The sequence below is a fragment of the Rhinichthys klamathensis genome, unplaced genomic scaffold (assembly GCF_029890125.1).
Source record: "Rhinichthys klamathensis goyatoka isolate OS25496 unplaced genomic scaffold, OSU_Roscu_1.1 h1tg000501l_1, whole genome shotgun sequence".
Classification (NCBI taxonomy): Eukaryota; Metazoa; Chordata; class Actinopteri; order Cypriniformes; family Leuciscidae; genus Rhinichthys; species Rhinichthys klamathensis.
This window is the reverse complement of record NW_026606982.1, coordinates 1,132,812-1,421,169: the sequence shown is the minus strand read 5'-3', so window position 1 is coordinate 1,421,169 and position 288,358 is coordinate 1,132,812. Positions and strand designations below refer to the sequence as shown.

Sequence of the window (288,358 nt, the reverse complement as noted above, 5' to 3'; positions counted from 1 at the left end):
TCCGACTCTGGGACAGAGGAGGACGAGGGGTGCTCGGCCCGGGGGCGGCGCACCGTGTCGTCCAAGAACTCTGTGTGCTCAGGGATGAACGTGTTATTTCTTTCTTTAACCACATTAGGGTACTGCCCACCCGTGGGTGAGCAGCGGGGAGTGGAGAACAAAAGATTCTCCCCCGGCCCTCCACCGGGGGAAGGAGTGGTCCTGCAACCACCTCCTGAGAAAAACACGTCATCCCTGAGCAGCCCGTCTCAGGAGCGCCGCTTGGCCCGGCGTTTAGCGGGGGGCGGGGCTGGAGAGGGCTGGGGCGCCTTCTTGCGACTTCCTCCGCGACCGGGCCCGGGTGGAGGCTGCTGCTTGGGCCGGGCGGGAGGGGCGGGAGTCGCAGGAGGGCGCCCTCGGCGGCGAACAGACTGAGTACTCTGCCCGGTCGGCTGGGTGGAGGCAGCAGCGGGCCGTCGGGGCAGAATATGCTTGATAGCCTCAGTCTGTTTCTGCGCAGTCGAGAACTGTTGGGCAAAGTCCTCGACTGCACCGCCGAAAAGGCCATCTTGCGATATGGGGGTGTCGAGCAGCCGGGACCGCTCGGCATCCTTCATATCGGCAAGATTGAGCCATAGATGTCTCTCCTGGACCACGGCTGTGGACATCACCAAACCCAGGGAGCGTGCGGTCACCTTCGTCGCTCGGAGAGCAAGGTCGGTGGCGGCGCGCAGCTCATTGAAGAGCCCTGGGTCTGTCCTACCCTCGTGCATGTCCCTGAGCATCTGGGCCTGGTAGACCTGCAGAATGGCCATGGCATGCAAAGAGGTGGCTGCCTGTCCCGCAGCTCTGTAGGACTTCGCCACTAACGTAGACGAGTACCTACAGGCTTTGGATGGGTGCTTTGGCTCACCACGAGACGAAGCGCTCTGAGGACACAGTTGCATCGCAACAGAGCGTTCGACCGGGGGAAGCCCAGTGTACCCACGGGCAGCGGCCTCATCGAGGGGAGGAAAGGCGGATGAAATCATCGAGCGGTCGCGGGAAGACATGGGAGTCTTCCAGGACTTCGAGATTTCATCATGCACGTCCGGGAAGAAAGGTATCGGGGCCTGACGGGGACGGGGATCCGCAGCCTGACCCAAATACCAATCATCCAGCCGCGAGCGCTCGGGGCAGGGCGGAGGGTTCCACTCTAACCCGATGCTCGCGGCGGCTCGAGACAGCATGGCCGTCATCTCTGGATCTGACTCTGGCACAACTGTAGTCACACCCGAAGGCGGCAGCTGTGATGAGTCTTCACTTCCAGCAGACTCAGACCCACCTTGTGATGCTGCAATAGACATGGCATCTTCCTCTGGAGCGCCAAAGGAAACCCGCGGGACACCCGAAGATGATCTCGCCGGAATCCCCTGAACACTCACGGGTTGCAGCATTGGAGAGGGTGCGGCTGGGCACGGACTGATAGTCGGCGCTTGGTTCCAAACCGTCACCCTCAGATCACCCTGGCCACCAGCCGAAGTACTAGCTCTATTTCTAGAGTCAGTAGATCGGGGTGTGGATGAGGGGACCCTCACTCTTGCGAGATCACCGAGTCTTGACCGTAATGCTGCGATGGTCATGTTCCCACAGAGAGAACATGAGTCATCCACGAGTGCTGCTCTAGCGTGATCAATGCCCAAACACACTATGCAGCACCCGTGCCCATCAGAGTCGTCAACCAGCCTACCGCAACCAGAAGTGCACGGGCGAGGCATCTTTAAAAAGACGTGCCACGTGCAAGCTCTTTTGTGAGAAAAAGAAACCTGATTGTGTTGAAGCGCTCGGGGAGAAACACACTCGCTGTCGAACCACAGACAGATAAGCAGGAAGTGCGCGCTCGCCGAAGATCGCCGTCACACCAACACCAGAGAATCTTGCTCGTTTGAAGAACTGACAATTTCAGGAATGGCTTGTGGAACGAAGGATTAACTTGGCTCCAAAGCGAAAACATGCCGGTTTGCTGCCAGCGTTCTCCTTATATACTCACGAGGTGAGGCGGAGTTACGCTATGCAAATTCCGCAGACCCATGGCATTTCTTTGCCATTGGCTCGTTTTGAAGTATTTGAAGTTGATTGGCTTCTAAGCGAAACCCCCATTCGTCGTCATCCGACGGAACTCGGAGTGACAACGAAAGGGAACTTGGCTTTCACACTAGTTTTATGAAAATGACTTTTACTCTTGTTTTTTTGTAAATCATCTAATATAACAACCACTATCTGAACCACTGTACATAGTTAAAATATATATTACAATGCATGAAAAAGTAAGTAGAAAAAGATTTACAATTATTATTTAATAATTAACTAAATAAGTATTATTTCTTTGTAATTGTAAACAAATCATATCATTGTACAAAATATTGTGCCTTTGTACACTACTATTCAAAAGTTTATTTGATAAAAAATACAGTAAAACAGTCATATTGTGAAATATTGTTACAAACTAAAGTAATTGTTTTCTATTTTAATATATTTTTAAAAAAGTAATTTATCCCATTAATGGCAAAGCTGAATCATTACTTCAGTCTTCAGTGTCACATTATCATTCAGAAATCTGATTTGCTGCTCAAGAAACAATATTTATTATCAATTTTGAAAACAGTTTCAGCATTCTTTTTGAGAATAGGAAGTTCAAAAGATCAGCATAAATTGAATTTAATTTTAATTCTTTTTTTTCTTTTTTTGAAAAAAATAAAACTATTAATTTCATTTAAAAACATCTACTTAACCCACGTAAATGTGTATTTGGACAGTCAAGTGCGTATATTTGTCTTTGTGATTTTACCGATACATTCCAGTAGATTGCTGTCATAGTAAAATCCCTGTTGGCAGTAGCATTCAAAGCCAGGCTGTGTGTTCATACAGCGTCCTTCCTTACAGATCTCATTAGAGAACAATACGCACTCATCAATGTCTACGAAGAGGGAAAGAAAGAAATTCAGTAATTATTTGAGGGAGTGTGTGTTTGTGTGCGTGAATACACATATGTGTGCGCATATACCTCTGTGCATGGCTAATCCATAATCTATTTTTCCTTCCTCATGGTAAAATCCTCTGCCAACTGGACATAGAGAGTGATACTCCGCTACAACAGACAACATCAATCAAACACCTATACACCGATTGATGGACCAATACCTTTTTTATCCATCAATAAATCCCTGTATTTGTCTGTAATCTCACCTGAGTGGTAGACGGGACAGGGATAGATCTCACAGTGATCTCCCCATCCCACACCGATAGAGCAGCAGCACTCCTGCTTAGTAACGTTGGTTGCCAGGACACTGTCACAGAACACAGTGTCATCCAGATTTAGGTAGCACTCCTTCTTATCATTCAGATACATCTCAACCTCTATGTGGGGAAAAAACCAATGTTAAAAAAAGACAAAAGCAATTTCATATGATCACCAAACACACTTATTAACTAGAGCAACTCTTACCCTCACAGCTGTGTTTGTCTTCAGACAGTATGAAACCATCGTTGCACACACACACATATCCACCCTGTCTGTTTTCACATACGCCGTGAGGCTGACACAGACCCCTTTCCACAGCGCACTCATCTATGTCTGAGAGAGAAAGAGTGAAAGGGTGAACAAGAGGACCAAGGCTGGGCCCAGGACGGAGAATTGGGAAATGTAAAATGTGTGAAATCCCATACCCTGGCACCTTCGGCCACTGACAAGCATGTATCCTTTCTGGCACTCACAACGGTAAGAGCCCATCGAGTTGATACAACGTCCTCGTTGACAATTGGAGGCTCGCTCACACTCATTAATATCTAAACAGATCAAAAACAATATTACTGATTCACATATCGTGTGCATTAGTGAATTGTTTCAGCTATATTAGGTTTATAAAATATGCACACTATCATTCAAAAGCTCAGTACATGTTTTTAACTAAATTTATTTGATTATTTAGCAAAGCTGCATTACATTGATCAAAAGTAACAGTACAGACATTTGTAATGTTACGAAGGATTTAAAAAAAAAATTGTATCACGGTTTCCACAAAAAATATTTATACACCAAACTATCTGAGTTACTTTTTCAAACGTAAGTTAGTTTGTTTTGCCATTTATTGACTGACAGATCTCTTGTCCCGATGTTGAGAGAAATCGTGAGTAAGTGCAGAGGAGTTGTGTGCGCTGGGTAAACATGTAGTTCTAGACTAAATGTGAGCATGCATTTACTCATCTCACTGGCACTAAAACAGATTCAATATTCCTAAAAAGATATAAAAATAGAAAAACAGTAAAATACGAACTCAGAAGATTATGCAATGTTAAATAACACAAATATACTTTATGTATTTAATCTCACTTTATTAACCATTGTCTTTGCTGCTGACCTGCGATGATCCAATTGCACCATAAAATGAGCAAAAATGAGTTTTATATCATATTTGTTTCATTTTTTTATTTCTGAAGATTTCTTTTATTTTTGTTATTAAAAACAAACAAGCAAGCCCAGCCCAGGTGGGAAAGTAACACAAAAGTAATGTAACGCATTACTTTGTAAAAAGTAATTAAGTAACACAGTTACTTTTTTAGGGAGTAACACAGTATTGTAATGCATTACTTTTAAAAGTAACTTTGCCCAACACTGCTGGAGACTGGAGTAATGATGCTGAAAATTCAGTTTTGCTATCACAGGAATAAATTATATTTTAAAATATATTAAAATAGAAAACAGTTATTTTAAATTGTAATAATATTTCACAATATTACTATTTTTACTGTATTTTTCATCAAATAAAATCAGCCTTTGGTGATTTTTTCAAAAACCTAAAAACATCTTACCCACCCAAACTTTTTTAATTAGGGGACTATTAGCTTTATTGAACATGTTACATAGGCCTGGTTTCAGAGACAGGGCTTAGATTAAGCCAGGATTAGGGCTTAGTACAATTAAGGCACGTGCCTTGAAAAAAAAAAAACAATGCCACTGAAATATTTTAAGATATATCAGTGCAAGTTTAAAACAGCTCAATAATGCATTTTAGTCTGGGACTAGGCTTAAGCCTGGTCTGTGGAATTGGGTAATAATTATTATAAACTGCAGTCCATAACTTTGTTTGTGTTAAAAATTTACAAAATGTATTTAATAAACGAGTACATCATGAATCCATTTTCCAAACTGTGTTTTTGTCTTATCCTGAAGCACTACAGTACACCTATAATAAGTGTTTATATTCAGATTATTTTAGACTGGTACCACTGCGGAGTTGCCCAGTACCTGCGTGACTCGTCATAGACATAAACAGAGAGAAGTAGCTAGCTATGGCTACAATGTTCTTCCAGAAGACGCATGCAGATCTGTTTATTAACTGCTAGAGTGCCAAAAGTTACAGACTGCAGCTTTAACAATTGGCCAGTACTATGTGTCAGTCACGCTAAAGGCTAGAATACACTACACGACTTTTAAAATCTGAACAAATTTTAAAACTCTAGGGATCATACAATTGCTAAAATTGTTTCAGAGAATGCACTAAACATCATGCACTAAACGACTGTGGATCGCACACTATCAGTCGTTCTGAACAGAACAAACAATGTGTGTTCTACAGTCGGCTCAAAATATCCAACATGTTTCAAATCCTCTGACTGGATAGAATCACATCGGAGTCTGTGCCCATCTATGCAATTTTTTGTGAAATCTGTAAACTTTGTCCAAAATCTGCAGACTAGCGTCAAATCGTCCGGAGTGCAAACAGGGGCAAAAATCAGGGCAAAAGTCATGTAGTGTATTCCACCCTTAACACAATCTGTACTTTTCTGTTTAAGTGTACAGATATTGCAGTGTTATGTGCAGTATTGAGTTTGTGTCTTGGGGTGTTGGATTAGTCATTACGAGCTGACCTTCGCAGTGGCTTCCCTCTTGTGTAGGCTGGTAACCAGAGTAACACTGGCAGCGGAATGATCCCTCAGTGTTAATGCAGTGACCATTAGCACACAGACGGTTATCCTGACACTCATTGATGTCTGTGGAGAGACAAACAGACGCATAACCACACACATGCTTAAATCCCTCTTTATGTATTAACTAAAAAGTTTTGCACAGTATATTTATCTTTAGAATTAACTTGTGCAGGAAGTAATAAAATCTAATTTAAAATCATTTAGGGGCCATTCACACAGAAAGCGTCTTTCCATTCCACTACGCTACTTTTCCATTGTTTTTCTATGTAAACACACGCTAGATGGACTTTCGCAGTGTCTCGTGCATGACACAGCGAAATGTGGTGCTCAAGTTAAAATAAGTTAAACTTTTAAAAAATGTGTTTATAGACATTGCGCTTTTTTTTAACAGCAAAAACGCGTTCTGTGTGAACTGGCCCTTAGAATGGCCAGATTAAGTTTCCATTTAACAGCATGCTGTTTAGTTTTGTTGGCTGTGTGCCACTGACCTCTGCAGCCTTTGCTGTCAGCCTCAGGCAGGAAGCCCTCATTACACAGACATCGATAAGATCCTGCCAAGTTCTCACAACGGCCGTTCAGACACACACCACGCTTCTGACACTCATCGACATCTGATAGAGAGAAACACAGACATCTCTTGTAAGATTACGCTATTGTCAAATTTATTTGTCAAAAACATTATCACCTTTCCTATTTGCATCAGGTAGATAAACATGTCTATTGACTTGCACTGCTGATCAAACGTAAGATTGTGCTGACCTAGGCTTCATTTATTTGCTCAAAAATAGAGATGGTCCTCACTGCAGAACATGAAATCCACGGGGAGGAGTCGGATCCAGATCCAACTCCTCCCACCTTACATATACCAAACCTACCCACCTCCGCCCCCTAATCCCTAAACCCACCCCTAATCCCTAAACCCACCCCTAATCCTACCCATCTCCACCCCTTGGATCTTGATCCGACTCCTCCCCGTGGATCTCATGTACTGCATTGAGGTGCTACTGCAAAAATACAGTAAAAAAACAGTAATATTGTGAAATATTATTACAATTTCAAATTGTTCTTTTCCATTTGAATATATTTTAAATCGTAATTTATTCCTGTTATGGCAAAGCATAATTTTTAGCATCATTACTCCAGTCATCAGTGTCATATGATCCTTCAGAAATCATTCTAATATGCTGATGTGATGCTCAAAAAACATTTATTATAATTCTAAATGTTGAAAAAAATGTTGCTGCTTAATATTTTGTGGGATATTTTTCAGGATTGTTTGATGATGTCATGATTTGGTCTTAGGCTTGTTCGACTTCATGCAGCTCTGCGCAGACCGATCGGCGGCTGACTTGAAGCAGTGCATGCCAGTTAGAAATTTTGTCCGACTTGATACAGCGCCGACGCCACGTGACTGTGACGAATGCCATCAAAGTACCGCGAGAGCGATTCGAGAGTAGCCGGAGGACTCAGCCAGCGCAGCTTCTCAAGAGCAGCTGCACAAGCTCTGATGACGTCACAACTGTTCCACGATTCGCCGGATTCACCGCATGACAACGATCACATGCGTTTCGTGTTTATTCGCACACCTTGCTTTAGTTCCACTAAAGCTCACAAATCAGTTTTTTTTTTATAACAGTAAACACTCTTTTCATGTAGTCGTGATGTTATATTGTGTTATGTTTATCAAAATTAAACTGATTAAAAAACGTCGATCCACTTCATTGATAGTAGCTATAGGCTTATTTTGAACTTTATGGTGTATGAAGCAGTACATAAAATATTGAATGAAAATGTGTCTGAAACATCTGTGTAATTGGCAAATATTTAATTTATTTCACTTCAGCTGTGGTAAAGTATACAAACACCACGTGAGCGGTCACTACGGGAACCAGAAAGTGTCCGAGTTCACATCTCCGTTTGCAGCTCCTCCCCGCCCGCACGCGGTCTTGGTCACGTTTCATGTCATTAGGTGTGTTCGACATCGGCTGCGGCTGGATGTTACCGATCGGCGGGAGTTGCCGCGTGCAGGCGGGGAGGAGCTGCAAACGGAGACTTTCTGGTTCCCGTAGTGACCGCTCACGTGGTGTTTGCATACTTTACCACAGCTGAAGTGAAATAAATTAAATATTTGCCAAATACACAGATGTTTCAGACACATTTTCATTCAATAGTTTACTACTTCATAGGCTACAGCATCTGTTTGAACAAGAATAAAGTTCAAGCCTATATCAATGAAGTGGAGTCAACGTTGTTTAATCAGTTTTATTTTGATAAACATGACACAATATAACATCGCGACTACATGAAAAGACTGTTTACTGTTATAAAAAAACTGATTTGTGAGCTTTAATAGAACTAAAGGTGTGAGAATAAACACGAAACGCACGTGATCGTTGTCATGCGGTGAATCCGGCGAATCGTGGAACACCTGTGACGTCATCAGAGCTTGTGCAGCTGCTCTTGAGAAGCTGCGCTGGCTGAGTCCTCCGGCTACTCTCGAAACGCTCTCGCAGTACTTCGATGGCATACGTCACAGTCATGTGGCGTCGGCGCTACATCAAGTCGAACACACCTTTTGTCATGTTTCATGTCTGTCATGTGATCCCCTGTTCAAAGTCATGTGATCCTGCCATGTGTTCCCTTGTCTGATGTGTCATGTTGTCATTGGTTCATTGTTCACAGGTGTCCCTTGTCTAGTCATTAGTCTTGTGTATTTAAGCCCTCATGTTTGCCATATGTTTGGTCAAGTATTCTGTAATAGATCCACTGGAGACAAGTAGTAGAGAACCCAAGTGGTTCAGTATTTATTTAAACAAGATTAGACATAAAACAAGGGCATGGCAAGAAACAAAGCGGTGGACATAAACGTGAACATAGACTTAGGCCCCGTTTACGATTCCGGGTGAAAACGTAAAAATATTTTATCGGATGTGCCTTTCGTTTACACGGCAACGGCGTTTTGGGGGCTTAAAAACGCAAAAAAGTGAAACCACCCTCCAGAGTGGAAATCTTAAAAACGCTCCACCGTCGCGTTCCCGTCTAAACGGTAAAAACGCAAATCTGCTCACGGTGGCTCTCGTCGCGTACGCGTTTACGTCACATGCATGCGCCAGTACAGGAAAATAACAACCAACATGTCAGATTATTTCCATACGTCGGACCTTCAAGTTCCCCTAGCAGCTCTGAAAAACATACAAGAGTCTTTTCAGCAGTTGTACAAAATATTCTAAGATATTGGTGTTGTTGTGTGGCAGTGCTTCACATTGCCACCTAGCCGCCTGGAGTGCATACTACATCGAATTTCACACATTTTTTGCGTCACCATATGCATGCGGATTTACCAACCATAACGCGCGTCTAAACGCAGAATAAAAAGTGATAACGCAACGCCACTTTTGCGTTTTCTCTTCAGATCGTTTCTGTGTAAACATAGCCTTACACAACAGTGGTCACAAGAAACAATACTTGACAAAACACATGGCAAACATGAGGGCTTAATTTCACAAGACTAATGACTAGACAAGGGACACCTGTGAATAATGAACCAATGACAACATGACACATCAGACAAGGGAAGACATGGCAGGATCACATGACTTTGAACAGGGGATCACATGTCAGACATGAAACGTAACCAAGACAAGACCAAATTGTGACAGATGAACAGAAAGTTCAAAAGAACAGCATTTATTTGAAATAAAAATCTTTTGTAACATACCTTTAATGTCACTTTTGATAAATTGAATGTGTCCTTGCGGAATAAAAAAATCTTACTAAATGGTAGTGTACATGGTTTTTCAATGTCCAATACCTAGAGAAGAATGTGGCTAATAGCAGAAACCATTTTGATAAAAATAATACTAGAAGTTAATGACATTAAATGACATGCACAAAAATGCTGAAAGTAACACATTTTACATAATGTTTATTCCGAATTCAATAAAACAAATGTTTATAATCCATTGACAAATATTTTTTTGTTCTATTGAGGACACACACAGGGTAGTACACAGGGTAGTGCAAAGAGAGTTGTTTTGGATAGTCGTGAAATGCCAGGAGCCTGTGTGAGGAGCTGATGGTAGTCGGAATGTCCTTAGCCATATGTTTCTGTGAATGTATGTGAGCTAAACTGTTCATGCATGGTTGCATGTGTGTTTATGTGTGTATGTATTCTGACCGTAACACACTCCTCCCTGTGCTTGGTATCCAGGTTGGCAGGGTATACATTCATAGGATCCAACAGTATTCTCACACTGTTCATTAGGACAGATACTCGGGTCTGAACATTCATTAATGTCTGCATTAGAGAGACAGCAACAGTATAGAAAATAAGTTACAAACACTCACAGCCATTTAATAAAAAACAGAATAAACCATATTGGATGAACATGAACTGTTTACAGGCGTCTACAATTAACATGTGATTTGTGTCTATGCACAGTAAAGGTTGGTGTTCTCACCTTCACAAAGAGGCTGTCTGCGGGATTTGCTCCGGAAGCCTTGCATACACCCACACTTATAGGAACCTGGCAAATTAGTGCAATACCCTCCAATGCCACAGATATCAGGCTCAGAGCACTCATTTATATCTGAAAAGATACATGCAAACAAGTGTTGGCCACCATCTGTATTGATATGGTCAAATGTATACAAGCTGTCCACTGTCTTTGAATAGCCGATGCTGGTCACTCACCAAAACATTTGCGTTTCCCATTATGCATCACAAGTTCATAGCCATGCTGACAGTTGCATCTGTATGAACCCACGGAGTTAATGCAGGTGCCTCTACCACATGGTTTCGAGTCACATTCATTTTCATCTACCGAGAGAGTGAGACCATTGTACATATCTTTTTATCATTTTTAAATATATATTTTTTATGTAATACTGATAAAATATTTGATATGTTACACACAACCATTCAAAAGATTTCAACTTTCTATTCATCCAACAATCTTGTAAAAATGTTTCACGGTTTCCACAAAAATATTAAGCAGCACAACTGTTTTAGACATTGATAATAATGAGTTCCTCTTCAGTCTGTCAGTCGACACCACGTCGAGACCAACGAATAGGAACTAAAATGAATGAAACTAAACGAGCCAATGCACATTGGCGTGCAATCATTTGCATCAGCTGTTCAGCCACGCAGTGCGGGTATATAATGAGCAGCAGGTGCGATTGCACTTCAGCTTTTTGCTTCGGAACAGAGCACTTCGATGCTGATATCTACAGAGTGTGAACGAGTTCCCAAGAGGATCTCTCGTGGCTGGTGCGGGCGATACAGCGCGGCAGTGGGGTCGATTTCTCTCTCTCTCTCTATCTTTTGTTGCCTTTTAAAAAAACTGAGCAAAACAAAAGGGCTGTTTTCACAGCTGGTAAGGTGCGCCATGAGAGCGCTGAAAGGCCGTTCTTACAGCTGGTAAGATCACCAGTGAGAGAGACAGCGCACGACAGGTGCACATTCCTGTCCGTGTCCACTGCGACCGTTCCCCTGCGTGCTTCAGCACCAAGAGAGCAGTCCCCTAAAAGAGCTTACACGGGTAGAGCACGTCTTTTTAAAGGTGTCTGGGCATTGAACACGCTGAGGCAGCGTTCGTGGATGAGTCATGTACCCATTGTGGGAAGATGACCATCTCGGAGCTATGGTCGAGACTCTCGTTCCTGCAAAGGGGTGGAGTCCCTGCGCCTCTGCCGCGATCTAACCCTCATCCCTCCCACGCTCCGCAGCCAGTAGAGCCACTAACGGAACGTGCTGGACCATCCACGAGGTGTGTACCAGTTGTTTCCTTTGGCGCTCACCACGATGAAAAGATGTCGATCGCTGCATCGGAGGGTGGGTCAGACTTCTCTGTGGATGACGATTCGGCGCTGCTGCCCCCTTCGGGTGTGGCAGCAGTGCCCGAGTCGGACCCAGAGATGATGGCCATGCATTCCCAGGCCGCCAACAGGATCGGGCTCGTGTGGAACCCTCCACCGTGTCCCGAGCCCTTGAGGCTGGATGATTGGTTTCTCGGGGTGGCGCGCACTGGTTCTCAGCAACCCACCCCGGTGCCTTTCTTCCCAGCAGTGCATGTGGAGCTCACTGGGGCGTGGACGGCACCTTTCACTGCCAGAAACCGTCCCGGTTGCTCCTCCTCCCTCACCACCCTTGATTGCAGGGCAGCTAAGGGGTACACTCGCATCCCTTCAGTGGAGCAGGCCGTTGCACTGCAGCTGTGCCCCAACTCCACTTGGCGCGGAGAGCTGTGTCTCCCTTCCTGGACCTGTACGTACTCGTCGGATTTAACCGGCAAGGCTTACAAGGCCTGTGGGGAAGCCGCCTCTGCCATACATGCTATTGCGTTGTTGCAGTTCCATCAGGCCAAGGCACTGAAGGACCTGCACGAGGGTGGTCATGATCCCCAAGTACTTCAGGAACTTCGTGCCGCGACGGACCTCGCACTTCGTGCGACGGAGGTGACCGCGCGGTCGTGGGTCGTGCGATGTCCACTATGGTGGTCCAGGAATGCCATCTCTGGCTGTGTCCGACTGACATGAGGGAGACCGACAAAGTCAGGTTCCTTAACTCCCCCGGCCTCTTCGGCAATGCGGTCGAGAACTTTGAACCAAATTGTCAGAGCAGTTTCTTCCATTTCTGGGTCCGAAGAGGGCCCGGAGAGCAGTGGGGGGAGAGAATCCTCACCACACTCTCATCCGCCTCTTCTATCGCCAGCGGACAGCACCGTGCAGTTCGAGAACGCAACTAAGCCTCCTCCTGCGCCTCCTGCCCCGTGGAACCAGGTAAGTGTTGCACAGCACACTCAGAATCCCCTACGGAGCACCTCCCAGAGAGAGCCTCCCGAGCCGCATCCCTGCGTTCCACCTCGTTACCCCACTGGGGGTACACCTTCGGTCCCTATGGTCCCACATGTACGGTCTCCGCGAGCCTGGTTAGCGCTCCCCAGTCCGTCTCGCTGGCTTATTCGGACCATCAGGCTCGGCTATGCGATTCAGTTCGCCCGGCGTCCCCCCAAAGTTTTGGGCCATCCACTCCACTACAGTGAGAGCAGCCGATGCCCATGTCTTGCGAGCGGAGATCGCAGTCCTACTGGCGAAGGACGCGATAGAGCCGGTCGCTCCAGCCGATATGAGGTCAGGGCACTACAGTCCCTACTTCATTGTACCCAAGAAAGGCGGTGGGTTACGACCGATCTTGGACCTGCGAATTTTGAATCGGAGTCTCCACAAGCTACCGTTCAAAATGCTCACGCAGAGACGCATTTTCGATGCATCCCCTCCCGAGATTGGTTTGCAGCGATAGACCTGAAGTACGCGTACTTTCATGCCTCGTTGTACCCTTCGGGCTGTCCCTGTCTCCCTGTGTCTTCACGAAAGTCACGGAGGGGGCCCTTGTTCCCATGAGAGAACAGGGCGTTCGCATCCTCAACTATCTCGATGGCTGGCTCAAACTAGCACACTCTCGAGATTAGTTATGCAAACACAGGGACCTCGTGCTCAGGCACCTCAGCCAGTTGGGTCTTCAGGTCAACTTGGAAAAGAGCAAACTCTCCCCCGTGCAGAGGATCTCTTTTCTTGGTATAGAGTTATATTCGGTCCCACAGACAGCGTGCCTCACAGAGGAACGCACTCGGTCGATGCTGAACTGCCTGAATACGTTCAAAGGCAGGACAGCGGTCCCACTGAAATTCTTTCAGAGGCTCCTGGGGCATGTGGCATAACACCGCTCGGGCTGCTCCATATGAGACCGCTTCAGCACTGGCTTCACGGCCGAGTCCCGAGATGGGCGTGGCATAACGGCACTCATCGGGTGACAATCACAAGACCGCAAGGCTGCTACAGGGCAGGGACATGCTGGTCCATATGGACAACACTGCGACCGTTTGCTGGTTGCATTAGTCTCTATCAAGAGGGTAGGGGACCTGCAGGCATTTTCGGTCGACGAATCGTGCCTAGAGTTCGGGCTGGGTGACAACCATGTTGTACTGAGACCCCGGCCTGGCTATGTGCCCAAGGTTCCTACCACTCCCTTCAGGGACCAGGTGGTGAACCTGCAAGTGCTGCCCCTGGAGGAGGCAGACCCAGCCCTGGCTTTGCTCTGTCCTGTCTGCGCTCTGCGTCTGTACGTGAACAGAACTCAAAGTCTCAGGACCTCAGACCAGCTCTTTGTCTGTTACGGAGGCCCGCAGAAGGGAAAGGCTGTCTCCAAGCAGAGGATGGCCCACTGGATAGTGGATGCCATCGCCTTGGCTTACCAAGCACAAGGCGTGCCCTGCCCGCTCAGGTTGCATGCTCACTCCACGAGAGGCGTTGCATCCGCCTTGGCGCTGGCATGTGGCGCCTCGCTAACAGATATCCTATAGAGCTGCGGGCTGAGCGACACCTAACACGTTCGCTAGATATTATAGCCTACATGTAGAGCCGGTCTCCTCCCGTGTTCTCACCCTAAACGGGTAGAAGCACTGAGAGGCCCGGCTCTGTCGGCTTGCTGCACCCTACTGTGCAGCCTTTTTGCCCCAGAGTGAAAAGCCCTCTCCTATCGTCCTTCCAGGCAAGAAGGGGCAAGAGGCTTGCACAGGGCGCTGGATGGGGTTAGCAGCTGTGGCCCTTTGGTAGGGATTCCTATTCGTCGGTCTCGACGTGGTGTCGACTGACCGACTGAAGAGGAACGTAGATTACATATGGTAACCCTCGTTCCCTGAAGGAGGGAACGGAGATGCCACGTCCCGTCACCACATCTGCTGCGGCCCGCTAGGGCAGCCACCTTATCGCTCAGCTCCTCAGCAAAAAACTGAAGTGCAATCGCATCTGCTGCTCATTATATACCCGCGCTGCGTGGCTGAACAGCTGATGCAAATGATTGCACGCCAATGTGGATTGGCTCGTTTAGTTTCACTTGAAGTAGATTGGCCTCTCTAGCGAGATTCTTATTCGTCGGTCTCGACGTGGCGTCTTCGTTCCCTCCTTCAGGGAACGAGGGTTACCATATGTAACCAAGACGGAATGTTTCTTGAGCATCAAATCAGTATATTAGAATGATTTCTGAAGGATCATGTGACCCTGAAGACTGGAATAATGATACAGAAAATTCAGCTTTACCATCACAGGAATAGAACACATTTTAAAATATATTAAAATAGAAAACAGTTATATTAAATTGTAACAATATGACTGTTTTTACTGTATTTTTGGTTAAAGAAATACAGCCTTTGGCGAGATTTCTTTCAAAAACATTAACAAATCTTACCAACTCTAAACTTTTGAACGGTAGTGTGTGATATTTTTATGCACTACAAATGCAGGCATTGAATTCAGAGTACATCATCTGTGATTTCATTGGTTGTACAGTATGTGTGTATTTACATGTACTGTATGTACTCACCAACACAACTCTTTCTCTGTGCATGTGGTCGGTATCCAGGGTAACAGTGGCACATGAAACCATTCTGTGTGTTCACACACTCTCCATGACCACATATATTCCTGTTCAGCTTGCATTCATCCATTGCTGTGATACCCAAACACAAAACAGACCCATAATCGTGGGTGGAAAAAAAAATACGTCCCATTAAAGGGGTCATGAACTGCATTGTTTTATTGTTTCATAATGTTTCCTGGGGTGCACTTATACTGCAAAAATTGTCTTAATTTAGAAATGAAAGGCATTTTTCCTAGCCTGATTTTAGCCCTCTGATTTGAACATTCTGTTTGAAGGGGCGTGTCTGCTGAGAGACTTCAGTGTAAACGCCCACTGCTGTGATTGGCTATCAGCTAGCATATGAAATAGGTTATAGAATTAAAATAGTATTGCATGTGGAACTCTATCGAAAACTTTTAGCACGTTTATACTATTACAGCTCTCAATGTTAACAACTCGTGAAAAGTGATAATTATAGCATTACAATTAGATCTATGGCATTATATTTAGATCGTGGCATGAAAGGTTGCAGTGATGAGCATAGCAGCCGATAACCTATGCCGATAACAGACCAAGCGTGCCGCACAAGTGCTGAAAAGTGAAGCCAAAGCGTCTTGATTGCCCCCCGGTGGCTGGTCCCAGTATAGCTCATAAACCCTGCCTCCCATGAAGTCTACTGGACGCGATGGAAACTCAAATTGGACTTCAAATACATTTTTTTTCAAAGATAGAAGGTAGTTTTTATCACGCTGATATAAGTTGAAGTGTTCGTTTAAAAAAAAAAAAAGTTTGGACTTAGTTATTTGATGCAAGAAAAACGGAAATGTGACGTCATGATTGACAGCTTCTCTAAACGAAGTAGTCAGCAAGGCACCAATGGCCTTTTTTTTGGATTTTCGGGAGGAGATTGGAGCTTCAACTTTAATTTCTACATGTCCATAAACTGTTTATTTCACACAGTAAATTTTGTATTAACCGTTTCTGCGGGAATGAGGGCGGAACCTTGATATCACCGCTCTACTTCCTGCTCACTACTGCGCAGACTCGGGTCCCGCGTTCACTACTGTGCAGAAGCAGGTCCCAAATCTGCTTAAGATGTCAGCGCCATATTAGGACCTTGGAGGCTTCACTTTTTCACCAGTAGAAGAGAGTGAAGGGGCATCGTCCATCTTTTTTACAGTCTATGTCACAGAGATACGCAGCGATCTCGTCATTGCAACTCGATTTCTGCACACTAACGAATGCTTTCATCATAACTAACAGTGGAAACACAATCTAAATAAGAGATTTGTTGATTATTACAGCGCGAGTCGAGGGCTCAGTTACTGATAAACACGTTCTTTGATCGCTTTCTATATATAATTCAATCAGTTAAAATAACAGATTATTTACACCCTACAATGAGAAACAATGTGAAGTTGACCGTTTAGTCACTGGTTTGATTTAGTGACAGCCAGGACAAATAACATCTGACTGTAGCTACATGAATCATTACATCAGAAATCACTGTTCACAGATCAGGCATTAGAATGAACAGGGTTACTTACATGTTGTGGCAATACTGTCGATTCTATATCGTAAAAGCCTGCAAAGTCTGCGCAGAGTTTGCGGACTGATTTACCAAAGAATTCATTGAAATGTACCAAATACGAATAAATGATGTTCAATTGAGACATTCACATTGTTGAAAATAAATAACCACAATCCTAGCATTAGGATCCTTTGGAAGGTAATGTTATTTTTATTCCAGTGAGTGACCCTGTTCTCTTCTCTCTTCCTCATCTCACTAACGCCAGTGGATTCTAAGTGATTTTCTTCTGTAGAGGCGGTCTTTCAATACTCTATTACGTCATAAAGAGGCACAGTCCAGGACAAGTCGTTCGGGGGGCCTGGTAACAATAAAAGATGATTTTGGACTAACAAGGAAGTTTTCAGTTCTGAAACTTTAAAGGAACACTCCGACTTTTTGAAACTTTAGCCTATTCACCTTATCCCCCAGAGTTAGATAAGTCCATACATACCTTTTTCATCTCCGTGCGTGCTGTAACTCTATCTGACGCACCCACCGCTAGCCTAGCTTAGCACAAAGACTGGATGTAAATGGTTGCAGCTAGCATACTAATCCAAATAAGTGACAAAATAGCGCAAACATTTTCCTATTTACATGTTGTGATTTGTATAGTCACAGAGTGTACAAAAAACAAAGTCACATGAGACACAGACATATTTTAACCGTATAAATAATGGGAACTATATTCTCTGAAGGCGAAGCACTGCTACTTGGGCGGAGGTATAACCGAAGCACCTGAGACGCGCCGTGGTGAGGAGCAGAGAGCGCGTCTCAGGTGCTGCGGTTATCACTCCGCCCAAGTAGCAGTGCTTCGCCTTCAGAGAATATAGTTCCCAGTATTTATACGGTTAAAATATGTCTGTCTAATGTGACTTTGTTTTTTGTACACTCTGTGACTATACAAATCACAACATGTAAATAGAAACATGTTTGCGTTATTTTGTCACTTATTTGGATTAGTATGCTAGCTGCAACCATTTACATCCCGTCTTTGTGCTAAGCTAGGCTAGCGGTGGGTGCGTCAAACAGACTTATAGCACGCACGGAGATGAAAAAGGTATGTATGGACTTTTCTAACTCTGGGGGATAAGGTGAATAGGCTAAAGTCCCAAAAAGTCGGAGTGTTCCTTTAAGTATATTCTTATAACATGATGACCTCTTATATGTAAAACCCTCAAGGAAAATGTTATTTCTCAGTTCATGACCCCTATTACCAAAATGAACTTTGCATGAACCAATATTGTGTCTATAGGCTTGTTTGAGATGAGCAAAATCTCCGCAGAACCGACCACCGGTTAGAAATGTGTCTGAGTGCGGTCCGCCTTGCTCTGATGTCATGCTGATGTATGTCAAAAAACCCTTGCGATCGCAAGGAGGATGTGTCGGATTCTGCAGTCGAGCGCAGTTGCTCTCCACTGACTGCGCTGATCAGAAGCATGATGGGAAACGACTTGCTGACGACACAGCTTAATGCTCATTGGTTTAAACAACCGTGATGTATTGTTCTCTTTTAAACTTTGATTTGAAAAACTCTTATCTCATGTTTTTATGAGTATAAATTATGTGTGAGTATTCCCAAACTCTCTGACAGTGTGATCTCTATATGGGTTATTTGATTGTTGTCATATTTATAAAAATATATATATAAAACATGTCTGTAATTAAAGTAAAAATGATTGATAAACAGGTCTTTGGTATGTAATTAAATAACAAGTACCGGGTGTCTTGTTCATTATATTTATTTTCATATAAAAGCAACAGAACTTAAATTACATCCAGTTTATTATCAACACCGTGCACGAGCGTGAATCCCATGAATCCCGCGATATCCGCCTTTGATCACGCAGGTGTCTGATCCACTACGAGAAGAGAGATCTGTCCGGCTTGCCTGCACTTTTTTCACTCCTCCCCTCACTGCAGCCGCCTACTCTCGCATACATTTCAGGCGAGGCAAGGCGCATCTCAAACAAGCCTGTTAACTGACAAGTTGTCATGGAACTCACGTGAGACCTGCGTCTGAGCCACCTCTAGTGAGTCACTCTCAGGAGGCACCAGGACTATGGGAGGAGTTGTTGGCTTGGCCACAATGACTGAAGAGAAGGAAGCATAAATAGAGAGGTAGGTAGAGAAAAAATTGTGAGTAATTGTGGATACCATATTATGCAAAGCAACTGAATTTAAACTATACATTTTGTGTTGCTATTTGTCATGCTTAATAACCAGTCGAGCAACATAGAAACACATGGGGTGCTTCTCAATTCTTATTTGTGCATCCTCGTTTCCTTTCCTCGCTTCCTTTCCTCGCGTCTCAGCCCCACCCCCTGTAGGACACGAGGGAAGGCTGCAAGGAAAAAAAATGAGGACGGAGGAATTGAATGAAAGCTTTTTTTATACATTGGAATACTTGATCACTCGAGCGTCACTTCACTGCGTCATCAGCAGCGCTCAGAGGATCTGCCCTTATGTTGTTAAAGTTTGTTTATTTAAGAAATTCATAATAAATAATAATAAAGCAAGATACCTTGTTGAAATATGTGAGTTGTGTGGTTTATGTAAACTACAAAAGTAAAGTATAAATTCAAATGTTTGTGACAGATGTGAAGGGGGAGGAGAATTGATACGTGCGTCATGTTTAGTCGATAAAACTCTTCCGCAAAGCAGTACACCTGTGTATCCTCGCTCATGACTCCTCTGGAAGCCTCCTCACTCCTCGATCCTCGCCTCCTCGCGGTGCAATTAGAGAATTAAGATGTCCTTCAAGATGGCTGAGCTCGATTGGTTTCCGGGTCATAGGATGGAGGACGGAGGAGCGAGGAGACGAGGAGGGATATTGAGAAGCACCCATGCTTTCAAAAGTGTACCTGGGTGTCCATGCGTGCTGATTGGTGAGAGCTGCATGGGCGTGGTCGTCTGAATGGGGACTTCCTGTTGACATGAGGGCAAAATCAATTAAGTGAAATGTCTATAGTTGATCTGACTTTTTAATATTTCTATCAAAGATGACTTTTAATTTCAGCACTGATGACAGAAAACCAGAATCTTACCGGAGGCTTGACCTCTGGAACACAAACAAAGATACAATGAATAATCTGTTAATAAAACCACAGCAATCAAGTTTATAGAAGCTTTATCTCAGAATTGATTCAAACGCCTGTACCAGTGTCAGGATTAATGTCAATACTGGTCAGGAAGGGCTGAATGGACAGAGTGCCATGATAGGTCAGGAAAGACATCCCCTTCCCCGCTGGACAGATCTTATTAAAGGAAGCTAGAGAGACAGAGCGAGTGAGAAGGAAGCATTAGAGAGAGAGAAAGACCAAATATTAATTTTACAAACCTTCTTTAAATATACAAAAATATTTACACAACAGGATCAAGCAAAATTATGAATAAATGAGCAATGAGTTGAATTCAACTGCCACATAAGGAAGTTGAATTGGAATGAAAAGAAGAGGAATTTACTGAACTGAAATTCTAAGAAATTCAACACAGGTCATGCATTCTGAGAAATAAACTTTTCCTCCACCCTGGTCAACAAAAGTTAATTTGTTAAATATGATGAAATATATAAACTACTTTAAGTATAAATGTCTATAGGTGGCATGTTAAACAATTCAAAAATACTGGCCTTAAAATATTCAAACATCAAAGTTTTAAAAACTTTCCCCAAAACTGTCAAACAAGGCTTTTTAAAAAGGTTTTTTTGAGTTAACACTTACAGTTATGTTTTTTTTCTTCAGTTCATGTTAATTCTATTGCTTTTATTCAAATTTGAATTGCAATTCTGCATCCTGTTTGCTACTATTAAATTCTAAATAATGCGCACGTCCCCTCTCACAAGGCACACTCACCTGTCCCATCCTGTGGGCACCTCTCACAGTTGCTTCCCCATGCTTTACCCACAGTGCAACAGCATATCTCTTGGGAAAGCCGTGTTGGAAGAGCGTGCTCACATTTCCCTGCTTCCGTAACCATACGGTAACAGAGCCCCTGCTCAACTGTTGCTGTTGATGGTAAGAGAGTAAAAAGATCTTAATGATGGTTTGGTGGCTATATAGTGCTTGTTGGCCATACAGTATATGTGAGTTATGTGCGAGTTTGCACATGCATTAATGTCTTACCTATGCAGCGTGTCCTTTCTGTCAGTACATAACCTGGTTTGCAGGTGCAGCGGAAACTTCCCTGTGTGTTTAAACATTCTCCATTCTGACACAGCCCCTGCATCATACATTCATTTATGTCTAAGACAGAGAAAGGAAGAGACCGCACGAGAACAACAAACAAATCATTAGTATTTGTAATAAGTTTGTAAAAATATGTATATAAAAAAAAAAAAAACTTACAATGGCCAAAAGACTCTCCTTCAAAGAGTTCATATTCAATTAAATTCAGGTAAACCAACCGAGACATTTCATGTAAAAGAGAAAGCACCCAAGTCTCTTTTTCTTGTAAATCATGTAATGTTATACTACGGAGCCCCTAATGGGACCTTTGCAAAAAAATAAAAAATAAAGACTATCGCGTGCGCACGCATTACATTTTCCGGTTTTGCGTACAATTTGCGTCACTGTCATTACTATGAGGAAAACAAGAGCATGGATGTCAAAGTTTAAACTTCTCCTCTAGATTAAAAAAGACCAAAGTGTTATTAAACTGTTGGTTACAACACGACCAATAAATCCTTATTTTTAAGGAATTGGTTTAACAGGGATATTAATCATCTTATGAATATGTTTGATAATTATGGAAATATTTTAAGATACGAACAATTTATGCGAATCCATAGTTTTCCTGTGCATTTTAAAGAATTTAATTCTGTCATTAAAGCTGTTTCCCCTACTCTGATTCATCTTATCAAAAGTCATATTCAATTTAACTCCACATTAATGATAAATCCAAAATTAATTTTAAATGGCATTAAATTGATTGATAAAAAATGCAATAATAAACATATTTGTACAATATTTCAAATACAAAATAAAATAGCACCTAGAGGAATTTTTTTTGGAACTCTATTATTGATCATATTAATTGGAAGACTGCTTGGTTAATCCCCTTTAAATATTGCATTAATAATAAAACCAAAGAAATGCATTTAAAAATTTTGCACACCATTTATCCTGTTAAATCATTAATTGCAAGATACTCTGATATTGACGATTTATGTTCCTTTTGTAAAAGTGGGAAAGAGCTGTTGACTCATTTGTTTTTTGAATGCAAAATTATCCAAAATTTCTGGAAGGAATTGGGAGAATTTATCTTTAATTTAGTACAAATTAAATACTATTTTAGTTTAAAGGATATTATTGTATATTATGAAAACAATGTTAACAAAGGTCTTGAATACATTGTTAATTTATTTATACTGTTGGGAAAATTTTATATCCATAAGCAAAAATATTTAAATTCATCCCCAACTTAAAAGGTGAAACTGATATATTATATAGACTCATTACATGCAAAGTAATATATTTCAAGCCTTTATTAGTTATAATTTTGATTATTATTGTAACGGTACCTACTGGAGTGCCCTTGAGAGCCACCTGAGGGTACTCCACACCAGACTATGGGTGCTTCTCATTTCTTATTTGTGCATCTTCGGGTGCTTCTCAATATCCCTCCTCGTCTCCTCGATCCTCCGTCCTCCATCCTATGACCCGGAAACCGATCGAGCTCAGCCATCTTGAAGGACATCTCAATTCTCTAATTGCACTGCGAGGAGGCGAGGATCGAGGAGCGAGGAGGCTTCCAGAGGAGCTATGAGCGAGGATGCACAGTTGCATGCTTTGCGGAAGTGTTTTACCGACTAAACGTGACGCACGTATAAATTCTCCTCCCCCTTCACATCTGTCACAATCATTTTAATTTATACTTTACCATTGCAGTTTAAATAAACCACACATCTCACATATTTCAACAGGGTATCTTGCTTTATTATTATTTATTATGAATTTCTTAAATAAACAAACTTTAACAACATAAGGGCAGATCCTCTGAGCGCTGCTGATGACGCAGTGAAGTGACGCTCGAGTGATCAAGTATTCCAATGTATAAAAAAGCTTTCATTCAATTCCTCCGTCCTCATTTTTTTCCCTTGCAGCCTTCCCTCGCGTCCTACAGGGGGTGGGGCTGAGACGCGAGGATACCTGTGTATCCTCGCTCATAGCTCCTCTGGAAGCCTCCTCGCTCCTCGATCCTCGCCTCCTCGCGGTGCAATTAGAGAATTGAGATGTCCTTCAAGATGGCTGAGCTCGATCGGTTTCCGGGTCATAGGATGGAGGACGGAGGAGCGAGGAGACGAGGAGGGATATTGAGAACCACCCTATTAACACTCCATTACAGACTACATTTCCCAATACCCACTGCCCGGACTCATTACTGATTGCATCACACCTGTGTCTCATTCTCTTGTTAGTTTCAGTCTATTTATTCCCTGGTCATTCATTCTCATTGCAAAGTTTTGTTTGTGTCCCACTGCATCTCTGAGTGTTTACCTGGTTTCTGTATTGTTTACCTGGTTTCCCGTTTGCCTTGTTCCCTGCCTTGTATGTTTTGTTTGTTTGGACTGCCTACCGGGACTTTGACCTATTGCTTATCTGTTCGACCACGATTCTGGATTACCCCTTTGTATTATAATAAAAGCTGCGTTTGGATCTTAACTTGCCTGTCTCAGAGCAGTTTCATGACAATTATGGCTTACAGCTTATGAAAACTCCAAATTCTAATTTAGAATATTGTGAAAAGGTTTTCATAACTGTAAGCCATAATCATCAAGTGGGTCGCAATACAGTTTTAGTGTAAATCACTTCACTATATAATAGGGATGTAACGATTCACTCATCTCACGATGCGATACGATTCACGATACTGGTTTCACGATACGATTTTCTCACGATTTTTTTAACAAATGCGATTTAAGACAAAAGTGTCCCTTTTATTATTTCTCAGACAAAATGCTGCACATTTCTTTTTAATTTAAAATATATTTCTCAAATAATAAAACTACATTAAAAAAATTCCCTTCAAGGTTGTTTCAACTCAGTCTTTCTGTCTGTTTGGTCAAGAGGCTGGACACTGGTACCTTCGCACACTATGTAAAAGACTGTGTAAAATTAGTAGTACCAGATTGACAGGGGTTTTACATTGTAATAAAGGCAAGATTCTAATTTTGTTATAATTTGTATCATTACACTAGTAAGAGTAAAAAAAAAACACATTTAGAGAAAGAGATAGTAAAATAAATACAACACCTGGTTGCCACGGAAACACTGATGCACCTTGTGATCTCCGTGGCTCTCGCAATTGTAGTATTAATGACTTTTACATGAAAACGGAGGTGACTGGTGTTACTCACGGTGGTGATTATTATTAGTCTACGGAAAGTCAAAATGCCGCCACACCTCCGATTTGAATGAGTCAACGTCAACATCTACGCTTGCCGTCGCCAAAGCCATGTCTACTGTTTGACGGCACGTGCACACCAGTCTATGGCACACACTGGTGCGGCGCGAGCGGAGCAAACCGAGCGTTTTCAGTTCATTCCTATGGAAGTTGAGCTTGGCTCACACAAGATCAAGTTCCATGAATGAAGTGAAAACACTCGCTAGCTTCACGCCAGTGTGTGCTCGCTGCTATTGTGCTATTGTAAAGCGAGGTTCACAACTTCACAGTAGGCTATAGTAAACGCGCCCTGCTGTTTAAAACGTGTATCGCGATTCGTTTAACATTTCAACCGACTTGAATCGTCACACATTTTTATCGATTTTCAACCGGTTGCGAGTGAATCGTTACATCCCTACTATATAAAGAGGAAATGAAATTAGGAGCATGGAACGTCGTAGTTACATGGTCAATTAGTAAGTCATGAAATTACCAAAAAGTAGCATTCAATTATGTAACTGGCAAGTCGTGTTTTGGCTGGGAAGGATTTGCATTAAGGTATGATGTTGATTCTATTCATCAGGACTCAGGAGCAGTTTCCATATGTTTCATTAACAGTTGATGTTAGTATTGTGTATTTACCATTACTGTAGTTTTTGAAACTGGCTACGTTTACATGCACAACTTTTGTTTCAATCGGACTGAATTCATTCTGATTGATGAATCTGAATGTAGTGTTTACATGAACACTAAACATGTGATGGGGTTAATGTGTGCGTTTGTATGTCACAAGCTTCAAATCAGAATATATTTTTTGACATGCGCACACTGCACGAATATACTGAGTTTCCGCTGTTTGTGCATAATAACCATTCTCCTACATTGGCTCTTTATTTGTTTTAAACAGCAGACTTAATATTTATCCATTTATGGTCATAATTTGGAGAATCCGAAACAAGGACTGGTGGGACGTTCTCCTGCTCCACTTCACAGACGCAGTAAAAGGAGAATTTTAGAATGACGGGACACTCATTTATTCAACAGGAAGAACAGTTTGCTCCGCGCGTCATGTCATTACGCTATTTCAACGTCATTGCACATGTGCAGTCCTTTCATTTTCGGTTTTCAATCCGATCAAGTGTTTACATGTCCTCTCGATCGGATTAGAAAAGGAATAAACCACCTCTTTCAATCGGATCGAAATTTCATTCGGATCGAGCTCAATTTGATCGATTAAGGTGTTTACATGAGGGCTTTTCAGTCTAATTGAGCCGTCAATCCGATTACTAACGGATTATTTGGTTGCATGTAAACGTAGCCACTTTAACCTAAAGTACCACTTTGTTTTCAGTTGATATTTTCTATATTATTTGATGACTGTGGTAGCCCATACCAATTTACTAACCAATTTACTTGCTTGGGACTGCATTACATTATACTGTTGTTATTCATCAGTGTTAGTGATATTCTTATAATTTATAAGTATATGAATGTTAAGTGAAGTTAATTTAAGTAAAGTGTTTGTGCGTGTCAACTATTTTTGAGAAATAAATTTGCTTAGTTTAAATTGCTAAAAATTTGGGTCGTGACTTAATGTCCATGGGAAAACCTGGGTCCCATGGCCGAACCAGTTGAGAACCACTGCTATAGACATCCTTGGTTGAATCTGAGAAATGTTTTCATTGAGAAGGGCACATACAATATATCAGACCTGAAGCATCTGCTTGCACTAAAACCTGACAGATGTTGTTAGACAATTTGCTGGTGTACAATTTATTTGCTTGCCACATCCCAACCAATGAAATCATAAATTAAGCTTATCACAAAATTATCTGATCTTTTATGTTCTTTGTGCCATTATTCTGAAGCTGAAACTATTCAGGTCTATATACCATGGTAATCCGAACTGTCTCCTAACTGGCAGAAAGTCCTTGACTTCTGTATCTCTCTCCTGTTCTGGAAGAGATATCAGGACTACCTTACCATCACTCGCATTTCTAGGTTAAAACCCTTTTTAGCACAGGAACTTCAATTTCTGTATCAGACTAAATGCAGATACTACTGAAAGTGATTAGGAGCTTCTAACATATGACATCTCTTCCATAGATGTGGCTTTAAATATACATGATCTGATTATAACAATTATTATTAATATATTTTAATATTTATATTAAGATAATAACTAGATAATGTGACTAAATAGCTCCAAAGTTTTGTCTAGTATGATTTTGAATTGATTGTAAGGTTTCTAGTGCCCAATGGATTTTGATGGCCCAAATTTTGATTATCACAAACTCCCCTTACTTCACATCAGTTTCATCCTCTGTCATTTTTTCACATTTACCGGTAAACTGACGGATATTTCAGTGATTTTTATTGTGGATGCCAAGAATTATTCTTCGCCAAGAATGTATTTATGAACTGTCTTAGCTTTAAGTTTAATTTGATCATTTTAATTTGAATCTTATGTCTAAAATAAAAATAAAACCCTTCTGTCATGTGACCAGTTGGACTTAAAATTAAATATCAAACACACAAAATAAAAACCATTGGTCTGGCTATCCAGCAAATAGAAGTATAAGCTATTTTTCTGCATGTGGCTGACTGTTTGGCAGCTGTCTTGTTTGGGTTCATGTAATGCTTATGGATGTGTACATTTGTTTATGACAACCAACATACCTACAATTTGTAAAACCTACAACACACACAATTCAGCAAGTACACACAGATTACCTTGGCAGTGAGTGCTGTTGAGTCTCTTGTATCCCTGAGGGCACGTGGAGCCAAAGTCCTCTACTATAGTGTGGTGTTTCCCTGCATCTGAATGAAAAAAATCCAGAGAATTACCTATCATTTACTAAAGCATCTGTACGAGCTGCTTTGTTTGATTGATTAAGCCAGAGCATAACAATGAAACATCAAACCAATATGGGGAATTTAAAACAAAGCTAAATATAAATGAAAGTGGCAGAAAGTGTTGAGAGAACTGATGAAAGAAGTGTCTGTGAGGGGATTTAATTTAAAGTTTGAGAAGAAACTGGTAGCATGGTGTGCTGTGTGTGATGTGGTTCATTTCTGTGTGTGTAAAAAAGAGAGAAAAGGGCTGCAGTGGGAACATTTCTCTGAAGCTGATATTTTCTCTTCTGTATAAGAACATGTGAGAACAGAGACAGAGTGGCTTTCCAGAAAGGCTTTTGCCAAAGCCAACATTTTTTCATTCTTTTTTCCATCCTTCACTTTTGTCTCCTTTTACTGCAAAGGGTGTGTCATAGGAAAATATGGTGATGTTGCTGAGGCACGAAGACACTCGCAGACATTCACACACACTCCAACGCAAACACTAACACACATCCGCTGACACACAGATGCGTTCACCAGGCCAGGATCACCGTCTGAGCTCTGAGACATCAAATGGGTTACAAAGAGAAAGTAGAGTGAAGAATTTTTCTTCTAGCCTATTTTGAAACGTAACTCCGAGACTGCAATGTTACATTCTCACCCGTGAAACTATGACAGGGTCAATTAAAAAAACTAAAGCAGTGGGATGGTGAGATTAACTCTTTTTTTTAAAGAATGGGTAATGGGAAGGGGTTGTTTTTGGCTTGTAACACTCTCTGATCTTAGGCAGAGACAGTAAAATGCAACTCCCAAAGAAAGCAATGTTATACAATAGAAAATAACTTACAAGGTAGTAAAGGGCATTTGTAACATTTATGTTGGCCCCAGGAATTACCCACACTGCCACAGCAGTCTTCCTGATTGGTCAGACCAGGGAGAGGGTTACTACTACACTACAAAAAGAGAAAAAATGAGAAATAAAGTGGTTATTTTTATTATTTAAAATAATAATAATAATAATAATAATAATTCAAGGGCAAATCAAATTTTCTGTATAATCTCATCTACTTCTGTCACTCACAGCCTGTTTGGGTGTGGTTTCCTGGAAGCACCTCCCCTTGGGCTTATGTGTCTGTGGAGGGAGGCGGGTCACAGTCTTAGTACCGTGAGGCTTGTTCTCCGATTGGTCAAGAGAATGAATGACAACTGAAGTGTCTGGCGCGTGAACAACACGGACATTGACCTGCACTGGAAAGATGAATAAAAATTATACAATAAGGGGGTTATCTAGATCCAGTTATTTATTTTTAAACAACTTCTTAATAATAATGAAGTGTAGAAACCACTAAGCATGCACTGAAAAAAACAATAAGTCAATTCACTTCATTTTTCTTCGGCAAGATTTTGCACGCATATAACATCTATTTAGATGAAGTTTCCTTTGCAATACATTTCACTCAAATACCGTAATATAACATTGAATTAAACCACACTTTTAAAGTATATGCATTATTTAGAAACATCTAAGTAATTAATACAATACATATTGTATGAGACACCACATACACATCAGGGCTGCGTTCAGCCCCGACAAAACGTTTTTTAAAGCTCCAGTCCGTAACTTTTTTAAGTTAAAAATAATCCAAAATAATTATATTAAAAAAAACTTATTCTGCCAGTGGTCAAAACTATCTGCTTGCCATAGCTAGATTCAAAACGGTTAGCTTGTAATAATGATTTTAATTCCAGTGGTACTGGTGGGTTTCCGCGGGAAATTCGAGCATGTCTTTGCGTCATGACGTCACACCCGTACACATAAAGAAGGAGTTTCGGCTAGCCGGCTGTACTGCGCGTGACGAGATGTTTAGATGTATAGGCTTTTCTCGCAGCACTTTACATAATTAAACTTATGGCATCCAGAAAGATCCAAACAACAATCATCAGTGTCAACTGGAGATTCAGCAGTTATAAAACCCAAAAGACTTCGTACTTCGGATTTAAGGTGGCTAGTGAAAGAGAAAGAAACCGTCTCATGCGAACACAAGGATTAAACATCGGCGGGGCTTTTGAAAAGTGCGTGAACTCCGTGTTTTGAAGGGGTTCAAAACGGAAAAAGAGACGGCTTTTTTCGGCTGAACAAGTAAGTTAAGACATTTCAATAGTTCAATCGTGTAACAGTACGTTTTCTTAATTCACACAGTTATGGAGTTTCCTTTGTTGTGCCTTTCTCGTCTTGCTATTATGGAGAATATGAATTCTGAACTACACAGGTAACCATAAAACACATTAAATTTAACATTAGTCACGCTATGCTGATGTGATGTTGTTAACATGAATTTGAGAACAAAGTAGGCTATAATTTGCACGGTTGCTGTAAATCGCGTTGATTAAATCTAACAAAGCTTATCATGTCGAATGCTTTTTCCCCCTTAGTTGGTCAGAACAAAAATGGATGTTACTTACTTGTTCAGAAGACATTTTCTTATGAAAATTCTTATGTTGGTCAAACTTTCAAAAAGTGAATCTGTGATTCTGTATGACAGTAGGCTATCCACACAGCGCGGTGACTGACAGCAGCACTCGCCTCAAAGCACTGTGTTCATCCGCGCTGTTTCATGCCGATTTACAACCGACGTAAAGATGATAATTCCGCGAATCACTGCAGTTACAGATTTCGAACAGACAGATGGCGACAAAGAGGAAAGTTACGGACTGGAGCTTTAAACAGAAACGGTGATGCGTTGAACGCACTGTTCTGATGACGCAAGAGTTGCAACTATGGCAGCTGAGAAAGGCCAATCTTTGTGTTCTTTGTGAAGAATTTTCGGAGCCTGATGAAGTCGGTATAAATATGTGTTTAATACTACAAAATATGCCCGATGTTACAGTTACTGCACTTGCCGCCCAGAACACAAGAGAGCATCCCAGTCGAGTGAAGGGATTTGTGGAAACTGAAATGGAAGCACACATCTTACCCTAATTCAGACTAAAGCACATCTATTTATCCTCACATACTGACTTTATTTGTAGGCCATACTGTTTCAATACCCTGTATTTTCTTTCTCATTTTTAGGAAAAGCACTTAATTACCATTGTTTACTTCTATACCAAATGTCATACACTTGCAATGAAGCTAGAAATATAAACAACTACATCAATATGTTGATATCCTATATTTTTACAATAAAACTTACGACAAACATGTCTTCTAATATCCTCAGTTGTTGCGTATACCGAGCTGCATCGAACACATTTGTAAATTACTTTCCTTGAACCCATTGTGCGAGTTCACTTTAATACTGCGTGCTTTATATACATGTTGCTGCTGATTGGACTGCAGTTCTGACACACCCACCAAACAAGAGAAAACCTGGAGAAAACGCATCTCAAAGTAAACCCCGTTGCACACCGTTTCCAGGAAACATGACGTTCAACCCGGAAACCGTAGCAAAACGTTGCGCACCGTTTTGAACTTGAACGTGCCCCAGAATACATGTCAGGTGAATGCAGAGACCTCAATACTTGGTAGACAATACACAAAGACGGTAACATTTGATGGACATTTTGTGTTTGAATGTGTCATTTTGAGTAGAAAATTTACTCCAAATGTCACAAAATGGCAAGTTACTAATCCTAACAACAAAAGCAAAGATAAAACTGTGGAAATACAGCTGGAAACCAGTGAAAAATCAACCTCATTAATTATTCAAGGCCCAGTGCATGATGGGAACACCAGTATCAGAAGAGTTGAGTAATTTTACTTAATTTTATAACGTTGATATTTACGCTTTCATTTCTACACGCTTGAATTGAGTACTAATATAGAATTTACTTTGTTTGTTTTATTCCTTGCCTGAACTAACTTTTTCATGTAAATTGCATTGTTTTTTCTGTAGTACATACTTCACCACAAAATAATTTTTATCAGTGTGAATATATTATTTGATATCACAAATTCAAATACAAAACTATTATTTTAGTATTATTTATATACTATTAATGACTATTTATTAATATTTTGAATATGTAAGCTTTTTAGTTTTCAGTTTTTAGTAATTTTGTTATGTACTTTTGTCATTTTATTCGTTTTTTTATATTTCTATTGAGCTTTAATTTTTTTTTAGATTTAGTAATTTTGTTACTTCGACTTATTTGCCAAAGCAACATTTCCCATGTTTAAATTTTAAGCAAATTTGTTTTGTTCTTTCTTTCTTTGTTTTATTTATAAAGCACATTTTAACACAACTATAGTTGCTCAATGTGCCATAAAACAAAAGATACAGAAATATCATAAAGAAAACACATAAAACATGACTCAGCACCCAGATGAATTAAAAGCCTGAGATGATAAATGAGTTTTTAACTAACTTTAAAAAAAAAATATATATATATATATATATATATATATATATATATATATATATATATATATATATATATATATATATATATGAGCATTCTAATGTGCAAGGGTAACAAGTTTCACAGTTTAGGTCCAGCAACCAAAAAGTCCTGATCACCCCTAAGTTTTAGTCTAGACCTGGGAACAGTAAAAAGCAACTGATCAAAAGACTTTAGAGACCTGTATGTCGTTTCAGTAAGGCATCAAGGTATGTTGACGCCAAACCATTCAATGATTTAAAAACAAGACAATAAAAGGTTGTATTCTATATGCGTGATGTTGGTTTGCTTTCATCTAAAATGTATATTTACTTCACTTACTTTAGATTTATTTCAATGAACAAAAACTTTTATTAATAGTATTAGTTTTAGTTAACAATAACAAACACTGCAAAAAAGACATTAAACATCTAGACTAAACATAGACCTAGACGACATGTGATCATGTTTCCCTGTGCATATGCCAGACTAACCATCCCATACTGAGCTACAGATGCACAGAAGAACGTTATAGAACGAGCTTTAGTCAATCATTATTTCTCACACCAGAAATATAAAATATTCTCACACCAGATTTACACACACATACATGAATGTATGCGAATGAGACCACAGTTCAGTTCAAATGGAAAGTGAAAATGTCCTGTGCAGCAATTACCTTCAGAAGAGTGATGTCCAGTGCCTTGCAGAGTGAACACAGAGTGTGTCTGTGTCATCTGCTGCCGCCCACCTGTTCCGCCTGGCTCTGGGAGACTCTGGGAGATTCATTTATTCTCAGTCAATTTTTATTCTAAAAACATCAGGATCTAACAAAACTCTTAAAGGACATGAAACGTATTCAGAATATTATTTCTATCACAACTGGCTCTGCCCCATCAGTTTGTTTGTTAAGAATCAAGACGGCAACTGGAAAAAAAACAGTATTTGATTTTTCTAAGGGTGCATTTACAGATAAGTCAGTGGAGCAAGTGGTGTAAAGGAGATGGGCACCTGCAGGGTGTAGACAGGCTGCTTGTTGCCTCGAGAAGCTTGAGTCCGAAGTGGGAATTGGCAGAGGCGTCCGGTGAAGCCTGGTGGACAGAGACAGTGTGTGCGGGTACTGCACACTCCTCCATTCATACAGGTGAGAGGACACACCACTGCAAACACACACAGACTACAGATTAGGCATGCCACATAGGGTTTGACAATATTAATATAGTATTATTATGAACTGTCATATAGTTGATATATATTATTGTACTGTATATCATATAGCTGATATATAAATTAACGATATGATGTAAATCAAACTTTATTTTTAAACATTTGTATATATAGATAGATATATCATCCACTGAGATTAAAAGAATGAAACATGCTGCAAAAGTTACAAAAATTAGAAACACACATTTGTATATATAGATAGATATATCATCCACTGAGATTAAAAGAATGAAACATGCTGCAAAAGTTACAAAAATTAGGACAGACTAATTATTTATGAGAGGGCAAAGCTTTTGCAAACTGCATTTTATTATTTTTCACTGTCACAAAAGCTTAAGACCTGATTTAAACATGTATTCAGACTATCTGCTTTATATTGTTGTGTCAGACTGTGGTTTGGTTACAGCGCTCTTATGTGGTCTAAAAAATCAAGCCAGGCTTAACCAGATTATTCTGGAACACTGGCACAAGTAACATCATCATTTAATACCAGCTTGGTGGTTTCAGAGGGGAAAATCCAGTGTCTGTTTCTTATTCTGTTCTGTTCTATGAAGAACTACTCTTTAAATTAATCAACAGTATATTTGGTGATAGTTGAATGAAAGGTAGATAAAACATTCCATTATAAAATCATAACATAAGGTACAGTAATGACAGCGAGCCTAGAAACAACTGATATTTAAGAGTGTAATATGACCCAAAGTTATGGATTTCCCAAATTTACAATTAGGATAAAAAGTAAACCATATGATATGTAAAAACAAAAAAAAAAGAGTGTAAAATGAAAATCCAAGTTGTAACTGAGTTTAGTACTACATTAATGCAAGCAATGATTTTAACCTGTTAACTGTCAAGGTCTGGGTATTAGGACACATGGTGCCAGTGGAGTAAAGCGTCTGTGTATGCAGGTGCACATAAGCCTGGGCGGATTGGGGGAACACGATTACAACCTCATTTTAACTTTTTATCTGGCTCAATTTTTGTGATATCAACTGGATATTTGGAACACAACTTGGTCAGACATATGGCGTTGCTTTTCTTCCAAATTGGAGTTCAGTTTTACAGTAACTAACTTCTATGACTTTTTTACACTTTCATTGTATTAAGTGCTTTCACTTTCGAGTGTGTTCTTTAAAAAGAGACCAACCTGTATTCCATAGCATTCATGAAGCAGCTTCAACTCGAGCTTAGATATACCCCCCAGTGGGACTACTAATGCTTGGATGATGAGTATGGTAGCAAGATGCCTAAATTATATTGGTGGAGTTGGAGAGGTGGAGGGATGCCAAAACAGCTGATGCCAGAGCAAGGTGAGCAGCTGCTTATATGCTCTGGCAGTTAATTGAAAGATTAGATGGGTTCACTCCTCCCGAAATTACGTTGCGAACTTCATTAAATTTTTTAAACCCAAGTGATATGCTCAAAAAGGGAGGTGACAGTTAACATGTTAATGTATTAACTAACATGAAGTAACCATGCGCAATACATTTGTTACTGTATTTAGACTTCTAGCCCATAATCAACAATAATTTATTTTTAAACGTGTTATTGAAACATCAAACTCCAATTTTGAGTTATAGACAAACAAAAATGAACAAAAAAAGCATTTGATGTCAAGACAAACAAGCCATGATAGAGCCAACAAACATGAAGTCCGTAGACTGCAAAGATCTTAAACAAAACAAAATCAGATTCTTGATTCCAGACAAGCAGGGGACACTCTGAGTCTGAGGAGCACAAAGGCATATGATCAGGCTGGCAGTAGCAGACTGTGGCTTCTCCTGTAGCTTGATGAGGAAAACACACGGAAACAATTACAGCTGGTGGGAGTCTGTCTGCGTGCGTATGATTACCACCCACACACGCTCATGCTGATTCAAGCTCCCACAGCACCGCCATTCTTACTCTACGTTCAAATAGGATGACTTTATGAGAATGTGATTATGAGAGAAACACTTAAAGAAAAACCAAGCCATATGACAGACATCAACAAACAACCAGTTTCTAAAAAACAATAATGACCTTAAAAGCAGAAAAAAAAAAAACTTTCTTTATTCCTTTCATCCTTGATTCATTACTTTCTCTTTCTAATGGCCAGTAATCATCATGGCAGAGACATATTGAATGTAAAGTGCCATTCTGTCTGTGTCTGCATTAGTACCGTGAAGCTTTAATGCCTTAAAGCTTTAATGTGGGTAGGCAATGAATATATATGGTGTGTATTACAGTGTATATACTGTGATTTTCTATGTAGACGCTTGTGTTTTTGCCCATGATATGCATATGTATTCATAAGTTTGTGTAGGCTTGTGTGTGTGTGTGAACCTGTCTGTGTGTGTGGGAATGTTTCAGTGTGTCTGTGCTTGTTGAGTTAATTGCAGTACTCCAGACAGACAAGAGGTTTCAAAAATACAGCTTTAGACTTCACTACACCACTAATTCACACACATACATGTGACTTTTCCCATGCAGCAGCATTTAGCTCTCGGGGCATGCGATGCTTTTGTAGTTTCTTGTCCTCTCTTATACCCAAAATTTAGCTTTTTCCCCTTATAAAATATTTACTGTAATCCCAGAAGGGCCAGAACACTGACAAAAACTCAAGAATCTTACAACATAATGTGTGGTTATGATTTCTGAGGAATGTCAAATACTTTCTTACTCTTTGTCTGCGCCAAAGAGAATGGTAATGGATTTAACAGACCCAATATGAGTGTATGAGTGTGTGTGTGTGTGTGTGTGTGTGTGGGTGAGTGTGTGTGTGTGTGTGTGTGTGTGTAGATGGGTGGGGCGTATATAATGTGTGATGATTTTCAGGGGTGTGTCTGCTGTGCTCGTCTAATCCACTGCCAGGCTGAAAATCACTGTATTTACAGAAAGAAGCTGAAAGCCTTATTCCAGCTTCCTCACACCTCAGTATAAAGAGCAGCAGCTGAATCCATAAACCTGCCACATCAGTGGGTAAATCGTCTTCACACACCGGGGCCCGTAAATGCTTTAATCTGAGACATGCAGGAAAAATAACCTTAGATTAAATGATTCTTAAAAGATCTTTGAACATCAGTTAAATATTTTAATTTCTGTTCTGGTCATCACACTACTAATAAACTCTTGGTTTGATGTAAGATATATTGTGGGTGTAAGTCAAACTACCCTATAAAACTATGTACATCACATGACAGTGGGTTACTTCAGCCTCAGTCAAATACCAGGTAAAAGCTCATTTATAAAAAGTATCCTGTGCCAAATCAAAATTATATGATATATATATATATATATATATATATCTTTCATCTGTAAATATATATCTTTAGTAAATATAAAAAGTAATATCTGTAAATATATATCTAATATATATCAATAGATATATATCTTTCATCTGTAAATTCTCCCAGACGTCAATATGATTAGAGAGCAAACTAAGACTTTTGCTTTCAATCTGTCATCTATGTAAAACACAAACAAGTATATCTTAATGTCTCAGACTGTGCTCAGATTTATCAAGATACCAAAGTCTTCAATCAAAAGTCAGAGGTTTCATTATGTACTCAAACATTTCTTATCAGAGGTATACAATACAGTGCTTGTATTACCCCTTATTCTTATTGTATGTCAATAAGAGTCTCTTGAGATCAACTTCTGGGCAATAAAATTGTCCTGTGGAATCTCTATGTGCCCACTGCAAATTACCTAGACTACCATTCAAAAGTTTGAGGCTGTTAAGATTTGTTTATTGTTTTTAAAGTTTCTTATGCTCATAACAGCTGTATTTATTTGATAAAAAATGCAGCACAAACTGTAATATGTTTACAATGTAAAATAACTGTCTTTTATTTTAACATATTTTAAAATGTAATTTAGTGATGGCAAAGCTGATTTTGCGGCATCATTTACTGAGTCTTCAGTGTCTCAAGATCCATCAGATATCATTCTAATACGATGATTTAGTGCCTTGGTAACATTTTATTTTTTTATTATCAATGTTGAAAAAAATTGTTCTGGTTAATAATTTTTGTGCCCCTATTATGCTATTTTAAAGTTTCCTAATGTTGTTTTTGAGTCTCCTACAACAAGTTTACATGCATCAAAGGTCAAATAACTGTTTCATTTTCTCATACTTTGCACATCACCACATTTTCAATGATTTTCAACGTCTCGTCAAATGAATCAGTCTCTCTAAATCCCTCCTTTCCACGAGCTACTCTGCTCTGATTGGCCAGACAGCTCAGTCTGTTGTGATTGGGCACCGCGTACAGCGCACGTCAAAAACAAGGGGGTAATCCACCAGCCGGAAGCTGAAGTCTCCCCGGGGGCCGCCATTGGCTAACAAGCCTTCACCTGCTGTTAGCATTCCATTGACTCCCATTCATTTTGGCGTCACTTTGACAGCGAATAACTTTACATCTGAGGCGTTTTAAAGACTCCATTTGTCCATTGTTTATTTCTAAAGAAACATGACAATGTAAGGCTCCATTACCTTGTATCTTACGTTATGACCCCGTAGAAACAGTTTTTGTAAAAATAGGCTAGCGATTGCGTCATAACCACGCGACTCTGTCGCACAGTACATAAATTACTGTATAGACAGAAGTAGAAGCTCGCGCACAATCGGGGGGATGTGGAGGCATAAAGTCAAGGGAGAAGCCCATAGATAGTTGTAAAGTTGCTCCTGCTGCTAGCTCATGGACAGCTACTCACGCTCTCCGTCTCTGCAAGATTCGGAAGGGAATGATTCAGATTTCTCTTGGCACAGCTACTAGATGACGTACAACTGTGAGACAGGTTGCTCACGTCACATCTACGTCTTCAAGCTCAGTTTGAGCCTGCGCAGTTCGCTTGGCAATCAGGAAGTGAGTGCTTCTAATTGACTTCCCTTTTCTCCGTCGAAGTCTATGGGGTCGCTGTGTCCATTTCTTTTACTGTCTATAGTCAAAAACAAAAAAGCCCATTGCCATAACAACGTCAGCTCTGCTTGTCCTGAGCCGGAGCCAGTGTCTGTTCCTGGCTAATCAGTGAGGAAGCCTGAGGCTTCCTCACTGATTAGCAGAAGTATTTCAGTAAGACAGTAATAATGTAATGTGAGTTAACCAGTTAGCAGGAGACCTACACAATATAAAACTCAAAGTATTTTGAACACAATCTTTCAAGAGCAAGCGGTTTGTGAATCCTGCACTGAACTCCGAGATTTGAGAAGCAGTCGTCAGTAAAATAAAGGGAACACAGCAAAAGTTTAGGATTACCGTGTCACATGCCTGTCCTGTCTTGTGTTGCACATGGGTGTTTTGTTATTTTGGGCCATGTGCTCTTGTCATTGTCTGATCCCTCCCCCTCGTTACTTGATTATTGTTTGAGTTCTCCCACCTGTCCCCTCTTGATTTGTTCCCTTCTTAAGTCTCCTCTTGTTTGCAGTCCTTGTCGGATCGTTGTCTAATGTCTCCCGTTCCCTGTGATCCTCTGTTCAGGTTCTGTTGTTGTTTTATTTTTATTCATTGTGTTTTTCCCCCTTGTGGGTTTTGGTTTGTGTTTGTTTATTTTATAATTAAAGTATAATTTTCTCCTGCACTTGAGTCCTCACACCTTTTTGTCTTACCCATTCCGTGACATAACGATCCGACCAACATGAGGACTCAGCGGAGAAGAGGGGCCAAGCCAGAGACGGTTCACATTCCGTCTGCCCAGCCAGAGACTGTTCACGTTTTGTCTGCCCAGTCAGAGACTTTTCACGTCACGTCTGCCCAGCCAGAGACTATTCACGTCTCGTCTGCCCAGCCAGAGACTGTTCACGTCACGTCTGCCCAGCCAGAGACTGTTCACGTCTCGTCTGCCCAGCCAGAGACTGTTCACGTCACGTCTGCCCAGCCAGAGACTGTTCACGTCACGTCTGCCCAGCCAGAGACTGTTCACGTCACGTCTGCCCAGCCAGAGACTGTTCACGTCACGTCTGCCCAGCCAGAGACTGTTCACGTCACGTCTGCCCAGCCAGAGACTGTTCACGTCACGTCTGCCCAGCCAGAGACTGTTCACGTCTCGTCTGCCCAGCCAGAGACTGTTCACGTTTCGTCTGCCCAGCCAGAGACTGTTCACGTCCCGTCTGCCCAGCCAGAGACTGTTCACGTCCCGTCTGCCCAGCCAGAGACTGTTCACGTTTCGTCTGCCCAGCCAGAGACTGTTCACGTTTCGTCTGCCCAGTCAGAGACCGTTCACGCTCCGTCTGCCAGTGCCTGTTCCAGAGTCAGACCCAGTGCCTGTTCCAGAGCCGGAGCCAGTGTCTGTTCCTGAATCGGAGTTAGCGTCTGTTTCTGTGTTTGTGTCTGTCCTAGTGGCCGTTGCTGTTCTGGTGGCTGTTCCTGAGCCAGAGCCTGTTCCGGAGCCTGAGCCAGTGCCTGTTCCAGAGCCGGAGCCAGTGTTTGTTCCTGAGCCGGAGCCAGTGCCTGTTCCAGAGCCGGAGCCAGTGTCGGTTCCTGAGCCGGAGCCGGAGCCAGTGTCTGTTCCTGAATCGGAGTTAGCGTCTGTTTCTGTGTTTGTCCTAGTGGCCGTTGCTGTTCTGGTGACTGTTCCTGAGCCAGTGTCTGCTCCAGAGCCGGAGCCAGTGCCAGTGTCTGTTCCAGAGCCGGAGCCGGAGCCAGTGCCTGTTCCAGAGCCAGTGCCTGTTCCAGAGCCGGAGCCAGTGTCGGTTCCTTAGCCGGAGCCGGAGCCAGTGTCTGTTCCTGAATCGGAGTTAGCGTCTGTTTCTGTGTTTGTCCTAGTGGCCGTTGCTGTTCTGGTGACTGTTCCTGAGCCAGTGTCTGCTCCAGAGCCGGAGCCAGTGCCAGTGTCTGCTCCAGAGCCGGAGCCAGTGCCAGTGTCTGCTCCAGAGCCGGAGCCAGTGCCAGTGTCTGTTCCAGAGCCGGAGCCGGAGCCAGTGCCTGTTCCAGAGCCAGTGCCTGTTCCAGAGCCGGAGCCAGTGTCGGTTCCTGAGCCGAAGCCGGAGCCAGTGTCTGTTCCTGAATCAGAGTTAGCGTCTGTTTCTGTGTTTGTGTCTGTCCTAGTGGCCGTTGCTGTTCTGGTGACTGTTCCTGAGCCAGTGTCTGCTCCAGAGCCGGAGCCAGTGCCAGTGTCTGCTCCAGAGCCGGAGCCAGTGTCTGTTCCGGAGCCAGTGCCAGTTCCGGAGTCACCGCCCTGGCCGCCCGAGGGGTCTTCACCGCCCTGGCCGCCCGAGGGGTCTTCACCGCCCTGGCCGCCCGAGGGGTCTTCACCACCCTGGCCGCCCGAGGGGTCTTCACCACCCTGGCCACCCAATGGACTGTCTGCTTTGCCTTGGCCGCCCGATGGACTGTCTGCTTCACCCTGGCCTCCCAAGAATAAGCGGTCTGTCCCTCCCGTCCCGCCCTGGTCTGTCCCTCCCGCCCTGGTCTGTCCCTCCCGTCCCGCCCTGGTGTTTCCTTCCCGTCCCGCCCTGGTCTTATGGAGTGTCTGGTAGCCGCTCCGTAGAGAGAGGGTAATGTCACATGCCTGTCTTGTGCTGCACATGGGTGTTTTGTTATTTTGGGCCATGTACTCTTGTCATTGTCTGATCCCTCCCCCTCGTTACTTGATTATTGTTTGAGTTCTCCCACCTGTCCCCTCTTGATTTGTTCCCTTCTTAAGTCTCCTCTTGTTTGCAGTCCTTGTCGGATCGTTGTCTAATGTCTCCCGTTCCCCGTGATCCTCTGTTCAGGTTCTGTTGTTTTATTTTTATTCATTGTGTTTTTCCCCCTTGTGGGTTTTGGTTTGTGTTTGTTTATTTTATAATTAAAGTGTAATTTTCTCCTGCACTTGAGTCCTCACACCTTTTTGTCTTACCCATTCCGTGACATACCGTTTACTGCTGTGGTATCATGGTAAAGATTAATTTTACCCACTGATTCTTCGCATGCTCGTCCTTGGGCACAGTGTTGCCAGATCTCGCAAGACAAATAAGCAACCAGGCCTGTGAAAACAACCCCAAAACAAGCGACTTTTTCTACGGAGCCCCCCTAGGTTCCCGGGAAGAGAAAAATAAATAAACTCTGTGCATGGTTTTACAATCCGTGGGGAAGGATTTTAAACTGTGGGTACAGATTGTCAATTTACATCCATGTGGACAGATTGGAAAACTGTGCGCAGTTTTGTAAAACTGTGCACACAGTACAGTTTATTTATTTTTCTTCAGTAATGAAGCTTGGCTGTCCATCTAGTGAAAAATGTTGGTACTGCGCCCAAATGAAATCTTACTGAAAGCTCATTTTTTTTGAGATCAACCTAAAATTTGGAACACAACTTCTGATTTTTTGGCTTACATTTTCTTGCAGTTTTAGAGTAAAATATATTTTGTAATATATACATTTTATATAAAATATAAATTATATTTTTACATTGTTCATTTTCATAAACTCAAACTTATCTAAAAAAAATTTCAGTTTCACTTTCATAATTTCATAATATTTCACTCAACAATAATCTTGCAAATGTCGTCTTTAAAACAAGACCAACCATAGGTTAAGGTCTATATTCCAAAGCATTCTTGAATTACAACCATTTAAGTTTGGATACTGATTTGCATGTCTATGCGAAAAAAGGGGGAGTGACAGTTAAAGGGTTAAACGATATTAAACTATAATATCTAAAATATAATTCATATATAAAAACTCTCCTACAGTCCAGTCACCATCGGTCGCGACTCGCACGTATTTTCATTTAAACGTCACTCACTGATGTTTTCCTAACCAGAAAAAAAAAGATTGCCCTGCTCTGCCTCTGATTGGCTAGTACTCGTTGCCATCTGGGTCAGAGCCAATTAGAAGCAGGATGTGGGTGGAAAAAAACTCTGCTGTCTCCTGTGTGTATGGGGAAAGGGGAAGGACAGGGAACAGGCAAGACAAACTCCTACGTTTAAATAACATATAGAAAATATCTGCTTGACAACGAGCTGGGAACAAGCCCAAATATACACTTTAGAAACAAGCCCAAAAAAAACGCAACCCACGACTACCAATATTTGTAAGCGACTTTACAGAAAAACAAGCCCAAAGTCGCTTATAATAAGCAGACTTGGCAAAACTGGCTTTACCTTCACATTGTAGAGCACAGGGTCTTCTCGACAATCTGTCTGCGCAGATTAATAAGTGGGCGGGAAAAATGCTAATGTTTCGCCTTGACGTCACAACGGAACGGCTTATGACTCGTTTGAAAAACGATTCATTTAATTGACTCAGAGTCGACTCTTACTTTTGAAAGACAATAACTTTATATACGGTCGGTGCACTTTCAGATTTAAAACTTTGCATGATGTTTTCATTCACTTAGAGCTATGTTACACACTACATGAAAAGTCATTTTCAAAAATCCATAATAGGGGCCCTTTAAAAAGAACAACCTTTATTTGAAATATATAATTTTTGTAACAATATAAAAACAATGTTTTTACGGTCTCTTTTGATCAATTTGTGTCCTTGCTGAATAAAAGCATATTTTTCATTTAAAAAAACTTTTGAACGGTATGTACTGAATGTGTGCAAGTCAACCCAAAGAGGCCAAACTTTGGCTCATTATTATTTAATATTCATCAAACTATAATTAATCAGATAAATAATTAGATAAGATAAGATAATATTCTGTTTAGTGTTTACAAAACGTACTCGGTTACTAACGTAACCTCGGTTCTCTCTAGAGAGGGAACGAGTACTGCGTAATAGCTTACGCTATGGGGAAAACCTCTTTTCCACGAGATATTGAAGCCAAAAATTATCCTTAATTTTTTATTAATGTAAAACGCTTTGCAGCAGCAAGCAGACACAGGCGAGACAGCTTGCGCGCCTATTGGTTGCTCTTGCGGCAAATGCAGCAGCCTATCGAGAGACTCTGCGTGACGTAATGACCAATGGGGGCAACCCGCGCCCATATCGTCACGTCCCGCCAGAAAGGGCGTGGTCTAGCCCTATAAATATGCTCGTTAGGCTGGTACAAGCTGGTTTTCATCGCCGAAGCGAACCAGAGCATATTCCAAGCACGGCAAGATACGCAGTACTCGTTCCCTCTCTAGAGAGAGGTTACGTTAGTAACCGAGTACGTTCTCTTACGAGAGTATCTCTTGTACTGCGTAATAGCTTACGCTATGGGGAACACAATGCAACACGCCGTGCGTACAGGGATCCAACACCAAAGTCCCAGAGGCCAAAGCCCAGGGCTCATAGTGCATAATCACCATGAACTCACATAGAGTGAAGGAAGAGAGGCTGGAAGCATCATTCCTTATAAAATAGCACCCAACAGGGTTATCATATGACAATTAAACGCGCAGCCAGGGTGAAAGCTTTCAGCCTGAACTGGGTGGCCATACATGTGTCAATACTCATGGGGCTGCAGTAAACTCAGCATCTGGGCCGCACAGCGGGGCAAATAGCACTGAATTCTAGACCGCCAAAAGCTTAGCTTGTAAGGCAGGTACCTCCAGGTTATAGTATTTTATAAATGTAGACGGCGAGGCCCAGCCCGCGGCCGTACAGATATCCTGCAGGGTAACCCCGCTAGACCATGCCCACAAAGAGGCCACGCCTCTCGTGGAGTGGGCTCTGACACCCAAAGGGCACTGCAGGCCCTTTGCAGTGTGAGCGAGCGCAATGGCATCCACTATCCATCTGGATAGGCTCTGTTTCGAGGCGGCAAGTCCCCTGGAACGCCCGCCAAACAAAACGAAAAGCTGCTCAGTCTGTCTGAAAACAGACGAGCGCGACACATAAGCTCTTAATGCCCTGACGGGGCAAAGGAGACTCGCGTCCTCCTCCTCATTGAGAACCGGAAGGGCGGACAGGGAAATTACCTGGGCCCTAAACGGTGTATTGAGGGATTTCGGCACATACCCGTGCTTAGGTTTGAGGATGACCTTAGAGCAGGGGTGCCCAACCCTGCTCCTGCCGATTGACTGTCCTGCACAGTTTATCTCCAACCCTAATTAAACACACCTGCCTTTAATTTTCAAGTGAGCCTGTAGACCTTAATTGGTTGCTTCAGATCCTGAAGACCTTAATCGGTTGCTTCAGGTGTGTTTGATTAGGGTTGGAGATGAACTGTGCAGGACAGTCGATCGGCAGGAGCAGGGTTGGGCACACCTGCCTTAGAGTCATTAGGCCCAAACTCCATACATGACGCGCTTACTGAAAGCGCCTGCAAGTCCCCTATGCGCTTCACTGAAGCGAGAGCCGTGAGAAACACTGTTTTGAACGACAGGTGTTTCATGTCCACCAGCTGGATTGGCTCGAACGGGGCGCCTTTCATGGCCTCCAGGACCGTGGAAAGGTCCCACGTCGGGACTGAAGGGGGCCTGGGAGGGTTTAGCCTCCGAGCTCCCCTAAGGAAACGCACGACTAAGTCATTCTTCCCCAGCGACTGGCCAGACACCGGTTTTGCAAACGTTGCTATGGCCGCCACATATACTTTGAGCGTGGATGGGGTCCTGCCCTTATCCAGTAGCTCTTGAAGGAAGGAAAGCACTTCCGAAACCCCGCAGTCCACAGGTGAAAAGCTCTGGGCTTGACACCATGCAGAGAAAACAGACCATTTCGAGGAGTAGAGCCGCCTGGTAGACGGAGCTCTAGCCTGCGCGATCGTGTTTAACACTCCTTCTGGGAGGCTAGCGGGTACCCGTTGATGGCCCATGCGTGCAGGGACCACAGCTCCGGGCGAGGATGCCAAATCGAGCCCCCCGCCTGAGAGAGGAGGTCTCTCCTCAATGGTACAGGCCATGGGGCAGTGCTGGTCAGCTGCATCAGGGCAGGGAACCACGTCTGGTTTGTCCAGAGCGGAGCTACGAGCAGCACTGGGCATCCATCTTCCCTGACTCGTTCCAACACTTGAGGAAGGAGCGAGACAGGAGGAAAAGCATATAGGGGGCAGCGGGGCCAAACATGAGCCAGCGCGTCCTTGCTTTTCGAGAAAAACTTCGGGCAATGAGCGTTTTCGTGGGACGCTGTTACGTCCCTATTTACGATGTCTAGGGAAATAAGGGCATAACACTTTTTAAAAACTGTGTGTGTACCTCAATGTACAGGACAGAGCAAGAAAAAGAAGCCGACCTCAGAACTCAGCTCAAAAGGATTTATTAATCCACAGTGCCACGAAGAGTGAATGAAGAAAATAATATTTACAATATATACAAACAATGAATACGAACAATAACAAAATAACGACTTTAAACACAAACAAAAACACAAGGTGGGAAGGCGAGCGCACGAGAGATGCCAAATCAAAGAAATCAATAAAACAAAACAAACTAGCTAAAAGTTAATTCGACTAACCTAACTACCAAACAAAAAATGTAGAAAAGAAATCTTCGGCGTCAAGACGCTCTAACTAAACTACACTAACTAAACAACAAAACTTACAAAGTGGGCACTCTCCTAAACTGGTGTGTCTAACATAATCCAAAACCTCCTAAGTGCAAAATGTATGTCGCGCGACCTACTAACCTGCTCTCTTCCCAGCTTTACACACTCCGTGTAAACTGATCAGGCTGAACAGTATACTCAAAACACAATGCAACAATTAAACAGAACTCGAATGTTAGACACACACAGAGAAATCATTGACAGCAAGTCAAACAAGCGCAGCAAACAAAAGTGAGCAAACAGCTGTTGACATGGAAGTGATCACGGGCATTTGAATGAAGTGGTGAGATGTGATTGGATGAGGTGAACCGAAACGTCATCATCCTTCATTAAGATTGACAGGTGGTAGATTGATTCAATGAAGACCTGAAACACACACACCACAACAACAACACCAAACTACACACATCTCCATATTGCAACACTTTGAATACGTACGAGTACGTAACAGACGCGAATAGGTCCACTTGTGCTCTGCCGAACGTTCTCCACAGCAGCCGGACCGTCTGCGGGTGCAGCGACCACTCCCCTGCTGGAACATTGTTCCTGGACAGTCTGTCTGGTCCCACATTCAGGTGACCAGGCACGTGCGCTGCTCTTAGTGAGAGCAGGTTGTGCTGAACCCAGACCAGGAGGCGTTCCGTCAGCCTGTGAAGGTTTCGTGACCTGACGCCGCCCTGGTGATTTATGTATGCCACCACTGACATGTTGTCCGACCGGACCAAGACATGGTGGCCTGTCACCTGGGGACAAAAGCGCCGTAGCGCTTTGTCGACTGCTATCATCTCCAAGCAGTTTATGTGAAGGAGCTTTTCCTGTTCTGACCACAGGCCAGCTAGCGGTCTGCCCTCGAGCAGCGCTCCCCACCCCGAGGTGGAGGCGTCCGTAGACACCACCTTCACACTCGAAGCGGTCCCCAGACTCACATCTGACTGATACCAGTCGGTTATTTTCCAAGGTTCCAGAGCTGAAACGCACTGTAGGTCGACCTTGAGGCGAAATAGACCCGCTGTCCATGCCCTGGGCGGAACCCGCGCTTTCAACCACATCTGCAGTGGGCGCATGCGAAACAAGCCCAACTGGAGTACAGAGGCTGCCGAGGCCATTAGCCCCAGCATTTTCTGAAACCTTTTGAGCGGAACTGTCGAGCCGTGGCGGAAGGATTTTGCGATGCGCTGAATATTTAGTCCGCGCTCCGGTGACAGGCGTGCCGTCATGGATAGCGAGTCTAACACTGTTCCCAGAAAGGAAATTTTCTGACTGGGAGACAGTGAGCTTTTCGCCCAATTGACTGTGAGGCCCAGCTCCTCGAGGTGCTCGAGTAATGCGGCCCTGTGTTTTATGAGCTCCGATCGTGATCGAGCTAGAATCAGCCAATCGTCCAAGTAGTTCAGGACTCGCATGCCCTGAAGTCTCAGGGGTGCGAGCGCCGCGTCCATGCACTTCGTAAATGTACGGGGTGCTAGGGACAGGCCGAACGGCAGGACTGTGTATTGATACGCCTGGCCCTCGAAAGCGAATCTCAAGAATCGCCTGTGATGGGACGCTATTTGTATTTGGAAATAGGCGTCTTTCAGATCTATTGACATAAACCAGTCCCCGTGGCGCACTTGCGCGAGGATTTTCCTGGTCGTAAGCATTCTGAACTGGCGTTTCACAAGCGCTCTGTTCAGCTGTCGCAGATCTAAAATGGGTCTGAGACCCCCATCTTTTTTCGGTACCAGAAAATATCTGCTGTATAGGCCCCCTTCGCTCTGAGCCTGAGATAAAGGTTCTATAGCCCCTTTGCTCAGTAGTTTCGCTATCTCGGCACGAAGTAGATGAGACACTTCGTTTTTCACCGTAGTTTCGACACACGCCGTATAACGGCGAGGGCGTCGAGCGAATTGTAGCGAGTAGCCTCTCTTTATAGTGTTCAGCACCCATTCTGATACCCCGGGAAGCTTTGACCACGCATCTGCGTGAATAGCTAGAGGCAGAATGAAATCCGGGCTCTGGCCGCGGCAAAACGGCAGCTCGAGAGCCCTGGTATACTGGGAACACAACACCGTGTTTACAGCGTTCGAGGCGGGGGGCGCGCTGATTACAGCGGGCGGCCTGGCCGCGCTCAGCTTCTCTTTAGAAGATTGTGCAGAGAAAGTGAGCGGGGCAGATCCCGTAGGATTCGGCGTGTTTGTGAGAAAATGTGGGCGCGGGACAGCGGGCACATTTATTACAATGGAAACACTGTTGGTTAGGGCCGACTGAATGTGTGTTGGTTTCGTTTTTACAGAAACCAAGGGACACGCAGCGTGTAGTGTAAGTGGGCATTGTGATATGGCGCGTTCACTACATTGTGTGCACAATCGACCTGAGTCGATTTTATTTGTGCTAGCCCTGCACCGTGGCGGGCTGTGTCTGGGTGTGGGAATGGGCACTGGGGCGTGGGCATTCTTATAACACTCATAACCAGGGATGGGCATTTTTCAAAAATATTGCATTCGAATATTCGGGCTCATAAAAATCGAATATTCGAATATTCGTTTATTTAAATTAAGTTTAATGAAAAAGATGTTATTTTGTAAGTTTTTTTTTTTTTACGTTTTTGTCACCATTTCTGAACAAGCTTAGGCTACAATTAGGCAATATACACAACAAGCTTACGATATATGTTAAAGTTTTCTTTTAGTTGAAAACATTAAACAGTAGGCCTATGTGTAAACAAAAAAATATTAAAAACAAAAGCATTAATAAAAGCATGCTCAAGCAGCGCGAACGGAAAAAAAAACGCCTAATAAAGCAGATTGCGCCAGATATCGTACAGAACGTACACACACTCGAGTCAGCATATGATTATCGTGTTTATATTGTTTCACGTTTATATTGAGAAAAACAATATCCACATGCAGGGGCGCCGCCAGCAATTTATGCTCGAGTGAGAAAAGGCGCTTTGCTGACAGACGCTTCAGAGACACAAAGATAACGGTGTTCTAAGTTTCTAACAGCACTTTGCGTTTTCTGTTCTTAAACCTGTCTCCCTCAACGAAACTTAAAGGAAGTATATGTCCGGCTCAAAATCATTTTGCTATAAGATAAGTTATCATTTCGGATCACGCGGGGTCCAGCTGCGCTTACCTGCAGTCGTGAATGCAGTGATGGTCAGCTGTCTTTCCTCATTCTACTGTTTGGATTTCATGGGATTTCTCATTGTGGTGATGATATTATAACTCAGATTAATTAATTAATTTGATCAAAAGTAATTCCATTTAGTAAGATCATTTTCAAGTAATTCCAAACTTCGCGAGGCAGACGACAACATTATGTGATCAAATGCACACAACTTGTTAACACACTCCACAGCGCCACCCAGTGCATTTAATTATAATTGCGAGTTAGTGCTTGGGATTTATCATGGATTCACTGCATTTACGGCCAGCAAAGCAATGTAGTAAAATTCGAATAGTATTTTATTTTTCGAATAATAATTACAGATCGAATATTCGAAAATTCGAATATTCGTGCACATCCCTACTCATAACACCATCGGCCGTGGCCGGAACACCAGAAAATGCACTCTTTATTGGATTTATCTGTGTAGCCGTAAAAACGGCTTTTGTGCGCAGGCAAACGGGCTGAGACACCGGCTGCCTCACTGCGAAATACACTGGGACAGTCACGATGCTTGGAACTGACCGAGCGAGAAGTTTTGGTGGAGAACCGGCCGCAGCGGGATCTGAACACCGTCGCTTTCCTAGAGTGGCTAGGAAGGCTTTGAGGCCTCGGGCTTGATCTCAATCCTCGGCCGGGGCCCGCGCTGAGGGGAGCGGCATCCAGCAGAGCGAGAGCGCTGTCTTTGGTCTCGGGCGTGGCGGCGCTGTGAAGCGGCGGCGGCGGGCGGTGCAGGTTGCGGCTGAGAGCTGCGAGCAGACGGCTGTTTTGAGCGGCCTGCAGCGGAGCTCGAGCGCTTCAGAAGGAAGTGCTTCATAGCCTGTGAAGTCTTCTGCACCTCCATGAATCTGTCCGCGAAATCTTTGACGGCAGATCCGAAGAGGCCCGCTGGTGAAATGGGCGCGTCGAGGAACACAGAGCGCTCGGCTTCCGTCATCTCAGACAGCGTCAGCCATAAGTGTCTCTCAGCCACGGTGAGAGAGGCCATATTCCGTCCTATGGCCTGTGCAGCGCCTTTAGCAGCGCGAAGAGCGAGGTCTGTAGTGCTTCTCAGGTCCGCCACGCAGATCGCTTCGGGTCCTTCCTAGTCCAGTTTAAGAAGAAGGTCGGCCTGGAAGATATGCAGGATAGCCATAGTGTGCAGCGCTGAAACTGCTTGCCCGGCGGCGGTGTAAGCGCGTCCGTGCATGGCTGACGTCACTTGGCAGGCTTTAGACGGTAGCGTCGTGTGAGCGCGCCGTCCAGCAGAGGGCGGGCAAAGATGAGACGCTACAGCTGGCTCCACAGGGGGAACGGAGAGGTACCCTCTGTCCTTCGCACCATCCACCGTGGAGAAAGCAGCAGAGGCAGAGGTACGCAGCCTGGCGGAGAAGGGGGCGTTCCACGACTTAGTCACTTCCTCGTGTAGTTCAGGGAGGAAGGGGGCGGGCCTTGACTTCGACGGAGCCTCGTCTCTTCCGAGAAAGCGTCCGTCCAGTCTGTTGCGCGGCGGTTGCGCGGGCGCCTCCCAGTCGAGGCCGATGCTTTCCACGGCCTGAGAGAGCAGACGCATCAGCTCAGTCTCAATGCCGGCTCTCTTACCAGTGGTTTGGCGGGAAACGCTAGCGGAGGGGAGGTCCACGGAGCTCGCCCAATCCTCGCTATCGGATGCCAAAAGAGAACACGCCTCGGTGGGTTCGTCGAACTCGTGGACGGACGCGGCGGCAGGCGGCGGCCGTTGTCCGTCGGTGAGCGACTCGAGCGAAGCCGGCGAAGCTGGCGGGCGAACCGGCGAGCTTTGGCGGGCTGGAGAGAGCTCGGGGCTTCTTGCGGCGCGGCACCACGGCGGGCTGTGGTGAAGGTTCGGAGAATGATGCCAGGCGAGTCCTCAGAGTCAGCATAGGCAAAAGCTCGCAATGAGGGCATCCGCCGTCAGCGAGCGCGATAGCCGCGTGATCCTCACCCAGGCAGGACACGCAGATGACATGACGGTCCCCGTCGCTGAGTGGGGCGCGGCACGAGCCACAGGATGGCATCTTTAAAAAGACGCAGCTCTTTTTGTGACGAGAAGTGAAAGTCGCATCAAGTAACCGAGCTAACACTTCTCAGCAGAGTAAATACAATAGGATAAAAAAAGGATATAGCACGCCGGAAAGCGCAGCAGGTACGGCAGTTGAAGGCGGCGAGGCCAGCGACTCCAGAAGCTCGTCCCGCTGAAAAGCTTGCTTCGACGGCGCGGCTTCTCACTCCGGATCCAGCGATGCGTGTGCTTCGCTGAAGAGATGAAAATCAGCTTGTACCAGCCTAACGAGCATATTTATAGGGCTAGACCACGCCCTTTCTGGCGGGACGTGACGATATGGCCGCGGGTTGCCCCCATTGGTCATTACGTCACGCAGAGTCTCTCGATAGGCTGCTGCATTTGCCGCAAGAGCAACCAATAGGCACGCAAGCTGTCTCGCCTATGTCTGCTTGCTGCTACAAAGCGTTTTACATTAATAAAAAATTAAGGATAATTTTTGGCTTCAATATCTCGTGGAAAAGAGGTTTTCCCCATAGCGTCAGCTATTACGCAGTACGAGAGATACTCTCGTAAGAGAACTACATATTAAACACCATCCTGTGATGTTAGACACTGAGTTTTTGTAAGACAAAGAAGCATTTTTCTGATTTCTAGGTCGTTGTTAATAAAGTTTCTTATTAAATCATCAAACAAACTTCAAAACTGTTAACGCAATGTTGTTGTCAGTCATTTCTGTTCCCCAGTGTAGACTCTCATTCTGTTTGTTACTGTTTATTTCATCTTACGCTCAATAAATGTATTTAACCCTAAAAATGTACCTTTCGCAAGCAGAGGTATGAAGAAATGTATGTGCTCTGACTTTTCTCTGAAACCACATACACACACACACAGACACATTGTGTGTGTTTTAATGTTTTATGGGGACTTTCCATAGACATAATTGTTTTTATACTGTACAATACATATTGTTTATTATACCCCCTTACACTAACCCTACCCCTAAACCTACCATTACAAAAACCTTCTGCCTTGTTTCATTTTCAAAAAGCATCACTTAGTATGATTTATAAGCTGTATTCCTCATGGGGACCAAAGAATGTCCCCACAAGGACAAGGATTATGGATATTGCCATCTATGTGGGGACACACACACACACACACACACACACACACACAGTTCACTCACAGAGAAACACACACGGTTAATCATTTCTTAGAACACACAAAGCTTTTAAATTATTGGCCATAAACTATTTTCCAAAACAAAGGAAACAACTAGGAATATAATAATTTTTCAGACAGAGGTTTGGAAGGACAGAGAGAATGAAAAAATAAATGAATAGCGAAATGAGTAAATGACAGATAGTGGAAAAGGAAAAAATGAGTGTTTAAAACATTCACACATGTGTTTAAGGTGCCAAGTGTGAGCCGTTTTCCTAGTGGCCGAGCAGGAACTAGACCATCGGGTGTGTGTGTGTGTGCGTGTGAGAGAGAGAGAGAGAGAGAGAGAGAGAGAGAGAGAGAGAGAGAGAGAGAGAGAGAGAGAGAGAGAGAGAGAGAGAGAGAGAGAGAGAGAGAGAGAGAGAGAGAGAGAGAGAGAGAGAGAGAGAGAGAGAGAGAGAGAGAGAGAGAGAGAGAGAGAGAGAGAGTCATGACTGAGTGCAGTGGTACAGTGCCATTGGTACAGTGGTGAAGAAGCAAAGAAATGTTCACATTCCTCAGATATCCTGGCTTAAAGGCCAGCAAGCTCAGACACATACATTCAGAGCACCGGCTCTCTGTGGCAGAAAGACACATGACATAATCATGAACCACTGATGTTTTTATTCATTATATTTATTATTCTATTACATCAAGTATATATTAGAGAGAGAGAGAGAGAGAGAGAGAGAGAGGAGCTCTTTCATTAATAAAGCAGCAGTGCTTTCACACTCATCCACCTCCTCACACAGATGAATCACTTTAGCACCAGTCAACATTAGTCACGAATGCTTCAGCCACAGGGTTTATTCAGTTCAGATAAGCGAGTGTGGTTAAAGAGAGACCCATTGAAACAAAATAAAGGGAAGGGGATTGATCAGATGTGGAACAAACACAACCAATAGTTTAATTTTGGCAAATTCTTACAATGTAATGTCATCAAATAAACTTTTAAAATACAAAAGAGAAAATGTAACTGACCATGCAAAACAACAAATTGAAGACCAGGTAGACACCTCTCCCAACTGGTTACTTTGGCACTGGATTGAATAAACACACCAGCAGTAATCCTAATATGGCTGGGCAACCACTGACCTGCAACTGCATGACTGATGTTACGTAACATCATCTAATTAATATTGATGAGCCAACAATTTTCAGATCATTACTTCACCCCTGGATTGAGTAATTAAGAGAAAAGATCACACTTAAAAGTATATGAACATATAAAGTCAAAGCTCAATTATTAAGCAGAAATGCTCAGACATGTAATTGGTGGTTGGTGCTCCGTCCAAACAAACTGATTATGGTCATGAGGCTGATCCAAAAACCATCAGTAAAACACTACCTTAACATGCACTGTAAAGAAAACAGATTTGATCTATTTAACATGTCCTTATTTAATGAAACTATTCATTTTAAAAAGAAAATCTTATTGACCCAAACTTTTTAATGGTAATGTAAAAGCTGTGTGTACATAACATTTTTACTCTGATCAGATTATATTGATAAATATACAATTATAATATTTAATATAATTAATTTATAATTCAATGGCCACTGTAACATTTCTTCAATTAGCTCAAATCCACATCCACAAGCTAACATCCACAAATATACCACTTAACACACCCACTAACGCATCGACACCAACTAACTTATCTGCTAACAAAGTTACTAACAAACACACCAACAAACCCTCCCATTAAATTATGCGTTACTATAATTTGCTGTTCTAAACACAAACAAACGAAAATATAGAAGTGGCCATTAGAGTCAAAACAGAAGGTGGGGCAAAAGAATATTAAACCTAATTCAGTTTCTTGACAAACGCCTTTAGTTGGACTGTGTTTATTTCTGTAGGCAGAAAAATAACAAAAACAACAAGCACACACCCATTATAAAACATAAAAACATCAGAGATTTGCAAAACGCTTACCTCTAGACAAAATCTAGAAAAGATAAGAGTGGGTGTTTATTGAAAGGACATGTGCATGTGCTGTACTGTACTGTATTTCAATATGCATAAACACACCCACACATGTAATACCACACAAACATTAACATTCTCTAGCATGTATATATACATATGCCATACATAGGCATATGTATATGCCTTTCTCTTGAGAATAAGGAGGCATTTTCTTTCAAACATTTTGGTTTCCATAAGAACTAGGGAAAAAGTGTAGCATTAAAAGTTGCTGAAATGCTGTTAGTGTTCCAAAACGCAGAAATAACTTGCTTCAACGTACCTCCACTTTTGTCAAGAGTCTGGCCAACTTTAAAATAGCTTTCACCCGCAGATGTTTACAAACAAACAAACGCAGCAAATAAAACCAGCACACGACGCAATCCCGCTCTTTTATCTCAAGACTTTCCCTACTATCGCATAGGGGACCAGGACATGTCGTAACCTTGGCAACAGCAGAGGTTCCAGTTTCTGAAAGCTAAACAGAGATTTGAGAATTCAGGCAGCGTGGATGGATGGAATGCCAGCAAGAGACTGTGACTGTGATGTCATCATCAGTGCTTGACAGGTATTTGTGTGTTTATGGAGAGGAAGAAATGGGAAAGGAGACATTAAGGATGGAATATTACGGAAATTTCGTCTACAGAGGGGAAATAGGCCAGACATGCCAAACACTAACTTTTAATACTATACACTATGTCTATGATTAAATGACTCATTGGAAATTCCTTTTTTGAAAGTTGTTGAAAAAATTATTTGGAAGCTATTTGTACCTCATATTTTCTTGGAGCGTGCTACTGTGAATCCAGAATGATCAAAAGAGTTTTGACGAGGTGCTTTATCTGTCAGTGTTTAACTGGAGCTGTAAGGTTTAGTCTGACTGAGAAAATACTGATGTTTTGGTGTCTCTGTTTGCATGGGCACCAATGAAAGAGAAAACCAGAAGTGTTGTCCCAGGCCCTGGAATAGAGAGTCCCTGCAATTGCAGATTAAATAAAAACAGGGGTCCAAACATAACGGTTGACATCACTGCCTCCAGCTGATCTATGATTAGTCTGTGGAACATTGATGTTATCAACCACCAGTAATATTTAAATGTCTTTGCCTTTTTTAAAGGGATAGACCTTAGTCAAGGTATAGCCAAATTACATTTTTGACAGGAAGAAAAACGAGGCTGTAAGGGATAGAAATGGATTTGTACAGTAAATTAACAATATGCCAATTGTTTAACTCACAAAAGATTTTTCCAAAGAAATTTTCAATAAACAAAAACTCCATAAAACAGGTTTGAAAGTATTGAAAGTGAGCTTTGAAAAATTCCTAGTATGATCTAGTATAGGTACCACTGTAAAAACAGTGGTCTATCCCTCACAGCTGTTTTCATCAGAGTATTTCAATATGGCATCTGCCCTCACTAAAGTCTAAAGTTCACTCATAATAGAAAATTTACTCACGCTCATGTCAATGTTTTGAAGAACTAGTTTTTCCAATACAATACAAGTTAATGGGATCTAAAACAACACTGGACCTCATTGACTTTCATTGCATGGACAAAAAACACTTAAGACACTCTTCAAAATACAGTATATTTTTTGTTCCCAAGAAGAAAGTCAAAGTTGAACTATGCCTTTAAATACTGAACATAACAAAGGGACAATGGAGGGGACGTCTTATAAAAATGAAGTGCAAAAGTTGTCAATGGAGCTTGCGAAATAATTAAATGACTCCTATCACTCAAAAAACCTGTCTACCATTAACCATTGGATGTTTTCACTTCGGAATAATTACAGGGTAAGCAGCCAATAACAAATACACACACATATATATATATATATATATATATATATATATACACACACATTCCTCTGCTCTGCTTTAAATAACTGGCCTCATTCCCACAGTGAAAAGCTGTGAGTTTACTCTGAGTAAACCAGAATGCTTGTTTAAGGGCCTGAGTTTCAATATTACTCTTTAAAAAAGCCCACAGCTGCCACCTTCTCCCTCAAACACAGACACTCACTTATACACAGTGTTCTCTTATCACTTTCCAACACAACCTCTAATTTGAGTTTCAAAGTCTCTGACTGGCAAGACCAATTATCCTAAATGCGTCGCACTCCTCTTTGCTATCTTCTGTGTAGAAGGTGCATGGAATGTTTTAAGTCACAATGAAATCAAAATGGACAATTCATAATTTTTATGGAATATAAATAGCCTAGCAGTATTTATTATAAATGATTTATCTGTTCCGTGCACATCTTTTTTTTTTGCCCTCATAATCTTTAACCAAAATAACTTCCCCTCCCTCATCATCTCTTCTCCTCTGATGATGTGTTTATCGGGTCGAAGGCGGTACAACCTGCTAGTCACACATGAGATCACAGCAATAGCAAACCACAACCATCCAATCAATTCCCATTGGACAAAATTAAGTCCCGCCCTACATTTTTTCTTCTTTGAGAAGGCGTTTCACTCGGATATACATCACAATAGGGATGAAAAGACTATTGCAACTTACGTTTCATGCTGACTTTAAGGAAGAATGGGAAATACGATCTACAAACAAAAGCAAAACTTAGATAAAAAGATGGCAAGGGGAAATGACTGAGAATGTTGATGACACAGACACTAGTAACTACTGCACATCATATAAAACAAATGGTAGATGGCCACTCACAAACACACAAGGATTGGCATGCTTATGGAATGTTCGACTGGATTTCTGAAACATTTTCCACTCTGAAACTGCTCCTTTGTGGCTTGCTGCAAGGATTTTCCATGCATAGTGAAGGAATAAAGCCTGATTAGCCCCAAAGACTTCATGTATCTAGTTATGTAATAAATCTGGCTCTTACTATTGTGAGCACTCTAAATCACAGCATACACTGACCATCACACACCACAGTAGTCAAATAAAGAGGGATCACAGACTGTGCTGTAAGTAGAACCCAGTTAAATAAAGAAATGAACAGAAGTCACCAAAAAATGAGAAAATATGTGGCATTTGCATGTGAAAGAGAGGCTGTGTGTGTGTGTGTGTGTGTGTGTGTGTGTGTGTGTGTGTGTGTGTGTGTGTGTGTGTGTGTGTGTGTGTGTGTGTGTGTGTGTGTGTGTGTGTGTGTGTGTGTCTGTGTGTGTGGCATGGGGTAGTGCTGATGTTGCATGATGGCATCATTATGGGCACTCTGTGGCACTTTCCAGAAGTGGAGGATGGTTTGGGGTTTACAGACCTCTCACCACAGAACCCAGATGCTGGCATTGACAGACAGAGGGACACAAGAAGAGAGGCTGCTTTCTCTGTACTTAACAAACTGCTAATCAAACTGTCTGTCAGTATATAATCTAATTTTTAGATTAGAGTAGAGTAGAGTAGAGACTCTTTGTCAAATAAGATGGGTCCACATGTGAGTATTTGTTTAGGTGCCTGATCTTCCAGGCTGTCTGATGCATTCCATGACTGAAACCACAAGACTAAGTCAGAGCAAAACGTAATATGCATCATCTTGAAAGTCAGGCTTTAAGTAAAAGGTAAAATACTTAATGGCAAATTCATTGTTGGCATTAGAATAAAGGTTTATCGTAATGATGATGATTATAGCTTTAATACAGTTTGAGCATAGCTACAGTGCTTATTTCCACTGAACAGCATGACCTATAGACTCTGGACAAGGAAAGTGTAATGTGTTAGACACGCATTAACAAATATGAATCAAAAATACTAATTAATTAAACAAAGAGAAAACACTAGGAGATAGATATAGCAATAACACATTCACATAAACAATACCGAACATGGAAAAGACTGAACTAAAGGCTTAAAAAGGCAGAGCCCAATAGAGCCAAAGGGGTGGAAGGACGAATCGCAGCTGGAGGCCCAGATGTCCGTGGCGCAGGCAGAGTGACGTCTGACCAAAGTGAAGCCGGAGGGATGAGGGAGCCAGGTGGAGCCGTAAGGATGGTCCCAGGTGGAGCCGAGAGAGAGGGGAAGACAAGGTAGAGCCAACAAGCCGATGAGTGACAGGCTCAGCAGCTGGAGGCGAAGCAAGGGGACTTGACAAGGCGGAGCTGGAGACCAGAAGTCCCGAGGTGAATCCACACAGCAGAGAGGAGTCAGAGGAGGAGCCAAGATACTGAAGGGAACCTGCGGAGGCGGAACCGAGGAACTGGCAGTTATGGGCAGAGGAGGAGGGAGAGGGAGGCTAGGCGGGATCCTTGGAGACACGGGAGCTGGGTGGGACCAGAAGAAACACAGGAGAATTGGAGCTGGGCGGGACCAGCGGGGACGCGAGATACAGGGCAATATACTCTTGCATTTCCTCATAATAGATAACAGAAGCCAGCTGCAGCTCACCCATGCCCTCGAACTCCAAGAGGACACCCAAAGTGACGGATTGTGTAGCCGGCTCACACACCTGGTCAGACTCAAGTTGGACTCGAGCTCCAGGGTGATGATTGGCTCAGTCTTTGTTCCATCTGGCGCTGACATCGCGGCCGGCTCGAGCTCCGTGTCTGCGGTGGGCATTGTGTGGGAGCACTCCGTGCAGTGTGTGGGAGGTGGCTGGCTGGGCTCTGGGTCCAGAGTGGGGGTGGTGATGTCCTCCTCTGCGGGGCAGATGGTGAACGGAGATCCGTTACTCACCAGCACCCACTCCATATAGGTGCCAAAATCTCCCAAAGGACCAACACTGGGCAGGCGTGCCTTGGATCGCTCATTGAGGCTGGTAAAGTAAAACACACACAAAGAGAGCGATCTGGATAGTGTGTGAGGCATGCCAGATCTAAGTCTTTGTTGTGGTTCTCTAGATTTTGCTCCTGATCTAGGCAGAGCAGTTGGACGCCGGCAAGTTCATAAAAAAGGGAAAAAACGCAGCAACCAATCAAATCTAGGTTCGGTATTTTGTAACGCATTAGACACGCACAAACAAAGATGTATCAAAAAAAATATATATATATATATATTTTTTTTTTCAAAAGAGAAAACTCTAGGAAATACATAAAGTGTTCTGCCTCCGCTTCTGTGTGTGTATGGCGTGGCCTAGCCGGTTACATCAGCTCGGCAGAAAGTTAACAGTTTCCCCAAGACAAAGAATGAAGCTTGTTTATCCTTTCCAAACTTTACTCAGGAAGCACTGTAAAACTGCAAAGAATAATACATTTCAGTATTCCATTCAAATACAGAAGTTGTTTATGAATAATATTGAAATTTAATCTGTTAAACAATATAAAAATAAATGCGCTAGCTTAATGCTAACTTTTAAGGGAATTTACATTACGAGGCTAACGTTTAGCATATGCGATCAAAATACACATTTAGAACGAACTCAACTTCATTAACAAAGGAACTCATTACTATCATTCCTAATGCTAGATGATGAGATAACTATAAGACTTCGTACTTACAGGCAAACGTGTTTTCTGGCCAAATTAAATCAAGAGAGAAAAATATGAGACCGCTTAATTCGCCGTGACATTGAACTGACGCGAGACTACTAATAAAATGTAAACAACATGCTAGGTTAGGAATCACCACAAGAGGTCGCTCTTTTACCCAGAACATAACACTCCCCGCTTGTTATAATGTATTATAACACTATTCCCTTTTTACAAGTAGAACAACTTCTGAGACTGGTCTAGAATACACCCGCTGAGTACCCTGTCTGCCCACCCTCACGTCCACTTTGCGAACTTTAGAGTCTTTGCTGGGAATGGCGTTCACCACCACTCCAACAGGCCATTCATTCCGCTTGACCTGAGCATCTTTGAGCAGGACAACATCTCCTTCGCTCAGGTTTGGCTTGTCCATGTGCCACTTTCTCCTTGGTTGGAGTAACACCAGATATTCTTGACGCCAGCGTTTCCAGAATGAGTCGGCCAACGCCTGTACTTGCTTCCACTGTTTGCTGTATAGGTCTTTAAGGTCATACTCTCCCGCTGGTGGCAGTACTGGGTCAACTTTCTGTGTTAGCAGCATGGCAGGTGTGAACACTGTGGGCATGTCTGGATCGGATGACACAGGAACAAGGGGTCTAGCATTCATAATGGCCATGACTTCAGCCATGAGTGTGACCAAAACTTCATGAGACAGGTGGGCAGTGTTTGTCTGTAACAACAGTGCATCCAGTATTCTACGGGCAATACCGATCATACGCTCCCACACTCCACCCATATGGGAAGAGTGGGGAGGATTAAAGGTCCAGGTGCAGCTTTGATTGTGAAGGTAAGCATTTAGTTCCTGATCATCAGATTTGATCTGAAGTTCCTTGCATGCCCCAATGAAGTTCGTTCCCTGGTCAGAACGAAACAGGCGGACAGGACCACGGACAGCTGTGAATCTCCTTAATGAATTAACAAAGCTTGAGGAGGACAGAGACTCGAGCACTTCGATATGCACAGCTCTTGTTACCATGCAAGTAAAGATGACTGCCCAGCGTTTGTTCTCTGCAATGCCGCCGCGAGTTCGTCTTGAGCTTATGGTCCATGGGCCGAACACATCGACACCTACATTTGTGAACGGAGGACCTGGGTCGAGTCGTTCAGAAGGTAGGCTTGACATTTTTTGTTCTTCCAATCTTCCTCTCAGCTTATTACAGGTCACACATCTATGTATGATGCTTGACACCAGTCTCTTGCCTCCAATCAGCCACAATCCAGCAGAGCGAACAGCACCCTCTGTCAGATGTCTTCCCTGATGAGCGACCTTTGCATGGTAATGCCTCACCAATAAGGTAGCTACGTGGTGTTTTCTGGGGACAATGATGGGATGTTTCTCTTCCCAGGGTATGTCAGCCAAAGGAATGCGTCCTCCAACTCTCAGCAGGCCATCCTTATCCACAATTGGATTCAGTTTCCTCAGAGAGCTCGACTTTGGAACGACTTCACCTCTGGAAAGGCATTTTATCTCCTCAGCAAATGTATCGTGTTGAGCGTTTCTGACAACTATTAGTCTTGCCTGTGTCGGCTCATCCGTATTGCTGATTGAGCCCTTTGCACAAGACCTGGCCTTGTGTATGAGCTTGGTAACGGCTCGAATAAGTGACTTCCAGCTGGAGAAGCGTTCAAATCGGTTTGATCCCAGCTCTCCTTTGACGGTCTTGGTTATGAAAGTTTGGATCTGTGAGCGCACGTCTGCGTCTGCTTCAGGGTCAATGAGCTCAAACTTCTCTGGTGGTGAGGTGTCTTTGGCTAAGAAGGCTGGACCTTTGAACCAATTGGTGTCTTTCAACATGGCTGCTGGCACTGAGCGAGTCCCATGGTCTGCAGGGTTGTGTTCTGTGCTGACAAAGTGCCATTGTTCCGGGCTTGAAGACTTTCTGATGCGTGTGACTCTGTTGGCGACATATACATAGAATCTTCTACTTGTGTTGTTGATGTATCCCAATACAATCCGACTGTCTGTGTAGAATGTGACTTTGTGGATGTCTACATCGAGCTCTTCTTTAATTAAGTCTGCCAATTCAACAGCCAAGACAGCAGCACAAAGCTCGAGCCGTGGTACAGTGTGCGGGGGATGAGGAGCCAGCTTTGCCTTGCCCATGAGGAAACCAATGTGAGTGTGTCCATTTTTATCTGTTGCTTTGAGATAAGCCACTGCTGATATGGCCATAGTGGAGGCGTCGGAGAAGATGCAGAGTTCTCTGTGTTTTGTGGAGCACAAGGAAACTGGCACATATGGTCGGTCAATTTGAAGCTGCTCAAGCTCGCAGAGTGAGTCCGTCCACATTCTCCACTGTTCCTCTTTCGGCGCTGGCAGAGGAGCGTCCCATTCAGCTTGATCGGCAGACAGCTCCCTGACTAAGACCTTTCCTTTGATTGTGACAGGTGCTACAAGCCCTAGGGGGTCGTAAAGTCCATTGACTGTAGACAGGATCCCCCTTCTAGTAAATGGCTTCTTCTCTCTAGATACACGGAACGTGAACGTGTCTGACTGCAAGTTCCAGGTGAGTCCCAAACTCCGCTGCAGTGGCAAGGGGTCAACAGTTAGCTCTAGATCCACCAAGTCTTTGGCCCGCTCCTCAGGGGGAAAGGCATCCATCACAGTACGACTATTAGAGGCTATTTTGTGTAACTTGATGCTTGACTCTGCTAATATCTCTTTTGTGTTTTTCAGTACAGCGATGGCTTTTTCGTCGGTGGGGAATGAGGAAAGTCCATCATCAACATAGAAATTTCTCATGACGAACTGTGTAGCTTCACTGTCCTGTTCCTTTACTCCATGCAAGGCTGCTCTTCTCAGGCCGTAGATGGCTACTGCAGGGGAAGGAGAGTTGCCAAAAACGTGCACTTTCATGCGATACTCAGTGATGTGTTTGTTTGGGTCGTTGTCTTTGAACCACAAAAATCGTAGAAAATCACGATGATCTTCCTGGACAATGAAGCAGTAGAACATCTGCTGGATATCTGCAGTTACCGCTACAGGCTCTCTGCGGAAACGCATGAGGACCCCCAGTAGGGTGTTGTTCATGTCAGGCCCACTGAGAAGAACGTCATTAAGGGAGGTGCCTTCGTGTTTCGCACTGGAATCAAACACTACACGTATTTGGTCTTTTTTCTGTGGGTGATAAACACCGAATATTGGTAGGTACCAGCATTCTTGTTGTGGCTTCAGTGCTGGGGCAACCTCCGCTTGATCAGCATCAAACATTGCTTGCATGAAGTTGAAGAAGTGTTCTTTCATGCCATGTTTCTTCTCCAGCATGCGACGGAGGGAGGCGAGGCGATTGACAGCATGATGTCTGTTGTTGGGCAGACACGGCCTGTTTGGCTTAAATGGCAGCGGTGCTACCCAGCAGTTTGCTTCGTCTATGTAGACTTCCTTATCCATGAGGTCAAGGAACAACTCATCTTCGATGGACAGGCCAAGCTGATCGTCGCGCTGTGTTCTTTGAAACACGTCTCTGCCCAGGCTATCTGCTTCATTGGCTGCTTGAGACACACATGGAAAGGTGTGGGCTGGTACAGCGCTGTCAATCTTCTCTCTGACCATTAAGTTGCTGATGCATGGGTTAAGGATGGAGTGGCGTCCACTTATCAGCACACTGGTTCTGAAGACGCTGGCAGTAGTGGTTTTATGTGCTCTTCCCAGACACACATCTCCGATTATCACCCATCCAAGGTCTAGTCGCTGAGCAAACGGTGCATTGTGTGGCCCATTACATTGTTCACGCACTTTGTGCAGCCGTATTATATCTCGCCCAAGTAGGAGGAGGATGGACGCGTTGGGATCCAGGGCTGGGATTTTGTCTGCCAAGTGTTTGAGGTGAGGATGATGTCTAGCTACCTCTGGTGAAGGTATTTCGGACCTGTCGTCTGGCAGCATGTCACACTCAATCAGAGTAGGCAAGGGAATGTGGATGTTACCGTCTACTGACTCCACCATGAAGTTGCTGGCGCGTCGCCCTGCTGTATCCACCACTCCTGAGCATGTCTTCAGAGTGTACCTCGACCCTGTGCCTTGAATTCCAAAATGTTCAAAGAATTCTGTTCTTCCAAGGGACTTGTTGCTCTGCTCGTCAAGAACAATGTAGGTCTTTATGGCTTTGTCTCTTTGGCCAGCAGGATACACTAAGGCGAGACAGATTTTGGAACAGGATTTTGACGTGTTCACACTCCCACAGATTTCTGTGCATTTGGACGTCACAGACGGAATGGCCTCCAGCGGCTGCCGCTCCCCGCTGTGATCTATAGTACTCACATGTACATCAGTTTTCCATGGGGCGGGCCCTGGATGTAACGCTGACAGGTGTTTGTCACTATTGCACTCCTGGCACAGCAGAGGCCTGTTACAGTCCTTAGCGACATGAGTGGATGAAGCACAGCACTTGAAACAGATGCGTTTTTCTTTCAGATACGCTTTCCTTTCCTCAAAAGTTTTGTTTCTGAAGCCACGACATTTTCTCAATGGATGAGGCTTGTTATGTAGTGGGCACTGTTTGTCGGGATCCTCTTGTTTCCTGACTACTGTTGTATTATCGCTGTCACTTGTTGAGATTTCAGTCCTCCTCACAGCAACTGATGTTCTCACGTGATGACTGGCTGGCTGGTAAACACTCTTTTCTGTCTTTGTTGCACACCATGCTCCTGTAATGCTGGCAAAGCTAGGGTCGTTGCGTGTTCTTGCCTGTTCACAAACAAAGTTGACGAAGATTCCAAAGGGAGGATATGGCACCCTGTGTTGGTCTTTGTAGTGTGATCCTACAGTAATCCACCTCTCTTGTAGGTTGAGAGGGAGTTTCTGGACTATTGGGCTTACTCCACGGGAGGTGTTGAGATATGAGAGACCAGGTAAGTATCCATCTGCTCTGGCTGCTTCAAGTTCCATGAGAATGTCTCCCAGTTCTCTTAACTTGTGGTTTTCTTTGCCTGAGATCTTAGGAAATTCCTCAACTTTTCTCAGAAGAGCATTTTCAATCACCTCAGGTGAGCCATAAACATCCTCCAGTCTTTGCCATAACATCCTGAGGCCTGTGGGTGCATTGTGAATGTGTACCGCTCTGATCCTTTTAGCTTGCTCAGATGACGAGGGCCCGAGCCATTTGCACAGCAAATCAAGTTCCTCTCTAGCGGAGAGTTTCAGGTCATCAGTAGAGCTGATAAAAGACGCCTTCCAGGCCCAGTAGTTCTCCGGCTTGTCGTCGAACTTCAGTAGGCCCGAGCTCACCATCTCTCGTCGCATCAGGTACTTCCCTAGGTCTGTTGCAGCCACTGCACTTGGTGGGCTTGTGTTGTATATGGGGGGTGGTGACTGTGTGTAGTAAGATTGGAGAGGCTTGAAATCGTCACTGGTTTGTTTCACATTGTGGGAGAGCTCACCGTAGCTGTATGATTTTCTCTGTGCAGTGCTGGATATCTGATTTGGGGTCCAGATTGGCTCTCCTTTGTACGAGTGGTGAGTTTGCTCAAGAAACTTGTGTTCACTGATTTCACTTGGTGACGCGTTGACCTGTTTGTCACATCTGTTCGCTTCACTGCTGTCCATGGAAAGCTGGCACACTGGTGAGGTCGTTTGTGGTCTTGCATCTGATTGTGAAACTGTAACTAAATTTACTGTATTGGCTGCTTTTGCACTCTGATAAGGCTGGTGACCTGGATGTATAATAGGAATCTGCATTGCAGCATTTCCACAATGAATTTCAACTGGAGTTAGAGGCATTGAGTTTTTTTGAATTTGCTGAAGTGGATTTAACAGTTCATATTCCTCCTCAGCAGCTGCTTCAAGGCTTTCAGCTTCGGCGTTAGCAGCAGCCGCCGCTTTTGCTAATTTCAGTTCATGCAAACTGGCGTTTAGAATGGCTTGTTGTTTTATTAGCTCTGCCTCTTTTCTAGCAAATGCAAGCTCAGCACGTGCAGATTCTGCTTTAGCCCGTGCTTTCAATGCCATAGAATTAGCCACAGATTGTCTGCTGGTTCTTGAGTAGTTAGATATTTGTGATCTGGTTTCTAATCCATCCAAATCCTCTTCTTCTATTCTGTGTGCCATGATGGTTGTTTTAGGTGATTTTCTACTTACAGATCGACAAGTGCTGGCCGTTAGAAGAGTTGCCTTTTTACTGTTCTGCCTCCGCTTCTGTGTGTGTATGGCGTGGCCTAGCCGGTTACATCAGCTCGGCAGAAAGTTAACAGTTTCCCCAAGACAAAGAATGAAGCTTGTTTATCCTTTCCAAACTTTACTCAGGAAGCACTGTAAAACTGCAAAGAATAATACATTTCAGTATTCCATTCAAATACAGAAGTTGTTTATGAATAATATTGAAATTTAATCTGTTAAACAATATAAAAATAAATGCGCTAGCTTAATGCTAACTTTTAAGGGAATTTACATTACGAGGCTAACGTTTAGCATATGCGATCAAAATACACATTTAGAACGAACTCAACTTCATTAACAAAGGAACTCATTACTATCATTCCTAATGCTAGATGATGAGATAACTATAAGACTTCGTACTTACAGGCAAACGTGTTTTCTGGCCAAATTAAATCAAGAGAGAAAAATATGAGACCGCTTAATTCGCCGTGACATTGAACTGACGCGAGACTACTAATAAAATGTAAACAACATGCTAGGTTAGGAATCACCACAAGAGGTCGCTCTTTTACCCAGAACATAACATAAAGCAATAACAAATTCACAAAAACATGGCACAACATAGAACAGACTAAACTAAAGGCTAAAAAACACAATCAACGGAAAACAGAACAGGTGTAGAACTAATTAACAACCATGGAAACAAAGGCAAACGGGCAAAGGGAAAACCAAACTAAAACAAAATGAAATGACAGAACTAAACATAAATGAACAAAAAGACCTTCTGAGGAGAGTAGTTTTCCCTAATTGAACCATAAGTTGTAGAAAAATTCAGGTCTGGTGAATTTTATTTTTTCAACCAGCATTTTTGAAGATAACATGTTTTAGGGATTATGGGAGCTTCTTGTCTGTTTTCATAATCTCAGAGAGACAAATACTTAGACTGTCATGCTAAACAAAAGGACTTGCGTGAGAAAATAAGTGTGTCCACATTATAGACCTTACAGATTTAACACATTATAAACATTAAGATCATATTGGTGTAGGGTTGTGGTTAGAAGGGTCAGGGTTTTGAATTCTAAAAATCCCTAAAGTCTCTAGGGTTAGATGACAGATTCATCATTCACTTATGATGTACAAATGACTTTCACTTAACTCGAGTCAAATAAAATCACAGCTTCCTTTATAATAAAGATGGGAACTATTATAAATAGATATACAAATCAATATTGACTTATAATGTTTATGTCACGTAGATGGTGGTATTAAGAAGTTGCATGACGCAGGTAATCCAAGATAAACACTTTAATAATAATAATCACGGAGAATACACAGGGGAAGAAACTCATTCCACTCTAGATAACGACGAGAACCGACAAAGGAATGAACAAAACATGGAGTAATTATAAACAGAGAACTTAACTAGATACATGTGGAATTAATTAGTAACCTAGGTGAAAAAAAGGAAAACTTAGTAACTATATAAACGAGAACTGAACTGAAAGGAAACATAGGAACATGAACACAAAGACAGAGAACGGCGCGAGGCCGGTGGCGTGATTGATGATGAGCGACACCAGCGCGACGCACCGGTCTCGTATCTCTCACGGAGGAGCGGAAGCATAAAAAGAAGGAGCGACGATCATGATGGACGAGAGAGGACCAGGCCTGGACTGTTTTATTTGATGTGTTGTTTTATTATGTGTGGCGGCAGTCGTCCGTGAGGGGCTGCCATCTTTACTTTAATTTTGTGTTTATTTATTTTATGTTTATTAAAGTCTTTGAACGCTCGCCGGTTCCCGCCTCCTTCTTCCCACAACAACAAACTGTGTTACACACTGGTGCTGAAACCCGGGAGGAAGGAGGGACACGCTGTCGGAGAGCCCTCGCTGTTGAGGGGAATCGCGGTGCTGAGGGCAGCAAAGGAGCAGAGACCACCGATGGCTGCCCGAGGCGATGGTGCTGGAGCGATTGAACAGCAGGTGAGACGGAGAGCTCGCTGCTGTGCTCCTGGGTTGAGGAGGGGTGTAATGGGCAGTAAAATTGTGGAGGGGGAGGGGGCTTTGGAGGAGGACGAGGAAGACCTGGATCCCTGATGCACGTCTTGGGGGGAGTCTTGGAAGTCTTTGGAGACCAGGTAGTCTTAGGCAATGTCACAGGTTTGAGTGGACGAGGCGAAGACGGGGCCCGACAGAACGGGGTAACATCAGAGTGAGTGAGGACCAAGGTGGAACCGGAGGGAAGGAGGAGCCCAGAGGAGCTGAAGGGGTGGAAGTCTTCAGCAAAACCAGGGTAACGATGGACCAAGGTAGAGCCGAGGGACGAGGGAGCCCAGAGGAGCTGAAGGGGTGGAAATCCACAGCGAAACCAGGGTAACGATGGACCAAGGTGGAGCCGGAGGGACGAGGGAGCCCGGTGGAGCCTGAGTGATTGCAGACCATGGCGGAGCTGAGGTAGCGTACAGCAAAGGCAGAGCCAACGGGCAACAGGCCGAGGTAGAGCAACGGGCCTGGAGGCCCAAGATGAAGCCATGGAGTCAGTTTCCCCACTTCGCGCTGGTGGTGAGTGGGTCCGAGACGGACCGGATGAGCTGGTGGAAGTCAGCGGCACGGGCAGAGCAAAGGAGCTATGAGAGATCAGCGAAGCTGGTGAGTCTTGAGAATTTGGCGTACCAGCGGTGATGGTGACCATAGGTTGAACATTGGGACCAGGTCGTCCATTATGTAGTGTTTCAGCAGAATGAGGAGGAGTGTGCTCAGGGGCAAGGACAAGCATGGCAGCTGGCTCTGCTGTGATATTGATGAGCCAGCCCTCCTCTACTGCCTCTATGGTGGACTGTCTCACCGGCGCTAACTCCACGATGGACCTGGCAATCGACTCCAGTCTCGGGACAGACACGGTGACCGGCTCGATCTCCGGGAATGGAGAGAACTCAAGCTTGTGGTCCGCAGTGGGCACTGGTTCAGGCTCTGGCTCCATGGCGGGCATGGAAGTGGGAGATCCTTTGAGATCTCTCTGTGTTTCTGGGACACTCCGGGCTGGGACTAGGTGTTTTCTCTGGAGTGGGCAGAGAGATAGCTGCTGAAGGTGTTGATCGTCCTGGGGAGTCAGAGTAAATGGTGTCGTTGTCCTCGGCATAATCGATGAAAGACCTCATCCAACATCAGCATTTGGCCGAGGATATCGTCCATCCTGCTCCAAAACTGCTGTTTCAAAGTTTTATCGTCCCAGTGGGCCTTGTGATAGTGTTCCAGATACTCCTCCACATAATCGTCTAGCGACCGGCCGTTCTGTGAAAAGCAGTCTATAACATACTCGTTGTTGTGGGTCTGTCACGTATGGTGGTATAACTATAGAAATGAGAACTGAACTGAAAGGAAAGATAGAAACATAACAACAAACACTAGTTACAAAAGATTTCTGTAAAGTAAATGCAGCTTTGGTGAGCATAAGAAACTTTTGAAAAAATCTTACCAACCCCAAACATTTGAATGGTAGTGTACAATAATAACCTATTAGTTACTACTTGGTATTATTATTGTTGTTATTTAAGCCATTATATATTTATGCAAGGTTCACACATTTATTTTCATCTTTGTTTTGAGCTGTCTAATTGTTAAGCTAAAATAATTGAAAAATGATCCAAACAATACATCAAATAAGCTACCTGTGTTTTTCTTTTGAGACCAACTAACAGTGTAATTTGTTTGTAGACCAAATAGTAATTAACATATAAATTATAAAATTGAAAAGTATGAATATCTGTAAAAAATAAAATAAAATAAAAAAATTATAAAAAAAAAAGTATATATGAGTCAGAGAATATGTGGAAGATATGATGTTTGCTATTTAGAAAGCAAGTCATCCCACATCCTTATACACTCTCATACACCACGAACCACAGATGCTCTAAGTAAAAGTCTTTGAGCCTGATGTGCATGGACTTCTTTGGACTTCCATAAATGTAGCTTTCACTCAGCAGTGACTCAGCTTCCGCCTTTATTTTTACCCCATTTATTTATTTTTGGACTCGACTCATTCAAAAGCACATGGGCATCCAGCAGACAAAATTGGAGAGCACCAGAGGGTAAGAGGGAGAGAAAGAACGACAACACACACTAAATGAACCTGATGAGAGTACTAAAATAGCAATCACTTTCAGAACAATACTGATGCAAAACCCAGACAAACATGTCAAGCTAAACATACCCACACAGCTAAAAATACACCATCTAAATATATCAGCTTTTGGCATTCTTTACTTGAAATAACAAACTGGTACACCAGCCCTTGAGGACGGGGGTTTCACTAAACACACACACAAAATATTTTAGTGGTGTGTCGATTGCAAGTGTGTGTTTACGTGGACAAAGAGAATGTAAATGTACAGTATGTGTGAGTTTAAGAGACGAGAAAATGCTTGTGAGTGTATGCCGTGCAGATCTTGCTGCGTAGACTTTATGGCACCATGCCTTACCACATCCAATCTGATACAGCTCAGAGCGAGAGCTACCCTGCCAACCAGACAATATGCAGAAACCATTAAGAAGAGCGAGAGAAAATACAGGGATTAAAAGAGAGGGGGTCATTATTGCATTTCCACTCACAAACTCATGTGCTGGTGCCAGATATTCGAACATTAAGTTTGTTCATTAAAGGTATATTTCACTCAAAAATATAAATTCTGTTATAATTTATTCACACTTGTCATTCCAAACCTGTATTAATTTCTTCAGTGGAACACAAAAAGAGACGTAGGCAGAATGACAGCCTTTGTCACCATTCACTTTCATTGTATTGAGAAAAAAATGCAATGAAAGTAAATGGAGACTGTCACCAAAAATCTGTCTAAAGTATCCTTTTGTGTTATACTGAATAAGTAAAATCATACAGGTTTGGAACAGTGTGAAGATGAATAAATTATTTCAAGTAATTTAAGCTGAACTGTTTTTGGTGAACTATACCTTTAACTTAAGGCCCTTTCTTTTTTCCTCTTAAGTATCCAAGTGTGGAAAACTTTAATAAGAGCTCGTGAGCATTTCTGTCATCAAATTGAACCGAATAATAACCGTTTAAAAAAATAAGTGTTTGAATTGTCTTACCGACTCTGAAGCCAGGCCCGGTCAGTGTGTCGGCCGACTGTCCGTTTTCACCGATAAGCGTCGTGTTGTTGCCCTGTTCGCAGGTGTCCTGACATTGGCCCTTCAGGCATGTCCGTTTGCAGATGAGTGGCGCGATGACCACTTTGAAGCGCTCGCGAGTGGACGCGCGCTCGGCGCATAGAGCCAGCCGCTGGAGCGCGAGCCAGATGAGGAGCAGATGGGAGAGAATCAACGAGGGCATGCTGGCATCCCTCAATGCCAACACAGGGCATTCACGCTACCACCAACAGAATATCCACGTAAAGCCTGAGCGGACCAGGCAGTCCCTCCGGGCACGGCCGCAGAAAACGTTTTGCTGGAGCCCAGTTTGGAAAATGTACGCAAGCACGCGCTCTTTTCCCAGGCAGCGCTGGCTATGAAAGTTCTCGCGTAGAAAGTTTTCCTGATGCCTTCCTGTCGCGTTTAAAGTAAAAAACTTGAAAAATTACATCCGGTTCGTTGGATAAGAAATACAGACTATCCGCATCGAGTGCATTTGGGACATTTTTAAAAGCTTTTTTAAAATTCTTACATGTTTTAAATGACAGCCTGATAGTGGAATAATGTGAAAAACTCCTCGTTCCTTAAAGCGAGGTCCTCCTTACTTTCAGTCGCTGCGTGGATGGCGTGTGTGTGCGTATCGCAGTTTGAGAAAGTTTAGGAGGAGAGGCAAAGCAAGAGCCAATCCACGGGCAGTCGTGCTGGCGCAGGGCCAGTGCAGTTCAAGAGCGGGACTCAAAGTGGTTTTGTTGTCGGTGCTTTTCTTCGTCGTCACCTTCTTTTTCCCCTTATTTCGCACTCTTTAAGCGCTAGATGAAGGTGTTGCGCGCGATCTGCGATTCCGGTCAGTAAACACAAAAAAACGACAGTGGCAAGGACAGCTGCGGTGCCCTGGGTCAAACATTTGTATGTGCCAAACTTATTTCTAGTGTTTACTACCTGAGGGGAGCAAGAACGCAATTTACCACACTACAGGCGATTTCCAAATCTTACCTTGCAAGACCCAAATGACCCATTCGCTCCCATGGTGGTATCTTTTAAGTATTATTGCATGCATTTTGGAATTGTTTAGCATGTGAAGACAAAAATACCCCACCATACAATTGTTTGTACAGTGACAGTACTATCAGTAGGCTACACTGATTGTTTGTTACTATAACAACATTGTGAAAATACATTTGGTGCTATATATTTGACACCAATTGCATAAAAAAATACAAAAATCATATTGATTTTACAGTAGTTTACAGTAGTAAACTCATTGCCATGTTTTTTTTTTATAAAGGAGCATTTTGTTTCCTAAATTAGAAATTATGTTGGTGTAATGGCAGCTGAATCAAGCTAATGATACATTATGATTTCATTCATGGTCTCGATGGTCACCCGACTGGATGAGCTGCACACAGTAAAAAAAAAATATATATTTTCCAAGCAAAAGAAAGAGAAGAATATTCACAAAAATGTGTTCATGTGGCCAAATAAATACTAAAGATAACAATATAATAGTTTTGAAATTTGACCCCCAAAAAAGAAAACTGCAGGGAATGTGATTTTATAGAGGACGTGTGTAAACAAAAAGGGAGAGAGGGAGAATTAAAGAAAGTAAGATGGATTAGAGTTGGATGATGGAGAGGTGAAGTTATAGAGAAAGTGAGTTGAGTCACTTCCTTTAAGTAAAGTGAGAATGTTTGCTTTCAGTCACTGAGGAAATGACTGCATGAGAGCTCCTCACTCTCTCGCACACATACACATGCAGAGAGTTCACAGGCAGATCTTAAATTTTTGGCTACAGAGAGGCATGCAGCACCAAAACCCACAACAGACATGCGCAGTTGCTCAAACACACAGGAATTTTTATGCTAAAATACACATGCACACAGAGAGCTATCGCATGACCAGAAAAAGCAAGCTGTTGCGCTCCGTGCCATGCCTCCATTTTTCTAACATACAAACATACATAATAAATATAAAAAGCAACACTCCTTATAAAGTCTCAAAATATTATACTGCTATTTAATTGAATTTCTTAGGGTGTTTTCGCACTTTACCAGGGGTCTGGGCATGGTTTGCTGGATTTTTGGCCCATATGTGAACACTCCAAACGATCTCAGACCCTTTTAAAGTAAACCAAACCGAGACCATCTTGGGTCTGAATACGGTTCACTAAAACGTCTATTGTGAAAACAAATTGCTCCAGGACATTTTTTAATATTCCAAATGAACACAAACACTGACAGTAGACTACTATTTTAAAATAGAAAAAAATCGAGACAATATTACATCAATAGACCATAACATAATTGTTAAATTGTAAAAACATGAAATAATAATTTATAACATTTAAAAAGTATATGCAATCAGTGACATTGTGTAGGCATAATGTTTATGTATTTTCAGCAAAGTAGAATTGAATATTGAATATTTCTATGCTGATCATTCAAAGAAAAAAATTCCAAATAAACGTGATTTATACATGTGAATGTGTGATATACAAGATATGCAATAAGTATTGCAACAAATTTATATTTTTGTACAAAAGATGTGTTTTTATATTACTAGTGCAATGCCCGTGCAAAATCTGTTTTTGTATGTTTTTAGTAATTGTTGGTTTGGTATGTTTGAGTTGCTGAATAGCCTAGGCTACTATTACACAGGAGCCTAAACTCTGAGAAAACGATAACGTTAAGCGCACCAGAATAAAATTTAATATTCAGAATTAAACAGTGTAGCTGACTTACAGATTCAGTTAACATCCACAAATGAATAAGCGTGACGATTCAGGGGAGGTTCAGACCTTGGCAGTGAACTCAGAGAAAACGCTACGCTTGAGCAAACAGTTTGTGAATAGGCTACTACAAATGATGGCCGTGAATAAAATACAATATTCAGATATTTTTAAACCACAACCCTCTAATGTCAGAATGTTTATTTTGGGGAGTGGCCACTCAGTGTGCAGTGTGAGAGGGGGAGTGGCCACTCAGTGTGCAGTGTGAGAGGGGGAGTGGCCACAGTGTGAGCCAGAGTGGCCAGCGGCTAGAGCGGCAAAAGCCAAATGTATGCTTCTTTTACCGATATATTTAACGATATCTTATCTTATCTTGTTTAGCATTTCTAATCTAAACAACGTCAAACTTGGCACTGCACTTACTCGTGCCTGTAGCAAGACACCTGACAAGTTTGAAATCCATCGGACTAACGGTTCGAGAGATATGCGAATAACAGAAATGCCTGTTCAAAATCAGTTTTTGTGTGTGTTTTTAGTAATTGTTGTTCAGTGTGTTTGAGTGCTTATTGTTACAATTACACAGCAAAAGTTCAGTGACATTTTTATTTGTGCATGGTAGAAAGCAAATACTGATACTGACATAATGACATACAATAAATATGGAAAATTAACTACATGGTTGCAAAACAATTTATAATGGTGAAATTAGTGACATGTATTTGGGTATCTGTGTATAGGTAGCAGGAGTTTAGATTAGATTTACATTAGTGTCAACTTTGTTGTCATTGTGCAGATTACAATTATAGAGACAATGAAAGGCAGTTGGCGTATTTTATGTTTAGTTGGTGAATAGCATAGGCTACTATTACACAGTAGCAATAACGTTAAGAGCACCAGAATAAAATATAATATTCAGATATTTTTAAACCACAACCCTCTAATGTCAGAATGTTTATTTTTAAACCACAACCTTCTAAACATCATCTAAACATCTTCAATGAGTGCTTCTTTTACCAAGATATGCGAATAACAGACACACAGACAGACGTTCCTGTAATTTATAGATGTATGTGTGTCTGTGTATAGGCTATATTATATTTATATATACTGTATATTATATGTGTGTGTGTACTGTATATTTTTTAATCGCGATTAATCGATTTGACGGTATGTATGTGCAAAACCAGTTTTTGTGTGTTTTTAGTAATTGTTGTGTTTGAGTGCTCATTGTTACAATTACACAGCAAAAGTTCAGTGACATTTTTATTCGTGCATGGTTGAAAGCAAATACTGATACTGACATACATTAAATATGGAAAATTGAACTACATACTGTATATAACTAACTACTGACAACTAACTACTTCTGAATAACTCCAATATTCAGAAGTAAACAGTGTAGTTGACTTAATGCTTAGCTGACAGAATGTTTATTTTTAAACCACAATTTTTAAACCACAACCCACTCTAATGTCAGAATGTTTATTTTTAAACCACAACTTCTATGTGTGCTTCTTTTACCGATATATTTAACGATATCTTTTGCATTTATAATCCAAACAACGTCAAACTCGGCACTGCACTTACTCGTTGCCGTAGCAAGACACCTGTCAAGTTAGAAATCCATCGGATTAACGGTTCGAGAGATATTATATATTCCATGTTCAAAGTTAGGCTCAATCAACAGCATTTGTAGCCATGTTGTTTTACAAAATAACAAATAAATAATATTCTTTAAAAATAAAATCTTGGTTACAGTAAGACATACAATGTAAGTGAATGGGATCAAATATTGGAGGGTACAACAATTGAACTGGACTAGATCTAAAAAGCAACAGTATGATCACAAAGAGGTCTGAGACTCAAGCGTGAAAACATACTGTTTTCATGCATGTATCTTTAAATGCAAATGAGCTGCTGCTCCCCTAAGAGGGCGGAGCCTGTACAGCTCGTTCCTCCAATAGAGAATGGCAACCGACGTCACCACGATGTCATCGCGCAATGTATTGTGGGGAGTATTGTGAGGCCACACAAGCCGGTAACCAAGCAACACCATATAGAGCAACACATGTTGGTTGTATGAATTATTTATTTGAGTATGCTTAAACATAGTTTAAAACAAGGTGGATTGTACAGAGACAAACTCCTACTGGACGCCAAGAAACGCTATGTTGAAAAAATCAACTTTATTGGAAATGTTGATCCTTATGAAGTCCCAAAAGACCAGTGGATCCGCGACCCTGGCGCCTTACCTCCCATCACATTTCCTGATATTTTTACTTATTTTGTTTGTGGTGTCAGTGCCTATACCACTGAGTAATTTCGCAATTATAAGTCTCTGGAAGCCCACGTTCAGTTTACCAATGGTTGGGTACATGACCTGGAGAGTTTTAAGCCTGTCAACGGTGAAAACACTGTCGTCCGAAACGAAGGTAAGTTACCAGCTTTCTTTCTTTTAGCATGTTTCTATAACTGGCAACGTTACAATGGTATTAGGCCTACAAGGTTGTTTATTTGTCATTATACAAGACAGGATTGTATACCGATAATTAAAAATAAATAAACGATTAAAACACTGTCGTCCGAACGAAAGGAACTTTACCGGTTTTCGTTCTTTTAACATAGTTGTATCCATAGACAGTAAAAGAAATGGAAACAGCGACCCCGTTGATTTCAACGGAGAGAGTTGAAGCCCAACATGGGCACTCACTTCCTGATAGCCAAGAGTTCTGCGCAGCCTCAAACTGAGCTTGACGACGTAGTTGTCATGTGAGCAACCGTTCTGACCTTCTAGTAGCTGTGCCGGGACAAATCTGAATTGAAATCTGAAACAAATCTGTTGTTGAAATATTTTGTCCCGTTGCTTTTATGAACTCTCTATGGGCTTTTCCCTTGACTTTATGCCTCCATGTCCACCCCATTGCCTCATAGACAGTAAACGATTGCCTACGAGCTTCTACTTCTGTCTATACGGTAATTTCTCTACTGTGTGACAGAGCGTCCCATGGTTATGACGCAATCGTTAGCCTATTTTTACAAGAATGGCTTCTACGGGGCCATAACGTAAGATACAAAGTAATGGAGCCTTTTATACATTGTCGTGTTTCTTTAGAAATAAATAATGGACAAATGGAGTCTTTGGACGCCTCAGATGTAAAGTTATTCGCTGTCAAAGTGACGCCAAAATGAATGGGAGTCAATAGGATGCTAAAAGCAGGTGATAGCCAGCTACAATGGCGGCCCCCGGAGGCAGCTTCAACTTCCGGCTGATGGATTACCCCCTTGGTTGTATCACTCGCTCCATGTGGATCCTGACATGAGCTAACTTCCTGGTCTGTTCCACATCTTTTGCATTAAGTTGGCTGTGGCCCCTGGTGAAGCCAGGTATTTTCAGTGTAGCACCCACAAGGGCAACACTTTCTTTAATATCAAATCCACGGTCCGCTTCCGCTAACACTAGCTCTCCAGGCGAGAGCTTCTGAAGAAAGCCACAGTTCTCGGTGATCTGCTTATCACTTATTTCTTTCTTTTGTTTTTGATTTTGGTAGACTGGGAATGATTTGCATCAGCACACCCATCAATAGACTGAAAGATGGAAGGCGCCAGTGTAGTACTTCACCTTTGAATCATTGTCTTTGAGAAAATTCTCATCCAGGGCCTTTTTGAAGAGCTCTTCCTTCAGTTTTCGATTCTCCTCCTGCAAGCGGATTATTTCTTTGAGTCTGAGGCCACACATGGTGCACTTCTGCTGTTCATCTGCATTCCCCATTGGAGCACCATCATCCCCTGATGTTTCAGTTTCCATATCTTCCTCTCTCCCTGCATTGTCTGGGGCTGGTGGTAGGGGCTGAGTCTCTTGTCCTTCCATCTCAGCCACATGTAGAGTAGTCTGATTGTAATAACAATAAGAAGAATAAACTGTAAATATCTGTACTTGCCTGATGCCCAGGGCCCACTGTTTTCAAAACAGTGTAATCTGGATAAAAATGATCCCGATTAGACAATTCCATGTTTTTGTATCTGTGATCAGGGACCAGTTCAAAAGTAATCCTTGATTCCACACATCAAGACATGGGATTTATCAATCTTTTTTATTTATCATGGGACATCAGTGATTGTAACTTGGAGTGTGTGGGGACTACTATTACTTTATCTCCTCAAATGGCTTTCTGTGTATTAGCAATTTATCGACATCCCAAAGCTACTAATGATTTCTTTATTTCTCTTGGTAACTTACTTAAACAATGTGATGGAAAAGAAGTAATTCTTTTAGGTGACTATTTGAATTGGTCTGAGAAATTATGTAGAAACAAACTTAAAGAAATAACAAAACCTTTTCAAATGACACAACTACGTAAACCAACTCGTATAACAAGATCTTCTCAAACCTTAATAGATTTAATATTGACAAATAAACCCGAGCGAATAATTAAAACTTATAATTTAATCACAGGTATGTCTGACCACAATTTAACCCTAGTAGCTAGAAAATGGATAAAAACAAGGTGCAAGAACGAAAATTCAATGAATAGTAAAATATGTATCACATTCATTCCAAAGAAAGATTTACAACTGGTTGAAAAAGATCTAAAACAATCAAAGTGGGCAGACATCTTGGAGAAAAAATCTTGTAAACAGGGCTGTCATGATCTTATGTTGGCCGTAAATAACATCTTAACCAAATATACAAAAAATAAGCAAAGAAAGAAACATACAAAACGAAATTTGCCATGGTTCAACAAAATTATTTGGGATATGATGAAAAGGCGAGATGTGGCGCTAAAAACATTTCTAAAATCAGAACTAACAACGGATCGACTTGCCTTTACAAGTCAAAGAAATAAAGTTACAGCTGAGCTTAGAAAGGCCAAAGCCAGTTTTTTTCTTGAAATTATAAGAAATGCACAAGGTAATAGTAGAATAATATGGAAAACTATTGATAAATTGATTGGAAAAGAAACATCAAAAAGTGAGAATATTTGTCTCAATATTAATGGAAAAATTATTGATGACTCTTTTGCAATAGCAACCAATTTTAATGATTTTTTTTTAAACAGTGTCCAAAAACTGGCTCTGAATTTTCAAACTGCTCATCCCCCTCTCATAATCAGTGACAAATCTGATTTTAATCTTAGCTTAATAACTACATTTACATTTATTCATTTAGCTGACGCTTTTATCCAAAGCGACTTACAATTGCTATATATGTCAGAGGTCGCATGCTTCTGGAGCAACTAGGGGTTAAGTGTCTTGCTCAGGGACACATTGGTGTCTCGCAGTGGATTTGAACCCGGGTCTCTCACACCAAAGGCATGTGTCTTATCCACTGCGCCATCACCACCCTTAACTAAACTAAACTAACTAAAACTAAAGTTGAAAAAATAATTACTGTGGTATACAGCAGCAAAGCAAAGGATATTTATGGACTTGATACTTCTTTTTTGAAACAATACTAGGACATTTTTTTCTGATCCGTTGACAACAATGATCAATCAATCGATTAGTGAGGGTATTTTTCCAGCAGCCCTAAAACCTGCGATTGTCACCTCTATATTTAAGTCTGGAAACAAACAAGACATGAATAATTATCGTCCAATAAGCATCCTTCCAGCTGCGTCAAAAGTGCTCGAAAAGACGGTGGCGGAGCAACTTACCACCCATTTTGACTCACAATCTCTTTTAAATCCAATGCAATTTGGTTTTAGACGGAAATATTCAACAGACTTTGCCTGTTGCTACTTCTTGGAAACTATCAGGGCATATGTGGATCGGGGAAGGGTGGTGGGAGCAGTCTTCCTTAATTTATCTGCGTAAAGCTTTTGATACTGTCAATCATCAGATACTCTACAGTAAACTAAATCAATATAGTCTCTCTGAGCACACTCAAAACTAGATAAGATCTTATTTGAGCGACCGACACCAGTGTGTACAAATTAATAACATCAAATCGGCGTTTAGAGCTACCTCGATGTGAGTGCCGCAAGGGTCTATTTTGGGACCCTTGCTTTTTAGCATCTATATAAATGACCTCCCTAGAGTGTGTTCGGACGTTGACGTAATCATGTACGCTGATGATACGGTGATCTTCTTCACTTTTGGGGAAAACGAGCTGGAGGTTACTGACAAATTATCAAAAGAGATGCAAAAAGTTGCAAAATGGTTGCAGACGTCTTGTTTGACCTTAAACGTTAATAAAACGGTCTCAATGCTTTTCTCAAATAAACGTAAACTACAACAAACTCAAGAAATTCAAGTAAATGGACAAAAAAAAATGTAAATGAAACAAAATATTTAGGTCTAGTAATTGATTCGAATATCGGTTTGAAATCTCTCGGTTTGACATCTCTTGCGAGTGTGTGTCTGTGCTGTATGTGTGTGCGTTTGAGTGGAAGAGAGAGAGGGAGATATGTTCTTTTCCATAATTACTAATAAATGCAAAATACATAATAAAATGTAATTTTGTGGAAATAATTTGTCGTTTTTATCCTATTGTTTACTAAATTTATTTGCTTTCAGTGTCGTTGTGGGTTTTGGTTTTGTAGACTCTTAAGACCTTTAAAATAACTGAAATCATTTGGCGAAGTGAAATGAAACTGAAATGTGGTCAAGACCTGCCTGGAACTACAAGCCGTGCGTTTCCCTGAAAATAATTGCACACCTTAACGTTCGTCAACCAATCAGAATCAAGCATTCAACAGCCCCGTAGTATAATATGAATCCAACAACAAAATAAAAACAGAAACCCCTCACTGCTCTTGATTGAATATAATAGCAAAAGCATATAGCTTTAAGTTTAACAAGATAACATTCCTTACTTGAATACTGCTGTTAAATGCTCTGGTGAGGAGATAAACATGGCAGACTGTGTACAGCTCATTCAGGGCGCAACAGGGTGAGGTCTATGCTAATTCAACAGAGTCCGTCAAGGGACTGCAATGTGACACATATGCTAGAATCTGCAAACGGCTTGTTTCGGAGACACTGCTTATGAATTATGGGGGTTAAAAATTGGATTGGGTGGATTTTTACCATTATGAGATTTTGTACACACTGCTGACACACATTTATGTTCAAACACTATGTAAGGGAATTTTGCATAATAGGTCCCCTTTAAATAGCAACCAAAGGCAACCTCAACACCACATGACCAGTTCTGTAAATGAAAACAAATATTCTGCGCATCAGAATAATACTGACAGCTAGGGCTGTACTCAACCAAAGAAAATCTTAGTCGACTGAAGTCCTAAAATTTTCAACAAAAAATCGACTAAAAATGACGTTAGAAAAAAAAAACGTTAAATTAATTAGCTGCGCACTGTGGTAGGCTACTTTGGTAGCCTTGTTGTCCGCCTAAGTGAATTATAAATAAACATTAAAAACTTGTAGACTATTTGCAGTATATTAAATCGTTTTTGACCCATTTATTTTGGACTGAAATGAGTCTGACACACGAGTCTGTCGGCTCTGACAGCGTTGCATCACGTGCACCTGCGCAATATCATTACACTGTCTGATGACATAGAGCACTGGGTGAGTGTTCAAGCCAACAAACGTTACCCTCAATGTGACATTAAAACCTGCTTACCGCAGCATGGAGAACAGGGACAATGTGGTCTGGAGGCAGGGTGTGGGCTCAAAGAGCAGAGTGGTCTTGACTTACGTCACAGAGACTATAATCATGCCTGAGCGGATACATGAGTCACTTCAGAATCAAGAAGGGAGGAGAGCTCTGACCAAACAACTAAATGTGGGTCAGACTTTGGCTGACCGATGTCTCATCGTCTGGGGCAAAAGAGCACAGTGGCACTACAATGAAAGTATTTGGGGGTTGAATTGACTGATGGGGAACTAAACAGATAGTTCAAGCACATTCTGTAAAAGGTACAATTCTGGACTATTTTAAATAATTTCTAGACTATTTTAAATCAGTAATGTTTTTTTTTTCTTGACCAAAATGTGACAACATTACAAAAGATATCTATTTCAAATAAACGCTGTTCTTCTGAACGTTCTATTCATCAAAGAATTCTGAAAAAAAACTGTATAATGGTTCCCACAAAAATTAAGCAGCACAACTGTTTTCAACATTGATAAGAAATGTTTCTTAAGCAGCAAATCAGCATATTAGAATAATTTCTGAAAGATCATGTGACACTGAAGACTGGAGTAATCAAATTCAGCTTTGCCAAAGATATTAATCTCATTTTAAAATATATTAAAACGGAAAAGTTATTTAAATAACAATAATATTTCTATTTTTACTGTATGTTTTGATCAAATAAAATACAGCATTGGTGAGTGTGAGACTTCTTTCAAAAACATATAAAAAATATTACTGATCCATACTTTTGAACGATAATGTCTATAAATATCCAAATGACTATTGCTGCAATAAATCTAAACATGAGTACAGGATAACTTCCATTATTGATCCTTAAATTAACCAATTAAGCCTAACAAATGCATTGATGATAACTGATGTTGCCCTGTTGAAAATGATAGATGTTTTCATTTTTCCAAGAGTGAAAATCCATCAATTTTTCCATGAATTTGTTCAAATTCAAAATATATGTAGTTTATTTTATGTTGTATCCTGTGAGTAAGACGTCTCATCCCAGTGTAACCAGTCAACACACAGAAAAGAAAGACTACTCACACAACTACAAAGACTATATATAATACAGAGAGAGGAAAAGATGTCTAATTTCATCTTAGTCCTGAACTCCCTCACGAATAGCCCCAAGTCCTGCATGTATATAATATACATTGATAAATTCAGTCCCTCTCCATCTAAGCCAGAAAAATCTTGCATGAACATTTTAAATTCAGATTCAATAATTGATACATTTGAAAGTTTTAATGGTCAATGATTATAATACTGTTGGTACATCATTCTGAATATGAGTGAATTTGAAGGGTATAGATATTAGGGAGCTGACGACTGTGCCCTTTTTTATAAAAGAGTATAATGACTGGAAATACATACTGAAGGATATGCAAGTAGAGAGGTTTTGTTATAGCAAAGGAATTCTCAGCAGATGTTAATGTTTGCTTATCAAAAATGGCCTGTTTTTAGATATCTTACAATGAAGTTTAATGCTGGAGAATGAAAGTTTACATTGATCATACCATATATTGAAACTTAAACATTACGAACAGCTACTTTGAATCTTCCCCTCCATTTGGTTAAAAATGTTGCTGTCTCTCAATTTGTATTACAATATTACATATAAAGTCTTGCAGACCAGCCCAAAATACTGGTTTAATACTACCAAAACAAAAACAAAAATCAGAATGTTTACATAATTTCAAACATTCGGTTCTGCATATTTACTAAGCATGAGGCCATTGAGTGTTTTTACACTGACAATTTTTTGGGATGTTAACTGCAATCATGTTTGTTGAACTTGTTGAACCAACTACAGATGGACCACAATCTTCAAGCATCTGCAACAACAGCTCTAAATTCAACCTCACATGTGGGCAGGAACAAATGCAATATTATAACAAAGTGAAAAGTTTAAATAGTCCAAAGTTATTAAAACACTTGTCATGGATCTTTTAAAGCTCCAGTTTCTGGCATGAAATTTTAAAGACTAAACCTATTTCAGTTCTATGTACAGAATATACACGTTGAATGAACAAAAAGTATTCACAAAACCACACAGATTGATGCCATGGCCATGACATAAAACAGCGTCTCCATTTTTGGAGGAGAACCAACCAAAAAATCAGTTTGGCAGTAACAGTCTTTCCCTCTTACATTCATTAGAGGGCACCACTTTTAAAGTTTCCTTGATTTCTGTGTTAGCTGTGGATCTGCACAATACATTTTTACAGATGAGTCAGCTGAACTCAGGCAGTCACATTTCTGATTTTTTGGATCAGCACCATGTGATATACTCTTCACCCTGAACAGAACATCCTCCAAACTTGGCTCTTAAATCTACCAATAAACCAAACAAACTTCCAAGGTAAACTGAATGAATATTCTGCAGCCTGCAAAGACCCAACGATAAAAAGGAAAAAAAAGTTACCTTCATTTAAAACAATACTACAGCTTTTGATGCACATGTGAGCCTGTGCAATACAACCACAGTTAAGGCTTTAATGCGTTCATCTTAGAACACCTACGCAATAGCTCTTTCTCTGAAGAGGGCATTAAAATGATTATTACACCAATGACAACACCCATAATTGTGAGTAACAGATCATACAATACCCTGTTAGTCCCACGGGAGCATCAACAGCTCCAACACTAAAAGTACACATAGAAGGAAAAGCCTGCAAGACCTGCAGTGGTTTTGTCCTGGTCTATATGATGTGACATCATCGGATATAACATGTGAATATTTAGGAAAAGTCATCATGTTAGAGCTACATAACCAATAATGAGCTTGTTTTTATGTTGCCAATGACAGTGTTTTTTAATCCAGGACAAGAAGTAACCTCGATCGTAGAGTAGAGTTAACATCACACATTTTGGTCAAAAAAAAAGAAATTTTTTTTTAAGTCTGAGGTTAAATTCACTATAAGACCAAAATGTTCATTTTTTTGCTTATCTGTTTGCTTGACTACACACAGTCCACCACAGGCTCGCCTTCGTTTCCTTCTTCTTCCCCCCACATCCCGAATCTCATATCCTCATCATCCATGGATCCCCCGTCCCCCTCTCCCAAACCGGCCATGCCTATTGCTTCATCCGCTCCAGGCTCCCCCTGATGGGCACGGAGGTGTTTCCTCAGACTGGCCGGATCTTTAAAGCCTCGATGGCAGAGTGGGCAGCAACACGGCCGTTCTCCTGTGTGTATGCGCTGGTGGTGCTTCAGGTGCTGCAGGCGACTGAGGCGTTTCCCACAGACGCTGCACACGTACGGTTTTTCACCAGTGTGTGTGCGGCGGTGCTTCCGCAGGCCGTCGAGATGGCGAAACTGCGTTCCGCAATCGGAGCAGGAATACGGTTTCTCACCCGTGTGGATGCGGAGGTGAGTTTTAAGAGCCCCAGACTCACGGAAACGGCGGCCGCACACGGTGCACGGGTACGGTTTCTCTCCTGTATGGATCCTCAGGTGCTTTTTCAGGCTAGAGATCAGACGGAAGGTCTTGCCGCACTCCAAACACAAGTGAGGACGTTCTCCAGGTGCCTCCCCCATCAACTCCGAGATGGAGCGCCGCATAGGCTCTTCTGGCGATGAGCCGTCCACACCTGGGCTCCTCCTGGGAGTCATACCCAAACCAGAAGCATCTCTCTGGGCCGATCTAAGTCCGGAGGTCCCCTGCGTAGGCGAACTACTGGAGGAGGGTCCATTGTGAGGCCTGGAGGGGGGCGGTGGTGTAGTTTTGGAGGGGTGATGGTGTGAACGGGAGCCTCCTTCCTCCTCGACCACATGGACGTATGCCAGATCACACACGCTCTGAGCTGAATGCTCGGCTTCTGTGGGCGCCTCTCTTCCCCGCACACACACCTGTCCAGAGGCAGGAACCTGCTCCTCTTTAACAGAGAAGCTAGTGTGTGAGGGAGGGTTGGGGGGTCTGGTGTGCGAGAGTCTTCTGCTGTCATCCACCATCTCACCTGTAACACAGATCACAAATTTACACACTGGTAGGAAAGAGAAATGGCATATGAGAAATGGCAGTCAAAACTTTGACATGACAATTTCATAAATCTCATAACTGTTAAACTGAGTCAACTAAAAGCTGTTCTTTCTAAAATCTCAAATTTCCACACATATTTCTACTTAACTGGTAACAACTGCAAATGCATAAAGTACATGAATATCTTAAAACAACAATTTTAAAATATTCATGAATTTTATTTTTTGAGTCTAATAATTAGGCTATTTATTACGTGAAAAGCAAAAGAAAGTTGTATGGTTATGAGACAAAAAATAATCAGTATCAGTTGTAAACATTATCTGTTGATCTCTTTCTCTGAAATAGGCAATCAAGGATGCACAAATATTAAACTTTTCAGATTATGGTTGAAAACCAATAAATAGACGATATTAAAAGAATACTACTTACAATATTTTATTAAAAGAATCTAATAATTTTAAATACAACAATTTAGGTATGAAAAATACAGTATGACAACTATCATTTTGAGATTTGCTAAAGATTAGACTTAATGTTAGAAAGAAATATGATTAAATTATTACTGTTTGATCATTTAAATGTATATAAAAATAGAAAATATGGATGCACAATTAAATATCCAATATCGGCAGATAACAATATCTAATGTCGACAGATAACCGAATGGTACCAATATGTTGTGCATCCCTTAACCCTGTTGTTGCCACACTGAGCACGTTTACATGCACAGTCCAGTACGCCGATAACTGACAAAAAAAAATCAGCCTATTGAAATGTCTAATGCCTGTATGGCTCTGTGTTGACAGTTGGCACATCAACAATTCATAAGAGCAACAGTACCTACATGTGTAAAAATGATTGTTTTCTTACCAGGTCGGTTCATGTCTGAACAGATGTTAGACGAATGGACGGATATAGGGTCATAAAAACTGTTCGTCACCGTCCCATCCGCCTGAATGGAGAGGTGGCAGCTCTTGAACTCTTCTCTGGAGTCAAAGCCGTGTATGGCATCACCCAGAGCGCCACTCAATTCGGGTTCAGCTCCAGTAAAGCAGCGCGGATCCGGATCGGGCGCACTCCGATGGGTTAAGCGGTTCGAGTTTAAGGGTCCAGAGGTGGCGTAGACGTGATGTCCCGGCATGGATGGGTTTCCAAAGGGGCCCTGAAGCTGGTCGATTAATTTCTGAGCGCTACACAGACACTCCTGTAACGTCTTGAGCTCTCTCTCCGAGACTTCGAGCCGAACCTTCAGCTTCTCGTTCTCTTGCTCTTTGGTCAGCAGCTCCCGCTGGGTCTCGGACAGCACCGCCACGATCTCGCCCAGAAGGGTGTCCACTGCGGCGGACAGAGTGGACCGGATGGTCGGTCCGAGGCGAGTTCTGAGTGTGGAGATGGAGAAGTTTTTGTCCCGGACCGTGTTTTGCATGCACTCATCCTTCTCCCCCTTATGGGATGAGTTGATTATAGTTTGTTTACGGTGAGAAGCGCTGGCTGATGAACTGTTTGTTGCTGTTGGTACCGACACTGGGTTGATTCTGCCCGCCCCGTTTTCACCGTTGTTGCGCTTTGAGTTCATTGCGAATTCTTCTGCTGTAGCCTACAACCAAACGAAAAAGAAACCTATTTTATCAGTTATTGTTGTAATCTTTTAATGCTTTATAAAATGAAACGCTCATCCTTTGGAGTCTCACTGCGACAATATTTCTAATCACTCAGAAATGAGAAACTAAAGACGACGAGCCTGACGAGCTACTATAGCATTGCCATTAGCAAACTAGCCCACACATTCCTCTCGCAAATAGAGCCTTTCACTGCCTGAGTTTTGTTGAAAGCTCGATAAATAACCACACTGAAAGCTCACGACAATACTACTTTTAATCTGCATTAATGTTGTAATCGTTTTGTAGCTACGAGCCAGAGCCTTCATTCCACTGTACAAACGCGGAGGTCAATCCTGACTTTTGATTGGTCAAAGATGTGGTCGCGGCTTAATGACATACTCTCGCGTAAACAAAGCGCATGAAAATGACGAGTTTTCCGGAGCGAAAGATTGATTAGTGTTTGTTAATGTTTGCGAACCATGCTGTACACAAAACTCTAGTTTACACAAGAAACGTTTGCTGATGCAAAATAATGTTTTTTAACAGTTCAACATACGATGACGTATGAAAGGCAAGTTCGTCAAGATAAACTTTGACGTTGTCAAAAAAAAAAAAAAAAAAAAACTTAGACGTTGTCTTGACGTAAAATGTAAGTTTGAAGTCTTTACATGTCCTATTGACAGAAATAGGCTAGTCAGACAGACTGAAAGACTTACTCAAGTGGTTCTCAATCAGGGGGGCCTTTTTGGGGGCCTCAGTAAACTTCCAGGGGCCACTTATAAATCTCACAATTATTTAAATATAGTTATAATACATAATCTTAATTAAAATACTAAAATGTAAATTTATACTACACTGACATCATATTTTTTCAGAAGTCTTTTAAATAGAATGTCTGGTCTCTAGTGAATGGCAACTAAAGTTGACAACTTCCATTTCATGCAGCAATGTCTGGTTCATATGAAAGATTCTGCAAATAATCATAATTAAGCTGTCTGTGGGAGTGTAACCCATACTTAACTTAGTTATTTCTCTTTGTTTGCCGGCTTTATGGAACACCCTTGAGGTGAGAATGGGGTTGACTAACAAAAGAGGGAACAAGAATAAAGCTCTTTTGATTCAGCTTTTGGATATTGCAGTTTCTGCGTAAAATACAATCTTTCTTGTAATGTAGGCCTATACAATCATGACTGTGGAAGGAAAAAATATGACTGTGTGTGTTACATTAACCCTTCAGTTTATTACTTGTTTGAAACGGTTACCCGATATATTCCACAATACTGCATATTACTTACACAGAGATCAAAAATCTAATTTCTCCATAATTTTGATGTAACATTTACACTTCCTACGATGAAACAGTGCTGGTATTACAGTGGGTTTCAACATTTTTGACTTCAATGTCCCCGATTGTCCACAACAATATTCAAAGGTGACATGTTCTACCTTTTCTATTTGAATGCTTATTTTGTCTTATTTTATATAATAAGTCATCTTGAGGACCCCCAGTGGGCCCTGCCCCTCTGGTTGAGATTCACTGTGCTATAGACCTTATTCAGAGCAGCGCCCTGAAGAGATGCATGTCTATCCCTCACAGCCTCACTTTCATTCTAAAGATGGCGCTGATGTGAATAAGGTCTATTGTGATCTGTTGTGTTCTTGGGCAGGTTGTGCTGCAGCGCCATCTGCTGGCAGATATCAGTATATAGACAATGACTATTACGTCCCGAGCAGACCCGGCGCCAGACACAAATTCACGGACGGGCATTCATTTTTTTCAGGGGGGCACAAATGAAAACTCATTGCATCATAACAGAATCGATTATGATACTATGCAATGATCGATAGAGCATAATAATTATATAATAGGCTACTGACGCTAAAGGTAGCCTACGTTTACACACTGCCTCCGCAAATTTCGATTTAATTTTTTAAGTAGGTTTGAGAGGTGTTTTCAGGTAATCAGTTGGGTGCTGTGAATTATTATTGAAAAAAAATTGGGCATGTTGTGTGGACCTCTGTCCCTAGGGGGGTTCGGGGGCATTCTCCCCCGCAAGAAAATTTTGTACATTTTAAGTTTAAATGCATCAATCTGGTGCACATTGAGAGCTCAAAATTAAGAGCTTCAACCGGCTTCGACCCATGAACTGTGCACATTGAACAAAGAAAAAGCATTGACTTGTACCTAAAGAGGGCTCAAACATCTTGTTAATTATAGTCTCAGTCTACATTACATCGTATTTTATATTAAGCTATAGAATAGGAAAATTACACTACTTTTGTCCTAATTTCTTCACTTGTAAGAAATAAACCTTTGAGCTTTTATTTAGGAGAAAACACAAGATCACCATGCTGATCGTGTGAGCAAGAGCGCACTTTTCTTTAAATCACGCAGCACAAACAGAATGGCTAACGTTAGCCTACTTAATTAAAGTCTTGTGCTGTTTAGCCAAAAAAACGAAATATAATACCGAAAAAACTCGACATGTCAACAAAACATAAACATCTTCCCAAACACATATCAAGCTTATTTAAAAACCTCGAAAGCATAAACACTCATTCAAAGTAATACAACGTATTACGTATTCAGAATACAAATTATGAGGAGGCTAATAGTAGTCTCCACAGAGCATAAAATATTCATTTCATTTTATTTTTCGTGTTCGCATTTATGAGGAAAAAACAATGTTACGGACGTGAGCGCTCGCACTAAAAGATGCTTTAAAACTTTCACAGAGACATCAAACAGAAAGCAAAACCTTTCTTTAAAGTGAATTTCGTTTTGTATTAATTGTATCTTAATTTTAATCAATATTTCATCAACCAATTGCCTGGATGGATTTAATAAATAAGAAGTAAATATAGCAGACGATAAACCGGAGGCGCCAGCGCGTGAAGTGAACTGGAGCTCGTCGCAATTGAACCGAAACTCGTGTAGGCGTATAAGGTAGCCCGCCTCACAGACATGTCTACTTTTAAACAGAACAGTTCAAAACGAAAGAAAACAGACTACAGACTGCTCCCTGCTCATGTAATCCGTATGAAATGTGCATTTCTCTATGGCGTTTGAACGAAACGTTTGAATAAATGACTCGCTTAATAAGACCGCTATCACATGCATTTCCGCGCTCTCTATCGACAAACCAATCAATCCGTTTACAATTAGAAAAAAATCAGACCAAACACATTTTTTTTTTATTCAGGAGTTATGTATATTCAAAAGGATAACTTTTGATAACAGTAGCCTATTGATAAAAAAGATATTGTGCAAACAAGCAAGGACTGGTGGGACTTGAAGTGGAGTTGTTGAAGGGAGAGACTCGCTCAGGGCGGGCACTAGTGACTCACAGGGCGGGCCAGGCCCCCCAATGCCCGCCCATGGCGCCGGGACTGGTCCCGAGGACGTATTATGTGTATAAAGGTTTTTGGATATGTATTTTACTCTGTGTTGAGTATTATTTGTTGTTATGTGCTCTGTCTCTCTCCCTCACTGTGCTTGTATTGCAGTTAATTAGCCACACCTGATGCTCGTGTGCTGAGAGCAAACACTGCTTGAGAGAGGTTCACTTCTCCCCTGCACTATAGACTTGTGTTCCTGCGATTGAGTGTAAAACTGATGTGTTGGTTTTTTTTGTATTGCAGTTAATCTGCACACCTTGTGGTTTGTGTGTCCTCTGGTTTTAAAACAGCGTTGTAGTCCTTTTGTTATCAGGTAGTGTTTTTTTCTTTCTTCATAATATTGTTTCGGTAGCCTATTAAAAGGTAGGCTAGGCCTATCTATCGTATATTAACTCTTTTTATGTTATAGGAAGCTGTGTCAATTTTTCTTTTGTAATACATTTATCCCTGTTTTTGGTTAGTCAGGGAGTGGAAGGAAGCGTTTTGTTTATTTTATTTTTTTCTTGTACAGGTCGTTTAGTTATCCTTCCAATAGTTAACCCTTTTGTTTGTTGTTTTGGCTAGACCCTCTCCTTAAGATTGATTGCTTCTATTTTCTTTGTTTAAATAAAAAAACCTTTATTTTGCACCATGAAGTGGTTGACTCTCATTTCTGGGGCAGAGAACTGAAGGGAGTCCTCCACGTTTATGTTTCTCCTTTTTGATTTAATTTAATCCTGTTACCCTCTCCCAACCTTAGACCGGGAGAGCTTGTAACATGACCAAGAATCAGACAGAAATAATAACGATCACATTTGGATTGTACAAAGCATATACCACAGTGTCGTGTGTATGTGCCAATTTAAGCACATGCATAAACAGCCAAATACATGACAAAATGTCTAAGTTTCATTTTATACTTCCCACTGGACACCATCCAATAATTAACTACAAATAAACTGCTGCTGCAGTCTGCTTTTAGTAGCTCTGATCCAGAGCAATATGGTTTGGTGAATTGCAATATGATACAATGCAACACATAATAATAATTTAATTAATATAATATAACAAATGAATTGTTTTACAAAAATGAGAAATATGTCCAAAGTGCATGTCAAGGTTGTTTTGCCATACACAAATAGACAAGTGTTTCCACAAAGTGTGTCCCTCATGGAACTAAAGTAGGGAAAACAGCCACAGACCATTTTTCTTCCTTGACTAACTTGTTATATAAATTTGGTCAAGTAGCTTTATACTGCCATTCCCCCAAACTCATCCATGTGAGAGTATGATGGTAAACCATGATTCATCATTCCAGAGTTCAGTGGCAGTGAGCTTTACACCAACCAGCACATACTTGGCATTGCTGTGGCTGCAGCACACAGTCACACACCCATGGAAACCCATTTTTACAAAGCTCCCAATGAATACTTCTGGTTCTGATTTGCATTTACAGGGGCCGTTTGGAACTTCAGTGTTAAAATCAGGGTCTCTGGTAATGCATCAGGGGCTACATGCGTCATTCAACGCTCTGTAATCCTTTTCTTTGGGCTTATGTGTGGCCCAGCACTTTCTGACTCAGCTGTGCTTAGCTTAGAAGGATATATTAAAATGTGTGACTGATACTAGAGAAAAATGACACATAAGTCACAATGAAGTGAAGTGGCAGTTTCATTTTTAGGAATTTTTAACAGTGGTTAAATCAGGCTCTGGTGTAGAACATCTGGCTTTAGTTACAGCTCGCTCTCTCTCTCAAGCGGTGCTCTCAGCCTAGACACATTTTTTATTTTTATTTAGTTTTTTATTTATTTAGTTAGGGAAATTGTGCAGTGATCGGATAAGGATAGCTAATTTAGCTTACGGGGGAAGGTGTGATGATGAAAATGTAAGAAATGCAGTGTATTTTTAGGCCCAACTCTATCTTTTTTAAAGGAGCATCGAACAAAAGTTACTCTGTATGAGAATTACTTCAGCTGAATTAAATGAGCTGGTTATAATTTTAAGTGAATGGATCACAGATTGCTATGTACAGAGGACAAAATAAAATAAAAAATATTAGTAGGAAACAAATCATCATCCTCTTGCTCCTCGACCACCACCTCTTATAGGTATCTTATCTTCCTCTTCTTCGTTCTTCCTCTCAGACTGTTTCCATCTATAGTTGGTATCAACATTCAGTGCACCTGTCTCACCTGTGCACCGGCTTATATTTTGTACAGTTGGTTTGATCACATCATTAGAAACAAGTGTGAACAATTTTGAGTAGTTGTGTGTAAACAATGACAACGGTGTTTTAGTTGTGTTGAACTTTTGCCTGTTGTGTTTAGTGTTTTGTGACACAAATTAATCACAGTGCAATGTGTTTTAATGAGTGAAAATGTGTTTAGAGTTTTTGAGCATGAGATTTGCAAATAGTGTCTTACTGCCTAAACTTGTTTAAGGTTTTGCAGAAAGAGTGATTTATTCAACAAATTGGTTTAGGGTAGTGAGAATTTAGTTCAGAGAATGGGGTTTAGTGTCTTAGCAATTGTGAAAAACTAATGCAATTTTACCCCACGTTTTATTTTTTTCTCATTGTATGCAAAATAAGCTGAACTATTCAGAGATGTGGTTTTCCTTAAACCACACGCACTACAATAAAGAACGGAAGTTTCCAGTTGCAGAGAACTGAATACGTCACACAGACACTATTTATTTCTGCCTGTTATGGTAATTCTGTTATAAATTATAGTTATTTTCCAGCTTTCTAAAATACAGAGGATTACATAGATTGCAGATAACGAGAAGCAATAGTATTAAAAGGGCTGACGGAATCTGTTTATTCTTCTAGAATGATGGAAGTGTTTTGTCTAGAGAAATGTTTCTAGTTTCTAAAATGTTTTTTTTATGCCCCTCTTGAGTTGATGGTAGATTTACACTCTAAAAACACATACTTGAGTTGGTGGATAGGTGCAGCTGTTTGATATAATTTCTGCGGTAAATGAAAAATGGGAAAAATCCCAGGAATTCCTAACTTTTTTCTTGGCCCTGTGAAGAATCTGGACTTACCAAACCACCCCCTCATTTTAAGTAACTGATTTTAAACACATGGGCAGCAAAAAATAGAATAATTATTTTAAATACTTTGAAATCGAATCCTCCTGACACAGTGATGTACTACACTTTTTTTTCTCTCCATAAGTTCACTTTTTTAAATTGCAATAACAATAACAATAGGGGAATACAGAGTCATATAAAACACTTGAATCTATATAAAAAAATTATATCAGTTATAGAGACAACTTTGTAAAACAGAAAGTTTGGACCAAAATAATTAGGTATAATTACAACTAAAAAATAAATGAACAATTGTTTCTCTTTCCTCTTTACAAAAACAGCATAATGGAGAAAAATATGATAAATACTGATAAAACCATTACATGGGTAATATCTGTTTATTATTTTAAAGTGAGTTTGTTTGACTTTATTAGGAATTACATATTTATAACTGTCTGACCACAGATTCTGAAAAAAGGGAATGAAAATCATGTTTCCATTTCACCAATGCCTTAGGTGAAACACTTTTTTCTTTAGTTAAGATTTTTCTAATTTAAATATTATATATTTTTTTATCCCTAATAGAAAGGCCCCCAACAGTGAGAGCTGGATGTAATACACTATTAGTCCTCTCCTATTGTAATACTTTTCTCAATAAAAATGTCTTTCAACAGATGTAACATTGTTGTTACGTCACGAAACACAAGATCCAATTGCGAATGAAAGGTGATGTTTATTTATGTTAACAGCAAAAGACCAAGACAGGACAGGGCGATGTTGATAATGCAGGTCGGTGATAGGTCCTTGGGCAGCACGGGGACTGCAATTGGCTGAAATCCAAATCCTCACGGACAAAACATCAAACGAGGACGAGCCGGCAATAAACCCGGGCAAATAATCCGAAGCTCAGGAACTGGAGACAGATTAATCCAGAGATACTGGAACTGGATTGAGAGTCACTGAACAGACAGCAAGACAAGGTGTGAGCAACAAACAAGCAACAATCTGACAATGAACATGACAAACACAAGCCTACATATAGGACACACAAACGAGCCGCACCTGCGGCTGATCTGATTGCTAGTCAGCACAGCTGACGCAGATAGCCAATCAGACCAAAACAGAACACACAGACATGAACAGGCAAACCTGCGAACCGTGACATTACCCCACCCTCTAGGAGTGTCTCCTGATGCTCCCAGAGGGTCCTAGCTGGCGATTGTAATCATTGATAAGGGAGTGGTCCAATATGTCCCGGGCAGGAACCCAACTCCTCTCCTCCGGACCGTAACCTTCCCAGTCCACCAAATTCTGGAATCCACGTCCCCTCCGCCCTGAGTACAGAATACGACTAACCGAATAAACAGGCTCCCCATCTACAATTCGCGGTGGTGGGGGAACCGGGGTAGGCGGATTAATAGCAGAACGAATAAGGGGTTTAATCTTTGAAACATGTAAGACAGGATGAATTCTCCGGTACGCCGGAGGATGTTTGAGGCGTACCGTCACCAGGCTAAGGATCTTGGTGACGGTAAACAGGGCAATGAATTTGGAGCAAGTTTTCTACAGACGGAGCGGAGAGGAATATCAGTAGATGAAAGCCACACTTTTTGACCAACGACTAAGACGGGAGGGCTCGACCGGTGACGATCGGCCTGGGCCTTGGTGCGCAAACCCACCCGGAGGAGAGTCTCCCTGGATCTTCTCTAGATGCGTCTGCACCTCTAGACAAATTCGTGAGCAGAGGGAAACGCGACTTCGGATTCCAGACTAGGAAAAATTGGGGGCTGGTACCCTAAACTACACTCAAATGGAGACAGACCCGTGGACGACACTGGTAATGAGTTATGAGTGTCCTCAACCCATGAGATATGCTGACTCCAAGAGGACGGATTCTGTGACGCCAAACATCGCAACCCCCGTTCCAAATCTTGGTTGGCCCTCTCCGTCTGACCGTTGCTTTGGGGACGGAACCCGGAGGAAAGACTGACACTCGCCCCCAGCAACTGACAAATCTCTCTCCAAAATCTGGATATAAACTGGGGACCCCTGTCAGAGACCACGTCAGTTGGGAGGCCATGAATACGAAAGACGTGGTCTATGACAGCAACCGCTGTCTCTCTGGCAGAAGGTAATTTGGGAGGAGGGATGAAATGAGTAGCCTTCGAGAACCTGTCCACCAAGGTTAAAACCACCATGTTACCCTGTGAGGAAGGGAGGCCCGTAACAAAATCTAGCGCAATGTGTGACCAGGGTCTCGAAGGAACTGACAACGGTTGAAGGAGCCCAGCAGGAGGTCGAGTAGAAGTCTTACAACTGGCACAGACCGAGCAGGCCAATACAAATCGACATGTGTCGCGAGCCATAGTTTGCCACTAGAACCGTTGCTTAATAAGAAAAATGTACGATTGACTCTCGGATGACAAGCCACCTTGGAACAATGACCCCACCAAATAACGTTGGACCGAAATCTCTCTGGCACGAATAAACAACCCGGTGGGCACCCGGGTGGTGGCACTACCCTATGTAAGGCCAAACCCGGGCAAATAATCCCAAACTCAGGAACTGGAGACAGAATAATCCGGAGATACTGGAACTGGATAGAGAGTCACTGAACAGACAGCAAGACAAGGCTTGAGCAACAAACAAGCAACGATCTGACAATGAACATGACAAACACAAGCCTACATATAGGACACATAAACGAGCCGCACCTGCGGCTGATCTGATTGCTAGTCAGCACAGCTGACGCAGATAGCCAATCAGACCAAAACAGTACACACAGACATGAACAGGCAAACCTGCGAACCGTGACCATTGTATTAATTTTCTTTTCTTTTCTTTCCCTTCCCATCTCATCTCTCTCTCATGCTGAGATCACCTGAAATTCACCCAAAAATCGATATGGTTCAATGAGAACAATTATCATACTGCGCTATACATGTTTGGTATCATTTGAAATATCTCAGTGTGACTGGTACAAAGGTCTCATCCCCAAAGAAGTAAACCAAAAGGTAATAAAGTTTTTAAGAGTTTAGAGATATCTTGCTTACAGGGGAGGGTGTGTCTTCCAGGCAAATGGCATCCTGCCCTCAAAAGGTGAAAACTCTGAATGCAAATTCCCATTGTTGGCTCATGTTTCCATGTGAAAGAAGTTTCTGGCTCGGTCTGAGTACTTCGGAACCTGGTGCGTTTTCTCTCTTGGTTCGGTTCGTTTAGGCATATGTGAACACAGCAATCATGCTCGGATCCGCACCAAAACCATCGCTCCGAGACCGCCTGAACGAGGTGGTATCGGCCCGATTGCAAACTAACTCTGGGGAGGTTCGCTTGTGGTGTGTAAGCAATTCGACCCAACGGACCAACGAACCAAATGGTATTATAATTCATAACGGGAGATGTACTATATACTGTAAATAGCAGTAGTGTCTGATTCTGTGAGAGTAAGCACATTAGTTATCACAGTTGAAAACCTAAAGAGCAATAAAGTGATTCCTGTTCTAGCTTCATTATAACATTCGTGTTTGCGTGTGTCTTGACACTGATCACTGAGAGATCCAGAGAGAGCTCGTTTAAATTTGCTGTAAGCTAATATTAATGCGAATGTAGCCTAATATATAATTTAACAGCGGCAATGACGGCTGCATTCGTGTAGTGTTTGCGTGAGTCTCGAAAGTTACAAATAAAGCCAAAATAAGCTGATGGAGCAAACATGTCAATCATCCTGATGGATGACGCAGAGGAAACGCTGACCAATAAGAGGACAGTTCGCATGGGACTTGCGTGAACACATTTTGGTACGCTTTGAAAGGTTGCCTTGTGAAAGCAAACCGAACCTAGAAGAAAATGCAACATTGTAACAAATTAAGTCCCTGTTTCGGAACAAAACAAACAATCTAGCTATAGGTGTGAAAACACCCTTACTCTGAAGTTATTCAGTAGATTACGCTGTGTCCATTGTTTCCGCAAATCTGCGTCAGATTAGTGACGGACTAGAGTCCAGTTTAGAGTGGAGCATAGGGCACACCAACTGTGATTTTAGAGTTCCAGCTAATATTTGACACTAATTCAAGTGTACCTGGTTAGTAAAGACAAAAAGGGAAATTTTCGTTTAGGACAGCAAAATGTTGCACAACCAACCTAAATAGGGTGAGTCTTACTACCTCTGTTTTTCTATACTGCGGTACCAAATCTCCCCTAGCAGATGCTCTAGTCCTACCGGCACTTCCATTATGGGCCAGGCATCCCTTAAGAGGAGGGAGAGCAAGATTATGAATAATTTTGTACATCAGGCATACATCAGTATAAAATACAAAATTAATTCCAAAAATGTAACCTTTTCAAGATAGTACAATGATGATAGTCCCTTGGTTTTTTGTCTAGCACTTTCATAATTTGTTTATGAAGGGAGTACACAGGCTTAAATGTAGTTGCACCTGCCTGTGACCAAGTTGTTATACAATACGACAAGTGAGGGAGAATCAAAGTATGTACAAAAAAGTAGTGCAGCTTATTGAGAAAGCTGGTGCCTGATGTTTTTAAAATGATTTAAATTAAATTTAACATTATTTATAACCCTTCTTACCTGTTTTTTAAAAGACAGGTGTTGGTCTATTATTATCCCTAGATATTTAACATGAGTCACAGATTTGATTGCTTCACCATTAAATATGATGTCTGGATTCACGAGTTCTGTTTTCGTACAGTGAAATACATGCAAACTGTTTTGCTTACATTAAGAGACAAACAAGACTTGTTTAACCAATCTTGAGACTTTCGCCATTGCAGATGACAGTTTGCTTGCACCTAGTTCTTTAGTTACTGCATGAGTAAAAAGCACAGTATCATCTGCATACATTATAACATTAACACCTGGACATGCTTGAGGGAGATCATTTATATAAATACTAAATAAAATAGGTCAAAATTGACCCTTGAGGAACCCCTATAGGACAGCTAGCAAAAGAAGAGCACTTATCAACCACTCTTGTACATTTTTTTCCTATTAGTCAGGTATGATTTCATTTCGTCAAGGCAGTAGCAGATAAATCAAAATTCTGAAGTTTGGAAATTAAACAGTTATGATTCACTGTGTCAAATGCCTTTGCAAGATCTAAAAACACAGCTCCAACAACACCACCTTTGTCAAGTTGACTTCTAATTTGTTAGACAAAAAAAAATTTAGCCGTTTCTGTAGAACAATTCTTTCGAAACCCAAATTGCACTGGGTGTAAATTCACTTCACTTTCATTTAAATGAGAAACTAATTGATCACAAACTACCCTTTCTGCTATTTTTTATGTTATTGGAAGGATAGGTCTATAATTTGATGGAAGGGTCCTATCACCTGCTTTAAAAATAGGTGTCACTACTGCGCCTTCTAGCAATCTCTCTTATACCTCATGAAATTGCACTGTCGACTGATGCCCTAATGTAATTTCGTTGTATCATTGCAATGACAATAAATTATTATTATTATTTAACCATGGCAGATTTACTTTACTCGAGTAAGAGAAATTTTTGCAAAATTCATTTTTAGTCATATTAACTCTATCCATCATAGTAATACATGCTTTTTCTAAATCACCAAACTGCAGAACATAATTCCAGTCCAGGTGCTTTAATTTCTCCTCGAATTGACCGACTAGAGATTTTGGTGTAATATTAAAAAAGCGTTTGCCTTCTTGTTTATATAAAAATAGTTTTTTTTGTCAACTTTCTTGCAATTAATGTAAAGTTGAGGTCTGACATACCTGTTACCAAATTATAAGATTGTGTAATTCTTTCAGGCTTATTGCTAAAAATTAAATCTATCTGAGTTTGTGTTGATTGAGTAACCCTAGTTGGGCCAATGATCATTTGTAAACCAGTAAACTTTCACCCGCTTATCGGAAACTGTCGTTGGACCGATTGGGGAGGCCTTACAATTGCAAGGAATGTATGTTAATAATATTTCATTATATTACACTAGATGCTTTACCAATGCCTGAATCTTTTTAGATGGCTCTTATGTACATATTTTACCCTGTCAGCCTCTGAAATCTAGGCTCAAGATTGCTGGTAAAGGGTTTGGGACTGCGTGTGTGTACTTATGCAGTCAACAGCCAACCAGTGTTGTCATCATGATGTCATTTTCCTGCAGCTTTAGAGTGAGAAGTCACATGCCATTTATGGCTCAAAATCGGTAGGCTATTGAAAAAGAAAATCTTTTAATTTATATGTAATAATATAATGATTTGAGCTGTTTAGATTTCAGTGTTGATTTTTGTATATGGTACACACATGATATAAGAATATGTTCAGTGTTTTGATTTATCTATGATTTTCTAGGGAACATATATTTGATTTAACCAGGAAATAAACTGCCCCAAAGAATTCAAAATACAAAAAATATTTTATTATTTTGTAAGATTAATATTTACACAGATTATTTTAGCAAAAACGTACACTTAAAAAAGTAACCTAAAATGTGCTGTTGATCTGACCCAGTCCTAAATTTAAATGAGAAATTGTAATTCTGCATTCAAAAAACAAACAAACAAAAAAACATGGAGAAAGAAGAAACAAACATACACAAGTTTAAAAGTGTGTTGGTGATTTGGGAATGGTCTTGAAAAGGTGCCCATGATTAGAGTCAACACAGTAGAGGTCTACAATTTGGGTCTGTCCAAAATCACATTGTCAGACACTGACGACCAAATGAGAAGAATGTGCTGAGTCATTCGTCCACCTTCTCTGCACCCCTCTTTCATTGAGTCATTAATACACTCCCTCTATCCAGCATGCTCACAGTGGGCTATCAGTCCAGTCATTCATTTACTCCCTTCATTCATACCAATATGAAGTGCATATTTAGGGCCACACACATACACACAAACAGATACACGCTCCTTTCTCTCTGTTACAGAACTCCCCCTGTCTCGTTTCGTGCAGTAGACTTCCGCAATGTTTTGTGTCTCCACAGCAGCAGAGCCAAAATCAGAAGAACTATGAGTCCCACCACACCTCCAATAATGCCCAGCTTCAGCGCAAGTCCAGAGTCTGAATGTTGGGGTTCAAATGTGGCACACGATTGTCCGTTCTCTGTGCTGACGCCGGCTAAATTCACCGCTTTTACACACACGAGCGCACCAGCTGCCACATCATGCAATACTGTTGCCCTTATCCTCTCCTGCACCTCTATCTCCCAATCGACAACTTTATCCTTGCCTTTCACCAAGACAATGTAGTGGGTGACAATGGAGGTCGGAGCACACCAGTGCACCACGACCCCTTTGTCATCCTGTTGAGTTAGATACGAGAGGTGCGGTGGACTCGGGGGATTGTCTTGAGGGCTCAACCCCGGGCAGAGGCATGGTGTGACTGCTGCAAGCTCCTTGCAGGTTTGCTGCTGCTCCACACACATGTCATAGTAGCATGGATGGAGTTCTGGGACTTCGGAGGTAGACGAGCTGGGAGGCTCAGCGGTAGATTCTTCGTAATCACTGTAATCATACATTTTTTCAGAGATGGGGGAACGGGGTCGAGTGGGATTCTGAGATGATGACAGGTCGAGAAAGTTGATGAGGAGAAGAAGGATGACAGGATGTAGACACACCAACATGATATCTGGTGGGGGGGGAAAAACACGAGTTACGAATGGAGCTTCAGATCAGAGGAGTCAACTAATTTCCTTGGGTGAATGATCATCAATCAATAGGCTTTATGCCAAGCGTCACGTGACCAAGCCGGAAAACAATCACATCGCTTCCGATTCAGGTCTTTTGTATGTGCTTCATGAATTTTTTTGCGGTTTTACTCAAGATAACTTAAAAGGAGCAAGCAAAAATGAGCATAACCAATGTCCCTCGCATGTGCAGATTGATATTTAAAAGTTTTTTCATTTTTCTTCTTCACACTAACGTTTAGATATTTAAATAGCATAAAACACCAATAACAAAGTGAACTTAGTAGGTTAGCTGATTACCTTAAAAATCCATAGATATCGTAGTTAGTTCTTACGGCCGTTAACACTTTCTCTAACAAGCGGATGCAATGAGACCCGTTTTCCGGTTTGGTCACGTGACGCTCAGCATAAAGCCTATTATCTTTAACTGATTTCATGAACAATTATTGACCTAAAGTGTGACCTTAAGAACTACAGTTCTTGAATGTTCAGTAATATATTTTCAGATTGCATCAGAATGTAATAAAAGTTTGTTACTGAACAAAATATAGCTCCAGATCAGTGGTCAACTCAAAGGATTCATGACTCATTCCTTGGGTGAATGTTTCAATCTTCTTTAACTGATTGCATTAATCAGTCTTGACTTAAGAGTTTAGAGTAAAATATCAGATTGTGTCAGATTTAATGTTAGAAGTTTTGTTGTTGAATAAAATATTACTTAATTTTAAAACTTTTAAAGATAGCCTATTAAAGATGGTTAAAGATTAAATAAAGAAACACTTCTGTGTTGTCATTCAGTTGTATTTCAAAATGATTAGTCAATTGCTAAATTCCCATCATATTGACATTTATGCGCTTGGCAGACACTTTAATCAAAAGTAACTTAAAATGCATTTAAGCTATACATTTTTTCAGATCATGCATCAAACCTGGCAGTCGAAAGCATAATTACTGAAATGCACCGGGAACGATTACTTTTGACTTGTAATTCCGATTATTTCCAAGACTGATCTTTTGACTATAGATTAGGCTACATCAAGTACATTTAGGAATCAAGCAGAAAGGTAACAACTCAATTCCTGAATTGAACAACCCCCCCCCCAGAAACTTGAAGTATAGTAAGAAAGAAGATTCACTACTAAACTGACTGAGGAATGAATACGAAGTAAACAACCAATGGTACTTCAGAACCTGCTTCATATTTCTCATGTGACATTTTACATCTCGAGTGCAGATTTTCTCAAGAAAACGGTTTACATTTAGCAGAGTGAATACAAACAATTCAGCCGTCCAGATCCCTCTCTATTGCAAAACAAACCAGTTAGCAAACTGTTGCACACACGTGCGTGAGTGTGTGTACCATGTAGTGTCATCTGCCCTTGGTTAAGATATCGATTAACATTCTTTTGCATGGGTAAACCTAACTAAACCAGACAGAGCTCATATAAAAACAACTCTGATGAGTTTTAGAGAGAAAAACACCAGACAGCCATGTGATAAAGGAATTCAGAGCTTCAAGGTATTTTGATAAGTAAAAGGCTTTTGTATTGAGCCTGTATGTTGATTGCTGTCTCTCAGTTACTTTTGTATCAAAACTGAAGTCACAAGGTTAACATATTGAAAAAAAAAGAGTTCAAACAAAGATATGAACATTACTTTCTTACCTATTTAATAAGGGAGCCAAAAAGTACTCTTACAATCTTAGAATTTCTGGTATCCTCTTTCCTTTGCTCTTAATCGCTTGCTACAGCAACTCTCTCACTCTCTCTCTCCCCTACAATCACCTCCTTTTTCTTTCAAACCCCATCCCCCTCTCTCCCTCATCGCTCCACCTTTTCTCAGTTATTAGGCCTACTGGCAGAGTGAATGTGTGTGGAATATGAGCACATACCTCTAATGAATCACAGCGATTACAGCTACATGTGCAGGTCAGAAACCTGACATGACACACACATGCACACACTCATTCAGATTCATGTTGAGCAACTGCTATACCTGAACTCATTGACATTCCATTAATAAAAAGAGATAATATTTCATACACAACTGTACTTCAAATTATGCTGAAACAGGTTCTTACTATCCTAGCAGCAGAAATCATGTTTTTATGGTAAACAACATTGAACACAGCTCAGTCGTACCCTCTCTGTGGCATGCTGGTATGATGGTGAACAAGAGGCTCTTTATTTCAGAGATTTGGAGACGGCTTGACAGCATGTGCTTCAAGCTTCAGTGGAATACTAATTTAAATGAAAATCTCAGTTTGTATTAACCAGAAATGTGGATTTGGTGTTCCACTAAAAAGATTTACTGCATCCTGGAGGCAGGTGGGTGTGTGTGTGTGTGTGTGTGTGTGTGTGTGTGTGTGTGTGTGTGTGTGTGTGTGTGTGTGTGTGTGTGTGTGTGTGTGCGCGCGCGCGCGTGTGTGTGTGTGTGTGTGCAGCTGCTCTGACCGTAGAGAAGGAAGTCTGTTTTTTTCATACTTAATGACAGTATAGAGTCAAAGTTCATGTCATTCATAAACTTACGCAGTCACACACTTCCGTACACACCCGCCTTAGAAACACTGTCATATGGCACTGCGGTCAAGGTTATTTCATCATAATATACTTTTTGTTTTGAGTCATAGTCTTAATTGTATAAAAGGTTCAGTAGACAGACTGACTTCAGACAGACAGTCCTAAAAACAGTAATGATTCACAGGTTCACCGTCAATAAGTTTAAAAATGTAATGTTACAGATGTTTGCAAACAACCAACTTTTGATTTTTTTTTTTCAATTGTTTGTTGTTGACACTGACGAAGGCAAAGAGCCGAAACGTTTGTCAACTTTATCTCCTGTCAATAATAAAACATTTTTAGAGTGCAGACCTTTTTTGCATTTTTGTTTGTTGTTGTTGAAATAACATCCACCTTAGATTTATGTTATTTTTTATATTCTTTTACTGGTAACACTTTGCAATAAAGTTCCATTTGTTAACAATATAAACTACATTAGTTAACATGAACTATCAATGAATAATATGTGTTACCCAGTTGATATTTATAATAACAAAAAAGAACATTTTGGATTTAAATTATATATTTAAAAAAATCAGGGTCTAGGTCGGGCAAGAGTACATTAATAAAATAAACAACTAAAAGGCATTTTAAAAGTAGCAAATATTAAGTTTCCAAAAACGTTTTAATATGACCTTCATATAACAAAAAGAAAAGGTTACATGTTAGTTAATATGCTAGTTTTAATTAGCTATTTTTTTAATTTGAAGAAACGCCCATATGCTGTGAGCGAGACAAAAGCATTTCTACAACATTTACATGTACATTCGACAATAAAGTGCTCTATTTAAGATTTAACAGAATATCAACAGATCATCTGCTGTCAGGATTATTTGCAGTTCCAGAGGAAGTGTGTTCAGAAACACCGGATAGATGATATACTGACACACAATCCCCACTGGAGTTTTGAGGTATTAAATGTGACATATCCATTTTTTATTCTTTTAGGGAGGATTTTCCTCTTTTTCAAGGGTCAAGCAAGAGTTAGGAAACTGAGAGATCTTTTCTGACATGACTCTTCTGATCACAGGATGCAAGCCTCTTACCAGTATGAAGTACATTTAAAAACATCTGATGGTGCAACAGTGTTTGGTTACAAGGCCTTCCTACTTACGTGCGGGAATCAGGAGGGCTCAAATTTCAACCTCAACGTGTAAAGGTGAAGCTCCCCCAGAACTGGAACATGTCCTTTTCTTCTCTGTACTCTCTGAAAAACGAGACAGGCTCACACATGCACAACAAGACACAGCCAACCAACTACATCATATCCTTTTCGGATCTCTAGCTGGCACACTGCACATTATGAAGCTCATATATACCAATATAAAATACAAAATGTCATTCCATTTTTGTACATGAAAGTGCTGTGAAATGCATTCACAGATCAGTCTTTATAAATACTTATACTACTATAAATATATGTTTTTAATAATGAACATGTGTTTTCCAGAGAGAATCAATCATATGGGAATATTTTTCTGTGGGAAAGCTGAACATATGGGCATCTAGGGACAAAGAGAGTGAACAACAGAGGGAGGAAAACATGTCAAAATACTCTAATACTTGTATTTGTTCATGCATAACTAAAAATATTATACACAAAAGTGCAAGTCTTTTTTTATTTTCAATATCAAGGACTGTTTTTTTTAATGCCTTAGTTATTGAATGACTCATGACTACATGAGTAAAATAATTGTTGCTTTTTGTGTGGTCTGTTCAAGCAGGCTACATGTCGACATGCATAACTCAATATTGCGCACACGTTTTTACCATCCCACTTCACTTCCTTCCCCCCTTTGTCATTCTCCTGTCTTTATATTTCTCTCCATTTTCTCTATATCCAATCTGTCACACAGATATGCTCCTCAACCTCTCTCTCTCTCTCTCTCTCTCTCTCTCTCTGTGTCTGTTTCTCTCCATCACATCTGGTGGTGATTAACTGGTGTGCTGAAAGCAGCTGCAGAAGGGAGCAGCTGCAAAGAAAAACAAGCACGCATGTCATGCATACATCAGACCTAGGGTGTGTTTAGTGGGAAAATGAAATAAGCATGAATGTCAGGGTGTAGCTGTTATGTGCATATGTGTGAGTGTGTGTTTTATCACAGTTTGTGTATTTGAGCTTTATTATGTCTGATTCGTCAAAATGGATGTGGCCAGCAGTTTCTGAATGACATGTTTAGTTTGGGTGTGTTTATTAAATGCACTGTTGTTTAACACTTTATGGTTTGTCTTGTTTGGTTTATAAAGTACATCCTGTCCCCATTACGCAGCAGTTAATAGTATTAAACTGGAACGGAGCTGTGTCATCAGGGGTCTGAAACGATTTAATTGCACATTCTGCCCACTACATTCTATTCTTCACTTCTACAGCATACTTTACTTCCTGTATAAAACACAGCAGTTGTGTTCCAAAAGTAAAAATCCCATTCATTTTCTTTTTAGGGCAATAATCCTTTAAAGACCCACTCCGATGAAAATAATGTTTTTCTAGGTGTTAACATGTTCTTGTGGCATTTTTCTGATGTTAGAGGACATATCTTGAGAAAAATAAGCTCAAAGTTGTATTTCTGAGTATTTCTACATTCAAATGGCTGTGAATCAGTAGCAGACGCTAAAATGCCGGCTAAAATAGACTGGAGTTGTGACGTAGTAACTCCACTGGGCGTCTCCACACGCGGCGTCTTGGAGTGAAATAATGATCGGTGATAACTTTGATTAACTTCGGATAATAATAATTAACGTGTATATAATACTGTTGCCCCACCGGTATTGGGGGTGTAAGCTAGCGGGAGAGACAGAGCTCTCAGCAACGGGCAGGGGGAGGGTCGTCTACATGCCAACGGCTCCGCCCACAACGCAGAGGCGAATTGCTAATGAGCTACTGCCGCTCTGCTGAAGTGAAGTCCCAGAAAACGGCACAGGTTTTGTGATTTTGGCTAAAAATGGCATAATCATAATTTAAAGACCACTGGGAATGTTTAAAAATAGCTCAAAATATGATCGGAGTGGGACTTTAAAGCCTATATGCTTTTGTTGAAGCCATCAGCAATAAATTGAAATATAGCATTATGTAGCATCATGTGCCCTCATAATCTTTGATCAAATCAACCTCTCCTTCCTCTTACAGCGACATCTCTTCTCTGATGACGTGTTTATTGGCATGAGGGCGGGACAACCTGCCACTCACATGAGATCACAGCAATAGCAAACCACAACGATCCAACCATCCAATCAATTCCCGATGGACAAATCAAGGCCCGCCCTACATTTTTTTCTTGTTCGAGAAGCTGTTTCAATTGGATTTATGTCACAATAGGGACGAAAAGTCAATAGCAACTTCAGTTTCAGGCGGACTTTAAAATCAGGAATCCTGGTGGAAAAACGTTATCCATGATTCTGCAAAGAAATCTTTACCATTCAGAGAATAGAGTGCATTAGTGCCTGCCCACTTTTCTAGTCGTGTTGGTTCCAGAAGATTTTTTTCCATTCATTTTCCCCATAGGTTTTGTTAAAAAGTCTTTGTTGAAGCGTTGTAAACCATGAACTAAGCCAATCAGCTGCAAGGTGAATAAAAAAATTACAAACTTTTATTTGTTAAACAAAATGTATACTTAACAGCTTTAGTGATGAAAAGAATTACAATCCCATTAATCCTTGCGAATGACAATTAAATTAAAAAACAATGGTGAAATATAAAACTATCATTTAAAGTTGTTGATTATATCTAAACTATCACCAAAAGAAATCGGTAGCTCCCACCCACTCCCATGAAGCACTGCGAATGACGTAATAGTCTCCCTACACTCTCAAAATATTTAATATATATATATATGTGCATAATTTGCAATAAATGTAAAATATATTGTTACTATATATATATATATATATATATATACACTGTATACATGTCACGGGTCGGTGACTGTAATGAACACAATGAAAACTGAATAAAAAACAGAACATACATGAGATTACACCCCCTTCCCGGAAGGCGAGTCCTCACGCCGTAATAAGTCCAACAAGGGAGGGAGGGTTGGCGCTCAGGAGGCGGACATGGGGCTGGAGAATGGGGTGGCAAGGTTGCACCAGATTACACGTCAGCAGCGTATTACGTCAGCACTGAACGCGGATTGACAACAGAACCGGTAGAGAATACAATGCTGAATAAAGTCGTAGTTTTTGTTATTTTTGGACCAAAATGTATTTTCGATGCTTCAAAACATTCTAACTAACCCACTGATGTCACATGGACTACTTTGATGATGTCTGTATTTCCTTTCTGGACAAGGACAGAATACCGTACATACATTTTCAATGGAGGGACAGAAAGCTCTCGGACTAAATCTAAAATATCTTAAACTGTGTTCCGAAGATGAACGGAGGTCTTACGGGCTTGGGACGACATGAGGGTGAGTCATTAATGACATAATTTTAATTTTTGGGTGAACTAACCCTTTAAGGCTTAATATTACTTTATTAATGTTGCAGTGTTCGTCTTGTTGCTAGGCTGATCGCTTTGTTTTGTAATGCCACTTCACGTCGGAGTCCTGATCACCCTGTTGGGGTTAATTTCGAGACAATGATTGACTAACTGTCTATACATTCCTATACATGGCCCAACCAAATTGGCCGGATATTTTGTTAATTACACTAGGCTACATATTTGTTTTAACTCAAATAGAGGATGTGGTTGTGTAACACACTGCATTGGTAGTTCAGTGAATTGAGCAATATAATTCCTGAAAGTTATCAGCATAGAAACTGTAATCTGATAAAATTGCAAGCATGTCCAGACTCTATTAAAGGGGCTGGCAGACAGTCTAGTTTCTACAGGTCATGGAGAGTGTGTCCATAAAGTTACTGCGATTTGCTGCTCTTAGTAGACATTTTGTACCTTTAAAATATCCTGCAAGTTTCATAGCTTAAAGGGATAGTTCACTCAAAAATGAAAATTAGCCCATGATTTACTCACCCTGAAGCCATCCTAGGTGTATATGACATTCTTCTTTTCAGACGAATACAATCGGAGTTATATTTAAAAAATGTCCTGGCTATTCCAAGCTTTATAATGGGAGTGAATGGGAACTAGAAGTCCATACAAGTGCATCATATCCATCATAAAGGTGTCCCAAATTTATCCGAGGGGTTAATAAAGGCCTTCTGAAGCAAAGCTGGTGTGTTGGTGTAAGAAAAATATCCATATTTGAAACTTTATCGACTAAAATAACTAGCTTCCGACAAACGGCCGTACGCATCGATTTACGCCAAAGAATTATGATAGAACTATCCCTTAAACGGCTGACTTTTTCCTATACTGGAAGTGAGAGCCGTGTCACGTCAAAAGCAAATAGAAATCATTATAATCACTGACGCTGTCAACTGGATACATTATACAGATACCTATTCAGTTTCTGACAAGAGTGAAATAACGTTCGCTTTTATGCGTCCAGTTTAAAGCTTGTTTGTGTCTCTCTACCAACCTCAGCCCAGCATCAGAAACAAGTGGATGGCTTATTTTAACGGTGTTCCAGATCGCGTCTGATGATTAAATGTTTGTTCGGAGCATTTTGTTTTCTAAAAGAGGCACAGTGCATGGAGAGTTTGCAAAGAAACTTTTGTTAAATGATGAAGCAGCCAACTGTATAGGATCTGACAGCAGCTGCATCAAAACCGTAAGTAAATGATTGTATAATGCTTTGTCTGTAAATGGCAGTTCTATATGGATAATGTTTTCAAAACACTCACGTGCAATAACGAGTGGGCGTTGATATGCCGTTACAATTGTGTTATACTCCATTATCATAACAGTGGCTGTTTACAGGCAAAAATCTGTCTGAATTATTTCAAACAGAGGGTAAATTGAAAATAAATGTTTTTCCACATATACATTGTTTTTTTATATGTAAAAAACTTAATTAACAGTATGAACCTCCAGGAACATATCAAAATAATAAATAAAAAAATCCATGTCTTGACCCCTTTAATGCAAATATATAATATATATATATAGAAACAAAGGTTCACAGCACAATTGTCTGTGGAGGAACACATATTACATTGTCAACAAGGAGTCTCAGGAGTCTTTTCTGACCAAATTATAGTCAAATGCAGAGATAGTGAGTGAAAGGAAACCACTGAAGATTATACAGAATACTAGATAAGACAACCCAACTCTATGCATTCTAACAGCTGCTGTTTGACTGAAACAGGTTTCCTTACACCACTAAACACAGCAGAAATGATCTAATGTTCTTATCAATGCACTGAGTCTTAAGGGAATATGGGCCAGGAGAGGCTAATTATAAAAAATAGACAAGCGCAGTGGTTTGACTGGAGTGATAATCAAGAGTTATTTCAGTCTGTTAGCGAATGCAAACATGTGCTGGCACACACACAGCTCACAGAACTAGTTCAGTCAACCTGAATCGGATCACTTTATTCACAGACAGAGTAAGAAAAAAATAGACCTGAAGGAAGAGACAATGTATACAATGTTATAGTTATATAGCAATTATGGGGAGTTCCTTTTAAGCAGGCCGGCACAAAATAATTTGAACAGTCAGCACATATGTTTCAGGGGTTTAAACCCCTAGATGTCTGTGAAGGTACCGTTGACGGGAAACAGCTCCCCTTCACCAGAACACATGCTAGTTTGCTGCTGGATGCATGTCAAATAATGCTTACTAATTAAGACTTTAAGTTTTGGAAAGAATTCACTTACTGTGTGGTCTCTTGCTTTAGATTGGGAACTCGTGTCATTATGCGGTGTGGGCATTAATTTTAACACGCCAATTTTAATGCCAAGACAGTTTCCAGGGTTGCTTTCTTGTGCCTCCTGCTGTCCTTCTGACTACCAACATGTAGTTCCATGTTTGGTCACCAGATGGCATTTAGACATTAGGCGAGGAAGTTGGTTAATATTATGCTCTCTGCTTAATTAGATATTAGCACTGCTAATTATCATCATCCCACTTGCAAACACATCAAAGACTGATACCCAGGGAAAGACAGGACTTCTGGGAAAATAGGACTAAACTAAATGCACACATCTAATGCCAGATTTCTCAAGCATTTACCATCTGGAAAAAAACTAAATGGATACAACTTAATTATCAAATAATAATTTAAATAATAATATTTTTTATAGTGCCTTTCCAAAGCCTAAGGACGTTTTACAGGTTTATAGGTTAGGGGAGGTATATATAGAGTAGCCTATAGTATATGGAGTGTGTAGCTTTTCATGTCAACAAACAGGATGACAATGTCGAGATTCATCAGGCTCGGCCAGTTTACACCTGGTCATTTCAGGCGTTTTTTACTGATCGGACAGCTATCTGATTTGTTAAAACAGTTCCAGTCCCACATAAATGTGTCTCCGCAAAGCGTGTATAAATCATAGACTGTAAAAAAAGGTATAAATCCGATGGATGGTTGGAATTTAGGCTAAAGGAGTTGACGTCAGCGAAAGCAACATAGGCCTATATGAGCTGCATTTTATTTATCATCAGCTAATTTAAAGACCAAAGATCGCAATAGGAGAGAGAGCGGCATTAGCACTGGTAAGATCATTTAGTCTCACTACTTTTAATGAAGATGATTGTGTTTTGAGCGTCTGTGAAGAGTAGCGGTGGAAAGTAACGAATTACATTTACTCGCGTTACTGTAATTGAGTAGTTTTTTTGTGTAGGCTACTTCTACTTTAAGTAGTTTTTAAAATATTTTACTCAAGTATGTTTTGTTTGAAGTATTGTAATTCGCTATCCGTTACTGAGTAAAAAAATAATACAAAAAAAATAAATACTTTGGGTGAAAACATAGCGCTCCGGAAACTACAGCATTGATTGATTGAAGGGCAGGAGAACAGACGCGCTAAAATCACAAAAAAATATGGAGAAGGTGACGGACAAGAGACGCCAGTGATGCAGACCCAGCTGAAAGCGAAATGCTGTCGAATTCTTCACACGCACACACATGTGAAGCCCTGGCCAGAATGGGAATACTTTGGATATAGAAACAAATGGAATTTACAGTAGCCTATAATGCAGATGTCACGTAAAACACTGTATAGATGAATAAATCGAAAGTAAAGCTGTACAATAAATCAAATCGCGACATGATCTGTGAATATTAAAGCACAACAGACTGCTATGTAAATAGCTTGTTCTGCGTGTCTCGGTGTGAATGAGCTGTGCTGTTTTGTCTACATACTCAAGTATGAGACGCGCTCATGGTGTTTTCAGCATCTCACAAACAATACGAGTAGGCTACATGAATACATGAACATTTCCAGAGCTGCTCTGAGAGAACGCCTAATGAGCATTTTCATAATTTTACACCTCGGACATCGTGTGTATTTGAATGACAAAAATGTTGTATTGCGAGTCTGATAATAATTGTACGTATGCTTCACTCCAAACTATTAATCCTTTTGTAAAACGGTGATCAGTAGTAGCCTACGAAGTTGGCGAGGGACTGTGCTGAACAATCTTATAGTTATTTTGTCCTCTTTTCCGGTTCTGTGTGTTTATTAGGAAGGATGTAGAACTTCAATTCATAATTTGTTTGTTTATTGGCGGTACAGAAAACACAGCAACTCTTCGGCATGATTGTCGCGTGTATTTCAATTAGCGCCAAGGCAATGTTTTCTCCCACGGGCTAAATTCACATCACGTGACGGGGCGTTCCCGGGGGCGTTCCCAGTCTGTATGTATGGTTTAATTGCCAAAAACTAAAAGGATAAAACGTTTGCTAAACTTTTATTTGATTACCAACTTTTTTGATAATATATTTGTATTAAATCATAAAAAGAAAAAAAATTCTGAATAAAAAACATTTCATAGAACTCAATTATTTTTAAACATTTATTAAGTTAGACTATTAATGATAAAAATAAGTTCATAATCGATTATTGAAATTAGTTGATTAGATATGTTTTATTGAACAAATGTTTCATTAACTGTCATTTTAACTGATGATAATAATAACCATAATTTAATAATACAGTTTATATAAACCGTGATATTTTCTGAGACGGTTATCATACTGTGAAACTCTCATACCGTTACAAGTTACAACCCTACACGGGAGAGTTCCCCACCCCCGCTGTTAAACAAGTAACTCAGCAACTTTTACTCTGAGTAAATTTTAAATGAGCTACTTTTTACTTTTTTTAGACCAGTACTTTTACTTGTACTTAAGTAAAATTTTATTGAAGTAATAGTAGACTAATATTTTAGTAGCCACTCTTTCCACCTCTGGTGAGATACACAGCAATTCATCTGCGGCAATGCGTGTTGCGTTAGCGCCGTCATATCTGGCTATAACACGCTCTCACACGTTAATTATTTAACATCTTGGGAGAATTGTTTTTGTAAAACTAATTTACATATGTGGTTTCAACAACCAGATGCATTTACACTTGTCCAGTTTCGTCTCAGACCGTATGAGCAGCACCCTTACGTTAAAAACGGAAGCCGCTTGACATATGAGTGATTCTATAATTGCAGGAACATTTGGTGTCCAAAGTCGTCATTTTTTTCAAATGGTTATATTTTTAATTATTTTAATAATTTGTTACTCGTTGTCATTGTTTACAAGATGTTACAGAACATAACAATATAAGATTTTCTGTAAAGTGTCTTATATAGCTGAAAATCATGATTTCTTGTCCGAATTAGTCAGTGTATTTTTTTCCCAACATGTTGTGTAATCAAAATATTTTATTTTACTTTCTTTTGGTAATGTTTCATTTATTTTTATTTATAAAAGCCCTAAATAGTCATTTCCCTAATTCTACAACATTAAATTGTTTAAAAAATTGTATCTTCAAAAATTGTATGTACATGAATCTTGCATCAATTCTATTACCGTACTAGCCTATACTTAGCCTTTAAATTGGTGGAATTATCTCCCCTAAGAGGTATGTGTGCTCTCTCTGAGAAAATATTTTATCTAAAAAGTTCTTACACCAAGAGTTATTTTGTAAAACGTCAAAATTGTTACACCAATATCAAAAGCAAAACAGAATTTATCTCTGATCACACAGTGGGTTGTTTAAAAGTCTTTTAATCATCATTTCATTGGTGCCATGTGCTCTTAGCATTTATGCTAGCAAGTGGAGTTTTTGGCTAAAAAGTTTAAAATGGTCAATTCTGTTACCATCAAACTCTGTTACCAAGGTAGAGTAGCAATGTTGACAGTATGTAACAGAATTGGCAGTAACAGAGTTGACAAACAAGAAATCTGTTTTTTCATCAAAAAAGAAAGAAAAAAAAGGAAGTAACTTAATTATTAAAATTGAATACGTTTTCAATGAGATACTGGAAAGAATTTCTGTTCGTTTTTTCCTTACCTTTTTGAATTGGAAAATGTGTCTCCAATTATAGAATCACTCATATATTTATATTGGGCAATGAAAGTGAACAGTGAAATTCAAATGAGTCAAGATGGAGTCAGCTAAACCATATGTATGAAATCTTTGTCATGGGCCAGAGTCAATATAATAAATCTAACTATGTGACCTTGATGAGAGTGCACACTTACTGTACTGTATGCAGGATGTCCCAGGGCAGGCCTTCTCATTACAGCACAGCAGAGAGGGAGGGAAGCAACTAGAAAATTAACAACAGCAATATGAAGCAGTCAGTTTACCAGCAGGTTATGAATGTATAAAATAAAAAGTAGTCAGATCAAAAAATATAGGCCTTCCCTACAAATGTCCTAAAACCTCAAGATGAGATTACAATTTAGAGTGATCTGTTATCTGTTATATAAATGTCAATGTAGACATGCATTTTCTGTAAAGCTGCTTTGAAACTATATGTATTGTGAAAAGCGCTATACTAATAAATGTAAATTGAATTTACTCTTTCAGGTTTTCCCAAAATTCTGCCTTTCTCTCTCAACTCATTCTCCACTAAATTTGTGAAATGCATTTGCAAGAGAAAAGAGACAAAGCAGCTTCTTTTTTTGATCCTTTCCTTTATGTATGGTAGTCATGGTAACGCAAGACAGAATTGAAAGATTGTGAACGAAAGTCAGTGAGAGTTCATTGATGCTCTCTTGTCAATGGACACATGCATCGGCACAGTGTGTGATATATCACACACACTGTGCAATTTACAAGTTGTTGTTTGGTAGTAATTGTTTTTCTCCTTCAGTAAGAATAACTGATCATATTCTAATCCTAATCTGTCATCTATCAATCTGGCTAGTCCTCTGAATTAAATTGTTTATCAGATGGCTGGAATGCCCTTGTCACAAACAATACCTCGCCTCATGCCCAGTTTCAAATCATTTTGTCAGGGACAGGATGGCTGCCAGCTCAGCTAGGTCAGGGCGGTTTGAGCAGCCGGCACCATGACAACAGCCCCCCTCAGCCAATCAGAGATGGAAACAGAGCTGCCCCAGATCCAGAGTTCCCACACTATGCTTGGATAGGGGTAAACGGAGAGGAAAAAGAATGAAAAGCTGGATATTTAGTTATCAAAAGAAGCATCAGATAATGACAGTGGTGTCACAAATGCGAACAGAACCCTAATTTTTAGGTGAATTATCCCGTTAAGCAGTCAACACCCAGAAAAATGTATTTAACAACATGAAACAGTCCTCACATAATCCCAATGACAGATATTTTCGTCATAAATCAGTCATCATTACCTTATAAACAAAAACATGACTGGTAAAATTACAAATGAAATCAATGTTAGCAGCAGTTAGTGAAATCTTTTGCTGCTTTAAAGTATGTATGGGAAGTTCTAGTGTTCGACCAGACACTGAACTCATCTGAACTGCTGGACTGAGCTGACGAGTGCAGCTGCAACATCACACACTCACATGCAGTTCTGTGTCAGACACGTGTTCAGGTCTGGACAGAAATCATACAGTTAATTAGCATATCATTGAATACAGTTTTATTAAGAGTTTTACAGTTACACTTTTAATAAGATTGGGCTTCGTACTGAAAAAAGACAAGATTTGTAGGATCACCTGAAGGCCTTAACAGCGTATCTGTTAAAAGTGAATAAATAAAGTTATAAGATGCAAGAACCTGTGGTGTATCAGCATTCAGGAGAACAGATACATCAACTTCACTTCTGAACTATATTATATGTCAGATTTGATCTTGGTGTCAGCTGATATAAACTGTCATGTCACATGTCATAACATGTTTGTATCACAGTGGTGTAGTCAACACACCCAGGGCAGAATTTCCGTTTTCACTTCAGTTCGCTTTGCTTCTTCAGTGACAGCATATGACAAGAAGCATAAAATTACAGGCATCCATAACAACGTCAACACTCTTCCCTCTCATTCTCCTGATCGGTTTCTATGGACTTTCTCCTTTTCTCTCACCCTGTTTCTGTATGTTCTGTCTGTAATCACCTACAAAAAATAGTATTTTCAAGAACTTTACATTATATATCATCAAATGTTTTAGAGGACATAACAAAAAACTCACTGTTTCAAAGACTCAAATAAGAGGTTGAATTCAGGTTGATTAAAGGGGTCATATAATGCCATTTTTGTACAAGTTAATATGAATCTTTAGGGTCTAAATGAAAACTTTGTAATATACTTTTATTAAAAATTCTCATTAGTATTGTAAGAAAACACTCATTTTACCTGGTCCAAAAGAGCTCTGTTTTCAGCACGCCGATTCAGTGCATAAGCCTTTAAATGATAATGAGCTTCGCTGTTCTTTGGTGCGTTTTGACACAACACACGTGGAGTGTTGCCTTGACAACAGTTGAGGGTATATTTTGGAGAAAGAATGGCAGCGGGAGTCTCTGAGGACACATCTGTGCAACCATATCAGTTTGAACCGGAGTCGCACCCGGAACAAGATGACGGCCGCAAAGAAGTTCGACAATTAAGGCTCGAACAGGACGTTTCTGAATGGTTGGTTAACATAATGTCACTTTGATCTATTTTTGTATGTACTGGCAGGGTAGAGAAGTGAGATACAAACACTATGTGTTTACTGATGTATACGTTAGTTCATTGACAGATTGATGTTACAGCTAAACTTTTTTTTCGCGATTTGCAAAGATTAAAGGTGCCCTAGAATGTTTTTTTTTATTATTTTATAATGTTTCCTGGGTTACCCTTATAATGTTAGTATGTTTTTTAGATAAAAAATAATCATAATTTAGAAATAAATGGCATTTTTCCTAGCCTGCTTTTAGCCTCTGATTTGAACACTCTGTTTGAAGGGGCGTGTCTGCTGTGGGATTCAGTGTAACCGCGGCCACTGCTGTGATTAGCTGACATGCTTGCATATGAAATAGCAACGCATTACATGTGAAACGTACTCGGTTACTAACGTAACCTCGGTTCTCTCTAGAGAGGGAACGAGTACTGCGTAATAGCTTACGCTAGGGGAAAAACTCTTTTCCGCGAGATATTGAAGCCAAAAATTATCCTTTAATTTTTTATTAATGCAAAACGCTTTGCAGCAGCAAGCAAACATAGGCGAAACAGCTCGCGCGCCTATTGGTTGCTCTGCAGCAAATGCAGCAGCCTATCGAGAGAGACTCTGCGTGACGTAATGACCAATGGGGGCAATTCGCGCCCATATCGTCACGTCCCGCCAGAAGGGGCGTGGTCTCGCCCTATAAATATGCTCGTTAGGCTGATACAAGCTGGTTTTTATCGCTGAAGCGAACCAGAGCGTATTCCACGCACGGCAAGATACGCAGTACTCGTTCCCTCTCTAGAGAGAACCGAGGTTACGTTAGTAACCGAGTACGTTCTCTTACGAGAGTATCTCTCGTACTGCGTAATAGCTTACGCTAGGGGAACACAATGCAACACGCCGTGCGTAAAGGGATCCAACACCAAAGTCCCAGGGGCCGAAGCCCAGGGCTCATGTAGTGCATAATCACCATAAACTCACATAGAGTAAAGGAGAGAGGCTGGAAGCGTCATTCCCTATAAAAAAGCACCCAGCGGGGCTATTATATGACCATCAAACGCGCAGCCAGGGTGAAAGCATTCAGCCTGATCTGGGCGGCCATACGTGAGTCAACACTCATGGGGCTGCAGTAAACTCAGCATCTGGGCCGCAGAGCGGGGCAGATAGCACTGAATTTAGACCGCCAAAAGCTTAGCTTGTAAGGCGGGTACCTCCAGGTTATAGTATTTTATAAATGTAGACGGCGAGGCCCAGCCCGCGGCCGTACAGATATCTTGCAGGGAAACCCCGCTAGACCATGCCCACGAAGAGGCCACGCCTCTCGTGGAATGCGCCCTGACACCCAAGGGGCACTGTAAGCCCTTCGCAGAGTAAGCGAGCGCGATGGCATCCACTATCCATCTGGATAGGCTCTGTTTTGAGGCGGCGAGTCCCTTGGAACGCCCGCCGAACAAAACAAAAAGCTGCTCCGTCTGTCTGAAAACAGACGAGCGTGCCACATAAGCTCTCAATGCCCTGACGGGGCAGAGGAGACTTGCATCCTCCTCCTCACTGAGAACCGGAAGGGCAGACAGGGAAATGACCTGGGCCCTGAACGGCGTGTTGAGGGATTTCGGGACATACCCGTGTTTCGGTTTGAGAATGACCTTTGAGTCATTAGGCCCAAACTCCATACACGACGCGCTTACTGAAAGCGCCTGTAGGTCCCCTATGCGCTTCACTGAAGCGAGAGCCATGAGAAACACTGTCTTGAACGACAGGTGTTTCATGTCCACCAGCTGGATTGGCTCGAACGGGGCGCCTTTCATGGCCTCCAAGACCGTGGAAAGGTCCCTCGTCGGGACTGAAGGGGGCCTTGGAGGGTTCAGCCTCCGAGCTCCCCTAAGGAAACGCACGACTAAGTCGTTTTTCCCAAGCGACTGGCCAGACACCGGTTTTGCAAACGTTGCTATGGCCGCCACATATACTTTGAGCGTGGATGGGGTCCTGCCCTTATCCAGTAGCTCTTGAAGGAAGGAAAGCACTTCCGCAACCCCGCACTCCACAGGTGAAAGGCTCTGGGCCTGACACCATGTCGAGAAAACAGACCATTTTGAGGAGTAGAGCCGCCTGGTAGACGGAGCTCTAGCCTGCGCGATCGTGTTTAACACTCCCTCTGGGAGGCTAGCGGGTACCCGTTGATGGCCCATGCGTGCAGGGACCATAACTCCGGGCGAGGGTGCCAGATTGAGCCCTCCGCCTGAGAGAGGAGGTCTCTCCTCAATGGTACAGGCCATGGGGCAGTGCTGGTCAGCTGCATCAGGGCAGGGAACCACGTCTGGTTCGTCCAGAGCGGGGCTACAAGCAGCACTGGGCATCCGTTTTCCCTGATTCGTTCCAACACCTGAGGCAGGAGCGAGACAGGAGGAAAAGCATACAGGGGGCAGCGGGGCCAAACATGAGCCAGCGCGTCCTTGCTTTTCGAGAAAAACTCCGGGCAATGAGCGTTTTCTTGGGACGCGAATAGGTCCACCTGAGCTCTGCCGAACGTTTTCCACAGCAGCTGGACCGTCTGCGGGTGCAGCGACCATTCCCCTGCTGGAACGTTGTTCCTGGACAGTCTGTCTGGTCCCACGTTCAGGTGACCAGGCACGTGCGCCGCTCTCAGTGAGAGCAGGTTGTGCTGAGCCCAAACCAGGAGGCGTTCCGTCAACCTGTAAAGGTTTCGTGACCTGACGCCGCCCTGGCGATTTATGTATGCCACCACCGACATGTTGTCCGACCGGACCAAGACGTGGTGGCCTGTTATCTGGGGACAAAAACGCCGTAGCGCTTTGTCGGCTGCTATCATCTCCAAGCAGTTTATGTGAAGGAGCTTTTCCCGTTCTGACCACAGGCCAGCTAGCGGTCTGCCCTCGAGCAGCACTCCCCACCCCGAGGTGGAGGCGTCCGTAGACACCACCTTCACGCTCGAAGCGGTCCCCAGACTCACACCTGACTGATACCAGTCGGTTTCTCTCCAAGGTTTCAGAGCTGAAACGCACTGAAGGTCGACCCTGAGGCGAAACAGACCCGCTGTCCATGCCCTGGGTGGAACCCGCGTCTTCAGCCACATCTGCAGTGGGCGCATGCGGAGCAGGCCCAACTGGAGTACAGAGGCTGCTGAGGCCATCAGCCCCAGCATTTTCTGAAACCTTTTGAGCGGGACTATCGCGCCGTGGCGGAAGGATTTCACGCCGCGCTGAATATTTAGCACGCGCTCTGGTGACAGGCGTGCTGTCATGGACAGCGAGTCCAACACGGTTCCCAGAAAGGAAATTTTCTGACTGGGAGACAGTGAGCTCTTCGCCCAATTGACTGTGAGGCCCAGCTTCTCGAGGTGCTCGAGCAATGCGGCCCTGTGTTCTATGAGCTCCGATCGTGATCGAGCTAGAATCAGCCAATCGTCCAAGTAGTTCAGAACTCGCATGCCCTGAAGTCTCAGGGGCGCGAGCGCCGCGTCCATGCACTTCGTAAATGTACGAGGCGCTAGGGACAGGCCGAACGGCAGGACTGTGTATTGATATGCCTGGCCCTCGAAGGCGAATCTCAAAAATCGCCTGTGATGGGACGCTATTTGTATTTGGAAATAGGCGTCTTTCAGATCTATCGACATAAACCAGTCCCCGAAGCGCACCTGCGCGAGGATTTTCCTGGTCGTAAGCATTCTGAACTGGCGCTTCACAAGCACTCTGTTCAGCTGCCGCAGATCTAAAATGGGTCTGAGACCCCCATCCTTTTTCGGTACCAGAAAATATCTGCTGTATAGGCCCCCTTCGCTCTGAGCCTGAGATAAAGGTTCTATAGCCCCTTTGCTCAGTAGTTTCGCTATTTCGGCACGAAGTAGATGAGATACTTCGTTTTTCACCGTGGTTTCGACGCGCGCCGTATAACGGCGCGGGCGTCGAGCGAATTGTAGCGAATAGCCTCTCTTTATAGTGTTCAGCACCCATTCTGAAACCCCGGGAAGCTTTGACCACGCATCTGCGTGAATAGCTAGAGGCAGAATGAAATCCGGGCTCTGGCCGCGACAAAACGGCAGCTCGAGAGCCTGGGCATACTGGGAACACAACACCGTGTTTACAGCGTTCGAGGCGGGGGGCGCGCTGATCACAGCGGGCGACCTGGCCGCGCTCAGCTTTTTTATGGCAGATTGTGCAGAAAAAGCGAGCGGGGGAGATCCCGTGGGAATCGGCGTGTCTGTGAGAAAATGTGGGCGCGGGGCTGCGGGCACATTTAATACACTGAAAACACTGTCGTTCATGGCCGACTGAATGTGTGTTGGTTTCGTTTTTACAGAAACCATGGGACACGCAGCATGTAGTGTGAGCGGGCATGATGACATGGGCACTTGCACTACATTGTTTGCACAATCGACCGGAGTCGATTTTATTTGTGCTAGCCCTGCACCGTGGCGGGCTGTGTTTGTGTGTGGGAATGGGCACTGGGTGGGCATTCTTACAACACTCATAACACCTTCGGCCGTGGCCGGAACACCAGAAAATGCACTCTTTATTGGATTTATCTGGGTAGCCGTAAAAACGGCTTTTGTGCGCAGGCAAACGGGCTGTGACACCGGCTGACTCTCTGCGAAATACACTGGGACAGTCGCGATGTTTGGAACTGACCGAGCGAGAAGTTTTGGTGAAAAACCGGCCGCAGCGGGATCTGAACACCGTCGTTTTCCTAGAATGGCTAGGAAGATTTTGAGGCCTCGGGCTTGATCTCAATCCTCGGCCGGGGCCCGCGCTGAGGGGGGCGGCGTCCAGCAGAGCGAGAGCGCGGTCTTTGGTCTCGGGCGTGGCGGCGCTGTGAAGCGGCGGCGGCGGGCGGTGCAGGCTGCGGCTGAGAGCTGCGAGCAGGCGGCGGTTTAGAGCGACCTGCAGCGGAGCTCGAGCGCTTCGGGAGGAAGTGCTTCATGGCCTGCGAAGTCTTTTGCACCTCCATGAATCTATCCGCAAAGTCTGTGACGGCAGATCCGAAAAGGCCCGCTTGAGAAATGGGCGCGTCGAGGAACACAGAGCGCTCGGCTTCCGTCATCTCGGACAGCGTCAACCACAAATGTCTCTCAGCCACGGTGAGAGAGGCCATGTTTCGTCCTATGGCCTGTGCAGCGGCTTTAGTAGCGCGAAGAGCGAGGTCTGTAGCGCTTCTCAGGTCCGCGACGCAGATCGCTCCGGGTCCTTCCTCGTCCAGTTTAAGGAGAAGGTCGGCCTGGAAAATCTGCAGGATGGCCATAGTGTGCAGCGCTGAAACTGCTTGCCCGGCGGCGGTGTAAGCGCGACCGTGCATGGATGACGTCACCCGGCAGGCTTTAGATGGAAGCGTCGTGTGCGCGCGCCGTCCAGCGGAGGGCGGGCAGAGATGAGACGCTACAGCTGGTTCCACAGGAGGAACAGAAAGGTATCCTCTTTCCTTCGCGCCATCCACAGAGGAGAAAGCAGCAGAAGCAGAGGTACGAAGCCTGGCGGAGAAGGGGGCGTTCCACGATTTCGTAACTTCGTCGTGAAGTTCCGGGAGGAAGGGCGCGGGCCGCGATTTCGACGGAGCCTCGTCACTTCCGAGAAAGCGTCCGTCCATTCTGTTGCGCGGCGGCTGCGCGGGCGCCTCCCAATCGAGGCCGATGCTTTCAACGGCCTGAGAGAGCAGACGCATCAGCTCAGTCTCAATGCCGGCTCTCTTACCAGTGGTCTGGCGGGAAACGCTAGCGGAGGGGAGATCCACGGAGCTCGCCCAATCCTCACTATCGGACGCCAGAAGAGAACACGCCTCGGAGGGTTCGTCAGGCTCGTGGATGGACGCGGCGGCAGGCGGCGGCCGTTGTCCGTCAGTGAGCGACTCGAGCGAAGCCGGCGAAGCAGGCGGGCGAACCGGCGAGCTTTGGCGGGCTGGAGATAGCTCGGGAGCGCGCTGGGCGCGGCGCTTTTTACGGCGCGGCGTCACGGCGGGCTGTGGTGAAGGCTCGGAGAATGATGCCAGGCGCGTCCTCAGAGTCACCATGGGCAAAAGCTCGCAATGAGGGCATCCGCCGTCAGCGAGCGCGAGAGCCGCGTGATCCTCACCCAGACAGGAAACACAGATGACGTGTCGATCTCCATCGCTGAGCGGGGCGCGGCACGAGCCACAGGAAGGCATCTTTAAAAAGACGCTGCTCTTTTTGTGAGAGAAGTGTAAGTCGCGTCAAGTAAGCGAACAAACACTTCTCAACAGAGAAATACACACAGGGTATTGAAAGGATATATAACGCCGGAAAGCGCAGCAGGTACGGCAGATGAAGGCGGCGAGGCCAGCGACTCCAGAGCTCGTCCCGCTGAAAGGCTTGCTTCGACGGCGCGGCTTCTCACTCCGGATCCAGCGATGCGTGTGCTTCGCTGAAGAGGTAAAAATCAGCTTGTATCAGCCTAACGAGCATATTTATAGGGCGAGACCACGCCCCTTCTGGCGGGACGTGACGATATGGGCGCGAATTGCCCCCATTGGTCATTACGTCACGCAGAGTCTCTCTCGATAGGCTGCTGCATTTGCTGCAGAGCAACCAATAGGCGCGCGAGCTGTTTCGCCTATGTTTGCTTGCTGCTGCAAAGCGTTTTGCATTAATAAAAAATTAAAGGATAATTTTTGGCTTCAATATCTCGCGGAAAAGAGTTTTTCCCCTAGCGTAAGCTATTACGCAGTACGAGAGATACTCTCGTAAGAGAACTCTCTCCCGAATACTTTTACTACTGCTATTATACGTTTTTACTATAACAGCTATCGAGATTAACGAATCGTGAGATGTTTTTAAAGTATTTAGATCTATTCCCATCACATAAAATGTTCGGTTGATGACCGGAGTAAAGATAGTTTGCGGTTTGATTTTCAGTTTTCGCTTCGCTGTGGTCCCGCAGTGCGGTGTCGTGGACATGCAAATAATATCTCATGTCGTTATTCATGATTTGTGAATTTGTGTAACGGTGTTTCTCCGGGTCAAAATCCAAAAAATTTTTTTTTTTTTTTATTAAATTGGGTAGGCCTATAGCTCCAAAAGTCGGTCACTTAGGAGTCTGAACCCAGTGTCACCTTGACATCCTCGATTTGTGAATTTTTTCACAGCAAAGCTCTTGTCTGTAAAACGTTCGCTAACTCCGGTAGACAGGAATGTTGAAAATAGGCGTTTTTCATGTTTAAACAATGCATATTTACAATTTATAATAAACACACACACTGCTGGATTACAAAAACACTTGTTTTAGATTGAACCTGATTTGTGAAAACTTTCACAGGTCAGTTTGGGTCAGTTAACCCTTCCCTGAGTGGTTAACTTGGTCATTCTGATTTGTGAAAACTTTCACAGCTCAGTTTGGGTCCAGTTAACCCTTCCCTGAGTGGTTAACTTGGTCATTCTGATTTGTGAAAACTTTCACAGCTCAGTTTGGGTCAGTTAACCCTTCCCTGAGTGGTTAACTTGGTCATTCTGATTCCCTGAGTGGTTAACTAGGTCGTTCTGATTTGTGAAAACTTTCACAGTTTAGTTTGGGGCAGTTAACCCTTCACTGTAAACCCTAACGCTCAAAATACTTAATTGGTTTGAGTAGGAAAAACTTAAATTAAACTAATTAGTTCAGTCAAATTAACTTTCATGAGTATTTTGCACTTTCTTTTTCTTTCAAGTTCACAGAATGGATATATTTTAAGTAAACTGAACTGTTTCATTGTTTTGAGTTTTATGAAATTATTTCTTTTAATTTAGACGAAGTTAAGTTTAACTGAAACGGCTGGGATGTATATTTCCCAGCATGCTTTGCCGATGGCACTCGAAAGGGAGAGTAAATGCTAAAATTAAGTGTAATACAATGTTTTTTTGTGCAAGATTAATGTTAAGCGGGTGATTTAGTAATGATTAATGTTTCGTTATGCTAATTTAGAAGAATTTCTGTTAATGTTGGTTTTAGGATAGTTACCATCATGGTGACAAGTGGTGCATGAGCTTGATTTGAGAGCAAATAAAACCTTAATATTGCTGCAAGTGTTACTGTATAGCATACTATTGTTAAGAAGTTAACAAAATAGTATGTTAGCAAACTAGCTTGTTCAAGCTAGCTAAGTTTATACTAATAAAAGTGTTCACATTGAGATTACATGAAATTTTAAGTTAAATGTATGAATTAGTGTACTCAAACATTTCAAGTTAAGAACAATTCAAATGTACAAATACAAAATAAAAATATGTCAGTTCTGCTTACTTAAACTTTGAATTTCTTAACTTAAAAAATTTGAGGCAATTTATTGCCTTAAATTTTTTGAGTTGTGACAACTTAATCGGGTTTACAGTGTTCCCTGAGTCGGTAACTAGGTCATTCTGATTTGTGAAAACTTTCACAGATCAGTTTGGGTCAAAACTTTCACAGATCAGTTTGGGTTAGTTAACCCTTCCCTGAGTGGTTAACTAGGTCATTCTGATTTGTGAAAACTTTCACAGATCAGTTTAGGTCAGTTAACCTTCCCTGAGTGGTTAACTTGGTCATTCTGATTTGTGAAAACTTTCACAGATCAGTTTGGGTCAGTTAACCATTCCCTGAGTGGTTAACTTGGTCAGAAAGGTTTCACAAATCAGAATGACCAAGTTAACCACTCAGGGAAGGGTTAACTGACCCAAACTGATCTGTGAAAGTTTTCACAAATCAGAATGACCAAGTTAACCACTCAGGAAAGGGTTAACTGACCCAGTTAACCACTGACCTAGTTAACCACTGACCTAGTTAACCACTCAGGGAAGGGTTAACTGACCCAAACTGATCTGTGAAAGTTTTCACAAATCAGAATGACCTAGTTACCGACTCAGGGAATCAGAATGACTAAGTTAACCACTCAGGGAAGGGTTAACTGGCCCAAACTGACCTGTGAAAGTTTTGACAAATCAGAATGACCTAGTTACCGACTCAGGGAAGGGTTAACTGACCCAAACTGATCTGTGAAAGTTTTCACAAATCAGAATGACCTAGTTAACCACTCAGGGAAGGGTTAACTGAGCCAAACTGATCTGTGAAAGTTTTCACAAATCAGAATGACCAAGTTAACCACTCAGGAAAGGGTTAACTGACCCAAACCTATCTGTGAAAGTTTTCACAAATCGGAATGACCAAGTTAACCACTCAGGAAAGGGTTAACTGACCCAAACCTATCTGTGAACGTTTTCACAAATCAGAATGACCAAGTTAACCACTCAGGGAAGGGTTAACTGGGCCAAACTGACCTGTGAAAGTTTTCACAAATCAGAATGACCTAGTTACCGACTCAGGGAAGGGTTAACTGCCCCAAACTGATCTGTGAAAGTTTTCACAAATCAGAATGACCTAGTTAACCACTCAGGGAAGGGTTAACTGACCCAAACTGACCTCTGAAATGTTTCACAAATCATAATGACCTAGTTAACCACTCAGGGAAGGGTTAACTGACCCAAACTGATCTGTGAAAGTTTTCACAAATCAGAATGACCAAGTTAACCACTCAGGAATGGGTTAACTGACCCAAACCTATCTGTGAAAGTTTTCACAAATCAGAATGACCAAGTTAACCACTCAGGGAATGGTTAACTGACCCAAACCTATCTGTGAAAGTTTTCACAAATCAGAATGACCTAGTTAAAGACTCAGGGAAGGGTTAACTGCCCCAAACTGATCTGTGAAAGTTTTCACAAATCAGAATGACCGAGTTAACCACTCAGGGAAGGGTTAACTTGACCCAAACTGAGCTGTAAAAAGTTTTCACAAATCAGAATGACCTAGTTAACCACTCAGGGAAGGTTTAACTGACCCAAACTGACCTCTGAAAGGTTTCACAAATCAGAATGACCAAGTTAACCACTCAGGGAATGGTTAACTGACCTAAACTGACCTGTGAAAGTTTTCACAAATCAGAATGACCTAGTTAACCACTCAGGGAAGGGTTAACTAACCCAAACTGATCTGTGAAAGTTTTCACAAATCAGAATGACCTAGTTAACCACTCAGGGAAGGGTTAACTGACCCTAACTGATCTGTGAAAGTTTTCACAAATCAGAATGACCAAGTTAACCACTCAGGGAATGGTTAACTGTCCTAAACTGACCTGTGAAAGTTTTCACAAATCAGAATGACCTAGTTAACCACTCAGGGAAGGGTTAACTGGCCCAAACTGACCTGTGAAGGTTTTCACAAATCAGAACGACCTAGTTAACAACTCAGGGAAGGGTTAACTGACCCAAACTGATCTGTGAAAGTTTTCACGAATCAGAATGACCTAGTTAACCACTCAGGGAAGGGTTAACTGACCCAAACTGATCTGTGAAAGTTTTCACAAATCAGAAAGACCAAGTTAACCACTCAGGGAATGGTTAACTGACCCAAACTGATCTGTGAAAGTTTTCACAAATCAGAATGACCTAGTTACCGACTCAGGGAATCAGAATGACCAAGTTAACCACTCAGGGAAGGGTTAACTGGCCCAAACTGACCTGTGAAGGTTTTCACAAATCAGAACGACCTAGTTAACCACTCAGGGAATCAGAATGACCAAGTTAACCACTCAGAGAAGGGTTAACTGGCCCAAACTGACCTGTGAAAGTTTTCACAAATCAGAATGACCTAGTTAACCACTCAGGGAAGGGTTATCTGACCCAAACTGAGCTGTGAAAGTTTTCACAAATCAGAATGACCAAGTTAACCACTCAGGAAAGGGTTAACTGACCCAAACCTATCTGTGAAAGTTTTCACAAATCAGAATGACCTAGTTAACCACTCAGGGAAGGGTTATCTGACCCAAACTGAGCTGTGAAAGTTTTCACAAATCAGAATGACCTAGTTAACCACTCAGGGAAGGGTTAACTGACCCAAACCTATCTGTGAAAGTTTTCACAAATCAGAATGACCAAGTTAACCACTCAGGGAAGGGTTAACTGGCCCAAACTGAGCTGTGAAAGTTTTCACAAATCAAAATGACCTAGTTAACCACTCAGGGAAGGGTTAACTGACCCAAACTGATCTGTGAAAGTTTTCACAAATCAGGTTCAATCTAAAACAAGTGTTTTTGTAATCCAGCAGTGTGTGTGTTTATTATAAATTGTAAATATACATTGTTTAAACATGAAAAACGCCTATTTTCAACATTCCTGTCTACCGGAGTTAGCGAACGTTTTACAGACAAGAGCTTTGCTGTGAAAAAATTCACAAATCGAGGATGTCAAGGTGACACTGGGTTCAGACTCCTAAGTGACCGACTTTTGGAGCTATAGGCCTACCCAATTAAAAAAATATATATAATAATAATAATTTTTTTGGGATTTTGACCCGGAGAAACACCATTACACAAATTCACAAATCATGAATAACGACATGAGATATTATTTGCATGTCCACGACACCGCACTGCGGGACCACAGCGAAACGAAAACTGAAAATCAAACCGCAAACTATCTTTACTCCGGTGCCGTACCGAGCATTGAGCAGATGACTGTGTGTTGATCGCGAGAATGAAGATCGTATCATTGCAAAGCAGTTTCTGCACTCTCTCTGCCTTCACCAATGCAAACACGATGATGTAAATACAGTAAGAGCTTCGTTGTGCAGTAACGTGCGTCATTGATTTCATAACGAGTTTGGCAAGTGTCCCGGTAAACTCGCGCTGTGTGGAAAGATTGTTCTTTGATCGCTTTCTGTATAATGTTCACAATTTAAATACGATTATTTTCATCCTACTAAAAGAAACGATGTGAATATTCACTGGCTTGACTTACTGATGCATAAACAGTATTGAACGATTTTGAGAGAAAGATTACCTGTCTGAACTTGAACAATTACACATCAGAAAGTGTTGCATGGTAGCTCGATCCGAAGCCAGCTCTGTATTGGCCCAAGTTGAGGAAACAGTCGTCGGTGAAATGTTTGAAAATTTCCAGAGAAAATAAAATTAATCCATTGTTTCTTCAGAGGCTCAGATGAAGGAACTAAAAAATACTTTTGTGTTCATGTGTACATCCACACTGAGCAACTGCCATGCTTCGGCTGCGCAGTTCCGCCTGGCATTGAGGGCTGGCATTATGCAAATATTTAGAGGCGTACATATTAATGATCCCGACTATTGCGTCACAGTCGGTATTGTGTGGACAACCGACCGTTTTTCATGGGTGTTTTTCATAAATGTGAATTAAATGAGAACGCGAAAACAGTCCAGTTTGAGATTCACTCTATGTCATGTCCATGCACTGAACTCTTGTTATTTGACTATACCAAGGTAAATTCAATTTTGAATTATAGGTCACCTTTAATATAAAGGTTAATAAAACTTTACACTCACTTCTTCTGGAGGTGCAGCAGGGACATGAATAGTAGGTACCGATTCTTTTTTCAGGAGCAGCTTCTTAGCAAAACCAACTTTATACTGACCCTCGTTTATAAAGCAGTCTGGTGAGAAATGATTCGCGCAAACATGAAAGCATTGACGTTGATCGTGGGGAATATTTCCTTCGAAAACAAAACTCAGCCACTGCGTCTTCAGCGGTTCCGATTTAGGAACATCAAAATGACTGCTGTGTTCCTTATTACACCCAAGAACAGATTAAAACAAAAACACTGGATGGATTTTTATCATTATATGATGGTTGTGTACAGGCACTGCCAACACACATTTCAGTACAATCAACTTGTAAAAGTGCATGCACCATTATATGACCCCTTTAAGCTCTGATAAAGCATTCCTGCTCATTTTTGTTACATTTTTTTTAATTGAATTTTTATGTTATTTGTAACTAAATGTTTTTATCTGTGTTTTAGTCAAATTAAAGCAAAAGATCACACTTCAAATCAACAAAAAAAATAATAATCTAAACGACAAAAAAGTAGCTAGACTTTCAGAATGTCTCAATATATATGCAAATCCACAACTCAATAAAAATAAGTATTTATGTCTAAAAACAACTAGAGATTGTATAACCCTTTTTATATAGAGCTATACAGGCGGTTACACCATGCATTACAGATGTTTATCTCTTTTTTTTACTCCCACCAGATGGCACTTATACAAATATCAGAAATTTGATTTTAAAAGGCATTGCCTCTTTTTTAACATGAAATATTGCTTTACTTAAAAAGCAATTAAAAAATATAATTATTTTCAATGGGAAAAAAAATCTATTTTAAATCTATTATCAAAATAATTATTGCATACATATTAATTAGTACCATGAAATTCTCTCTCAAAAAAAAATAATTGAACAAAAATATATTTAATTGATTTTACTGAAAATAAAAAAAGTTAAGTTTCAGGTGTTCTGTCACTTTTGACCGCGAACAAGTGTGACTCCCAAACGAATAATACCAGAGGGTTAATGTAATTTCCTCTGCACTGTTTTTTATTTATTTTTTATAAATAATATGATTTTAAAACAAGGTAATTTGATATTGGTTATAATAATTTTTTGCACAAATATTACAGATATAATATCACAATGTTTCTAGTTACAGCATGTCCAAATGTTAATGATTACAATAATATTACTGGTACATTATATATGTACAGTGCCTTTTAAAAGCATCAACAACATTTAGAAACAAAACAAATGGTGTAAAATTACAAAATGTTTTCAAATAATAGTACAGTTATTTACTCTGAATGAGTAGCTTAAAATAAATTAAACAGCAGCAGGAAGAGTTCCTACTATTATCAGTAACCAAATTTAATGGAAAGTTCCTGAATGTATTTTCGTGTAACGTGTTTGCACTGATTGTTTTATTGTAAGCTACACTCTTAAGTAGGGATGCACGTGCACCGATATGAACATTTTGGCAGATACAGATAACCAATAATTATTTATATTTGAAAGCTGATAACCGATAGATTGGCCGATAAATCTAAATTCAAATTTTTTAATAATTGTTGAGAGTCTGATTACAAAAACAAAAGTCTCACCAGTAAATCAATGCCCCAAGCACACAGTTATAATGATGTTCTCATTATAATTTGATGTAGCCTGTATGACAGACTTGCATGTTGCACTTAAAGGTACAATACGTAGGATTTTTCACCACCAGGGGTCGCTAACCTCTTACAATAACAAAGGCGTATATCGATGACGCAAAGCATTAAGCGGAATTATGGATCTTGTCGTCAAACTGATGAATCTTTTATGGATGAGTGAATACTTTGATGTTTTAAACATGACTGTGGTGTGAAGCAGGGCGCGACTGCTAATGAGAGACGCCACACGCGAGTCCCGCGGATATAAAGGAATAAGGACATTTTATTCTACCGAACTATACACAAGTGCTGAATTAATAAGTTACTCACAGGTCAGTTTATTAGACGAATTAAACTTGAGGTAACGCAGCGCTGTTTCACTTGCGCTAACAGTTACTATCAGACTAAACGGCATTTGAGACATGTTGAATGTTGTTAGTTAGGTTGTTTGTTGGCTGTATGAGACTAGCAGTGAGCTAGATCAACATTAGAATATTATCAAAGAGTATAGAAGTACCAGTATAGAGGTACCTACTTCTATACTCTTTGATAACATACAGATCATATTAACATTTCATCATGTTGAACTAAATAACATTGATTAGTTTTATGGACATTTGCTCACCTGTTTAATAAAGTAACGTTACATGCAACACTCGCGTCTCTCTCGAGTCGAAGTTAGTCGCGGACGTGGAGCTCTCGGCACTCGAATGATTTTGATCTTTGTTTTAGTCCTCTTTTTGTCTCAAAGTCTGCTTGCCATAGTCCATAATGTTTGAACAAAACAACAACCGCATGTGCGTCCTGCTAAGCATAACCCAGTTGTCCACGTCTGTCGCCATGGTTACTATGGCAGTACGAGCGGAAACCAAGGGTAACGCGGATATGACCATTGACTGGCGACTCCTCACCCCTGCTCACACATCCCGTTTCCTTGGTTAAAATCACAATTTTCTCACGATTTACACATAGTTGGAATCATTGGGGATATTGTAAGTAATCAACTAAACAAAATATATAACATTGGCCTAGTGGTTTTTGGATATTTTACTGCAAAAATCCTACATATTGTATTTTCCTTTTTTGAAGTGATTCCAATCATATTTCAAGCATTTCAAAAACATCATGGCGAACAGTGTGCATCTGAAGTGTCTCAGCTAAAGGAAATAATCCATTATTATTTATCTTCTTTAAGATATCGGCCAAATTTTCTTATCGGGCTGATAACAATAACATTAAAAATAAACATATCGGCCGATACCGTTATGGTGGCCGATATATCGTGCATCCCCACTCTTAAGGTTCCAAAAGAAGGTTTTCATACGATGCAATAGAAGAACCATTTTTGGTTCCTCAAACAACTTTTCTAATGGAAATGTTCCATGGATGTTAAAGGTTCTTCATGGAATCATCAATAGGCCTACCAATAGAGAACCTTTATTTTTAAGAGTGTACTGAATTATTTGACCGTGAGAATGTCATGATCAGTGCTGACTGTTCCTATTTACGAGATTATGCGCAAAATATCTGAAACGGGAGGTGGTTTAAGACGTCCTGTCACTCTTGAGTGGCTCCATCCCATCATCTGAGTGTGAGAGCGACCCTGAGTGCTGTCGGTCTCTGCCTAGAGGCTTTGGGATGCATTACCATGGGAAGCTCAGCGGAGCAAACCAGCCCGTTGTCACCGCAGGGGCATCCGAAACATCCCACACAGGTCACGCAAAGATGGAAACCAAGAGTGAGAAAATAACTGAGAGAGGAAGGTGTTCAGAAGAGTGTGAAGACAGAAATGGTGAAGCTGAGACTGTTTCATGTAAATGAATGGATGCTATAAATTACTGTTTTAAAGATTTTCATTTGGTGTCTGAAGGTTTAAAGATTAAAAACAAGAGTATAACAAATGAGCACAGTGCAAATGTCTTGTTTCAGTCACTGAAGTTCTTCTTATTACTACAATTTGGCTTTCAGACATAACAAATATAATGACCCAGATGAAGCCTGTCAAAAACAACACAATGTGTGAAATCAGAATCCGGGCGATGATTAAAGGAGGATGTGCACTTTTTTGGATGTCAAGTAAATGAATAGCCTTCCAGACACAACAAAGCAGTACATGCACGCATATATCTGGCTCTCTGGTAGATCTGGAGGCCTCTAGGAGAAAATAGACATCAAATATAACACAATGTTTCTGTTGACAATCGCTCTAAATCACTAGGTGATGAGGTTGCGTTTGAAGAATGTCAGATTGAAAAAGAATAACCGAGAGACGGAGACTGAATACGGAGTCAGTCCAATATGTCCCAGAAACTCCCAATTTTATAGTCTCTCTAACTCCCTCTCTCTGGATTGCTGTATTTTTGGACACAAAGCAACTCATTAAAAACACACAAATGTGTTGTCTGGCTTATTTTGCTCTTTAAAGTGAAAAACCTGAGACAGTCGCATTGTTCATCCTGGAAGCAGAAGAGACAGCACTTTAATTTTAGTCTAATTCATAGAATTCATTAGCTGTTACAATGACAAATACAGAGTTTTTTATGAAAGGTTTGAAGACGTTACTTTGAGGCTTCTGAGCAAGAGAAGACAGAATTTTCAGATAGAAAAACATTAAGCGTGATATCATCATGCCAAAAAGGATGCACAAAATCAAAAATATAGTTTCAAAAATGGGCAACTCTTTACAATAAGGTGACTCATTTGTTAATGTATTAAGCAACACACTATGACCAATACATTTGTTACAGTATTTATTAATCTGTGTTAATGTTAGTTAATTAAAATACAGTCGTTCATGTTAGTTCAAGCTGCATTAACTAATGTTAACAAATACAACTTTTGATTTTAATAATGTATTAGTAAATGTTGAAGTTAACATCAACTAAGATTAATAAATGCTGTATAAATAGTGTTCATTTTATAGTTCATGTTGACTAAAGTAGTTAACTAATAAAACAAAACTATTTTTGGTAACACTTTACAATGTAAAGTGTTACCGAAAATGTTTTAGTGTCACTTTTGATCATTTTAATGTATCCTTGTATTAATTTATAAATATATACTGGTCATAAAACAGAAGTTTTGCATTCATATGACATATAACAGAGAGTGAGAGGAAAAGCATAACGTAAATTCGACTTGATTATGCATATTGTAAAATGTAACCGTGCCCTTTCACACATAATTATTACATTCAGAAGCGTTTAATTAAACAGTCACATATATTTGCTTATTCATAGTTCATTTTACTAATAAGACATCGAATGTATTCTAATTGCCGGTTTATTATGGCAATATGAATGCTAAATGTTAACAGCTTTAAGTAACAAGCAATCAAGAAAACATCAAACTATAAACATGTAGCAATCAATATCCCCCACTCCAATGAATAAAATGAAAAACAATCCAATATTAGCATACTACCAGCTGTGAGACACTCAGATGCCACATCACTACATCATCAGCACAAAGTACACTCTCAGAAAAAAGGTAAATGCTGTCACACTAGGACGGTGTACGTACCATAGGTATACTAATATGTACACTTTTGGTACCTTTGAGGGATTAATATGGACTCCACTCTTTAGGTACCTTTTGAAAAGGTAGTGAAAGTGTGTGAAGAGTGTACAAACGTGGGCTCCATCCAGCATATCCTAATGAGTCACATCACCGTAATATTAATTCATGAGGAATGACGGCACATCTTGCATCCCATTTATCATTCCTTCCGGTGACCTTGGCTGATTTGAGTTCACAGCACCCATATCCGATTCAGATTGCAATAAAAGGTCAAGCTACAGTCCATTTCATGCTTCATATATTATATCATCATGATTTACAGCATCCCTGCTTCATAACAGTGCTTTACAAATCTATGTGAATGCCTCAAGATTTCAGGTCCTTGGTCTGACACCATCAACAAAATACACCATTCTTTTTAAATTAATAAATAAATTATTTATCATATCATTCATTTTTAATGATTAAACAATGGCTTATGCTCAGTATAGGTTGATCAGCATGCTCATTGTTTGTAACTGACTTTAAGGTAGTCTGGACTGAATACTGAAGTGAACACTAATTTTACCGTGGAAATAAAAACACTACTGAAACATTTCCTACAAATGGAAAAAAAGCAATTGCTTCTGTGTAGTACAATTTATACACTAAAGTCCACAGTGTATAGTGTAACATATTATTTGAGATGTTACTTGGAAGTTAGTAACCCTAAAGACCTGTTAGTTAGTTACAATTATGTCATTATTCACTAAAAACCTTCGGCCTTACATTGTGTCCATGTTCAAACGTACAGGTTTTAAATGGCATGACAGTGATGCATACTTTCTGGTGCATCTTTCCTTTTGGCCAATATCTGGGAGTGATTTTTGAAGAAGCAGTAACATTGTCTGTTTGCCATTGCTTCGCTAGCAGTGCCAGACAACTGTGACGTTTGTTTTTTAAATCCAGACACAGATGTAGGCAGGCAGACTGAACTGCTGATTCTATAATGCTGCAGTCTGAGCAGGACAAGATAACAGACACCCAGAAACATGACTCTACAGCAGAATGCCGGATGAAAGAAAACACGTCATTGCAGAGACCAGACAGTTGTGTGTGAGGTGTAGAGGGAAAAAAAACCCATCTTATTGCAAGTTGGACTGCAAAATCTTACTTTTCATTGGATGCCATTTAGAGATCCTCTAGTAGGCTGGTTAAATGGGGGTGGGGAACAAAAAAACTAAATAGGACATCACGCATCCCTCACTTTCATACTAATCCCACTCTTATGGAAGGCAGGATTGTTCACACTGCCCTAAAGGTGCCACCAGTGGAGCTACATTTATCAGAGAAATGCACTTTAAAAACTCCTCTTATTCAGTATTATTGTCCACACACAGTCCCGAGGCTCTCGTGACCACCCTTGACCCTGCACTTAGTACTGGTACTGGTTTCCCATGATGCTTTAATGCATTTTAAAACAACTGATGCAGCCAAGGGCCAAAACACCAAAAGAAAGTCCCCATGCTGAGATACACTCACTGCAGTTGGCAATCAAATTAAAAACTAATGCCTGTGACAACACTCACTATTCAAAGGAGTCAATTATATTTGACTAACTAGAGCACAGTGGTCTGTCGCTTTTCAGTTATGAACCAATATAAAATATGCATTTGATTCTGCCCCACATGGCCATAGAGTGAGTGTGGGTCGAGCCCTGTGCCTGATTAAGTTGTAATAGATTATTGACCATATGTCTCATCAGGAGACCGCATGCACCCTCTCACAGATGGCAGTTCACCTGGGCGCCACCAGCATGGGGAGCTGAACTGAACATCTGCCCGAGACAGAGAGAAGCAAGCACAACAATGGTGCATTTCATCGGACCTAACTTCCTAGTGAATTTCACACAATTCAGTGAAATTGAGTATCAATAAGCTTCTAATAATGCTATTTTTGTATCACCCTTGATAAAAAAATAAAAAATGTGCTTTTGGATTATTGTAGGAAGTGTGACCAACAAAATATTATGCTGTTTTTTTTGTGCACATTTCGTTCATCAAGAAGATAATCTTTACATGTGAACAACTTTTATGAATTTTGAAGCCTAAATACAAATTGGCAGAGGTAAAAAGCTAAAGTTAGGATATAAATGAACTACACCACTGATCTACAAGTTGACAAGTTTAAGTTAGAATAGTCTGCAAGAGCGCGGTATAAACAATGAGGCTGTAAAAGCAGGCTTGTGTGAGTAGATGACATTTAAAGGGAAGGTTCACCCAAAAATGAAAATTCAGTAATAAATTTATGCACCCTCAATTTGTTTCAAACATATATTAATTTATTTCTTCTGCTGAACACAAAAGAGTTTTTGATTAATGTTTTGAAGAATGTTGACAACCAAACACTTGATGGGACCCTATTGACTTTTAGTGAGGGCTCAAAGGTGACAAATATTAAACAGAGGTTTCCTGCCTTGCCCTACACAGACTGAGATTTCTCTGGATTCCCTGAATGTTTTCACAAAATAATGTATGGTAGATGGTGAGAGACCTAAATACTTTGCAATCTTGCATTTAGAAATGTGATTTTTGAATTGTTTGGCAATTCTCTCATGAAATTTGGCACAAATTGGTGAGCCATAACCCATCTTTGCTTGCAAAGACAGAATCTTTAATGGATGCTCCTTTTATACCCAAACACAATAGCCTCACATTCAACCAGTTCACCTGCAAATTGTGGACTGTTTTAAAACAGTTTAACTTGGGTATTCTATAGTCTTTTCACTTTCATTTTGACTCTGTCCCAACTTTTTTGGCATGTGTTGCAGCCATCAAAATATGTTTATATTTACAAAATACAATTAATTTTGTCAGTGAAAACATTTTCTTTATTACTTTTGTCAGTCAAATAAAGGTTAAAGAGAATTACATTTTACATATTTTATCACATTTTACAAAATGTCCCAACTTTTCTGGAATTGGGGTTAAAATACAAACCATTATTTCATTATACTTCAGCATAAACACATCTCTAGACAGGTAATGAACATAATCTAGCAAAAATGTATCATTTATTCATGGCTGAAATGTTGCATGTAAATGTAACAACCAAAGTATTTGTCATAATGCACTTTAAATAACATTAAAAAATAATGTCAGATAGATTTCGGCTCTGCTGTTGCTCATAAATACCAGTAGTGATGTTGTACAAGGAGGACGTGGCCATGTAGTCATCAGTGTCCCAATGTATTGTGAGCCAGGGTCCTTACCAGTGCCTGAATTCATTTATACAATATACTGATTCATGATCTTTGAAGCAAGAGCTGAATGAGACATTTACTTTGGGATGATGGAATCTGAAGTTCGAAAACGCAAACTCATTTCTTGGTTTTAGGACTCATTCCTGCAGCACTCTGTAGCCTTTTAGCAGCAAAATCTGAATATGGCCTGGCTCAAAATTGGGAGGAAATCTGTAGGAGTTCATAAAAGTATGTTTTGACAAATTTTAAAATGGTGGACATGAAATATGCTGCACAGTGGATTGATGAGTATCTATAGAGACGAGGCTTGTGATATTAAACCAGATTACTAAAAAGTTATAATCATTTTAACCATTTTGATATACTGAGATAAATATAAGAGACCCCACATTCAATTTACCACCTTAGCCTGAAGAAATATCCTGAAAACAGATATTGCAGATATCATGGGTGTTGCACCTTGAGCCCTGGCCTAAATTGATGATGATGATGATGATGATATGACTTCTTGATGAAATTAAACCACAAATCATTAAAATACACCAGAAAGCAACAAACACCATTTAAGGCTACACATTAACTTGTCTTAGGGTCACATAGGTTGTGTCACAATTCAAAGGCAACATCCTTCGAAGGACACTGACTTTAAAGGCCACGCCTTTGAAGGTCGGACTGAGGGTTATTAAATGGGGCGGTCTAGTATATGGAGGACTGTTCTTGTCGCCTAGCAACTGTCACAGCTGCTGTTGATGAGTGGCAATAATGTTTGTACTGGACTTTTTAAAAGTTATATTAAACTGTCCGAAAACATAACAGGGTTCACAAACTGTCTAAATAGGTTTACCATGGTCCATTTCTGTATATATTAAAGAGTATAAACTATATATAATCGCATCTTGGTAAGATATGTTAACATTTTAACATATTTTTACATTTGTATCATTAGATATTCGAGCAAGTAGAAACCCAATACTTGCGTTTAAAAGTGTAATTCGTCAATTTCGTCAAAAAACCCTGTCGTCACTGGCGCACAATGAATTTTGGGGTAGGCAAGGCCGTGAATGATCAATCTGTTGTATCCTTAACCCGTTTAATCCTACCGGTCACAATTGTGACTGCATCTTTTTTCTGGAAGCTCTAAAAATGTTGTTATTGGCTTTGGGCAAGAAATTCTACTTTTAAATGAAAAAAATAGATTGTCTTGATGAAAATCTATCAATGTCATGTGACTAGTGTGAAAGGTCACATGACCAGATCAGTTTACTTCCTGCTTGCACATCTAGAAGATGTCTTCCTCAGACTACTACAAAAAGTAGCATGTAAAACATCTTAATTAACAGATCGAACTATCATATTTTGTACATATATTCTTTAAAGGGTCTACTACTAATATATTTTGAGAAGTATACTCCTGCATATATATTTTGCTCGTAAGACATGTAAATTTGCTAACGGTCTAATGCTTATCTAAAATCTAATGCTTCAGAAAGTCTTGATGGTCCATGATGGTCAAGTCCATATAAGCTCTTATAATAACTGCTGTAGTGAATTCTTGATTGTAAAATGGATTGTCTGGTCCTGGATGCTGTTTGGTCAATTTGGCTTTGATCAAATACACAATTGTGCAGTAATCTTGGAATAAAAGCAATATGACACTAAAGGCCATTCTGTATTTTGAATACAATCATAGCTAAAGGGGCTGCAGGCACTTCAGTGAACATTTTGCTTAACTGCAGCCTTTAGCCATGATAATAGTATTCACAAAATATGATGTTGACGGCCAGGGTAGAGCAGAAGCTTTTAAGAAAACCGAGAACATAATGAATATCAAACCAACACAATTCTTTTTTTCCTCAAAATCTTGTTTATTAAATTTAGAAAACACAATTCTGTTAATGGTTCATAACAACAGCAGGAGTAGAGAAATGAAATATCAGTTAGGCAGGGATGGATGGGGGCAGGCCAACCCCTGAGTTTAAAACAGTTTCCTTATCCTGTGGTCGAAGGTCAACTAACCCCCTGAGTGAGGACAAGAGAATGAGGGTAAAAAACTGGGCAAAGGCTGAGAGTGGACAGAGATGGGAAAAATGAGCAGGCATAAAGGGAAGAAAGAGAGAAGTTAGGGGGTGAGCGACCTCAGAATAGGAGGGATCAGGGAAACGTAGTCTTCATAGCAAAACTCTGGAGACTCAGGTAGAAAAGTTGAATTGCAAAGTCATTTGTTGTTCAAGTCAAGGTTATTCCTGCCAAAAGAGACAAAACAAACCCCCTAATGCAATGTTAACATGTAGTTACGACCAACCCTGGGAGTGCTTCCATTTTTCTTTCTCATCGAGGGGGGATGGAAGGACTTTTCAGTATTCACTCTCAGGAGGAGAGGAGCAGAGTGATGAGGAAGAGAAGTGGAATCGTTTGAGGGAAGGGACGGGGTTTTACCACAGACACCATTGAAACGTATATCAGTGGGGAGTGCAAACATTGTCTTTTTCCTGTGGGGACAGAGAGAGAGAGAGAGAGAGAGAGAGAGAGAGAGAGAGAGAGAGAGAGAGAGAGAGAGAGAGAGAGAACAAGAGAGACAGGGGTGCATGTCTATACGGCGATGGAGTTGCTTCTACTCATCCATCTGTATATGTCTGTCAATCAATCAGCCAGTCCATTTTATTCCTCTGTCTCTCTCACTCTCCCTCCATCCATTCTCAAGGAGCCGAGAGAGGAGACTCGCGGTTAGGCGAGCCGGTGAGCGAGAGGTCCTCAGGTGGAAACACCGTCAGTGTGCAGGCCCTGATGCCGCCCAGGGACTCAGGCAGGTCGAACACTTTGTGCCATTCGTCCTTCTCGGGGTCGTACTTCTGGACGATCTCCACCATGCAGCGGTTGTTCCACGAGTAGCCGCCCACAACGTAGATCTTGTTCTCGAACACGGCCACACCCACGTCACTTTGCCCCCGGAGCATGGCCGCGATCGGTGTCCACAGGTCCAGGGCGGGACTGTAGTACTCGCAGCTCAGCACGTCGTCGTAGTCGCTGGTGCCCCGGAAGTGGTTTCCGCCGATGACATAGAGACGATCGCCCACTGTGCACATGCAGTGAAGACCGCGGACCGTCGTCATGGGAGCCTTCTGAGTCCACTTATCAGCATCCGGGTCAAAGCACATGAGCTCCTTCTGGAAGGTGTCGTGGGTTATTCCACCTGCACAACAAACCGCAAGGAGAGTTCACATCACTTTTGCTGCTGAAACGGACACCTTGTGTGCTCACGTTTCTGAAAGCATTAGATATACACAACAAGAAATGAATAATGCATAATGTGTGCACAGAAACTCTCTCAAGGTCTGCTGAGGAAAGAGTTAAGATTGAATAATGCATCTCCGAAAACACAAACACACACAACCAGGTCTGCATGCTCACTCAAAAGAACAAGAGGAAAAAGAAACAGGACATGTCTACAGGGAGGGCTGAAAATAAAGAGAACCATCCCATCAGGCACCTGGGCATCAGCCAACCAGACCCTCCTTCTTCCTCTCTACATCCCTCTTGTTTTTGCCCTCTAACTCTATGCCATCTTTTCCTTTACTAAGAGAAGAGAATGATTCATTGACAAACACACACAGGCTTTCTGACTGTAATTCTCCTCTTTCAGTGCATTTGTGTGAATTGAAACACAAATAAAGCAGAAAGAGGAGAAAGTCTTAAGTGAAATGGTGAGGAAATAGGCAAAGGAGACCGGAAGAGGAGATATTAGTGTATGGAAAAGGAGAGATAATGACAGAGAAATTAGCATGAGGCAGCACATAACACAAGACTGTTTCATGCATGCACACTAGCACGCATGTGAGTGCAGAGCTTAATACTCCAATACTTCATGACCTATATAACAGAGAGAGAGAGAGAGGGAGAGGGAGAGGCATGCAGGAGTAAGGACACAGACACCAGAGTAAAAACAAAAGGATCAGCAGTTCCAAAAATACTCAAGAGAAAGAGGATGGGTGGAGAAGAGGAAGAAGGAGAGAAGTGTGAGAATCAATGTAAATGTGTGTACGTATATCACCAGCAAAAGACTCTCATGCAAGGGCGTAGGAACCGGGGGGGGGGACGTGTCCCCTCCAATATTGGAGACAGTCGCATTTGTCCCACCCAAAAATTATACAGCAGAGGAGAAAATATTTGATTTTGAAATCTTTAACTCGCATGCTTTTATTTTGAAAGCGCAACACAGCGTCTGGTCACCGGCCCGCCCCCTCAGCGGCTCAGACTGTTTGCAGCTGGCGAGTGGCGACATGTCAGAGGTGAAAAGATGAAAAGACAGCAGCAGCTCAGTTTAAGTGATTTCTTTCTCATGGGGAAGAAAAGAAAGAAAGGAAATGTGAGTTGGTAATAATTTTGTCCAGGAGGATAATTCTATTTTCTGTCCACGGCACATGTTTGACAGTGAAAAAATCATGGCACGCAAATTATTGAATGCAGGACTGTACAGTGCTATCCAACTTTTATTTGTGACAGAGAACTACATAGTAATTGATATTTATCAGTTCATTACATCCATTCTAATGTCTTTTTCATTTACCTTTACACACCAGTTAGTTAGTGGAAATGTGGAAGGATATCACACTCGAGAGTAAAAAAAAGTTGGTTTATATGTTAAAATTAAAACGCATAAGATACCACAAAGAAAATTTATTCAGAAAATTTGAATTCAAATTTTGATCAATATAAGTTATTTATTAATCTACAAAATCGGATGATTAGGCCTAGGCCTGCAATTAAAGAATTGATTTGATATTTATCAGTTAATTACTGCCATTCAAAATGTGTTTTCCTTTATCTTTACAAATGTATCTTTTTAGTAGAATAAAGTATGTTGGTGAATGTTTTGCAGTGTAATTAATTTATGACATATTTCTGTTCAAACCATTAACGGATCTGTCAGGTTTCCGATATGTATCCCCCCCCAATGTTAAACTCATTCCTACACCCCTGCTCTCATGCATGAATAAATTTGCTCCAGGCAGAATAAGACAGCGACACAGAGGAGGGGTTTTATATTTTCTGTAATTATAAGTGCTGTTTTAAACAGCAGTTAAAAAACTCCAGAAATGTCACATTGACCAAAACGAATATCATACCTCAGACAACCATTCAGAAAGCATTTAACCAGTGTATAATGTAACATTTCTGAGAGAAAGAATATTTAGCGTGGAGAATAAGATTGTGATTAAGAGTCTATTATCATTTTCCCTATCTACACTGCCTTGGGTGCATTGACTCTCTGTCAATAGAAAACTGTTTTAGAAGCAGAGAAATAAATGATAAATTATATATATTATATAAACTATATAAATTATATAACACACAATTTATCAACCTTTAAAATAATAAATATTGTGCAGTGATACAATCACACATTTGCGAATATTGCGTGGGGTGGTGGTGGTGGTGGGGGGGGGGGGGGTACGGGGTCAGGACTTGATTCAGTTTATTTGTTGTTGATTGGATGGAGGCAGATCTGAATGTTGAGTGTAAGAAAGGGACGGGGTTTAATGTGGTAATAAATCGGATATGAATCGGATACGTGCATTTGCGTGTGCCATGTAAGCAGACAAATCGGATATTCCCCAGTAAATGCGAGTCGTACGTCATTAAAAAGTGACGTCAACTCAGGTGGACACCACCAACTGAGATCACATGACTTATTATAGCGAGATGGAGGAAGATTACGAAGGATACACACAGTGGAACAATGCGGAGGTTTCATGTCTTTTGGGTGTTTGGGGCGAAGAGACTGTAGGCAGAAATGCAGGGTTGTTACAGAAATAAATCCGTGTTTGAAGACATTTCACGAGATATGGGGAGGCACGGTTTTAAGCGCTCGTGGCCACAGTACCAACAAGGGCTCTTTTTTGCTGACTTTTCAAAATATTGTGGAAAGCAAAACACTGGATATTTTATTCGCATCTGCAGTTTTACTTCCTTTTCCGGGTCAGAGCGTCTACATTTGGTAGTTTCAGCGGCGTATAGTGTAAATGCAAAAATCGGATACGGTCACTTTTAAAAGATGATGTAAGCGGGTCGTCAAAAAAATCGGATATAGTCAGAAAATCGGATTTGGGCATCAAGATCTGCAGTGTAAATGCAGCCTTACACCTGGTCTTTTCACGATCGGATAGCTATCCGATCACAGAAAACGTATGAAGTGGCCAGGTGTAAACAGCCCCTAAGTGGACGAAATGATTGGAGAAATCCAACACAAATCACCAGATAGAACTCTGATGTTGTTTCACCAAAAGATCAAGATATGACATGTTGATTAAAATTTTTGAATCTTTTAAAAATTAAACATGCATGCATGAAGAATTCAGAAAATCAATAAAATGCATTTAGAAAAAAAAATAAAGACTTGGCTTTGCAGCTGGCTTTGATGCGGGAGTATAAATATCAATCAAAATATCAAATATAAATATCAATGGTTTATACACCGTTTTTCGGTTACACTGATGGCTAATGGTGCCTGCGTGTGTTCGGAGACATGCACAGAATATTCCTGCCTAGTGCCTACAGTCACACCAATTCATACACGGTGCTCGCACACCACATTGAGGAGTTCAGAATGTTATTAAGAGGTTGCTGGAGGGTTGAATGAGAGTCATCAGGCTCATGCTTGTGTAAGGGTGAATGCTAATGTATGGGGAGGTAAATGTGTGTGTGTGAGCAGAAGACAAAGCCTTGAGCAGCATTATCACAGCTCTGTGTGTGTGTGTGAGATCACACTCCTCCTTCATACCTCAATGTTCTTTATCACACAGAAACACACTCCTCTGATTCATGTCATCACTACATCTCCTCTTCTCGCCACCCTATCTAACCAACCATCTGTCTGTCTCTCTTTCTCTCTCTCTCTCTCCCCGTTTATCATTCTCAGTGAAAGTAGGACTCATCTCCATAAAGCAGGATTTGAGCTGCAATCCTGTAAAGTGAGCATGTGATGGGAACAATCCTGCACAAGGCAGGTTAACACCGTGAGAGAGTGTCTGTGTGTTCCTCTTTTTAGAGAGTTAATTTCTTGCCATCTGAAAATGTTTTTGTGCGATAGAGGGAATACGCGCTGATCTATGGAGGATCAGTTTGTGTGTGTGGTGAGAACATCTCATTCTCACCCTCTAGATATTCCTCTTCCTGTCAGCGACACCTTACCAACTACCTGATCTGTGAAAATGTGTTTGAGAATGAGGACGAGAATGTGTTTGACAATGAGTACATTTTACTTTTTCTCGAACTTGTGCACATATAACTGTTGAATAGGGGTGTCACGATTCTCCAAATCCTCGATTCAATAAAATTTTCGATTCTAAGGTCACGGTTCGATTAGATTCTCGATTTTTACATTTATTTATTTTTAAAGCCGAAACCGGCCAATCAGGATGCTCTCTGTCTTACATGCGCTTCATGAGGCACATACGCAAGGTCTCTCGCTCTCTCCCTCTCTGCCGTGCGTGCGCTATACGGTTTGGAGCACAGTTTTTTCTGTCTCGCATGCGCGCTCTTGCTCGCTAGATTCCGGGAGATTTTAACTAATTTGCGGGCATCAGAGCCGCTATCAATATGTGGGAGACTCCCGGAACTTCTGCGCAGTGGCGGATCTAGAAAATTTTACATGGGGGGGGAAGGGGTGGCAAGAGGTCTTGGCAGGGTGGCAGGGGTAGACGGTGGGAATCCCTATATGTGAATTGATTTAACAAAACAAACACAAAAACACAGTAGTTAGTTTAATCATGCCCTTACTCACTACAAAGGTTTTTAAGGTAACACTTTACTTGAAGGGGTGTGCATGAGACTAACATGACACCTTCATAATCATGACATGACATGTTATTATGAATATGAAGGAAGTTTTATGCATGGTTATGACAACTGTCATTAAGTGTCATTCGCTCAATTATGACATTTTTAATGCAAATATGGTATTGTTTGAGATGTCTTTGTTATGACACCTTGACATTACTAAGACAACATAACCTGTCATAAACATGACATAACAGATTAATAATCAAACTTAAGAAACCACTTAGCTTTATTGGTTAACATTACATTAAACTGTCAGGTGGCTGGTTTTGACATTGGCTGTCATGAAGCCATTATAACTTTTTAATGACAAATTCAATGTGTACCACTGTAGTTGAGGTCACGAAAAATATTAATGGCAGAGTTATAATGCCTCATGACAGCCAATGTCAAAACCAACCACATGACAGTTTAACTTAATTTAATGTCAAGTTGTCATGACAAAGACACTGACAGGTTATGATGTTATGGTTTATGTCAAGATGTCATAACAAAGACATCTTAAACAATGTCATATTTGCATTCAAAATGTCATTATTGAGTGAAAGACACTTAATGACAGTTGTCATAAACATGCATAAACCCTACTTCATATTCATGACATGTGTCATGTCATGATTATGAAGGTGTCATGTCAGTCTTATGCACACCACTTCAAGTAAAGTGTTACCAAGTAGAAAAAGCTAAATGAAAATATAAAAAAAATACAATAATTGTGTCCAAGGACTATTAATGGTTAGGCTCCAGCTACTTTCTTCAACTACTCTTGCCTGCAAAAGTCAATATGTGAAAACCTCTGGTTATCCTTGCATTACACTGTAGGGCCATGTAGCTAATAAGTAGCCTATATAACAAATATAAAATCAGAAACATTGATCACATGCACACAGACCAGTTATGTTTAGACTACTTAATATAATAATTCTAATTGTATTGTTATTTCCCCAGTTGACTGGTTTCATTGCTGTGATATCTGAGAAGAATTGGATTTGCTTAGCTAACGTTAATCAAATGATCGATCTCCTAACTGGCACTGTATTGTGTGTTGTAACTTAACGTCGGCGTAACGGCGACCATCAGTAAACGTTATGGATACAAACAATTTATATTTTTTATTAAGCTGTTCTTGTCTTTACTAAAATAAAAATTAGGCTAATCAAAGGGAAGAGTGCTCTTACAAATCGAGGGAGCGACTTGACCGCTGATTTTGGCTAACGTAACAGACTCGCTGTTTTTGCTGATGCGGAATCGTCTTTAGCATACAATACATTCATTACAAATTTAACTTTAGGTTAAACGTGTTTAACTACACCTGGGGAAACTCACTTCACCTTCAGAGGCTCTGGGGCAGCTCAGTCTCTCCTGTCGGGTTGCAGGGCCAGCGCACCGCAGCAGACTCGCTGTATGTGTGAAACGGGCGTGAGCGAACGCCGCTCTGCACGTTTGAATCAGGGACGTACTAAGTATTTGAGGGGCAGGGGGGAGGGGCTTTAATAAAAATTAAATTGTTCACTTTTGGTAAATGTATCGTTTAGTTCACTGTTTTGAGAAGCTTGCGGGTTGTTTTTACAAGTAGCCTACAGTTTTTGGATCATCAAAGTTAGGGGGGGCAGCTGGGGGGGCAAGGCTCTAGAGTGGGGGGGCACCTGCCCCCTGTAGATCCGCCCCTGCTTTCGCGAGACTTGGGATGTCTGCAAAGTAAACTGTGGCTTTTTTGAAGCGCGAACGTTGTCAACATAACTCACTGGTAATCCAAAAAACGTACACACCTGCGACTTCAATGAAAGAGGAGGGGGTTCAAGTTCTGTCGATTGGTTTCCTGCATCTGCAGTTGCCATGCTATCTTTTGAATGGCTGTAGCTAAGTTAGAGGAGGTTGAACATAGATTTGCAGCTTTTCAACACACGTGTTTTTTCCCCGCTTGGCACGCCGACCGGACGTGACATGGGAGCGTGGCAGCATCAACGATTCCATTTTTTAATTCGAAGTTCGAGATTGTGAATTAATTTTGGTCTGTGCTTTTCTTTTTTTTATATTGTAACTGAAATATGCTACAACGGATCTGATTCAAATCAAGATCTGGGGTGCGTTTCCCAAAGCCAACTATGGTCGCAAGTTCCGTCGTTACCAATAGAGTTCAATGGAAATTGCGATCATAGTTGGCCAACGATGCTTTTGATCCCTGATTGACCAAGCGTTCACACCGCCGCCGGCGAGAGCGGCAAAATTCGCTCTCGCCGCCCTGCCAATGACGCCGTGGAAAGATTCGTGGACGCTCTGACGTAGATCAAATGCTTGGTCTTTTTTAAAACTTTATTTAAAGGGGCCGCAAAGCAAACAAGCATGTCGATTGTTATTTTTGCAGACTGACCAAGTAGGGTAGTATAAGTTAACCTCATGAAATCTTTTAAATGTGAAAGTAATAAATTGATAGATGGAAAGAACTTAACAATTATAGTGACATGTTTGCTAACTACATAAACCAAGTAACCCCCTGGGGTCGGCTATCGCGCCGGCGCGACTGGCTCACTTTTTTTCTTATCAGTGCAAAAGAGACTCAAAATACTCTGTTGATTTTGATCTTACATATAAGTGTTGTACATCATTAGATCCTGTTAAGTGTTTATTTTTTTTGTGGATACTCACAATAAAAACAAAGTGTTGTGTTTTTCGCCAAATAAAGAAAAAAAAAACATGATGCGAGTTCTGCGTTCTCTCTGTCAGTGAAGTCCATTCTGAAACGTGTCTGAAAATGAACTGTAACTCGGCGAATACTCAGTCGCAGGAATACAGGGACACAGGCATGAAGCTTGAATTCTCTTCTTTTAAATGAAGTAATTTTAATAAAAAACAAATATTCTCAGTTTATGTAAACTGTACAAAAAGAGAGAGATGTCAGTCATTTTCTTTTCAGCTCATTATAGCTCATTCAGTGTTAATGTGACCACGGCCACTACGAGCACGCTATTTAAACGCAAATAATCTGAGGCAATCCACGCAGACGTGTCAACAGCTGGATAAAACACATCAAGTTTAATACAAATCGTTTAATTTACGTCGTCTAGCTAAGCTGTGAGGAATAATACTATCTAATAATCCTGGAAAAACTTACCTCAGAAGTGCTGGTAGTTTCATTTCGAGGAGCAACGAATCAAGCTGATGTGAAAGTAAGTTATTTATTCTTAAGTGCTTTGTTCTAATCGCGATATGGAATAGTGTCTGTAAACCGCAAAAGACTATTTAAATATGAATCGCATGTCTGTGTGTGAATGAATGAATGAACGGCACAGACGCGCGCTGTTTACTACAGCTGTACAGCGCGTGCCGTTCATTCACACTCGCACCTACATTAGTAAACATGTTATTTTTACATGAACACCTCTTCTAGTTTAGCTTTGACCAAACTATATTGATATGGCCTACTGAGATGAGTAAAAATAGACTGAAATATGTTGAAATAAAATGTCTTTGTATAAGCAAAAAACTGCAAATTAACATTTATATACTAATATATCATACACACGATATGTTACAGACTAAATATGAATGTTTAGACAAGATTTCGTTGATTAGTTTTTACTGTAAAAAAAAGACTGCCACATCAAATCGCCAATTTCTGCTCATATGTTAAATATATAGTAGCCTATGGGATGTTTTGTCAAAAATAAAGTAGGTATATTGAATTATCAACTAAGATGTTATTATAGTGTTTGTTCCAATATTCAAACTAATGAATCCTTACCTTTGAAATAGGTATGATAAAATATATACTTTTTATAAAGAAAGATTACACTTGAAATATTAGTAAAATTGCAATGGTTGTTGTAATTGTAACTTTTTTTTAGTGTTTTATAGTGACAATTTTGGGGAGAGGATACATATTCCAAGACTTTCTGGAAATACAGTATGAGAATTAACTACACAATTACTAGAAATGTTTACCTTGGATATTATACAATTTGCATGTATACAAAATTTGTGGAAAAAGACACATTTTGTTCAAGACGTTTCCAACTCTTACTTTGAACCAATTCTATGATATATATATATATATATATATATATACACACATAGATTCATTCTACAGAATTGGTTAACAGTCAGATTTTGAAACATTTAGAAAAATTTGTCTTTTTCCACTGGGTACCACAAGAAAGAATGCGAGGACTATATATATATATATATATATAGTCCTCACATTCTTTCTTGTGGTATATATATATATATATATATATATATATATATATATATACACACACACACACACACATTTCTTCTGTCTTCGCATTCTTTGGTACCCAGTGACACACCTGTGTGAAAGGCTCATTATTCAGCTCATTATGCGGCTCATCATGCAGGTCATTGTCTTCTCAGGTGTGAATCAGGGCATTATTCATGATCCTCACAATCATTGTCTTCTCAGGTGTGAATCAGGGCATTATTCATGATCCCCCCCCCCCCCCAAAGCACAAATGTCAGTGCATGTCAAAACATCTCAAGGACCCCAAAAACACCTTAGACCCCAGAGGGTTAAAAGCCATTTGTGTGGTGTGGCTTTTGTGTTCATGGTTAAGTGCTAATCTAATTTGCATTCCTGCTGAAAAACAAGCGTTCTAGCGCGAAAATCTTGCCTATAAATAGTGTTGCGCGCCTTCTTATCAAATTCAAATGATCAACCTCTCCTCTATTTTGCTTGGGAACTAATGTGGTCGGAACAAAAGTTTACAGGACTGCGTTCCCTTGAATCCTCTCAAACAGAGCACTTCTAAATTTCGATTGGTTGCCGCTGAACCGCGTCATAGCTCATTACCATAAAGTTGACCTCAACTTCTCCTCGCCGCTCTCGCCGTCCAAGACACGCCGCGCCGCCCTCGCCGCCGGCTCTCATAGAAAATGAATGACTTCCGGCCACTTTGACGCTCTCGCCGGAGGCAGTGTGAACGCACGGTGAGTTTGTGATTTTTTGTAGTTGTGCAAAAATTATACATGACTCTTAAAACAAAATATTTTTCCATCCGATCAGGTTTCTTGTCTTTAACATTTTGTAAGAAGGATTGTCTGAAGGATCATGTGACACTAAAGACTGGAGTAATGATGCTGAAAATTCAGCTTTGCCATCACAGAGATGAAACACATTTTAAAATAGATTCAAACTGAAAAGAGTTATTTTAAATTGTAACATTTCACAATATTAGTTTTTACTATATTTTGTTAAAATAAATGCAGTTACTGTGTAAGCATATTGAGACTTACGACAAATCATTTAAAAAGTCTTACTGACCCCAGACTTTAGTACAGTAGTGTACGCAAATAAATAACAAACATAAAGATGTGTGACAGGTACCTGAAATATACATGTATCCTCCGTAAACAGTGCCTGCGTGTCCATAATGGGGCTCGTTCATTTTGGCCACATACGACCATTCGTTTGTCCTAGGGTTATAACACTCCACAGTTGCTGGAGAAAGACAAGAGAGAGTGAGAATTAGAGATGGAAACAAAGTCTTGAATGCTAAGAAAAATGACTAGACTAACAGCCGAGTTAATAATGTGGATCCAGGAAAAGGTCTAAAGGGGACAGAAAAAGAGTTCTTCTACATTAGTCATGCTCTCACAAACAGAGAGAATAGGGAAGCTTTAGTGGTCAATTATACACAACCAAACTAATGTTCTTGCATTAGAACAGATGTACGTTTAGACACTGATGCCCATTAATATTGAGGTCCATTAGCACTCTGCCACAGAGATGATGAAATATTAACCATTATTGAGGAATTTATACAACATGAACCAAAAAAATGGTAAAATGACCACTGACGACTTCTGTACACAGAAACCCCTACTTCACCTTGTTAAATATTCACCGAAGACTGCTGGCTGCTCTTATCTAATCTCTCTAAATCAAAGGCAATGTTTTTCTTAAGTTTTATAAAAGCATTTGTCCACACAGATCAGATCACTCTGAGAAGATCTGATACAGCCAGATACATTATTAATATCTGGTGCTCTTTATCTCAGGTAAACTAGAGATATATTAAACCAATCACAGATCAAAGTCTGGCTTCTGGTTACAAAAGATACAAGGGCAAAATAACTTTGACAATATGAAATAAGTACTTATTAGATTAGTACTAAATTAGACTTATAAGATGGGTGACAATTTCTTAATTGTACTTAACATAATTTCACTGTGCACAGGAAGTTAATACTTAAAAAAAAAAAAAGCAGTTTGTCTGAAACTGATCTGTCCATGGTGTGGTTGACTTTTCCATGGAATTGCCCAAAAGCAGCCAGCAAGGTCTAGATTAATGTTTATTACAGTAAACAAAAATATACAGCACACAATTAAATACAGACAGCCTGTTTTCCACTAATGACGACAAAAGGAAAGTCTGTGTCTGTTCTGTATCAAACATACTGTACAACTCTCAGAGCTTCCAAACCCTTTGTATCAGTAAATTAACGAGACAGACGTGCCACTGAGAAGTCTATCCTCAATCTATGATCATAAAAATCACTCGCACAACATTTACTCGATCTTCATGACCTCATACAGACACATTCAAAAGTCAGGCCACATTTCTAAAACAGATGACCAAATTTCTAAAACAAGTTAAACAGGAAATAAATCACTGCATTACGGATTATTTTGCATCTATGTAACAATTATTAATAATCAGATGTTGAATGTAACCATTTTTTCCCATTGAGAGCCTGTGCCCAGTTGTCTGGGTACTGTAGCTTTTAAAATCAATCACTTGTAATTTGTATCTAACTGCATACTGCAGTAATGGCGAGTTCCAGAACACTGGGACAGTAATATTAGACACAGACGTAGTCAGAGTCCTCAAACAGTACGGGATTAAAAAAAAGAAGAATATTAAACTCAAATCAAAGCAATAAATTCCACTTGACCGCCATGATGGTGGTCACTATAGAAACATGGGTGACTGAGTGCTAGGGGCTTGAGTGTGTGTTAGACACAATGTAAATAGAGAGTGTATCCAGAGGGCTGTAAGTAATTTTTTGTGCTTTTTCTCACACTCTCGCTGTGGAAGTGAGCATGTCAGAGTTCATTATCAAACCTCTATAGTGTGACACCTGTATCTGTGCGTGTTTGTCTCTTTCCTGTCAGTTGTGGGCTGCTTTACACATCTGATCATGGACCTGTGTACAAGAGACAGGTTGTGTGTTTGTGTGTATAGTTAAGAGGAGCATTGCTGAGGATGATGGGAAGGCTTTTTTGGTTTATGTGGACACATGCATCTCTATGTCCTGCCATTCTGTTTTGCTATGTGGATTTGCCCCTGCATTTTAATAACCTACATTTCATTGGGGCAATTTTGCTGTGAGAACCTTCACCTCTGGTTAGGCCCCATCTTTGGCTGATGCGGTTATACAACCGTAGCCACCGGAATAATGACTACAAAGCAAATTGTACCAAAGGCAAGATACTTTTTCCACAAAATTTACATAAATCCTGTATACTACTAAAATTTTCTGTTGTAAGCTCTTTTTGCTTTATATATGTGCCTGAACAATCTGATGAACTCAAAACCATAGATAAAGATCGTTGCTATCTGTCTTGAACGCATATTGAAATCATGTATTTTAAAAAGTGTAAACACCCCCTAAGTATAATTAACAAATAAAAGGTAAAATGACAAAACAATGCACCACAGTTACTTCACTAAATAAGTTTGTTTTATGTTTTTCTCCACCACAATTAGGTTTCTGTGAAATCATCTTTAATTTTAAGATTGATAATCTTTTCAAAACCATACAAAACTGCACTCTGAAATAAAAGTATTTATTTGACCACGCTAAAAATGAATAAGATAAAAATTTGTGGGTAGAACCATCACATATCATATAGTGCAGAGTTTCTCAACTGGTTTTACTTTAGGATTTTACATCAGACAGCGTAGTGACCCAAAATTGCTTATAGTACAAAAGTAAACAACAACACCCTTAAAAACAAACTAACTATAAAACAAACTATAACATATATTAATACTACCTTTAACCAGATATGCACAACAATATGCAGTAGCGGGCTCAACATGAAAAAAATTATTTGTAAAAGTCCTTGAAAGTTGGCATGATATGGAAATAAATTCAACCGGTTTTCCAAATGCATCTTTTTTAAAATCCTATTCTGAGCAATTCGTCCATGCTTGCGTTCCATTTTTTTTTTTAATTCAACTCATAATTTTCACCCAAATGTCAAGGATCTCTCTGGTGATGTGTGCCAGACTTCTCCAATAATTTAGTATGTTTTAACCCTGCCTCTTCTTATAATTGACTGCGAACTCACATTTACCCATTTTCCACCAGAAAGGTTAGCTTTCTGGAGCCAGAGCCTGTTCTCGGCCAAGATCGAACCGGCCGAATGTTTTCACGGACTTGAGGAACATAAGGGGCTTGAGTGACAACGCTGCTATGTGTTGTCTAAAATCAAAAGGAGCACGTCCAGGTGTTTGTGCAGGCAGTGCAGCACTTCTGTTTTGCTGTTCACAGTACAGAGGGATTCTAGCGTACTGGCAGCTCGCAAAAACTTCTGGTACTCTCATCTGTCCTTTTTGGAGATATATTGAAACTGAAACCGTTGATTCACTCACTCTCTCGCACGCTGTGTCTCTCTCTCGTGCGCATAGTTTTATATATTTAGATATAAAGAGTAATGTAGCGCAGCGTTATCACATTGCTCAACGAGACCACCACAGACAGTCAACTTTCTGACCTGGAACCATCTTTTCTGCAGTGGAAATGTGCAGAACGGTTCGAGACTGGACACAGGCCGGGAACCCGCACCAGAACAGTGCCGGTACAAAAGGGGTAATTCAGATCTGCCATCCTCTAATCAACATCCAAGGAAACAAGTTGCTGCCCTACATTTTTTTCTTGTTTTACTTAGATGTATGTCACAAAACTTAAAAATGAGCTTCCACTACTTCCGTAATTGCGACTTTATAATACATTTTGATGGTGTGATGTCATGCTCTTAGCGCTCAATAATTCACAGCTCAAAACACATCGGGGTCAGCACAAACCATGGTTATCCGTCTGCATGTTAGGGGTGTAACGGTTCGGATCACGGTTTTAGTGTCACGGTTTCGGTACGTGAAAGAATGTTTGTGAAGAAAAATGACTACTATCAAATGAAAATAAAGAAAATAAGAACAATTAATCAAACTACAAGGAATAGCACAAATAAATACAATAGAGCAAAGATAACAATAAAATAAATAGTGCTTTTTAGGTTTTTCAGGTAGGTCTAAGTAGTTTTCAGGTACAGAAATTGAATAAAATAATCAAATGTAAAATAACACTGCATATAATCTTCACTGTATAAATAAAATAAAGATTATTCCTTATTTAAAGTTACAAAAATTATTCAGTAAAGAGCAGTGAGTGATTTCCTTGACTTTTGTTGTTTGATTAACATTAAAAACACAGACAGTAATATTAGGCTGTTGTCACTTTAAGACAATGCACGGATCCAGTATACTGATACTGTTACACATGCATTGTCTTTCTCGACTGTTTACGTACGACATAACCTACTATGTTTTCTAGGATACTCGCCAAGACGAGCATGTTTTTTTTGTGTGAATTTGTCTGTTCAAGCGCAAAAAGACTTGAAAGCGAACTCAATTTTGTATTTATGCACTCTCTGGGACGCGGTTTTCCATGTGCGTGCTTCGGATGTGTGCACAAAACGTTTCACAGATTTTTTTGGTGTCCACACCTAATTAGTACCGCAAAGACACTCATCTTAATGTTATATTTACAAAACATGTCAACAACTGAAGCACAGAGTGTCCCTTGGAAATCTGTCCCCTGCTGTGACACTAAAATCCTTTCCTGACTCACCCAGCTCTCCTGCAGCGTTTCTCCCGCCCACAGCATATAGATGTCCTTTGAGTGCGCTCAAATGAAAGAAGGTCCTCTTCTCATTCAGACACGCCACCTGAATCCACTTGTTATACCTCGGATCGTATCGAAACACAGTATCCACAGCTGTTTTACCTTTCGTGTCATAGTTACTTTGTCCCCCGACCACATACAAAAAGTTCCCGATTACCGCAATCCCGTGTTGGTAGCGCGGGGCGTCCATGGGTGCCAGTGCTTTCCATTCGTGTGCTTTTTCGTCAAAAAGTCGTAACTCTTTGCTTACAACCAGTTGTTGCCGTAGAACACCCCCTAGCGTCACTAAATGGGTATTGTCTGAACGGATCGCAGTTCTTTCCGACTGCATCACCGGCTGCATGTATGGCATCATCTGGTAGTTGCTGGCTTCTAATAAAAGATTAACACAGGTATTGTCCGTACGCATGAAGTCGACAGTTTGTACGTGGTTTATGAGTTCTGTTGGGCTCATGAGGGGGAATCGGATATTGCGCATTAGTTTGGCAGCATATTCCATGCGACTTTCTTCATAGCGTAACCAGCGGCACGCAGCTTTGAACAGGTCCAGTTCGCTGCAGTGTTTTAGACTGTTGGAGGAGAGCACAAACGCTAGACGTTCGAAAGGAAGTTTGACAAACTCGCCAGTGCCGAGCAGCGAGGGAAAATTCTTTAGGATGAAGTTGTTGACGTATTTGTCTACCTCCGTGAGGTTGTAGGTGTTGGCGATGCGCCCCACTTCTACACAGTTGTCCAACGACACCTAAGAGGAAGAAGGAACTGCGTGTTAGTACTAAAAAAGAATACACAGCAGAATAAAAGTGCTCTCATTTGTGTCCTACCCCAGAAATGAGAAAGACTTTGCAGAAGTCAAGGACAGGCAGGATCTGGAGAAAGCTAGCAGCCTCTAGGGTGTCCTGTAGATTCTCCATGTTGAGAGAGAGTTTGGCGGTGTAAATGAAGTCTATAATCTTCTTTAGCCCTATTCGATTCACACCATGCAGCTTTATACACATCAAATCCTGCTCTTTCATTCCACCTGAGGAAAAAAAGAAAGAGAAATAGGGGAAGAGATGACAGGAGAGGAGATGAAAGCGAGAGAATAATCAGTGCAAAGAAATATTCAAGCAAAACGGATATAAAATAGGGGAAAAGGCAGATGAAGAGAACAAGGAAGAAAAGAATGGAGGAGGGATCAGCAAAAAAACGTTGCAAACGAGCGGATCAAAGGCAGAGAGCAGAGAGTGACAGAAACAATAAGGAGAATGAGAGAAAAAGGAAAAAAAGAGAGAGCAGTAAAGTGAGTCTTACTGCAAGCTGTCACCAATTCTTTTTACCATGATAATGAGCCACTTATTCAAGAGCCACGTTTGAAATAAATCAAACCACTTTCATTAATTCAGATATGATTTCTCAACTATGTGAAGATGGAGAAAGAGAGAGAGAGAGAGAGAGAGAGAGAGCAAAAAGGATAAGTAGAACACAAGGGGAGAACGAAAGAAAGTGTAACAGACAGCAATTATGGGAGTCTTGAAGTGCTGAAACGCTCATGGCACACGTGGTAGCAGGACTTTAATGGGTCTTCAGAATACTACGGACCTATTATTAGATGAACAGAGACAGCACTTTTCTCAGCTACATGCACAGCCAAACTGTAACGCTGTGTCGTAACCTGACGGCACTTTTGTCTGTTCTCTTAGAATGCTGCACACATGACCTGACACAATCACAGCCAATCAGAAGATATTTCATGTATTTATTGTAACATCTTAAGAAGCTGGCTTTTGGGTCAATTAAATTTAATTGGTGTGGCTACCTGCCGCAATGTAGCAGAAATACAAACTCTGCGATCAACAAAATGTCCTGACGCCTGTCACGATGGGTTTGGACAAAAATTCAGATTTACATGGAAAAGCTTTCCTGAGTTATTATTCTACAATACAAGGGATAAACTGTTTATTTGATCAGAATAGAGTTAGGAACAAATTAAGGTCTCTCAGGTTATTATATGTACTGTTATTATATGTAAAAAATTGGTGCATTTATCAGGTGCAGTTACTGGACCTATGTGGGGCAGTAGTCATCATGAATTACTGATTTGCTGCTCAAGAAACATTTCTTATCATTTAATAGAAATGTATTTAACATATTTTTTTTGTGTAACATTATAAATGCCTTTATCTCCCTTTTTTATTTAGTATCCTTACTGACCCAATCACCGGCAATCTTACTGACCCCAAACGTTTTAACGGTAACATACTGAATGGCTAAGCGACCTACTTAGTGTTCATATCACCGTTGTTTAAAAACTGAACTCTTGATTCAGAGTCTTGCATCAATGAATCAATATTTCCCCAGCTCTAGTTAGGAAATTAGAGTATTCCCTCGACACGCCACTCCTTCATAATTGTTTTAGTGCTCTCTCATAATAGTTTTGTGTTAAAAACTCATTCAGGGTTTGGTAGCATGTAGTATTAAATGGCATAATTATTTAGGGAATAGCTGAACTCAATTCAAATAATGAAATGAAGTTCTTTCCATTGAACACATTATCTCTGAACAAGCTTTCTCAAATAACCCCGAGCAAATCTCTTGCTTTCTTATCTTTTTTACCTCTCTTGCTTTGTTTTTTCTTCCCAAGAAACAGAGTGTACTTCTGAGAGATAAATAGAGAGAGATGGGGGAGGGGGGTTGGGGCGAGTGAGGAAGGGGGGGGAATGGAGGGAGAGCTCTGAAGGAAAGTCTCTGGTGTGACTAAACAAGACTGCCATGCTACTGATATTTATGATATCAGACAAAAAAAATTAAAAAGAAAATTTAGAGACAATACAAAACACAAGCAAAAACAATCCAGAGCTGGTAGTACGGTATAGTGCATAACATTGAGGAAACATATTAGCTTTCTCTTCTGTCAAACTTTGACCTCTCAGTCCAAAAAAAACCCTCCTTGTTCCTCCCTTTATCCCTTCCTCACCTGGAAACTTGGCTTCACCTCACCTAATCCTTTGTTATCCTATGTCTTGTTCTCTCGCTCACCTGTAAACATGGCTTTAAAGTAGTCGCTGGAAGAGGCCATCATGGCTCGGTGAACAGGAAACACTTCATCCCCGTCTCCCGCCACCAATGTGACATCACACAGCAGGCCCTCTATCCTCAACTGGTCAAAACCCTGAGAGATGGAGAGAATAAAATAAAACACAGAGGAAGTGAGAGAACTGACAAGATTTTCTGTAATGCACTTAATGAATTCACTGAGGAGCAAAGAGAATGAACAAAAAGGTCTTGAGGAAAAAACAAAAAACAACAAACACATTAAAGCATCTGTTATCACCCATGAAACAGTGAATGTTAAGGAGTTGTATCATTACTATGCATCCCATGAGCGTCATTTCTGAATAAAAGATTGTGGGGTTAATTAATGAACAGGAGGTCAGATGCATGAGGGGACTGCAGCAGAGATGGACTCCCACGGCGGAGACAAGCCATAATTAACAGGATCGAGCAATCGTCCACTCACACACACACACTCTCAGAGTGCCGTGTCAGGCTCGATCCACCAGCATGTGCAAAAGCACATGCCAAGCATGTGCTAGGACATGAAATAAGGCACAATCCAATCAGTGATACACTTACTGAAATTACACATAAGCTTTTTAAGCACCAAACTCTGCACTACACCCTCTGGACTGGAGTTTTACAAACATGCCGCAAATCATGATAAACGTGGAAAAGCCAGCTGGCTGTCTTTACCGGCCTCATAACATCAGCGTCTGACGCAAAATCTAAAACTAAAAGCTTTGCTTGTAATGTGCCTCATTCGTAAGTCAATTTGCATAAATTTAGCTAAATATAAAAAAAGCTTTTGCTGCATCTAATGTGACAGTAAAAGCATTTTGTATTGAGGCATCTACAAATACAAACACTGTGTGTGCTGGCTATATGTATTGTAATAACATATAGCCAACAATTCTATAGATGTATAATAATAACAACAACAATTATTATTAGTAAATTAAACAAAAAAGAAAGACTTTATCTGCAGCCACTACTAGGCTATTACAAATAATAAGCATTATTATTATTGCAATTTTAAACAAAAAATAAATAGAATAAAAGAAACTCCAACCTAAAATATTAATTGTGCTAGTTTTGCCAGCACATTTACATAACTTCTTTATTAGGAAATGTAAAAAACAAAACAAAAAAAAAACATGCTAAAAAAACTAAACCTGCATACTCAGCTAAAACTCTCATTCTGTGTGCGTTCAGAATGAGGACACACAATGCCTGCGGATAAACATCGAATCAAATTAACTGAGTGCTGTTTCCCAACAAATCACTGGAATCAAATTTTTCAATTGATTAATTCATTTGATCATTTTTCCAGGGGTTAGTGATATTGTAGGGGGATGAAGGCTGCTGTGCTTAAGGACGCATTTGTCGTGACTCGTGACAGATTTAAACTGAAAAAAGTCATCATCCCAGATATGATAAGCGGCTGTCATAGTAATAGTTTTCCTTTCATCCCCAACACCAGGGCAAGTGTGCTCGTGACTACGCTATATTTGACATCAAACAGTTATATTATATAATCAACATTATATTTTAATGTTTGGGTGTCCTTAACCATGTGTGCTATGAAATAAAAAAGTTGTGAATGAATAACGCTATGAATCTCCAGCATGTGTCAAGACTGATAAGTTCAAATATTGTTTATCCATACTATCTTGATTTGACAAACTGATTCAAATCTTAATAAACTGCAATTTTAAGTTCACATACACACGATTCCTCACAGCAGCAGCTGGTTGGTGATCAATGAAATCCGTCAATGACATTGTGATGGGAATCAATACAGTGACCCTAACACATTAATGTCAGTGCTGATGCAATCAAGAGATCACGCAACTCGTGAATATGTCTGTGTGTGCGAGTGTATATACACTCTTCTCATGTAAACAAATAGTGAACCTACACTACCATTTAAAAGTTTGGGGTTAAGATTTTTTTGATAACACTTTACAATAAGGTTCATTAGTTAACATTAGTTAATGTATTACCTAACATGAACTAACAATGATCAATACATTTGTTACAATGTTTATTATCCTTTGTTAATGTTAGTTAATAAAAATACAGTCGTTCATTGTTTGTTCATGTTAGTTCACAGTGCATTAACTAATGTTAACAAATACAACCTTTGATTTTAATGACGTATTAGTAAATGTTGAAATTAATATTAACTAAGATTATTAAATGCTGAAGTATTGTTCATTCTTAGTTCATGTTATCTAAGGTAGTTAACTTATGTTAACCATAAACCTTATTGTAAAGTGTTACTGATTTTTTAATGTTTTTTTAAAGAAGTCTGTTATGATCACCAAGGCTGCATTTATTATAATTAATATTGGAAATAGAGATGTGATGGTGATAATATTCTCCCACCGGTTAATCGACTTGTGACAACAACACCGGTTTCATTATTCATTTTTTTTTACATCGCTTATAAAAAGCTGGTGCGGCAGTGTGCACTTCACTTTCACTTTTAAATTAGCGTCAATTCATCCTTCGCAGGGAGTTTGATTGACGTGATCTGACCGCGGATCTGACCGCACCAGTCACGTAACTGAAAACTATGAAAGCCGTGTGACCGCCCAACCAGTAAAAAAATAAAATAAAAATACATTAAAGAAATGATTCCCTCTGATTTTCTGTTTCATTAATAAAGTTTGACTACTCGCAGCAGTCTCGTATGCACTTAAAGCTCATGTGAATTGCACGTATAAAATGAAGTTAACGAACAACCTCGATCAGGATACGCCTAGGTCGCTGAATTTCACTGCGCTTCATGAAGAGTTTTTCTTTTGTGTGAAGAAGCCGTTTGCCGGAGATGTGTTAAAGATAGCGGAGTGCATTCATGATTATTAGGCTACCGGTAAAATAATCCTCCTAGCGCCTGGTCTGAGTGAGTAATTTACTCTCTCTTACCTTTATTCTTTGATTAACATTAATGACATTTAAAGACCAGCCGCTGCTGACAGAGACGCGATCTGACACACGTCCCATTTTCTCACAAATCTCTACGTTCATTTAAGACTTTGTTTAAATCATTTAAGACTGATCTTATGAGGACACTCGACAAAACGGACATTTTTTTGTGTCTGTTATGGTTTGTTCAAGCCCGAAAGAGAACTCGATACTGACGTACGTCTTTTCTGTTGGTCGTGTGTGTGTGTAATAGGCAGGACTTACAGCGCAGTCTCTTTAGTCTTAAAAAGCATTCACATTAATAAGAGCGTGATCATACAACGCAAGTCAACGGGTGACAGAAAAAAACGGATAGGCCTACTGCGTAATTGCGCTAAAATTTAACGCTTTAAACTTTTTTTTTTTTGCGGTGCCATGGTGGGCCGGTGTTGCGACTGATCACCGTGTAACACCGACTATCGTAGCAGGCCTAATATATATGTATATGGAAATAAGGCTATTACTACAATGTCTCTCTTCTAAACTTACATATTGTTACATAAAAGCAGTCATCTAATGAGAACACCATGCATCAGAGCGTTAAATAAATATGAACATATGCACACAAACAGAGGCAATCAGGTGTCCTTCACTTATTGATCTGTCTGAAATGACTAACTGGCAAATTCAAATTAAATTCTCACCTTTGTTCCCACACAAGCACATGCTGAAACCTGCCAGGTGACCCGCAGAAAGGTGCTAATGAATGTTCTCATGGACCTCAGGCAGGACTCTGGCCACCACCGATGATGATGACGTTGATGATGATAATAATAATAATAATATCATCTTTGTGTGAGATATAAAAATAGACTGCCAATAACAGCAGAGATGACCTTCACAGACTCTTCCAAACACAGAGTGGCAGATGGTGACGCCCCACATACCCACCCCAACGTTTAATAAGAGAGACAAATGTAATCACACACACTCACCTGTAAAACCACAGAGCTGTGTGTGTTGCTGGTAAAGAAGCGTGTGTTTCCTGTTTTCGAGGCCTGCAAGTGGGAGGACAGCCCCATTTCACTGCATCCCAGCGACACCTTCATCATCTGAGCATCATCATCCTCCACCAGTGATCTGCCCATCAGAGAGAGAAGTGGGGGGGGGGGGTTAATATGAAGGAATAACCCGTTAAGTGTGAGAGTGGTACAGAGATAATGGTGTGCGAAAAGATCAAATATGTTTGACTGCAAATATGTTTGATTCATTATGTGAAACAGATGTGGGTGCTTCCTGATTCTTCATTTAACACGAGTACAGCACAGAAACCCGCCTCAAATGACAAACATGTAGAATGTTAGTTTCCCACCATCACACAGAGGTTTAACACAATGTGACAACTGACATGAGGTCAAAGATAGGCCTCTCACTAATAATAAGACAAGCAAAAAGGTGTTTTTTTGGGGGGTTTTTGGGCCATGTTAAAGGTAGGGTAGGCAATTTTTTTAATAAACACTTTTTTTTATACTGGCTGAAACTCTCACATCCTGATAGCAATCAGTAATAGAAGTGGTCTAAATATTAAAACATATATCTTCTGTGGAAGTCTCAGGGCCAAAAAAGTCAGAGTTTTCAGTCCGAATGATACAATGACCTGCCTGCCTGTCAACATATGTATATCATACCCCGCTCGCGCAGACATCACATGTCATCAACGTGTTTCATGAGGCTTTGCAGAGTTTGTGTTTTGAAGGAGGCGTGGCTTTGGAGAGAACGCTCTGAAGGGAGGGTGGGATCTAATGCTTTCAAAGCTAGCTTGGCATGCTATTTTCCAAAATTGTCTACTCTACCTTTAACATTACTTTTTAGAGCACATGTAGTGCTGGGCGGTATACCGGTTCATACCGAATACCGGTGTTTATTTTTGTTGTAATGTTAGTTTTTAATATACTGTAATACCGGTGCTTAAACAACGTTCGGAACAAGGCGCGACACTGTCTGAGAGGGGTCTCTTTTCACTGTTGCACTGTGGTGAGCTGTGTGACGGTGAAGATGGATAGGTTCAAATATAATTGATAGCTGTCAAATTATATTACAGTTTTTCCCATACATTGGTTCACAATATCAACACTGCCCGCCACAAATAGATTTTCCAAAAAGCTTTGACATCGTTGAATAAACATGAGCACTGCACGCTTCAAAGTCAAACGCGGCGTGGGTGTTTTTATATGAATGTATCTTTGAAGGGAACTGACTGTCTTTAGAAAAGTTTCAATGTTATTTTCATTTAATCTTTCTTTATCTTTCCTGATAAAGCAGTGTTTATGAGCATTGCTGCTTTGTGTACAGCCGTTACCGGGGAAACCGCTGTCTCTGCCGCTCCTAAAGCGCCTCCTGCTGGCACCTCTTTGTAAACAGCATCATTTTGTGGGGCCTTGCAAACCTGTATTAATACTACTATACTAGCGTGGAATTTCTCTACAATATTCACTCATGACAGTAAAATAGGACATTCTAAGTCAATCTACTGCAGTTTTTCCTCTCGCAATCAGTAGAAAATGTGGTTAACACTCAGTCATGCTTGAAAAAAAAAAAATACCATCATATACTGTGAAACCGGGATAATTTTGAAAAATACAGTGATTTTGGTCATACCGCCCAGCACCAAGCACATGTAAAAAAATAATAATCATGAAATCCTATTAAATTGATCTTTTTCAGATGTTGCGGTCAGGCAGCTAGTTTGACCTTTTCCAAGTCTAATGGTAAAAGAGCAAACGGTCAGAACATTTTAAGATCCACCACTGCTAACAGAAGAACAGGTAAAGTTCATGTCCAGTGTTGAGGGTAGTAACGCGTTACAAATAACGTGCGTTACGTAATATTACTTTTCTGGAGTAACGAGTAAAGTAACGCATTACTTTATAAATGTACACATTAATATTTGAGTTACTTTAAAAAAAAAAGTAATGCGAGTTAGTTTTCAGTTTAATTAATGTGCATTAAAAAAGTACTGAATTAAAATGAACGTAGTCACATAGAATCGCGCACAACGCTAGTCAGAAACGGAGATGGCAGGCCAGAGCATTACATTACTGTGATGGAAGTATTCTCATTATTTTGTAATCGTCGAAGAAAAGGAGAAGGGAATAGTCGTTAAGTGTAGATTATGTGTAGGTGAAAAGCTCGTCAACTGCAAAAAACACCACTTCAAATAAAAAAAAAAACATCTGCATGCAAAGCACAGCACTACAGAGTTGGAAGAGAGAGAGAGCCGAATGATACCTGCACCCCGCTTCAAGCTAAACAACAAAAGCTTGATTTCAGTTCATCAGGTAAAACAATTCGTTCGACTGAACTCAAAATTGGTTGCTGCTTTTATTGTTGAGGAGATGCAGCCACTGTCCACTGTGGAGGTGCCCACATTTCGTAATATCATCAGCAAAATCTCTGTGACAGGGAAAAGGTCGGGGGGGTCTGCTGCCCAATCGCAAAAAATACTCTTAGTATTAGGATAATACTCTAACATTACATTAAGATAATACTTTTTTTCCCCCATTGCATTGCAGAAGTGATATGGACTTGAGGACACTTGTTAGAGGACACTTAATAGAAAACTCAAGAGTTCTGATCTATTGGAATCAACTTATACATGTATTTATGCCATGTGAAATCTTTCACATTTTAAAGCTGACAAATTTTATGTTTAATTGGTGATGTTGTTTGTTCTCTAGTATCATCCTATTGTTCTCTAATAAGTTATTAAACATTTTAAATGTTTAAGATATGTCTTTAGTCTAATATAACTTACTTCATAATGGCAATTATCTAGCCTATATTACACTCTTTATTATCACAATGGACAGTGAATTTACTTTATGCAGTCCATAGTCTACCCACAAGTACAAAAGTAACAAACACATTACTTTCAATAATCTGTAATGTTTATAGATCTTTTATATGGCATGCATCAGGAAGTTCTCAGAATATAAAATTATTCTATATTATTATTCAATATATAATTGTTTTTAAAAGAAAATGAAGGTGTAGGTTATATAGGCTGTTGTTGATTGCATTACTGCGTTAAACAATAGTACAAGAACTTCAAAAAAGTAAAAAAATAAAATAAAATAAAAAACCTGCAAGGCCTGAAAGAGATCAAGCCATAGCCAGGTAAGAAAAGTAACTGAAAAGTAACGCAAAAGTAACGCAACGCTTTACTTTGCATAAAAAGTAACTAAGTAACACAATTAGTTACTTTTTTGGGGAGTAACTCAATATTGTAATGCCTTACTTTTAAAAGTAACTTTCCCCAACATGGTTCATGTCTTTCTTTCTTCCTTCTCTTTCTGATATAACTGAAGAGCATATTTAGTGGGCCAGGGTCACACTTAGATTGATGGCTGGTCCACTCAATTAAATGAGACAAAATAATTTTTTTGTGGGAAAGGAGAAAAAAAAATCTTGCATATATGACAATAACAACAACTCAAATACATTAATTAAGCGGATGTCTCTCCCGAAACTTTGCAGCATGTATGTGGCCGCTGGTCAAGCATGAAAAAACAAAAGTTTTATTTAAATTGTGAACTGATTACATAATCAGCCAGAAAGTCGCTTTATAATCACTAAAAAGCAGTCACTCATCTCACCAAGTTACATTATAATCAATTAAGTGGTCTACACTCTATAATGAATCTCGTTTACATCGTGTCTATGCTTTGTTAATGAGAGGATTCTCGAGCAACAGAAATCAGCACCGAACAAAAACTGCAGTGTTTTGAGCGGTTAGTGGATTCTAACTTAAACACCTCTGATTGGCCATTGCGTTCAAGAAATCAACAGATACGTTTGTGATTGGCTACACTGCTCAGAGCTGTAAAAACACGTTGTAAATAGAATCCTTTGACACTCTCCAGAGCGCAAACACAGATATGCACAGGATCGTTTGCCAAATCGGCGATGGCCAATATGCTATTATTATGGAGAAAACTGAGCCTAGACAAGCAGTTATGGGCAGCTTTTCCCTCTAAAAGGAATCAGAAACGGCAGTAGTCGGTGGTTTGAGTGAGAATTTCACACTACTCTCAAGTCCCAGGACAGGGGAAGGCTTGCCCATCTGTACGTATGCCCAGTCTATGATTATTTATCTTTGTCTATTGTTCTTGTTCTCTTCATTGGATATTTTATTTATTAATGGATTTTTAATTTTTATGATTGATGTAACCAAGGTCTGCTCATTATAAAATATCTGGCCTTGCCACTGCACTGAAGACGACTGGAAGAAGGTTCTGTGGTCTGATGAGACTAATGGCGCTTTTCCACTGCATGGTATGGTACGGTTCGGTACGGCTCACTTTTGGCGCTTTTCCACTGCATGGTACCGTTCGGTATGGCTCGGCTCGGCTCACTTTAAATGGTACCACCTCGGTTGAGGTTCCAAGCGTACCGTACCTATACTCACTGATTGGTCAGAGAGAATCGTTACTACCAGCATCATTGGATTTGCAACACGAAACACCAAACCCGCTAGATTTAAATAGTCATTAACAGCCACCACAGTATTATTTGTTTGCACAATTTTTATTAAACGACTTGCTTGAAAAAAGAAAAAAGAAACTTGAAAAAAGAAATGGCTGAATCATGGGGACTAGTCAGTAGATGAGGTGCAGTCGACGTTCCTCTCGTTGGTAGCCGAGGACGAGGAGCGGATCCAGCTGGATATTGCGACCAGGAATTAAAAAGTTTTTCAGCAACTTTAACGAGCAGTCTATAATACATACATACCACCCACTTTGAAGCGGTAATAAACTACAGTGGAAAAGCAAACCGAGACAAAGCGAGCCGAGCCGTACCATGCAGTGGAAAAGCGCCCAAAAATTTTTTTGGGCAATCGTATTAAACACCATGTTTGGTATCCGCCATAAAACTGACTCAGAAACACATCGGCTCCACTGCGGTGGCAGCATCATGCTTGGGAAATGCTTCTCTGCACTCCCAGAAGGCTTGCACGGGTAAAATGAATACAGTAAAATGCATAGTAATCCTAAAAAAAGACAGAGTCTGCAAGATGCCTGTGATGGAGGATTTATTCTCCAGCAAAACAATGACCTGAAACGAAAGCCAAAGCTAATCAGGAACAGCCTAAATACACCAACGTCAATGTCCTGGAGTGGCGAGGAAAAAAAAAAAAGAAAGAAAAAAGACAACGACAGTATGTGAATTGCTCACTTTAGTTTAGTTTAGTTTAGTTTATTGAAGTTGCATCTTATATCATATTTACATACAATGCAAGAGCAAAAATCTTAGGTCTCCCCCCTCCCGACCAACAGCAGCTTAAGTGCCTATATCCATATGTTAAGAACACACACACACCCACACACACACCAACAATGACAACAATAAATTTAAAACTGCTCACAATGATTAAAACACAGTACATTACTGTGGCAAATAAATAAATAAGGTCTATCTATTGTTAAGAAGCCTAATAGCTTGGTGAAAAAATGAGTCTCTAAGTCTGCAAGTTTTTGCTCTCAGGCTGCAGTAGCGCTTGCCAGAGGGAAGCCGCTGGAAAAGGTTGCAGTTAGGGTGGCTGGGGTCCTTGACAATCTTTTGGGCCTTCTTCTTGCACCTCTCCTGATACAGTTCTGCTATAGGTACAAGCTCACAGCCGCATATTTTCTGAGCAGTTTTGACCACTCTTTGTATTGCTCTGCGGCTGTTTGTAGTGCAGTTGCCATACCAGGAGGTGATGGCCCCTGTGAGGACACTCTCAATTGTGCCCCGATAGAAGGCACAGAGAACAATGGGGCCCATGCCAAATTTCCTCAGACGCCTAAGGTGGAACAGGCGTTGCTGGGCCTTCCCCACTATTCCTGTAGTGTGTAGGTCCCAGGTGAGGTTATTGGTGATGTTGATCCCAAGGAACTTAAAACTGCTCACCCTTTCCACAGCATTCCCCTGAATCATCAAAGGAGTTAGTTCAGCTCTCTTCTTCTTCCTAAAGTCCACCACCAGCTCTTTCGTTTTTGCCACATTTAGTGACAAATTGTTATCCTGACACCATTGTACCAGATTCTCCACTTCCTCCCTGTACAACGACTCGTCATCACCTCTAATCAGGCCCACTACCGTGGTGTCATCAGCGTACTTGATAATGAGGTTTGACGAGTGTAATGGTGTGCAATCATATGTGTACAGTGAGTAAAGAAGAGGACTAAGCACACAGCCTTGGGGCGCTCCGGTACTCACGGTTAGAGGAGCAGAGGTGAAAGACCCCATCCTAACCACCTGACGGCGGTTACTTAGGAAGTCCAAGATGAGATTGCAGAGGTCAGATGGAAAACCAAGGCTGCTGAGTTTATTGACCAGTCTAGAAGGGATTATTGTATTAAATGCCGAACTATAGTCAATAAAAAGTAATCTGGCATAAGAGTTTTCATTTTCCAGGTGCGTTAGTGTATTGTGGAGGACTGTAGATATAGCATCGTCTATGGATCTATTTTCTCGATAGGCAAATTGATGGTGATCCAAAGTTTTTGGGACAAGAGTGCTGATGTAATCTCTTATAAGCCGTTCAAAGCATTTGCTCACTATCGGAGTAAGGGCAACAGGCCGCCAATCATTTAGACACATGATTTTTCATCACTTTAATCAGTGATCAGTCAGACAATCAATCTTACGATTTGATTTAAACCTTTTAGTGCTGCAGTTCCTAATAAAGTTGTCGGCCAACTGGCTTTGTTTTATTTACTTACTAAAGCCAATTTGTTTTCACAATTGGTGCATGGCAAGTACTAATTTTGGACCTTGTGAGCATATAAAATGATGAATAATTAAAAAGGCCTCATAATAAGCAGTTATGGTTACTCTGGGGCTAAGCCATGATGGCTCTTAAAGCGTGTGTATTTTCAGACAGCTAAAGAATTGTGTGCAGGACAATGGCATATGTACTATGAACGGTTTTATTAATTTTGTCTATGTACTTGAGCCTTTACCATGGAAACTATTACATTTTTTTTTAATGAGGCCTCAAGCTTCAATACAATAGCATCTAGCCAATTTCACAGACCTTCTGCTCACAGCTTTAAGCTTCATGCTTTTAAAAAAGATATCCAACCAGGAACAAATAAAGAAAAACAACACTATCTGGATTCACAAAGTGACCCACTGTATTGGATGAAGGTCAGGGGTTTTGGGAGCAATCATTCAGTGCTGTAGCACAAACACTGGAGGTATGGGTGAACAAAACAACAACAAAAAAACAGTAACTTATTGTGATACTCTTGTCACGATACAGAATCAATACACAGGTGGCACTTATTTTCCATTTCAAGGCATTGACAATTTTTTAAATAACTTAATACAGTCGACTAACTATTAGTCAACTAGAAGAGACTTGGTCGACCAAAATTGTATTAGTCCGTTAGTCGCAGAAAAAAAGGAAGTGGCGAAATCACGCAGGCTGTGAGGGACAGATCGTTAACGGCAGGAAATCCAAACATTTGTCCGTCATTCAGCTGCTCCCGACGAGCTGGATGGCGCCTTGCATGGCTGACACCGCTGTCGGTGAATGAATGGGTGAATGTGAGGCAATATGTAAAGCGCTTTGGTGGCCATTGGGTCTGTGAAAGCGCTATATAAATGCAGTCCATTTACCATTTACCATTCATCAACCTCAAATATGGCTTATCACTTGAAACATGTAAGTGGTAGCAACTTAACAAGTCCGCTCGCTCTAATGGTAACTTAGATAAATATGCGCTATTATGCGCATACCCGAGTGTTTGTGTGGAGAGCGCACTTACTGCATGACATAAAGCCATCACTTGCATTTAACTTAAAATACTCCGTCATTTTTGGTCATACAGATAAGAGTAATGTAAACTGTGAAGGGTATACTTTTATTTGTGTAAACTTTTTTGTTGTACAAACAACAAAACGTTTCCCAATCTGGATGTGCTTTCTGTCATCTCGGTCTTAGTGAACTTGAGCACGTCACAAAAATGAACCAAAACTCATCGTCCTCACAGACATGAGAAATATATCTATAGAAAACTTGAAATGTCTACTTTAAATGAACCAATTCAAATGGAAAATAAATATTCTCAGATTATGTAGGCTAATCCGTATGAAACGTGCATATAGGCTCGGCCACTACTGTGAAGAGGACGAGTCAGCATCGTTGACTTAATCTCTGCAGCCGAAATAAATTATTCAAATGTCTATTATAGACAGTCTCCTTCTGGTTTTTCCCCTACATTTGCCAGTGCGCTGTGGCAAGCTTGACGTGTGCGTTTGAGCACTGATTAGGCTATGTATTATATATAGGCAATTAAAGGCTCATTATTGTGATGAGCGACTACAAGTTGACTAAAATCTTTAGTCGATGGCAGCCTTAATAATTTTTTTAATCAAGTTTAACAGTGGAATTCCTGGTGGAAAAACTACATTACCCATGATTCTGCAAATAAATCTTCACCAGAGAATTGCAAAAAAAAAAAATAAAAAAAAAAAAAATATATATATATATATATATATATATATATATATATATATATATATATATATATATATATATATACATACATATATATACACACACACACATCAGGGTTTCCGTTGTCCGGGGAAAAAATGAAATGTCAGACAAAATTAAATCTCTCCGTTCAAATTGTCCGATTAAAATTGCGTAATAATCCCGCCCCCCTAACACAATATGAATTTGTGAATAAGCCTAAAATGTTTAAAGCAAAAATACACCGACCTTTGGCTATGTTATAAAGGAACAGGCTCTACCGTTAGAAAGTTATTAAACAACATCGCATGCTGCATTTCAAATAAAGCCCACACCTAAAACGGCTGTAATATAGACCTAAACAACGAACGATTGAGTGAGACGTTTCAAATATGGCCAGGCCCAGGCAGGCTAGCCTTAAAAGCTTTTTTCAGAGGCCAGACGCGACGGATGATGGTGAATCAGGACCATCTCATTATATAGATCAGTGGTTCTAATCTGCGCACTCGTAGGCTACAGTTTTTTTTTTCTCTCATCAAAACTGAATAGCCTATGTTCATCAGTGGTTACAGCCTATATCAAGCAGGGACACGTTTGTGTGCATTTTATTTTGTGATTTCAACGGAATGAATAGAGAGCCTCCGCAACGGCGATAGATTGAAACGCGCGTCCGAGTGAAGATTGCGCAACTCGCGCAGCGCGTCGTCCATGCAACTGATAGCAGCGGACACGAGCGCTCAGCTTGATTTCAAAAACAACAGATTTTAGCGCTAGATCTCTTATTTAATAGCGAACTAAATGAATGATCTGCTAGTTAACTGGAGATGTTTTATTTATTTGTATTAGGTACATCCGTGCCTCAATGTTTCAAAAAGTGAATGTGTGTGAAACCATAGTAAAAAACAATTGGTGTTGATCGACGCCAATCGGACATTCATGTTTTTTTGCATTTTGCATGTTGCATTCTATACGGCCTGATTATGTCATTTAAGTTACATAGCTTGCCTCCAGTTTTCCTCAACTTGACTAATTAAGAGGCGATATTTGACCGGCATATCATCAAAATGTCCGTAAAACGAAACCTCTGCTGGGGCCAGGGCACCATTTTTTTCTAGCGGAAACTGACACACATATAAATATATATGCATATTTTGCAATAAACATAACATATATTGTTTCAATGTATACATAGTCAACATCTTTAAAGCAATTGGTTTTCCATTGTTTTTAATTTGACGCATTTGCAGTGCTTCTTGGGATTTTAGTTCTTTCCCCAATTAAAGACGTTATATACAAGTCGTCTTGTACCACTGTCTTTTTGTCTAATTTCTAATTTTTCTTTTTGCTTCAAATCAAAGTTTTTAACTTTGTAGCTGGTTGACTTGGTTCATGGTTTATAATTCATTAACAAAGACTTTTTGAAAAACGAATAGTGAAAATTTGTCCAGAACCAAGACCGCTGAAAACGTCGGTGGACACTAATGCACTCTACTGTAACAAAAAAGGATAATATGTTCTGTATCGTGACCCAAGTTTCAACACGAAGGAAAATGGATGATTTCCAGTGCAACTGAGCTCCGGAGGAAGGGCCAGGCAGGTCAGGGAGTAACTACCAGACAATGAGAAGATTCTATGGTTTAAAAAAAAATTAACGAAAATGGCAGGCACAGTCACATGACACAAAAGCACAGGCAGCTGATTGGTGCATTACCCTGTCAGGTGATAGGTTGGAGATGCAGCAAGCAGAGAGTGGGTGGTCCACACCACAAACGAGTGCTGGTGGCTGCCAAAAACAACGAGAGATATAGCATCACTAAACACACGCACATTCCCAGAAAACATGCAAACACTCGCGACCCAAAGAAAAAGTGTACACACAGACACAAATCACAAGCGTCAATCTGAGAGAGCGAGAAATCACTAGGGTATTCATTCAATTATCCAGTTTAGATTGATCTGAGCCTCTAAATTACTGATAAATTAGATGATGATGACTAGTGATACAACTCGGTTTGATGAAGACAATTTGACATGAAATGGCAAAGCATAACACGCACACAACAGACTGTGCTGATGGGATCAAGATGAGACATGACAAAGCATGTACAAACCTTTATCCACCAAATGAAGACAGGATTTAGAAGACAACTAAAATCGGTAAAAACTCACACTATGCACATAACCATCCACAAAATATGATGCAGAAGGACAATGAGAGATATTTAGTGATTGGGGAGAGATTTAGATAAAAAATGGTGCAGAAAGAATGAAAGAGATACAGATGAATGGAGAGAGAGAGAGAGAGAGAGAGAGAGAGAGAGAGAGAGAGAGAGAGAGAGAGAGAGAGAGAGAGAGAGAGAGAGAGAGAGAGAGAGAGAGAGAGAGAGAGAGAGAGAGAGAGAGAGAGAGAGAGAGAGAGAGAGAGAGAGAGAGAGAGAGAGAGAGAGAGAGAGAGAGAGAGAGAGAGAACAAGGGTAAGCAAAAGAGCATTAGCTTAACAGCATTCTTTAATAATTCTGTATTATGGAGAACAGGAAGAACAGAGCTGAACAGGACAGGAGAACAGCTGGCCATCACCACAACCCCCCTCCCCCTCACACAACACACACACCTCACATATTCTGCTTTGATTAACCAACATCCTTTTCAACTCTCCTGGACCAGATCCCTGCTTGTTAATTCGAATTTGAGAAAATTTCTCTCTTTCTCTTTCTCTTTCTCTTTCTCTCTCACACACACACACACACACACAAACACACACACACACACACACACACACACACACACCTGCTCTATTTTCTCCTGATTCAGATCATACCTCTTCAAAACAGTTCAGTTACCCTGAGCATTCACTCCTCAGAGAGAATTAGAAACTAACCTGAAGTCTGATAATGAAATATCAAACATTAGCAAATGGGTGGGGGGAGGAGAGAGAGATGACTGGTTTGATATTATAAAATGTGTTGCTACTAAATATAACTGGCATTCTGTTGTGCCCTCTCTAGGCTGTTCTTCCTAAAAAGACATTATAGTGAAGGACGACTTTAAATCTAGGACAAAAGGCTTGAGGGAGGGAACATATTCCTGCTGTTAGTGCAGACTCAAGACTTTGAGTTTTGATGTTCAAACTAGTGCAATGTGAGATCAAGGTGTTGATTTATCGATTAAACTAAAGGGTTACAGGATTTTTTTAGGAATAGCTTAAGCTCTTTCGACTGTATCCATGTCATGTTGTCAATTACCTCAGGAAATCATGTCAACTCTCTTCTCAGGTTATAAGAACAGGAAATGCAGTAATGCACGTACAATGGAGGCCTAGCAGGCAAATGCCTCAGAGGGTTTCAAGACCAAAATGTGAAGCTCAGATTTTTGTCAAGGCACTTTGACTACCATTTCAAAAGTTTGGGTCATTAAAGCTGAAGCCCGCAGTTTTTCCTCTTTGTCGCCATCTCTATTCGAAATCTGCATTTGCAGTTATTTGCAGAATTATCAACTTTACATGGGTTGTATTTCGACACGGCACAGCGCGGATGAACACAGTGTTTGAGGAGAGTGTGCAGCTGTCAGTCACCGCGCCGGTGTGGATACTGGCATTCAGAATCACAGATTATTCTTTTTGGAAGTATGACCAACATAATAATTTTCACCGGAAAATGTCATCTGAACAAGTAAGTAACATCCACTTTTGTTCTGGTTCTGACATTGCAGTAAATCGCACTGATTAAATCTAACAATCGCTTATTATATCACGCAAAACCGTGCAAATTATACTTTGTTCTCAAATTGTTCATGTTAACAACATCTGCATTGCGTGACTGCATTTAAAGCCCTTCAGATATTTATCCTTGTTTTCACATGGGTCCGGTTGCAGTCTCTTTTTCCAAACTCACAGTCCAAAGTCTTTTGCATTTTACAACGGGTGAATCTCTAGTTGTCACTGGTGATTGCCGTTTGAACCTTTCTGGATCCGCCATCAAATTGATGTTTAATTATATCAAGTGCTGTGAGAAAAGGCTATAAATCTCCACCTCCAGCATCCTCACACGCAATATAGCTTATACTAGCCGAGACTCCTTCTTTAAGTGTACAGATGTGACGTAATGACGCAAAGACATGCTCGAATCTCCCGCGGAAATCCACCAGTACCACTGGAGTTAAAAACATTATTAGAAGCTTACCGTTTTGAATCGAGCTAAGACAAGCAGATAGTTTTGAACACTGGCTGGTTATGCATTTTCTCAAATATGTATTTTGGATAATTTTTAACCCCAAAAAAGCTACGGACTGCAGCTTTAAGCTTTTAAATGTTATTGAAAGACTTTCTTTTTTATACTCACCAAGGTTGGATTCATTTAATCAAAAATACAGTAAAACTATAATAATATTCCACAATATTTCTATGTAAAATTAAATCCAATTTGAAATATTACAATTTAAAGTAATTGTTTTCTATTTGAATATATTTTAAAATGTAATTTTGCAGCATCATTACTCCAGTCTTTAGTGTCACATGATCCTTTAGAAATCACTCTAATATGCTGATTTGATCTAATATGCTGAATATGATTTTTTGTGGAAACCATAATAAATTTTTCCAAGATTCTTTGACAAATAGAACGTCCAAAAGAACAGCATTTATTCAAATAGAATTTATTTTGTGATAATATAAAAGTATTTACTGTCACTTTTGATCAATTTAATGCATCCTTGCAAAAATGTGACTAATGCGCCACTCATTTTATCATCTAATGTGGGTGTAGGTTGAGCGTGTGTGTGGTTCCACACTTCTGTGTCAAAGTGTGTGTAATTTGTGGGCAGAAATGTGGGGTTATTTTTTGTTTGTTTGTTTAAAATGCACTTCCAGACAAATCTGCACGATTTCATGGCATGGTGTGTGTGACTCCCAAGGCGATCTGCTTGGTGATGCACAGAAACAGATTTATCCCCCATATAATAAGGAGATCGGAGTGTTGATTGAAAGGGTGATGATACAGAGACAGCTGACTCTGATGAAGAGCGCAGATACTGACAGATTAACATGAAGCAACAATATCTTATCTTTATCAATATCTTATCTTTATCAATATCTTTCCCTCTAGCATTGCTAGTGCTGTTGAACGGATTCTTAGACACCTCTGGTTGGCCATTGCGTTCACGTGCTCGGCTGGTAAAGAATGACCACAAAAAGGTGAAATGCGACCTAAAACATGACTTATTTAAAACATGTAAGTAGTAGCCTAACGTTAGCCATTTTACGTGGCCTTAAACGTGCGATGTTAGGGTGCAAATGCACGTCTTTGTGTGGAGTGTGGAAGCTAAATTAGTAAGCTAACTTCCACACAATCGGAGCGTATCTATCTTCTCAAAGGCCGGTGTTGCGGCTTCATTGTTAGCAAGAGCTCACTTCTCCCCAACGTGGACAAACTGTTGTTCCCTTCTCATAAAACAAGACGACAGAAATCATAAGAAAAAAAAAAAAAACAGTGACGGCGACGAGTCAGTTATAGCCTAATTGTCTATATTATTGTAGTGTTTCAGTTTGCTGCAATATTTTTTATTTATTAATTTTTATATTTATTTTTATTGTTTTTGGACTTCTGAGTTTTCATTCAGTGTTAAAGCTACTTGTCTGTCGACCTTATTATGTTTGCACTGATATTTCTCTTTTACATGTTTCAGTTTGTTGTATAATTATTTATTCATCTATACTGTATGTCCAACATTTCAAGTGTATTTTTATTAAATACATTTATTTCTAAGATAAGGCTATTTATATTATAGGATACATTTTGTCTGTATGCGTTCTGATCTCATAAAGTTCATATGATGTTTGCCAGTGTTGCTGTGGCAAGCTTTGTGCGTGCTCAATTTAAAATGTATACGCTCTAGGCATGTGCCGGTATCAAATTTTCATGCTGCGATTAATTGATTGAGCTTTTATCACGGTATACGGTATTATCACGATATTTTAATTGCACAAGAGAAACAGACGGATTGGGGGTATCTAAAAAAAACTTGCATCACAATGTGTAATTGTGATTGTCAAAACATTAATTTTATTTTTTAGTGACAACATGTTATAATGTTTACATGGTTACTGAGGCTACTGTTTGTATTATTGCTTAACACAATTTTCATGATTTCAATTAAATTCTTGGATTTAATTTCAATCTTGATTCAATATTGACTCATTTGGATAAATATTAGGTAGGCTACAGTAGATAGCCTGCATTTAAATGTTTCTCAAGAAAATATATATCTCACATAATGCTGTAAACATACAGAGAGAAATTAAATATAATGCATACAATATAAATATAATAATAATATAAATATAAAAATGTAGTATGCCGTAATTTTCATTATAATAACAATTATATAATGACAAGTACATATTAAAATATGTAATATAGTGCACATATTTAGCAAAATACTCCTCTCTATAGCTATTTTCTTATAGTCAACTAACATTAAATGGCTTTCCTGAGGTAAATGTAACGTTCTGTGACATAATTGTTCTCCTGCAGTGTTATTGACCTCTTTCCGTGGTTGAAAAACACTGATTGATCGAAAGTACGTACCTTTCGGTGGGTTGTACTGTATCTTTAATAAAAAGTAACAGATGATCGGTTTACTTGATCTGAGGCGCGCGATCTGTCACGTCACATTTACAAGCACCAAAACAGTATTTATTGTCTGAATTTCGTTATAAAACCTGAGAGCTGATATTTTTTTCATATCAAAAGTAACCTGCTCTGTCTAGTCTGTCGGTGTCAGTGTCCTCTTTGCTCCGCGATTTTTCTCTGGGTGAGAAAATGGATGTGTGGCGCGAGACCGTGTGAAAGTGTCAATTGCGTGAGTCTCAAGCTGAATGCGTGAGAGTTGGCAGCCATGCGGGGGATAAATAGTCGGCAGCGTTCCTCCTTCCGCCGTGCTTCTTCTCCATGTGAGGATTGTTTACATTAGACTAGAGTGCGCACTGCATGCACACAGTGCTTATACATGTGATGTGGGGATTGTTTACATCAAAGTGCACATGTGTTTTGCGCAGCATATACGCATTGTTTTTTAAGCGGTTGATGGAAAATAAGCTGATGCGCGTTCTAAAAATCTAAATTCGGATCTATTATTTTTCACGGTATTTCGAAGTCCCCGCGATAACAATATCGTGCATATTCATTACCGCGATTTATCGCATTACCGAATACCGGCACATGTCTATATGAGGTTATTATTTCTCCCCGATTAATCGACTAATGGATCAAATGAATGACTAACTGTCGACTTGGAAAATCTTTAGTCGGGGGCAGCCCAGGAGAATTATGTGGATGTAAATATGTAAATAAACTGATGTAAATAAACTGAAGTACACTGATATTTTTTCCCATATAAGATAAATGTTATTATATAGTTAGAATACACGCCTTAACTAAAGGTAAACAAATAAATAACTAACAGCTCAAGGGGGCAAATATTACCGCTTTATAAAAAAATAAAAAAAACACTTATGAATGATGGTAAAATGACTGTGATGACCAAATGCGAGTGAGCTAAGTTTACATGATGAGGCGGCTGATTTCAGATCAGTGTAAACCCAACTAAAGTCACAGTCACTAAATAGTACCATACTGCATAAATGTCACGCAATAAACAAAAACCTAACAACGTATCCAAGTGGGAAAAACTGAGATCCCTGCAGCTTGACATTTTTCACTTAATTTCCCCCAACTATAAAAAAGCATCTCACAGCTGCCATTTTACATTGTGCATAAAGGCCCCTTACGGACAAGTGTGTGCTGTAGCGTGTCCGGTGTGTTTGTTTGTGCTTGTGTACTGCTGAAGAGTTTCTACTCCCATAATGTTGTACAGATCATCATTTAGTCAACTAATGTGTTCCGTTTCCATTAGTTATTGAGAGAAACAAGCAACATCCATCTCTCTGCCTCTTATTTGCAGTTCGCATGAAATCAAAGGGTCTGTTATCAACTGTAGTGGCACATCTTTGATTGATTCAAACAAACGGTTATATGATGCCAACTATGGTCGAAATTCAGTATTCGCTCTGTATTTGACCCAGGGCTGCACACCATTTCTTCATCAACGAGATTCACATTTAAACATGACCTAAATCTGTGTCTGTAACACTTCAATCACTTTGTAATGAAACAATATGCTTAATTGCAAAACGAGTCAGATTTGCAGCATGGCTTTAGTAAACATGCAGATCATGTCCGACTCAATGGAGCACATGTGGTGCTGTTTTTATATGCTATCACATGCCCACTCAGGGACGTCCAGCTGCTGCAATTATGAATTGTTCTGACCTTAAACTGGGTTCAAAACTTTTATTTTTATTACACATGCAGGGAGATGAACACAAGCCATCTGCTGCAGAAGTTATGCATCTGTTTTACAATTAGGGATGGGACGATTACCGGTTTCACGATAAAATATACTGACGGTTAGTATTATCGTTTAAAATTTAATTATCATAAAAACCGTGTTTGATTATCGCGATTTTAATAACTCACTGTAAATCCTGTCAAGCCAGCAACAGTCTGACGCAGGCTCAGCGCACAATGTTTTTTTTTATTATTCGAGAAGGAATGGCGGAAGGCAGTGAGATTTTTCGTGTTCGGGAGATTTTTCAGCCTTTTAAGAGGACGAAATCTGAGGTGTGGTCATATTTTGGCTTTTACAAAAGTCCTGAGGGAAACTTGATCGAGGATGGTCCCCCTGTCTGCAGAACAAAAAGTCGCTGCAATAGAAACACTTCAAATCTGCCGAGTCGTCTTGTGTGACCATCACAAGGCAAGTTAACTTTGACCTCAATACCAAAACTACGTCTGGGAAATAATTGGGCACGAAATGTTGTTTTGAGTTGAAATATTTTATGTCACCCACTTAAAATAGACGTGAAGCTTCCGCGAAGAAAGGTTCGCAGCAAGTGGCTTTGAGCCAAAGACGAACGAACAGCCAGTGTTGCCAACTATTTTCAAAGGAAAGTAGCTAACGCCTTCCCTAAAAGTCGCTAAATGTCGCTAGATGACGTCATACGTCAATTAGCATATTCATGACGTCATCGCGTCGTACTTGCGTTCTGTCAGCCTAGTGTGTTTTCTCTCTAAATTAATGCTCTGTTTAATATAATGTAGCCGAATGTCAAATACAGCTGTTCTCATTTCCTATTTTTTTTTGTCAGACAATAGAACGAGTAACGTTAGCTATGATATAGTGAATGACTACATTTTAGGCCTATGTGGAACATTATCTGAATTGAGAGAGTTAGGGAACCGGATGAAGCTCTGTGATAGTGAGTGTTACAAGTAATAAGCACAAGAAAATAAATAAAATTAAAATGGTTAAACTACATTTTTTAACTATAAAACAAAAGAAAAGTAGATAAGTGATAAGTATGTGGAAAAACACTGCTCATTCGCGTCTGTCAGCGGCCGTGCGCTCCTCTCAGCCATTCACTGAACAGGGGAGACGCAGCTAGAGAGAGACGACAGGGAGAAAGCAAGACCTCGCGCTCGCTGGACAGAACTGGCAACATTTGGAGGTTACTGAGGTTTGTCCAAATAGTCGCTAAATTTGTCGCTAGTCGCTTTTTTGAAAAAATGTCGCTAAAGGGGTCAGAAAAGTCACTAAAAATAGCGACAAAGGCGCTAAGTTGGCAACACTGCGAACAACTTCAAGCAAGACTATTATTAAGAGTGACATTTTAAGGGATAGTAATGTATAGTTTCATTGTACACTTGTTACACCGATTTTATTTTTACGGGGACATATTGAATTGAGATTAATGTTTTAAATCTTACTCGTTTATAAATCCATTTTGTACAGCGTACAAAACAATCGTCCAGACAAGATGATCACAACAATATTATCAAACTCTGTAAACAATAAATCAACTCCGATAAAACGGGAGACGCAAGACGGCAAGTTGTATTTGAATGAAACAAGAGCGCGCGTCCGTTGTGATCATAGACTGTAAAAAAATAGGTTGTGATACATGGATGTGCGCTGTGTAATGCGTTGCTATTGACGACGGTCATTATAAAGAAGGAAATGCCACAGAATAGAATCTTGCTTAAAAAACTGCATAGAGCTGCTTGTTTTATTTGTTGTTTGTTGATTTTCAAATATAAAACTTGTTGAAATGTTTTCAGTGTGAGCATCAGTTCTTTTTGAACACTTTCATCTAATTTTAACAAAACCGTGATAATATTGATAATCACGATAATTTTGGACACTATAATCGTGATATGAAATTTTCATACCGTCCCATCCCTATTTACAATCAGAATCAGAAATGATCGTCTATTCTATTTAGTTTGTGTGTGTTTATGTGAAGTGAGTGAGTGACTCAAGGTTATAATCAATGAATTTATAAAATGTTACAGCTTAATGAAATAAACAGACTGAGAAGGTATGAGAAATTTTCAGAATTACTGCATTTACACAACACTTAAAAACAAATATCAAAAGATGTAATGCCAATTGAACTTTAAAGCTCCTGTATACGAGTTGATCACACAGTAAACTAAAGCTTTAAAAAAACAGCCCTTTTCCACTTTCATTTTTTCATCTTGATCTCCTCATATTTTACCCTCCTCTTGTACTACATTTCTTCCATTTCGCCACTTCACCATCCCATTTTCTTCTGTCCAAACATCCTCAACCTTCACAACACCTATTCCTCTTTCCTTCTCCGATCTCATTCCCTTTCGCTTAAATTCTCCTCATCTTTCTTTTTCTATCCCATCTCTCCACCTCTCTCCAACCTTCTTCATCACTCCTTTCCCCCATCTGAGGTGATCTTGAGGTGAAAATTGGATTCCTCCATTTCCTCTCAGATACAACAAGATTAAACAGATGTGAATAAATAAAGATGGATAATACAAAAAGATTCAAAAAGAGAAAGCGAGAAAAATCAGCTGCCTTTCTTCACTTCTGCCAGGTTAATGTTGGAAGAAGTGTTGACATTAGATGATAAATATGGCTTTGAATAAAGGTGTGGGAGTATAACTAACATCAGATATCACAAGGAAATAAACTTTACAATTCTGACAGGCAAGAGCACAAGTGACTTACAGCAAACAACAAGCTACTGCAGCACTAACTTATTTAATATAATCCCATTAATAAAATCACACGCTCACACATGCAGCACCTAAAATTAACACTTACCAAATGAAAATGAAAGTAAAAATTGGCTTTGGGATTGGGAGCTACATACCAGTTGGCTGGTAGCTTTATTAAGAACTGCTGGGCCCAAAATGAACTTTAGCTCATCTGCAATGGCAGGAATATTGTGCACCATAAATATTTCTTACCAGCTATGAAATATTTGCATGATTTTTTTGTCCTACTATGACAATGTACAAATATTGTTCTTTTTCCTTACATGTGACGGCAAACTGCAGATTGTGACTGGTGCAGTTTGACACACTGGCCTACACTGTTAGTCACAAACATGCAAGAAGCTACGCTACCGTTCAAAACCTGAAAAGTTTAAAATGTTTTTGAAGCAGCCCACCATGGCTGCATTTATTTATTTGATCAAAAATACTGGTCATATTGTGAAATATTACAATTTAAAACAAGTTTTGATGAAATTTCAGCATCATTACTCCAGTCTTCATTGTCACATGATCCTTCAGAAATCATATGCTGATTTAGTAAATCAAGAAACATTTCTTATTAATATCAATGATGAAAACAGTTGTGCTGCTTAATAGCTTTGTGGAAACAGTGAAAATTCTTTTAGGATTCAGCAATTATAAGAAACAGAAATCTTTGGTAACTATGAATATCTTTATGGTCACTTGATTAATTTAATGATTCCTTGCTGAACAAATATATTGATATTTTGAACAGTACATTTTCTCAATTCACTTGCCATTGGCAGGTGTGGCAAAAAGTTCATTTTGGACCCTGCTCACATGTCATTCTGTGTGGCACATGGGGGAGCTGATGAGGTCACATGATCAAAATAGCTAGCTACAGACTGTTTGTAATAAATATACTCTGGAACTGTAACTTGTACCACTATATTATTAGTCAAAACAGACCACAACACTTCTCAGAAAACAAACTTTTACTTCAAATTTGGAAAATACATTTTGGAAAAAGATATAAAACTATACCCAAGTGTTTAAATGTTTATGCTATTATTTGTGTTTGTGATATTATTATAATTACAGGGCATTGTCCTTACTCTGTTCAGTGTGGAGAAGCTGGTCATTTTTTTTAATCTTGAAAAAAAAAAAAAGAGACAACAGCAACGATGGACTAAACCCAAATGCAAATCATGCTAGATAAAATAGCTTGTGGTCTTTTCCAAACAGAATTTTGACTGAAAGTTAGTGTACAAAATTGAGAAAACATAAAAATGTATAAAGCAGGCCTCTTTATATCTGCAGCAGCAAGAAGTCTGACACATCTCATCCTTTCATCTGAGATCACAAGGTAGAGAAGAAAAGCTGAAACCGAAAAATCCAACGTGAAAGGTGAATGTGAAAAGGACGAACTGCTGTCAGTTCTTGCCGACATTTCTGTGGGATTGACACTGTCTTCACAGGAGACTAAAGTACATCAGAAAAGTGCTGGCAGCAAAGCAAACACAGCCTAAAATTCCTGGACAACTGTAATTACAAAGTTTTCATCATTATAAATGTGAAACAAGGTCAAGGCCAAGGTCCTTTTAGCAGTAGATGAGCAGGACTTTAGATCTGCCACGACTGCGTGTGTACCGTCTTGTGGTAACACAAACACACACCCATGTGTGCGTCATTCTCTTCCCCCCTGCGACAGAAGCTCTCCGGCTGTCACTCTTCATCACTCTTTTTAAGCTGAAGCCCAGGAATCCTTAAAGTCACAAATAAAGATAATTTTTTCTTGAAGGTGTCCTTAGGACTGTGTGCTTGGATTTTGTGGTGGGTGCATGTTTGCTCTCGCTCTGTCCACTCATAAAATAAAAAAATAAGAGTATTTTGCAAGAATTTTAGCGAGTATGGACACCTCTCCTTTGCCCTACCGAGCGTGAAATCCTCACAACAGGCAGCGGGTATATTTAGAGGTGAGATAACACTTTAGAAGTACATGCAACTAAATGAATCCTCACCTTCCTTACACCACATACGCATTCATTTCAATATAGTACACTGAAACGACATGCACACATGACTTTTGCACCAAAAGAATCACATCTTGAATGAAAGTGCCATTCACATCCATTCATGCGTTAGGGCAGCACAATTTTGCACAAAGTTGCGATTTTAAAAAAAATAGATTTGTACAATAAAATATTATATATATATATATATATATATATATATATAAAATATCAAAATTACTATTAAACCAAAAATAAAAAAAATCTTGCAATTGTAATTATCACAAAAAGAGAGAATGATTCATGTGTCCAAGAGGCATTTCTCCTCTTATTGAGAAATACAGAGACCACAGCTCACCCTGTAATCACACACAACACACAGCCAAAGCAGTAAAAATAGACTTTGTTTTTGCAAGGTTTTGGGAGGGGCGGCAGCAGGGTAGGGAACCCAACACTGTAATACACAACCCCAAACCTTACATTTGAGAAGATACAGAAGACATATAAATTTCCCCTGGAGAATCAATAAACTATGTTTATGAAGACTGTATGCACAACAGATCACAGAGGCACAAAGAAAGACAGGAGAAACTATTAACAAAACAAAAAAGACAATGAACTTTGGATCTAGCCTGTAACTCAGAACTGAACTAGCAAAACCACTTTCAGGCGAAGACTGATATAGCCTATGATTAGTAAGGGAGACCAGCGCCCTTAAACTCTCTCTGGTCAATGGTCATGTTTCAACTTTGTGCCAGAGGAAAATTAAGATCTAAAATGAATAAAAAGAGATAACTAGTATGGTCTTATTAGATAATGGTATAGGAGTCAGATTAAATGTAGGCTATATATAAATGATATTAAGATTGGATGGACATTCGAAACTTTCAAATATACTTTTATTGCAATCATTATGATCACAAGCTGTAATAACGCGTAGAAGGATAGCACTATTTTGCCTGTTTAACTGAATACATGACTTTAACCATCCACATTACTTGTATTATCATCAAGTTGTAGGCTATATTATTTGGACATTACAGGGCTCCCCCTGATGAGTCGGACCCTCATCCCAGATTTTTCCCTTGACTCAGTCACCTCTGGCTTCTTGATTGTAACATTTGAAACATGAATTTTCTGCAAAGCTGCTTTGAAACAACGTGTATTTTGAAAAAAGCTATACAAATCAACATGAACTGAATATTACATTTTTTCATTTAATTAATTCATGAAAGAATCACACATCTTGAACATGGACATGGCATACAGAAATATCCAATTAAATCTAATAAAATTTAAATGTCTGCAGACAAAAAATAAAATGTAATTTTGAATGTGTCTTATTAAAATTATTGGCTTGATACTGCTTTGGTTGGAAGCTGTGCAACAATACCTACATGAGTTAAGAAAACCTTTACAATTATAAAAGGCTTTGCAATTGTAACAGAGGGGTTTTTAAGGGGTTTGTTTTAACTGGGTACTGATGAACAACACTCTAGTGCGCACTGGTCCACAAAAGAGGATCTGTTTCTCATGTTAAAGACAAACTGCGGCTTTTCTAGTAGCCTACACATTTGAAGTTAGTGGTGTATTAAACATGCCTGAGCAAGGATTAGGCTAAGAGGAGCGGAAGCGCTAGCGGTCATGTTCCGTCTATCATCCAGCATCAGCAGCCCACCGGGCCCCGGGCCCCCACCCACCTCCACCACAACACAAGCGATCATACCCATGCAGGGCGCACGACAACGCCAGGACAAAAGATTCTTCACCGGCTGTTATCTCGACCCGGTGCATACTAGAGCTCAAAAACAGCCGGGGGGAGGATACGGAGAGAATAGAGAAAGAGAGAAAGCACATGAAAATCCTCCGTGGATGTAGAGAACTAAGCGGCGAGAGGAAACACGCTAAACGTTATAAAATGGGTCTCTAAACGTTCACAATTAGGTTACAGAGAAACGAGGGGAGGCGACACCGACCTCGAAACAAGCACAGCAGCAGCATCCTTAATGAATGTCTAAAGACGGAAAATAAACAATCATTTTAAAACACACACACACACACACTTCGACGCGATAATATATTACTCCTACTTACATATATGCAGGCGAGAGTGGGGAGGACCTGGACGTTTTAAGGACGGGCACTGGAAATTTCCAGCTGACGGGCGAACCGCTTTTCCATTTCAACGGCATGTTTTTCCAGTCAGCACCTCTGAGATACAGCGCGAATGAGAATAGCCGTCAATAGCGAGTCCATGAAGAGGCGACCAGCGCGGGCTTCCATCCCCGGCAGCCCTCGCCGAGAGCAGGGAGGAGGACGAGCAAAATATAAAGAGGAGGATCAGCCGCCGACACAGGCAGCTCTGTCTGAATACCGGAGCGAAGGTTGGCGGAAAACCGGGAGAAATGACACTTAAGCCTGAGCCGAGAGGTGAAAAGCAGGTGTGCCTGAGCTGAGCATCATCTCCTGAGAAAGACAGAGGGGGGATGATGGAGGGAGGAAAAAAATAGGCACCGTCTCGTCCGGTCAGCGCAGGGAACAGGCATGCGCGGTCGGTGCACTGAATGTTCAGCTAGTGCCACCTTGTTTGAATGCAGGCGGACTATGGCAAGCCGTATTAACATTCATTCAATTAACTACTGTCGATTGTATGTTAATAGTACTTTAAAAAATAAATAAAAAACTATAGTAGGCTAGGCTAACCCAATAAGCCCTGTAATATGCATTCGGTGCTTTAGATATCAACCATTTACTTCTGGTTATATGGGGCTGTTGAATGCTTGAATCTTATTGGTTGAATGTTGTAAGGTGTGCAATTATTTTCAGGGAAATGCACGGCTAAAGTAGTTCCAGGTCTTGACCACATAACTGAAATCATTTGGCGAAGTGATATGTAATTTCAAAAGGTCCTTACAGCCCACAACAGCAAAATAACCTTAATTCACAATGACACTGACCAAGCAAATAAACAATAGGATAAAAACAACAAATTATGTCCCTGTTTTTCCCCCACAAAATTACGTTTATTATGTACGGAAAGCACATACTCTCTTTCTCCCGCTCTCGCTCCCACTCAAACGCACGCACACACACTCACATAGAAACGTGTCGTCAGCGCTGATCTGATGATTTTATCAGTAAAATAGTTTAACAATTTGAAAGCTACCTGACATTTCTTACTAGTGAGGTAATAACGGCGCTGTTCCTGGAGCAGAGACTCAGGTAATTCACACGCTTAATTCTAGCTCTCTATAATAACGGCAATGACTGCTATCAGGGGCTCTCAAGTCTTCGTTACTAGGCCTAGATGTTACAAAATGATGTTTTGGAATTAGCAACAGAGGTTTGATATTAGATGCGCAAGAAATGAGTCCTACACACAAGGGTATTATAAGGACAAAAACATGAGAAATGTCTTGGAATGTAATCTGAACAATGTTTTGAGGTGTGGAAACCGTAGTTTAAAGGGGTCATATAATGGTACATGCACTTTTACAAGTTGATTGTACTGAAATGTGTGTTGGCAGTGCCTGTACACAACCATCATAAAATGATAAAAATCCATCCAGTGTTTTTGTTTTAATCTCCTTATATGTTTTCCCCTGCCTCAAATCAAGCCGTTCGACCGTGTGACGTCACATGGTCGGAAGCCCCTCCCACGATTGTTGATTGACAGGAGCGTTTCAACACAGACCCGCCCTCGCTCGTGAGGGAGCTGTCAATCATAGTCCGCGTGTACCGGCGCGGTCATTGTTGATATGCTGGAGCACTGTCTATGAGCAGAATGGCGTCTAAGCGATTGTGGTGTTCTGTTCTTTGGGTGTAATAACAAACACAGCAGTCATTTTAATGTTCCTAAATCCAAACCGCTGAAGACGCAGTGGCTGAGTTTGTTTTTGAAGGGAATATTCCCCACGAGCAACGTCAATGCTTTCATGTTTGCGCGAATCATTTTCACACACCATGAACGAGGATCAATATAAAGCTGGATTTGCTAAGAAGCTGCTCATGAAAAAAGGATCGGTACCAGATATTCGTGTTCCTGCTGAATCTCCAGAAGAACGGAAGTGAGTGTAACGTTTTATTAGGGGTGACCCCGAATAGTCGAAGATTCGATGCTTCGATAGGAGGAGCCTGATTCGACTACCAATCTCACGGTCGAATCTTCGCAGATGTGTTATTAAACGAGGATTATGTCATTTTGGCTATATAAGTGTGCTCAATGTCTGATTTCACATAGAACTACTGGTTTTCTGTCAATACGTTAATATACAGCCTATTATGATAATGCTGTCAATAAAAATGTGGAAAGAAAGAAGCTTTTAATAAATATTTTTTAACGTGCGTGCAGCGTGAATAAATCCAAACACCCCGTGACAGATTTAAGTTTCACTTTCGATCCGTGACCGACAGAGGAGCGTCTTGTCGGCAGGGATTTAAATGTCTGGGATAAGAAAATCTAAAGATGCACACCATCAGAAGGATATTCTCCAAGGCTGGATTTAGCATCAGGAAAACCATGATCGCACTTCTGCCGGCCAACTTTAACAGGTTGGTTTTCCTCGGGACATTCTAAAACGCTTAACGTGAAAAAAGCTTTTAAAACACTTAAATGGCACTTTTACGTGCTTAATGTGTACACAGTAGGCTACACACCTTAAGAAACCATACTATGTGGAGATAAGCAGATGACCCCAGAATATGAACGCAACGCGTTTCTCCTATAGAAAGTCACGTAAAGCTTTTTCTTTAACGGTTTTCTATGGGAGGAAAATGCTTAACGTATAATAAAACGCGTTGCGTTCATATTCTGGGCTCATCTGCTTTTCTGTAGGCTATATAGTATGCTTTATTAATAAGGTGTGTACAGAATTTGATCTTTTAATATAACAGTTTTAGGACAAAGCCGTTAAGCGTTTTTCACGTTAAGCGTTTTAGAATTTTATCCGCGCACACAATTTGAAAAGACTCAAATGGACACAGGCCGAGTGAAAGACTGGATTTTGTTTTTTCGATCAGGTATGGGTACAAGTGATTTCAAAACATTTCAGCCGGTTCTAATTTGATTTTTGGATACTGTGTGAACACGTTTAGCTAAAAAGACTGCCGCTCCAGTTTAGCGTTTATTGTTGTTTCTGCAGTTAAAAAGACAAAGTTGACAATCCTGGCCATACTTTCGTTATTTTAATAATTTCTTTATTTTTATTTTATTAATTGATCACTCAGGGTGATCTAATTTAACTATTTGTGACTTGTGTTTTGAATATTTGTTCCCCTGCACTTTAGGCATTTTGCACACATTTGTTCTGGTTCTTGTGACTTGATTCTGACTTATTTCATTTTGTATTTTAATTTATTATAAATGTATATTGTGTTCTTAATTGTTGATTATTTTTCAGTGCATCGATGTTGCGCTGTGGGCTTACTTAGAGCATGCTCGTAAAGGCAATTCAGCCGATTTAATTTGATTTGCATGTGAAATGCAAATCCTACCTGCAGTGTGGCCTTTGCCTTTCTGCAGTTATTTATGTTATTTCTTAGTTTTATTGATCCAAAATGTTTTTATACATTTTCTTCTATATCTTTGTGTGATGTTCTGTACATCGCGGCTTTAAAATGTTAAAGCCCCGCCCCCTCCCCAACATTACACGCATGATTCGACTATTAGTCGACTATAGGCAGGCAGGACTTGACGAATCTGATTCGACTATGAAAATCCTTAGTCGGGGACACCCCTACGTTTTATTAAACTTTATATTAATATATTAATCTTTGCAAATCGCTAGCTGCACGCTTCACAATGAATGCGTCTAAGGTTTACACTCAGGGTACATTACGGCATGTTTTCTATGTATGACGTTCTCAATATAATTCATAATCCCACGTTTATACTGAACAACGCGTTATGGTTATTGTGTAACAAATGGTGTGTGCACAGAACAGAGAGGCGGGGTGAGCAAAGCTCATTATCATTTAAAGTCATATGCACTGAAACGGCGTGCTGAAAACAGAGCTGTTTTTGACCAGGTAAAATAAGTGTTTTCTTACAATACTAATGAGAATTTTGAATTAAAGTATATTACAAACTTTTAATTTAGAACCTAAAGAATCATATTAGCTTGTACAAAAATGGCATTATATGACCCCTTTAAGTGGAATATTTGACTCCAGGCCATTGAATTATTGAAAAATAATGCACACCCGAGGTGTAAAGGCCCGTCGTCAATTATTCCTTACTTATAGAATAAGTACTATTATTGAATATATAACAAAAACATTTGCTAGTTAGATTTAAGGACAGAAAAAAAAGTTAAATTGGCTTGCCATTGCTAACTGCAGAGAGCTAGTGAGTGAAAGAGAGATAAGAGTTTAAATGACCTGGCATCAAATACAACACGACTGCAGACACAAGAAATCTAAAACCCAAGTACGATTGTCTTGAACATTAAAGAACATCCCTCCTGTTCCTCAGTGTTGTATAATAGTGAAGCATTTCTCACTGATGTCCATTATGAGAGACAGGTCTTTTCAAAACATAGCTAGCTAGGCGGCACAAGCAGGGCACAAAGTCCACCGCGGGGCTCTTTACCCACTGCCATGACAGCACATGTCAAAGAGGAGACAGAGAGGAAAAGAAAGAGCTACCACATTCGTTTCTGCGATTATGTCCATCTTCGTTAAAAGTGCTGACAACAAATCAGAATAGATGTACTTTCACTTATTAAATCACTTTCTGGATGTGCTACAACATTTGAAAACGTGACCAAGTGCGTGTCACTCTCTCTGTTCTTTTGTGCTGTCCACCATGTATCTCTCCCTTTCTCTCTGTCTGAGTGGCATGTGGTGGCCCTTCACCTCACTGTGTTTTGCTTTCTTTTGAGTCCAATTTAAATTAATTTCCATTTAAATAAGACATTTACACAGTTTATGGAACACACTTACCTTACAGCTTACACTATCAACAAGCAAGAAATATTATAATACTATTGAAAAGTTTGGGGAAAGTAAGATTTGTAAAAAGAAATTTATATTTTAAAGGTGCAGTATGCGATTTTTTAGAAACACTTAATATTTGAAATCAACCCAAACAAGCTGATGCGAAGCAAAATGATTATTCGTGAAAAATAAAGCAAAGTTGACAAACAAACGACAAGGTCAAAAAGGAGGAACAAAAAAAATGAACATACAGTACACAAGAGTAGGCTTTACAAGCAAGAATTCATTGTTAGTCACCAGAAGCACACGAGCTCCAGACAAACACTGACACTCAAAATTGTCCTGTTACTATAGCTAACATTACAAAAACAGCATATCTTAGTTCTGTGAAAGATAGCAAAACTAATGTTACACCCATATGGAGCAGAAACAATGCCACCTTGGCATCCGTTTTCAGGCCTTCCCGCTCTAACGTGCAGCGCTGGAAAGATTTTCTAATATTAACGTGGGTCTTAAAATTCTTGCCTGATCATAACCTTCTTTTTTCAGTAATATTCCTCTGATATTTATATAGATTTTATAGATTTTTTTTATTTTGTAATGTCTCTCAGCCATCTCTTTCTAAATCTTTCTTCAAATCTCCCTCTTGCTCACTCTCTTTCACTCCCCCATCATTAGGGCGGAGTATCGAATTCGATACTTTTTAGGCATTGACCGAATTGCCTCGATACCATTGAGTATCCAAAAAAATCTCTTGTCGTACGGTACCAGATTTCAATACCTAAGGGGTTAATCTCATCGACGTCAGTGAGCCAATAAGCATCCAGCATGATTGGCTGTGGCGATGCATCATGGAAAAACACTAGTTTACAGCTTTGCCAGCATAGGAATCATTGTAAAATATATTAAAATTGAAAACAGCTATTTTAAAATCAATAATAATTGAAATATTACAATATTACTGTTTTTACTGTATTGTACTTTGACTTAGTTTAAAAGGGACAATAACCATCTTGTCCTCCTGTGTTCAACTGACCCCAAACAGTAAGTCAGTTTTGTTGGTTTATTTTCATTACTATATAATATCATCTGCATACTCACCCAAAATGAAAGTGCAGTCATTGTTGGCAGCCTCTATTAACTTATATGTGCTCAAACATCTACAACAAACAGTTTACAAGTTCTCATGGCCTGCTGTGGATCCTGTTATAAGCTGGGCTTAGAGATAGAAAGATCATCAGAGGCCATCAGCGGGTTAATTCTACCAGTATCTCAAAAGCACAGGTCAGGTAAAACAGCACACAGGCTTCATATGTGTATATAACCAGACCGCAGGGGAGACATGTTCAGTTAACACACTATTATGATCAAACAGCAAGAGATTAGTGCACAGTAAAACCTCAAAATCACAAGGATATACCTTTCCAACTCACATTTACTGATCTTTAGCTAAAACAGTGTTTGGAAAAGATATAAACAGCATTTTAAAAGGACACATGGTGCTTCTAGCTGTAAGCCTGCGGCTCAGAACAGATCCGTCACTGTCTGAAGTGATAAACTGGACAGCGAATCTGTTAACACAAGCCTTCATTAGAAGTTAATTAGTGTAGGAACACTAACGGACACAACAGCAAATTAACCACTCACAAAATAAAAATGAATGCTTTTCTGTAGCTTACTTCTGACTCACCCCCCACCATCTCGAGCTACTATGGATTCTCCTTTAAGGTATTACAGATAAAAGCGGCCGATTAGCGGATCCAAGGAGGGTAAGCCATCTTTCATTTTGCTCTTCTGATTTAAATCGGTTTCTAGAAAACCTGGAATCTGGGTTGTGACCCCATCAAAAGCCACCCTCATCCAAATGAAGCTGACATGAATGAAACTTGATTTGCATTTCAAACCATGACACTGCAATTTTCCATGTTTCTAATCTTGTTGAGAAGAGCGTTTGGAGTAGACAGGTGGGACGGCAGTATCTGAAAGGGGCAGAGAGGGCTTCACTGAACCCAGGGCAGGGACAGAATGTGCATTATAGATGAGAGTGCAAGTGGCTGGCAGTGGCCACTACAAACGCAGATCCTCATGAGCTCGGAGAGGAGCCCGTGAACCAACCCATTGTCAAATTGATTTTCAGTCAAGCAAGCAGCTCAGGTACATCCAAGAAGACAAATATGCACAGACACACAAACTCTGTGAACATCTTTAGTGAAAGGGACAAAAACAAGATGCTGGTCCCTGAAGGAGCTCAAGTTCATACCTGTAAAGTCGTTGCCTTTAAAATTTGAAGTTTTATAAAATGACAACCCTCACATTTCAGCCTTAAAATTATTTTTATGAAAAGGATGAGTCAAAATGATAAATTATAGGCATTTTATCTGCTCCATTAACAATTCATAAACAAAAAATTCTACACAGGCTACCTTATTATCTGAAGTGTTGAGAGTTTTAGAATGCAATGCACATTAGCTTATTTTCCATCAACAGGTTAAAATGAACAAAAATGTGGTCCAATTTTTGCATTGGTCTGAAGAAAATCGGCAGACAGGCTAAATGAAAATGTAAATCCACTCTCTGATAGTAGGTGACCTCTGTAAACAAAGTTGGTTCCCCCTTAGAAATTCATTCATCCATTCTTTCATATAATTTCTCTCAGCACTCTGCATTCCTCCATGTTTTCACACCAAACGAAACCTGCGCTGCATGCTGTGCCTGCGTGAGACTGTTGCTAACTTTGCTTAATGCTGGACAGTGTTTTTCAGATCGCGATAATCAAATATGATTTTAATGATAAATAGAATATGAAACTGTACTTGTTCTGAATTTTAAAAGAGCAACTTGGTAGGGGAAAAGTCAAGAGGCTCCAGTTATAACAAGCTTTTACTGTTGCTAGCGCCGCAAATTAGGCACACACATCTTTCACCTGTAAAGAAAAACTCATTCTCCCATTCCTCATGAAAATAATGTTTTTATTTTCTTGGCTTGACTGCAGTCTTTACTCATCCTGATGCAAACAAGAGTTTCTAGCTAATACTGTCTATATTAGCTCACTCTGATTGAATGAAAAGAATGTCTTGGTAAGCTTCCTCCAATCAGGCCACGAGCTACTAATAGCTCGCAAGCAACGTGTTGGAGACCCCTGGTCTGGAGTTTGCAGGTATGCAAAATATGACTTATTTTGCAATAGGGCTGCAGCATAGATTCAGTAGTGGCTGAAAACACAGTCAAAAATCTTGGGACTTCAAGAACCAATCAAAACTAATAAAAAAGAAAAACTATTTTAACCCAGCCTAAACCCTAAAAGAAATCTGTCATTTACTCACCCTCATGTCGTTCTAAACCTGTATGATTTTCTTCTGTGGAACATAAAAGATGATATTTTGAAGACCTGGGATGGTCTTTTCCATGCAATTACAATGATTGGCGACAACAAAAGTCAAGCTTCCAAAAGGACACAAAAGTTGATAAAAAGTTGACAGCTCCAATTTGTGTGATCCATTGCAAGTCTTCTGAAACCATATGATAGCTTTGTGTGAGAAACAGACTGGATTTTTTTTTATAAACTATTCGTTTAAAGGGATACTCCACCGTTTTTTCATATTAAACTGTTATTCCCTTAACTAAGACGAGTTGATACATACCTCTCTCGTCTCAGTGCGTGCACTCAATCGCTCTGACGCGCGGTGACACTTTGATAGCACAGTTCATTCAATACGGGCCAAGCAGAGAAGCGAGTAAACACCTCCACGTTTTCCCTATTTAAATACAGTTACACGAGTGTAACTCGACCAAGAATGGTGACACAAAATAAAACGTTGCGCTTTTCTAAGCGTGTAAAGTGGATAACTATAATGTATGGCGGAATACCACAGCAAGTGCTTGGGAGCACTTCGACTCGCTTTAAGCTATAAGCTGCATTGGCATAGCAATACCAGTGTTTCTCACATGATTTTTAGTAAAACAGTGGTGGGTGCTCTTTTTCTCTCTCTTTCTCACACATACACAAGTAATTGGCTGGCAAAAAATCTATCAAAGTCCATTACCGGCACAAATCCCAGCTAATTCCATTAGTAAAGCAAATATCATCCAATAACAGGGCCAACAACAAGTGACAAACAAGAGCATGTTATAAGCCTATCTGTGTGTGCCTATTTCAGTCATGTATGAGCGTGTGAGAAATAGACGTGTACTTATAGAGAGCATGAAAAAGTACTGAGAGTTTCAGACACACATGCACCAATAGTAACCTCTACCGGGCACAGTTGGAGCTCCGATGACCTGAGCAATCAGATGAGACTGTTATAGTCACTCCTCACACTACCTGCGTTTCTGCTTTTCCTCGTGCCTCACTCATCATTTTCTCACGTGAGAGTGCAAATGTTCTTCTTCCTATTACATCCTACAGTCTCACTGCCCTCCTTACCCCTTAATCACTCTGTTAATACATTTCTATGAATAGCCACGGCTCACCCTCGCCACACATTTAGCACTTAATTAAGTGGGTGAGGACAGAGGGGTGTGTGTATTTAAGAGAGACAGAGAGCAATGCTACTATAAACCTCGCTGTGTCTGCCATCGTGTCGCTCCTGCGCTGCGCAGTGGTAAACGTGGCACTAATGAAACACACCCTCACTGTTGTCTAAAGCAGTTCCTGTTCCACAGCTCTCATAGCTCACCTGTACAGCCTGAAGCCAAACATTGCAATGACTTCAGCTAGTACCTGTCCTCACACAATACATCTGATGTCATGTGTGGCATGCAGCTATGTAATGTCACACGGAAATAAAAGCTGAATTATTCAAACAATTTATGCCGGTTGGTAGTGTAAGGCGGGTGCCAGTAAGTCTGGGTTACCCCTCGAGAAAACAAAAAGGCTCTCCTGAGAATTAACATTGAACTTGCATATGTAACAGCAACATCCAAGAGGCACCACAGAGTGCAGCTCACACCTCACTTTTACAGTCTCATCATCTCCCCCTGCTCCCCCCTTCTCCTCCTCACCTAAAACTCACTGAAAACCTATGCAAACCTAGTTACTGAAAAAGCAACTATACATGTTTGGTATCATTTAAAGTGTCTCAGTGCGCCTGGTAAAATGGTCTCATTTTCCCAGCCATAATGAAAAGCTAAAAGAAGTTATAAAATATGAGAAATGTGGTGTGCCCCTTAAAGGTGTTCCCTCCCCCAGATCCTCCTTAAAACTACCTCCTGTATGTAAATAAGTATTCCCTTCCACAGGTATCAAGAACCCATTCAATTACAAATTCTGATCTCACAGTTGTGAACCCCTCAATAGGGGACCAAAATCTAATTATGATGACAGACACCACCATTTGGTAAGCATATTGAATTATCTGGGTTTATAAGGAAAATTGGCAAAAGGTTCGAGGAGTCTGTAGGTAGACTTCCCACACGATCGCTGTGTGTAGTTTTTGTTGCCAGGTAAATATTTCTACAATTCCTCGATTTCTGAATTGCTGTTATTACATATGATTGACCGATGATTTTATTCTATGAATTGGATTTAGAATTATTGTTTTATTACAATAAATTGTAAACATTTGATTTTATTCTGACTGACTCTGAAATAGTTTTCCCAAGTAGATTAAACGGATTCGTATGTTACCGCAAGTCTGCGTCGGATTAGTGACGACTAATATTTGGGACCAATTCAAGTGTACTTGGTTTTCCAAAGACAAGAAGTGAATTTCCATTTAGAACAGCAAATGCTGCTTGACCAATCTAAATTTGAGTGTGTCTTACCTCATGTGTTTTCATTTAATGTTACTTTAGATAAGTGTACGCGGGAAACCACGGCATGGCCAATCCAAAGCTATTATAAGAGAAGTAATGTTGGTCAGCTTATATCTGTAATAGTGGCCAAACCTCTACTGAAGTAAACGTTACGTTAAATTCAAGTGTATGCAATTCCATGGGGGCTATACCAAATTATCTTTGATTGCGTAAGCGTGAATGTGACCAATCTCAGGAACATAGCAATTACAGTACCTCTGTTTGGTGACCGAAGCTGGCGAGCTTGTGACCGTGAGACCCGCGTTAAACAAGGCGTGAGGACCTCTGAGCGACATAGCTTCCTAATATGAACGGGTAAAATATAAGTAAAGAGTTAAAAAGAATAAATCAAACATTCGCTCACATTTAATGATGCTCTGATATCATTAAAACCTTTTTCATTTATGGAGTCAGATGAAATAACGAGGTAATATATATGAGAAAATGTTTTTCATTTAATCTTGTTGTGTTGCGTAAAAGGAAAGACAGTAACGTGCAGAGACCTTCACCCGTCCTATCGGAAACCCCCATTTGGACCGATAAACGGGCTTACAGTAGGAAAGTGAAACCAACCTTTGCTCTACTTTCCCAGAATCAGTTCATGATCTATGAAAAAGGCTGTGTTTGCTTGGATCTGTGTCTTGCATGGGTCCTGTTTGGTAAACCCGCACCCCAGTACTTAACAGAACACCCGGCCCGTCATCCAACAGCAGCACTAATTTAATTCTGTACCCAACCCAACTTGTTTGACACAAAGACCATGACCCAGACCGCACCCTTGTTAAATCTACTATATCAGAAAGACTTTTTTTTTATTTATTTTTTTTATTCATTTAGCTGACGCTTTTATCCAAAGCGACTTACAATTTGCTATACATGTCGCTTTTTTGCTTTTTGCTTTTTTGCAATTTGCTATACAGGTCGCACGCCTCTGGAGCAACTAGGGGTTAAGTGTCTTGCTCAGAGACATGGTGTCTCACAGTGGATTCGAACCCGGGTCTCTCACACCAAAGGCATGTGTCTTATCCACTGCGCCATCACCACTGCAGTGTAGGTTATACGTGGTCCTCTTAGCAGCATGAAATTTTTTACTTTTATTCAATTTGCAAATAGATTATATACAGAAAGCGAGCAAAGAGAGCTTCTTGAATGACTGAAGCTGTCAATCACTTCAGTTGCAGCTCAAAACACCGTGCTCAACGCTGCAAATCGAAATCGCGTTGTAATTAGAAACCTTTGACTATACGAAGACTGTACGGTCTTCAGACTATAGAGCGTGAACACAAATAAGCACCGACCCTCTGAAAGCAGCTGCCTATCAGTGGGTACCGAATTGAGTCGAAATAGTCTTGGCTATTGAACCCGCAAGTCCGCCCGTGCCTATTGATTCTCGACCCGCAGCGTAAAGGTTATTCCACCCATTACATAAAACTACTACTACTAATAATAATAATAATAATAACAAAAAAAGTCATGTATATTTCCTGGAAAATGTAAAATTCCATTTATTTATTTATTTATTTTTACTTTTGCCAAGTGCAAATTTGCATCTTATCTCATACAAACATATTTCCTAGAAACAAGAGCAGGGTTTCTTTGACTGAAAAATTGAAATAATAAATGGCACAGCAGAGATAATTGGCATACAAATGCTTTTAAATGTTAAATCACTCGTCACTGTGAAAGGATCTGTGCTACACACTCAAACAGTGAGTTTCAATAACTGTGTGGGCTCAAGCGGAGAACATTTCAAAGAACATGCTGCTCAGTGAGAACAAAAGGCGGAATAAAAACAAGAGAAACATCTCTACTGAAGTTTTTTTTTTTTTAAATACAGCATAACAGTAATAATGTGAAATATTACAATTTAAAATATTAACTTAAACATACAAGAACACGATTCTTCAGAAATCATTCTAATATGCTGATTTGATGCTCAAGAAACATCTCATTATTATAAATATATATAACAGTTATAAAACAGTTGTGCTGCTTAATATTTGTTGAAACCATGATAGACTTCTTCAAAATCCAAAAGAACAGCATTTATGATGGTGATGCGTTTATGTAATAATTTTTGTTATCAAACACATTGGTTCAGAGCTAATACAGTCACAGATGTGTAAACTGCATCATATTCTGGTCCCCTCTAAGAAGGAACTATAAATGAATGAGTATAGGACCTTTTTTGCAAAGTGCTTTATAAAAGACATATGTACATTATTGTGGACGGGGAGACTGTTCTATGTTATTAAAAGAAATAACACAATTTGTGTGTTATTTTGGCAAGTTGCAGTTTGGTTTTGATGCAATTCTTGTCTTGATTTGTCTTCATTCTGGTTTTGTGGACTGTTTTTTTATACGTAAAAACAAAGTTTCTTGAAAAGTTTCAAATTTTTTCCCTTGCTCTTTATGACTGACAAGCTATGAGAGATCAAACGATTTCTTTAAATGGAAATTTTGTTGAATCTTACTGACATTTAGTTATGAGATTATGCAAAACATCATATAACAAGACTTCCATCTGAAACAAGCCTTGTCTTTATGCACAAAAAGGGATGAAGGGAGAGAAGAGGGAATAATAGCCACTAGACGATCAGCACGTCATGAAGGTTTTGATCTGAAGAGCGTTTGGTGGCTGTATGATCAAGCAAAGTATTTTTGGCAAAGCTTAAAGAAATCCACAATTAATCCGCATTTGTCATTTTCAAAGCATTTCAGGAAGAGTAGCACACAGAGAGAGAGAGAGAGAGAGAGAGAGAGAGAGAGAGAGAGAGAGAGAGAGAGAGAGAGACAGAGAGAGAGAGAGACAGAGAGAGAGAGAGAGAGAGAGAGAGAGAGAGACAGAGAGAGAGAGAGAGAGAGAGAGAGAGAGAGAGAGAGAGAGAGAGAGAGAGAGAGAGAGAGAGAGAGAGAGACAGAGACTCACTTGATTAAGCACTTAAGGAAGGGCAGAAAAAAACAGCTGACAAGGCAGGAAGGGACAAGTATAGATTAAAAAAAGGCTAGGAAGAAATGAGGTATGGGTGAAATAAGTGAGTAGATGAAAAGTGCCACAGCGAGCGATGGCAATGGCTAAAGAGGGGAGAGAGGGGCTATTTTCCCCCGCACCGGGTAATTCTAGGAACGTATAGGAACTAGCCACCAGGGTGCATCCGCACCGCCATTAGTTTATGATCTGTTTAACAGTCCCGTCTAATATGTTATTAGAACTAGAACTGTTAAAGAAAGTAGACAGTATATGAAAAAAGCGTTTGCCTTGTAGTTGATGTCCACTGTCGCTGGCTGAGCAGAAATGCATAATCATGTTTGGCTTGGTCCCCTCAAAGTCGCATAGGATTTTATACTTAGGTTGAGAGGTCCATCTATCACTGTTTCCATGTTTGTAGAGTTAGTTTGTGGAGTAAAAATAAATGCTATAATCTGTGTGTGTGTACATCTTTTTGGTACACAGGTGCTCCAAGCGATGTCACGCGTTTTTTAGGCCAAAACATTTTTTTGTCACATACAGCAAACATCTCCTCACTATCCGCTAGCTGCCTGTCCCACTGTAAAAAAAAACGAGGTCTCTGTAGACACCCCAGGCTCCACAAACGGCAACAAAAGCAAACTGGGCCAACCCGCACCACGAAACATAAACAGTGTTCCAGCCAATAACCGACAAGAAGGATTTGGGGGGTTAGTGCACGTACACATGAAGGGGGGTGTGGAGGAGAGAAGCATGAAGAGGGAAGTTAGAATTATATTCTCTTTAAGTTTGATATGGGTGACACACGACCAGAGACGACATTCCGATAAACAAATTGCAAAGAAGAGGGAAAAGGATAAGGATCGCGCAAAGTCCCAAATTTACATTGGAAAAGCCTTCGAAAGGTGGCAAGAACTCCGCCGGCAGAAGGGCTTCCAATCCGACATTCAGGTAGCTGTGTTTTTGCTGGACAGGTGGGTAAATCCATTTTTTTGTTTTTCTAAATGGACGTTCATGTTCGCTAAGGGATGAGGAGGGGATGGGATGAGGAGGAGGGAGGGTCTAGCTAGCCTCCGTTTTGTTTGACAATACTTTGAACGTCAACAAGAAGTGACGACACCCAACATCGCCTAGACTAGAGCACCTTTAAATGGTGGGTGCTGGTGTTTCATGTGCGTTCGGCCAATCAGCGTACGCTTACGCCACTAGTTGTTCCTATAGAGTGCTGCAGGTATGACATCAATTTGTAGGCCAAAACGCAGAAGTGAGTTACCATTTTAGCACTTCCGGTTCCATCGTCCTGGAGTCAATGGCTTTTTTTAATAGGTATTGGTTAAATAGCTGAAATAAAGTTTGTGGTGAACAACTTCATGTTCGCACTGGCACAGGCTCAAGACACCTTCATGTTTTATTCTATGACATAAAATACATCAATTACCGCACTCGTGATTTTTTGAAGCTGTTACGCGTCTTGAAAAAGGCAGTTGCTAACAAGAGGCTAAATGGGACTCCAGAGGCTGTCGAGGAAATTAAACGTCATCAAACCGAACAGGTAAACTCAGTCCGCTTTTACAGCCTCATGCTTATAATTGTGCTCTTACAAACTATTTAAACTTTCTGGGAAAATATCTTTGGGTAAAAACTGAAAAAGTTGTTGTAAGCTTAGTGATGGTGACGTTGAGGTCGTGGGACCGTGGTGTTGGTGTAGTTCGTTTATACCCTAACCCTACCTTTAGCTTTTTACTTCTGGCGACTGCATTTAGGCTTCAAAATTCATAAAAGTTGTGTTCATCTGTGAAAAATATCTTGATGGACAAAACGTGTAAGTAGCTTGTTTTTAGCGATAATCCAAAAGCCTATGGGAAAATCCTATTGGGTTTATGTCGAGAGAAGTGACATAATACCTGCACCACTCTATTGTGCTGGGTTAGACCCTACTCTAAAGTAGGAGCTAATTTAGTTCCCCCAAAAGGCGTTTCTAGAACTTAAATCGCTCCCAGTTCCTGCTGCGGTGCGAACACGTCAAAATGCGGGTACTTCCACCATTAGTTCTAGGAACTATGAAAAGGTTCCTCCGTGCGAAAGCCCTTAATGAGAGAAAGTTCAGAGATAATATTCTTCTGTGAATCCCCATCATCATGCTGTAATTTAAGACCCTTAATATTTTTTAAACTGCTAGGGGGAAAATGGATAAATAAAAGCAACAATCAACCACCCAGCACTCCCATTACATTGTTCAGACTCTCCTACAGGAAGCTGTCGCTATAGCAACCTCGACAAATATGCAACAGATGGCTGAGGGTCCTAAACAGCTTAAAGACCGGATCTGAGTGTGCTAGAGAGTTTACGAGAGTGACAGAAACCAGCAATATAGAATAGAAGACATCCAAGCACATCATCATGCACTAAGACCTTTCCGATGACAATCACATAAGCGCGAACAAAAGATAGTAGGTGTTTTCTAAGAACTAACTTTTCTGAGCAAATTTTGCAAACACATAACTAGTCAAGGTGATTTGTTAGTGGATGTATGAAGTTAGTTCACACAGGTGTCCTTGCACACTAAAAATAAACATGTAACAGTTGACAAATAACAAAGTGCCCATATACATCTTATTGTTTCATCATTTAAAAACCTAACACACTTTTTGTGAAATATTTTGTTTAAACAACACTACCGTACAAAAAAAGTTTAGGGTCGGTATTATGTGTTTGAAAGAAGTATTATGTTCACCAGGGGCCTCATGTACAACAGGGATGGAAATTAACTTTGTCCACCGGCCACTGTGGCTGGTGGATTTCAAAATCTACCAGCCACTCAATGTTTTTACCAGCCACTTTCTTGTTTTTAACCGACAATGTGTAACTGCATGTGAAAATTAATACTACAAGAATACTTAAGCAGTTTATTTAATCTCAAGTCTCAATGAAATACTGACATTTTCTCTTTCTCTCACCCTCGGCCTCATCCACCTAATCGGTCATTTATTTTTGTTTTGATGATAATTTGAGCCAGCCTCCAAAAGTAATTAACCTGTCCTGTGATTTTTTTTTCTCTCACACAACACTCTCCAGACACGGATTTATGAGCTATAGTATGTTGGTTGCCTTTACATTAGAATAATATTTAATATAATCTAGATATGAAATGGAATAAATAGCATTCAATACAAAATGAATATGTCTCATATATTGAAATCAAGTTTTATGTGATAAAATATTTGCTTTGTTGTGCATTAGAACCACATCAGGCATTTAGTACAAAATAATTTATTGAAGCATCCAGATACTTCACCACGTGACAGCAGCTAGGCTCCTGATTGGTTAACGCGGCGCGAATTGACGCCAAACTTCAGATTTTTCAACTCGGGCGGCAGACGCGAATTCGCGTCAAACGCGTGAATGCACAAAAGCACTCAATAAAATCATGCGCGCGGAACGCGTCAGACGCTCGAACTTGCCGCGCGAATGAGGCGTATTCGCATCTACCACGGCGCGCTCTACACCTCATTCGCGCCGTAGGAATTTTTTACGCGCGTAACGCGTCTTTGCATTGACGAAATCACTCGCGCCAGACGCTCTATTCTCGTCTGGTGTGAACGCACCATGATGTTTTCTCTGCAGACCTCTACGCCTGCGATGTAACGCCACATTTTTGTTTGAAGGTGTGCCTCCTCTAAAAGTGTCCGCCGTCCGGGTGAAACAGTATGCTATTTTTATTTACCCGCCACGGTGGCCGGTAGGTGAAGCGAGTTTACCCGCCACAACACAAAATCACCCGCATTTGGCTGGTGGCGGGTGCTAATTTCCATCCCTGATGTACAAAGACTTGCGTTGAATTCACACTAAAACATTGGTACTGACAAAGTTGTGAATGTGCGTACGCACACAAAAAAACAGATGTATGAATCTCTGCGTACAAAGGATCCCACGCATTTTCTCTTTGTACATCCCAATTAACGTAAAATTGAGCGCACATGCACGAGCGCAACACCCCACCCAGTCTCCACCCCCAATTAAATTAATTTAAATATGGTAATTAGTCCAATTTGGCAAAAGAAACCTGCAAGAACATGGCTAAAGCAAGCAAGAAACGAAATTTCACTGAAAATGTCTTCTATGTGAATATATGTTAAAGTGTAATTTATTCCTGTGATCAAAGTTGAATTTTCAGCATCATTTCTCCAGTCTTCAGTGTCACATGATCCTTCAGAAATCACTCTAATATGATGATTTGATGATCAAGAAACATTTATAATTATTATCAGTGTTGAAAACAGCTGTGCTTCTGCTTCATATTTTCGTGGAAACCGTGATACAGTATTTTCAGGATTCTTTAATGAATAAAAACTTAAATCAAACAGATATAGAAATGTGAAATAGAAATCTTTTGTAACATTATAAATGCATTTACTCTCACTTTTAAACAAATTCAATGTGTCCTTCCTGAATACAAATATTACTTTCTTTTTTTATCTTTACTGACCGAATTAATGAAGTTTATTTTTTTATTCCTAGTTAAGCCAACGCTGCCATTGCTAGACGGGTTGTATCAATTTGCACATGCTTTTTATGTTCTTACTTAATTGCATAATATAATATTTTAATAAGACAATGTCAAATAATTTATCAATTACAAATTATAAGGAATATCTGATAGCTGGTGGTGCGATAGAACCATTCGTAGTGTAATGTTTGCCACTTCACTTTATTGCCTCTATGAGTCGCCAACGGACAAAAATCACGACAAATGTACATAAGCCAAACATGAAGTTTACTTGGAGGAACACACATTCTTGCGTTAATTTCACTGTTAGTACATCTGGCCGTGAACGTGAAAGCTGGCGTACGCCGTGTCTTTGTGCGTACGCAATGTTGATACATGAGGCCTCAGGGCTGCATTTATTTAATCAAATATGTTTGTTTTTACAAACAAATAAACCTTTTCTATTTTAATTTAAAATGTAATTTATTGGCAAAGCTGTATTTTCAGCATTATTACTCCAGTCTTCAGTGTCACATGATCCTTCAGAAATCATTCTGATATGCTGATTTGGTGCTTAAGAAACATTTATTATCATCAATGTTGAAAACAGTTGTGCTGCTTAATATCTTTGAAACTGTGATAGTTTTTTTTTTTCAGGATTATTGATGAATAGAAAGGTCAAAATGAACATCCATTATTTTAAATTTGTTTATTATTTGAAAAACAAAAACAAATATTTACTCTTACTTTTGATCAATTTAATGTGTCCTTGCTGAATAAAATAAAACTGCCCCAGGAATTTAGACCGGTAGTGTCCATTTCTTTAAAATAAACATCACTTTGATATTTTGTTATACAATGTTAAGACGTTTTAAAATGTTGCTTAAAGGGTTACTCCACCCAAAAATGAACATTCTGTCATCATTTACTCACCCTGAAGTTGTTGCAAACCTGTATGAGTTTGTTTCTTCTGCTGAACACAAAGGAAGATATTTAGAAGAACGATTGGAACCAAACAGTTGTTTGACACCATTGACTTCCATCGTACTATGGAAGTCAATGGTGCCAAAGTTCCAATCGTTCTTCTAAATATCTTCCTTTGTGTTCAGCAGAAGAAAGAAACTCATACAGGTTGGCAACAACTTGAGGGTGAGTAAATGATGACAGAATTTTCATTTTTGTGTGGAGTATCCCTTTAAGCAACCGAATAGTTTTGGGGCCACTGTACATGTCTTAAAAAGACCCATAAGAGAGCATGTTTCTTGGTTACAGGTCACATAAATCATCCCTCCAACAGAACACAGAAATAGCCCTGTCAATACTGTCCTACACACCAGCTGACTGAATCTTAGTCCGATGATCTCAAGGGTCTGAGTCATTACAAATCCACATGCCCACACGCTCGGCCCTTAAGTGCCAACTTGGCATCTGAAGACACAAAACGAGGCCAGTGCGTGTAACATTTCAGCAGGCGGCAGGTCGGCTCAGATAGATGAAATTTGCAGTTGCCTTTGTTTTCCTGTACAATATACACAATATAGAAGAATCCAGCCAACATGCTGCGCTCACTTCAGGAGCTGTGCTGTTTAATTGAGTGTTTAGTGTTTATAGTGATCTGAACTCATGGTGTAATTCTGCTGTGATTTACACATCACAGACAGCAAACAATCAGGCAAGACTATAGAGAACACAAATCTCAGTCATCTGCCTGCCATGACACACGTTTGTATCATCTGTGCGAGTGAAAACTAGTCATTGAGTTAGTATAACACCGCATAGTTAGTTAGTGAGAGTGTAAAGAAATTTAATTTGTGTATATTTGGAGTAAAAAAACACCACTGTTTGATATGCTTTTGTACCCGGATTGATCTCATGTCCTAAAATGTCTATTTTCAAAAGCATTTATCTGTATAGCTTATGGGTACCGTAGGCGATATAATAGTCAAGATAAACCGGTAGAGATTTTGAGACCATTGCCTCTACCGTGATTTAATACGCTCATGTGATGTTGCCGTGCTGCGCTGCGCCATCACGAAAGCTTATCATTTGAATGCATTTTTAAGCCTTGCTGTTTAAAAAAAAAACAGTGATTTTAAAGCAATAAGCAGCAAAAGCAAACTCATTTCAGTATATGTGCGGTGCACACTAAGGGACGGTTTCTAAACGCACACACCGGAAACGCACGCACATAAAGCCGCTGCTTATAAAGAGTGCGAGTATGGAGTTTTGGGTGCCTTGGGTGGGCTTGAACGATCAAATACACACATAAGTTTTGGGTGCCTTGGGTGGGCTTGAACGATCAAATACACACATAAGTATGCATTCAATTCCCTGTATTCCATTGCACAAAAGGTTTTTATAATGAAAAAAGGTTCTTTAGATTATTATAATGTTCTTCACATTACAAAAAAAATGGTTCTTTTAAGAACCGTTCACTGAAAGGTTCGATGGGGTAACCAAGAAATGTTTCTTCTATGGCATCACTGTGAAAACCCACCTTTGTTTTTAAGAGTGTAGTATTTCTTATTTCTAGTGCTTTAAGTTTTTCAGGTAGGTCTATTTCATTATATCTATATCGTGTCGTGATATATATCGTTATCTTGAAATAAAATTGCTCTTAATCGTGATATTAGATTTTGGTCATATCACCCACCCCTAGTATAGCTGAGCTAACTAGATTGCAAATGGGTGTAACAATGGATTAAACAACAAAGATACAGATCTAAATAGTCTCCTTAATGTAACAGAAGAGTGTGATAGAAACAATTGTGCACATAAGCCCTCTCTCAGCCTCACCGTCACAGCACTAGTCTGTGACAAACCCATTTGATATATTTGTCACTCACGATAAGATTAATAACAGAATAAATAGCAGTTTTGGAGGTTCAGCATCACACACTCTAAAGATAAATCCAAAAACAAGAGAGAACGCATTTTCCTGAAGCATATTGCTTAAAGACAGCTCTTACAGTTGCTACGGTCAACATTTCAAATGCACGTCAGAAAATAGAGTGTTGCAGGGGTGATGTATGTTTACAAGTCAACTCGGAAGTAAGCATCACCCTTGTTCCTTTGATAAAAATAGGATTTTTCCAATAGCTTTTGGATTAGAGCAGAAAATATGGAAAGTTTGAGTTAGAGAAGTATGCAAGAATGCAAATATAAACACAACAAGGCTGTAAAAGCAGACTGGTGAGAGAGTTTTTCTGTTTGGTGTGATGACTTTTAATGTTCCCAATCCCGACAGTAGCTATAGCCTCATTTAGCCACTTTTCTTCTTTTTAAAGACATGTAAAAGAATCACGACTCATGAATAGTGAATTATTTATTTTATATTACAGAATAAAACTAAAACTATCTTGAGCTTGTGTTAACCACAGACCTTATTTCAGGGATTTAACCAAATATCCATTCAAAAAACTCATTGACTTCGGGACAATGGAAGTGGAAGTGCAAAAATGCAAACTCATTTCCAGGTTTTAGGACTCATTCCTGCGGCACTCTATTGGATGTCAACAAACATGACCGTGCAAAATGATTCACAGGCAGAGAGTATTTCTGATTTATGGAAGCCCGTTTTAGGCAGCCTCAACATAAAAAATTGTAATAGAAACTTTATACTAAGAAATAAAATCACATTGCCATTAAAGTCATAATGCAAGATATAAAGTTGTAATTTTTAGAAAATAAGTTGCAATTGTCAAATATATAAATCACAATTACCTTTTAATTTTATTTACTAAGGCAAAAATGGGCTTCCACACTGATTGGATTTAGAAGAAAAAAACACTTGAGCCACTCTGGAAAAAAAGCAACGTCTTTTTGAAAATGTATGCCAGCGACCATATCATATTAAAATATCAGTTATTGATATTGGCTTCAACTGATTCCAAATCGTGCCTCCCTTATAGAGTGAACTGAAACTGTCACGACAGAATAGAGATACAAAGACAAACTTGAACCACTGCACCCCTAGTGCATGAACACACAAGCATATAAAGCTGACTGAAGGGCACAGTTAAAGGGATAGTTCACCCAAAAATGAAAATTCTGTCAGTAATTACTCACCCTCATGTTGTTTCAACCCCGTAAGACTTTCGTTCATCTTCGGAACACGAATTAAGATATTTTTGATTAAATCTGAGAGCTGGATCACTCCTCCATACGCTTCTATTGTAATTTAAACTTGAAAGTTAGTAAAAACATTGTTAAAATACTACAAGTGACTATTTTAGTGGCTCAACCTTAAGTTTATCAAGCGGCGATACTTTTTGTGTGCAAAACAAAACAAAAAATAATGACTTTATTCAACTATTCATTTTCTTCTGTGTGGGCCTCTGAGTGAGTTCACGTAGTGTAACAGTGCAGCGCTTCTGTGTTGTACGTCAGAACGTAGGCTCACTATGCTCACAAGCATCACACGCATCACACACATGACCAGCGTCGGCCAATAGTGAGCCTACATACTGACGTACAACCCAGAAGCGCTGCGCTGTTACACTAGGGCTACGTTTACACGTGGCCGGCTATTTTCATAAACGGACATTTCACCCTCTCTGTTTTCAAAAATAACATCGTGTACACCTGTCAGTTTTCAGAAAAGTGTTCGTTTACACGAACCCGTGTATATATGCCGTCAAGAGCATGCCAAACCTGTAGGTGGCAGTGTAAGGAGAAGCTCAAGCCCACATTAGCCAATCAGAATCCCGAAAATAGCAACAACAGCAACGAATCACTTCCTCAAAATTGCTGACCTCCGAGCACTCATTCGTCTCTGCTCCTCGACATAATAGAGCAGCTGTATTTTTATGCAAACAGACGAAAAGGGTTAGCACCAACTTAAGTGCAACTGCTACTCTGAATGCATCCATGATCATCATAGCCAAATGAAAATGTAAACATAGGTCGCACTTAAGTTGACGCAGGTGCAAGTTCTGTTGCATACTTTGACGTCCGCTGCCTAAAACTCAGTTTTTCTCAGTTTATATGCAACCGTGCAAAAAAAGTTTTCCAAAATCTCCACTCTGGCCAGAGTTTTTAGAAAGAATTGTTTTCAGAGGCGAATTCTTTGTTTGCATGTAAACGAAGGGCAATGTCTCGGTTTTTCAAAATAACCATGAACTCACGTCAGAGGCCCACACAGAAGAAAATGAATAGTTGAATAAAGTCGTTATTTTTGTTTGTTTTTTTACGCACAAAAAGCATTCTCGTCGCTTGATAAACTTAAGGTTGAGCCACTGTAGTCACTTGGACTATTTTAACACTGTTTTTACTAACTTTCTGGGCCGGTAAGTTTAAATTACAATAGAAGGGTATGGAGGAGTGAGATAGCTCTCAGATTTAATCAACAAAAGTATCTTAATTTGTGTTCCGAAGATGAACGAAAGTCTTACGGGGTTGGAACAACATGAGGGTGAGTAATTAATGACAGAATTTTCATTTTTGGGTGAACTAACCCTTTAAAGTGAGGAATCAGGTAGCTTAGTACTGGTACGTGACGTCAACCACAAAAACAACAACACAGAACTAGTCTATGTTATAGAATCTGAAAGAAAAAGAAAAGTTCAGTCTGAACCCCCTGAGACGACTGTATAACACACACACAGCAGGACGGATGTCACAGTTTTAGCAATGTCCTCCATGATGACAGCTCACATTAGACTGGGTAATGTGTGTGTGAGAACGAGAGAGAATTGAGACACTTCAGAACATGTGTGTATAATGTGTTCATGACAGAAACAGATCTACAGATTTACTCTCTCTCCAGGCAGAGAACTCAAGTGTCTCTGTACAGGGGAGACGGAGAGAGAACGTGAAGTACGAGCGTGTGTGTGCGTGTGTATGTGTGTGTGTAGAAGAAAGAAATTACATACATTGCACAGTACCTGTCGTGTAGTCCGATGGACATGGTGTCTCCTCTATGCACAGGGTGGTCCATGCCCAGGCACAAAACCCCAGAACACCTTTGAAACATCAGCAGAATGACAAGAACATCATGAGTTATGGAAATAATCAAGACAAGGACAAAATCTAGTTTAATAGAATTTTTTAATAGACAAAAATAAACTCAGCGTATAGGCTACTTGCCTCACAGACATGAGAAATATATCTAAAGAAAGCTTGAAATGTCTTTTAAATTAACCAATTCAAATCGAAAAGAAATACTCTCTGCTTATCTAATCCGTATGAAAGGTGCATTTCTCTCTAAAGGCGCGTTCACTATACTGAGGAGTAGGCTTGGGCGGTAATACAGTAATATGGTATACCACGGGATCTAAAAATAGCAACGTATCAGTTTCAATATCATCATACCGTCTTAAAAAAATATCCAATTCACTTATATAGGAGACAAGGATTAAATATTAAATATAATTTATATAATGCCTAAAAATGCTTATGTGTGGTTGTCATCACGTGAGAGTGTGGAGGAGAAAGAGTGGGGGAGAGAGGGGGAAAGATGGCAAGTTGCGCACCGAGTGACCTGGTCTCGAAGAACAACACGACTTCTGCAGTTTGGCAGGGATGGGCATTTCAAGCAAAAATAATATTTGAAGATCGCCTGGTATTCGATTATTATTCGAAAATCGCACCCCTCCACCACATGCACGCAGACATGCATGTATAGGCTTCACACCTATACAGCGGAGCGGTGTGACGCTTAAATATAAGTTTTAAAAAAAACGTATTCGTTTCATGTTTAATAATATAATGTTATTTTTTTTATTTCATCTATGTTAATTATATGAAAAGGGAACTGCATAAGATGAATAAGATAGGATCATAAGATGCCCAATATCGGAAAACATTTGGAATGGGTCAGACATGATTTTGACCACTTAATTATGTTTTGTTTTGTAGAAAGCCTTTCTTTAAAGTGAATTTCGTTTTGTATAAATTGTATCTTCATTTTAATCAATGTTTCATCAACGAATTGCCTGGATTAATAAATAAGAAGCAAATATAGTAGACAATATAATCATGGCACGGTGAACTTCATGAACTGGAGCGCGTCTCAAATGAACCGAAACTCAGCGTATAAGATACTTGCCTTAAAGAACAGAGAAGTAGGCTATATAGAAAGCTTGAAATGTTTACTTTTAAAAAAAACTATAAAAAACGACAAGAAATGGGCTGCTCACTGCTTATGTAGGCTAATTCTTATGAAGTGTGTATTTCTCTCTAGGCGCGTTCACTAACTGCGAAGATGCGAGTCAGCATCGTCAACTTTATCTTAGACATAGAAAACACTAGTTTATTAATAAACAATTCAAATGTTTCATGCATAATAAATACTTTTGCTGGTTGTTTGTGGCAAGCTTTACGCGTGCTTTGAGATGCAGAATAGGCAATATATTACGAAAACGCTCATTATGGTTTAGCATTCTCTCCCATATATATTTAAGTAATTTAATCAATATAAATATATAATTAGACTAATGGCTTAAATGAACTACTTCTAGTCAACTAGAAAAAAAAAACTTTAGTCGTGCACGGGCAGCCCTTATTTCACATATTTTTTAACCAGCATGTCACTGTGGGCCTTCTGAGCGAGCGGCGCTGAGTGGACTTAGCACGCGGCGCGTGATCTTCAGAAATGCGCTCTCCGCTCTCGAGGAAATATTACCACTTCGAGTCTGCTCACATTCTCTGGTGTGAGACAATGTGTGTCTTCTCCTGTTGTCTGAGAGTTGATTGACAGCTTTTAGATGCATTATTGGCATCGCCACCCTCTGGTTGAACGTGTCACCACTGCATCAGAACCAAAAACATGGGGATTTTTTTATAGACAATAATCCCACAACCTATTCCAGATTCTAGAATAAAATCAAATAATTGAATATTTGAAAATCGTGACTCATCCCTGCACAAACCAGCAGTTTGGTGATGCCGTCTGAGTCTTATGTCATAATTTTTAATTAGTCACGCGGTAATACCATATACCGCGTTAAACTCGGGAGGAGGTTTGACGGTATCAAAATTTGGATACCGCCCAACTCTACTGAGGAGATGGCGGCGAATCAACATCGTCAACTTTGCAGCCGAAACTCACTCAGAAAACACTAGCTTATTAAATAAATAATTAAAATGTCTCCATGCTATTTTTTCCGACACATTCATAATCATTACTTTTGCCAATGCTTTGCGGCAAGCTTTATATGCGTGCGCTTGAGCATTACTCCTATAGGCTATTAAACCCTCATTATGGTTTAGTATTCTCCTCAGTATATATTTAAGTAATTAAATTTATATAGGCCTAAATGTGAAACTAGTCAACTAATGGCATAAATGAACGACTACTAGTGGACTAGAAAAATCTTTAGTCAGGGGGCAGCCCTAATAATTAAACACTATTAAATGCAATCTTTAGCCAATTTTAAAATTAATATCCATTTTAACAATTCCCTTTATTGCCTCTGTCTCTGTGAGTATTTGTGGCAGAACAGCATATGGCATTTCTATTAATATTTAGCTGTTCATATTTTGGGGCGTTGTCTCCCAGTCCCCTACCCCCTCCCATCTGATCAGGAGAAAGAAAAGAAAATCATCACATAACACACCATCATCAGCCACTTCACACAGTCCTCTCTCAACTCACAGATAAAGAAACAAAGCTGAGCAGCAGATGCTGAATGCAACCTCTTTACAGACACACTCGCTAGCTGTGAGCATCTCATCCTCCGACACTGTCAGTGACCAGCTGGGGTGTTGTTTAACAGCTTTACTCAACGAGAAAGTGAGGCTCAAAGGCCAAAAAGCAAACCGCTGTAAGAAAACATGTGTGGTCAGACTAAAGGTAGCAGAAGAGGATATTTTGTGGGCTCATAAAATCCTGCTAAATGAGTTCCTTGCTGTGTTTCTGCATGTCTGTCACTGAGATCCATCAATAGCAGTTGAGTCAAACCAAATCACACACATTTTTTTAACACGCAACGCTATTCAAGTTGAAAAACAGGGTATATGCAGGAATCTTGAAGTTAATTTTAATACCTTTTCAAGACTTTTTCAAGACCTTCTCAATATTTTTTAATACCTCACCGCCACTTCAAGCTGTAACCATTTACTTTTAACTTAACAGTTTTAGTTTGTGATAAAGACTATAGACCACTCTGATAAAAAAAAATAAAAAATCAAATAGGCTGGTATAGTAAATCAAAGCAAAGTTTATTAAAAAACAAAACAAAACTTTGCTCCACCCTCAACAACAATCATGCTGACATGTGCCTCAGTTCTTCGTTTAAAAAAAAAAAAAAAAAGACTAAATTTACACACTTTTACGATGTTTTTGGGACTCAAAATGTTGGACAGCTAATTCAGAAAAAATTAGGGATGCACCGAAATGAAAATTCTTGGCCGAAAACCAATTATTAGTACCATTGCATTTGTGGTTATGACTGTGTACAAACTTTACTAAAATCAAGGCATTGTAATTGCATAAATTAACATTTTCAAAGAATAAATCAATTACAAATTATGCAAATATTTATTTAGCACAATGCACAGTATAAAATAAAATTCAAACTAAAATGTTTAACTTGACCCCACTCATGTGTACATTAAATAATAATCTGCTGGCCTGCAGAAAGGTTTTAAAATGAAATGTTCTCTCATAAAAACAAAGCCGAGCACAAACTTCTCATCACACCAGCACCCAGTTTGCACGTCTAAATTAGTTGATTACATTTTAAAAATGAGCATACACTAGCATAAAAAGCCATTTTAATGGACAAAGGTCCATGTTTAATACAAATGTACACGAAACTTAATGAAATATGTTTAGTGAAATTTGAAAATATTTAAGAGAGCGTTAATTTAATACATATTCCTATACATATTTTGTTGTAACGTCACAAGTAATAATCTCAGGGTTTACTGGGTTTTACATGATTATTTTTCTATTGGTGGTGGTAGGGGAGACCGGGGACGGTTGTAACACTTTTTTCTTCAGCACCTAAAACGACCTTTTTTTTTTAGCTACACGTCTGAAACTTTTAGGCAAAGTACCCATATTTGTCTACTACAAATGGCAACAATTTAAATTTCTTCAAAATATATCACAGACTTTGTGAGATGATCATGAATACAAGGTGGTCCTTTGTTACAACCTACCCCACTACTAGGGTAGGTTGTAACACATACTGGGGTAAGTTGTAACAGGTAGACAAAATGCACAAAAACTAAGGGTATTCCAAGTGATATGCCACAACATCATTTTTATTTTAAATGAATGGCTGCAACAATAAAATATGTGTGAATATGGGGGGTGTATGTGCATATTTCGTGTTTGTGCATGTGTAAACAATGGTGACAAGAACAAACAAATGAAATGCATTTTTAAGTCACAATGGTGAAAAAGAACAAAGAAATGAAATGCATTTTAAGTCACAATGGTGACAAGAACAAACAAATGAAATGCATTTTACGTCAAATGGTGACAAGAACAAACAAATGAAATGCATTTTAAGTCACAATGGACTTATACACTAACACAATAACACTTTCAAAACACGTGTTACAACCTACCCCGCCACTGTCACAATTGTTTAACTAGCTGTACCATACTAAAAAATAAACATTGTCACGTGTTTATCTTTCTTCTTCTCACCGATTCCTGATGGTTAGAGGACAGTTACTTGAGTAGCTCCCTGTCGTTTCAAAGAATAGTACAACAGCGAGCGCGTCAAGTATAAACGCCTCGACCGTTTGGAGCGGTGCGCGCGCTGTCTGTGGAGACTCGCGCTGCAGAGGCAGGCGAAAGTATAAACAAGGCTTCCGTCTCCTCGCGGGTTCAGATATACTGAAATACGTCCACATCGCAGACATGTTGCTTCAGACAAGCACGTGCAGGTCGCGGTTTCTGTTTGCGTCATCACAACATTTCGGCCGTATTGTTTCGGTGATAAAAGTCTTTCGGCCGAAAACCGAAAATGCACTTTTGGGCTATTTTCGGCGGCCTATTATTCGGTGCATCCCTAGAAAAAATACTTTCAAAATTTAAGACTTTATAAAGCCGTGATAAGACTTTTTAATACTTTTTAAGGGTCTTAATTTTCCCAAAATTGATTTATCACCTTTTAATACTTTTCAAGACCCCGCGGATACCCTGAAAAATCTACGACAACCTGTAGCCTACCTGGAATCTGTACTACACAACTCATAGGTGTGTAAAGGAACTGAACATTTTCCACATGTCCGACCTGCTCTAGAATTCTCAATGAGTTATGAGCTTGAAAAATAGACACTTATACATGAAAAAAAGCAGCAAAACACCATATAGTTTCTATCATTGAACACTAGTGACATCTGTTCAATTCACATTTGGTGTTCCAGAATCCCTGAAGCATGTTAGAGTAAATAAGTCACCCTGTCCAGGCCACAAGGATGAACACTTTTGAAGGCACCGCACCATGGAAAGAATTTCAGCACTTCAGTTCTGCTCATTGCCGTGGCAACAACTGTGTCTTAGCAACAGACACAGGTCAAAGAAGAACAAGGATAAGCTGTGCCAAAAAACCTGCACCTTACTACACTATGAGATGTTTGAGTTTAGTACGTCTCCTTATAGACTTTTAGGGACGGTTCCCCCAGGACAGGGTTTAAAGTAAAACAGGAATAGGCTTTAATCTAGAATAGTTAATCATGTTTAAAAAAAAAAAAAAGTATTTCTGAAACACTGATTAAGTACAGATTACTAACACCTGGACTATGGAGTCCTGAACTAAAATAAACAAGATTAATTTAAAACCAACTTTACTAGATTAGAATGACAGAGGTTGCCTAAACATGGAATGAACCAGGAAAGCTCCTGGAGTAGCTCTAGTCTTCCTCCAGGAAATCAGCTTATTAAACTCTGGACTAGACTAAGTCTAGGACCATTTAAAACCATGACAGAAAAGAGAGAAAGCAGATTTCTGTTAATCTGGTGTAAAGGGTCATTTTAGTCTAGGTCGGACTAGGCTTAATCTCTGTCCGGGAAACTGTAGGAACTAACAGTTTGTCTCTGTCACACACACTTTAATGTGTTTTTAAAACTGTGTCAGGCTTTCAAAGATGGACAATAAAAGAACCTCTAAAGGTGGGGTATGTGATTATCTTTTTTGTACATTTTTTCAAAATAACTTGAAATCCTATTCCTAACCCACTTACAGCCACTGAGTTAGAAGCACTGCAATGAAAATTAAGCAATTTAATCATCTGTGGAACGGGCAGGACTCGAAAAACTCCAGCCAATCATTTCCAAGACCACCAGAATCATTGGACAGTAAGTCCGTCAATCAAACGGTTGTACCACACCCCCCTCCCCCCAGCGCGCGTGACCCCCACTCAAAGTTTGTGACGCCTGCGCATCTCGTCAGTAAAGCCGGTTCCATGATTAGTAGTAAATCGTCATTACAATCTCTCGCGCATCTGAGTTTTCGCTCGTGCATGATGGCGCGTCCATGTTCTTCGAATGGGTGGAGTCAGAGCCGGCGTTGGAGGAAAGAAGGTAGGACCATTTGAATTGTATATTTTCAAAATCTGCCGGTCGTTTTCCAAATCACATACCCTACCTTTAATTAATCACCCTTTTCTAAAATTTTCAAATCTGCAGGTCATCTGATCTCTGAAACAATCTGTCTGGACTGTCAAAAGGAAAAGGCATAAGATTCTTTATGACTCTGTTGACAACTTGGAAAATGAAAACAAACTGTGCATTTCATATGATCACCCTGACCAACTTCCCTTCTCTCTGATTAGACGCTATTCTTCATTTGTAAAGTGATACTGTGTTGTTTGTTACAGTATTCAGAATTGAATGTAAGGTTGGAAATCAATGTGGGATTAAACATGGAATCAGATCCCTTATAAGCCTTGCCAAATTCAATATGAAAAATCAATACTGGTGCATAGCCAGCTGCCATTTTAACCATTTCCATGACTGATCTATTTTCATAAATGAAGCATACATCCTTAAATAGGTCATACAACTATTAAAACGTGCACTGAATCTTGTAAAGCACTATAAGAGTGTGTGTGACACCAAAATGTGTGTTTCTGACACAGTACTACACTATGTGCTAAACCACAGCCCACAACCACAACCCACCACATATCAGCCACATCTTAAGAAAGACGAGAGATTTCAGGTTGAACTACATGCTTCATCTCACACAGTCTTTCCACAACCCTCACCTGCTGTCTAATCTAAATGGATCCCTCTTATCTTTTGGGATCCCAATAAGAGAAGCTGCCCATTTCCACAAACACACGATGAAGTGTTTAAATATGTAAAGTACAGTTTATAAAAGCCACAGGCTTGATTAGAATATAATCTTCTTGATGAACAATAAAGAAAAATAGCATTATAAAAAAAGTATTATTTCAGTAACAAAAGACAGCGTGACTCAAAAGCTGAAATTGAGGTTACATTTAAAAAAAAATTAAAAATGAGGAATTACATTAGGGAATTTGTGTTGTAACTATATCTTAAAAACAAGCATGCCTCTCCCCCCATCAAGCAGAGTGGAACTGTAGTCACAGGACCCATAAATGTGTATTCATAGTTCTGTTACTGGCTATACATTTGCATCTGAGGCAAATATAAACAATACACACCATTGAACAGCTTTAGTTAAAAAAAACATAAGGGCCTTGCCCTTTAGTCATGTCAAACCATGTGCTTCCTCACAGCAAAAGAAAAAAAAAAGCAACAAATGACACTGCCAGGACAATACACAACACAGGACATATGCTAAAATAAGGTTTCAGCCAGAGGCCCCTGGTAGAAGGGCTTGTTTTTAGCCATTAGTATTATGTTACTGTTGTCATGGCATATGAGCACATGGTGGCCCTTTCAGCCCCCAGCTGCTCTGAATCACACTCTTAATAATTGAGCTCAACTTTTGTCACACTCTGACAGCCGGACTGAGTATCTGGAGCTCTTAAAATTAATCAAAAGCTGCCTGGTTAGATTGTCCTTATTTTCTCAGTTTGGTTGCTATATTGACTCTAATCTGGTGTAGACAACCCCAAAAAAATATTTAAACTTGAGTAAGCTATAACATACTGAATCATATACACGCTCTTTAAAACAAAGTGACATTTCTGAACTTCCTAAGTGGGCTTTTTCTTTTAGTGATTCAGTTTAAAGCAACAGCACAAAGAAAGTGGAAATGTGTGTTAGAAAGTGAAGCCCAACACAAACAAAAGGAAAACAGCTCTCAGACTCTGTCCGTCTCCAACAGAACAGCAGGGGTCCTGCCAAAGCAGCAACTACTAGATCATCATAGAGGCAATACATGAACAGAAACTAGACATCTATTTGTTAGGAGCACTTCGTTTAGTCAGGGCATTGTGTTTGTATTAATTGTTTGTTAGATCAGACACAGAGTTTGGGGTTGTGGAAGAGACTCTTGGCGACATGTCGGCTCACGTTTATGTGGGAACTAACTAACACACTAACCGCACACAGAACAAACCATATTCCCGCGCTGACACAAGTACAGCGGCAGAACCGGAACCGGGACTGTAGCCGTGCCTCTGGTTTTGTCCGTTCTTGAAAGCATAGCTCAGTTCTTTTGAAGAAAGGACCAAACCTGAAGCATGGCTCCCTATTCGAGGCTCTGCCTCTGCTGCTGCTACATTTAGCTTCAGCTGACAACAAGCTACTTTTCGTATTGAATGTTGTGTATCTTTACGCATATGCCACTGATATGTCAGTTTGCCAAATAGAATACTAAACAAATAAACTTTTAAAAGCCATTTCGACTTACCACAACCTCTGGAATTTACCCTTGTTTTCTTCTTAAACCCCCAAATCCACTCTACTCATGGACCTCACAAAGCCCCTCCTCTCCTGTTTTTCATTGGCTGAAGCCTCAAGGGAATATGTGCCGTAATCGTAGCTGATTGGTCTATGTCCATGTCAATCAAGTCTTGACACTAAAAACTTCCGTTACCAAAAGAAGTTCATGGCGCGGGGATACGCGTAGCGATTGGTCGATTCGTCTATATTCGGGATGTAATTGGACGGTGCAGTATAAATATCAATGTATAATATGAAGAACTGTTCAGCATGACTTGACATCACTGTATTGTTTATCGTATTAGCCAAGATACGATAATGTAACATTGCACCTTTATATAAAATTCGTCAACTGTATGTATATATATATATATATATATATATATATATATATATATATATATATATATATATATATATATATATATATATATATAACACAATTTAATTATGTTAATGAATTGCTTTACTGTACTATATTGTGATAACTGAAAATGTAATGGAATTACCAACGCCATAAGCATTAAGAGGAATGAGGTCCACAATATCGGTTGAATATACTTTTCTGTCCGTTTTATATTTGTATATTAACATGTTGTGTCTTTAAACAACTAACAAACAGTAACACAGATCTGTGGGACAGAATTTTACTGACCCAAGGCTACTGCACTCTCCAGTGGATAAAAAGAGGAATCACAAAAGCTATCTATCTCTATCTATCTATCTATCTATCTATCTATCTATCTATCTATCTATCTATCTATCTATCTATCTATCTATCTATCTATCTATCTATCTATCTATCTATCTATCTATCTATCTATCTATCTATCTATCTATCTATCTATCTATCTATCTATCTATCTGTCAGAGCAACCTCAGTCCGTGATGCTTCACAACAGAGAATAGATCTTATTCAAGTATGATATTCTGTATTCAGGTACAGAATAGATCAGCTGTTCAACGGAAACATGCCCCCGAGTCCAAACCCCGCGAGATGTTCCTGCGAGATTTCGGTGGACGCGAGAAGACCTGTCGCCGTTTCTCTTCCTCCTCTCGGTTTGTTTTCGATCGTAAATCCCGGTAGGGGTTCTTCCTGATATGCCAGGATCACTGACAGTGCGCATGGACAGCCTCGGCCGGACCTTAACATTGCATTACCCCTGATCAGATTGACATAAGCGGCTGATTTTGCTTATACTCAACCCCGCCGTCTGAGATCTTGTAATCTAGGCCGTGTATCTGCTTGCGTTATCGTGCATTCAGGTGAGCGGAGCGGCCTCTCCCTGCACTCATGCCTTAGACGCACGCCGGGTTCAAATCCAGTAACTTATCAGACGTCTGTTTTCTCGCCTCCTGCTTCACAAGCTCTGGGAGTTTCCCCCCTTTTGCTGAAATCGCAACAGTGGCGGCGGCCTCTGTATGCAGCCCGGGCTCGATGGCGTCGGACACCAGCGACACGGAGGAGTTTTACGATGCGGCGGAGGATGTCAACTTCACTCCCTCACCTCATGCGTGAGTCTTATATTCAATTTATAGAAACTAATAGTTTTATTACGTTAGTTAAATGTCTGATGTCCGTTAACGTTACGTGATTTAGAATGAAACTGTCAACAGTTGCCCCATTGCTTGTTTATAGATTTACTGCTTCGGTACTGCCATGTAATGTTTATTATGTGGATATATAAAGTCATATGACTTACACAAGTGAACAGACGAGTCAGCTTTGAAACACAGCCACGATGTCGTTGTGACACGTAGCGTTCAGAGGATGTTGCTGTCATGTTGGTTTGGTGTTGTCACTTCAACCAAAAGGTTTTAAATGCGGTAAAATGCTTTAAAGAATAGTTCACACTCCCGAACCTTTCCTATTGTGTTCCTATGCGGAAATAAAGTCACACAGGTTTGAAACAACATGAGGATATGCACATAATGATAATCTGCACTTTGTGGGAACTGTGACTACGCTTTCAAGAAATGTCGTCCAGTTTGCATTTTTCCCACTGTATCAATCTAAACATTTCTACTAATTTAGGCATTTCTTAAGTGACAGTGTTACATGTATTTAGACTCAGCCTAGTTTGACAGGCAGTTTTATTTTTAGTCACAAACATGACAGCTCTTTTCAGGAAAAAAAGAGCCCAAATGACGCAGAAACCCAGTGACTCAACGTGAACACAGATGTGAAGACTGACGGTTCAAAAATAATTGCTCTTTTGAGAAGGAGTCTCCATTTAATCAAGTATAGGAAAATCCGCCTGCTCTTGTTACCATAGCATGGCTGGGTCAAAGGTGTGTGTGAGAAGAGCTGTGACAGTGTCGGAGGACTGTTTTGACAATGTCTTCCGTGGTGGCTGAGGGCTGGTTTAAAAATGTATGTTGGGTCACTGTGCTTATGTTTAGGGTTACTGGTTAAAGGGTGTGTTATGAATGTGATTGAGGGGCTTGTCTGTTCATGAATGCTGCGTTAGGCTAGCTCAGTGCTGGGAGGTGCCCTCACATCCACTGACTGTGTTTTTTATATACACAACTTTATTAACGTTCTCTAATTAGTCTAAACTAGACTTCATACAGTGCTTAAGCGTATGAAGACTGAAATTCCATATGTTTTGCACAAGTGAAGTATGTGAGCATACGTCAAAATGGAGCTCTGTGTTTTTGTATGATATGAGTGGTATGAGTATGAATCTTGACCCTGGTGACCACCAGTGTTCTTGATTCTTTGTTCTTATATTCCTTGTAGGTCACCTGCAAAGTTTGAACTTCCTCAGCCAGGGGTAAGAGTTTTCTGTTTTCACTTACACTTTAATCTACCTGTGTGTCTTTTTTTTTTAGTGGAAACATTATTTAAGAGAATTTTGTGAGAATGTACTGAGCAAAAACAGAGTAATTTAGCAACATTTGCACATGGGTAGGTCCAGACAGAGTCTGCCAATTTGATTGCATTGGTAAATTGTGTTAAAGGGTTTGTTCACCCAAAAAATGAAATTTCTGTCATTAATTACTCACCCTCATGTCGTTCCAAACCCGTATGACCTTCGTTCATCTTCAGAACACAAATTAAGATATTTTTGATGAAATATGACAGCTTTCTAATCCACTTTTGACTGTGACGTTATTACTACTTTCAAGGCCCAGAAAGGTAGTAAAGACATTGTTAAATAGTCCATATGACTACAGTGGTTCAACCTTAATATTATGAAGCGACGGGAAAACTTTTTGTGGGCAAACATCCATTGACCCCCCCACCCCCAAAAAGAAACGACTTTATTCAACAATTTCTTCTCCTCTGTGTCAGTCTCTGACACTGTTCACATTGTAAACACAGTGCAGCGCTTCCAGGTTCTACGTCAGAACGACGGCTCAGTATCCCGGCCGGCTCCTGCGTCAGCAGCTCACGCAAATGTCGTGGTGCTCACATGAAGAGTGTCAGAGTAAAGAAATTGTTGAATAAAGTTGTTTTTTTTGTGCACAAAAAGTATTCTCGTCGCTTAAAGGGATACTTCAGGATTTAGCATTAGTATTTGTATTAGTAGAAAACTTGTAGTATTTTCGAATTACCATGCTTTCACCCTCATATCCCCCTGAGACGAGATATTATGTATTTTTTGTCTGGAAAAAATCCTCTGATGACGCAACAATCGCCATTTTGCGTCATCAGAGGATTTTTTGGCCAGAGGCTAAAGTCTACAGTCAGTAGTAGGGGCTGTTCCGCATGTTCTCAACCCGCCCATAGAGGGTGGGATCTCACTCACAGAATGTACACATAGTGTCAGCCATCTTTTTTTGGAAGCTAAGCTAACAGGCTCTTGTTCTGTGTTCTGTTCAATCTAACTGAATTCATTCCGATTGGTGAATCTGAATGTAGTGTTTACATGAACGCTAAACAAATGATCGGTTGATGTGCGTTTTAACATTGCTAAGAAAATTCCCGCTCCTCCGTGAGAGATACGAGACCAGTGCGTCTCACAGGTGTCGCTCATCGGTAATCACGCTACCGGCCTCGCGCCGTTCTCCCATGGCCCTCACTCGTCCTGCTCGCCACAGTAAACATAATGAATGGCGACTGTAGAACGCAAAAGCCGAATCCCGGACATTTTGGTTGATCACAAAAGACATTTTCGGGCAGACTCATCACGGAGACTCACTAGTAGCCTAGACTTGTTGTTTAACTACTGCGCTCTGTTACCGGTAGGCGTGGCCTCCTAGGGCAGCTAAGCAAGTGCATTCTGGGAGTTGTTGTCTTTCATCCACATAAGCCAAAAATACATTTTCTGGCTTTTCTCAGTCTAGAAAGCTCCAAATTCAAAAATAATTTCACATTTCTTCTACATAAATGACCCATTTTAAATACACATTCATCTTTCCAGAGGTGAAGTATCCCTTTAATAACATTAAGGGGGTCAGAAACCTCTCGGATTTCATCAAAAATATCTTCATTTGTGTTCCGAAGATGAACAAAGGTCTTACGACATTGGAACGACATGAGGGTGATTAATGACAGACATTTCATTTTTGGGTGAACACAACTTTTTTGGTGAACTTAAGCAGAATTGAATGCTCTACACCCTTTAGTAGCTGAAAGAATAATAACATGAGCAAAAATATGTAATAAATGAACATGCAAGGTGCAGGGGATTCGTAGAATCAGATTCTGTATTGGCCAGTGCATGGGTCTTGTTTGAGTCATAAGTCTTAGTAGGGTGATGGTTATAACCTTTTGGTGAAGTGCTTTAGTCACATGAGTGCAGGATGGAAAGATGATCTGAGGTTGATACCAAAGGTCTGAGGTTCTGCTCTAGCTCTGTTTAATCATTTAAATAAAACTAATCCTGGCCAACACACCAGAGCTCAACTGCTGTTATAGTATTTTCAATTACCTTTTTGAAAATTCTGGAACTCTGTTTGGCTTTGTGAGGACATGAATTATAATCTCTAAAACGTTACCAAATAAATTTGTTTGGGGAAGGACTTCTTTAGGAAAACAGAATAAATATAAACAATACATGGTTTAATATTTTAAAATTATTATTATGCATTTAAAATATAATATACGATGCACTACTGTTCAAAACTTTGGGTTTGAAAAACGTTTTCATGCTCAGGAAGGCTGCATTTATTTGATCTTAAATACAGAATAAACAGTAATATTGTGAAATATTACTACAATATAAAATGGTCTATTTTAACATGTAAATTATTTTAGTGATGTCAAAGCTTTATTTTCAGCATCATTACTCCAGTCTTCACATGATCCTTAAGAAATCATACTAATATGCTGATTTGATGCTCAAGAAACATTTCCTCAATGTTGAAGACAGTTTGTACTGCTTAATATTTTTGTGAAAACAGTGATATATATTTTTCAGGATTTTTGGATGAATAGACAGGTCAAAAGGACAGTACCGGTATTTATTTGAAATGGAAATCTTTTGTAGTTTTATTTAAATTCTTTATCAAGATTTAACAAAATATCTTTTGATCAATTTAATGTCCTTGCTGAATAATAAAAAATAAAAAAAATCTTTAAAAATAAAAAAACTCTTACTGCCGCAAAACCGTTGAAATGATGCATTTAAATAATAATAAATATACATTTAAATGATATTTGAAATGGTAGAAATTTTTTTTTCTTATTTGAATTGAGATTTTTTGTGTGTGTTTAAAATCTGTAAATGAGCTACATGAAGGGTTAGAATTTGAGAATTGGGTGGTTTTTCATCTGTTGCTTTTGATTGGCTGTAGGGTCCTGCAGAGAGTGTGGTAGAGGAAGTCACTGCTGGATTGGTTCAGCCAGAACCCCGCCATGACGATTCTCTTCAGGTGGGTTTGGCCATGATAAAGCCTTACAGATCTTACTTCCCTCTTTTTATTCTTTATCTACTCTCTCTGTTTTCATTGCCTCTGTGTTTCACTTATTGGTAATTTATAACAGAAGCATGCTGTGCTCTCTAGTGTATGTTTGCTGTTGGATGTCTGCCCAAAAAACAGGCCATTTCTCTTAAGTGGTCTATGTCAATAGGTCAGTTACAACCCAGCAGGAAAAATGCTTAATGCAAATATTAAAACACAACTTGCTGCATAGCCAAATAAATAGCTTGTCAAATAAATGTGAAGAGAAAATTTATATTCTGTTGACGACGTTAAAGGCTGCACATCAAAACAAACTCAGTGTTTTGTGCCAGTAAACTAAAATGCATATATTTGTTTGAAAGCTCATGATAATTTGCTCCTCCTGAGTATGTATTGCAAGTTGGCTGGATGCCAAACTCTTCTTGATCAATAAACGTGGACCCTGAGACCTCTGTAAGCATACATCATTATTGATGTTGTAGGGAAACACTATAAGATTAGATGCCCAGTGTAAACAAAGCTTTTGTTTTGATGTACAGATGCGTTCTACATGAATGCTTAAGCACAATTTTCTGACTGGCCCTCTTTCCAGATCATTGACAGTATTATAGAGGAGAGTCAGAAGAGTGGAGTGGAAGATCAGTTGTTGAGAGGAGAGGAGACCTGTGCAGCCTCCTCTGAAGGGGAGAAGGCAGAAGGCTACAGTGTTGAAGAAAACCTGGTTCCCGAGGTAGCCGAGGTGCCTCCAGAGGATCCTGATGTGACACCACATGACTCTGGTCGCGCTGGGCAGCTGCCTGATGTAAGACCAAAGGAAGTGAGGTCACAGGGCATTGAGGACAGAGCACCAGATGTGGCTGGTCCCGCCCACGCGAGTCAGGACCAGGCTATGCCACCCCCTCCTGACATTACAAGTGCTTTGGGTCAACCGTCGCAACCCGCCTCCCTGCCTTGTGCAGAAACTGAGGATATTCTAGAGCGAGTCCCTATGACTGATGCAGATGACCCTGGCCCTTCCAAACCTCCCAGACAGTTTACAGTGGAGCCAGACATTGTAGCTAGCACCAAGAAGCAACCGCCCTCAAGGCCACCTCCACCCACCGGGGCTCCACCTCCTAGGCCGCCTCCCCCCTCACGGCCCAGCTTTTCAACTAGTAAAAAATCCCAGGAAGTGATGCGACCAACAGGGCTAGAAGGTATGTTGTTAGAGTTTTATCTTCAAAGATGTCACTGGTTTAACATGTAAAAATGTTGCTCTATTACTTTTTTTGATGACCATATTTTTGTGCCGTCCTATAGTGATTACCACTTCTTATTGTTATAAAATGAAATGTGAAATTTCATATAATGACTAAAGCAATATCGTCCTCTATGATTTGTCAGTCTCTGTAGAGCCAGCGGACGAGCTGTGTGGATTGGTCAGTCCAAATGCCACAGTACGATGTATTACTAAAGAATTCCAGCACTCCCTGGACCTCGCTAGTGCCACTAGTGGCGATAAAGTAGTCACTGCACAGGTTTGAATTTAAATATATATAAAATATTATAAATATGTAGATTTCACACTGAATATTTAAAATCATACATTTGTGTCTGTAATGTTGTATGAATAGGAAAACGACGAGCAGGCATCAAATTCTAATGGCAGCGAGACCGTTGGACCTCAAAGACCAAGATCTAACTCAGGCAGAGAGCTTACGGATGAGGTAATGTCATTATATATATATATATATAAACGTATACGTATACGTATCATATCTTGTGTTAACCACAGACATTTTTCAGGCATTTAACTAGAAAACCTGTCAAAAAACCCACTGACTTCAGGATGATGGAATCGGAACTCATTTCCTAGTTTTAGGACTTAAGGCCCGTGCACACTTGCGTTTTTTCAGTATTCGTGATTCGGTGGCTCTGAATTGTCAAAACACCATTCAAACTGTTTGCTACGGATGCGAAAAACGCAGAAAATCAAACCAGATTCGATATTTTTTATGACGGTCGAAAGTTTCGGAGGCAGTGTGCAAGCGTGATTGACATAACGTGAGGTCGTATTTATTTTTTAACGTGCGAAAATTTCGGACACGAATTTCGGACTCAGTGTGCAAGGGCCTTTATTCTTATAGCATTCTATGATCTGGAAAGTGGGAGGGACATTCTAACTTTCTAAACTTTATAATCATGGCTTATGAATATTAACCCTCTGGGGTCTGAGGTGTTTTTGGGGCCATTTGGATGTTCTGTGATGCCCTTACATTTGTGCTTTTTTCAGTTATTTATAAACATGTTAATGGCAAAGGTGTAAATTCACTCTATATAGCACAAACAGGGCTACCATAATCTGTGAGCAACTTGTATGTACATTGTTTGTATTTTTAAGAGAATATTGTTTATGCGTGGTTATTGAAAAAAATTAAAATGAAAGCTGCTGAAATAAGACCACAAAACAAATACTAAATATGTGTCCACAAGACTTTTGACAAATGGATGTTGACGCTTCGAGTTCTGGCTTCAAAATGATCTGAAAATCATCCTTCCTAATCATTCACATAAACCAATAGATTGTTTTAAATTGTGAAAAACATTTTTTTGTTTGCCAAGGCAATATGCAGATGGGCGGAACGGCCCAACCCCTATCATGAATATTAAGTGGTTCTCAGACAGTGACCCTACATAATAATGAGCCTTTCATTCAGGGGTGTCACACAAGAAATAATGCAAGGACAATATATATATATATATATATATATTGTCATTGCATTCTTTCTTGTATATATATAGCCTAAATATATATATATATATATATATATATATACACACACACACACACACACATATATATATATATATATATATATATATATATACAAACAATCAAAATATAAATGAAAGCCAAAAGCACATTTTTAGTCATACCTGGAAACAAATTCTAGTCAAATGCTATATGGGCCATTCTACAGAATCTTGAAAAGAAAATAGTCTTTTTCCATAAATGTCTTATAAAGTATTATTTTTTAAAGTAGACCAATACAATAAAAATAAACCAGTCGCATTTCAAAGTCGTTCGCGAAATGACCGCCAGGTGGCGCAAAGGGACATTTATCAAAACGTAAGTGGGGCTAATGTCAATTAACAGTAAGGATGAAATTCTACAAGTTATGGTAATTTGCAAATAAGCCTACAACAAACATTTATTTTTAAACAAATATTTTTAAATATGCAACATGCACGTTTAAACAACAAACAATACAATCTGAACCAGCGCTTCTGCTCCTGTATTGAGACATGCAGCGCGTTGCAGTTACGATCCGGGTTCCAGTGGCCTTAATACATTCACGGCTTTTTAAAATGTCACAAAGCGTTTTGAGATGGTTTTGAATGAAATATTGAAGTTTATAATTAGGGTATTTTGGCACACCACGCCGAGTGGCTATGCATTATTCTAAAATCTGGCTTTATTCTGGCATGTTGAATTAGAGTTTGACAAACGCGGCGGCGCGTTCATTTGAATTTATTTTTCTCATAACAGCTAAAAGAACTTACTGCGTAATTGTTGGTCATACAGATAAGATATCATCTTTTAAAACTGTAAAAGGTCTACTTTTATTCATGTAGGCTAAAGTAGGCCTACACTCACAGGCTAACGACAAAACGTTTTCTCGCTCATGACAAACAAACGTTTGGGCATTTCTCAGTGAGAAAATTCATAGCCGAGTGGTAGAACTTACGGTTCGATCATCAAGATGACACGGGTTCAAATCCCGAACAAACATGGTCTATTGTAAATTTTATATTTATTAATGCAGAGAGATTTGTGTAGCTCTAAAACTCTGGTACACCATACAGTTTTTTGCTTATATTTATAAAATAAAATTACCATGCATTTCCATTTTACACTAAGGAACAATAGTATCCAACAGAACGACTTTGCATCTGTACCAATCGTATGAGGCCAATCGTAATTTCAAAAGCAGTTCTGTAAAAAAAGTAATTTTATATATATAGCCAATATATATATATATATATTTTATTAGGCCTATTATTATTATTTTTTTGATTCCCTACAACCTAGAGTTTTTAAAAACATGGTTTTAAGTAAAGTGTGATTTGCCAGGGGGACGGGGATTTCCTTCTGGTCTAAACATCCCTGCTTCTGCTGAATTATTTGAATCCCCACACCCCTCCCTCCACAGTAATCAATGCTATAGGCTACTTCACCAATAGACCATATCAAATATAAAATAGAGATATGCAACAGAACAAGCACGTTTAAACAACGATAAACAATAAAATCAAAACCAGCGTTTCAGTTGTCCATAGTTCAAGTGGCCTTAATGCATGCACGGCTTTTCAAAATTTCACAAAGCGTTTTGAGATTATTTTGAATGAAATATTGAAGTTTATAATTAAGTGTTTTGGCAGACCACGCCGAGTGGCCCTATGCATTTTTCTAAAATCGGGTTTTATTCGAACTTTTGCTAACGACAAAAGTTTATCTGTCGTCTCTGTCTCCGGGAACTGCGCGTCACAAAAATGAACCGAAAGCCACTTCAGCTCAGTCACTATAAGAAATCGGCTCTGTCTAATGCCTTTAAATGTCTAAATATTCAGGCTAATAAATGTTATCTGATTATGTAATCCATATGAAAACGAGAGGTACAGAGGATCTACTCAAACATGTAGCCTATGTAAGCGCTTCCCAATGAGAAAATGACAAGGGTGAAAATCTCGCTCTAATGAAATGTAGCAGGCTAAATCGCCCTGAATTAAAATGTAAAAACAGATCAAATAATGTATTTGTCGAAATGTTGCGATATTGTTTCATTTAAGTTCATAATTATTCTATAGGCCTACATGTTATTTAATTTAGCAGCATTACCACGAAGCACCGTGGTTCGATATTTATTTGAATAATAAAAAAAATAATAAAAACTTAATTCACAAATTGCATGCCTGGTTGAAAGGATCCAAAGATCCCTGTAGAATTTAATATTAAGTTGAACATTTTGTTCATGACAACAAATGAACATGCGTTTTTTCAGATTATATTTAGTTTTGCTTGGAAAAAGCTGGCCCAAACCAGTTTTATTTCATCAATTATTGAAATAATGAAATATTTAGTAATAAACTTTTATGACAGAAATTTCACTAGGCTACATGTAACTAAATCATTTAATTCCTTCATTATCAACACTGTCTAGAATAGCGATTTAAGTGTGAATTACGACTTCTCTTTGTGTTAAATCAGCCTCAGACTCCGATAGCCTGTGGGGGGTTGGGGGACAGTTCAGTGCTGTGCGCGCAGGACAATAGGCCTAGGTGTTAATGTTCCTCTTTCATATGGAGAGCGAGGGAGACTAAATAAACTTGTTAAAAAGAGATTCAGCGCGAGAGAGGCAAAGAAAAACGCATGTTTTAATTTAATTATGTTGCTTTGGACAATTTTCGTTTTGTAGGCCTACTGTTTTAATTGTTTAATGTCATTTATTTGGCAATACAAATTTAAAATGTCGCAAGAATAATATTAGCCTAGTGTTTCTTATTTTGCATCGCAAAAGAAATAAACTCTAAACCCGATGCAACCCTGTTTTAAATAAAAAAAAACACTTTATTTAAACCTTGAAATGTTCGAACTTGGTTTCAAACTTAAGTAATTTTAGTGTTCTTTTACATTACACAATAATTTAGCAGACTAAAGACGAGCTTCTTCATTTTCATTTTCTGATGCAATCGGCTGACAATCTTCCTTCATCAGTTTGTGTCCTTTGTGCAGCGGCTGCGGTTCTACTGGAATGTAGCAAATTTATGTTGTAATGATAATTAAACAAAACTCTTGACTTTAAATAAGTAAACAGTTATAAACAGTTAGCTATTTAAGCATCAAGAAGGTAAAATATAAACGCTGTTGGCCAACATCGGTTAACAACATGTATGCCACATTGAGATTCGATCTCGGGTCGATTGAAGCTCCCTGAAGCTCGTGTTGATGCGTTGATCACTGAGCCACCGTTTGTACGCTGTTAGAGTTAAAGTCTTATGCTTTTGTAAAGCTTCATTGATGTAGCCTAAATGTTTTTATTGCAATGTTTTATGTTTTCATTATTTATTCAATTTCATTTCAGTATTTCAGCCTAATTTCAGTATTGTGGTAATGAATTATTTTAACTACGTTTCACTTGTTGAATTCATCTGCTACCAGCTTTCAATCGCTCTGAATGAGCAGCAGATTACGCATTAGAGAGAATAAACGAACACTTTTCAGAGTCTATGATTGTAGCGCCTCTTAGCGGTAAAAGGTAGCAAATACACCCCACATTTTACAGCCGCGGTGGAACGGCTGATGTGGGCGTTGTCATGGCTTTCCTCTACATTTGCGTTTGAATAGCGCGCGTTCTCCGTGGGCGTGTCAGATTAACGCGTAATGAAGTGTAATGAGCTGGGGAAAAAAATTCTGACAGCACTCTCTTTTCATACAGATTACATAAACTGAGAATATTTGTTTTTTATATAAATTACTTCATTGAAAAGAAGAGAATTCAAGCTTCATAAAGAAAAATCTCTCGTGCCTGTGTGACAAGTATTTGCAGAGTTAGAGTTAATTTTTCGGACGCGTTTCAGAATGGACTGCACTGACAGAGAGAAGGCAAAACTCGCATCATGTTTATTTTTCTTCATTTGACAAAAAGCACAACACTTTGTTTTTATTGTGAGTATACAGAAAAATAATATACACTAAACAGGATCGACTGATGTATAACACTTACATGTAAGATTAAAATCAACAGAGTATTTTGAGTCTCTTTTGCACTGATAAGAAAAAAAGTCTGCCTATCGCGCCGGCGCGATAGCCGACCCCAGGGGGTTAATATGGTGCCAGCTAGAGATGCACCAATATGAAATTTCTCAGCCCATACCGATAGCCGATTATTCAGAATGATATCGCCCGATACCGATAATTTGTTTTTTCTTATGGAGAAAAAATGCTGCAAACTATAAAGAAAACCCTCTCATTTGGTACACTATAATATTAGAGGTTAAAATGAACAACAGAGCTATTATATTCAACTGCTATTTATTTCCAGATATAATATTTACACTCAAATAAAAGCTGAAATGTACAACTCAGTTACACATATAAGGTAGTTTTCATAAGCACATGTCTTCATGGCAAATTTATTCAAACATACATATATAATTAACAGTAAATGAGCTCCTCTCTAGTGAAAAAAAAAGAAGCTAACTAACAAACGTATGACTTTCCTGAGGTAAATGAAACACTGATTGAGTGATTACATGAGATTTGATATGGGTTTCGGTAAGTTGTACTGTATCTTTCAACTTACCTTCTGATATTCATGCATGTTTTTCTAGATATAATTTGTATTAAAGTGGAAGAATAGACTCGAGCTCCACACTGCTGCTTGAATTTCGTAATAAAATGGACAGAATTTGAAAGATGACACTTTGTTTCTTTTTAGAAGTAACAAAGCACAGAGCTATTTGCGATAATTGGATGAGAGGCATGCTACAAATAATTTAGTATAGGGAAAAGATCTGGCATTTAGTGCAGATCTGGCAACCCTGGTTTGAACTACTACGGGTGATTCATAGGGTCAAATAGAGCCTGCTTTTGTGTAGCTGTTTCTAGCTGCTAATGCATTATTGTCGCATTAACTTGCCCTAACTAATGCCGGGCGTACACCAGGGTGGGAATTATGTAATTTTAGGGGCAAGGCCATTTGGCCTCCACCTTTTCTTTTTTTTTAGGGGCACCAAGGCCATATGACAGGGCACAAAGGCCATTGAGTACAATTCGATGGTTTTCCCATTCAGATTGATACCATAACATCCTAATTTGGAATAAGACACGGATTATGACTTTTTTAAATCAAAAATAATTGTTTTACCTTCTGTGATCTGATTTGGCTTCAGATAAAAAAAAATCAGACAGAAAATATAATATTTTATGTATAATCAGGCATGAAAACAGTTTAGGGGTGAAAAAGGTGAGAAGGATATTACCCCTCTAGGGGGGTCCGGGGGGCATGCTCCCCGTAAGAAAATTTGATATATTCCATATTTTAAAGCATCAATCTGATGAATTTTTAGATGCATTTTTTTGCATACCAGCGCAGTTAAAAAAAAAAATCAAATAGAATTTCTATAACTGTGTTGAACCGATAATCACTCTTTTGTGTGTTAAACACAATCTACTTAATACAGACAACTTCATTATAAAGAAAAACAACAAATAAAAAAAAATATGATAATAACCAATCATGACAAAAATCTATTATAAACTAGATTAGTGGATAACTCAGCAGTAAAATTTAGTCTAGAAAAATCACAAGTGTACAATAATTTTATCAAATCTGAACATTTAGTGAAAAAAAAACATCATTTACTGGGGAACAAATAAGAGACAATAAGTGTAGCACTAAATCTGGTAAAACGTTACACATTGCTCTTTGTATTGTTGTAAAATACATGAATGAAAAACAAGATAAAAATCAGAAAGATCAATTATTTTATATATAGTCTAGGCTACTATAAAATTAAGACATTTTTTTAAATGTATATCACAGCTGTTTAATGAGGCAGCAACATATGATAGATAGGACAGAACAAAAAAGGCTATTAAGAATCTTTCATTGCGCAAAAGTATTATATGATTATGAAAGGATCCAACACAGTGCGACACAAAGCGCTTATGCGCATCCCGAGCGCAGAATGATGCGCTTGAAACAACACAGTCACAGCGCGCAGCGCGTCGAGTCCGCATTGAAAAGTTCAAAGCACAAAGACATATCGATATCGATGCGTAGTGTATTATACAGTATCTATCTATGCAATAGTTTATTGAGCCTTTTCTTTTAAGAGTTTTAAATTTCAGTTACTGTGCGCGTGAAGAACAATTATAGTGCTCCAGTGTTGTGATCTAACAGACACACTATAGAAAGTAACATGATTAAGTTACAGCAATACAGTCCAGCAAGATAGTCATTTTATGCAAAACCATAGAGCTTTATCTACAGATCAAGTATAATAATATTAACATTGAATCATCTTGGAGAGGGTTATCTGTAACCGAACGCGACGCGCTGTTTGATGCTGAATGGAGAATGACTGAGTCGCAGCGGAGGGAAAAGTTTTCGTGAACTTGAATTTAATGACTTAAATTTCTATCTCACATCATAGGCTACTATAGTATGGCTTCATATAGGTCCGTGTATCTTTTGGTCATTTGATTTCCTGTTTGGAATGGAATAACGAGAAATGAAATCCAGCTCGTTTATTCGTTTTTTTGTTTAGTTTAAAAAACGAAAAATTAGATTTTGGCTCGATTTATCATTTTTCGTTTGTGGTTTACAAATCGGTTTATGGGTTCGATATTTCATTTGCACACGTGGGCGGCGCTGAAACGCCCCTTTCATCTGATTGGTCAAACCGCTCCGCCTTCAGTACAAGCTTTTCTTTCTGTCGGGCAGAATAAGAGTATTAATAAATGCACTTTAATAAAACAATGTCTGAAACCACCACTCACTGTTAACTACGCACAATATTTGAAGCAGAGATATTGCTGGTCACGTAACTCGTGCTGCTGCGACTTGCAAGCGACCCCAGTAATGTGAGCCACAGTAGACCTACACTCACCGGCCACTTTATTAGGTACACCTGTCCAACTGCTCGTTAACACTTAATTTCTAAGCAGCCAATCACATGGCGGCAACTCAGTGCATTTAGGCATGTAGACATGGTCAAGACAATCTCCTGCAGTTCAAACCGAGCATCAGTATGGGGAAGAAAGTTGATTTGAGTGACTTTGAACGTGGCATGATTGTTGGTGCCAGAAGGGCTGGTCTGAGTATTTCAGAAACTGCTAATCTACTGGGATTTTCACGCACAACCATCTCTAGGGTTTACAGAGAATGGTCCGAAAAAGAAAAAACATCCAGTGAGCGGCAGTTCTGTGGGCGGAAATGCCTTGTTGATGCCAGAGGTCAGAGGAGAATGGCCAGACTGGTTCGAGCTGATAGAAGGGCAACAGTGACTGAAATAACCACTCGTTACAACCGAGGTATGCAGCAAAGCATTTGTGAAGCCACAACACGCACAACCTTGAGGCGGATGGGCTACAACAGCAGAAGACTCCACCGGGTACCACTCATCTCCACTACAAATAGGAAAAAGAGGCTACAATTTGCAAGAGCTCACCAAAATTGAACAGTTGAAGACTGGAAAAATGTTGCCTGGTCTGATGAGTCTCGATTTCTGTTGAGACATTCAGATGTTAGAGTCAGAATTTGGCGTAAACAGAATGAGAACATGGAACCATCATGCCTTGTTACCACTGTGCAGGCTGGTGGTGGTGGTGTAATGGTGTGGGGGATGTTTTCCTGGCACACTTTAGGCCCCTTAGTGCCAATTGGGCATCGTTTAAATGCCACGGCCTACCTGAGCATTGTTTCTGACCATGTCCATCCCTTTATGGCCACCATGTACCCATCCTCTGATGGCTACTTCCACCATGTCACAAAGCTCTAATCATTTCAAATTGGTTTCTTGAACATGACAATGAGTTCACTGTACTAAAATGGCCTCCACAGTCACCAGATCTCAACCCAATAGAGCATCTTTGGGATGTGGTGGAACGGGAGATTCGCATCATGGATGTGCAGCCGACAAATCTGCGGCAACTGTGTGATGCCATCATGTCAATATGGACCAAACTCCCTGAGGAATGCTTCCAGCACCTTGTTGAATCTATGCCACGAAGAATTGAGGCAGTTCTGAAGGCAAAAGGGGGTCCAACCCGTTACTAGCATGGGGTACCTAATAAAGTGGCCGGTGAGTGTATATGACAGATTACTTTAGCATGATGTATTTCCCATTGATAAATACAGTGCAAATAGTTCCGTCTCTTTGGATAAAAGGGAAAAGGGAAAAAAAATAATCAATAACTGAACTGTACCATGATAAAATATGTCCGTAACATTAGATGTCCGTAGATGACCTACCCATAACGGTTACATTAGAGTTAGGGGATAACACAGTTTGTACAGTATAAAAATCATGATGTCTAAAGTTCCCATAAAACATGAAAACCCAATGGGAATATATCCTTGTTGTTGTGTAAAACATCCGTTCATAATCTGTGATTACACAATTCCAATACGAATAGCACCGGGAGGCATCTGGAATAACTGTGCAATGATCAATCCGCATTTTTACGTAAACCAGCTAATTTTACAGTAGGCTATGTCCTTCTCGTATAACACACAAATGGGCTTCCTTTGTGAAATATAGCAGACCACCTTTTTTTAAACTGTTATTTAAGATATATTTGTGCATAAATGTTTGCATTCAAGTTTTTCATATAGTCAGTCCGATAGATAGATAGATAGATAGATAGATAGATAGATAGATAGATAGATAGATAGATAGATAGATAGATAGATAGATAGATAGATAGATAGATAGATAGAACCTTTGTAAGATATTGTAAGATATGCGCTCGTCTTCACAAAAACTGCATGCAGGGTTTTTAAACATCTCGTGTGGAGAAAATATAGTTTATTCTGGGCAGTATGGCAAGCCATGGCAAAAAGCAGGCTAACTTGTAGGCTATAGCCTTGAAAGGAAAACACATTTGCCGAGTTAAAACAGAGTTTTTGTTGTTGAATCATATTTTTTCTAGTACATCTTAAAATATAGAGCTCATGACAAATAAAAGTTCCAGATGGACTAATATTAAATGCAAAAACTAACAATATCTTAAAAGAAACTATAGAGTGGCAAACTTTGAAGTAGGGTTCAAGTTTTAATTACAGCTTGAAATGTAAAGCTTGTTCTCATACACAGATATGGCCTATTTATGAATGAAATTCATGCTTTTATTTGTCATTTCAACTGATGCAAACAGGAAAAGAGTAGAAAGACGTATTATCCTGTCGCCCCCTCTAGTGGACAGCATTAAGTATTACGCCCATTGCTCAGATAACGCAAGTCAATGTATTTTTTTGGGAAAGTAAGTCTGACCAGTTAGAAAAAGATATAAGCGAGTCAGACCAGTCTGAAGGTCTGAGCTGAGTTTGGTGAAGCATTAAAGTTCTAGGCGGAGTCAATTTCTCATAATAATAATAATAACGTTTAAATATATGCTTTCTCAAGCCAACATAATAAACAGAACTCAGAGAAACATCGACCAATTCAGTATGTAATAAAATTGTATTAGTTTTATAATAAAACTAATAACATTTTAAAGGTATGCCGTGCTCTTCAACTGTCATGATTTTAATTAATCCCAAACCCTGCTAATTTTGAAAGTAGCCGTTCTGTACGTTCACTGATTCTAGCTTCTCTCTTTTCTGTCTCTTTCTTTTCATGTGAACCGAGTAGGCTATAGCCTATGCTTACATTTATAAATATAAACTTTATTTCTATTCAATTTTCAAAATTATTTAGGCATATACTGTGCATGTCACACACACACCTTTTGATGTAAATAAAATACGAGAGTGGTAAATGTTATGAACATATTATCATGTTACAGTCCAGCCTATTATTGATTTTTATTTCCACTTCCCTTTTATCCAAAGAGACGGAACTATTTGCACTGTATTTATCAATGGGAAATGCTAAAATAATCTGTCATAGGTCTACTGTGGCTCACATTACTGGGGTCGCAGAGCCCCCATTACCAGCAACATTTCTGCTTCAAATATTGTGCGTAGTTAACAGTGAGTGGTGGTTTCAGACATTGTTTTATTAAAGTGCATTTATAAATACTCTTATTCTGCCCGACAGAAAGAAAAGCTTGTACTGAAGGCGGAGCGGTTTGACCAATCAGATGAAAGGGGCGTTTCAGCGCCGCCCACGTGTGCAAATGAAATATCGAACCCATAAACCGATTTGTAAACCACAAACGAAAAATGAAAAATCGAGCCAAAATCTAATTTTTCGTTTTTTAAACTAAACAAAAAAACGAATAAACGAGCTGGATTTCATTTCTCGTTATTCCATTCCAAACAGGAAATCAAATGACCAAAAGATACACGGACCCATATAGTATACCATTCTATTCAATTCAATAAAATATTATTCCTGTTAATAGAAATCTGATGTAAACTGAGAATATATAAATATTTCTCCAAATCTGCACACTTTTGAGCTAAAAGCCGTGAGTGACGTTGTTTTGTGAATCGCTGTCATGACGACAGCACAGGAGTTTTTTATGAATGGGAACGCGATGGGGAAAAGAAACGCTTCAGTGCGCCGACGCACTGGTTATGACACTGCACCTGCGCGAATCCACGAACTAATTGAAGTTCAGAGACTACTTGGGTGGCCCACTATGCCGCACTGGCGCTTTATACATGGAACTTGGACAGGGCCAGGGCACACAGGCCACTGTGGCCGTACGATGATTTTTTTTTCACGGGGCATGAAGGCCAAAGTGTAGGGCAACGGCGGCCATGGCCGTGTGGCCGCGGTATAATTCCCACCCTGGCGTACACCAAAAGACATTGAAAAGATTTAGAAAAGACTTTATAAGATTATCAGCTCACATCTAAAGACTTTGGGTTCACAGTTTTTAGTCTCAGACTAAAGATTTTACAAACACTGAATCTTGTAGTGACACTATTTACAGGACTACAACTAGATTATTTTAGCTTTTTATTCCCACCAAATTCCTCCCATCATGCTCAGCAGTGATTTAACAAAAATGGAGGAGAAGCAGCTACAGTTAGCTACTGTATCACATTATGTTGTATGATCCAAAATATGTCCGAAGGTAGGCCTACAGTGGTGGTGGTATATAAGATAAGATAGACCTGACATTCCCACAATGGGGAATTTCTCAGTGTTGCAGCAGCACAGTGGATATACACCCCTAGACACATATAGTAAATATGTTTACTTTCAGCCTTTAAATCATTTTTCACAAAAAAAAAAAGACAAGTTTTTTTAAAAAGACAAACCTCAACAAAAAAATATATATATAATAATAATAATGTAAACAATGTATACAATAAATAAACAGTGCAGTGATGGCTGCTCAGTGCAGTGATGGTGTTCTGCAGGGGGTGGGAGTCACTGTCCAAATTATGTGATTATCATCATTAAATAATAATAAAAATAATAATAAATTATCATTATTATTAAATTATATAAAGGCAACCATACAGTCATGTGAAAAAAATAGGACACCATGAAAGCCTGTCTATTTTTAAACATACGGACATAATAACAATTTTAACAATACTGAAGGACCCAGTGATTTAACTAAACTATTTAAAAATAAGGAAGGTCTTTTTAAGACTCTCTGTGAAATGTAATTTTAAAAGAATGCAATTTTTGAGGAGGAATAAATTAGGACACCCCCCATATATTTCCCCCACACTGCTTATGAGTGTGGAAAAGGATTTAAAAAGATGCATATTTCAAAGGACTTTGACATCAGCCATTCCACCATTTTATCTCACTGAATTAATTTCAACAAAGGGGGGTTTCACTAGTTATTAGGGGTCCTAATTTTTTCCTCCATTAAAATAGGCATTTTTATGCATATTTTTTGTTTGATGAGTAAAAAAATGTTAATTTATATTGTTTAATTACAATAAATCACTTTCTTTTCCAGGAATGAAAAAAAAATCTAATTAGACGTTGTTATGTGAACATTTCTTAATAAAGAGTTGACTATTTAATGTGATGACAAGCTCGACAAGGCGCTCCTCTTTATCCACGGTACATTTTCGCCTACTTGGCGCTCGTTGTGTTTCCACGTCCGTCGATATGTTTCTTTGTTGTGACTGATGGCTTCCTGTTTCCGGTTTTCTGAGAGCGATTTTATTGGTTGTTAATTGTTTTACGTCAGTAGGACTACGCTAGGACTTGCGATAATATCAAACATGTTTGATATGAAAGACTAGAGAAAGACTGGCATAAATCGGGTCGCCGACGGCAGATTATTACCTCACATTTAACGATCGAGATGACGGGAGCGCGCCGAGATTCCAGTAAGATTCCTAAATACTGCCGGTCTTTAGTCTGGGACTGTGAAAATTCTTTTGTGTACGCCCGGCATAACTCAACACGAGAGATTTTCTTCACACACAGTGTGAGTTGCAGTCGGTCATGTTATACCGCACCCTTTTGATTGACAGGATATAATCGGCACTGATCATCGGCTGTTTTTAAACATCTCTTGTGCCAGCAGTTGTTACTGATTATCTGAAAAGTAGTTAAGTTGATTAGCAATATTAGGAGGATGACCGATAGTTCATTCATTCATTCATTCAGGCTTTTCATTCAATAGGCTTTTGACTGATTGTTTTATGTGGCCTCCTGCAGTTTTCTTTGTGCTGCTATGAATCACTTATAGTATAATGATTATTACTCAAGGCAGTAATCCGTGTGTTTTTGTTGTACAGGAGATTCTTGCAAGTGTAATGATCAAGAATCTGGACACTGGTGAGGAGATCCCTTTGATCCAGGCAGAAGAGAAACTCCCCACTGGAATCAACCCACTCACACTGCACATCATGAGGAGAACCAAGGAGTATATCTCGTAAGAGAACTGCTTTTTCCATTACGCACCAGCAATGCTTCACTTCAACCTGAAACATAGAAACACAAGGTATCTGATAGGGCTCTTTGAAAAATGTGATGAATTTCCAAGATGTCATGAGGCCTGAGATGTCCTACTGTACTATATAATCCACAATCCATCACAGAGTTGTGGAACTCTTCTGAGCTGATTTTACATTTCATGTGTGATATCAAGGATCATTTTCCTTATATGACACTCTGCTTGTGCTGATGCGATGGGGCCCTTAGGCAACAGGATTGAATCCTACCAGTAATCCGATTCGCCACACTTTCATCTGCCCTCGTTTTATCAGTCGGAATGAAACCTACAGACTGTTTTTCCTCTTTTGAAGGAAGAAAGCATGTAATCCCTTCTCCTCTCCCGCTCTCTTCTGATTTGAAACCCCTCAAACATAAGTCGAACATTTTGGCAGGAAGTACTTCATAATGCTGAGCTGATAACAGTTTTGTAGTTTCTGCTAGTGTGGTTAATCTAAAACAGTTGGGTTGCTGGATCTGGTCCTGGATCAGTGTTTCTCATTTCTCATTTTACATCAGGATTAAACGCAACCTAATTTTGAAAGGGGTTTAAAGAAAACTCCTGTCTTAAAGCCAGCAGCTCTGTACGCTGTTGTGAACTTTTTCTTCTAAAGTGTAGGAAACTCAGAAGGAAAGACCAGGAGACTTGGTTGTATCTTCAGCAAGATGCTTTATTGAGAACACGATCTGTTGGTAGCTGCAGTCCTCATCAAGTCAAGTCTAACTAAGGGAACTTTACATTGCAGTTGATATACCTTTTTAAGGGGGAGGGGTTACATAGAGGTGGAGACACTCTGAAACAGAGCATGTACATGAGAGACACGAGAACCGAATGGGCAGAGCTTCCCGCACTGAGACAGGAACCCCAAGACAAATGGTCTCAGTAATAAAGTAGCAGGTGTTTAAACTTGCTCAGCATGAGTCTCACCTGGTGAGACACGAGAAAAGGAAAGGCATGGCCTTCTCGTACTGAGACGGGAACTTACAAACACAAGGTGATGGTATCAATTTAACTTGCAATAGAAATATCAGGACAGGTTTGTGACATTTACCTTATTTAAAAAAATTCACACTATGTATGTACTATAGTATGTATGGTATGGGAATATGGTATAGTATGGGAAATCTAAATTAAACCTTTGAATAAATTTGTAACCCTACAACGCTTTAGGGTGGGATCTCTCATGTTCTTTTTTCTTGGCAGTAATGATGCAGCACAGTCGGATGATGATGATAAGTCCCAGCCTGCCCTTACAGACACAGATGGAGGGAAACTGAAACAGAGAACGTAAGAGAGATGTTTATTTATAACTGTAAAAAATTCATAATTTGAGAAAGTGCTGAAAGTGCTCATCAAAGCTGTTTTTCTATTTTAATATATTTTAACATGTAATTTATCCCTTTTGATGGCAAAGCTGTATTTTCAGCATTATTACTCCAGTCTTCACATGATCCTTCAGAAATCATTCTAATTTGCTGATTTGCTCCTCAAGAAAAATTACTTAACATTTTTGTTGAAACAGTGATACTTTTTTTGGATTCTTAGATGCATAGAAAGTTCAAAAGAACAACATTTATTTGAAATAAAAGTTTACTCTACTGCTAAATCATCTAAATCATTCTATGCTGATTTAGTTTTGTTGAAACAGTTGTGCTGCTTAATATTTCTGTGGAAACCGGAATACACTTTTGATGAATAGAAAGTTCAAAAGAACAGCATTTATTTGAGATTGGAATCTTTTGTAACTTTATAATTGTCTTTACTGTAAATTTTGATCAATTTAATGCATTCTTGCTGAATAAATGCTGTAATTTCTTTATAAATTACTGACCCCAAACTTTTTATCTGATTATAATTACATTACCATTCAAATAAATATAGCTAGAGTGTCCAGTGAGAATGATTTTAGACACCAGTTTGTTCTTCGTCCTTCACTCAGTACACAGCTGAAGAAGTTTCTGGGCAAATCGGTGAAGAGAGCGAAGCACTTGGCGGAAGAATATGGAGAGAAAGCTGTGAATAAAGTCAAGAGTGTTCGAGATGAAGTATTCCACACGGACCAGGACGACCCATCATCCAGTGATGACGAGGGGATGCCGTACACCCGACCGGTCAAGTTTAAAGCAGCTCACAGCTTCAAAGGGCCCTTTGACTTTGACCAAATCAAAGTAGTGCAGGACCTGAGTGGAGAACACATGGTGAGGAGAGCGTGTGCAACCTTTAATGTGAACTTTAACCTATTTTGTGATTTGTGATGTAGTTAGTTAATTATTTAGTGATTTGACCACTCCCCTCTTCCTCTCTCAGGGTGCCGTCTGGACAATGAAATTCTCTCATTGTGGGCGGCTGTTGGCTACAGCAGGGCAGGATAATGTGGTTCGGATATGGGTCCTAAAAAATGCCTATGACTATTTCAACAACATGAGAATAAAATACAACACAGATGGTAAACATGCACACGTGCACAATATTGTATATGAAGACTACTATATAAAGATTTGTTATTGTATTCAAAACATGCTGTACCTTTCCTATAATTTAGAATGTGGCCCCAAACAGTATTTAGACACATTCTGGTTGTCAGATGTGCTGAAATGACCTGTTTCGAATGAAATGTATTATCAGTGCTTAGACAACAAACTACATGAAATTAATCTTGATGTTGGGAAAAAACATATTCCATTTTAATGATCGCTGGGATCAAGTCATTTACACACAATGCCGCATGGGACACTCAAGACTCGCATATAATTTTTTACTATCAGGAGAAAATTCACCAAAGTGATCATCTTATCAGAATCTACTGTCCATTAAACATATTTTTCTGGACTCTAATACTTCTACGCTTTTGAGAAACTTGTTTTATTTTGTTGATACTTTTGAAAAGGTTTTTAGATTTTAGATTTAGGTTTAAGTTAAATATATATATATATATTAAACATCTTATTTAGTTTTATTTTTGAATAACTAAACCCGCCATGCTCTCGCCATGAACATAGCCATGGAAGCTGGAATGGCGTTAAAGAGAGAAAAAAAGTATGAAATGTATTACTAGAGCTAAAATTATATTAGTAAGTAGTTTAGCCCAAGGTTAAACTTAATCTTTGTCTAGGAAGTAAACACTTCATCTGACTGTGACTGATTTGGTGCGCTCTACGTAGGCAGCAACTTGCCGCGGAAGTAGCACTCTGCATGGGAGGGGATACACAAGAGATTTCAGAAGAGTTTGGTTTTGGCATGTTGCTCAGCTAATGGCACAATTCTCTAATAATTATAAATATACATGGCACACGCACACAATTATTGTGTTAAATAACTGTAATTACATTGGGGGTTTTTACTATTTTTTGGGTTTTCCTTTTTTAAAAAGAGTCTCTGGTCTCTCTCTTTCTCTCTCAGGACGTGTGTCGCCGTCTCCCTCTCAGGAGAGTCTGTGTTCCTCTAAATCAGATACTGAAGGAGGGGTAAGGCATTTTTTCAGGTTTCTAAGAATTTTTCAGGTTTTGGAGTTCATATTGATTAATGACTATTTACAGCTCTAAAATGTCTCTTGCTTTCGGTTGCTCAGTTTGGTGCTGCAGTGGAAGATGCAGACACTGAGGACAGAAATCTGCCATTCCGGCAAGTTCCGTTCTGCAAGTACAAGGGTCATACGGCTGACCTGCTGGATCTGTCCTGGTCGAAGGTGAGAGGTTATGGTCATCAGTGCTCAACTGAACGAAAACTGTATGAAAACACTAAAAAAGAATTGAGCGTGGAAAACGTTTTGAAATTCTCAATTTAATGAATCGCAATCTGACATACTGTAATGGTTTTCTTTTCTGAATAGAACTACTTCCTGCTGTCATCATCAATGGATAAGACGGTTCGTTTGTGGCACATCTCCAGGAGAGAGTGTCTCTGCTGTTTTCAGCATATAGACTTCGTTACAGCCATTGCATTTCATCCCAGGGTGAGTCTGCTGTGTGTGTACTCATAGTTCGAATTACGGGGGGTATTGGGGGGTCCGACCCCCCTAGATGAGACTTGGACCCCCCCCCAAAAGGGATGAAAATAATAGTTTGGGGGGTACTGAAAGAAAATGCAATAAGTAGTAATTGTGTAGGCTACACAAATTCGTGTTCACTTCAGTCTTGTTAAAATCATATTCAGCGCGTTCTTCATCTTCAATTCGCAGCGGCGCCGAGCCAAGCGCACATCAGAAACAGAGGATCTCATTGGTCTGTCACTGCTTGTCAATGTCAGAATATTTGAGATGACCAATCAAATCAAAGTAGGCGGGCTTAATGTTCACAGACGCTGCTGTGCGTGAATTTTAGCAGAGCGACTCGACGCTTCAGTTTACGGTCAAGTGCGAGTTAAGATGTAGGCCTAAGTAGCTAAACTAAACATTTTATAATTGACCGTTTTTTAGGTCATAAATGTTAAACGAATGACAAAAATAATCAGGCAAACTAATAAACTTTTGTCTAATTTCACCATTTTGAACTGAAAATTGGCATATGTACCGTGACTCATGTAATGTAGCCTAGTAATTAGTTTACTGTGATTGTGAGGGGCCAGGACACATTAACAAAGCCGTTTACATCATGTTAGGCACAAGATTAATAATGAATTTGTGCATATTGAGAATTGATATAATAAAAAAGTTGTAGCCTTCAGTAAATTAAAAAATCTCAGCTTTAGGAGGGGAAGAGACAGGGCAAGATGAGCAGACTGAGAGAAAAAGAAAGGGTGATGGAGAGAGCAGGTATTGACAGATAATCTACTTTCCGGTAACATGGTTTTAAAGCTATTTCTTATCATTTTTTTTTTTTTTTGCCTTCAAACGTCTTGAAATACACATATCAGAGAAATAAAAAAATTGAACCCCCAAATGGAGAGTGACGTCACCAGTCGAAATAGCTGTACCCCCCGAAGCTCACGGTATAACTCGAACACTGTGTGTACTCACTACTCTTTAAATTTTGGGTTGTTAAGATGTTTGTGAAATAAATTTCTTACGCCCACCAGACTGCATTTAAATAAAGAAAAAATAGAAATATTGTGAAATATTATTACAAAAGGTATTTTAAAATGTAATTTATTCCTGTGATGCAATGCTGCATTTTCAGTATTGTTACTCTAAGTCTTCAGTGTCATGATTATTCAGAAATCATTATAATATGTCTAACCCTACGTTCACACAGCCGCCGGCGAGAGCGGCAAAATTGATGCTCTGACGTAGATCAAATGCGTTATCTTTTTTAAAACTGTATTTAAAGGGGCCGCAAAGCAAACAAGCATGTCGATCGTTATTTTTGCAGAAAATTGATCGATGGAAAGAACTTAACAATTATAGTGACATGTTTGCTAATGAAATAAACAAATGAAAAGCCATTTGTGTGGTGTGGCTTTTGTGTTCATGGTTAAGTGCTATTATAATTTGCATTCCCGCTGAAAAACAAGCGTTCTAGCACGAAAATCTTGCCTATAAATAGTGTTGCGCGCCTTCTTATCAAATTCAAATGATCAGCCTCCTCTATTTTGCTTGGGAACTAAAGTTTACAGGACTGCGTTCTCTGGAATTCTCTCAAACAGAGCACTTCTACATTCCGATTGGTTGCTGCCGAACCGCGTCATAGCTCATTACCATAAAGTTGACCTGACTTCAACTCTCCTCGCCGCTCTCGCCGTCCAAGACGCGCCGCGCCGCCCTCGCCGGAGCTCGAACGCACAGTTATTATTATCAATGTTGAAAACAGTTGTGCTGCTTAAAATATATCTGTAAAATGTGATAAATTTTTTCAGGATTCTATCATGAATATAAAGTTCAAAAGAACAGCATTTATTTGAAATAGAATTTCTTTGTAACAAAGTCTTTACTGTCAATTTTGTTTCACTTTTTAAACAAATCTATTAATAAAAAAAAACCTCACTGACCCCAAACTAATGCCATTAAAAAAGCATTTTTTTGAAATAAAATAAACTAGCTGAATAAAAAAACCTGAAACTTATTTTATTTCAGATAGTTGCCAAGTCAACAATTCATTAATTCACCCTAGCCTAACTAGCCCTTTAAGTAAAATACTAAAACTAAATAAATTAAAAACTAAAGGTTAATAAAAACTATATAGACATTTTAAAAAAGACAACAATTAAGAAAAGAAAAAAAACTTTTTTTATGTGCTACTAAAATAACACTGGTTTTAATGCCTGTATTTTTCTCTCAGGATGACAGGTATTTTTTGAGCGGTTCTTTGGATGGAAAGTTGCGGTTATGGAATATTCCAGATAAGAAAGTGGCACTGTGGAATGAGGTAGACGGACAGACGCGTCTGATAACAGCAGCTAACTTCTGCCAGAATGGAAAATATGCGGTTATCGGCACCTACGACGGGCGCTGCATTTTCTATGACACAGAGGTGAGTTTTTGTTCTTGTGAGCTTTAAGATGGGAACAATGATTTTCACTTAAAATGGATGAACACCATGCACACTGCATTGATTTATAAATCAAACTATAACTAGTGGATTATAAATCACTCATTTCTTCTTTCATCATGTTCGGCTCAGCGCCTTAAGTATCACACCCAAATCCATGTTCGCTCCACGAGAGGCAGGAATCGCGTGGGCCGCAAAATCACCGGTATTGAGCCGCTGCCAGGAGAGAACAAGGCAAGACACAGATGTGTTCATGAAAGAGGAAAGACTGAAAATAGAAAAAGACTGCAGTTAGATCTGAAACTTTACTTCAGTATAACATTTGTCATTCCTACCAAGGTGACGTTCCTTCCATCATTCAGTCTCAGTTAATGCCAATCTCCTTTTCCTCTGCAGATCTTGGTGACGTCAAACGACTCTCGCATTCGCCTGTATGACCTCAGAGATTTGTCTCTGTCTATGAAGTACAAAGGCTATGTGAACAGCAGCAGTCAGATCAAAGCCAGCTTCAGGTGAGAGAAGCAACCCTGAAAGACTACCTCCCCGATATGCCCATCTCTGATCTTACACTTCTACTGAAAGTTCTGAGTGAATCTCAAGGATGTCCTCTTGTTCTTGTAGTCACGACTACTCTTTCATTGTGAGCGGCTCGGAGGACAAGTATGTGTACATCTGGAGCACATACCACGACCTGAGCAAGTTCACCTCTGTCCGGAGAGACCGCAATGACTTCTGGGAAGGGATCAAAGGTAATCTGATGGAATCATATTATGAATCATGTACTGAGAGCAGCAGTTACACAGATATCTGGCAGTCTGTCGAATAATAGTGAATTTCTGGAATGCTGGACTGACTGAAGGTTACACAGCCGCCGCGTTCAGAACTAATATGAATGATCGTTAGGGCTGCATGATTAATGGAAATACAACCCAAAAATGTGATAAGGCTTAGTGTGATTATCAAATCACAAAGATTGCAATTCAATTCAATTAATATATGCACGTGTTTTACATGCGAGCAGCTCATGATCCAGTGTTTTCAGTCTCTTTGCGACTCAGTTTGCAGTAAATGCTGCTCCACCTGAACTCATCTCTGCATTTGCTCAGTGTTGGGTCTCTTATAACGTGCATTTGAGAATGCAACACATACCAACCATCTTCCCAAACTTGAAATAAACACCTATAAACCTGCTGTTGTCAACAAAAGAGAAGCTTTAAAGGGATAGTTCACCCAAAAATGAAAATGCTGTCATCATTTACTTACCTCAAGTTGTTCCAAACCTGTATGAATTTCTTTCTTCTGCTGAACACGAAAGAAGATATTTTGAAGAATGTAACTAAACAGTTGATGACCCATTGACTGCCATAATATGAAGGGAAAAAAAACCCGATTGAAGTAAACGGGGCTCATCAACAGAAATTCAAATTCAACAACTTGAGGGCGAGTAAAGGATGACAGAATTTTCATCTTGAGGTGAACTATCCCTTTAAGGGCTCCCTGCGGTTTTCCGCCGTCTGCATGAAATTAAATTTGACCAGATTTACTGTGTTAGCGCAAGATCTGTTTAGTCAAAATCAGAAAATTTGCTGACCCTCTGGAATGGTGGTCCTTGTCTGATGATGTCATATATATTCCATTTCACAATACTGAAGTAAAGTCGTCGGCACGGACTCAATGTTTAAAAATGAAGAAATTAACACCGCCATAAATGTTACTATTATAATTTTACATTTGTAATGTAAAATAAAATAATTATTATATTATTTTTCTTAAATTTTTTTAATATAGTGAAATAAGTAATATTTCTTAATTAATTTTTTTTTTTTTTAGTAGTAGTAGTAGTAATAATAATAATAATAATTATTATTATTATTATTATCGTATTGATATATCATCACAAATATTTTGGCCAAATTGTGCAACCCTACAAACAAGCACATCAAACCTTGGGGGATCGATCCCCCCCCCAAATGTGCAGCCATAACAAGCATTATGGTCTGTAATTTTTTTTTATTACTTCTGCCTTATGATTTGTAGCTCATAATGCCGTGGTGACGTCGGCCATTTTTGCTCCGCATCCGGATCTCATCGTGCCTCCGGAGGCAGGGACGGAGAAGGCAGACTCCGACTGTAAGAGTGACAGCACAGATGACTCTGAGACCATCCCTTCAGGTACTGACTGTAACTATGGCAACTAGCATTGTGAAATCACAACAGTGCACTGTATGTGGTAGTAGTAACAAAAGTAACCCACTCTTTTTCTTTTCTTGTCCTCAGGGGCATTGAAAACAGATCACACTGAAGTTTTGCTCTCTGCTGATTTCACCGGAGCCATTAAAGTTTTTGTCAATGTTAAGAAATACTGAGTGCTTGTGCTGAATATGACACCCAGCAAGTATATGTAATAATGTAAAAGCTCCCCCCAGCTTTCGGACAGAGCTAAAGCAAAATCAGTGCCATTTTACATCTAACTGAGCCCCCTTCATTGACCAATCAGCTGCTGGAGAGTGCTCTGAGAGGCGGAGATTATAAGCCCAGCTTATTCACAGAGAACAGGGACCCAGGAAGTTGGAAGGTGGGGACAGTTGAGGAGCAGGGACAGACGTTACAGCTCAACACATCTTACTTTACCTTCCTTTCTTTTTAATTTGATTTTGTTTGGAGACATATTGTTGTATTGTTACTGTACATGCACAAAAGGGCTTTAAATTGCACAGATCAGTGATGCCATTTTAATGGATGAGTGAAACTGCAAGCCTGTATGGAGACTGAATGGATATGAGAGACACAGGTGGTCAGCCCTTCACACACACACACACACACACTAATTTCCTCCTCCACACTTTAACCCCAAATTCAAGGTTTCTGGAAAACATTATGAGCACTAACTAAACTCATTTCAATTTAAAAATCTTGGTCAGTGTTATTTTGTTGTAAAAATAATTGAACTTGATTTTGTTTTTTTTATGTATGACTCCAGAAATAAATAAAAAAATATGTATAAAGATATTCCCTTGTGTTTTGCTCTATGTATGCAGTAAAAATGTTTTTTGCTGAGATATACAACAAACCCTGGAAGATATTTATTTTGGTCACATGTTTAGAGCAAAGCCAATATATAAGACAATTGTGTGTGTGTGTGTGTGTGTGCGCGCAGTGTTGGGGAAAGTTACTTTGAAAAGTAATGCATAACAATATTGTGTTACTCCCTTAAAAAGTACTGTTACTTTTTAATAAACTTAATGCGTTACATTACCTTTGCGTTACGTTTTCTCACCTGGGCTGGGCTTGATTTTGTTTTTGTTTTTAAACAAAAAAGCATTCAACGTAACACAAGTACGAGTTGTATTCTAAATTCTCTTGTTTATAAGCACAAGGTAGGACATTGACAGCTTGTGTTCTTTTTGCAGAACATTTACACATTTATTTTTTAGATTTAGATATTAAAACTATTTTGGTCTGACCAAGGCTCTCTTATATTTGATTTCGCCAATGATACACACTCTTTAAGATCTTCCGAAGGAAATATTGTTCTAGCAGCTAGAGTTTTATTCTGAGCTTCCTACTATCACCATTTATAGAATTACAATAAGCATTCAAATATATTTAACAATGTTTATAAACAATCGCTTTATGAAAACTTCTTATATAGTGTTCACACCAACATCTGTCCTTCCACAATAGTTTTTATTGTAAAGTTTAGAGGCGGAGGGGTCCATCTTGCAGCATTTTTTAAACACTGGATTTAAAACAAAACACAAATAAAACGGTTTACAAAACAAAAATAAGATCTGTACAAGTTCACACTTCATCTTAGAAAAATTCAGCCAAGCCCAGGGTTGTGATTGCAGCAGCCACACAGAGGACCGTTCAGGAAACAAATGAACAGCTGTAAATCAGCCAGTCTGTAATCAAAGCATTGTGGAATAGAAACACGTTGATGTGCGTGACCAGAGCAGTCCATTCATAGGCTCCGTCAGGCTGTGTTAAGAGATGACTGCAAAGGTCACAGGGTTCAAAGGGTCAGAGTTCAGTGTTTGCTCTTCTTGGTCTTTTTGTGCGAGCGATGTGGTGATCGGGACGAAGACCTCCAGGATTTGTGCTGTGGTGATGGTGATTGAGAGCGTTTTGACTTCCGTGGTGATCGGGATTTTGTTCTTCATGAAAGACAAAGAGTGAGGATAAATTAAGGGGCAAGTGCTAAGTTAAATCCACATATACTTCTTATGGCAACATGACACCATGACGTAAACAAGCATGACACAAAGTGACAGACAAATAAATCATAGTTTGTATTCTCACTAGTTGTGACCACAATCATCAGGACATTTCTGTGTAGCACTTGTTCAAAATCCCACTTCACAGAAATGAAATACAGTTTGGGGTTCTAATACTTGTATTCTTCAAGTTTGGGGTTCTAACATCTTACATTTTTCATCAAATAACCCTGGAAAAAGTATCACAGTTTCAACAAAAACATTGAGCACAACTGTTTTCAACATTGATACTAATATGTTTTTGAACCCCAAATCCGCATATTAGAATGATTTCAGAATGATCACGTGACACTGAAGACTGGAGTAATGATGCTGAAAATACAGCTTTGGCATCACAGGAATAAACTACTTTTTAAAATAATTTTCAAATAGTAAACAATTGTTTTAAAATGTAATAATATTTCACAACAATATTACAGTTTTACTGTATCTTTGATTAAATAAATGCAGCCTTGGTGAGCATAACAGTCTTTACAACGTCTTTCAAAAACATTTTTTTAAAAATCAAACCAACCCCAAACTTTTGAACAGTAGTGTATGTTCTGATTGGCTGTAAATGTTTTTCGATCTTAGACAGACAATTTACTTGTAGCTGAAAATTTGATGCATCATGCCTGGTTTGAACACTGGGAATGACTATTTTTTTTTAATAATAAGGGGACTTTGATAATCATAATTAACAATTGTGTGTGTGTGTGTGTGTGTGTGTGAGTGTGTGTGAGATGAGTGCATACCTCTCTCTCCTCTCTTCTTTGTCTCGACTCCTTCCTCTACTCCTTTCTCTGTCCTCACTCTTTCTACTTTTCTCTTTATCCCGTGTTTTACTTCTGTCTTCTTTATCTCTCCGCTCATCTTTTTTGGACCGATCTTTCGGTTTCTGTGAATATTTGTCTTTCTTTTCCTGGTCGTCCTTGTCAAACTCCTAAAGAAGGAGGGATGAAAAAAAAAAAGGAAAGAAATATTGAGTTTAACTCTTTTGCTTTAACTGATAAATCGTTAAAGTTTTTTTACCTTGACTTGAAATATCAGTTTCAAAATAATTCTGATGGTACACTGACTTCTAATAAGGCAAATGGACTTGTTTCCCACGCTCTCCAAATGTCTGTTCTGGGAGTATGCCAGTTTGGTCAGCGGGTACAAAATTCCACGAAACGGGCAGATTGCTTTAGAGCAGTACATCACACAATACACCACATCAACATAGCTTTAGCAAAACAGTATTATCAGTACAGACATCTTAAACTCATTCACCATTTTCAATGTTGAGCTTATTCAGGGTTTATACTGTCCTGACGTAGTATAGTAAAATAAGTTGTAATTGTCTTATGACTGACTGGAGAAAAAACAACGTAAATCATACAATAATAATCCAATAATTTCATTAACGAAAAATATTCGTTGACTACCTTTTTTTCCATAACTAAGACGAGATATTGAAAAGACAACAAGGACGTTATTAAACAATAACTCTGACTATATCAACATGCAATATCGTTGACAAAAAAAAGACAAGACAAAAATTTAGTTAAAAAATAAAAACTTTACCAAAAAAAAGAGAATACAAAATGTTACAGACTGTTTTAACAAACCTCTACAAGCTTTCAATCAGAGCTTTTCTCTTAAAAAGAAACAAATTCTGCCCGGTGTTTTACTTAATCTTTGCAATCTGGCAACCATGTACATACACTCTCTCTACACTGCAGAAGAAGCACGGATGATCTGAAAACACAGACAAACATGTAAACTGGAGTTTAGCATCTCCATTTCTCCATTAAATCTCCATTTAAGATATTCTGCTTAAAAGTGTCATTCAGTCAGTCTGTGTTGTCACGAGCCACTAAATCTGCTATCAAAACCTCCTCAGTGATGAACTGTAATAAATCCAAACATGGATTGCGATTGTGGTTGCGGAATAAATGCACTTACACAACCTCTGTGTGGCAGTCGTCTTTGCTGTTGTTTTAATTGAAAAACATGAATGTAATTACTATTAGGAATTTCACTGTTTTCATGTTGAGAGAAGTTTCTTGTTTTACCAGTTTTCATAATGCAGAGAGTGTGGATTTATATGATAAATAGAGCCTATAATAACTCAGGAGTTGACGTTCTCTTGATTTGTGCTTATAGGTGAAAGTGCAATAATTCTAATATATAAAAGTACAACGATGTTGTAAATATAATTATATTATTTGAGTAAAATCATGATTTTCAATTTAACCATTATACAGCATGACGAAAATGTGACTACATTTTCATTGACTAAAACTAAATTAAAATGCCCAGACATTTAGTAGACTTAAACTTAAACCAAAACAGGACAAGGTTGACCAAATAAGATAAAAACTAAAAGTACATTTCACGGGACTAAGACTTAGACTAAATGAAAAAAATAGCTGACAAAAATGAACACTAATGAAAGACATAAGCCATAATTTCATCAGTGTCGTCTTTATCTCAGAGATTTGTGAAGTCATCTAATAGTCCTGTCTCAGGATAGCATGCAAGCTTTGAAATTTTGCAACTTTGCAAACCTATCTCTGTTAGATTGTAATCGTCTATACTGTCAATTTCAAATGTATATTATGTGCAATGTGGCCTTTTGTGTCGCCAACATTTAATTCCACATACACATTCAAACGCTTAGCTCACTATGTATATGTGAAAATGTGAGTAGTATTTCAGAAAAACTAAACAAGTCTGTCATTCCTATGTTATTCCTTTTGTTACGGTTGTAATATTGCTCACTTTATCAGTCAACATGGTTCTTCTTGGCTTTTGAAATCATTTAGCTTGTCAACAAATGCACATGTACATCTATCCACTGTAATTCATCCACTGTATATTTACGATAGTGAATTCCACTTAACTGTATGGGGCCAGGGTTAGTCACAAAAATACACAAAACTACATACGGTTGCTTTAAGTTAAATACGTCGTACCAGAATTCTGAGCTTTTGCATCTATAATATATGTAAACCTGCCTGATACCAAGGTCAGATGAGAAAATTTACCATCAAAAAATGTCTCAAGGCTGGAATGCACTAAACGACATTTGCCCAGATGTTTGCCCCTATTCTGGAGGTCTGGAGGAACTGACACTAGTTTCTGAATGCCAGAGCCAGTCTTCACATTTGAGTTAACAGATTTAGCAAAAAACTGTATAGTGTATGATGGGCACAGACAATTTTTTAGCTTCAGTGTTCAGAATACATCCAGTTAGATGATATCACACAAACATGCTTGATATTTTGAGCCAATTTTAGAACAAACATTGTTTTTATTTGTGAATGATGATTTTTTCCGATTTAAAAAAAACAAGTAGTGTATTCCAACCTTTAAGTGTGATATCATGTTTTGTATCATTATAGTACAACTGGAACACTGTATTGAAAAATCAGCATCAGCACCACAATTATCTGTTTCTTTAACCCTATATTCTGTTGTTGCAGTTGATTATGTTTGAGAGTTGTGTGTTGTGTACCTTCTGTAGCAGTCTGTTTCTGTAGTGTTGAACTTGCTGCTGGAGATTCATACTGGACTTCCTCTGTCGCTTACCCGACTCCAACTCATCCTGGAAATTCATCACCTTCACCTGCAATATGCACACACTTTTATAGTGTCTGGGAACACAGTTAGCTTTAGAGCTACGTCCGTCTGTGAGTGTGTGGGAGGGAGAGAGCGAGACATGAAATACTAAGTGAGTGACTAACCTCCAGTTCTCTGAGACGTGTCCTTTTGCTTTCAGACAGCTCAAAGTTTTTCAGAGAACTCTTAAACTCTGCCCCCTCGTACCTGCTGGGGCTGTCAGCTTCATCACTGCTGATATCAGAATCACCATTGTTCTCCTTTAGGCCACTGCATGAGAAAGAGAGGGCAGGAAACAATAAAGAGTGGCGTATTCTCAAATATTTCCTCTTCATAAATCAATGTATATAGCCTAGATTTACTAAACAACTTTGCAAACGTACATCCATAAGTAAACAATTTAGGAAATGTTTAATGGATAGTTCACACAAATAAGGTAATAAAAAAAGCATGTGACTTGACTTCATGAGGCTGTTGAAATGATCCAATCATGTGAAAAAAAAAGATTCATCCACTAATCACAGAGAATAAGTCAAATTGATATCATCCGACAGGCTCTCACCTTGAATTCATCTCAGTGTCTGAGTCATTCTTGGCTGAAAGAATGATAAGAACAGTTTAAAAGGGTGAGGCAGTTGATAGGAACCAATATATTAGCCTGGATAGTCTGGAAAAAGCAGTTAATAAAAAGGGTGGAAAATGATCATGTATTACTCTTCGTGTTGTGAGTCTACCTGAAGATTCTGAATCCACCTTCTCCCATTTGGATAGTGCAACAGTGGGTAAAGTCTTATCTGAGCCCTCATCAACTGGATCAGACACACAAAAACAAGCACAGAAAGGAAATAGAGGTATTTTAAATAAAAATCAATGATACAACAAAAGCAATACGAATATTGTATATTTTTGTTCAGATGAGGAAGTAGGCCATCAATAACATAATAAATTATAATAATAAAATAGTTGCACTCACAATATTGTAATGAACAAGATAAACATCTAAAGACCACAGCGCCTGACTACCTACATGGCACACCATCAATATCATCTATTGAGTTTCCTAGGGGAACACCGTCAATGTCGTCAACTGGTACACCATCTATAGAGGATGGATCCCAGGTCATAGGTGACCCATCAAGGTCATCAAGGGGAGTACCATCAATTTCAACTTTGTCTAGAGGAATACCATCCAACGGCGCTCCATCCAGATCAGGAGATTCGGGCTAGTGAACAGAACATATTACACATAGTTCACTATACAGATCATATACAGTTTAATTATAGTTTTTTTTTAATCTATTGGCCATAGATCACCTCTGCTCTTTCAATGACTTCCTCTCCAGGTTTAATGAGTCCCAGGAATATATTCTGCAGTTGGATCAGGAAGGAGTCTGGATAAACTGCCCAGTCCTCCCACGCACGAAAACATCCCATGATCCTTTGCTGCAGAAAGAGAGAGATGTAAGAGAGAATTATAGTTGGGGAGTAGGATCACAGATCTCTGCAGGGGAAGAGCTCAAGACAGATGATGTGCAAGAACTGACTGTTCCCACCTTAAACTGCTCTGCCTGGAGTCGAGCCTGGATGTTCCGATACGCTTCACTGATGTCTCCAAATATCTGAGGCAGCTTTGTCTCAAAACTATTACACAGTAAAAAGAAAACACTTTTCATTAGAGACAACATTCAAGTTGCGATGTAACTGAAGTAGCGACATATTTTTTATCCATATTGTGATGTACATTCAAGTGAAAAAATTGTAGTGGGGACTTCAATCCACTGGATGTTGATTGGATGGAGGGAGATCTGAATGCAAGTTTGCTGTTAATCACAAGAAAGGGGGAGCCTAAGTTGACTAAATGATTGGAGAAGTCCGGTATATGTGATCAGAGAGAAGTTTGTTGTTTCACCGGAAAATATGATATTTTGATAAAAAATTACATGGTAAAAAAAAGAGATTCATGCATGGGTGAATGGTTCGCAATAAGATCAATTACATGCATTCAGAAAATAGTTTGATTTACCATTTAATGCCAACTTTAGGACACAAAAAACCTTAATCATGTCAATGTTGTAGGTCTAAAGCAATTTCAAAAATGCAAAAAAAGCATAAAAACAATCAAGAAAACATAACATATCAAACATTTTGCACCACTGACTCACAATTTGCGGTAATATGATGCATTGGCCACTTTGGCACAGGAGTTGTAGAGGATGTCGGATATCAGGTAAAGTCTGGCAATCTGTAATACACAAGACATCAGACAAAATGTCCAAAAGTGTGAACAAAGGCTATGCCTAGGGCTGGGTATTGTTAAAAAATTTCCGATATCAGTACCAGTACTGATACCTTGACTTCGATACCGGTTCCTGAACGATACTTTTTTCGATACCAATTTTATGAAATTACCTAAAAATAAACGTTGGGTTATTTTTTCAGTTTGTTGACTTTTTATACAGACTCAAAGACTCATATAGGCCACTGCGAGGTGGAATATATGCTTCGCGCTCAAGCGCACGCATAAAGCTTGCCGCAAAGCACTGTCAAAAGTAACCTAATGATTATGAATGTGTCTGGAAAAAATAGCAAGGAGACATTTTAATTGTTTATTCTAACAATTAAATTGAGTGTTCGCTGCAAAGATGAAGTTGCCTATAGAGAGAAATGCACCTTTCATTTGGATTACATAATCAGAGAAAAACAATTCGATTCAAATTGGTTCATTTAAAAGTAGACAATTCAAGCTTTCTATATGCCCATTTTCATGTCTGTGAGGCAAGTACCCTATACGCTGAGTTTTGGTTAATTTGTGACGCGCTCCAGTTCTTCTTCCAGTCGAAGGCGAAGCAACTTTCTGCTCTTAAGTTTATTCTGTGCACTGTCAAGTGCTTCATCAGATTTGTCATGTTGCTGGTGTTGGCAGAAATTATTTTGGCGCAAATATTGAATTGCGCGCTGTAAGCATCGAGCTTGGTGAAATGTTGCCACACTTTTGATCTTTTCCACATCTTTTACATCTATGGGGGTTGGTACACTTACACACTACAGCGTCATGTGTGAGTCACGTCTCTGGGCGTAAACTAGTGTTTTTCCTTGATGCCTCGCCACAGCCAATCATGCTGCATGCTTATTGGCTCACTGACATTGACGAGATTAACCCCTTAGGTATCGAAATTTGGTACCGAACGACAAGAGATTTTTTGATACTCGATGGTCTTGAGGCAATTTGGTCTGTGCCTAAAAAGTATCGAACTCGATACCCAGCCCTAGCTATGCCACAATCTGTTAACTCCAACTGTGTACTACTGTAAATGTGTGTGTACCTTCTTCTGCAGTGGTGTGTGCACTATAGACAGAGATTCAGTGATGCAGGAGACGACCTCCTCAGCAGCCTCCGCTCTCTCTAGACAGAACAGCATTGCATCACCGATTTCATCTCTGCGAGGAGTCAGTCCTCTCAGCAAGGCTTCCAACCGCTCTCTGTGCCTGAGACATAACACAAACATTCAACATGTACATGCATTACGGGGCCAAAAGAATGTGGCCACAGGCCTATGTGCATTTTATTTCAAAGGAAAAATGTGCAAAAGAAAAGAGAGACGGTCTACTACATCTATTTTTGGAACACATCCTTACTCTGCCTTCAGTTGCCCTTTCTTTGGCTCTTCCTCTTGAGAAGGGAAGGAGATCTCTTCTATTTCCTCATCGCCATGGAGATATGGGTTAAGGAGAGGGGGCTTCCAAAGAGAGCCGCCCCTAAACAATCTGAAAGGGGACGTTCTCCATTTATTTGGGTTTTCTCCCTTAGAGAAGGACAGAGACACAGGGAAACAGTGTATAACAGTTTTCATATAGATATGCAAACATGGCATAATTTATCTTTGAGAGTAAAACTGTGTCTGGCCATGAAAGGCAGTAGCTCATTTACCTGTAGAATGGAGTAGAGCTTCCATCTGTAGTACACATGCTCCTGAGTCTTATTATCAAACAAAAACCTGCAACATTAACCAGACCAGGGTTGGATATGGCATTCAGAGGACTATTTTACCAAAAATTTGAATAAAATTACATTTCTAAAAGTTCTGTCATCATTTACTCACCCTTATGTTCTAAACCTGAATAACTGTCTTTCTTCCATGGAGCACAAAAATAGATATTTAGCAGAATGCCAATACTGCTCTTTTCCAAAAAAAAAGTGAATGGTGGGTAACATCAATGATGCCAAATGTTATTGGTTCTCATAAAATTGAAATATGTGCATATTCAAATTGCACTAATGAGACCGTAAACACTTCTGAACTTCAATATCATGTGGCTTTGGAAGACTTGAATAAAGCGCATATAGACTGCTTCATGTCATCCTGTTACCATTCACACTGAATGAAAAAGAGAAGCATGAACATCCTGCCTAATGTCTTCTTTTGTGATTTTAGGGTAAAAAGAAAGTCATACTTGTTCAGAAGACATGAGGGCGAGTAAATTATTTTGTGTGAAAGGTGAAGATGATGAATAGACACAAAACAATGCAAGCTATCCAAGTATAATAAAATATCAAATATTCTATAACAAGCAAAATACTCCTCACATACCTGAATTCAGGGTTGTTCTTTTCCCGGTTCATGATGATGGCTTCAAACATGGGACCCTCTCTTACCACAAACTCAATCATTCTGTGTATCAAGCCCAGCAGGTTCCTATCAGCCACAAAAGAGATGGATGAGAGAATGAACAAGGGCACTCTCTTTACTTTCCCGCCTTTCTCAATCACTCCATATAGTCCTTACAACCTTACCATGTCAGTTCTATCTTTTTCTTCTTTCATTTTCACTGTCTGGCAGTTTGAAACTTGTATTTTGCTCAGAATTTTCTGTCCACTCCAAATCAGATTGCTTTCTGATGTTACCATGGCCCTTTGAGACCGTTTAGGGAGTGTGTTTTGGTATAATGTTAGCTCCTGAGGTTCACAGAAAGGCCACTTTGTGACATTCTACACATTTTCACAGTAGCAATTACTGGGTATAAAATTATTTATGTTGTTTAAACCGCAACTGTGTAACAGAATGTGAAGTTGCTGATGTTGCTAAAGATGGGTTACCTCTAAGCATGTATATGTATCTGGAAGCGTATGAGTGATTGCCTTGGTTACGATCTAAGATCAGTGATGTATAACAGTATCTTTCCGATGATCTAACCACTGTGATGTAGGCGTCAGTCTACAGGTGAGTGTGTTTGTGTGTGTTTCAGTGGCAATGGTGTTTTAATAAATGGACAGAGAATGTGTACCTTTCTGGGGGGATTACCACTGTCACTACGGCCTCGGACAGAGTCTGTTCATGACGTCAAACCAAATGATGAAGATACAAAAATACAGTGAGTTTATATTTAAACAAACTGCAGAATATTCATGATTAATATCAGCAGCAGCAGGTAAACCTCTGGAAACATGCTCCGCAAACAGACGAGTTCATCTCACCGCTGTTTCTGGCTCTGTCTGGGGGACATTCTATGTATTTCACACTTTGCTTCCTCCAACCTGTATGGCTTCACTAAGGTTATTGGCTTTTATTTTTAGTATTATTCCAGTTTAAAGCGTATACATTAAAACTGCCCACAGACAAATTCATAAAAAATTTGTCCTCACAAAGATACAATTGCAAATTATCTAAACCCAAATAAACTTAAGATAACTGAATATCGTTCCCCATGGTGAACTTACCGATTTTTGTGCTTTGTTGCTGCCAATGATGCTATACAAGACTTGTAGGAGAATTTGGAGAAATTGTAGAAGGTTTGGATTTGACATAATTAATGACTGATCTCTGACATACCAATAGAAATGTGACCTGTAGAGACCAGCCAATCAGCTTCAACAGAATCTAAAAGTCTAAGAAGCCAGACAGGTTGGTAGGAATGAAGTGTCTCTTGTTACACAGGATGTCCTCCAGGCTAATGAACATCAATGAATTTACAACTGACCAACATTTTTTCTCTACAGATTCCTGGTTTAATCTGCTTGTAATTCTTTTGTCTACTGTGCAAAAGTCTAAGACACATAAGTATTTTCACCCAAAAAAGGGTTTTAAGCCAGTTATTTATATCTTTTGCTGTAGTGTGTCAGTAAGAAATATCAGTTCACATTTCCAGACATTCCTTTTGCCATTAATTGTAATAATCCAGTGAGATTTTTTAGCAAAAGGAATGTCTGTAAATGTAAACTGATACTTACACATTACAGCAAAATATATAAATAACTAGCTTAAAACAATTTTTTTTCTGGTGAAAATACTAACATGCCTAAGGCTTATGCACAGTAATGTATACGAGTCAAATCAAGCAACTTAAATGAGTCTAAATTGTTCCCACAACAGTGTGAATTCACACTGCAAGTTGATTTTGTAACTTTCCTCAAACAATAAAATAAGTTTCTCTGACAGTGTAGCTAAATGATGATTCCTTCACATTTCTCTATATATAATATATACTGTCGTTCAAAAGTTTGGGGTCACTTCAATTCTTTTAAGAAATGAATTATTTTATTCAGCAAGGCCACAAAAATGTTTTTGATAAAAAGTGACAGTAAAGTGGTTTATAATATTATACAAGGTTTCTATTTCAAATAAATGCTGTTCTTTTTAATTGAAGAATCCTGAAAAATATTGTATGATGGTTTGCACAAAAATATTAAGCACCACAACTGTTTTTAACATTGATAATAAGAAATGTTTGAGCTGCAAATCAGCATATTAGAATGAATTCTGAAGGATCATGTGACAGTAATGATGCTGAAAATTCAGCTTTGCCATCACAGATATAAATTACATTTCAAAATATATTAAAATATAAAACAATAATATTTTACAATATTAGTTTTTTTTATTGTATTTTTGACCAAATAAATGCAGCCTTAATGAGCATAAGACACTCTTTTTTTTTTTAATCGTACCACCCGCAAACTTTTGAACGGCAGTGTAATTGTCTGATGTTTTAAGAAAAATAACACCCAAAATATTTGATCTAAAATGAAACGCTTTGATTCCATTTAGACTCCAAAATTGAACTAGTCTCTTTATCTATCTATCTATCTATCTATCTGTCTATCTATCTATCTATCTATCTATCTATCTATCTATCTATCTATCTATCTATCTATCTATCTATCTATCTATCTATCTATCTATCTTAATACTCAGCCATGATCTTTTGTATCAACCCAGCCATGATCTTTTGTATCAACCTAAAACCATCGGACAGGAATCAAAATTTTCTTTGGCTACTTTTGATCATTAAATGATAAAACTTTTGTTTACACAGTAATGATTCATGCTCCCAGAATACTTTTCCAGCAGAAAAAAACTTTAATAAAGAACTTGACTTCAGCATACCAAACTCTACTACACCAGGAGACAGTGTGTGTGGTTACCTTGTAAAAGTCTTCCTGCGAGCGACTGCGTGGTTTGGTGAAGTCATTTCTGAAGCGGTCTCTGGGTTGGGCGTTGAATGGCAGTCCAGAGGGTGGAGGGGGGGCAGTGGTCTTCAGCACCCCGATTGGGGTGTAAAGAGGTTGCGGAGGAATACGTACTGCCTTCCCCCAACCCAGTTTCATTTCAAAACCCATTACTGTTTTACCTGCAATACACAGACACCAGAGCTCAAAGGTCAAAACTGTCCAAGTACCTCTTTTGCAGGTGGCAGCCTGATGTTTCATTTACACTGGTTTGAGGATGTCTCACCGTCCAGCGCAGCCAGAGCACGCTCTGCATCTTTCCGTGTCATGAAAGCAACAAAACCACGGTTTGTGACTCTCGTTCTCTCCTCATCAGTGCGAGGCCACATGATCTTTACACTGGCAAGAGGACCGTATTTTCCAAACTCCTTACAGAGCATCTCCTCTGTCATCTAATGAGAGTGAAAGCTTAGTACATAAGTATAACACACCTGTGTAATTACAAGAGTGCCATATGGCCACTGTTATGCAGTCTGTTAAAGCAAAACCATGTGACCAGTCAGCAGACAAAATGCTGTGGTCTCTTCTCACCTTGGGGTTGATGCAGCCGATGTACAGGTTTGTTGTGTTTGGCACTGCAGGATCATCATCAAATACTGCAAATACAATACATAAAAAGGTTTTAGGCTTCCACTGGGTTTGTAAAGTGAAACATGTGGTGTACGTTTGTCAGAATTACTTGATCTTCGTGTCAGAGGTAAATCCAGATCTGGGTACACTCCAGAGTCCCCTTTCTTTCTTTTGTATCGCTCCTCTCTTTCCTCCTGTATTCTGAATGGCAGATTGAATAAAGACAACACTTTTTAGCTACAATTTTGTTACACTCTTTAAAGTCACAATGGTCCAGTAATGAATGAAACATAGATGAATCGTTCACAATAACATCATGCATTTAGAAAACAGATAAAGTGAAATTTTAGTTAATGGAGACAGATATACATTTCCTTGGCTTTTTGTTTGAGATGGCCAAGACAGAAAAAAGGAAGTAAAACCATGAAAGAAACACTGACTGTTTTAATTCCTCTTTAAAAAGCTCCAGATTACTCTTCTTCTTCTCCTCGGTTTTCTTTTTAGCTGCCTAGAATGGAAAAACAACAATTATGTTATGCTTAATATTGTATTTTGTAATTTACAGCAAAATGGATCTTGTAATCTATACTGATTATGATGATCTTCTCATCTCGTTCCTTCTGACTAAATCTTACCTCTCAATACGGAGGATATTAAGCTCATCTGATTACAGTAGACAGAAGCTCACTTACAGCTTTTTTAACTTCTGTAGGTTGAACAGGTGAGGCATTCTGAGGTGGAGAATTGAATTTAGAGGCGGGTCTGTAGAGTTTGCTCTTCTTCACCTCTGCGGCTTCTTCCTCTGAGAAGTGAACAACAAACACAATAGTATAGTATACAATAGTATATACAATAGTAACTCTCTCCTTCCATTTTAACTAACAGCTTGGATCTATATTTTTTAGTAGCCCACAACTCCTAGCTTTTTCCTGCAAGCAACATATAAGCACCATACTAAAACACAAAGTTAGCTTTAAAGGTTCAAGGAGTCAGTAACTATGGTTACACTGGTTTACCGTTTCAAACTACTGGTATCTAGAGACACATATGCTCAAACACCCAATGAAGAGACTAATAGTAACAGTAGAGAACATATTTCATAAATCTGAGCAGTGTTCCTATTGTTAACTAAAACTACAACTAAAACTATTAAAAATATCTTCCGGTAACTGAAATTAACCTAATATAAGTATTAGATAAAAACTTAAAGAGTAAAAGAACTTAAATGAAAATTAGATATGTTGCCTAACTAAATCAAAATAAGTTGAAGTTAAAGTACTAAAATTACTAAAAACTGAACTAAAAATAAATTAAAGCTAAAAATAAATATAAAAATATGGCAAAAGCACTTAAAATGACTAAAAGTTAAACTGAAATGAAAACTGAATATAATAAAGGCTAATTCAAAATATTAATAGACACTAGTATTATACTGAATACGGATCAGAGACTGGCAGAAATCCACAACAGCTCACCTTTAGTTGCATTGACAATGCCTCCTCGTACAAACGTCTTCACTCCACTTTTGTCGTTAGTGTCAAAAGAAGCTAAAAATTCCTCAAAGACTTCAGCAGCTTTCTCCTCCTCCTGGAAACAGTGAGACAAACAGATGCTGGGTATATTTTTAAATAAAAATACCGTATTTCCTATCAATAAACTTTTTTTTTTTTTTTACTAAGCACTACTACTCTGGCCTACAGAGCCGCCCGCACATGACATGCGGTGTTGGGGGGACAAGATATTGTGGCCAAAAATTAAGAATTCATTCCCATATTTGCTCCCTTGTTTTGGTTAAATCATGGTCACCTTGTACTAATTCATTTCCTTGTTTTAATTTAGTTAAAGGTATAGTTATCGATTTCTAAGAAACGCTGTTGAACGTGGATCGGACCGAGCACCACAATGCACTTGTAGCCAATCAGCAGTAGGGGGCATATACACTCATGACGGTGGAGTAGAGAGAAAGAACAAGAGGGAGATTTGAAAAAAAAAACTTTAGAAAGAGAGATGGCTGAGAGACATTACAAAAGAGAAAAGGTCAGAGGAATATCACTAGAAAATGAAGGGTTATGATCAGGCAAGAGCTTTAGGACCCGCATTAATATTAGAAAAGCTTTCCAGCGCTGGAGAGACTTTCAGCAAGGCCTGAAAACGGACGCAGAGGCTGCGTTTTTTCTGCTCCATAAGTGAGTAACATCGGTGAGTACAGAACCAAGATATGCCGTTGTTGTAATGTTAGCTATAGTAACAGGACAGTTTTGAGTGTCGGTGTTTATCTGGAGCTGGTGTGCTACTGGTGACTAACAATGAATTATTGCTTGTAAAGCCTACTCTTGTGTACTGTATGTTCATTTATTGTTCTTCCTTGCTGTTTGGTCATCATCTTCGCTTTATTTTTCGCAAAACATTATTTTGCTTCACTTCAGCTATGATAAAGAGACATCCACTCTTGCATTGTGTGTTCGTGCATTTTGGGGGCGGAGCAATAAAGGGAGGAGTGTGTTTGTTGGGGTTGATTTCAAATATCAGCAGTGTTTCTCAGAAATGGCTTACTGCACTGTAAATCCCAGTCACAATTGAACCAAAGCAAGGGAAATAATTAATAAAAACATTGCCACTAATTTGATATCTATTTTTTCTTCTGCATGTCATGTGCAGGGCTCCACAGTCCGCACTGACCATCTCAAATGCTGAATGTTTACTGACTCTATCAAACACATTTTGCTGACAAAAACTTACCTTTTTCTTCATTTCCTCTTGTTCTCTTTTTGTTAGTGTCCTCTTCACCCCCACTGATTTCCCTTTTTTGTCTGCCATGTCAACTCTCTAAGACACAACAGAAATATACTGTAACTCAGATCACTGTAAAGGCGTATATTCAATCATGCAACCATTTATTCAGGATTGGGGGGACTATAACAATTTCAGAAAAAAATATTCTCGTGGTTAAACTAGTCTGAATGTTGGGGGTGAAGACCCTGCATACCTGACAAATATCACAAAGTACGTGACCTAATGACAAGATTTCTGAAAATAAAAATGAAATTGTTTTTACTCCATCAATATGTCCTCTTGGTCTGAACTGAGGACAGCAGGATGCAGGACTGGTGAAGATGCAAAACAGCTTTAAAAGATGCTGGGTTATCAACCCTGCCTTTTTATGAGACAGTATCACTGCACACTAAGACACACTAAAACACATTGTTTGTGTATGATTCATAATGGCACTATTTAGTTATAACATTATCTTTCAATAGTCATAGACCTGCTGTTGGTGGTGTCTCCATAACTCAATCAGCGACTGTTTCCTAACCTAGCAAGCTGCCCACCTAGACAGCATTTGTGGGCATCACAGACGCCGGCAGTCTCCCAAAAAGCTGTCTAGGTGGGAAGCTCACCAGGTTGGAGACGACCGCCTGTTTGTGTAAGTTAGCGTTATGGCTAACACCTCTAGTCCTCCGGGCCTCCTTTAAACCTCAGACAACCTTTTGGTGTCAACTGGTTTAACGCCGCTGGAGGATGTAATGAAAATGATGCAGCAACCAGGTACACATCTGTAAACATTCTATATAGCGACTTACACAGCTCTTGCGTTGCAAAAACGAAACCGTTCGTTTGTTGTTAATCCGCCATTTTGAATTCTAGCTACTAGAAATGGAAATAGCGGAAAACTGACGTCGCGTTGCAAACACCAATCAGAGCTCAAAACGCCTCATTCTGCGACTGCAGTGGATCTCCTGGGTCCGTGTACGTTTTGATAGTTTGTTTTCCAATTTGAAACTAAATAAGCCGAAACGAGAAAACGGCGCCTTATTCGTTTTTTCCAAAAATAAAAACGATATTTCGGCCTGATTTTTCGTTTTTTAGTTCACAGGCAAAAAACGAATAAATTACTTTAAAATTGGTTTTCTACATGTGGGCGGTCCTGAGACGCCCCCTTCCGCCGATTGGTCAAGCAAATCTGAGCATGTGACGTCATCAGTCGTCGCTCAGGTCTGTTCAACAAAATAATAGTATAGTTAATGCTTATGGCTTCAATTCTCAAACAGAGAACAACAGTTTTTTTTTGATAATTTGGAAGAAACGACTCTCTTACTGGTTATCTAAATTCCCGAACTCTTTTATCGTTTTGGGCGGAGATTTTAATACCGTGTTAGATAATTGCCTGGATAGGTTGCCTGCAAGGAATGCAGACTCCTCTAATATTTATGTGAAGACGCTCTTACATAGTTTTAATTTAACCGATATTTGGAGAGATACTCACCCGCTACAGAAATCATATACATGGAGCAACAAAACGTTATCAAGGCAGTCTCGCATTGATTTTGGGCTTCTTATAAAAAAGAAGAACAGAGGAAAACGATACTATACTTAAAATTGCGTCCTTAACTTCTCAGTCTTTAGATGTACTTACTGAGTCAGAGAACAGTCGGAGCTTACTAATCAGCAGCATAGGTTGGACGAGATACAAAAGAAAAGCGGAAGGTGCTTTTGTTAGATCTCGCCGTAGGTGGGATCTGCATATTTCTTTCGACTAGAAAAGCAGCAATCAAAAAATAAGTTAAATAACACCATTCAACAATGAAGTATTGATGGAACAATTACTGACGATTCAAAGAAAATTGCCAAGTATTGTGCTGGATTTTACAGTGATCTTTACACCTCTAGATATTGTCCTCAAGATGCCACATGTTTTTTAAATTCTATTCCTAATATCAGTCAGATTTCTGAAGCTAATTGTGACTTTTGCGATGCCTCTATTTCTCTAAATGAAATTACTATTGCCATTACAGTTTTTCTCGATTGCTTAAACACATTTCTTGAAACTATGCCTCGTATTCTCAAAACAGTAAACACAAATCCATAACGTCTCACTCAATTCCCCAAACATCTATTTTCAGGTCAAAATGAAGCTCTACACTCAAAACCATTCACTCTTGCTGAAAAACCAAACTTTGCCCTCAGACAGGACACACAAGCCCTCAAAAACATACACACTACAACATAGTCTTACACACTGGTGCTATAAATTCAAAACAACATTTCCAAAACTGGTAAGTCATGTTGCTTGTGGTCCATCCATCTTTTTTTTTTACTCGCTTCTACTCAAGATGTGTGTGAGCATCATATGACAGTAAAAGAGCACACACAAACCTTATTCAAATATGGAATTGTATTGGAATGGTAAAGAGTGTTGGTACATGCCTCCACTCAAGGATACAATATGATGAACAAGTCTAAGAATGTTCCACATATGGTTGAAATACCATCATTGGCCTAGAAAGATAACATTCTGGGAGTCTAGACTATAAAGGAGAAAGGATGCCCTCCCTTCACTGTCACACTCTGCAGCCACTCTGTGTGACTGTATGACTGCTGGCCTTTTCTTGCAAGAACATAAACCTCATCAAAGACAATTGGAAATGTTTGTCTCTTATTCAGTGATAGAAATATGTTTACCACCACACCTCCCTGAAGGTTCTGATGATGGTGAAGCGACGTTCAGGCGACGGTGAAGCGACTCAAATTTGTCTGTACTCGTCGTTGCCCAGCCTCCCTCATAGTCATACCATGGACAAGGACATGGCCAACTAAAGTGGCTTGAATTTCATCCGAGACTGCTTGTCTTCTTGCCCTTGCCCTTCCTCCTCTTCCTCATCCTCTTCCTCCTCCTCCTCTTCCTCATCCTCTTCCTCCTCTTCCTCCTCCTCCTCTCCCTCCCCCTCCTCGACCTATTGCTTAATTTCTCTGTGGATCCATTGTTCCAAAACTCAACTGATTTTTATCTTTTATAAAAGATTGTATTAACCTTTTATCTATCTATTGAAGGATCTGACTGATGTGTGTTCAATTTTGACTCTTAGTGTTTTCACCTGGGTAATTGTGTGCTAACTGAGCTGAAACTGAGCTGACTTGAGTGAACAATTTTGAATGCTAGTGCTTTCTAAATGACCACGTGTTGTAGACAATGAGAAATGAAGGGATTTGTGTGTAGAGTTTTGCTGTGACAGTTCAACAAATCTGACTAATGTGTCAAAACAGGGGAATAGTGTTCATAGTTCAGTGAAATGGGTGTGCTTTTTGATAAATGGCATTATGGTTTTGAAATTTTAGTTCAAAAGCCTGGTTATAGTGTTTAAGCAATCGAGAAAAACTGTAATCAACTAAACATTAATAAATCACCCGGAACGGACGGCTTTACTGCTGAATTTTATACGCATTTTTCTCTGAGCCTAGCCCCATTTTTAAAAGAAGTTTTTGCTGAGAGTGTTTATAGAGGTTCCTTGCCACCTACATCAAGTCGGGGTCTAACACTCATTCCTAAGCCTAAGAAAGATTCTCTCCTGTTAGATAATTGGCGCCCCATTTCCTTATTAAATAGTGACTATAGGGCTTTGCTTTACAAGCATAACTTCTCTCCACAGAGGTGTTATATATGGAACAATCTCAATATTGTTTATAAGAACAAGTCGCTTTTTTACGATAATTGGTTCAACAATGGTATTTTATTAGTCAGTCAACTCTTTAATAAGAATGGACTACTATACAGTTATTCAGAATTTCTTGCCAAATATAAGATTCCAGTAAGCCCAAGATAATTTTCTTTAGTTTTTGATGCTGTGCCCTCAGGTCTTAGTATGTTATTCAGGTCAATTGATATCTCTCCACCATTGTCAATGTCACCCCCAGATCCAACTCAGCTTTCGTTGGGTAAAGTCTGTTTCTCTACCTATAAAGCATCGAACTCCAAAATTAGATCCTTGTTTCAGGCGGACCTATAGTCTCTATTTCTCCTGCATCCTTCTATTGGAATAAGTTTGACCTCAACAAAGACTGGGAAAAAGTCTGTTCCCTACCCCAGAAGTTCCTTTTAACTAACAAAATTAAAGAAGTCTCGTTCAAGTTACTACACAGGTTTTACCCCACAAATATATGCTTAAATAAGTTTAAGAATGACATTGATGTAAAATGCTCCTTTTGTGGCTTACATCCTGAAACTATTTCACATTTATTTTGGTCTTGTGAATGCACTTATAAGCTCTGGAAAGACATTAATTCATTTTTAGTTGACAATATTCTTCCTGAGTTCTCCCTGTACTACAAAAATGTAATTTTTGGTTGTTTTAGTGACTGTGGGAAGGACAATGGTGCTCTCTTTCTAGTAAACCTAATCTTATTTGTTGCCAAATTCCATATCCATAAATGTAAATTCAGTAATAAAAAAAACCTTTTTTCGGTGCTAAAATTTGAAATGGAACAATATATTTCTACCATCTCTTCCATGCAAAACAAAAAAGCTGTTAAAACTGTAGTTTATTGTAACGGGCTTTGGTATAGGCAGGGCTCGACATTAAGCCTTTTCATACACTTGTCCTTCGGACAAGTAAATCTGTCATTCACTTGTCCGAGTAAAAAAGTTTCTCGTCCGGATTTTTTTTTTTTTGTGTGTGTTAATTTATTCTGAAACAATATTCTCATCAGTGTTCAATTAGCTTTGATATTTAAATCGGCATATTGTAATATTTGCACCTTTAAAGGGCATCCCCTCCCCCAATATTATTCAATGTATGCTTCATCTTTCATTTTAAATTCCTAAATTTGATCAATAAATTCAATTATTTCGAATAATAAGACACTATAGGGCTGATCAAATTAAATAATTTACACTGAAAAATTACAATTACATAAAATAATGTTATGAAATTGATTTAAATTTACAAATAAGAAACGTTGGAAAGAATGATCTACTTTTAAACATAACACTAAACCGCCAGTAGGTGGCGGCAGTCGACCGTCTTAACCCTTTCACGCGTACGATCACGCCGGTGGTCGATCGGACGCGGGAGGGGCAGGGTTTCCGTTTCCGGAAGACACGGCGGTGGCGGTTTGTTTGTATCTCCAAGAGATATTTTCTTTGTTTTTTTCTTTTGTTGTTTGTTTTGGTTTGTTTTGTTTATTTTTATTTGGCGGTTTGGCATAATCTGATTTGTGACTGGGTCTGGATAGTATAATGGAGGAAGATGATGAGAGTGGGGATTGGTTAAAAGGTCAAGAAGATTGGAAAAATCAAGGTTATGTAATCGGTAGAGGGAGAGGAGGAAATTATACTAGGTCTAATGGGGCTGAGGGAATGGGGAAAGGACCATCGAAGAGGAGTATTGAAGATGTATCTGATGAAGTAGGTAGAGATGTGAGAAGGAAGGTAAGTCAGGAAGATGATTTGAAAGTAATCGTTAAATTTAAAGAGGGGCATGATATAAACGAAATTGGTTTGTTTACATTGACGAGTGGATTGAAAAAGGTAGTAGGAGACATAGAAATGGCAAAAGTGTTACGAGATGGCAGATTACTAATTAAATGCAGGAACATTGAGCAAAGAGAGAAGGCTGAGAGATTACAGTCGGTGTGTAAGAAAGAAGTGAGTGAAGTACGAAGGTTTGTAGGTATAAGAACAAAGGGAGTGATCACAGGTATACCGATTGGGGAAAAATTAGACGATCTTAAAAAGAACATTAAGGGAGGAACTGTAGTGGACATAAAAAGACTTAAAGCAAACCGTAATGGAGAGAAAGTAGATAGCACTACAGTACTTTTGGAGTTCAAGGAGCAAGTGTTGCCAGATAAAGTGATGGTGGGCTATTTGAGTTTCAGGGTGCGGGAGTACATCCCTCCACCAACTCGATGCTATAAATGCCAAAGGTTTGGCCATATAGCAAATGTATGCAAAGGGAAATTAAGATGTGGGAAGTGCGGAGGAGAGCATGAATATGGGAAATGTGGAGAGGGGGTTGAGAGGAGATGTTGTAACTGTGGTGGGGATCATACGGCTGCGTATGGGGGATGTCCTGTAAGCAAAAGGGCAGTGGTGGTACAACAGATACGGACAACAAAAAAAATTACATATGCTGAGGCGGTAAAGGTCGTCAATATGGAAAGGAAAGAGACACAGGAGATAAATGCAACACAAGGTGGTGCTGAATGCAGAAGGCCAAAGGAGGATGTGTTAAGCTCAGAGAAATTGATACTGTTCATTGCGTACGTGGTTAATTGTTCTGATCAAGCTAAAACGAGAACTGAGAAAATAAAAATAATTGTTAAAGCTGCTGCAAAGTTCTTGAATGTGGATAATTTATCGTGGGAAAAAATACAAGCTGATCTTATGCAGGGTGAAACAAATGATCCATCATTAACACCTCTAAGAACTTATTGATTTTACAGTGGAATGCAAGAAGTCTTATAGCAAATGGGCAGGAGTTAAAAGGTTTTATTAATAATTTAGAGGTTAAGCCAGATGTAATTTGCATTCAGGAGACATGGCTTAAACAGTCATTAGATTTTGTTATAAAGGGGTACATAAGTATAAGAAGGGATAGAGTGGAGGGAAGTGGTGGAGGGTGTGCAACATTTGTTAAAAGAGGGATGCAGTTTAGAGAGGTTAAGAAGGGTGTGGATTTAGAATATATTGTAATAGAAATATGGACAGATAGTGGTAGTATGGGTATCATTAATTTTTACAATCCATGCAGACAACTAGAAGATGAGAATCTGGATGAAATGTGGGATAACTTAAATGGTAAAGGTATTTGGTGTGGTGATTTTAATGCGCATAGTACTCTTTGGGGGGATAGGGATGATTCTAATGGAAAAGTTATTGAGGAATATTTGGGTGAGAAGGGGCTAGTATGCTTGAATGATGGATCAGGTACGAGAATAGATATAGCTAGGGGATATGAATCTGCAATAGATCTGACTTTGGTTACAAAGACAGTAGCTGATAAATGTAGCTGGGAAGTATTGAGGGAAAGTAATATAGGCAGTGATCATTTTTTAATTACAATTAAGGTAGGAGTGGAGGTGATAAGAGAGAGTGTAATGAGGGAAGGTAGGTGGATGTTAGAAAGAGCTGATTGGGACACATTTAGAGAGTTGAGTGAATACAGATTGGTAGGTGTAAATAAGGATCAAAGTGTTGAGAATTTATGTAGGGAAATCAGCAGCAGTGTAATAGAAGCAGCAGAAGTAGCTGTACCTAAAACAAAGAATAAAAATGTCATCAAAATTGTTCCTTGGTGGACTAAGGATTGCAGTGAGAGTATAAAGCATAGAAATAGAGCCTTTAGAATTTTGAAAAGATCACACAACTTTCAGAAAATGATTGAATATAAAAGATTGCAAGCAATAGTGAGACAGACAATAAGGAAGGCAAAAAAAATATACTGGGAAAAGTTTTGTGAATCTATTGGTAGAACTACACCAATACAACAAGTGTGGGGTATGATAAAGAAAATGAGGGGTAATGGGAGAGAATATGAATATCCAATAATGTTAGATGATAATAGGATTATTACTAATAGCAGGGACAAGGCTGAAGTTATAGCAAAGACATTAGTAAAGGTACATAGTGAAGCAAATTTAGATCAGATAGAAAGGGAAGGAAGAGAAGCTACTAAACTAAGATATAGTGCTGAGTTGGGTAATGATAAGGAGGAAGGTGGTGTGATGGAGGTTCTATTTACAATGAAGGAACTGAATTGTGCTTTGAAGAAGGTGGGGAAATCTACACCAGGGAATGACAAGGTTTGCTATGCAATGATAGGAAATCTAACTGATAAAAGTAAGGAAGTAATATTGGCTCTTTTTAATAAAATATGGGTAGAAGGGGTAATCCCTTGCACTTGGAAGGAGTCAATTATTATTCCTATTAGGAAACCTGGTAAAGACGCTAAATTGCCTAGTAGTTATAGGCCTATTGCACTGACATCTCAGTTGGGTAAGACCATGGAACGAATGGTAAATGATAGATTAGCATTCTATTTAGAAACTAAAAATGCATTGAGGAATTACCAGAGTGGTTTTAGGAAAGGTAGGGGGACTATGGACCCAACTGTGTTACTTGAAGATGACATCAGAAAAGCTCAGGTAAACAAAGAAACAGTTTTAGCTTTATTTTTTGATATAGAGAAAGCATACGACATGATGTGGAAGGAGGGGCTTCTTATCAAATTATATCAGTTGGGAGTAAAGGGGAGAGTGTTAGTGTGGGTAAAATCCTTTTTATCTGGGAGGAAAATTAGAGTTAAAGTAAATGGGGTTTTGAGTGAAGTGTATGAGGTAGACAATGGTACTCCTCAAGGGAGTATTATTAGCCCATTATTTTTTTCAGTAATGATAAATGAGATATTTATAAATGTAGAAAGGTCTATTGGTGTAGCTTTATTTGCAGATGATGGAGCAATGTGGAAAAGGGGAAGAAATATCAATCACATTGTAAATAAGTTACAACAAGCAGTGGATACAGTACACACATGGACAATTGAATGGGGATTTAGGATATCTGTGGAAAAAACTAAGGTCATTTTCTTCACAAGGAAGAAAATAAGTCAGGAGTTTCAGATTCAAATATCAGGTAAGGAATTGGAAAGAGTAGAGAGCTTTAAATATCTAGGTATATGGTTTGACAAAAGATTAACATGGGCAGTTCATATTCAGAAGATGGTAGAAAAGTGTAAAAAGGTATTGAATGTAATGAGGTGTTTGCATGGGGTGGAATGGGGTGCAACTAGGAGTGCTATGCATACAATATATACTGGACTGATTAGATCAGTTTTTGATTATGGGTGTGTTGTATATGGGTCTGCTGCTAAGACAGCTTTAAATAAACTAGACAGAGTGCAGAGTCGAGGTTTAAGATTATGTTGTGGAGCCATGAAGACAACTCCAGTGGCAGCCATCCAAGTAGAGATGGGGGAGTTGCCTTTAGATCTCAGAAGAGACCAGCTTAGCCTGGTTTTTTGGGCAAACCTTAAAGGTCATAGGGAAGACCATTTGAGTCAATCTACATTGGTAGAGTGTCAAGAGAGACAGAATGGTAGAAAAAGTAGTTTTGGGTGGACTATTGGACAGAAAATAAATGAGATGGAAATAGCCTTGTTGGATATAAGTCCCACAGTAGTATTTTCAAGAGTTCCTTTATGGACTCTTGAAGATCTTTCAGTTGATCTCAGTCTTTTGGAGGAAACTAAGAATGGGGATATAGATAGTAATATGGTGCAGGGGTATTTAGTTGAAAGATATGGGGATAGGATTATAATGTACACAGATGGGTCCAAAAGGGATGGGAGAGTGGGGGTGGCTTTTGTTATTCCAAAATTAAAAGTAGCAACACAAAAAAGAATTAATGATAATTTAGCAGTCTATACAGCAGAACTAATTGCTATTTTAATGGCACTCTCTTGGGCTGTGAGTAACAGGCCAAGAAGTTTAGTAATTGCTTCAGACTCAGCGTCAGCTCTGATGAGTATTCAGAACATAAATTCACAATCTAGACAAGACATTGTTGTAGAAATTGTCCAAATGGCTAGTACATTAATTAAAACTGGAGTCAATGTTGGACTTGTATGGGTTCCTGCCCACAAAGGAGTAATAGGGAATGAGTTGGCTGATAAGTATGCAAAAAAGGCAACAGAAATGGAGTATATAAGTTTAAGCATTAAGTATAGTAAAGAAGAGGTGAAATCAATCATTAAAAGAAAGATAAAGGAGAAGTGGCAAGTGTTGTGGGATAATGGTCAGACTGGTAGGAGACTATATAATATCCAAAAAAGAGTGGGGGTGAGTAGAAGTACTTGCAGAAATACACAGGAGGAGAACATCATTTCAAGAATGAGACTTGGGCATACAGGCTTAAACAGTACATTATTTTTAATGGAAAAACATGCTGATGGGAGGTGTAGTGTATGTAACACACAGGATACCATAGAACATGCTATTGAAGAATGTACTAGATATAGTAATGAGAGACAACAGTTAATCCAGCAGCTAGAAGATGAAGAGATACCTTTGAAAGTAAGAGATATTTTGCTAAGGAATTCGGGAGATTTTTGTTTTGGGGTTTTATTTTCCTTTTTTAGAAGAACAGGTTTAATAAAGATAATTTAAGTGTAGGGAAATAATTTATCCAGACCTACACTCCATTTCAGAAGGTGGCGGTAATGCAACCAGACGTTATTTGCCAACCGCCATAAAAACAAGAAGAAGAAGAAGAAGAAGAAGATCACGCCGGTGTGATCAGTCTTGGCTGGTCCCTGGAGCGTACTGAGCGTACGATCACACCGGTGTGATCAGTCTGGGCTGGTCCCCCTGGAGCGTACGATCACACCGGTGTGATTAGAACGGTCGGTGCGTTGGCTGGCCCTGAGCCAGAGACGGACACACTCAGTGCTGTAATATATCACAACTATTGAGTATTTTAAACCACATAATGTTTATTTTTATGTTTCAGGCATTTAAATACACATAAGAACTAGCAAAACAATGATTTTGAGTTTGTAAAATACACACTGATGTCTATGGAAGCGGCAATAATAATCCTTTCCATTATAATAAGACGAAACGTTTTATTCATATCAGATACACATTGTGTAAGTAGCTTTACATTTTACCCTATTCTTCTCCCAGTTCACTGGCCACTTACTTTCATGTATTTCGTGAGAAGCAACAGATACGATTCTCTGGACTGTGAAACAAACTAAAATGGCGCCGCCCATTGTGCATACAGCTCAACTAACGCGATCGTTATAAATGTGTTTAAACAACAAAACACATCCACTTGCACATATTTGACAATCGCAATATCAGTGTTTCATGCTATAGCGAATACATTTGTGAATATTTTGAATAGAAAAGGAAGAAAGACATAAAAGCAGATCATCATTCATCAGCTCTGTGTTGTGATTGCGCTGTGTCACGTGGCAAGCAATGACGCGTCACCATGGAAACATTAAAGTGGCAGGTTCTAAATAAAGGTCGCCTTGAAAAACTCACGCTGGGGGGTCAGTTAGAATATTTTAAACTTGAGTGAGTCATTGATTCATTCATTCAAACGATTTGTTCAAACGGCTGATTCATTCAAGATTGAGACAGATGTTTATGAATGGGTCATTGAATCTTTGACTCAATCGATTCGTTCAAAATGCTGAATCATTCAGTAATGAAAACAGGTTGAGTGTTCCTGTGAGATGCGCCGTGGTTCTGCTGTGATTTTTGTTTGGAACTATTTTCGCTGCTGAAACAGAACAAAAACAGCCAATATTGCATCTAAAAGGTAAGTGACTTAATTGTAACTGTTTATTGAACTGTTGTAGGAAATCAATGTCACATTTTCAATAGTGATGGTGTTCAGGAAAAATAATTGAGGTTGCTTAACATATGTTAAAAATATAAAAACTCCACATTTAGATTTTTTATAGGCAGTATGTCGTTAACTGAGTGTGTGTGCGCTCATTTGTGTAGATTTCTCCTCGAGAGGCTGCGCGAGCGTCAACAGCGCAACCACCGTCAGTAATAGTAAACAACACTGACAGTAATGCAGCGCAATATGATAGAGTTCGTCTTAGGTTTAACAACCTATGAAACTAATAATTAACAATATGAAACTAAAACGACATAAGCTTAATTTATAGCTATTTAGAGGTGGATAATTTAGAGGGGGATAAACGCACTTTGGAGGTGGGTAAACGCTATTTCCGAATATTGGGAGGTGCGTAAACGGCGTTTACGTGCGTTTAGCCTCCACTACATCCCTGGACGTATGGAAATAATCTGACATGTTGGTTGTTATTTTCCTGTACTGGCGCATGCATGTGACGTAAACGCGTACGCGACCGATACACCGTGAGCAGATTTGCGTTTTTACCGTTTTTTAGACGGGAACGCGACGGTGGAGCGTTTTTAAGATTTCCCCTCTGGAGGGTGGTTTCACTTTTTTGCGTTTTTAAGCCCCCAAAACGCCGTTGCCGTGTAAACGAAAGGCACATCCGATAAAATATTTTTACGTTTTCACCTATGGTTTTCACCCGGAATCGTTCTCGTTTAGTGTGGACCAAGGGGGTAATCCATCGACCGGAAGTTGAAGCCGGCCGGGTGCCGCCATGTTGTAGCAGAACTTCACTTGCGTTAGCATTTCCATTGACTCCCATTCATTTTGGCGTCACTTTGACAGCGAATAACTTTACATCTGAGGCGTTTAAAGACTCCATTTGTCCATTATTTATTTCTAAAGAAACACGACAATGTATAAAGTGCTCCATTACCTTCTATGTTACATTATGGCCCCGTAGAAACAGTTTTAGTAAAAATAGGCTAACGATTGCGTCATAACCACTCGACTCTCTGTCGCGCTGTACAGAAATTACCGTACAGACAGGAGGAGAAGCTCGCAGGCAATCGGGGGGACGCCCCGTCAAGGGAGAAGCCCATAGATAATGAGTCCATAAAAGCAACGGAATACTTATTCCTGCTCACTCACGCCAAAGAACTCTTTGCTCAAGTTCCCCGTCTCTGCAAGATTAACGTTGGCAATTTTCACGCACAGCTACTAGAAGATTAACGTCTGTCAGACAGGTTGCTCACGTCATCAAGCTTAGTTTGAGTCGGTTTGAGTCTGCGCGTCAGGAACGGAAGTGCTCAGAAATCGCTAAAAATGGGCTTCAACTGTCTCAACTGAGTTCCAATGAGATGGCCCTGTCCATTTCTTATACTGTCTATGGTGTGGACATGGCCAAAATCTCGTTTTTTTTTAAAAACGAATAAAGGTGCCGTTTTCTCATTTCTGCTTATTTCATTTCAAATTGGAAATCAAATGATCGGATGATACACGGACCAATATAATAAATAATTTCTATTAAAGGCTGTTATAGAGTAACTGTATTAAAGGCTCATTCAGTCGGGACTTTTATTCTGAAACCGCATTTAGTCGGGACTTTTATTCTGAAACCGTAGTCATGGTAACATGCAGAACAGTGTACAGTCGTCAGTGCAACTGCCGCTATCTGCTGTGTGTAGGTGATCTGTGAGAGCTGTCAGCTGTAAAGTTGCTGATTCCTGTTCGTTCGGGGTGATTGGTGCAACTGTAATATTATGATGTTAGTCATTGCCCTTAAAGTAAGTCAATTTGATTATATTTATGTTGATTTTCAGTTGTGTAACTTGATCTGAATAGAGTTAAGCGTCCGTGACATAAGTGCATGTCCGGACATGTCCTGTATAGATCGTTCTGTGTTATCCAGATCAGTAATATGCTAGTATTTAGTAATAGGCTATTACTTGAGTGTGACGATTCATTCTTTATTAAGCGCCATATCAATGTTATGGGTTATTAATGAGGGGATGTTAGTCGGTCTGTTAATATGTTCCAATACTAGACGATCAGCGTCATGTCTGTTTGTATGTAATGCATATGAGCCATGCGGTTACCCATATATGGGCATTGTATGTTATTGAGGACAAATTGCCCTTATAGTGTGTATTTTCCTGTTTAATACCATGTTTCTGTTTATTCAACTGGATGTTAAGTAGAAAAATGTCAATGATGAGTATTGAGGATAATTATTTAATTATTTAACAGTGAATGCTTATTATTGTATTTAGTTTATTCATTCTCTTTATTGTACTTATTTTCCAGACTATGTACATCATTGAATATACAGTTGTGATCCATCCATCTACCTACAATACACCAAGTTAATCTGATCACCTGTCTCCTCATTATTTGTGCTCTTACCGGCACCCAGAAGGGTTTACTCATCCATCACCTAATCCAAACCTAACAGTCCAAAGCCTCTCCAACAAATTGGTCCTTCGAGCCGGATTGAGTATTCCCCTCTGAAGTTATGGACTCTGATGAGGAGATGCTTGGAGGAACTCGCCCTAAGCGCCATACTCGTCCTCCAGCTTACCTACAGCAATATGAGGTACATTATACACGAGGCAGACCTGTCGCTGATCATGATGTTCCACAAACCTGGGAGGCACCTGCCCAACGGACTCCCCCCTCATCCTTCCAGACCTACGCCATTGCCCCTGATGGTGACCTGATATGTTCTGGTGGATCACAGATCATGTCCTCGAATTATCTGCCTCCACAGCATGTTGTATGTCCTCAGCGTTCCTTCTCGTCGCCTTCGGCAGCTGATTTCACTACCTCTGCACATGACCGTGAGCGACAGCATTTGCGCCAGGAGCATGCACAACTAATGCAGACACATCAGGCTTTCCAGGCTGACTTAAGGGAGTTGAGAGAAGTCCGTGCTGAAGTTAGAGAATTAGTACAGGTGGCTCAGTCCCTTCGAGTCGATCTCAGTAAAGCTAGAGGAGAGAACCTATCGCCAGCACAGCTGACAGCGTCTCAGTTATCCAGCCCCCTGAGGCCAGCTGAATCTACAAACTTAGTGGAGGATGGACACTTCGCTGAGCTTCCCCCACCCCCGTGGCCTGAGCCTGACGTTGAGCTGAGAGCCCGGGTGGATGCCCTTGCTTTGTCTGATACGGGTGCCACAATTCACCTACCTGTGATGCCAGAGACCAGAAATTATCCCTTTGTATCCCCAGCTACTCAGTCACGCCCTCCTAAACCTTATGCTCCTGATGTCTGGCGATTTCCCCCTCCTCCTACTCCTAAAGAGCTTCAAGAGCTGCTAACACCTGCGGCCATGCCTTTACCTGCCAACCGCACGTCGGTACCTATCTCCTCACGGTTCAGCTCTATGCCTGCTTATTCGATTCCTCCAAATCTAGCGATGAAGGTAGAACCCAATCAACCTCTTGCAGTATCTATGTCTGAATATGTGTACAGAGGACCTACCCCTACCATTCCTAAGTTTAGCCGGCCTGATCCTGGTGAGTTTGCCAGACTCCGGATTGCTTTAGAGAACCTGCTCCCTCCTGACGGGACAGAACTTTTCAAATACCAGATCTTAGTGGATCATCTCAAGCTTGAGGAGGCTAGAATGATAGCGGACGCTTATCTGAACTCCCTTACCCCATTCACTGATACAATGACTGCACTTCATGAGAAGTTTGGTCAACCGCATCAACTTGCCTTAAGGAGGATCGCTGTTGTTCTTGAGAGTCCTGACATCAAGCGAGGTGATATATCTGCCTTCCAGAGGTTCGCTCTCCAGGTACAGTCACTAGTGGGACTACTGAGAACCTTGGGACGCGATGGTGAACTGGAGCTAAGTTGTGGGTCCCATGTTGCGCGACTTCTTAGTAAGCTTCCACCTGAGCTGCGTGCTGACTTCCGTCGCCATATGTTCCACCAACCTGGCATGACCCCTAATCTAGTTGACCTTTCGAACTGGCTCCGTTACGAAACATGGTGCCACAGCTACGATGCCGAGCCGATGTCTAAAGTCTTTCACGCTAAGCAAGACTCTGGAAAGAGAACTGTGACCATCCTGCATGGGGTTAAAGAACCCCCAGTTGAGACTCCCATCTCTCGCAAGGGTCCCGTTTCACAAACTAAACCTTCTAAAGTGAAACGGTATTGTCCATTCTGTGATCAGACTGAGCATTATCTAAGCCAGTGTGCATCCTTCAGTAAGCTTAACTCTGACCAGGTCAGGACATGGATTCGGAGTAACAACCGTTGCTGGCGATGCGCTAGGGCACACCATGCTGCTCAATGTGACCTTAAGAAACCCTGCAACCTATGCCAAGGCACACATCTCCGCCCTCTTCATGAGGTGAATGTTGGTCTATCCCCGAGGGAGGATTCGGCTCAAGTGGAAAAGAGCTGCCTGACGAATTCCTCTCCGGATCGACTCTTCCTGGATAAACCCTCTGTCGGAGGTCGAGTCATGCTCAAAGTGGTTCCTGTAAATTTACATTATGAAGATCGCACCCTTGACACCTTCGCTCTTCTTGACGATGGCTCGGAGAGGACTATTCTGCTCTCCACTGCAGTTAAGGCCTTGGGCATCAAGGGTGTCCCTGAGGATCTGCCTTTGCGGACGGTGAGAGACGATATTCAGGTCCTTCATGGCTCTTCCATATCCTTTCGGATCTCTTCCATCTGTAAACCCCAAACCAGTTATAAGATCAATCATGCCTTCACAGCAGATCGTCTTAACCTATCCCGCCAGTCTTACCCAGTAGAACAGCTACGACAGAAGTACAGGCATCTGCGGGGTCTTCCAATCAGTACACTTAATGAAGTCCAGCCTTTACTTCTCATCGGTTCCGATCAGCCCCATCTCATAATTCCGACAGAGCCTGTTCATTGGGGCGGCCCGGGTGCGCCAGCTGCAGTTCATACACGCCTAGGATGGACGCTCCAGGGCCCCATTCCTTTCATGGGGCGGCCTCATGCAGCACGGCAATGCCTGTTAACATCCATGGATCCAATTCAGGACGAACTCTTCCAGAATGTTCAACGCCTGTGGCAGTTGGATGTGGGTCCGCAGTGGGAGAGTAAAGATGTAACCCGGTCCAAGCAAGATCATGAGGCTCTTCAGCTGCTTGAGATGGAAACCCGCACTCACCCTGTGGAGGGCATCAATCGGTTAGCTACGCCTTTACTGCGGCGTAAGGATATGCCTTGTTTGAATGCACCTAAGGAGTCAGTCCTACCTACCCTTCGTAGTGTAGAGAGGCGTCTGCTGAAGGACCCCACCAAAGCTGAGGTCTATAAAGAGGAAATGAGGAAATTAGTTGAGACAGGAGCTGTTCGGGAAGCGACTGACCCCTTACCTGATTCGGCTGAATGCTGGTACATCCCTCACCACATTGTTAGTCACAATGGAAAGTGCCGCATTGTCTTTAACTGCTCCCATCAGTATCAAGGACAAAGCCTCAATCAGTACCTGTTGCCAGGGCCCACCCTTGGGGCCTCGCTATTGGGTGTTCTTATCCGCTTCAGAGAACATCCTGTGGCAGTGAGTGGGGACATCAAGGCGATGTTTCACCAGGTTCGCCTTTTACCTGGGGATCGTCCTCTACTCCGCTTCCTTTGGCGGGACCTGAAGATGGATGAGGCACCTAGGATTCTTGAGTGGCAGGTACTACCCTTTGGCACGACCTCCAGTCCATGCTGTGCAACCTACGCACTACAACGCCATGTACAGCAACATCCTCAGACTGATGAAACGATTCGGTTTTCGGTGGAGAGATGTTTCTATGTCGATAATTGCCTGCAGAGCCTGCCTACTGTTGAAGCAGCGCGAAGTTTGATTGATCGACTACGGAATATCCTCTCTGGAGCTGGATTTGACATTCGCCAGTGGGCCTGCAATGCTCCTGGTGTGGTGAGTCACCTACCAACCAATGCCCGAGCTGTGAGTGTGGAACTGTGGTTGACGCAGGAGAAGTCAGATATCCCTGAATCAACGCTAGGCCTGAGCTGGAACTGGCAGACGGACACTTTGTCGTACAAGCACCGACCTGTGGTATATAACACTCTTACATTGAGGAATATCTATAAGGTCCTAGCTTCCCAATACGACCCTCTTGGCTGGCTTCTACCTTTTACGACTCGAGCGAAAGTGATCATTAAGCAACTGTGGAACAAACAGAGAGGGTGGGATGACCCCAACTTACCACCTGAGCTCCTCCGGTCTTGGAATAGTTGGGAAGAGGAACTCCAATACCTCCCTGGTATCACGTTTTCCCGGCCATATCTCCCTCCTGAAGTTGAAATGAGTATAGCTACTCATGAGGTACATGTCTTCTCGGATGCTTCTGAGCAGGCATACGGAGCGGTGGCTTACCTCCGGACTACCGACCAGGAAGGTCGGACCTACCTGTCCTTTATCATCGCACGCTCGCGTGTCACTCCTAGACGAGCTCACTCTATTCCAAGACTGGAACTCTGCGGAAGTCTAGTCGCAGCACAGTTGGCTAAGTTACTGGAGAAAGAGTTGACCCTACCCATCAAGTCTATTTCCCTGTGGACAGACTCTACCACGGTCCTTCAGTGGTTGAATTCGGAGTCCTGTCGATACAGAGTCTTTGTCGGAAACAGAATTGCTGAGATCCAGGAGTTGACGGATAAGTGTTCATGGCATTATGTAAGTTCTGCAGACAATCCGGCTGATGACCTCACGAAAGGGAAACCTCTTCAATACCTCGCTGCATCCAACCGATGGTCTCAAGGACCCTCCTTCCTCCTCCAGGATCCCAAGGATTGGCCAGTATTACCTACGACTGAGACCATGGCAGACAAGGTTGAACTGCGGAAATCGGCCTTCTGTGGGATCAGTACCTGCCCTCCTTCTTCTGGCAATACTGATGGGTGGAACTACCATACCTGGCAGGAACTATTGGACGTGACAGCCCAAGAACTTCGAACTACCATTTCTCCTGGGACTTCTCCCCAGGCTGAGGATTACCATCAGGCTGAGCTCCAAATTCTCAGACGGGTGCAGCAGGAATCATTTCCTGAGGACTATAAATTGTTAGAGAGTGGGAAGTCAGTCAGGTCCAAAAGTCGTCTAATCACCTTAGCCCCGGAAATGGATCCGTCCAGTGGTCTTATCAGGGTAGGAGGTCGTCTGAGGAGAGTTGCAGGCATTGAGGACTCTGTTTTACATCCTCTGGTTTTGGACCCTTATCACCCAGTCACCCGTTTGATCATACATCATTATGACCAGAAGTTACATCATTCTGGATCTGAACGGCTGTTTGCCGAACTACGGAGATATTACTGGATTCTTCGTGGCCGCGAAGCTGTGCGACGGTTTCAACATGAGTGTCCGGAATGTCAACGGTGGAGGGCCCAACCGACAATCCCTAAGATGGCAGATTTACCCTCTGCTCGTCTTCGGCTCTACAAGCCTGCCTTCCATTCTTGTGGAATGGACTGTTTTGGACCATTGCTGGTCAGACTCGGAAGACGTACAGAGAAGCGTTGGGGTATTCTGTTTAAATGTTTGACCACGAGAGCAGTCCATTTAGACCTACTTCCAAGCATGAGTACTGACTCCTTCCTCATGGCTCTTAGAAGGTTTGTCTCGAGGAGAGGGACACCGGCTGAGTTATGGTCAGATCAAGGTACGAACTTCCGCGGGGGTGAAAGGGAGTTACGGGAAGCTTATGCCGCATTAGTTCCTGATATACAGCATCAGCTTGCTCGTCAGAAGATCCATTTCCATTTCAATCCCCCATCGGCCCCCCACTTCGGTGGAGTCTGGGAACGGGAGGTGAGATCTGTTAAGTCAGCCTTGTACACAGTTTTGGATTCAGAGTCAGTTCCCGAGGAAGTGTTGATGACCGTCTTGCTGGAAGTGGAGGCCATCCTGAATTCAAAACCCTTGGGTTATGTGTCGTCCGATATTGCAGATGCTGACCCAGTGACGCCAAATAGTTTCCTCATGGGGCGGCCGGATGGATCTCTGCCTCAAGTCATTTACCCAGAATCAGAGATGCTAAGTCGCCGGCGCTGGCGACATTCCCAGATCCTAGCGGACCGATTCTGGTCAAGGTTCATTAGGGACTATCTTCCCAGCCTTCAAACTCGCCAGAAATGGCAAGCCTCTCCCCCTGACTTGAAGGAGAAAACATTTGTTTTAGTTGTAGACCCCCAATTACCTCGTGGTTTATGGCCTGTGGGACAAGTTATCAAGACTCACCTAAGTCCGGATGGTCATATCCGTTCAGCGGACGTTCAGATAAAGGGCCAAGTTTACACCAGACCGGTAGCCCGCCTAGTCATCCTGCCAGCCTTACCTAAGGATTGTCCCGATGCTGCTAGCCCCTGATAAGTGAAGTCGCCTTTCATGGCAGCAAAGATGCTCCACATCTTTGGGGGCGGCTGTATTAAAGGCTCATTCAGTCGGGACTTTTATTCTGAGACCGCATTTAGTCGGGACTTTTATTCTGAAACCGTAGTCATGGTAACATGCAGAACAGTGTACAGTCGTCAGTGCAACTGCCGCTATCTGCTGTGTGTAGGTGATCTGTGAGAGCTGTCAGCTGTAAAGTTGCTGATTCCTGTTCGTTCGGGGTGATTGGTGCAACTGTAATATTATGATGTTAGTCATTGCCCTTAAAGTAAGTCAATTTGATTATATTTATGTTGATTTTCAGTTGTGTAACTTGATCTGAATAGAGTTAAGCGTCCGTGACATAAGTGCATGTCCGGACATGTCCTGTATAGATCGTTCTGTGTTATCCAGATCAGTAATATGCTAGTATTTAGTAATAGGCTATTACTTGAGTGTGACGATTCATTCTTTATTAAGCGCCATATCAATGTTATGGGTTATTAATGAGGGGATGTTAGTCGGTCTGTTAATATGTTCCAATACTAGACGATCAGCGTCATGTCTGTTTGTATGTAATGCATATGAGCCATGCGGTTACCCATATATGGGCATTGTATGTTATTGAGGACAAATTGCCCTTATAGTGTGTATTTTCCTGTTTAATACCATGTTTCTGTTTATTCAACTGGATGTTAAGTAGAAAAATGTCAATGATGAGTATTGAGGATAATTATTTAATTATTTAACAGTGAATGCTTATTATTGTATTTAGTTTATTCATTCTCTTTATTGTACTTATTTTCCAGACTATGTACATCATTGAATATACAGTTGTGATCCATCCATCTACCTACAATACACCAAGTTAATCTGATCACCTGTCTCCTCATTATTTGTGCTCTTACCGGCACCCAGAAGGGTTTACTCATCCATCACCTAATCCAAACCTAACAGTCCAAAGCCTCTCCAACAGTAACGTTACAAATACGTTCTTATGAATTGAAATTTGATTTATAGAACATGAACAGGCTGAAGTAATGACCTGAGGTTAGTCAGTGCTCAGTGAAGAATTGACAGTTAGCTTATATGAGGCTCAAGTTAATGTTGTAAACATCTTGTGAGATAACACATCTAATATGACAGAACATCATATAATTCATCCATTGTTAACACTTGCTCATGTGCTATTGTTTTCCCACTTGCTCATGTGCTATTGTTTTCCCACCAAAATGATGAAAGGGTGGATGAAAATGGTTATTACAAAAGACTAACAGCATGGGGATATTGTTTAAAAAAATAATTCGAGAAGGAAAACAATAAGAAACATCTGTCTTAGTAAATTGTCAGTTTCTATGTTAAAGCTTAATTTTAAAAAAAGCACTTGGACCATAGCATAAAAATTGCTCAATAATTAATAGGCCCTCCTGAAAGGCCCAAACTCCAACTGATGTTTATTATTAACTGATGTGATAAATGTTTCCAATGTTCAAAATATATTATTTTGTGTTCCACAGAAGAAAGAAAGTAATAAAGGTTTGGAAGAACATGAAACAACAGTAAATTATGACAGCATTTTCATTTTTGTGTGAACTTTCCCTTTAATCAACATGTCCAAATAAACTAAAAGACAGACCACACAGAAAACACTCGATTATGATTATATCAAATGTAAACAACTTATTTTGATATTTACTTTTTTTTTACTGAGATGAACTCTTCTAGTGTCAGAACGCTGAACAGTATTTACACGGTATGACAAGTAGCACTTCATTATCTTCTGAGGTACCTTCAAAAGTGTATTTTTCCTTCTTACTTCTAACTTAAAAATGTAAAAGTCTTCATCATATAAAAAATTACATTTTCTTTTAAAAAGGACAATCTTTTGTTTGTACACTGCAATAAAACCTCCTTATCCTACTGTCAGAAAATTTCAAATATATATATATTTTTTTACGATTGCATGCTTACACACACAATTTAAAAATAACAATAATAAAGTTAGTGAAAAATAATAAAGTTAGTGAAACCTGACATTCAAGGAGCAAAACCTCAGCCCAGATCTGCACAAGGCTCACATGTTTTGCAAATTACTACACACACTTCTCTACATTAGACACAGAAATCCAACATGATGTCACTTCTTTGCCATTTCAAAATTTCCAAAATCCCACACTTATGAACCAATTGTTCAAACACGGCCATCAAATGTGCATACACTTAGGTGCTTAATTGTAAACTCAACCATCAGGTAAGCATTATCAAAAGGTGAGTTTAACTGTCTTCAACAAAAATGGAAGGCAATGTTGCAGTAAGAGGAAGAAGGAGAGGGAGGATGAGAGGAAGAGACTGACCTGGTCACCTGGAGGAAGATGTGGTAAAAAAAAAGAGGATCACATTTACCAGATGCAATTCAAGCAACCTTGGTCGACCATGTTGTAAACCATTGGTTGACATTGAGAGAGGGTGGACAGAGAGTTCCGTCCAACCTCAGCAGATACAATGTTGCTACAATAAATCTGATATTTCGACAAGAGCACAAGGTTAAAAAAACAAGAACTTTTCTCTACTGTCTACAGTACAATCAGTACAATGTAGCCTACTTTATGACCTCCATCAGTACTTTTTATTACCCATTCCATATTTGTGCGCTGTCCTGTGACATTTTAAATCTATTTTGTTCTACACAGAATTGAGGGTTGAGAACGTGAAGGAGAAAGGGGCCCCATATTCACAGGAAAAAGAGATACGCCAAAACATGGTTTTGGACAATAATGTGATACGGCTCAGAGAAAATCAAACAAACGTCCTCATTGTCCACACAGTTTTCAATAATGTCCATCAGGTCTCTATCAACACTGGGGTGAATTCTTAAAAAGCATCACATACAGATGAAACAACTCTACCTAATGCCATTTGAAAGAAATTCTGAAAGGGTAAAAGACCTGAGGCATGAATATGTGGAGGTAAGTAATGTACACTTCAGTATAGTGCACTGCACATAGAACCTTTTTACAGGCCTATATTGAACTACACAATGTTGTCTTTTTTTCAGAGTTTTGTTAATTGATGCTGATCAAATCCCACATGAATTTATCTTAATAAATTAGGCTGGGTTTAACCTGACAAAAGAAGGGAGAAACATATTTGACCACAGAGCAATTTTGAATGTCCCGGGCCAACGTGGTGGTAACATCACAATGTGTGATGCAATCACACAGAATGGGATTCTCCACCTGCATGCCAACTTTAGGTCCTGACAACACAGCCCACATACTCACATTTTAGATAGACTACACAACATTGTTACAGCAGAAGACCAAATGAATGAAGAGCAGATGAGATACATTTTCATTTAGGACAATGTATTTTTCCACCCATTTGCTTTGGTCCAAAACTGGTTTCACGAGCATCCACAATTTTTACTCCAAGACCTCCCACCATTCTCTCCCTTCCTTAACACCATTGAGGAGTTTTTTTTATACCCAATTGATGCAAGGATGCAACGTCATTCAAGTCTTCAAGTCTTGTGAGAGAGGACATACTGTAGCCTGTGATGTGGACAAAGTGCTATGGCCAGAACCAGCTAGGCGAAGAGATGATGGTTAGGTTTTTGTCTCCACAAATGTTTTTGTTATTTATGTAATCTTATGTAGAATATGTTCTGATTTTTCAGTGCAAAATTGACTTTTGACAGATTTTACAATGTGGAGAGAAATATTTTCCTCAAAGTGCAGTATTGGTGTTGTGTTAGATCAATATATTCATGTAACTCAACAATATCTCTGAAAAAATGAAAATGTCACAAGTCTTTAAGATTTAACACAGCAGTGTGTAAGTGGTTCAAATAGAATCAGATTGTATGCACCATGTGTGTGCCTTACGCTGTCAAAATTGGGTTTTGTTAAATTATGGTAAAGTTTTGAATGAAGTGTTTAGTTTTGCTCTGCTCAGCTACTTGTGTGTTTATTACTGAAACTGTAATTAAAGTTCCCTTTCAGTCGCTCAATTTCGACGTAGTCGACGTGTCGACTGATTGGGATCACGCTTAGAGAGCCTGTCATCTTCGAGTACTGTTAAAACGAGCCAATGTAATTGGCGTGCATGAAATGCATTACACACTCCGCCCCTGCGGCGCGGGAATAAATACGGAAGTGGATGCACGCACTAGTTGTCTTTCGCTTCGGAGCCGATCGTTTGATGTCTCTGAAGAGTGCTGTTGTTTACAACGAGCGATTGTGTCGGTGTTCTTCTGGAAGACTCTCCCAGTGCTGGTGGTTTCTACAGCGCGAGTGCAGCGGTGATCGCGAGCTTT

The 288,358-nt window shown here is 40.0% G+C and overlaps 8 protein-coding genes and 1 long non-coding RNA gene across 17 annotated transcripts in view; 3 read left to right on the top strand and 6 right to left on the bottom strand.

Moving 5' to 3' along the window:
• The window catches only part of ltbp3 (latent transforming growth factor beta binding protein 3), an 81,888-nt gene extending 11,118 nt beyond the window's left edge, over positions 1-70,770 (bottom strand). For both annotated transcript variants that reach the window (XM_056237888.1, XM_056237889.1), the window contains exons 1-23: positions 70,084-70,770; positions 32,544-32,692; positions 32,212-32,308; positions 28,234-28,400; positions 28,000-28,105; positions 27,048-27,134; positions 21,056-21,175; positions 20,786-20,938; positions 20,092-20,202; positions 19,979-19,992; positions 19,796-19,859; positions 18,938-19,024; positions 15,329-15,454; positions 10,640-10,765; positions 10,407-10,535; positions 10,124-10,243; positions 6,435-6,557; positions 5,887-6,009; positions 3,685-3,804; positions 3,464-3,592; positions 3,205-3,375; positions 3,023-3,106; positions 2,807-2,935 (exon numbers count right to left, since the gene is read on the bottom strand). In XM_056237888.1, coding sequence (XP_056093863.1) covers positions 2,807-2,935; positions 3,023-3,106; positions 3,205-3,375; positions 3,464-3,592; positions 3,685-3,804; positions 5,887-6,009; positions 6,435-6,557; positions 10,124-10,243; positions 10,407-10,535; positions 10,640-10,765; positions 15,329-15,454; positions 18,938-19,024; positions 19,796-19,859; positions 19,979-19,992; positions 20,092-20,202; positions 20,786-20,938; positions 21,056-21,175; positions 27,048-27,134; positions 28,000-28,105; positions 28,234-28,400; positions 32,212-32,308; positions 32,544-32,692; positions 70,084-70,324 — 2,776 coding nt within the window. In that variant the 5' untranslated portion in view covers positions 70,325-70,770. The remainder of the gene's footprint in view (positions 1-2,806; positions 2,936-3,022; positions 3,107-3,204; positions 3,376-3,463; positions 3,593-3,684; positions 3,805-5,886; positions 6,010-6,434; positions 6,558-10,123; positions 10,244-10,406; positions 10,536-10,639; positions 10,766-15,328; positions 15,455-18,937; positions 19,025-19,795; positions 19,860-19,978; positions 19,993-20,091; positions 20,203-20,785; positions 20,939-21,055; positions 21,176-27,047; positions 27,135-27,999; positions 28,106-28,233; positions 28,401-32,211; positions 32,309-32,543; positions 32,693-70,083) is intronic.
• LOC130072671 (uncharacterized) lies at positions 58,467-65,558 on the bottom strand. Of its 2 annotated transcripts, none has more exons than XR_008804150.1 (2): positions 58,858-65,558; positions 58,467-58,594 (listed from the first exon to the last, which is right to left on the bottom strand). XR_008804150.1 is itself a non-coding variant. In XM_056237887.1 (2 exons), the coding sequence occupies exon 2, from the start codon at positions 64,931-64,933 to the stop codon at positions 59,048-59,050; it is 5,886 nt and encodes a 1,961-aa protein (XP_056093862.1). In that variant the 5' UTR covers positions 64,934-65,142; positions 65,406-65,558; the 3' UTR covers positions 58,467-59,047. The 2 variants fall into 2 exon arrangements, 1 of the variants encoding a protein (XP_056093862.1); XM_056237887.1 differs by having other exon boundaries at positions 58,467-65,142; positions 65,406-65,558.
• Positions 70,771-83,384: 12,614 nt separating the features above from the next.
• On the bottom strand, positions 83,385-86,073 carry si:ch1073-224n8.1 (B-cell CLL/lymphoma 6 member B protein). Its single transcript, XM_056237828.1, has 2 exons — positions 85,313-86,073; positions 83,385-84,419 (listed from the first exon to the last, which is right to left on the bottom strand). Exons 1-2 carry the CDS (start codon positions 86,016-86,018, stop codon positions 83,422-83,424), a joined length of 1,704 nt encoding a protein of 567 aa, XP_056093803.1. The 5' UTR covers positions 86,019-86,073; the 3' UTR covers positions 83,385-83,421.
• A 12,759-nt stretch (positions 86,074-98,832) lies between these two features.
• Positions 98,833-100,081, bottom strand: LOC130072669 (LRRN4 C-terminal-like protein). Its single transcript, XM_056237886.1, has one exon. It carries the CDS (start codon positions 100,058-100,060, stop codon positions 99,359-99,361), a length of 702 nt encoding a protein of 233 aa, XP_056093861.1. The 5' UTR covers positions 100,061-100,081; the 3' UTR covers positions 98,833-99,358.
• Positions 100,082-138,184: 38,103 nt separating this feature from the next.
• On the bottom strand, positions 138,185-217,739 carry klhl13 (kelch-like family member 13). Of its 6 annotated transcripts, none has more exons than XM_056237876.1 (9): positions 217,632-217,739; positions 208,755-208,844; positions 171,290-171,361; positions 161,051-161,195; positions 157,125-157,257; positions 154,931-155,127; positions 154,056-154,851; positions 149,524-149,637; positions 138,185-139,533 (listed from the first exon to the last, which is right to left on the bottom strand). In XM_056237876.1, the coding sequence occupies exons 2-9, from the start codon at positions 208,817-208,819 to the stop codon at positions 139,040-139,042; spliced, it is 2,016 nt and encodes a 671-aa protein (XP_056093851.1). In that variant the 5' UTR covers positions 208,820-208,844; positions 217,632-217,739; the 3' UTR covers positions 138,185-139,039. The 6 variants fall into 6 exon arrangements, with proteins under 6 accessions (XP_056093851.1, XP_056093852.1, XP_056093854.1 ...); XM_056237877.1 differs by having other exon boundaries at positions 208,767-208,844; XM_056237879.1 differs by lacking the exon at positions 171,290-171,361.
• Positions 217,740-218,663: 924 nt separating this feature from the next.
• Positions 218,664-248,567, top strand: wdr44 (WD repeat domain 44). 2 transcript variants are annotated; one of them, XM_056237870.1, is made up of 20 exons: positions 218,664-218,929; positions 219,032-219,178; positions 220,407-220,440; positions 223,409-223,486; positions 224,109-224,712; positions 224,900-225,033; positions 225,130-225,222; positions 238,951-239,087; positions 240,351-240,434; positions 241,087-241,345; positions 241,455-241,593; positions 242,547-242,611; positions 242,716-242,832; positions 242,977-243,099; positions 245,360-245,551; positions 245,702-245,803; positions 245,966-246,081; positions 246,191-246,318; positions 247,607-247,741; positions 247,847-248,567. In XM_056237870.1, exons 2-20 carry the CDS (start codon positions 219,102-219,104, stop codon positions 247,933-247,935), a joined length of 2,706 nt encoding a protein of 901 aa, XP_056093845.1. In that variant the 5' UTR covers positions 218,664-218,929; positions 219,032-219,101; the 3' UTR covers positions 247,936-248,567. The 2 variants fall into 2 exon arrangements, with proteins under 2 accessions (XP_056093845.1, XP_056093843.1); XM_056237868.1 differs by having other exon boundaries at positions 218,664-219,178.
• Positions 248,568-249,237: 670 nt separating this feature from the next.
• Positions 249,238-265,211, bottom strand: zgc:163098 (uncharacterized protein LOC100037380 homolog). The gene is made up of 24 exons (XM_056237871.1): positions 265,087-265,211; positions 264,245-264,329; positions 262,981-263,092; positions 262,198-262,307; positions 261,946-262,013; positions 261,615-261,706; positions 261,467-261,531; positions 261,162-261,327; positions 260,852-261,057; positions 258,715-258,758; positions 258,021-258,125; positions 257,360-257,426; positions 257,068-257,234; positions 256,755-256,917; positions 255,594-255,673; positions 254,985-255,072; positions 254,746-254,874; positions 254,459-254,654; positions 254,166-254,240; positions 253,994-254,027; positions 253,557-253,701; positions 253,328-253,438; positions 250,581-250,768; positions 249,238-249,726 (listed from the first exon to the last, which is right to left on the bottom strand). The coding sequence occupies exons 2-24, from the start codon at positions 264,320-264,322 to the stop codon at positions 249,600-249,602; spliced, it is 2,616 nt and encodes an 871-aa protein (XP_056093846.1). The 5' UTR covers positions 264,323-264,329; positions 265,087-265,211; the 3' UTR covers positions 249,238-249,599.
• A 12,003-nt stretch (positions 265,212-277,214) lies between these two features.
• On the top strand, positions 277,215-284,040 carry LOC130072661 (uncharacterized). Its single transcript, XM_056237867.1, has 2 exons — positions 277,215-277,447; positions 277,968-284,040. The coding sequence occupies exon 2, from the start codon at positions 278,176-278,178 to the stop codon at positions 284,038-284,040; it is 5,865 nt and encodes a 1,954-aa protein (XP_056093842.1). The 5' UTR covers positions 277,215-277,447; positions 277,968-278,175.
• A 182-nt stretch (positions 284,041-284,222) lies between these two features.
• Positions 284,223-284,920, top strand: LOC130072670 (uncharacterized). The gene is made up of 2 exons (XR_008804149.1): positions 284,223-284,332; positions 284,853-284,920. It is a non-coding gene; the product is annotated as an uncharacterized LOC130072670 (long non-coding RNA).
• The last annotated feature ends 3,438 nt before the right edge of the window (positions 284,921-288,358 follow it).

Coding starts and splice junctions, on each gene's coding strand:
- LOC130072671 (XM_056237887.1), bottom strand. CDS start 64,933: ATGGCACACAGAATAGAAGAAGAGGATTTGGATGGATTAGAAACCAGA.
- si:ch1073-224n8.1 (XM_056237828.1), bottom strand. CDS start 86,018: ATGAACTCAAAGCGCAACAACGGTGAAAACGGGGCGGGCAGAATCAAC. Junction 84,420..85,312: donor TTCAGACATGAACCGACCTG/GTAAGAAAACAA, acceptor TCTGTGTTACAG/GTGAGATGGTGGATGACAGC.
- LOC130072669 (XM_056237886.1), bottom strand. CDS start 100,060: ATGTTGGTGTGTCTACATCCTGTCATCCTTCTTCTCCTCATCAACTTT.
- klhl13 (XM_056237875.1), bottom strand. CDS start 184,890: ATGCCGTTGAAATGGAAAAGCGGTTCGCCCGTCAGCTGGAAATTTCCA. Junction 161,196..171,289: donor CCAACCTATCACCTGACAGG/GTAATGCACCAA, acceptor TCTGATGGGCAG/ATCACTGGTGGAGGATGATG. Junction 139,534..149,523: donor AGGATACATGTATATTTCAG/GTACCTGTCACA, acceptor TTTGTTGTGCAG/GTGGAATAACCCACGACACC.
- wdr44 (XM_056237870.1), top strand. CDS start 219,102: ATGGCGTCGGACACCAGCGACACGGAGGAGTTTTACGATGCGGCGGAG. Junction 241,594..242,546: donor AATAAAATACAACACAGATG/GTAAACATGCAC, acceptor TTTCTCTCTCAG/GACGTGTGTCGCCGTCTCCC. Junction 242,833..242,976: donor TGGATCTGTCCTGGTCGAAG/GTGAGAGGTTAT, acceptor TTTTCTGAATAG/AACTACTTCCTGCTGTCATC.
- zgc:163098 (XM_056237871.1), bottom strand. CDS start 264,322: ATGGCAGACAAAAAAGGGAAATCAGTGGGGGTGAAGAGGACACTAACA. Junction 261,058..261,161: donor TGCTCTGGCTGCGCTGGACG/GTGAGACATCCT, acceptor TGTGTATTGCAG/GTAAAACAGTAATGGGTTTT. Junction 255,073..255,593: donor GCATCATATTACCGCAAATT/GTGAGTCAGTGG, acceptor ACTGTGTAATAG/TTTTGAGACAAAGCTGCCTC.
- LOC130072661 (XM_056237867.1), top strand. CDS start 278,176: ATGGACTCTGATGAGGAGATGCTTGGAGGAACTCGCCCTAAGCGCCAT.